The sequence below is a fragment of the Thamnophis sirtalis genome, unplaced genomic scaffold (assembly GCF_051295495.1).
Source record: "Thamnophis sirtalis isolate CommonGarterSnake01/CBP01778 unplaced genomic scaffold, rThaSir2_p1.2 scaffold_10, whole genome shotgun sequence".
NCBI classification, from domain to species: domain Eukaryota; kingdom Metazoa; phylum Chordata; class Lepidosauria; order Squamata; family Natricidae; genus Thamnophis; species Thamnophis sirtalis.
Genome location: NW_028261390.1, coordinates 28,281,092 through 28,569,449, shown reverse-complemented (window position 1 = coordinate 28,569,449; position 288,358 = coordinate 28,281,092). Strand labels below are relative to the sequence as shown.

The following is a 288,358-nucleotide window of genomic DNA, read 5'->3' as shown; positions in this document are numbered from 1 at the left end:
AAACTATAACACTTGTCTATTAGGAACAGACACCGAAGACATGGAAGGAATAATTGCCACTGAGCAGATTAAAATCCTGTTCTGTAGCCTTGTTCTCTTCTTTACTTTTCCACTTTCCAAGTTTCTCAAATATGCCTCCCTTTCACTACCCAGATACACATATCATACTAAGCTATAGAGTGGCTTCTTTGATTTCAGTTTAGCATGTTGTATAAATCCAGGCATTGTTGTTTGTAAACTGTATCTGAAGTTTAGCCAGCCAGTTGTGATTTAGCCAGTATCCCAGTTTTAAGCATAAACCCAGCCAAAGAGGTTTTAATTTGGTTGCATGGGGGTGGGGAGACCCTAAAATTAAGATTGTTTTTTTAAAAACCCTTAAAAACAAGTATTATTTGGTTCACCAGTTACCTTTTTTCTCTCCAAGCTATCCTCTGAATTAAAGCTTCACCCTAATTAAACCACCTAATTCATGGGAATTATACTTCCTTATTAGTTTAGTCCAGTCTTTCCCAAGCTGATGCCCTCCAGTTGTTTTGGATTACAATGTTCAGAATTTCCAGCCAGCAAATTGAGACTTTCTCACTATTGGTGTGAATACAGATAGTCCTCAACTTACAACTGGTTGTTTAATAGAAAAAAGCCCATTTGGGAGGGTGGACTCAGACTTAGGACATTGGGATTCACTTAACAACTGCCATAAAATTAGTTTAAAAAGTTGAGTATGCTCTTGTGGTGCCTCAATTTATGACTAAAATGAGTTATGACTGGACGTCTGATCCCAATTGTGGGCATAAGTTGACTGTCATTTTGTTATCAGTTACACCCCCACATCATTTTGTGATATCAGAATTCTAAAAGTGGCCATATATCACACCCCTACAAACAAGGTTATCCATCCCTGCTTCACGGAACAGAAGAATCTTCACTACTGCATTATTAGCAATTCCTTAACACAGAATATTTCACCAAAAATACATTTACCGATAGTTCAGATTAAATGTGGAAAAGGCTGGACTAGACTGCTAAACAAATAATACAATTCTCAAGATCAATGATTTTGGAAAAAATGTAATATTGAAGGATTATTTTGTATTATTTTAAGGAAAATATTAAAGAACCAAAGGCCATTTTGTCTAGAAATTATAAAGGTTGTAGTCTAGCACATTAGTGAAATCATCTAATATTACAATACAATATAGGAACATTTAGTTCATTGTACAAAATTTGAGTGAATGGGGATGGCCCATTATTTGTAATCTAGTAATGTAATCTTATAAATATTACTCAGAAGTAAACCTTTTTATGTTTTCCATTATTTTATGTTTGTAATCTTGATATCTCTTTAGTTTGTTGCTAAAGTTACTTTAAAAAAACAAAGATAAACTATAAAAGTTCTCACAAAATATGAAGTTTGAGTAACATCTTGAAATCCATTCTACTGGCCCTTGACTTTGACATGATATTATCATATAGTTAAACAAAGATTCTAAATGTCCCAAAAGTGCTTTTTCAAGAGTAAGGTGACCAGACGTCCTGATTTTGGCGGGACAGTAACGATTTCTAACAATTTGTACTGTGTCCCATGGCGTTTTTAAAAAGTCCCGATTTTCTGGCTTCATGTTGAAAGCCCAGTGGATTTGCTTAAGAAATCTTAACCGGGGCAAGACAAAAGACACTCTGTCTAAGTTAACCCCTCTCTATGTCTCAGTACTTTTATTGAAGATATTAAAACATTAAAGCAAGAAAACGGAACCCCCTGCCCCTTTTACTTCCTTTTATAAGAAAAGATGATCTAGTACCATAGAGCTCCAGGAAATACTTTGGCTAGAGAAGTAGCGACTGTTCCTTTCTGGATTTCCCGGAGGGGAGGGGCACGGAGGTTGGAGGTCGGCTCGTGTGGGAAAAATGGTGGCAAGGTTTCTTTGAAAAATATTTCCCTGGGACTAATTTCACCATTTTAATTTGCTCAGTTCTTTGTATTAACATCTACATCATTCTGGATTGACTTGCCTGCTGGTAAGTGAGGCGGGTTTTTTTATTTTTTTAATGTATTTTAAAATAATATTTTATTTATTGTGCATAGGATTTTTAAAAATAGTTTTATTCTGTGTGGATTCTTTCTTTAAATTGTCTTAGACTATTTAAAAATTCTATCCAAAATAAATTGAAATAAACCATTAAAAAAATTCTATGCACAATACTTTGAAATGTATTGTGCATAGAATTTTTAAAAATAGTTTTATTTCAATTTATTCTGTGTGGAATAGTTTGAAATATTTTACTTCAATTTATTCTGTGTGGATTCTTTTTTTAAATTGTCTTAGACTATTTAAAAAAAGATTCTATCCAAAATACAAAATACCACCTGCAGTTATTCATTTAAGAACTGTGGCAAGAAAGGTGGTATAATGGGTTTAGTGACCAAAGTTACAATGGTATTGAAAAAAGTGATTGATGACCATTTTTCACACTTAGCGACCATTTTCACACTTAGCGACCGTTGCAGCATCCTCATGGTCACGTGATCAAAATTTTGATGTTCGGCAACAGTTACAATTTATATTTGTAAATTGTAGTTATGTTGAAATAAAAAAATATTACAATACTATTTTTGCGTTCTTTGAAAATTTTTGTTGCTCTGTATAAAATTTTTACTCAAGCCCCCCCCCCCCCCGCCGGTCAAAGGTGTCCCTCTTTACCAATCTGAAAATCTGGTCACCTTATTCAAGAGGCAACTGAATGCAAATGAACAGCTGTCTGCAAATAGTATAAATCCTTCCATTCACCACCATTCAGTCACAACTGAAGAAACTTCTTGGATGGGAAGCGAAACTTCTTCAAAGAAAAACAGAAAGTCCAGTTGCCTCTTGAAAAAGTACCTTTGGGACAACCATGACCTGGATGACTGAGAATCTTCATAAAAACATGCATTACTGAAACCCTACTTATCCATAATAGGTGGCACAGTGGTTAGAGTGCAGCACTGCAGGCTACTTCAGCTGACTGCAGTTCTGCAGTTCGGCTGTTCAAATCTCACCGGCTCAAGGTTGACTCAGCCTTCCATCCTTCCGAGGTGGGTAAAATGTTGGGGGCAATATGCTGACTCTGTAAACCGCTTAGAGAGGGCTGAAAGCCCTATGAAGCGGTATATAAGTTTAACTGCTATTGCTATAATAGAATATCTCAACAAATTCTCCATCATGTACACATGGAGAAGTACACAAAAGTGTCTGCTGGATGAGACTGTGATAATGGCACATATTTGCATTTGTTTAATAGAGCTTCCAGTATTTGGGGGAGTATCTCAAATCCACCAAATGCCTCAAGGTACTCCAATGTATCCTTTTATCTTTGATTTTGCATGCAGATGTGGAAAAACACATGGAGTTAGAGAACTCCCTAGGAACTTCACAGCTGCAGAGGCTTAAATGACTACAGTCAGCATAAACTTTATGTTCAGACACTTCCTCCCTTTGGTTAAAAAAATACAATAAAGGATACACTCCAACAGGAAGCTTCATTTAAACATTTGCATGCTACTACTTTTGCATGGGTTATTTTCATAGCAGTATGGCTTGTGCAGGATAATTTTCTAATAGATAATCCAAACATAAATGATGTATTAACAATACTGATTTGTAATAACAATAAAGATTAAGAGTTAATTATAAACATACTACAACAATATTAATAAGAAGAGGATGATATTTCCAGCACAGGAAGATTTCAATTGTTGATTTTATTATTTGTCTCTCCTATGGCCTGCTCCTTTTGTTTTAGAGAAATCTCATATTCTGCCCATCCTTCTTGATTCCATTTTATTTTTCTATTTCTTTTACACCTATATCTGTTGGACACCACATTAGGCAAGGGTGATTTACAGCAGGAACAGTAAAGAAAAAATGGACTTTTCATGCAGAAACAGGTAGTATTCCAGTCAAAAACAAAAATGCTTAAACACAACTGCTTCATCCTAGTATTTCCAATTTCAGAAACAAGTAGAATGTTTCTCTTCTTAAAACATACTAAATAGATGGGTTTGCTTGTTGTTCTAAGGCTTAATATGGTGTGTTATAGTATGTGAGCCCAGACAATGTGGTTTATAAATCATGGTAAAGGGATGTGTGTGACCCAATTGATGGCAGCTTATTCTACCAAGCATAACTTATCAAGTAGCATCTACTTATAGAACTCCCGATCTTGAATTAAGTGCTGCTAGTTTTAATCCTCATCTACAGACTTCTTAGAAGCAGCTACACATTTTAGAGGACGCTCATAACATACAGATACTAAACACATTGTGTTTTGATTCTCTGAATCACTCCTCTGCATGCTTTTGTGTAAATGTTATGAAGCACAAAAATGATAAGGAATTCTGTGGTTTCCTACCACAGAACCACTTCCTGAAACCAGCTACTCTTTTAATTCCTTAGGTGAGTGAATAGAAGATCTTCAAGGGTCATGTCTGGAAGGAATAACAAGAGATATCCTTTCACTCTACTTCATGCACTCCCCATCCCAACTGTATACACACACTTATATATTTATATCAGTTTTTACAGACATTGTACTGTGCATGTTAACTGTCATAATTTAGAGGTTTACATTATTTGAAGATTATTTCATTAGATATTTCAAGCATCCTTGAATGAGGGGCCGCAGCATTCCACATATTTTGGGAGACACAGATGACTTTCAACTATTATATTAAATATTGTTAAATAAATATTGTTGAAATTATATATTCAACAGGCATATAATTCACAATAGAATAAAAGTCTTGCATTGATGTTAGAAAAATAAAACACACACTCTTTGACCCCCCCCCCTACCTTTTTAAATCAAGTCATACAACAACCTCAACTACCCCAATCTACCGGCAACCTCAAATAAAGATACAGAGAAACTGTTTAAACTTTTTCCACTCGCATTTGACAATTGGGCTGCAATTGATTGAGCACACCTCTCCAGCAAGTCAGCTGACCCCAGCAAATGATGCTACATCCCTCATAAAAGTTCACACCAAGGGAGAGATTTACACATCTAAGATCACACCCCCCACAAAGACAAAGAATGAACCTTCCTGTCCCAGACTTCAGACATCCCCAGGGCAGGAATATCTCAATTTGCACCTCTAACATATTTCATGTCAAAGTTCATTACTCAAGTTCAAAGTCCATTTTTACTATAAGTACTATCATTCTCAGTGATCTAATTTTGTAGCCTGTCTTCCATCAACTCAGATTGTGCATTTGTGGTTTTGCTGTCAAAATAAATCCTTCCGCCTTAAGAGTTGTCCCATGTCATTTACCCAGCCAACGGAATGGACTAGAATTTTCTTCTAACATTGGTTCAAGGGTTTTTGCTGCATGGAGGAGAGTATTAGTATTGTCCCTGTGGCTGCTACTAAGTTAAACTGTTTTTTTCTTATCAGGAAAAAAGATTTTTTTTTTTAAAAAAAGAGAGAATTGGTTGATTAGAACAGCTGATAAGTGATGGTGAAAAGAAAAGGAATAGTCAATTTTGCTTCAGATAAAGGACTGGGTTAAAAAAAAGCAAACAAAAAACCCCCATTTATCAGTAATCATGGAGAGAAAAGACAATACCTGTAGCAGCTTACCAAAGAACCTGGGTGAAGGAGAACCAATCAGATAGATTATTTTTCCTTTTGTAACTGTTCCAGGGGTGGGTTTCAACTGGTTCGCGGCGGTCCCTGCAAACCGGTTGGTCGGCGAACCCGGAAGTAAGTAACTTCCGGGAATGGCGAAAAGCCTACCCACTCGCCCGCCCGTGCTCCTTACCGGTCTTTGAAGGCTTCTGCGCTTCCACGCAGGCGCATGGCACATACAGCGCCTGCGCGATTCTCCGCGAGTAGCTGGAGCATCACTCAGGCACTAAGACGCATGCGTGAACTGCGCGCATGCACGATGACACCGCCGGCCCCATTCCAACCATAACGGTTGGAACGGGATGAGCAATCCACTACTGAACTGTTCTATTGTTTTTATAGACATTTTTGTAACTGCAACCTTGGGTTCACACACTGTAAAAGTATTTTTGTCATTTGGCTCAAATGCCCATTGAAATTACTCCTCTGAATATCATGCCATAAGTTTCCCATCATTATCACAAGCGTAAAATTAAAAACAGAAACATTTCCTGTTTTTCCAGGAAACTAAAATGGCAGCCTGTCTTGGAAGAAGGAAACTGCTTGCACCAAAACAGACACCTTCAAGAACTTTTGATAAGCATTTGGTTGGGAAGAGCCTCATGGCATCAAGTAGGCAGGAAGAAGGGGTAAGAACGTGAGATGGGGAAGGTACAGCTCTCTCACTTAGGAGCTATTCTTCTCCTACCCCTAAATGAACATGACTGACATTAGGGGTGGGTGAACTAGACACTTTTAAAGGGTTTTAAACATACATAAGCATTACTGAACTAAAATGAAAACAGAAATATTCCCAAAACCTGCCCCTGGGTCCCAGTTACAAAATTTACTTTTCATCTAATAGTTCCAAATATTTTCTGATTTCTATTTTGATTCTGAACAGAAATGGACAAAATATGCCTTTCCTTTAAAGTGGTATTATCATGCACAATTATATTCATTAATTCAGTCAGTCAATCAATTTCTATAGTAGCCCTATATAAAAAGGAAGCTGCAAGCTTTGTTCCCAGAAACTCCAGGCTTAGAGAAGGGATGGGGAATCCAAAAGTCCTCAGTTCCTGAAATTATTACTACTAAAGACTGATTGCACTATTTTCTATTTTAATGAGGAAAGAAATATGTGACAGCTGAGATATAACCTTAATATAGATTTTTGGAAGGGGTGGAACTATAACCTTGTAACATATCCACCTTCATTTTTTATAATTGCTTACTAGGACACTCATGCTTTCAAATCAAGATTTTGGCATGAGAAACAGAAAACCGCATAAAACATTAAGAATTTGCTTCCATTATAATCATGTTAAAGACGCTGCTATTCTCCCTTCAAACATTCACCAAACATACTTATGAGAGAAAAAGTCACTAATATTTCAGGAGTGTGAGTCACCTTTCTCTCATATACAATCTTTACCTTCAGTTTCAGAATAGTTACAAAACAGCAGGATTCATTTCTTTTAACTCATTTGGTTTGTTCCTAGTGCTTTAGCTTCAGTTTCAAGCAGCTGGTTGCTATTAGAATAGGGCAAACTGCAGATTTTGATTTCTCCTAGGATTGCAGAGAACTCAAGACATCAGGAAAAAACATTTCTATCTAGAATCATGAACTTGTTCTATGAAGTTAAAAAGCTGTAGATTGATTTTCTGTTCAACAACTCCATACCATATGTTAGATTGGCGAGAAGCAGCAGATGAGAGGCGTGAGTGAGTTTCAGCACTTTTTATTGCAAGAGTAAGTGACTGCGCTCTTCTGGCTGGGCTGCTGGAGCTCGCCTTTTAAGGAGATCTAGCAGACCATGTGGCCAACGACAATAGTTTAAACTTCCTGGGGTTTGGGCAACCAATCCCCAGTGAGCATGTGAAAACATGTAAATTATGGAGCTCCGGCAGCTCAGCCGGCCAATGACAGTTGTTTAAACTGAGCATGTAAAAACATGTAAATTTAACAACATAAGTCAGTACATAACACCGCTCCCCTCCTAGAATGAACAATGTCCAATCCCTGGCCTACATAGGTGACGTAGTCTTTCAGGTAGGCGGGGCGTACCAGTCTCCTATTTGACCTGCAGATCACTTGTCCCTGGGAGCTCAGCTGGTGTGGTTGAGCCTGCTGTTCCTCCGGCTGCCTGGGAAGGAACCTTCTGGAGCTTCTCGGACCGCAAGTCGAGCTCCGGCCTGGTTCCTTCAGCTCCTGAGATGCCATTTCTTCATGGGACGGCTTCGGACGCAGCTACGTGTTCATGGCTTGAGTTGAACGGTTGTCCCTTGATCTCTTGACTTGGTGGGGCCGGTTCCTGCCCATCTGCTTCCCAGTTGGCAGTTGAGCATGCTCCGAGGGGCAGAGACCTGGAGTTCTCCGGGAGTTGTTCTGAGCTGGCGAGAGCGATCCAATCACCCTGGTTCCTCAGTTCAGCATCCCCCAGGCAGTGTCGGAGCTGGTCGATGTGCCTCCTCCAGATTCATCTGTCCTCTAGCTCCACTCAGTATGACTTCAGCCTGGTGACGGCCATGATTCAGCCCGCCAGCCAAGTTGGGTACCAGGCATAGTTGTGGGCAAATACCTGGTCATTTATGTTGAATTCCTGAGTTGGTCAAGTGGAATCCTGGGAGTTCTCTGGAAGGTAGATCGGGTGGTACCTATTGTAACTTAAGAATGAAGACAGAGGCTCTGGTTCGGTAACGCTGTAACCAATTTAATATAACAGTAACTTGTAACAAAGTATTTAAGGAAGACCGGCTGTGAGCACGGTAGAAACAATTGTAACAAAGATTAGACAGGTAGTCTGTGGAGAAGAATCAGCGAAGCAGTTCCAGGTAGACTGGTATGTTCGGCTGCTCAGTGGAAGAACAGGTGACGGTTGGAAAAGCCTGCCTTTTATATACCAGCAGACTCGCGCTTGACAGCTCGGCAACTGACAGGCGCGTCTGATTGGCTAAGACGCGCCTGGCTGCTACCGAGCTGTCATTCGTAACGGCGAGGACTTTCTTTCAGTATACAACACTTCTTCCCCCCCAGCTGTGCGCATGTGTGATGTTTGCGCACGCGTATTCTTCTAAATATGCAGGAGAACAGCGGAACCCTGCCTGCATGCCGATCGAACAAAGCCCAACAGAAAAGTTACCAACAGGACTTCTTTGAGTTTCCCTCCATGTAAGATCTCCAGCCTCCATGATTTGTGAGCATGCGCAGAGCTTGAATATGCAAATTTAAATATGCAAATATGAATATGCAAATGTAAATATGCAAATGTGAATATGAAAATATGAATATGAAAATGTGCCAAATAACTGGGGGGAAGGAGAGTTTGTAAAAGAGTTTGTAAATGTTGAACATAAAACAAAAACAAAAAATGCAAATAAATAAACAGATAACACAAAAATGCAAACAAATAACACGCAAATTGACAATACGGAAAATGCAAATAAAATACACGTATGCAAATAACTGGGGGGGAAGGAGTGTTATAGCCGCAAATAAAATACACGTATGCAAATAACTGGGGGGAAGGAGTGTTATAGCCCAGCAACAGCCTGTGCTGCGTTCTAATTGGTCGGGCGAAGCACAGCCTATGATTGGTGGTTGTAATGACAGTTAAATGACAGTTGGTACCTGAGAGTATAAATACTGTGACAGTTGTAACACATTCTGAATCGCTTGTCACCTACTAATAAACATCTTACCCTCTGATTCCATGGCTCCTGCTTCGTTCCCTCAAACATATACAACAGTACCGGTCGAGTCTGGACCTCAGTCTTCTCCCCATCAACAGCTGTGCTGGGCTTTTGATGGTGGTCGCATGGGGGTGATTTGTTGGGTGAAATGAAATTGATCAACCTTTTCCTGCCAGCTTCCTGGTCCCATTTGAGTGAGGGTTTCTTTTGTGAGCCTCACCATTCATTCAGCCTGTTAATTGCTCGCCGGATTGAATGGGACAATGAGAACATGCCAGATCCCTTGCTCTGCGAGGAATGCCTCCATCGTCTTGGCGGTCAGTTGTGAGCCATTGTAGGAGAGCAGGGTGTCAGGTAGGCCGTGGGTTGCGAAAAGTTTCCGGAGAGTGATGGTGGCTTCTGCTGTGGTTGATTGATAATGACCTCCAGCCATTTGGAGTAAGCATCCACCACGATTAGGAACGTCTGCCCTTCCACTGATCCTGCGAAGTCGATGTGGATACGTGACCACGGTCCTTTGGCTGCTTCCCACTCTTGCATGAGTGCCCGGGGTGGGGCTGGCTGTGTCTCCTGGCAGGGTCTGCAAGTGGCTACCCACTCCGTGATATCCTTATCTATGTTGGGCCACCAGAGGTAGCTCCGGGCTAGTGCCTTCATTTGTACTATCCCTGGGTGATTGTCGTGGAGGGCTTCAATGGCTCACCTCTGCAGCCTCTGGGATATGATGACTCTCTCTCCCCACAACAAGCAAACCTTGATAGTTGATAGTTCTGCTTGCTTACTCTGGTAGCTCTGGAACTCCTCACTCAGCTTCTCCTGTGGCCAAACTCTCAACACCCAGTTCAGAACCTTCCGCAACCCCTTGTCCTTTTGTGTGTGCTTGGCAATGTCCCTGGCGGTGACCAGACTGGCTGGGTCGATGTTGATTAGCAGTACTGTTGCTGTGGAGGAGGGGTCTTCCGCCAGCTCTGGTAATGGGCAACGGCTGAGTGCATCGGCATGGGTCATGTCCTTCCCTGGGCAGTGGATCAGCTCGTAATCATATGCCATGAGGAAAATGGCCCATCTGATAATACTTGGGGACATGTACGGCGGGGTTTGTTGGTTCCCGGCGAGGAGCTTCCGCAGTGGCTTATGGTCTGTGATGAGTTCGAAATGTCTACCATACACATATTCATGGAATCTCTTTATCCCTGCGATTGCAGCCAAGGCTTCCTTGTTGATCTGGCTGTAGTTGCGTTCAGCCGGGGACAAGGTCTTGGAGTAATAGGCTATGGGAGCCTCCGATCCATCCAGTAGGTGATGGCTGAGGACCGTTCTGACTCCCAAGGAGGAGGTGTCACAGGTGATCTAAACCGGAAAAGTATGGTTGAACTGGATGAGCACTGTTGGAGGATAGAAGCTCTTTTACCACTGTGAAGGCCCGGTCCCCAGGTCCATGGCGCTATCTTTCCCAGGAGCTTGTGCAATGGTTCAGCAATGGTGGCCTTCTGTTGTAAAAAAAACACTATAAAAGTTCAATAATCCTAAGAAGGGTTGGAACTCTGTCTTGTTCCTTGGGGTGGGGTCATTTCTAATGGCCTTTACTTTGCTGTCGGTGGAGTGGATCCCAGACCCGTTTATGATGTATCCCAGGAACTCTACCTACCTCACACTGATTTTACATTTCTTGGGGTTCACTTTAAGTCCCTTCTCCTTGAACCTCCCCAAAGTCTCGCACACACGTTCCATCAGCTGCTCTATGGAGTCCCCTGAGATCATCAAAGTATGGCATCACCCCCGGGATTCCTTGTAGTAGCCTTTCCATTAAACACTGAAACAGTCCTGGGGCTACGCTGATTCCAAACTATAGTCTGGTGCATTTGAAAGCCCCCCTTTGGGTCACAATCGTCTGTGCTTCTGTGGTGGCTTCATCCACAGGAAATTGTTGGTATGCCTGGGCCAGGGCCAGTTTGGCGAATATTTTCCCACTTCCTAAGGAATGCAATAGATGTTGCATAACTGACACGGGTACACGCTTTGCTGTAAGGCTTATTCAGCATATAACTATAATCCACGCAGAGGTGGACGGAACCATTTGGCTTCACAGGGGTGACTATTGGGGTTTCCCATACTGTGTGGTTGGTCGGCATGAGAATTCCTTGGGTAATTAGTTTGCCCAATTGCTCATCCACCTTGGGCCGTAGAGCAAAGGTGACCCTTCAGTGTTTGAGCCTGATGGGGGTTACATGGGGGTCAAGGTTAAATGAAATGGGTTTCCCCTTATATTTACCTAGGCCCCCGTCGAAAACATCCATGAACTCTGCCAGTAGCTGATCCAGGTCCTGGGTTGAGATTCGATGCAGGCCGGTGATGCCTAGCCCCAGGGGTTTCAACCATTCCACTCCCAGTAGGGACAGTTGGTGGCTGGCGACGACCGTGATGGGTAGACAGCCCTGGAATTTGTGGAACACCACCTCAACCTCCATTCTTCCTAGGACTTGGATAGTCATTGAGCCGGACATTTGGTGGTTTGAGGAGCTTCCTGCTGGCTATCGGGTTCAATTTCTTAATGGTCTGCCAGGATATGATCGTAAAATATGATCCTGTGTCCATCTCCATCTTGCATGGTACCCCTTCAATGGTCACTGTGGCATGGAAATTTCCCATTCGTAGGCGTCTGAGTGGCCCACCATGGTGTGATGAATCTCCCTCTGGGCTTGGTACTGTTCCTCTCTCTGCCCATTCCACTGTTGGCCGGGTCGTGGGTTGTTTTGAGTCCCCTGCGGAGCCATAGGTCTTGGATGGGACGGGGTGGGCTGGGATGCTCTGCATGCCTTGGCAATGTGGCCTTTCCACTGGCATCTATGGCAGATGACTTCCCGGAAATGGCACGCCGCTCTTGAATGGAATCCCATGCAGCCTGGGCAACGTGGCTGCCTGCCCCCAATGTCCCTTGCACTTTGTCTCCTCTCTGGGTACACGCGGTGGATGGTGTTGGCATCATCCCTTTCATCATCATACACCAGAACTTCAGATGCCCAGTCGGGTTCCCTGAATGTTTGATGTACCCCACTGGTTTTCCTTACATGCTTTGCGGAGTTATCCGATGACTCAGCTGTCTGTGCTTCCTCAATTACATCCTTGAATGAGACTCCCCTTCTGATTAGCAGTTTCTTTTGCAAGACATGGTCTCTCATTCCTAGGATGATCTGGTCCTTCATCATTTTTTCTGGGTTGATGAATTCGCACCAAGTAACGATTTCTCGGAGGCTGGCCACGAAATCGTTCACCGTCTCTTCTTCCCATTGGTGCCGGTGATAAAACTTGTTCCAGCTCACCATGGGAAAGGCGGATGGCATGTAGTGGTCTTCCAGGGCGCATTGTCGGGTTGGCCATGTGACGGTCTCTACATCTGCTGGCTGCTCTCTTGCAAGCGGGTGCCCGAAGAGCCAGGCACAGCCTCAGAGGCAAACAGCTGTGTTGCGCTGCCGTAGCAACGCAATACACCAGCCAGCCATGAGATGACCACGCTCACGAGCAGCCACCTGGCAACCCCCCTTTCTAGGGCAGAGCACCACTTATCGACCCAGTAATATCCCAAAGGTGCTAAGCCGCATGGTGTTCTGCCCTCCCCCAAGCTCCTGCGGGTTGGCGCATTCGGGATACCCTTAGGTCAGTGCTTGGCGCTCTGCTCGGCTGAAAAGGGAGGTTGCGCAAGCGCCTGTTCCATCCCCAACTGGTATGCCTCCTATCATCACCATGCCCTGGCCCAACTCTCCCTGCAGGGCCAGGATGCAGCCACCGCCGCTGCACTCCAAGCATATTCTCTGGCTTCCAAACTCTGGAGATCCGCAGCTGAGTCTTTCGGCAGTGGCCGTTCTGGGAATACGCTCTATGGTTGTGGGCTGGCTACCAGCAGGGTGTACTACCAGAGCGTACAGCCATAGAGCGTATTCCAAGAATGGCAACTTCTGGAAGATTCGGCATTCTACCTCCATGCTTTGGAAGCCACAGAAAAAGCCATGCGGCCACGGGTGGCAGCGGTGGCAGTGGAGATGCCCTGGTTCTGCAGGGAGAGTTAGGCAAGGGCATCGTAAGCCTGGGAGTCACGCAAGCGAGGAGCATAAAAACCGCTCGTGCAACCCCCCTCTCCAGCCATGCAGAGCCCCATTCACTGACCATGGGGCATTCTGAAGGCGGCAAGCCGCGGGAGCTGGAGGGCAGCGAATAGGTGCTCATGCGGCTTGATGATACCCCTAGATGGGTGAATGTGCCCAGCTGGAAAGGGGGATTGCCAGGAGGCTGCTCGTAAGTGTGGTCACCTCATGGCTGCTGTGTTGCGCTGCTGCAACAGCGCAACACAGCCATTCGCCCCTGAGGCTGTGCCCGGTTCTCCGGGAGCCCGCTTGCAAGAGAGCAACTGCCCAGCAACATCTCTCTCCAGCTGGGCACAGCCTTGCTAACCGACCTAGCGGTATCCCAAAGGCAGCAAGTAACATGAGCCTTTGCCTCCCATCCCACCCCGTTCCTGCGGCTTGGAACCTTCAGGATACTGCTAGGTTGGTGACTGGCGCGTTGCCTGGCTGGATGGGGGGGGGGTGTCCAGGGAGCTTATTTTCAGGGGAGGGCTTACATTTTTGCCCACTCAAAAAATGTGTTGTGGCCTTATTATCAGGACATGTCGTATTTTCGGGAAAACACGGTAGGTATGGGTTACCAAAAAAATATAAGTAGGTCATTAGCATGTAACACAAATAAAAATATAGAAATGTTTCTTTAGATAGTAATAGATGAGAATCATTAAACCAAATTTATAAGTTTATTTAACTGGAAAATATTTTTTTAAAATAAATTCTTTGTTTACAAAAAAATATGGAGTTGTTTGATCCTAAGAATATTAAAAATTCCATTAGGGAGGATTCAGTTTTCCAAATTTGGAGCTATGTCATCATGTTCATCCACTGTCAATGTTAAATAATTGAAACCAGAAATTGGTGTTAATTTTCTGATTTTGGAACATACATATATAACATTTTTGGTTGGATGGATAATATTAAGATTCAATTGTACCAAAACTAATATCTCTGGAAACAATTACATCAGTTAGAAAATTATGGAATGGAATGTCTTTAAAAAATGACTCTTTTTTTCTATGTTAAATTATTTTATGGGAAAACCCAATTTTAAAAACTGGGGGAAAGGTGATTGGAAAAATTGGATGGAACTGAGAATAGTGACTTTGGATCAATTGACAGATAATGAAGATGAGTTTTTAAATATTCTGAGTTAAAACACAAATATTATCTACCAGCTGTAACTTGATGCCAGAACTTACAGATGCAACATTTGTTAATAACATTGTTTGGACTAGCAGCACTTTCAGCTTCTCAGACACCAGAATCACAGAACAAGTTGTTAAATAATTTGAAATTAAAAACGTACTAATAGTTTCTCTAGATAGTTGTTATCAATATGATATGGAGATGCTGGGAAATGAATGGAATAAAGACAGATGGCACTTTCTCTCTGTGTGTGTTTTTCCATTTCTTTAACAATGTATGTATTTTTATTTTGGGATTTTATTTTTTTATGTTTCTCTGCAATGATTTTAAAAAGAATAATTAAATAAATAAATAAATTAGTTGTTTAAAGTGAAGGAGCTATAATAGATTTGTTCAAGATTTTGAAGGATAGATATAGAAAGTATAATTGTCTAGTTCCATTATAAATTTAATTTTAAACTCTTGTATACGTGTTAGTAGACATTTGGTTCATAGTGTCTTTACACAGGCTTTCTCCAACCTTACACTTTCCTTGGCTAGGAATTCTTGAATTGTAATTCAGAAACTCAGAAGATACTACATTGGAGAAGGCTCCTTTACCTGAAAACAAAAATGTAAGGTAAACAAATGCTAGATTATTTCCCCAAAATTCACCTCTGTTCTTTTGGAATTGCAAAAATCACAACAACTTCTTCATATATAAGATTTTCCATGGCAGCTATTGCATATCCACTTATGAATGGCTGCATTCATCTGTATTGAGTTTGCTGATACAGGCCTAATACAATAACAATACACAGGAAAAACTGAAAGGAAGAATAGCAATTGGCTTTAGGAGTTTAACAAAGAGAAAATGTCAGTGGTTTTTCTTTTGATAACAGCCTTTTGCTATCATCAAGTCATAAGAGCTATTTTAATAAAAGATAAATTTCTGTTATAAATGGTAGCATGGCTGCTAGGAAACCAATTGACCTATCTTTGATTTGATTGTAACACTCAAATCAGTACTTCTTCTGCTAACAGAAAATATAAGAACTTGGGAGCTCATGACTAAGAAAAGCACAACATGAAGGTCAGAAATTAGAAAGTAAAAATTCAAATAATAGCCTGCCTGCTTTGTCTTGTATATGTTGCATTTCTCTCTCTATGAATTTCAAAATGAGAGAACCCAGATTATTGTAATAAATACTTAGCACCCAAATTCCCTGCTCTAAAGGATATAAACTCTGCAATGATGCTCTGACCTCCCACTATTTGCAAGATGCAGCATTTAGTACTATGCTAATGAACCAGTTAAGAACTTTTGTGTACTTGAAAAACAACCAGCTGTAAAGCTAAATAAAATCAAAAGTAACCCATTCTGATATTTATTTACTAATGAAATTGAACAGCAAATATGACAAACATTTAACATAATCATTTAGAAATAATATTTAATTATTTTGGCTGTCTGAAGCAAAGGATAAGGGTGCTTGGAGAACTGGTTTCAAATGACAGCTCTATGGAGAGAAGTAGTCAAGTTTTAAGAAAACCAGATTGTTTCTGCATAGCAGCCTTCTTCAACTTAGGATCCCTCAATCAGCTAGGTGTCAGTTTCCATAATGTCCCAATAAGTGGGGTTTATAGGAGTTTGTCCAATATTCTGGAGATTCATTTTTAGGCAGTCAAAAGTATATATTCTCAAAATGGATTGTCACAAATTCCTACACTTATTTTTTTCAGATTGATATTGGGCCTGACATAAGATTTCCTCAGCTCCTTCCCAGTGGTATTGTATTTATATAAAAAATATACCCATGATGTTAAAGCTAAAATCAAGAGCTAGTTCAAGATCACTTGGAGACCCTCATTGCACAAATTCCTATTCCTTCTCAAGACTTCTCTTTTCATTTCTAAGTTAGTTGATGTTTATAAGTGGAAAACAAACCTTTGGCTCTTATATGTCATACATGAATGTATTCATATTCATTGATTCATATGATTTTCACAAGCAAATAAAGCCTCTAACACACTGGCCTAAATACTGCATGTGGGATAGGCTTATTAGTTTCAAGGCTGAAATAATGCCTAAAGTCAATGCAGCAGGAGTTCAGCAAGTGAATCATGTTCACCCTCATTTCCTGCACTACTCATGCTTACCTTTCAGTATTTCCCATCTAGCTACCAACCAGACTTGCTCTGCTACTCAACTGCAGACTTCTTAACTACAGTATATAAATACAAGCAACAAATTTTAGTTGTATTCCTCCTGTACATTATTCTGACTAATAGGTATTATGATTGAATTTAATGAGGATTTAGAGTCTATTCATGTTCTGTATACTTCTGTGATGTGAGTGTCTTTCTCCAGGTAACTTACTATGAGTAACCTATTTATTCAACAGATGTTAGAAATGCTACAAATAACATTCACTCATAAAGTCAGTATATGCTGTGCCTACATATGCTCAAACTTTCAAGTCTCTGCTTTTTTATTTCCTAACTGTTTTGATGATTAGCTTTTGGCAATTATGGATCAGATAGAATAGAACAGAACAGAACTGAACAGAATAGTTGGAAGGGACCTTGGAGAGCTTCTAGTCCAATTCCTTGCTTAGGCAAGAAACCTGATATCATTTCAGACAAATGGTTATCCAATCTCTTCTTAAAAACTTCCAGTGTTGGAGAATTCACAACCTCTGGAGGCAAGTTGTTCCACTGATTAATTGTTCTGTCAGGAAATTTCTCCTTAGTTCTAGTTGTTTCTCTCCTTGCTTAGTTTTCATCCATTGTTTCTTGTCCTGCCCTCAGGTGCTTCCATGTGTTGCTGCATACAACAACCTTCAATACTAGGGTACTATCATTTTCATTTTGGGAGGTTACTAAGGAAGTATTAATGCTATTTCTATATGCAAGGGAAGTCAAACCAGGAGATTTTCTGTAGACATCACTCAACTTCAATAAAAGTGATTGAAATTGATTAGAAGATTCTAAAATTGACTTCTATAAGATTTTTTTTAATGAAATTGACAAGAATTTTGGGAAGAACCAAGGAATTGGAGGACATTTGATTTATCTTTAAAAGAAGCTATTAAATGAACAGGTGTTCAAATATGCATAGTCACAAATGGAACATTGAATTAAAATAAAATATATACAACAATGGCATCTCTGCTTTTTTTAAAACTTCCATAGACCAACAAGCTACATGGTGGAAAGGAATTAGCCTCATATTTACATTATGCACACAGTGGATATTTCACCATCCTGTTAGCTATGCCTAGTAAGCAGCAACTGTACTGTGAGAAGATGCTGCAATTCTGTTGCCTTATATATGAAATGGACTCCTGTTCTCTTACAACTGTCTGTCGCAGGTAAAACCACATGCTCTTTGGATCTTAACTACAGCACCATGCAGCTTTCCATGTATGTGTCTCTGTCTGTGAGAGGGAAAGAGAAAAGAAGGAAAACCATGGCCATACTTTGAGTTGTCCAGGTAGTAGTCATTCTCCAGTATTCCTTATATTATGCCCTTGCGGGTTGGATGCCAGTATTTTCAGTATAGCATTGGTCAATATCCTATCAATGAATGCCTTGAAGTAAGGATACATGATCAGGCCCAAAACACAGCTCTAAACATATTGCACAAAAATCCTTGCCTCCCTGAATGCAGTGTTGTGATTCTTTCACAGCTGTAGTGAGTCTTCAGCTGTTTTTAAAAACAAGCAGGATCAGCCTAAGATTAATTTCCAGACTGGAGACAAAATGAGGCTGGCCTTGTGTCACTGAGAGAAGACACTGGGGCTTGATAAGATGATCTGGTGCTGAAATAAATTGAAGAAAGGAAAAGGAGGTCTTAATAAGATGTTTCATCATTGAACTGACAAAGAATTTTGCCAGTAGTGAGAAGAGGTTTGCTGTTTGAAACTGAATCCACATTCCCTACTTACTTTGTTCACACTATATCTAGATTTTTAACAAGTTGTGTAAACATGAGCATGTCAGGATGCATGAAATCAGGAGTGCAGTTTTCTCAAGGAGAACAACGGGAAGTAGATTTCTCTCAAGACCATCTGTCTTCAAGTACCTGCCAAAACCTCACTGCCCCAGGACAGATAGCTAGACAACCCACATTTTAACTTCTCCTTAAAGTTTGGCTGCATAAAAGTTTGATACAAAGCCAAGGAGCCCTCTAAAGGGTAGGCACCTAGTCCGAGTAAAATGAGTCAACGTGGGTGGGCAAGCTGTTTATATTGGCAGAGGACTGGTTCCCTTATGCATGTTGCTGGATATATTTATATCTTGGGGTGGGGAAGAAACCACTACTATAAGTGAAAAGTCAAAAGATTTGTATAGAATATGCAGTGCTATACAACAGACGCTAGAGACAAAGGAATATAAAGTAGTCTCTTAGTTTTCCCTGAACCTCCCCCCCAAAACTTAACATTTTTCTGTATGGTATATAGTAGTGATGGCAAACCTTTTGCTGCTGTACCCTGGAAAAGCCTAACTTCTGGGCTCTGGCACGCATGTGCACCCAACAATCAGCTGGCCAGTGTGCATATGCACACTGGTTTTCGGCACTGCCATGCACACAAAGAACAGCTGATCATTGCACACATATGCACCAGAAACCCGGAAAACAGACACGGCTGCGCATGCCGGGCGACATGGCTTTGCATGCCACTTTGGGCACACAGGCCACAAATTCATCATCATGGGTATATAGACTGAAATTTTGCACACAAAGTTACCTTACAGCAGAGAATTTTTGACCTTGGATTTAATATTCTTGCAGAATGCTCCTCTTGCACAGGGTTATGCATTTAGCACACACTCTAACTTGTGCTCTTTCCCATCAATTCATATTTCCTACCTTATTTATGCAAAAAGAAAAGAAAATCCTCTATTTGCTAACAAAGAAAAACCACCAAACATGTGATTTTGTTGAAATTCATTAATGAGGAGGCCAGCAGGAAGTCAAAAACGGTCCCGCTCAACTGCTTTTTCTGCCATTTTGTTTCTCTATTTGGGTAAAGAAATGTCTCTGAAATGAAGAGCCAATGGAGTATGATTGTCTAATATTAAGCTAAAACCAAACAAATAACTTTAGGGTAAGTGCAATTTAAAAACTCAATAACTATCAGAACCTTTAACTGGGATTTGATAGGATGATGTAATTATCTATACTTTGGGTTGCCCCATTTTATGACATTTATCCCAAAGATCTGATCACAATATTCTATTTTTACTTTGTTTTCTGTACTTCCTTTTGTATACCATCTGCTTCAGTTGTCCTTAATATCAGATTGTACAGAAAAGTGTCCAGTGAAGTTGGACAGGATACTACTAGCATATTCTGTAGCAGTAATTTCTGCCTCAGTAGAAATATGTTGAAATAATTTCTGTTTGCTACTAGATATGTCTACAGCTATCCTAGTTTGTTAATGAGATATAATTAGAAGGGATTGTGTTATGTGGGAAAGCACATTATTGAGATGTACAAACTGGACTAGTCCTTTAAAGTTGTCACCAAAGAGTGAAAGCAATGACTACTAAGAGAAATACTTTAAATTTTGTGTTTGCCATATGTTGAAATGCATTTTAATATATGACCTTGCAGTTTTTAATTAAATGTAAGTAGGCAGAGCTCATAAGAAATGAGAGAGTGTAATTAATGAGTCAAACTAGGTTTATAATACGGATGTTTTCCAGGTGAATAGAAGACCATGATAATCCAGTTATGTAAATAACTTTATATACAAAATTTACAAAGACATAATTTATTTGTATAGGCTCTCTGCAAAATTCTGGGTAATGTCATTTGGATTTTTACTCTATTTCAATTTAAATCCTATAACAGTCTTGCCACTCTGAATCAGATGAAATGAATCAAGTTCATCCAAGCCTATATCTTTTAATAACTTTTGTTAGTAAGAAAAAGTGCTGCCAGACTCCTGATTTCAAAATTAAGGTATGAGCTACAAGAAAAACAGGTTTGGTTTGGTTTATACAGCATATCAAATTTAGGTCTACCAGATATGGGCTACAAAAATCTGGACAACTACTAGATGAAAGCAAAGAATTAGAATGTTCTATTATTGAATTATAATAGGGAGGATCATATGAAGACCTCATTAAGTCATGAAAACGAATGCATCACTTTGGGCAAATCATTGAAATGTTTGGGCATTACACTGTAAAAGATTGAATCAGAGTAATAACTACAAAGGATAGATAATACATTTTAATCTGAATCTCATAAAGACAAAATGAGTATGCAAGTCAAGCAAAAAAAATAGGCATCTAGATTTCTATACAAGGATTATTTTATTCAGAGAAGTAAATGTTAAGTTGTTCAAATGACTACAAGTTTATTCCATGCTATATCTCTGCAAGAATCTATCTTGCAGACAGTCTAGGCCAGTGAGTCACTTCCAGTTTTCTTGGAGGGACGTTTTGAGCGCTCCGAAGGCTTCAGGGACCTTCAGGAGGCTTCCCTGATGCCTCTGGAGCAGTCAAAATGACCCTCCGAGCAAACCAGAAGTCCGTTCCCAAACTTCCGGTTTGCCCATAGGGCCGGTTTTTGCGCTCCGGAGGCTTCACGGAAGCTCATGAAGCCTCCAGAGGGCCTCCGGAGGGGTGTGGGGGAGGCTCTTTTCGGCCTCCCGAGGCTCCTATAAAGCCTCTGGAGCCTGGGGAGGGTGAAAAATGGCTTTAAAAAAGGATGAACTCAGCTGGCCAGCACGCGCATGCACATCCCTGGTCTAGGCAAATTGGCATTAGATAACAGTCAACTGAATTCAAGGAACGCTGGTCTTAGATCTCTTGTGAGACCAAAGGGACTCCAAATTGGTGACATGCTTGACCCCTCCCTGTTTTTATTTGTTCTTTGTTCTCTCTGTCTAATTCTTTAGAATCATATCATGTTCATGGATTATATGAGATGCTGATCCTGTCTGCTTTTGGTTATTTGGTACTTGCATCCAAGGGACCATCTACTGCAGCATTGCAGGCTGGTGCTTTGGTGCTGTGTTTCCAGTTTTCTTAGGTGTGTGTCACTCTTCTACAGATGAACTGATTAACTCTTAACATACTTCCTTGTTTCTCAACTCTATTCTGCTCACAGCATAATACCTTATTATCCTTTCACCATAGTTTTTAAATTGAGTGAACAGAATATTTTTTCCTCACCTCAGAAATACCATACAATGAGAATGGGTGAAGCCCTCATTAAGAGCTGATTTTTGCACTCCCTATTGATAAGCTGAGGGAGTGTAGCCAGCCTTTGTGCTCCCAAATATGCTAAATATAAAATATATTTTCTAGAATCTGGATTCAGTGAGCCAGAGCTTAAATGTGTTGTCATTATTTCATAAGAATTCCCTTGCACCAGCGGTTCTCAACCTGTGGGTCGCGACCCTTTTCGGGGTTGAACGACACTTTCACAGGGGTCGCCCAAGACCATTGGAAAACACATATTTTTGAAAAAAAATACAGAAAACATAAAATAATTTTATGGTTGAGGGTCACCACAACATGAGGAGCTGTATTAAAGGGTTGCAGTTTAGGAAAGTTGAGACCCACTGCCTTGCACTTTATATAACCATGCTCAGGGCTGGTCAGGTATGATGCAAAGTCTTGAGAATTCTGGTATAGCATCATGCTTGCTTACTGCTGTTCCAATGTCTCTGGTTTAATTCCCTCAACCAATAGAAACTATGCAAAATATGAAAATCTCTTCAACGATTGTTTTAGTTTAAGACCTAAAGTAGTGCATCTGACTTTTGTTCTGACTTACCAAATCATAAAATTTGAGGTACTGGATAAATCTACAATTAACACTGCACACTTTGAAAATGGTGGTCAGAGAAAGCTTTTGGTATGTTATTACTATCTCCAGTGTCAACAATGAAATTATAAGTATGATTGTGATGGTTCTTATTTACTTATACACATCTATGTTGCTCCCCATTTTAAACAAAAACACAGTTTTACAATATGAGCCACAAGGACTATTTAAATATGGAAATAATGATCAAAGTAAAAGCTCAAACAACAATATGAATCATCACTACAGAAACAGTGGTGGGAATAATGCCAATATTGCTAACTCAGAGAATCATGCCAGGATAGGTTGTGCTTCATTACAAAAGACAATATATCTCCTTTTTAACACAGAGGTAAACCCAGTTATTTTTGTCCATCATATTTGCATTTTTCTTATCACCTTTAGCCCTTTTCCATAGAAAAATAGCATGGTGAGATAGGAAGTTGAACTTTTTAATACTTATATAAGAAGCATTACTATATTACTTTCTGAAAACAATTAGTGATGTGGAAGGGAGATTATTTGTGAACTCAAACTGAAGCAATGAATTTGCTTTTTCTGAGCTTGATCTTCCTCAACATTAAGTGAAAGCAAAATTGCTTCTCTTGATCTCTACGATGCTTCAGTTCTGCTCAGAGACCAGTGTCCCATTCTTCCAATATTTTAAGGCTCCAAATAATACTATATTTCCACATGTACAAAGAAATGTAAAGTATAATCTGAAGAATAGGGGACAGGGAGTTGCTTAAGAGAATCAAAGGCGCCAATGATAAAGTAAGCCGATATATATTAGATATCTACAAAAGTAAAGCACAACATATACTCTCAAGTTAAGAGAATATATATTTATTTATATGGACAGCTGAATACTTAGAAATAATTACTCAAAATAGAAATATAAAAACTTCTCCCTATAGTGTGAGATTACAAACAGAAGATCTGTGCTTAATTTGTAGTTCAGGTCCTGTTGATGAGCATCTTTATTTTCTCTCCATTCTTTTGGGGTAGGCTAAACCAGATTAGGACATACTGGTAGTAGCCATTCACACAGAACAGGGCATGATAGTTTGCTCTAAGGAAACACAGGACAGACAGGTAAGTTCTGGTCCTTAAAGAGTCCTATTCTTGAGCTGCAGGAACGTCTCACTCACTTCTGGATGAAACTAGAACCCTGCCCACTCCTAAGGAATACAGGTTGACATGGGCAGTAACTCTTCAGATAAAGCTCAGCTAATAGAGGTGACTTCTGAATATTAGTCCATTTAGAAAGCAACTAGCACTGAAAAAACAGAACAGAATAACAGAGCTGGAAGGGATCTTGGAGGTCTTCTAGTCCAACTTCCTGTTCAGGCAGGAAACCCTACCATTTCAGACAAATGGTTGTCCAATCACTTCTTTAAAACTTTCACTGTTGGAGCACCCACAACTTCTGGAGGCAAGTGGTTCCACTGATTAATTGTTCTACCTGTCAGGAAATTTCTCCTTAGTTCTAGGTTGCTTCTCTCCTTGAGAAAAAGTAATGCAGATTTTCTGGAAGCTGGCACAGCTTTTCCAACAGAGAACTTTCCTCTATGAACAGGGAAAGCTTCATAGCTTCAAAGCTTTTCTTAATCATCCTAATATTGATTATAAATAACAATGCCAAAACACACACACAAAATGGCACCAACAGTCTTTATTCAGTACAACTGAGTTCCACTTATAAAGTTTACCATTACACTAATCTTCCAAACAGAGGTATGTGGTGGCTCGGTGGCTAAGACGCTGAGCTTGTTGATCAGAAAGGTCAGCAGTTCAGCGGTTTGAATCTCTAGCAATGATTAACGGAGTGAGCTCCAATTACTTGTCCCAGGTTCTGCCAACCTAGCAGTTTGAAAGGATATAAAAATGCAAATAGAAAAATAGGAACCACCTTTGGTGTGAAGGTAACAGCATTCCGTGTGCCTTCGGTGTTTAGTCACATGACCACAGAGATGTCTTTTGACAGCTGGCTCTTCGGCTTTGAAATGGAGACGAGCACCGCCCCCTAGAGTCGGGAATGACTAGCACATATGTGCAAGTTTTTAATCTTTTACCTTTTAATCTTCCAAATATTTTTTAATCTTTTGATGTTAAACAGTAAAACCTTTATATCATTCCAATTTTATCTCTCTACTTCCATATTCAATATGCATATTAATATAACACCTAGTTTAAGAAATCACAATTGGTGGATTCATTTAAAATGCTAAGGTAAATCCAAATAAATCACACTGTAGCTTAGTGTACTATGAAATAGACAGGTAGGTAACCAAATTCATCTACTGTACTGTATCAAATGGGAACATGGTTTAGTTGACTTGGCTTAAGATATTGTGAGCTAGTTAATTGTGGTTAACTCAATAAAACATGATTTTAAAAGTTTTGTAATTTGTTTCCTAGTTACTAAACTTTACCAAAGTGTGGAAATCTAATCTCCATTTGGCAAGATTGGCCAATACTGAGCAAGAAGATATGTCTCCTCCATAAAACAAAAAATAATTTATCTTCATGCCTACAAATCCTTCCAAACTTATAAACATAAGTTGAAATACTACAAGACCATTATATACAATTTCAAGGGCATACTGAGTTATTGAATGACTCTAGTAATATAATATTTATAAATATACTGATGTATATTTGGACAAAACCTTTTATTATTTTGTATCCTTTTCCTAAATTTTTTGTACTGGATTTGATTGTCTTCAGTTTTCTCTTCCTTTTCTATCAGAAATATATGTTGATTACACAATTTCCTGGCAATGGACTTTCCTTAAGGCTGCATGACTATTTTTTTCTAATTATTTTCTGAAGCTCATTGCCTTTATTCCTTACCTAATGGAAAGTATATAACAGAAAGTAAGAAATAATTCATAACATGCTAAATTGTATCACAGGAGTGCCAGATTTGCATCTTTCCTAGGTTAGGAAAAGTAAATTCTCACCCAGAACTCTTGAATTCATATTCATACTCTGGAATTCATATCCCAGAGTAGATGCAATATTGCATGGGAAGGACAGTAAAATATTTTTAGACAAGGAAAAAATGTGATTATTAATTTTGCAGATTGTCAATGCCAGTCCAGTTGCCTCTTGAAAAAGCACCTTTGGGATTTTATCTGTTACATTTCAGTAGTCCTTTTAAAAAATCTGTCTTAATATTTTACAGTACATATAATGTTGATAATTATTTCAAAAATAGGATTAAAAAACAATGCAAACCTGTAGACCTGCCTTTCTTCAATATTTAGGACTGCAACTGCCTAAATTCCCAGGTTTTGCTCATACTGGCTGGTGATTTGGGAGCTGATGTTCAAGCACATTCTGAGGAATCAGCTTTGAGACAGACCCAAAACCTTCCTGGCACATGGAGACACTTTCTTCCTTCTTCATCTCACTACTACTACCACACTTAGGCTTGTCAGCCAAACTATTTGGGGACAAGAATTTAGTATATTTTTCAAAAGAGCTCGAGTTTTGGATTCTAAAATCACCGCTATTTGCCTGATAGTTTGGTAACTTGAATAGACTTCAGTAGGACTTGACATATGGCTTAATCTGTCATTCAAAGCACCTACCTATATTTGCACAGCTTTGCTCCTTACCCATCCATATTAAGGAGACTAGTTGGTAGTAGTTTTCATGTTGCCAGGTGGTGCTTGGTAAGAGGGGAAAAAGCCAGGGAATCCATCACTTTCTATAACATATATTGGATTAAAATTGTGAAGGTAGTACCAGGTTCAATTATTAAGGCACAATAGTATCCACCATCAATTCGCAAATGTTGACATTCAAAACCTTGTGGATTGTGTTTTAATGTAACCATCTAACTGTCTGTAGGACAAAAATATACATTACGAAAAACAAATTCTAGAGATGGATGAAATATTGGCTAGGAGAGGAATGTTAAAAAAAGGATTGTAGAAAAGATGAATTATTTGCATGTCCTTGAAGGTTGAGCAAATAGTGGGAAGAAAGATAGATTTCATAATTTGTTGCTAATAACAAACTACGAAAGTCTTTTTTCTATCATTCTTCTTCACTTAATACCAGCTTTCCTATTAAGGAGAAAGAAGGAGGCTTAAGAGCAGAGTTCAGAAGCCTTCTCAATGCTGCTGCATTACCTGTCCCCAGAGGTGGATTGCTCCTGGTTCGGTCCGGTTTGGCCGAACCAGTAGTGGCAGTGGCGGGAGGCTCTGCCCACCCGCCTGGACGCTTCTGTGCATGCATGCATGCGTGCATGAGCGAACCAGTAGTAAACCTGTTAGCAACCCACCACTGCCTGTCTTTTAAGATTGGAGAAATTCTGGAATATTGTTCTAATCCCATGCTAAATTCAGTCCATTTTTAAACTGGCTTTCTTTTGCCTGCTTCTACCACGATACCAAATTCCAATCTGTTCTGTTTTCAGAGAATTATCCTGCTGCCAGATGACTGGACAAAATCCTAAATCCTTACATAATTTATTTCAAGTATGCTATTGAGGTGGAATTAATTAAGAAATGTTGGAAGATTTAGAAAGTTATGGAAACGTCCGTGCAATATCTGTACTGTGCAAACTGGTAGAAAGAGTGATGAAAAAAATTACCACTGTAAAAAATAACACTTAGAAGAACAATCATAACAGTTTCTCCAAAGGCAAAAACTCCTAGAAACATATGGTGGGTGTCTCATAGGATGAGTAAAATGTTGTGCTTAAATGAAACTTTGACCTAATCCAGTACAACTCATCTGATTTCTTAGAAGCAAATTGACTCATGTAGCTTTTAAAGTATTTTAAGAGTGTAAACAAATACATGGGCCAGGGATCATTGATTGTTTACTTACATTTTCAAAAGGTGTTCCATATGTAAACAAAATCCTGAGCAAATCTACCTATCAAGAAGAAAAAAGGAAGCACTATCATGAATTCTGATTACAAAATGTAAATGAAAAATAATAGATCCGCATAAAAAAAATTGATGAGATGTTTAGTTTGTGAATGAAGGGTTTGTCCAGATTTGAACCTCAAAGCTGCAAAGCAGCTATAGTTGCTGAAGGGGGTCAGATAAGTTGCTTGAACCTTTGTGGAGACTTTTGAAACCAAGAACCAGAAGATGGCTTGGCCAGAATGTTAGACAATCATACAGAAGAAAAAGCATCTTGGGAGTATTTATCTGAAAGATGGTTTTGGCTAATAGGAAGCTGTGATGCCTCCTGTTCTCCTTGTGATCCTCCTAGAAGCATATGATATCCCATGAGTAAAATGCTGTGATTAAATTTTGGCCTAATCCAGGACAAATCATTTGACGTCTTAGAAGCAAATTCTGAACCTATTTCAGCAGAATGGTAGGTAAATACCTATACTTGTGTGCACACCTATGCGTGGAATTACCTGTCTTTGGCTGTGTGTGTGTGTGTGTGTGTGTGTGTGTGTGTGTGTGTGCGCGCGCGCGCGTGTGTGTGTGTGTGTCAAACGGAACAAATTGCATTTCTGGGAAAATGGGAAATCTGGCGATAGCACTATATGGATGCCGGTCCATATAGACAGACTCCTGAACTTCACATAAACACCAATTTTACCAGCTCGGAATCAACTGCTTTTTCTGATTTAGGGCCCTATCGGGATACCTACAACTCCCAGGCTTGCCACCGAAGCCGCGCCCGAGTTCCAGAGATCTGGAAGCGAAATCCTCTGCCTGTGTCTTTGATAGCCCTTGGCAAATGGCTCCGTCGAAGTTGCACTCCCGCTGCAGGCCGCCGCTCTGTTCCATGGCTGCGAGTCCTCCTCCGGGCGGGCCGGAGAGCGGAGCAAGAAAGAGGGAGGGAAAAGTCGAGAAGCGGTTTCTCCAGCCGAACCAGCCATGCCTTCTTTGTCGACGCGGGGGCGGGCATTTGGAGAAGATCCCTAACTTGGCCTAACTTGGCCGAGAGGCAGAGCGTGTGCATGTGTGTGTGTATATATATGTATGCATGTTGTGTATTGGCAGTGGGGTAAGTGGAGGTTGGGTGGCTCCGACTCTCTGACGCCAGTGAGACCAGATCAATCCAGGCGCAGTGGCGGAGCTAGCGCTGGGCTGCTCGGCGGCGGCGGCGGCGGCTCTGGAAGCGAGAGCGAAAAAGCAGCAGCCGCGGCAGCAGCAACGGGTGGGACTTTGCCCGCCTGTCCAAGCAGCTGCGACGCGCTGTCCGGGCGCTTTGCATGATCTTTTCCCTTATTCCCTCGCCTCGCCCCTCGCGGACAGCTGGTAAGAGCTGGGATTTTTTTGGCGACTTTCTCTGCCGCTCCGAGCTTGCCTTCCTTGGGGAGTCATCCTCTCCCCACCGGCTTTTGTGTCCTTTCTCCTCCCTTATTTTTTTATTATTATTATTATTTGGGGTGGGGGGAAAAAGCCTCCATCCCTCCTCTTTTGTCTTTTCTGCCGTTTCCTTGCTGGCCTTTATTATTATTATTTTTAAACCATGCGACTGCCGGAATGGAAGAGGGGCAGCAGGCAGGGTGAGGCTGAGCGACGACAATCTTGAATCGCGCGCGTGCGGAGCGATTAGGGCAAAGGAGAGCTTTCGCTGCTCTCATGATGGCGGCTGTGCTGTTTAGAGGAGCCGAAAAGAGCCAGGCGGTTGCAGCGGCGGCGATTTTAACGCTGTAAAAAGTTTCTTCTCCTGTGGTGGAGGTAGGGAGACCTTTTTGTAGCTCCAGAGGTAAAAAAGACCCGCCACCCCCCTCCCCCTTCTCTGCTTTCCACTTCCTTTCGGCTGCCACTTCTCAAGTGGGGGAGAGAAGAGGGAAAGCAATGGAAAAGCCAGAGTCTGGTTGGTTCCCAGTCAGGAGATCCTCTCGGTATTCCGAGCCAAGTGAAGAAATTGGCCTCCAATTGGGCTTCAGTAGTTAAGATGAACCAACCCAACACAATGGAGTTACCCTCTCCTTTGCAATTCAGCATTTTTCCTTTTCTTGTCTGATGCTCTGTGTGTGTGTGAGAGAGAGAGGGGGGGGGGGGAGACGCTTCCCAAGCCCGATTTCTTTCCTTTCTGAGTGGCAGGTTTCTCTGCCCAAACTTCCCTTTTTGACGTTATTAGCGATGACCCACTCGGGAGTTTTTTGTTTGCTCATAGTAGAAATCTTGCTTTTTCCTCCCACCCATCCTCCGGGTTTATTGGCGAGGTTTATGGGAATTCGTAGCGGAAAGCTATGATAAACTGAGGATAGCCGTTTCTTTCTGTCCTTTGTTAATAGTGGATGAGGCTGCGTGTGTGGGCTGGCTTAGAATTTCTTAATACAGGGTATGAATATGAAAAGCTGCTTTAATTTGAGGAGTGGCTTTATGCTTAAGGATAAGACAACAGATCTTTACTGTGGCTAAATATATACAGATAAGTATAAGGAAAAGTAGATATAAACTCATGGAAGAGTTCCATGGTGAAAATGGCCAAAGTCCAGCTGGGTCTAGGACAAATCACTCCAGCATAACAAAAAGAGTTGGTGCTTGAATTGCAACCATAAAAAAGCCCAATCCCCTTTAAAAACAACTGGCAGAGGCTTTGTTCTGTCTAACCTGCTGCCCCTTCAATTGTGTGTCTTTATTTAAGAATTTAAAATGAACTGCAACTGCAGAGGTTCACTTCCAAGCAGGATCCCAAAGGGGCTTTTTCAAAAGGCAACTAGAGTGGAAAGTCCAGGTGTTTTTTGAAAAAAAAAAACACCTTTAGGACAATGGGGATATGGATGACTTGAGAATCTCTATAGACTTCCAAGAACTAGTTGTTTAGTTCCAGCAACAATAAGACAGCATTCCTCTAGGCACTTGCCACTTTAAATCTATGCAATTCTTATTTTTATAGGTGTGCTTTGCATCCAGAAAGGGTTGAGGATGACCTGCTGAGGGTTGAAGAGGCCATTTAGCATAACTATTGTGGCTTCTATTTGAAAAGCTTTTGGAAATGCCTAGGTCCTCTGGATAATAGGAATACTTGGTTCTTCTTTTCTCAAAGCATAGCTAAGTTTTCAGGGCATGATTGCAAAAGCTAAAACAGCCGAAAAACTTCCTAGCCATGGTCCTTGATAAGATCACTTTGGTTCAAGGCTAGATTGTGTTACAAGGGTACTGATTTGTCCTTGTTTTAATTCTGACCCTTTCAACCCCCTCCACATAATCAAATACAGTTCTCTTCTGCAGTGTCCTTCTCTTTACTTGTGGGGGGGGGGGAGGTTTGTGCATATTCTTGATCAGATGACTCCACTGTTTACAGAGGCTAAGACAATACCGATTTGAGATAAGCATACTGATGTTGAGAACCTCCAAGGTTACAATTCCATTGAAGGAAAATAGAATATATATTTACGGATGAAAACATTTGTATTTTTCTGCTTTTCTCTACATCACCCCTCATTCTTTGTTAATGCATATTTGCCATTCACAAAAGATGCTTTTTCTGGATGCTGCCTTCAGACTCTCCAGTGAAATACATATTTGTTTATGTATTTCCATAGCTATAAATTATCTCACCCATCATTTATTTGTACTTGTCTTTTCAGTAAAATTAATTGTGGGAGAACCCTGCAATGTCTCTAATAATGCTATATACATTCCCTATTGCAGTTATAAGGGAGAGGTGGAAAAGGATGGCCGAGATTTTAATTTTTTTAGCATTGATGAAACTGAGAAGGTACTTCCCTCTTTCTCCTTCCCATGTGTGTGTATGTATGGTTTGCTGGAAAGAGATATCCTAGGAAGAAACTGGTTCTCGATGTGCATAAGCTGTAGAAAATAATTCTGGTGGAGATATTCACATGTAATGAAGACATGTAGGAAAATTGAATTATTGATGGCCGTACAGCAACATAGGCAGTAAATTACCCTACTATCCACTTTAAATGATTTTGGTATTAGCTTTATAAAAATCCCAATGTTTTATACATATACAGCATATGATGGCAGAAAAAGAAGTGGCAGGTAAAATTCTAATTCTCAAAAGAAAGGCATGAACTTGTAAATTGACAGTAATTATTTTCAAATAAATTTCTCATTGCATTCTTGCTTAATGTGTGTAAACAGAAGGCAAGATCGGTCTAGGGAGTAGGTAAACTTGAATTAAGTCATGCTGGTAATGCAGTGTAGCCTGTCTTGTCAAGTATAAGTGGTTTCTCTTGGTGTGTAATCTTGCAGGGCTAATGGAGGCATCATCCAACTTTATAAATAATGTACGCTGTGTATAATGTGGACTCTCTAGAGACTGCAGAGAGCATCATTACTAGCCTTTCCAACCTGCTGTAGATCTCAAATTGACTTACAGCAGTAAAATGCAAAGTGATACATCAGGATGACGTGAGGCAGTCAACTTGTGAGTGTGTTCAGTTATCATAATTAAATATATTAAGAGATCAAATATTAAAATTGTTACCTTATTTATTTGTAGGCAATATAGGGGTGAAGATTTTTAAAAATACAAGGAGAATATTGTTTGCTTCTGCAATACTTTTCTCTTTTGTTCCCCAAAACAGAGCAGGTAGTAAGTAAGTTATTAAATAATAAACAAGAGAAAACCATTGAGTATGACTAAATGCATTTCTGAAAAGTTGCTGTATCTTAATTTTCCAGTGGATTACCACATGTTCAATAGCTTTGTAACACTAAAAATAGAACATTGGGGAACTTAGCTTTAAGTCCTTGGTCAGCTACAGAATTTAAGTTTAGCTTTTGTCAAGTTTCTATCCACTGTGTTTGACTCTAAACTGTATATTTGAAGAGTTGCTCTAAGGGGATTAAAGTGCAACAAATCTGCTAATGAAAGCAGCTTTGTCCTTAGGTAGATATTTTGTACTTAATTCAGATTGGGACTGCAACAAACTTCCTGGCAATTATGAAATTGTAGTATCAAATAACACACATGCAAAACTAAACTCTGTGTTACTCTTTTGTGTTTGCAGTTCAGTTCGTGTCACTGGTAGATTATTGTAGACAACAGATTCATCAAGGTTTCTGCTAACCAAGAAAGATTTGCATCAACAATAATTATGTGGGCCGCTACAAATTTATTAATGAGGTTGGAAAAGAGAAAATTGAATTACCAGAAGTCCCTGGAATGTACTTTCACTTGAATTAGGAGAGTTTGTTTTTCAGTCTGGGTCAGGAAATGATCGTACTGAATGAAGGACGGAAATCTTTCTCTAACAGATTTCTTTCTGGTAAGCATGTGACTAATCACACATCCAGATTGGTATGAGATCAAAAGGAATGAAAAGCTGTTCTATCAGCTGCTTTAGCACATGTACAACAGCTAAAGTTTTAGGGCAAGGCAGATGCGAGTTTAAGTCCACCCTCAATCATGGAAGTTCACTAGTGACTTTAGGTCAGTCTTCCTCTCTGTCTAAACCAACATTAATAAAGTCACTGTTTCTTTAGACTCCTAGGAAGAAAGGCAAAATATGACTATGTGAATACAAAATAAAAGACATTTTTACTTATTTGGCTATGGAATCCCAAGCTGTGCTATATACAATCTGCATCTTTTGTGTGCACACAGATGGGTGGTGTATAACCAAACATTCTTGAATTCAGTGCTTTATAAGATGCCAAAAGTGTATTTCCAAGTATACATCTGGGAGCTAACATAGAGAAGCCCTGCTTCCTAGTCTATGACTCATTTTGGGGGGAGCATTAACCTCAGGCCTTTCTAGATCTCTGCCAAACAGAATTACAAGAAGGCCTCTAATATCTCTGGAGTTGCTCCAGTTGGGGCTCTATATGATCTGCAGGTAGCCTTCGATTTATAACTCTAATAGAGCTCAAGCTTTACACCATATGTCTGTGATGGTGAACCTATGGCACACATGCCAGAGGTGCCACTCAGAGCCCTATCTCCTGGCATGCGTGCTGTCACCCCAGGTCAGATCTCCGTGGCGTTTCTTTCATGAGCTTCTGTCTCCCTGCAAACGACGTAACAGAAGTTCACAAAAGAAAAAGATCTGACTTCTTGCTATACTGCTGATGTTGGAATACCCAGCCTTCCACCAGCCAACTGGCCTTTGGGTCTCTGCTGTACATGCATGTATGTCTGCATGTTTGCACCCATGCACACCTTTCAGTTTGGGGATGTGGGCATGCAGTTTGGGCACTCGTAGTCTAAAAGGTTCGCCATCGTTGCCGTATGTCATCACAGTCATACGTTGAGGCACCCATTTGACCAACCCAATTTTATGACATTTTTTGAGTCTGTCATTAAACAAACACCACAGTCACAATGTGAACCCATTATACATAATGGACTTTTTTTTTTACCAGAAACTGGAAACAAAATATTGGTTTGCAGCAAAAAAAAAAAAAAAAAAAAGGTAAATTGCATTCATGTGATTACAGGATGTTACAAATAGCCATAAATTCAATCTGGTTGTCAAACAACCAAAATGTGACATGTGACAGCAGCATTGACATTGTCTATGAACAGAAATTTTAGGCTATCGCTACCTGTCCAGCTGGAAGTTACACTTAAAACTTTTTGTAGATTGATTTGATGGCAATCATAATAACTTGTTTTTCTTTCAGTTGGTTTGCTGAAATCCCCTTTTCCTATCCCACAACATTTATAATGTTTTAGAATCTGCAGTTTTAATTGTATTTGACTCTTTATCAACCATAGCTGTAATCTAATCAAATCCTAATTGATTTAGACATATATATATATATATCTCACAAATACACTTCTTTAACTTTCTTTGCATAGGAGTTTCTTATTCCCTGATCCTACACTTGTCCTTTATTAAACCTGTTTTAATTTCTTGTTTAACTATTTTTAAAATATTGTGCACAGAATGTTGGGCTAAGGCCTGATCACCATCAAATGGAATGGTATTAAAACCTTTTTGTTGGGAGCTTCACTTCTGTTAATGCAGACTAAAGGTTCACATGTATTTTTTGTAGCTAAATCAGACTGCTGAGTCATGGTTGATTTGTAATGAGCTACTATTCAAAACAAAATGTTTTAACAACTACTATTACTGTGCATTTGATTTTTATTTCTTAACCAAGAACATCCTTTTTTTGGTTAAATTTCATTCAGTTACTTATAAACCTTTATAAAATTATTATTTTTTCTTATTTAATAGAACAAAATTTCACAGTAATATTGTATCTTTTGCAAATCAGATAAGCATTTCTATATCCTTACTGAAGCAGAACTAAGATTGAAGAGTCAGCATCTATGTTCGCCCTTGGGAGAAATAGAAAGTGGGACTTAGCTTTTACCGTGAGCTGTCCTTTGAATTCTTTTTCAGAATTTTGCCTTATCATACCTTATTGGATACCTCAGTTTGATTTGATGATCACTTTTTATTTCATTGCAGTAATAATCTAATGACAAAAAAGTAAATACAAAAGAACATATCTTTAAAAATACCCCCCCCAAAAAAAAACTAATAGGAGAAAACAAATTCATATATGAACATAAATTTTAAAAAACCAGAATAGATACATAATGGCAACTCCATTTTTAAGCAACAAATTAAAACTTTGCTCATACAGAATCATATTGACAAGTTTTCCCCCATTTCATCAATAAAAAGCCAGTTTAAGAACTGATAGCAAACATGTATCTTCATTCTAGGATTTTAAGTGGTTTTTTTCCCAACAAAGCAAAACCATAACTGACTATACAACAAGGTCTCTAAATCTGATGTTTAAAATAAATTCTAATTTTAGGTACACAATTTAACATTACACCAATCTATTTAAATCATATGAACAGCGATTTGAGTATCAGACTAAATGAAAGTCACGCAAACCCAATTTGTCTTCAAATAATTAATGGGTAGCATAAAAAGGAGGATACCCAACACCCAATATTCTCCATTGACTAATACCAAACTTTTTGACATCTTCACTTATTGCAATTTCTTTTTCCTTAGCCTGCTGAAATATTTATATTTAATACTTTTACTTAATAGGATTCAAAATAGAATAGATTTGTTTTAACTTCTATTTCTGTCCTGTCAGTTCAAAACCTAGTATCTTATTTCTGGAAAAATGCATTTTGATCCCTTTCCCTTGCTAAATTAACATTAAAAATGCTTTATGGGAGGATGTTGGGAGCTTTATGATGGATCAAATCATAGATAATAATTTAGTTTTAAAGGTTTTTCTTTTAGGATAAATATCATTTGTCAGTTGCTACACATTGGCAGTACTTACTGTTACAGCAAAGATTGAAATCTTGATTTGGATCAGTAGCATTTTCAGTTGTTATATGAGATAATTTATTTCTGTGAGATCAAAAACCCAGTACTCATTCTGTATAAATATTTATTATAAATAACCTAATATGACGACTTTAAATACTGGATAGAATAAAGCATTGGAGATCCCCATTTTCCATAAGCAGTGGGATAATGTTTTATCTTTAATATAAAAATCTTTTTAGATCCTGGATTACAGTATATACAGCAACAATTATTTGGAAGTATTAGATTCCATTGTTTTTATAAAAAAAGTATGAATAAATCACTGTTAATAAGTTTTCAAAAACAGGATATTGATTTATTAAGGTTTTGCAAGTATATTCTAAAAATTTTAAGTTGTCTTAAAAAACATTTATATTTAGAAATCTTTCAAAACTTTTGAATAAAATGTGTAACTTGAGAGTTTCAAAAGGCACTAATACAGCCAGGCAAACAGAGGAGAAAAAAAAAGATTTAATTCAGTATACTGCCAAATGTATCAGCCCACCCTTTATTAGCAGAATACAAGGTACTTTCTTGAATAATTTATTGAATTCAAGATATGTTACATCTAAAATGTCTGAAATCCAGTAAGGAATTTATTCAGTCATAAATAAGATACAATTAGTCTGGCAAGGCCTGTTCTTCCTAAATTTATGTTGGCTTTTGGTAATTACAAGATGATTTTTAAGGTATTTGGATCTGCGGTAGACTTTTTCAAGGATTTTCTCTGACCGGCTGGTATGGTATATAGTCCTCAACTTATGACCCAGATTTGAAATCCCCTCCCAGTCATATGACTGCATTTAGGGAGCTCAGCAACTGAGTCACATTTATAGCATAGCTGCTTGAAGTGTTCCATGGTCACTTGACCACATTTAATGATAGTTCTGCTGAAAACCAGCATTTACTTACGGTTTTTGACAAAACTGCCTCTGGTGAGCCATTGTTTCGCTTAACGACTGCAACATTCACTTAACAACCACAGCAAAAAAGTTTATAAAAGCAGGTTAGTCACACAATTAGCATGCTATATGATTTGTCATGATTTACGACCATGATGGCAGGCTATATTATGGTGGTAACTCAAGGATCTGTAGTTCTCTATCATTTGTCAAAGATGTTATATAAGAATTCAGCCAGACATGATTTCAGAATATTGCTAAGTTCATCTGAATTCTGAGCAAGTGAGGATACGTTTGGATTATAGTGAAACTTTTCATTCCTTTCTATTGCTTTTCTTTATGTTGAACTAATAATTTGAAATGTCTTATGCCACCAGAATGATTTTGAAGGTGGAAACAAGACTCTTATGGAAAGATGTTCAGACTTAACACTAGGCATGGCAATAAACTGTAGCATTCCATTCAAACGTGTTCAGCAATTTGATTACAGAAGAAATATTATAGACATTTATTGCAGACAAGAAGTAATATATTTATTTATTAGAACACACTTCTAAATCTCTCACCTCACATAAGTAACTCTGGGCAATTTACACATACAGTCTCCAGTTGAAAACAGAAATCAAACTTTTGTATGTGTCCACTCCAGGGTTTAAATTCTTGGTTCTTTCTCCTTCAAGTCAATCAATTTTGGTCCCTTCTTTTTCATCCTCAAGAATCAAAGAAATCTCAGTTTATGGTTCTGTCTGGTCAGAAAACTGGAAATTTGTAATGTATCAACATTAATTCTATCCTTTAGAGAAGACACCCAAGGCAGTAGGTGCCCTCTCCTTCAATCAAGGCTTTAAAGCCTGTGCCTGTGTCCCACCTCCTTGCAGCCACTATTGCTGCCTCTGCCACATGCGCCAAGGGATTGATTCCTTCTTTTTTCCTAGTCAGTATTTATGAAGAAAAGGCTGGGCTTTTGCTAGAGGAAACAAGAAAATATACAAAACCCAAAAGAGGATGAAGGGCTGGAGCAAAGTTTTTGTGTTTGGCAAATAAGCTGCTTTTTTCTCTATAATGCCCACCTCATACACTTATCCACTGGTCGCTCTAACATGGATAAACAAGCAGTGAGATTGGGCAAAGTTCTGGGGTGCCTCTTCTTGATTGTCTGATCTGTTTGATCTGATCTGTTATCTTTGTGATTGGTTGGACTACTCCATGTTGCCCGCCTGCAGGTAGCATATTCTTCCCACCCCACAAATTTCATCAACTTTGTGGGAGGAAGCCTGAGCTGAGAGTGAACAGAGGAGCCTGTGGGCTTTTGTTTACCCACAGACTCTTTCTCCAGGAATATTTGAGGTGAAGTACATGCGCTGCTACTCCCAGAAGCCCACTTTCCTCCTCTTCTTCCAATTCTATCATTATCCCAAACAACACTTCATATATGTGTGTGTGTGTGTGTGTGTGTGTGTGTGTATATACGTATATACACACACACACACACACACACACACACACACACACACACACACACACACACACACACACACACACACACATATATATATATATATATATATATATATATATATATATATATATATATATACCCATTTTGCCCTGGAAACTGCCAATGAACAATTCTCCATGCTCTCACTGCACGCATTCCAGGGCTATACCCTACTTAGCATCTAAGTCCTGCGCTACCAGCAGGAGGAAAAAGTTAGCTGTGGGCAGTGGATGACACTGGTGCAGGGGGCATCAGGAGTATGTGACAAAGTGCAGTGCACCGCAAAGGGCAGACATGGGAGAGAAGATAGGCAGGGCTGGAGGGGTGAAGCAAAGGCCAGTGTAGCAGAGCAGAAAAGCATAAGGTGCTTCCCTAATGTCTGCATCTAGCATTACTGGAACTACCATTGTTAAACAGTGTGATCATGGATTTTTCACATAATAACTATAATGCTTAGCAACAAGTTCTGGTCTCAATGGTCGTTGTAAGTTGAGGACTACTTGTAATATACTTTTACACTATATTAAGAAACCATCCCATTTACATTGAGAAACTTAATTAACCAATGTAAAGGTAAGTATAAATACTTCTATTTCAAAATTCACAAAATGTTGAATCTATGAAGCCATTGTTGAAACCTCTGTAGTATCTGTACTATCAAATTACTTTCCTTTTATAAGGAATTATTTTTGAAGCATGGTATAATTCCTAAGTAAAACTTGGGAGAATCTTAACTGTGTAATGTAATATCCAATTTTATGCATTTAGTTATACTTATCTATTTTTGAAGCTATATAAATTCAGGAGACAATCCTATTTTGTAAAATATACGCTTTAAAATATGGTTCTTCTGGCTGATAGAACTATTTATCTGGTGTTGGATATGTTCAAAATATGGTTAATAATATGGTTAATTTTCATTGTAGTTAAATTCTATCTATCTATCTATCTATCTATCTATCTATCTATCTATCTATCTATCTATCTATCTATCTATCTATCATCTATCTCCCCGGATGATAAGCCCAATCGGGCTTTTGAGTGCATGTGCTGAAATAAGCCCTCCCCCAAAACATCAGCCTTCCCTGAAAATATTGCAACACAGCAGCAGCCATGAGGTGACCTCGCTGCCTCCTGCACCTCAAAAATAGTAAGACCTACCCGACAATAAGGCCAAGCGCTTATTATTGGAGAAACACGGTACATAAATATATATGTATGTATGTATGTATGTATGTATGCATGCATGCATGTATGCATGCATGCGGATGGGTGGGTGGGTAGGTAGAGAGAGAGAGACAGACAGAGAGAGAGAGAAGGGGGGAGGGATCTGATCAGAGATGCAACAGTTTTATATGCATGAAAACAAATAGGGAGAAACAGGCATTTACTGTCAGAAGTGTTTAGCTTACAATTTAACACTTGCTCATACTGGCATTTCATGAGGAAACCGTGAGCATGTCTAGTTCTGTCAGTATTCCAAACAGTTTAAAGATATGTAATGAAAATTTGATTAGAGATGAATGCACAAGTTATAGCTTGTTTCATTTTTCACTGAAAAAAAATTTAGGCTTTCAAAGTGGAAGAGCTATGGGATTTTTTTCAGTATATTTTAGTATCCTTGGATTTATGCTCAAGTGAAGGAGTTAATATAGTTTGGAGTAGGAAGCTTGAAGATGATATACTGTAATGATAATTCTGCAAATTTGGGAAACAGAAAAGGTTCTGATTTGGAGATGGCTTAATCAGATTATTGCCTACAGTCTTTCATTATAAAAAAGTGCAACTTGGTAAAATTAATGGTTAATGGTACATTAAAATTAGATACAATCAGAGTCTAAGTGTACAGTTTATCTTCAGATAATATTAAGTGCTTGTATTTATATATGCTAGAATCTGAATTAATGGGATGTTGTTTTTTGCCTTGAAAGCAGCTGTGGTGAACTGTAAACTAGAGTTTATAAATTGCAAGATTCTGTTAATGGAACTTTACCACAGAATAGATGCAGTTTATTTGGTCGTATTTCCTATCTGGTCTGCCTGATAATCTTGGGAGGAGAAATGTACTTTCAGATTCCATCTCCTTTACAGTCTGAGAAATTGGGGGGGGGGGGTGTTTTCTTAAGATTCTTGCTCTGTCCACTATCCAGCCGAGAGCTATTCTATCTTTTATCTGATCTTACCCTAGGAAGCATCTCTTCTCCTGTCTCCCAAGGTCATTCCCAAATGCCATTACATAGGTTCACTAATGACAAATGCCTGCCCTCTTTTCTTTCCCCATCACTTTTCACCTGTTTGCAAGGCTTCGCCTTCCTTACTCTTTAAATCATACAAGGAAATGTCTTTGGAATGGATAAAGAAATAAAATTCCCTGCCCTTCCTAAAGAAGATATTTAACAATTGGACAGAGTAGCATGAGACCATGTGTTGGTCTGTAAAAGGATATTGCTTGTAAAGATGTTTCCTTTGAATGCTGGATGAATATGGATGTATTTCCGTTTCAGAAGATTCTGATGAAATTATGCAATTACAGCTGACCAGGCAGATCTAAATATAGATGGAAATGTCTGTTCTTTAGCCTGTGTGTTTCTTAATACACCTACACAGATTATGAGAAAACTGCTATTTAAAAAAGCAGATGTTTGTAATTGTTGCTGTCCAAAATGGAAATGGATTTTTGAAAAAGCAAAAACGCAACCTATTTTGGCACTCCTTTCTAAAAATATTTGCTATTGTACCATATTCTAATTTTGTAAAACTGTAAATTTTATTGTAAATTGTAAATATTCTGAAAATATTTGCTATTGTATCATATTTATATACTGAAGGAATGAATTATTAAGAATATAAATTATGACTGAACTTGTTATGCTAAGGCAGTAATTCTGAATTTGGTACCTTAAAATCTATAGGAATTTCAACTCCATGCTAAACAGGAATTCTAGAAAGGGTAGCCTGGGCCCATTATATGAGGGTCAGCTGGTTAGGGAAATTTGCCTTGGTGACATCTACTCAAATGCTTGTGTGAGAAACTGGACTTCATAATAGCACCTGCCAAAACCATTACTTCTTGGTGTATTTGTACCATTGTTTCTGCGATTCTAGACCAGGTATTACTCTTTTTTTAAATTCTAGTAATTGTAACATAAAAATTCTTTTCGGCCAATTCTTAGCACTTAAGATATCAATGCATTTTACTGTAGCATGCTTGATTGCCTCTGCTAAAGCTCTAGGTCTAGGATAACATTTGGCAGCTCTTTTCAGATATCCCATTATCCTTTCCTGGCATGGCCAATGGATAAGGATTTCTTAATACAGTTTTGTAGCAAACTAGAGCAACCCAATTAGTTTTTGATATATGCCGCTAGTCTTCTTAGTCCCGGGGCCCAATTTAATTGAAGGAATTCCTTCATGAATGCTATGCTCACAAACTGGGGGTTGCCTCCTCCTTCCTAACAAGTTAGACTGGGTTTTCTTCATATATATATGAAGTGTGTATGTGTGTGTGTGTGTGTGTGTGTGTGTATAGGGGTGTGTGTGTGTGTGTATGTATGTATGTATGTATGTATGTATGTATGTATGTATGTATGTATATATACTTTAAAATTGACATTCCTTCTTCCTTCCTGCAAGTCAGCTTTTCAAGCTTAACTGCAGTAAACAACAAATGCTGAAACAAACTCTTCAAAATGTTTTCCTTTCCACACGTCAATTATAGACATGTTTTGATCTCAATAGGATTCATTTGGATGATTGCCCCTTTTGACACTACCGTAACATGATTTAGATTATCCCAAGAACCTTTCCAAGTATCAAGGTCAGAATACCAGAGTCGGTACTTTCCTGCTTTCTTTCTGTTCTTTAAAGACTGGAACATCAGTCATCTGACACTTGGTTCACTGGGTTTTCTTAATAGGTGTTCAGCCAAACCATTTGTTAGTCCCTTCAGTACTCTAGGATGCATCTGGCTCCAGCGATTTAGACTTCTTGAGAATAAATATTTATATCCCATCTTTAATGTTTTTAGAAATAACTCAATGTGATTATTATATCCAACACACCTTCCTCCTCCTCCTCCTGTTTTCTCCATAACAGCTACCCTGTGAGGTGGGTTGGGTTGAAAAAGAGTGACTGACCCAATGTTACCCAGATGGCTTTCATCTCACAGTGTCTGGCCTTCTAGTATGGTGCTTTAAATTTATTGGGCAAGCTTTCTGAGCAATGAGATTGTGTTAGAACTCATGAAAATTAAATAAAAATTGATCAATTGTTTATATATTTCCTATCCTTACACTACCTTACTAAAAGTCTTCTGTCTGCTTGTTTGTAATTTTTGATTGGTCAAAATTGGTAGATATAGGAAGAGGGAAGGAAGGAAGGAATGGAGGGAAGGTAGGGAGGAAGGAAGCAAGGAGGGAGAAAAAGAAGGGAAGAGAGAGGGAGAGAAGAAAGAAAGAAATGAAGGGATATTTCCGAAACTCAATGGAGAAGCCAGCAGGAAGTCAGAAGTCTCTCCAATTCCCACTGATATTTTTGGCTGCTTATAGTCATTCTGTTTTTATGTTTAAGTAAGAAAATATTTCTGAAACAAATGGGTCACAGGTTGTCTAGTATCCCAGTATATACAAAGACTGTATTTCTGAAAAAAGCAGTATAAATCCTTAAACCATTTTTTTTCCTTTTGGTGTGAGATAGACAAACTGACTGACTGGCTGACTGACTGATTGACTTGTCTGACTATAATAATTCTTGGCTAGCTGGATGTTTAAAACTTTTTGGCTGGTTCATAACAAGTAACAATATAATAAAATTAATTTTTCATAATTATGAGTATATATGACTAAACTAAAAAGTTAATAGTTCAGACTGTTACAGTTTATTATTGTTGACTATAAACTATGAATAAATTCAAGTGTGGAATATCAGCCATCAATGTTTGAATTGCTAACAAAAGGTTCAGACTAATTAACTGCTGATCAACTTCAAAGATTGATAGAAATCACATTATATACTTTTAACTCTTTCAACTATCTAAATTAATGAAGACTGTTTTGAAAGAGGTAGGTATAGTATATGAGGAGTAGAAAAATTGGCTTTATTTCACAATACAAAATAACTAATATTATATGATGAATCTTCACTACGCTTTGTTCAGTAATAATAAAAAATGTCCTGTCAGAGTCAGAATTTTGTCAATGTAGTAGAAAAGATATGCTGTCCATATTGGCAAAGTTATATTGTTTTAACAGAACTTCTTTTGTCATCTCCCCCTCCCAATTTTATGTTATGTAGGTACCTGCCTAAGACCTGGAACGCCAAAGACATCTATCAGACTGGAATGTTGGGTTCATTTTGCAAGAATTCGGAATTGGGAAAGATCATTTGAATTTACTCTGGACAGTTGTTGGAAGGAGATATAGGATTTCTTAACATAGAAATTGTGCTCCAATATTTCCTTCTAACTAATCACGATGAATGTAACAAGTTTGTTCTCCTTCACAAGCCCAGCTGTTAAAAGACTGCTGGGGTGGAAGCAAGGGGATGAAGAGGAAAAATGGGCAGAGAAAGCTGTTGATGCCTTAGTTAAAAAACTGAAGAAGAAAAAAGGAGCAATGGAAGAGTTGGAAAAAGCATTAAGTTGTCCTGGTCAGCCAAGCAACTGTGTTACAATTCCTCGTTCCTTAGATGGCAGACTTCAGGTTTCTCATCGCAAAGGGCTTCCCCATGTAATTTATTGTCGTGTGTGGCGCTGGCCCGATCTTCAGAGTCATCATGAACTTAAACCACTGGAATGCTGTGAGTTTCCCTTTGGTTCAAAACAGAAGGAAGTCTGCATCAATCCCTATCATTACAAACGAGTGGAAAGCCCAGGTAGGAAATTTCATTATATGTTCATTTCCCCTTCTTTCCCCATATACAATTGCTTTTAACAAGTCCATAGCACCAAGTGGGATTAATGGGAGAGGAGGGAGATTTTACTTTTCCTATTCTACCACTACTAAACTGTAATAAAGTAACAATCTATTATATTTATATTTCTTAAAGAACTCAGGCAGACTTTTAATGTGATTGGAATTGATAGCAATAATACAAAACACTGACACTTCCGGAGCTTGGTTTTTTTCTTGCAGATATTTCATTACCCAAACTAGGTAACATCCATCAGTGCTAGTAGGGAGTGGGGTTTACTCTCCTTTTATATTCTAGTGCCGTGATGGCGAACCTATGGCACATGTGCCACAGGTGGCATGCGAAGCCATTACTGAGGGCATGCAAGGCGTTGCCCTGTCAGCTCCAGAAAAGGGGGCCAACGAGCAACCCAGAAGTCCGTTCCCAAACTTCTGGTTTGCTTGTTGGGCCATTTTTTGCCCTCCCCAGGCTCCTAGAAAGCCTTGCGTGCATACGCAGGGAAGCATTGTGTGTGTGTGTGTGTCACGTGCGCATGCGCAGGGGGCATGGCGTAGGGGGGCATTAAATTATGGGGGTGGGCACACACGTGCATGCTATATCGCACGCAAGCTTTTGGCACCCAAGGCGAAAAAGGTTCGCCACCACTGTTCTAGTGGCTTGCCCTGTCAGGGTTACTGGGAGTGGTCTTGGTAGTACTTGATTGGGAAGTTTATTGCTTTTTTTTTGTAGTTCCTTTAGCAATTCATTTAAATCCTTCTCTCTCTCAGTACTTTGACTTCTTTTTAAAGCTTCCCTAAGGTAATTATGGCAGTTGTCTTGTGAAAGAGGAAATGGAAATATTAAAACACCAATGTGTGATTTTCATCAGTGCCTTTTGCTGAGTTTGAAGTGAACTTGCTTCGGTGAGATAGTGCCTTGAGCAGTGACTTCCAAATTAGATTTGGGTGCATCCATTCTTTAAACATCTGCTGCACTTCATTTGAGAAAAGTCTTCTCTGAATTTACAGAAAAGACTATATAAGACATACTTTGTGAGTTCTTGTTTGTCATATGTTTTTGTTTTATGAGAAATTACATCCACTAAATTAATGAGCAAAACTTAGTTACACAATGTCTGAAGATTTGTGGCAAGTTGACAAACAATACATAGAAACTGCTTTCTTTATCATCAGATTTAAAGAACTGTATTATAGGTCACAACAGTAAAGAAATGGCTTGAATTGTTGAAGCATTGTTGTTACTGTATTTCTGATAGCAAGAGGAGAGACTGTTAATCTTTGAAAGCAGTCAGCAGTCTGGTAAGTCAACTGGAAATTGAAACAGCTAGAATCCGGTGAAACTTTAATGGGCAATTCAAAGCTTGGAGAGGCCACCCTTTGTCAGACTACTTCCTGATAGACTGCTGCATATGTGTGGTTATATGAGGAAGAAGAAATGATGGAGGAAGCTTGCCATCAGTTGGCAAACACTCCTGCACAATTGTCGGAAAGGAAGGCCTTGCACAGGCATTTCTGTAACAGCCAACTGTCATTGACTGTATGAGACTATTTTTGTGCTATGTATACAAAAGTATGGAAGCTTAAAGATGATGCCAAATCTATCCGGCACATTAAATGGGCTTTTGTATCTGAAGTAAGCATAACTTGTTTAAATAGCTTCACTAAAAGGAATAGGGAAAACATAAGTTTAAATGATGTAATGAAAACATCATAGTTCATTCCACATCACCGTGTTTCCCTGAAAATAAGACAGGGTCTTATTTTTTTTACACACAAAATATGGCTTGGGCCTTATTATGAGGGGAGGGTTTATTGTTTTGGGGTGGCCAGGTGGCTGCTCTTGTGAGCGGGCTCCCAAAGAGCCGGGCACAGCCTCGTGGGCGAATGACTGTGTTGCACTTTTGCAGCAGCGCAACACAACACTCATGAGCAGCTACTTGGCAAACCCCCTTTCCAGCTGGGCACAGCATCATTCACTGACCTAGGGGTATCACCAAGCCGCGTGAGCGCCTGTTTGCCGCCACCCGGCTCCCGCGATTTGGCGCCTTCAAAATGCCAGTGAATGGCGCTCTGCACGGCTGGAGAGGGTGGTTATGTGAGTGGCTGTTCCACTCTCGCTCACCTGCCTCCCAACCTCAAGATGCCCTGGCCCAGCTCTCCCTGCAGAGCCAGGGCACCGCCATCCCAGCATGGCTTTTTCAGCGGCTTCCAAACCGAGTCTTCTGGCAGTGGCCACTCTGGGCGTATGCTCTATGGTTGTACATTCTGCTGACAGCCAGCCCACAACCATAGAGCATACGCCCAGAGCGGCCACTGCCGGAAGACCCAGTTTGGAAGCTGCTGAAAAAGCCATGCTGGGATGGCGGCGGTGGCAGTGGAGATGCCCTGGCTCTGCAGAGAGAGCTGGGCCAGGGCATCGTGAGGCTGGGAGGCATGCAAGCTGGAGCGGAACAGCTGCTCATGCAACCCCCTTCTCCAGCCGTGCAGAGCGCCATTCACTGGCATTTTGAAGGCGCCAAGCCGCGAGGGCCGGGCGGCAGCGAACAGGCCTTCACGTGGCTTGGCAATACCTCTAGGTCAGTGAATGGCATTCTGCACGGATGGAAAGGGAGTTTGCCAGGTGGCTGCTGTGCCCGGCTCTTTGGAAGCCCGCTTGCAAGAGAGCAGCCACCCAGCAACCCCCCTATTCAGCTGGGCACAGCATCATTCACCAACCTAACGGTATCCCAAAGGCACCAAGCAACTCGATCACCTTTGCATCCCCCGGTTCCCGCGGCTTGGCACCTTCGGGATACTGCTAGGTTGGTGAGCGGCGCTCTGCCTGGTCAGAGGTGGGTGGTTGTCCAGGGGCTTATTTGCGGGGGAGGGCTTATATTTTTGCCCACCAGAAAAATGTGGCATGGCCTTATTATCACGACATGTCGTATTTTCGGGGAAACATGGTATTAAAGTTGATTCTAATTTCAATGTTTTTGTTTTGTAAAGTCTCTAGGAGGCCTTTTTATCCAAAATACTTTATATGGTTTATAAAGCAGAATACATTTTTCAGTTATTCCCGCACTTAAATTCTTCCCATGTCATATATCGTACACTATATTTTAAGTAGATGGGTAAGTTACGTGTATAATTCCCAAATAATACTCTGTTTTTAACATTTTTAGGCCATTGGTACAATGGATAAATTTAGGTACGCCCCCAGCTGCATTTCTTTTCTTTTTAAAAAATATTTAAAAAGAAAGAGAAAAGTCAAGAGAAATTAATATTTAGAATAAAGAAAAGCAAGTAGTAAATGAAAAGACAAAGACAAAAGTACAGAAAAAGGAAAGAAAATATAAAAAACGAGTTGTGATTTTCTTTTATAAGAATTATTTATTTATTTATTTATTTATTTATTTATTTATTTATTTATTTATTAGACATATATCGCTTCATAGGGCTTTCAGCCCTCTCTAAGCGGTTTACAAATTTTTTTAGCAAATTGAGTCAGCAACTTGCCCCCACAGTCCGGGTCCTCATTTCACCCACCTCGGAAGGATGGAAGGCTGAGTCGACCTTGAGCCGGTGAGATTTGAACCACTGAACTGCAGATCATAGTCAGCTAAAGTGGCCTGCAGTACTGCACCCTAACCACTGTGCCACCTCTGCTCTTTTATAATTATATAATTATAACTGTAAATTAACCTCTTACTCTATGTTCATTTTTAATCTATTTTATTTATCTATTAAAAGCATACATTATAAAAAATATATTTCATGCATAGAGTCTATACAGGATTTTCTATTAGCAACAGACTTAGTTTAATGCCTTTTCTATGTGAAAGATGCTAATTTGGTTATCCTAGCAAATTTTGTCTTCTTCATCAACAATTTCTGCATTGTGGGTAATGCCAAGTCTTTCTATCTTTATGGCATCTAAAAGAATTAATGCAGCTTGTTTTTCATTTGTGCTACTCCAAATATTTTTGAAAGTCCCTCACAGTTCAGATACAGCCTTTAACTATCTTTTAGGCAAAAAAAAAATTAATCTTCATGAATAAATTATTGCAAGATTATTTTCAGTTTATCAGCTACATTCATTGTGAATAACTTATAATAATTCAATAATAATAATGCTCTGTATTTTCTTGTAAAGTTAATCTTATCCCTTTTAGCCATTAGTGTTATATTACCTCTTTCCAAATTTCCAGCATCTTTCTTCTCTGTAAAATACAATTTATTGAATTTTGCAGCGGAATGGGACAACTTGCCTCACCCCGGCCAACTTGCCATGACCCTGGACCTTCTATTGTGGTTCCCAAAACCAGCTTGGCTTAAGAAAGGTGAAAGTTCCTGCCAGCCTATACTTCTTTTCCAAAGGCTTCCTCATCTCACTTTCCAGCACCCCCGTGCAAAAAGCAGGCTAAGCATGAATTATTGTTCCACACATACACAGGTACACACACCATTCTGAATGTGCGGAGTATTTTCCATACCCGAGCTGGCAAGAGAAGAAGGTCCAGGCTTGCAAGAGTTGTCCCCACAGCGAGTTGTCCAGGGCAAGATGGCCAGGGTGAGGTGGTAGTGGCAAGTAGTCCTACACCCTTTTGCAGAAGTTGTTAAAAGTTCATCCTCAAAACATTTATAAAAAGAACTTGATACTCTGTCTGGTCCTGGTAGGTTTTCTGGTTTGATTTTCAGAAAATTCTTTTATTGTTATAGGTCCATTCATAATCTGTTTGCCTGTAATCCTTGGTAGATTTTGTATTTTTAAATACTTATTTTGTCCAAAGAAATATTATGTCCTTTACACAAGTTGAAATATTACTGATAAAATATTTTTATAGCCGCATTATCCATTAATGAATGTCTTTCTCTTCAAGTTTTAATATAATTTTCTTTTCCTTTTCTCAATTTATACGCTAGCCATTTCCCTGGCTTGTTTGCAAATTCATTTTTTTTGCTTTGTTTGGTTTTTTTATTTTTGTTTTTCTTACTGTTAATGTTGGAAGCTGTTGCTGTAAAAATTTAATTTAAGAATAAATATTTATCCTCGCATCCAAAATAGCCTATGTTTTCCCATGGCTCTTCTTTTTAAGTTTAGTATTATGTTGCACGAAATAATCTCTAATAATATCTTTACTTGCATCCTAAAACCATTTTTAAATCAGTGTCTTTATTTAGGTTGCTTTTAAAAAGTACTTTTTTTAATATTCCTCCACTATTGCTTCTTTATGTAATATTGTTTCACTTAATCTCCATCTAAAAGAAGTACAGTTTCTTTCATAAACCAGACTTGCCGGGTTTTGATCAGAAAAAGTCTTTGGTAAAATCTCAACTTTAAAAGTCATAGTATGCATTTCTAAGACATAGATGATTTGAAACAGATCCTTTTGGTACTACAGTTATATTGCACATGGAAGTAGAGCAATTTACTCAATTTGTTGAAGTAATGTGTGATAGTTTATGCAATGTTTCATATTAATTGAATCCAGACATCATTTCTGAATTACTTAGCAGTTTGATGATATTGAAAAGCCCAACAGTTTAAGCTCTTCATAAATTGTTTGAATCTTTGCATGTTGTACAAGCAAATATTGAAGGAACCAAGTGTCCAGGGATATATAGAAGAACAGGAAATCTACTTGGAAATATGTATGTGCCATATTAACTTGCTTTCCACATCTGAAGACGACTTTTCAGATTTAAGAGAATAGTGCATTTTTAAAAAGAGGTCTGAGAACATATTTTTTTAATCAAAACCCATCTGAGCAAAGAGCTAGTGGTGTAGTGATTCTAAAATCCCTGTGCCTGTTGACTTGGAACTTTGCGAACCTTGACTAATATGTACTTTATGTAATAGTTATAACTCAGTTTTCATTCAGTAGTTCAGTGATGTGTGTGTGTGTGTGACGTGCGGTGAGGTTTATGGCTGGTGAGGCAAGCGGGCAAAAGCCGCCCTGGCGCCGGGACGTCCAAGGGAGCAGACCCGGGAAGATTGCCTGCCAAGCTTCATACACTTGTACCAAAGATAACGCGCTCTGTGACAACACTCGGGCGATCCCTCGCACCCTGCCGCCCGACATTACCTCCCAGTAAGGGGGCTGTAAGCACTTGGGAGGATGGGGGGGACACGCTTATCGCTGGATCGCGCAGAGGGTCTGGGGTGGGGGGTGGGCGCAAAGAGAGCTGACGGGATGGAGGAGGAGGAAGAGCGGGGAAGGGGTGTCGGAGGGGGACTAGAAGTTGGATCCCTCTGTGCGTTTCTCTAAACGCGACGCTGTCTGTTTCTCGGCAGTGGCCATCCTCCCCCGCTGGAAATTGTAACTTCAGTTGATGGGGGAGGACGGATGGGACAGGTAATCAAGTGACAAAACGATTCCCCGACCGGCTCCGGTGCTGTTAACTTCTGCTTTGCTTCTCTCCCCCCCTCCCATTTTGCCTCTAGTGCCGGGGCGGCAGGGCAGCTTTTGCCTGCTTTCAAGAAAGCTTTCTTGAAAGTGGACAAAAGCCACCCTGCCGCCCCGGCGCTATGTCAGACATAGCGGCAAGGCGGCTTTTGCCTCTAGCACCGGGGTGGCAGGGCGGCTTTTGCCCGCTTTCAAGAAAGCGGGCAAAAGCCGCCCTGCTGCCCCAGCACTGTGTCCGACATATAGGCGTCCCGCTATGTCCAAAAGCCCTGCCGCTAGGTCCTACATAAAAAAATGCCAGCCCGCATGCCAGCAGAGGTGGGTAAAACATACACACAAATTACTTACAATAAACCAATTACTTACAAATTACATTAATTTTCAATTCCTCCCCCTCCCTACCTTTTCCAACTGTTTCACAGAGGATTTCAACTCTGCTCTTGTCTGCTATGATAAAAATGTAAAAGGAAAAAGGCAAGAGCTGCTGAGGTGAAGCTGGGTTAGCTGCTGCCAGAGTCCCCAATCTCTGCTTAACTGTTTAAAAATACTCTATAGGAGGAGGCAAGAAAACCAAGTGCCTCATCTACATAAGGAATTTTTCGGCTTTTAACCCTTCCTTAACTCTGCTCAAGTGATCATAAATGAGGCACTTGGTTCTCCCGCCTCCTCCTGCAGAGGGCACTTTTTTAGAGGCTTTTTTAAACAGTTAAGCACTAAGCAGAGTCATCCACTGTGACTCTGCAGCAACTACCTCAGCCTTTTTCCTTTTACATTTTTTTTCTTTTCATGATAATAACAGTGGTGAGGCCCTGCCTCCCCTGACTGCACGTCACTGATTTTATATATATAATCACTTTTTATTGTTTCCCACAGTAACAGACTTATGAGGTAGGTTGTAACTTGAACACAGCAATTATGTTTTTCTTGTGTATACAGGGCGGGGCATAACCTTTTCCTAGGGGGTCACAGCAACACTTGTAATAACAACACAAATAATTCATACACCATTCGAAAGCCCATCAAAAACTGAGTTTATTGACACGATTTAATAGTCAGTATGACCACCATTAGCCCTTCGAACAGCATTCAAACGAGGTGGATAAGAACACAACAAATCTTCAAACAGTTCCGTTCGATTTTCAGGGCGGGGCATAACCTTTTCCTAGGGGGTCACAGCAAGATCGACAGCAGTTTACAACTTCCGCGACACCTCATTTTAAAGCCCATAAAAAACTGAATTGAATGAGCTATTAAATGTTAAATTTGTTTCGGTTGAAACTTTGAGAATGAATTTGGAAACTGTGTTGAAAAATCTGGAAAATCGAACGGAACTGTTTGAAGATTTGTTGTGTTCTTATCCACCTCGTTTGAATGCTGTTCGAAGGGCTAATGGTGGTCATACTGACTATTAAATCGTGTCAATAAACTCAGTTTTTGATGGGCTTTCGAATGGTGTATGAATTATTTGTGTTGTTATTACAAGTGTTGCTGTGACCCCCTAGGAAAAGGTTATGCCCCGCCCTGTATTAATAACTCTGATAGCATTTTCTAAACAATACAATACAATAGCAGAATTGGAAGGGACCTTGGAGGTCTTCTAGTCCAGTGTTTTTCAACCACTGTGCCGTGGCACACTAGTGTGCCGTGACATAGTGTAAGGTGTGCCGTGGGAAAATTACTTTATATATAGTCAATATAGGCACAGAGTTAAAAAATGTTAACATTTTCTATATGTGGTGTGCCTCGTGATTTTTTTCATGAAAAAAGTGTGCCTTTGCACAAAAAAGGTTGAAAAACACTGTTCTAGTCCAACCTCCTGCCTAGGCAGGAAACCCTATACCGTTTCAGACAGATGGCTATCCAACATCTTCTTAAAGACTTCCAGTGTTGGGACAGTCACAACTTCTGGAGGCAAGCTGTTCCACTTATTAATTGTTCTAACTGTCAGGAAATTTCTCCTGAGTTCTAAGTTGCTTCTCTCCTTGATTAGTTTTCACCCATTGCTTCTTGTTCTACCCTCAGGTGCCTTGGAGAATAGTTTGACTCCCTCTTCTTTGTGGGAACCCCTGAGATATTGGAATACTGCTATCATGTCTCCCCTAGTCCTTCTTTTTATTAAACTAGACATACCCAGTTCCTGCAACCGTTCTTCATATGTTTTAGTCTCCAGTCCCCTAATCATCTTTGTTGCTCTTCTCTGCACTCTTTCTAGAGTCTCCACATCTTTTCTACATCGTAGTGACCAAAACTGAATGCAGTATTCCAAGTGTGGCCTTACCAAGGCATTATAAATGGTATTAACACTTCACGTGATCTTGATTCTATCCCTCTGTTTATGTTGCCTAGAACTGTATTGGCTTTTTTGGCAGCTGCTGCACACTGCTAGCTCATATTTAAATGGTTGTCCACTGGGACTCCAAGATCCCTTTCACAGTTACTACCATTGAGCAAAGTATCACCTACACCAGCGATGGCGAACCTTTTTTTGGCTTGTGTGCCATAAGTGGGGGGAGCGCAGGGGGGTGATGTGCCATAATGCAATGTGTGACCCCCTCAGTGCGCATGTGTGCACTACAGGCGCCCCCCCCCATTTTTGCATGCTTTTTTCACCCTCCCCAGGCTCCAGAGGCTTTATAGGAGCAAAAACAGCCTCTCCCCCCCCCCCCCGGGACGCCCTCCGGAGGCTTCAGGGACCTTCAGGAGGCTTCCCTGAAGCCTCCGGAGCAGTCAAAATGATCCTCTGAGCAAACCAGAAGTCCGTTCCTGATCTTCCGGTTTGCCCATAGGGCCGGTTTTTGCGCTCCGGAGGCTTCACGGAAGCTCATGAAGCCTCCGGGGGAGTCGGGGGGCTCTTTTTGCGCTCCCCAGGCTCCTATAAAGCCTCTGGAGCCTGGGGAGGACAAAAAATGGCTTTTAAAAAGGGTGAACTCAGCTGGCCAGTGCGCGCATGCCTTTGTTCTGGATGTGTCTGAATTCATTATCCAGGATTTTTTAAATTTATTAAATTGATGTTTTTGATTTGTTGTTATAGCTCTGATAGTCTACTGTAATAATTAATTAAAACAATTTTCAAATGCATTTTCTTTTTGTGATATATGCAGTCTGATGGAGTTTAACACAATTTCACAGTTTACAATATTAAGAGCTGCCTTTTCAACTTTGCAGCATAGATAACATTTTTTGTTTGCATGATGTACTACTATTCTAATAATTGTTGCTGAATTCCTGAATTAATCCTTCTAAAATGTTTAAAACCGGTTTCGCAGTTATAACATCAGTATTAATCTACAAAACCAAGGGTGAATCTCATCATACTAAATAATATGTACAGATTTTGGTATGATTTCACATATGATACGAAGTCAGTTAGTTGGGGCTTTTCAACAAACTATGGCATATTTAAAAAGACATCCAATCTTCTACAAACCCAGAGGAAACGTTCTCTCTGCCATACTGAACCTTCCTATTACAAAAGAATATGAAGAGGAAAGATGGACTGAGAAATACTTAGCAATTCTTTGCCTTTGCCATTTGGAATAGACAAATATCTGTAAATCTGTTAATGGTTTTCCAGTGGAAGAGAGGGAGTGGTCACATGTGGGTATTCTCAAAGCCTGATTGGTCCAAATACTGAGAGTAAACTTCTTAAATACTCCTTCCTTCTATTCTTGCCCAGTTTCCTCTCAGTCTCTTGGTCCAAGCACTGTTGAGAATTATATCTAGGTAGGAAATTTATTTCTTTATTCAATGGTCTGGTATTTGGCTTAATTGGGCATTTTAAAAGTTCCTAAATTCGAAAATTGCAGCTGTGGCCCCAAGGGAAAGTCCTCTGCCTCGGGCAGTCGGGGAGGGCCCTGTGGGGCATCTATCCTCCCCTCCGCGGGCCCGGCCTTCTTCCTCCGCTCTTCGAGACATGTGAGTGGGGCGATGGAGGAGGGATCGGAAATTCCCCAGGGCAGACAGAAGGCCTGGTAAGGGGGGAAGAGGGCCTGGAGCAGGGGTTCGGACCAGGGGTTGCCCCAATAAGGCCTTTCGCTGCCCAGCACCCCTCTAGGTCCTCCACGAGGGAGGAGGCTAGGAGGCACAAGGCCATAGAGAAGACCTTCGCCAGGGTGGAAAGGCAGGCCAAGTCTGCGAGGCCTGCCTCTTCCAGCAGGTCCCGGTCGCCAATCAGACCCCCTTCTGTGCATTCTTCCCCTTGGGGGTTCAGTCCTTTTTCTCCCTCAGCCTCCCCGGCCAGGTCCCGCAGCGATTCCAGGCAGAGGGGGTCTCCCTCTCCTTCGGTCTCCCTAGGTTTGGCTAGGAGAAGTGCTGCGGATCCTTTGGAAGGCACATCCAGGGGGCCTTATCCCTCACGCAGGTTGGCGCCTCAGAGGCCTGGCTCTCCTTATGGAGACATGGAGGATTTGGAACGTCTTCCTGAAGGTATCAAAAGACTTATTTCTGCAGCTATCTCACGGGGCATCACCCAGCGGGACAGGCGTTCCCACTCTTTTAGGTGTGGGGGGGGCAGGTCGTCCCCAGTATAGGGCATCCTCTCCATCCATGGTTAGCGAAGCTTCGGTCATGGGGGAGGAGAACCTCCAGGACATGGTTTTCTCAGAGGACGAGGATACGCCCACCCCCCGATGCTCCCTCTTCCTCGGGTCTGTTTCCTCCGGCCATGTTCAAGATTCTCCTGAACAAGGTGAGGAAGACCACCAAGGTGGGGACAGGGGATCCCACGGTACCCCCTCCTAGGGACCCTGACATGGCCATGTTTTCACACACGGCCACAAACAAGGAGGGGATTCCAGCCCCTCCTTTGTTTATGGAGGTCCTGACAAACCAGTGGACCCGTCCCTCCAAATTCTCTAACCCTGAGTGTAATGACCACCGCTTCTACAATGTGGAGCAGGCCTTTGCCCAGGCCATTCAGTTACCCACTATTGACACCCCAGTTGCCACTCTGGTCTCCTCACCGGTGTTGTCTGGTGATACGGCAGATAAATTGAAGCCGGAGGATAAGCGTGCAAATTTCAATGCCACTGCCTGGGCCATAAAGTCCGCGGCCTCGGCCTCGTATTTCAACCACGCCACGGTCATGTGGTTCCGGCAGCTCCAGGTTCGCATTCTGATCCAGGACGAATGGCTCCACCAGGATCTGGTTAAGATTATTGCGGCTTCCCAATTTTCCGCTGATGCAACTCTGGACACAGTTAAATTTGCGTCCAGCACCTTGGCCACCTCAGTTACTTCCCGCCGTCTTTTATGGCTTCGTAACTGGCAAATGGATAACAAGGCCAAGTGGAATCTGGCGCCTGCCCCGCCTTCTCTGTTGCCGCTCTGGCCACATGGAATGAGCTGCCCCCAGAGATCCGGGCCCTCCCCACTCTCATGGCCTTTCACAAAGCCATTAAAACCTGGCTTTTCCGGCAGGCCTTCTGATTGGGTGTTTGTTGCGTTCCTTTTTTAACTTTGTGTGTCCTATTGTTTTTAAGTTCCTTTAATATTTTTTTCATTTCTGTAAGCCGCCTGGAGTCCTTTGGGATTGGGCGGCATAGAAATCAAATAAATTCAATTCAATTCAAGGATCCTAATCTTTTTGGGGAGGCTCTCGACCTCATTCTGGTCGAGAACAAAGACAAGAAGAAGGTTCTCCCGTCCAACACTAAAACACCTGAGGCTCAGCCTCATCCTTATCATAGGCAGTCGTATAGGGCCCCGGATTATGACCATCACCAGCGTTTCTCCTCTTTCAGGTCTGACAGGCAGTTTTCCAGCCTCTGTTTTGCTGCTTGCTTTTGGCTGCCATTGAAACTGGGAGGGGGGGCATGGTATGTGGGTGGGGAAGTGTCAGCACAGGAGTGACTGTAAAAGGGAGGTGTTCTCACCATCTACTGCGCATGCTACAGATAAAGGATTTGCCGCCAAGGGCAACTGTCCGGCATACCAGCCTGATGATGCTTTTTGAAGATGTCTCCCACATGACACCTGTGGGGTGTACTGATTGGACTATGGGCTGAGGTTACCAGGGGGAGGGGGTTGGGTCACATATTGATATCTATGATTACGGGCACTTTTGCCTCAGACCTTGCTTTGCCTAGCTACTATCTACTCATGACCAGTAAAAGTACTCTTAATTCTGCAAAATGGAGTTGAGTGGTTTCTTTCTTGGTTACTGAGCGAAACAGCCCTGGCAGTCGTCCTATCAGGACAGGAACAGATTCCAACATCAGTCCCGGCGGTCCTTTCGAGGTGGCGGCGGTCGCCCCTACCGCAGGGAGAAGTGACTCGAACCCGAGTCGTCCCATAGGCGGCCGCCTGTCCCTCTATGCAGATCAATGGGACGAGATCATGCCTGACGATTGGGACAGGTCCACGGTACATCAGGGTCTCAGGTTAGAATTTCTCTCCACCCCTCTGAATTTCTTCAGGTCGTTCCCTCCGTCCCGGAGCTTGGAGCGCCGCCATCTGATGGATCAGGCCATAAAAAAACCTTCTCGACATTCAGGCGGTGGAAACAGTTTCCCTTGTGGAATGGGGTCTGGGCCATTACTCCAATCTGCTTGTGGTTCCAAAGAGTTCGGGGAGCTGGAGGGCAATTCTGGACCTCAAACGCCTGAACCGTTTCTTAGTGTACAGGCGCTTCAAGATGTCTTCCCTCAAGTCTGTCTTTCAGGGCATCCGAAAGGGGGATTTCTTGGCATCTGTAGACCTGACAGAGGCCTAACTCTATATTCCAATTCTGCCGGCTCATCGCAGGTTTCTGAGATTCTCGCATGGGGACCGCCACTACCAGTACAGGGCTCTCCCCTTCGGGTTGGCTTCGGCCCCTCGTTGAAGGTTTGGCGGCTCATCTGCGTTCCATCCCGGTTAGACTCCAATGTTACCTAGACGATGTCCTAGTCCAGGTTTGTAATTTAGTGGGGGGGTGATTATTTTAGCCTCAGTTTATACTGAATTAAACAGGGTGAGTTGTAACTAGCCCTTGTATTATGAAACTTCATGGGCACATTTTTGTAGTGCATACATTTGTTTATATGTGTGAATGTGTAACCTACCTAGACGCTGCAAGTGAACTCTCAGTGTATTCATATTGATTGTCTAATCACCATTTTAAACAAAATTAAAATGGGGTGGAGGGAGTATTTGCGTAGTCATGTTGAAGTTTAACATAAACACAGCTGATGAAATTAAGTTTTATTTCATTAAAGTAGCTTCAAATTTTAATTAAATTTTGTCCCTCATATATTTCAGTAAGTTGCAGCTAACAAATTGTTGATAACATTGAAAATACAAATAGTCTTGGCTTAATTATGGCAATTGGGAGTGGCACATGACCAGATCAACATTGATGGTGGTTGTAAGCAGTTCCAGTTATTTTGTCTTATTTTTATCTGGCCTCAGTTTTGCCGATAGAAAAAGATCAATATCAATACCTCTCATCTTGTGATTTTTAGGGCTTTTTGAAACTGTTCTCTAGCAGTCTATCTTAGCCTGTTCAGATACTTCTTCCCCTTCCTCTTCTTTCCTTTTTCTTTCTTTCCCTTATTTATTATTTATTGACTACATTTATATCCCCCCCTTACTCTGCAAAAGACTCTTCTATTCCCTTCCTAACGCAACCACTCTTCCCTTTTAAAATAATCTTCTGTCTTTGTTTCAGCTTGGAAGCAGAACGGAAATGCTTGTGGGCTGGTGTAAAATTTGTGCATCTATGAAAGAAATGGGTATTAATTTATAATTGGGGTATTTTACTGATATAAATAATTTTGATCAATACATTGATTTGGTTAATACCATTTTTTCCTTGTCTTGCCTTTTTCTGAAATGTAGCTTCTAGTACTAAATTAAACATGTAATCATACGTATATATTTATTTATACAAATGTGTCACATGTGTATTTGTCAATTCAAAAGTTGGCAAGATGGGCATTGTACAACATTTTGATCTTGTGTTTATAATTTTGAAATGTCACAGAAAATACTTGGAGGCCTGTATTATACATGAAGCAAAATCAGAAGGTTTTTTTTTTAAACTATGATTTGTTGGGCAAAATATAATCTGGTTCACACATAACACTAAATGATAATGTGTGGTTTTTGCATACTAGGTAAAACACCGTAGATGATCATATATTAGATCTGGTTTTTGTCTCAGATTGTTGAAATGTGATTTGAGGATTGGGGACATTAATATCTGTCACACTCTTTCTAGATCCATAGTCTAATGTCCTTCAATTCCATTGGAAGCAGTTTCCTAAATTCCTAGCTTGCATTCCTACCAGTTGAGAATTTTGGAAGTTCATATTTGGAAAATACAGAGCTCCAGAAGATTGCTTAGGTCCAAGATATAATAGTGCTCTATACAGTGCAGTAGAACATTTACTTTAGTCTAGGCAAGAGTTAACACCTCTACAGCTTTACCCTCCAGGGGCTCACAGCCTCTCCAAAGAGCAGATGTGGGCCTCTTGTTTGCTTTGTGGCAACAGGTGTGCTTGGCTGAATACAGCAGAAGTCTCATGCTGTCTCTTCAATTATATCTCTTCCCCTGGGCTGGCAGCAATTTCTGAAATTCAGCATTCTCCCCTGCTATGTGCATTTTTAGCCATTTATTTTTTACAGTGACGATTCTGAACCTGATCAAGCTTTACAATTTAAAAATGTGTATTTTCCTGAATACGGCTACTATAATTGATCTGGTTCAAGCAACATTTCTGGTTTATTTTACAAACCACTATTGATGGGGTTTACATAACACATTAAACCATAAGCAATGGTTTAACAAATGGTTGGGGTTACTCGTAATGTTCAGTGAAATTCAGAAAAATTATATTAAAGTTTAGCATAGCTAAACTTAGAGCATGTATATATAGAAGCATCACTTCTAGCATATGTTTCCCATAATAGCTCATGCACTTAATGCCACTAATTTAGGCCCGATTATTATGCTGGGAAGCATTATGTTTTCCCTTTCATAAAAAACTAAATTATAAAGATCTGGGTAAGACCACGTAAAATCTTGATAAGGTGTGCAATGAGAAGAATTAATAAATGAAAAGAGAGGTTCACACCCTAAAATGGGTATTGTTTAAAATGGCCTGGCCTAAGAGATTGACATGGGTGCCATTATAGCATCTTTGAAGAAACTTTTCCCCTTCTTTCTGCCCTTTGTAGTTTATATGGAGAATCCAGTGTCTTTTGCCCCTGGAAAATCTGATTAGGATACCAAATGTGTCTGCAGCTATTCATTCAGCTTTTGTGGGAACTTGATAAAATTACTTGACTTGAAATGTCTTGCGTGCTTTTGCTTAAATGTTAGAGAAGTGGGAATATCTGACTATTTCACTATGATGCAGTATTACTAGGCCTCAGGAAACACACATCCTGTCATCAGTCTTCCTTAGTGACTTGGAATAAGTTCTTGTCTCTCAGCTCAATCTACCCAGGTTGGTTGTTGTGGATAAAAAATTTGAAGAAGGCAGCACTATATATATTGACTCAAAAAGAGGAAAAATGGGATACAAGTCATGTATAATGGAATAAACCTAAACCTGAACTATTCTAGATTTAATCCAGAAGGTTCAGTTAGCGCCCTTAGTAGCTAAGCTTAAATTGATGGATGCCAGTACCCAATACTTTGCATATATTAAAGACTGGCCCTTGTATATGTTTCTTTAGCTTCGGGAGTTGAAAATGAGGAAAGTGCGGGTAGATTACTTTTGCTATTCTTCTTAGTTGTGAATCCCAGGGCAGCTATACTACTCTGCATGCAAACCTAACCATCTTTCTCCCAGTTGCTGTGAAAATTAAACTTCCAGCTTTGGGATCCTGGCAGTTGCTGCATCGAGCAAAAATTTAAGTTGTGTAGTAACTAAACACAAGGAAATATTTTTGCTTAGTCCTGCTTGTTCCTAAAATAAGACCTCTTGATTAACTGCAAATGAAATTATGATTGTACAGCTATCAAGTGTACTTGTTTTCAACCCTCCCCTTTCTCTTTTCTTTTCAGTTCTTCCTCCTGTGCTTGTTCCTAGACACAGTGAATACAACCCTCAGCACAGTCTCCTGGCACAATTTCGCAACTTGGGACAAAACGAGCCGCATATGCCACACAATGCTACTTTTCCAGACTCTTTCCAGCAACCCAACAGTCACCCATTTCCCCATTCACCAAACAGTAGCTATCCAAATTCGCCTGGAAGCAGCAGTGGTACCTACCCCCATTCACCTGCCAGCTCAGACCCAGGAAGCCCTTTTCAGATGCCAGGTAAAGCTTCCTCTGAGAAGTCTCAGCAGCAGCTTCTTAGCATTGACAATGGTCTTGTGTTAGAAATAAACATCAGGGCAATGTTAGCATAATAATAATGTGGAGATAATCACCTGTGGCTGAAAACCAGTAATATTAAAAGTAAGTCTTACATTGATGTTTTTTGCCATTGATTATTACATTTTAATGTCATCATCAATAAGTTGTGCTTTAAATTTGTTGTGCATTAGGATGTACTTGTCTGCTGATAAATATATTGGAAAAGATGACCTGTATGCAGATCATCAGCACTTCTTTTTCATATACCCTGTTCCCTGAAAATAAGACCTCCCCAGATAATAAGCCCTCCCTGAAAATATGGCAACACAGCAGCAGCCATGAGTTGACTACGCTCACTCCCTCCTGCATCTCAAAAATAATAAGATCTCTCTCAAAATAAGGCCAAGTAGTTATTTCAGGATTCAAAAAAAAAAATAAGACCCTGTCTTATTTTCAGGGAAACACGGTATAGGAATTTGATCTGTTTGCGCCAGAACTTTCTGAAATCTAATTCCCTCAAGGAAAAGTAAACTTAGGTATAATTAATCAAAGAGTAATAATTTCTTTGTTAGCCGTGTTAATAGAGATGAGTAAAAATGGATGGTTTTCTATTGTTGTTGTTGTTATTGTTATTATTATTACATTGTAGTTTGGCTTAGCTTAACCCTATCCATAAAATGGATAAGTACAAAGATGAAATAACAGTATTTTGTATTACCTCAGCTGATACTCCGCCTCCTGCTTACCTACCTCCAGAAGATCAGATGACCCAGGATGGTTCACAACCAATGGATACCAATATGATGGCACCTTCAATTCCTTCAGAAGTAAACAGAGGAGGTGACACTTCATATTTCAGTTATGAAAAATGTCTATATATGGCACTTTCCCCCACCCCACGTTTTATATTTTCATTGCATTAATTGTCTTATCTTCCTGCTAAAGAGACATGATAAAAATAACATATATCCACTGTAAATGTTGCACTGAAAAACAGCAGTGGATATGCTCCGATTCTTATGTTAAAACTTGTGCAAAATGGTACAGCAGACAAAGTTGCCTTTAATTGAGCACTAGCATTCAATATATGTTCACACATTTTGCTTTACTTGGAGAAACTTCAATCATAATATCAAGCTGTTGTGACCACATATGCAACCACCTGGATAACTTGGCTGCTACCAGGCCTAGTAAGCAACTGAAAAGTATTTGAAAGATAAGAGTGAGCAATAATTTCTTCATGTTCTCTGCTTTAAAGCAGGTTTTTAGTAGATAAATGCAAACACTTGGTAATTTTGTTGATCTGTTTATTGTAGGTAGTCCTTGCAGCTGACTAAGGCAAATTTACCAGTGTTTTGCTTTATGATTTGCTGCATATTTTAATTTTTTAAATAAATTTACTATATCTCAACCCTAAAATATTTTCATTTCTTAGGACTGTCCCCCTCTTCTATCCGTGTAAGCTGTGAGATTTGGTCCTTGGGTTTTTAAGGGGTATGATATAAGTTGCCACAAACTAGTAATGGGAGGGAAAGAGACAAGTGTGCATACCCTTTGGCATTTAATTGAATCAACTTTGAACTTAAGAATATGAACACATTACAGTTAGTCCATGGGTTAATAACTAGTTCCATTCCCTAACTGTCTTAACCCAAATTTGTATTTAAGTCGGAATGTACACAGAGGCAAAAGGCCTATTACTAAAAATGGAAAGTGGCATTGTCCCAGCAAATGAAAGCACTGAAGCAGTGCAATGTTTTTAGGAACCAATGAAAATGGCTGAAAACAGGCTATAGCTTAAAAACTTTTGGCTTCAGCAGTTCTAGAAATATTGTGCCGCTTCAGTGCTTTGTGAGCTGGAGGAAGAGAATGCCATCCACCTTTTTCAGTAATGGGCAGCTTGTTCATATCCTTAAGGACAACCCCTTAAGGACTTGGGATTTTTATTGTTTGGCAGGGAGCAAATAAGATGAAGCAGATTGGACTTGAGAATGCAGAAAGAGTAAAGTTGTCAACCTGATTCCTACTAGTAATATTAGCAATTAAAACACTGTAATTAGAGTGGTACAATACCTTCTCTTAATTTTATGAAAGGGAAACAGACTCTTCTTTCCATTCATATTATTTATTCCACACCTGTTTCCGCTAATTCAGCAAGCTCTTTATCTCTCCCCCATACCTCTACCTGATGTGCATGGTTACATCCTTTGTTTAATAGCCTTTCAAAAAGGTCTGCTGCAGTTCATGTTTATGAAGGGCCCGAGCAATAAACACAAACCCCGGTGCTCTCTGGCTACAGACATTTGGAGGCCTGTTCCTTGTGAAGATTTGTTAGTCTTAAGAGATTTTACTTAACAAGCTGCATCCTGTCAATGAAGTTGGGTAATTCCTATTGTTGGCTCATGCTGGGAATGGAGAGACAAAACGCACCTGCTCTGCATGACTTAAGGCAAATGTGAGGAAGTTCGTATGAAATCTGCCTGTGTGTGTGTGTGTGTGTGTGTGTGTGTGTGTGTGTGTAAAAGAGAGAGAGATGATTTCACTCTTCAGGAATGGCCAGCTGGCAGGATTTCTTCCTGAGTTTGAGAACTAGGGCAAAGCTGTGCAGCAGTAATAGTTACTGGCATCTTGCTGTGAAAGTGCACTGAGTTACTAATAATTAAAGATTGCCTAACAGTGACTTGAAAGGATTAAAAATGCTGTGAATTGTTTGCATCAGCACTTGGCCTATCCTTAACATGTTGTGCCACCCCAGCCATCTGTAGTTTTTTCAATAAACCATTTTTAAATGAACCGTGGCTCAGCATAGTGTTTGAACCCAGTTGTTCAATTTCATTTGGGAAAACCATATTGGGAACTATCCTTTTTTAAATATTGAATCACATATTGGTAAATTCTTACCTATACCAAAAAAATGTCTGTGTTCACCTATTGTGCAAGCAGTTGTGATGTGTCAAATAAATATGGGAGAGAAGGTGCAAATCCAGATTGCTCATTAATGTCACTGAGTAATGGTGTTTTTATTCTGAAGCTACTTAATAGGATGGGTATGAGAATAAAATGCAAGGAAGCCCATGTCTCTTGCCTCAAGCTGCTTGGATAAAAATAACACTGTGTAAACAGACATTATCAGTCATATAAATGTGAATTACTCTGGGTAAAGATAACTATCAAAAAGGAAGGCAAGAGTTCCTGGAAGCAATCAGTTTCTTTAGCCAGAAAAGGCAAAAACATATTTCTTAAATTTGTAGTTTAGTGGGTCAGGAAGAGGTTATTGTTGCTATTCATAACAAAGCCAACACTTTCCCTCTTAACACAATGAGATTATAAATTAAAAACTCATCAAAAACAAATTGGCTGCATGAACACAACCTAAAAATTATAGTGCAGAATGAGTGCATTCACTCCTCTTATATGAGTGCTCCCCCCAAAAATGGACCTTGTGTATCTTTCGGTTTCATTACTCTTTATTAAGATGTTTGAGTGCTTGTAGCAGAAAGTTGTGTAGTTGCATTAATATAGTTATGTCAGTTTATTCCCTTGTTGAACAGGGGAGCAGGGATTTTTTTCTGGCTAGAGGCAGTTCTGGTTGCTGAGAGGAAGGAATGGTTATTGTTGACTGGAATACTTCCTTAGCTGAAATCTGTAAAAAAAAGAGAGAAAAGATTAATAAATGCATCTCTTAAATAAACATTCCAAAAATACAACTCCATTATATTTTGTTTAAAATAATTTACAAAGTTTGTATATTGCAGTAACCCATAACATGGGTTGGATTTGGGGGGTCTCAAAAAAAAAAAGAATATATGTAGCTTGGGGATGAACTAAGGAATCCTTAGTGATCCCTGAGCTTGGTTGTTTGCTTCAGATACAGTATTTCATTATATGACCAGGTTACATCAGTGCAAGTGAGTGTGGAGTTTGCCTTGTATATATATTACAGTTTGCCTTAGTTGGATAATGAAACATGTACAAGTAAACAACCAAACTCAAGAGAGTACCAAAGGCCCAACAGGTTTGGGTTCTGTATACACTCAGCTCTTGTGGTTTATAAAACAAAGTTTATACTTACTTATTGTATGAATAGTCATTAAAAGTTATTCAATAAACCCTGGTTAAACCAAACCTCAGGAACTGTAATAATTGAGACATAATTATGTGTTCACTTTGTTACAGTAGACTAAATTTGGTAAATTAATTCTTAGGAAGAGAACTTACTGTCTATTCCATAAGAATTTACCATACATCATAATGTATTTGTTATCTTTAAGAACTATACACCCTTTATTTTTGTAAGCCAACATGCAAAGCTGCTTAGAACTGTTCTTTTTTTAAAAATAAATCCTAATTCAGCTTGCTCAAACCTCCTTTCCATTTCTCAAAGCTTAGAATCCTTTGATTGCATTACTTATATGGTTTAAATATCATATAATGGGACACTGTGGGAGAATTTCTAATTAGAAGCTGCACCATCAGATTCCCCCTCCTCATGATCTTAACCCAAAGTCTACACAATGAATATAAATAAATTAAACTTTAAAGCCCAGTAATTCATTAATTCTAGCATTGCTGATTTCTGTTTTTCTTCTGTTGCAGATGTTCAGGCAGTTGCTTATGAAGAGCCAAAACACTGGTGCTCTATTGTCTATTATGAACTCAATAATCGTGTTGGGGAGGCATTTCATGCCTCTTCCACAAGTTTGTTGGTGGATGGCTTCACTGATCCCTCCAATAACAAGAACAGGTTTTGCCTGGGGCTCTTGTCAAATGTTAACCGGAATTCTACTATTGAGAATACTAGGCGGCATATTGGCAAAGGTATTGTTGGTTCTGATCATGTCAGTACACTTGGGATGCAAGCTACATTTAACAGCTTTAAGGCTTCATTGCAAAACAATGTATTCAACAACATTATTCATATGTTTATCACTCCAAAATGTTAATAACCTGTAGGAATGGGATTATACCTTTCCCCAATATGATGGATGTATCTCCAGAAAAAAACTGATCCTGCTACCCAGAGATAGTGAGAAATATAGTCTAATGCAGATTAAGGAAAGCTGCTACAACATTTTCTAGAAATAATCAATTTGAAAAGTATCTGAGCTATGGCTGAAGTACTGGATTTAATAGTAGGTCCTTATTATTGGAGGCTGAAATATCTATTGAGCCACCTGAATACAGAGGTATTGGTGTATTTTGTGTAATAATAGATGAAGAATATGGGGAAAGTAGTTGGAGATGTCTCTTTCTAATCCACAATTGCAAATTGGAATTTTAAAGTGTTTTTTTAAAAGTCAAACAAGTTTCATTTGAATTGGCAAAATTATATAACTTTTGTAGCATGCTGCATCCTTACTTTTAAGAACTGAAGTGAATAGTAGCAGTTTGGGTTTGGGTTTTCTATAATCTTTTTTTTAATGATGAAGACTTGGGATGAATCCTATAGAAAAATAATTTTCTGAGTAATTTTGATGAATGGCAAAGGCATTTGTTGAAAAGGGAAGTATTAGCACACAGTTGTGCTCAAAATACTTTTTAAAAGCCAGGAGTATGTACAAGTAAAAGATCTTTGTTCCCTATCCCCCATTGCTAGTTAGGAGAGAAAGCATTTTTTCCAGATGTGTGTAAGACAATTGCATCCCAGTTAGGCATCATAAAGAAGTTGTAGTTTTGACTAATTGCAAGCAGATTGGCTATATTACTGAACGTGAATTCATGAATTCTTGTCTTTTGATAGTTTTAGGCTGCCAAAACAAATATCTAGCAGTATTCTTGTAGTTCATAATTGGGGAAATACATAGTATATGCAGATGACTAAAACCTTACTTTTTCTACGCATCTGCTAAGTTGCTTGAGATAAATGCAATTCCTCATTTATATTTTGTGTCAGAAGTAGAAGTTCCTACAATTTCAGAGAAATTCTAACAATCTTCTGTCTCTTTTATAGGAGTTCATCTGTATTATGTTGGTGGAGAAGTCTATGCAGAATGCCTTAGTGACAGTAGTATATTTGTGCAAAGCCGAAATTGCAATTACCATCATGGCTTTCATCCAACTACTGTCTGCAAAATTCCGAGTGGCTGCAGCTTAAAAATTTTCAACAATCAAGAATTTGCTCAACTTTTAGCTCAGTCAGTGAACCATGGCTTTGAAACAGTGTATGAACTCACTAAGATGTGCACTATTCGTATGAGTTTTGTAAAGGTAAGCAAGGTTTTCCATCTGTGTGCGTGGATGAGTGACTTTTTGAGCCAGCGAAACGAAAAGAATTCAAGTTGCTAACAGTTCACTTCCTGATCTCCAAACACTAAAATTCAAAAGGCATTCATTTGCCTAAAATCTTAGAGCTCAGCTGAATTTCTCTCATATGTGTGCATGTATGAAGAAAGAGAGAGTTTCTCAAAACTGGACTGCGATCTGGATCTGCACTAAATGTGTTTGGGAAAGGAAATATTGCTGGTTGTGGCAGCTGAAGTATCCTGACAGCAATCACAGCCCTTCAAGCAGATGTATGAGACTTCTAAAGGATACCGCTGCTCTTAATGCTTTGAAGAAAGATGTTTTGCTTATTCCAGTACCTTGTTGGGATGCTTTACATAGTTATTAAACCATATTTTGAGATAAAATCTTGACCAGAATTTCAGATCAATTAAGTGTTGGATTCTTTGCTGTTCCATGAAAAGTCAGTGGAGTGGAATGGAGAGTAATGCTCCTCTTGAAGATACTACATATTTTAGCAGTTTAATTTTGGAAGATAATATTCTATGGGGAATAATTTAAAAATTAATGCATAATTTCTTGTAATTAGATGGATATTAAATAGGTAGATACTTATTTATTTGTCAGATTTATATCCTGCTTTTCCTTTAGGAGTTCAAGCCAATGTACATAGCATTGCTTCCTCTTTTTTCTCCTGATAGGAATCGCTTGCTGGGAAAGATGGGTTTCATACACCCGTAGTCACTCAGTAAGCCTCTGTGACTGGGGTGAATGAAATCTGGCTTTTCCCAGGGCTGATTGCATACCCTGATTGTACCTAATTGGCTTCCTTGATAGTAAAGTGTATGACTCAATACAAATAATTGAAACTAAAACATGGACTAATTATACAGGTAGTCCTTGTCTTATATAACAGTTTATTTAGTGGCTATTCAGCGTTACAATGGCTCTGGAAAAAGTGACTTGCAACTATTTTTCATACTTACAATCATTGTGGTTGTAAGTCAAGTACTACTTCTACATTGATGCATATTTTTCCCCGGGAAGTAGAAATGGAATATTTACTACAAATCCCACCAGTGATATGTTCTGAATTAATTGGAAAATTGCTTTCTTTCTGTTAAGCCATGCTTTAAGTCCATTACTGATAAACATGCAGAGAGTATAATATGGCAATACACCTTAATTCATTAAAAAAGAAATTTAATTCCTAATTATGTCTATTCCTTACTGCCTTGTATAATAGCAACTATCCTATTGCGACACTATGGCACCATATTTTGGTGATTTTATCATGGATTTACTTTAATATTTTATCTCATATACTGATGTATTATCCACATACCATATATACTGTATAGTGATGGTTTATTTAAACTTATATTTGTGTGATTGCATGATCTCTGTAGTTACCGTATGCTAAATAAATAAAAACTGCCTTTCTATTATCATGATGCTAATATGGTCAGGATACTAGTATGTGTATCAGGACACATCTGCTAACATTAAGACTTTTCTATTTCCTAGGGTTGGGGAGCTGAATATCACCGTCAAGATGTCACAAGCACACCATGTTGGATTGAAATTCATTTGCATGGTCCCCTTCAGTGGCTGGATAAAGTTCTTACACAGATGGGCTCTCCTCATAACCCAATCTCTTCTGTGTCTTAAAAGAGTTCTGAATTTCAGAATCTAGTGAGCCTTGCATGTACTTGAAGGATGTTTGGGTCAGACACATGTACAAAACTGGCAGCAGCCTTTATACTTGATATCTGTGACCAATTATTAGATCAGGAAGAAAGCTCCTACTAAGTTATTTTAATAAATTCAATTTCCACGAATAATAATCTCTTTCCAATCTTTAGGTTACGGATTGTAAAAGCTAGGGATGGCCAACTTAATGTCAATTGAACACTGTTCTCAAGCAGTGTTATTTAGCACACTAACATCACCATATGTGACTCATTCATTGTAATTTGTCCTGAAATGAATACCCAACATTGAAAGTTATACACTCAAAGGAAAGTTTGCATTGGTATTTGAAAGTCTGGGTAATAGTAGCTGTCTTGGGGGGGAAAGGCTTCTGTGTATCTTCTGGAAACTGTGTATTGACCATAATGCTGCAAGAATTTTTAGGTATGCTCTCTCCTAAATGTATGTACAGTGTAATTGGAATTTAGAGATGGACAATAAATTAGATAGACGTGGGAAGTGGGTGGGAAGTGAAGCTGACAAAGGAAAGGTAGAATTATACTGTTAAACATAGCTTGTTAAAACAAGACCAAGTCTTTCTGTGTGCATTTCACTTTTAATAGTGGCTTCATCTTAATATTAACCAATATTTCTGCCATCTCCAGCTTCATAGAGAAAGGGTGGGTCAATGCTTTTGTCATGTACTGCACGGTCTGTAGATTTCAAGACAAAACTGTACAGTCTTTAAAAAATTGGGCAGTTTTATGCAGTTCACATAACAGAAGCAACTTCTTCATTTTGTAAAACTTTTGTGTTTTGCCAACTCAGCAGATATTAGCTTATGTTGGGAGGACTTAATCAACCTATTCAAGTGTTTCAAACTAAAAGGTTATTTTTTTTAAACTATTTTAATTGTTTCTTTCTGCTAATGTTTTTATATTCATTCAAGCTGTAGTACTTTTTCATTATTATTTTTTAATTCCAAAACATAAGGGGGGGAGGGGTTCATCCTTATTGAAGTTCAAATAAACATATTGCTTACTTTGATTAAAATAATCTCTTCTGCAACTTTTGTTTATAATCAAGATGAAAAAGCCTATTAGTTTTCAGATAAAAGAATGTGGATACCTGAAGAGTTGATAATGTTTGTTCAGGAGTTCAAAATATCACCACGCAATTGGTAAATTGACACTTAAAGTTCCCTTTATGATTACTTAACACTTGAATAATTTGTCCACTTTCATATTGTGAACTTAATGTGAAATAGTCATTTACAGTTTTGCACAAGCTGTTGTTATGTTATATTCATCATCGTTATGAGAACACCACATATTACCACTTATGAGCTTAGGTATTATGGTCTGATGGGCACTGCTCTAAAAAAATCAGGAATGCCTGGTTTATACAAAAATATTAAGTATGGTCCTGGCTAAATATTTATCTACATCTAATCATTTGATTTATAAACTTTGGGGGGGGGGGGACAATATGTTCAAACTCACTTTTGCTTTCTTTAGTAAAGGGCTGGTAAAATTATAATGTGCAAATCACTCAAAGTAACTGGGGACAAGGTATTGTAGCTAGATTCAAAACTGTAAAGGGAAGCATTAAAAAGTTCAAATCTCCTTTGAGTCAAACTCAAATTGTGGAATCTTCCAGAATTCTCTTGAAGTCTCTTGTGATTGCTTTAGTAGATTAAAAAAAACCTTTCCAATATGGTATTCCCTCAGAGTCTTCTATCCAAATGCTTATCAGGCCATAGAAGCCAAGTCTGGACAAGATCAGCCATCAGTTGTGATGAAGAAAAGCACATCTACCCAAACATTTTTAAGTTCCATTTTCAAGGATATTGCAATATTTTTAGAGTCATGGACACAATTTTATTTCAAAAGCATTTTTGTAGATGCTGGTCAATATTTCACTTGAAAATTCCAGAACCTGGTGCCCCTAGACTAAAAAGCATATTTTACTCACACTAAATATCATTAAAAGTGTCCATTTTTTATACAAGAATTTTAAAAAACTGTTAGCCAGGAATAGTTTAATTAAAACACTATTTGTGTTTGTTCTCTTGGCTTTGAATAGAGACAAAGCCTTCCTGTCCCATTACAGCTGTTAATTTCCCTAACACATTAACACAATCTTCTTATCAGTTCTTGTGTTTGTGAATTATCATTGCCTATTCTTCATAAGGTAAACTTGAAGTGTCTTTAACTGCTGCTTACAAGTCTTTTCCTATTTTTAATCCCTTTGTTAACATTCTGCCTACCCATTGGCTCCAAACACATTTGTAATTTGTCAGTTTAAGATTAAATGTTCGTGCCTATGAAATGGTTCTTAGACTTCAAGAGATTGTAATACTCAATTTATATTAGCAGTTGATCCATTCTATGAAGAATAACTTCCTTTTGTCCATTTGACTCCTTTTAATCCATTGTCAAATTGAATTATAATCTTACAGAAGCAATCTTTCTATAGAATATTTTTCTGGCCAGATATAACAGGGTCTGTCATTTGTTGTTGGGAAAAGGAGTGGATGGAAGAGAGGAAGAGACCTTTGATTCAGACAGCCTAAATGTTGTACACCTTGACTTACAACAGCATTCAAAGTTACAATGGAACTGAAAAAAGTGACTTATGACCATTTTTTACACTGTTGAGCATTCCTATGGTCACATTATTTACATTCGGATGTTTGACAACTGATTCATATTTATGAAGGCTGCAGTGTCCTGAGGTCATGGGATCCCCCTTTGTGACATGACAAGCAAAGACAATGGAAAAGCCAGATTCAATTAATAATGGTGTTACTAATTTAACAAATGTGGCAAGAAAAGTTGTAAAATAGGGCAAAGCACACTTCACAAATTTCTCACTTAACGTAAATTTGGTGCTCAATTTTGGTCGTAAATTGAAGACTACCCTTATTCCCTTCAACATTAGCTGAAATATGATTGCCATGAGTGACATGCCTAATTACAAGGAATATATTCATCATCATATTATCTATGCCTCCTCCTAGCCATATGTTCCCCTCCTGCTTACGGTTATTTTTCAGATCAGCTGGGCAGACTTCCAGACAAAGCACTGGTTTCTGGTCTCCATCTCTTCTGTTGTCTAAAATACTTATGGACCTCAGATGCATTCTTGGAAAAAGAATGCTAGGAGTAAACATTTGGCTTTGCAGTCTGCCAGGTTCAAATTTTTATAATTAAAACATAATTTTTTCACATAAACGGTCAGGTGGGGTTAGAAAGTTGGCAGGGCAAAAGGAGGTGTTTGTGGGCATACATTGTGATGTTGTGAAACCTTATTCTGTTAAAATTATACCTCCTGGATTCAGGATACCATAGGAAGCAACTCAAAGTAATTCTAAACACTTATACTTTATAGATTCACAGCAAATAAGCCAGGTGCCTCCATAAATTTGAGATGTATCATGCCTACATGCTGTGACTAGGTGATTAAAACCTACTGGTTAGCAACAATATATTGAAATTGTTTTGTGTAGGAAGCACAGTGAACTCAAAATGCTTTGTAAGTACATGGCAAAGCAGCAAATAAGGTATTTTTCCCCATTCTCTTTTTGTAAATTTGGGAATCCAAGAGGTTTTATGCCCAACTTAATTTTGTTTTGGTTTTAGATTTTTACATTTTAAAGACTCAAATGGAACATCCACATGCTGCAAAAGAAAACAATAGCCCCAAGAATAATCTTGATGCTAATAGAAAATACTTGTAGTTCAATTTACTGAGGGTTCCTTGGTCCTCTCTGAGCTTACTTGTTTTCTTGCAGATTTTTCATTACCCAAACTAGCTAACATCATCAGTGCTAATATAATCTTGATGTCTGCAGATATTAGTGGGATCTTACATTTTAAAAGGCATCTACCAAAAAGCTGTACAGCCAAGAGGAGCTCTTAAAAACAACCCCCCTCCCCTCAGAACTAGAGTGGGTGATGAGCTGCTTGGGTATTACATGGCTCTACTTAGAGACTGAATTCTTTTCCAGACATATTGTTGTTTTTGCGTGATTTTAAAGGCTTTTCATGCTTCCTGGAGTTGCAATAGAGTCTGGTGGCCTTATGCATTTAATTAAACAAATAGTAAACAGGTGGTTTGTAACTAATCATGTCCATCATACCAGCTGTACATGTCCACAACATCCAAAATATTCAGTTTGTTTTACTCTCTGCTTTGACATTTTGTTAATCCAATAAATAAATAATAAAATTATACTCCAAAAGGATGGAGACAGTAGAAGTTACACAGTAGTAACAAATGTGTTTTTAGGATTGTTTTAAATTTATAAAGCCTTATCAAAGCATGGTTTGCTATCCAAGCAATGGTTTTGCATAATATGTGCATCTAATCAAAATCTTTAAATAGAATGAGAAAAGTAATTGCTCGCATTCAGATCTGTTTCTAACAAGTGATGAGTGTACTTTACAGTTAAAATTATAAAACCTGCTGGAATAATAAAACAAGCAATGGTTGATTGTTCCTTTTTGAAATGTAAAATCTACAATTCTGAACAATCTTAAATGTTGTTATGTATGCAAAAAGTGCAACATCATGAAAGAGCTCAGTTATAATGACATAAGGAACTTTAATAGTAAAAGCATAATGAAATAAACATAAGAAACCGAGCCAATTCATATGAAAATGACATAGTAATCACTGTTCCTTTGGGATAAAAAAAGCAGCTCTGCTGTTGACAATTTGTATTTAACATTACTGTATTACAATAGTACAATGGATATGTTCTGCCTTTTCATTGTACAAAGATTATTTCTTCTATAGGTGAAAAATGTCAATTGCTTTTAAGCACCATCAAGTGGCCAGAATGAATACTACTTTTAGACCAAAACAGTGCAATTATATGTATGTATAGTCCCAGTTTGCTTTCTTTCCCTTTAATTCTTTCTTTGATTCCTTCCTTTCTCCATAAATAATGCAGGATATTGAACTTTTAGTTATACCCTCTGGTACTTTTTTCTAAAAAAGACTTGTTCTATATACACAGGCATGATGGATTGCACTCTAAGTTGTTTCAATTTGCAGGATGTAATTGAATAACTACAAATGGTGGTTAAGTGGACAATGTTGACTATGATATAGTGAGATGCTTCAGGTATGTTAATGTAAGTATGAACGCAGAAGGAATGATTTAAAACTGCAAACATATGCATACTTTTTTTGGGGGGGGGGAGATCAACACATTCCATGTGATTTAGCATAACATGTTGGCTGTGCCAACATATTAATCCATCAGTCCACTATTGACAAACCTCAGTGGCTATGTTCTCATAACATGCAAACCAGAACTAAGTATGTAATATGATTTTGGTATAGACAGTCTGGCTCCCAAACCTTGCCTTATAGCACATTATCTTTCATAAATGAGCATGAGCAAGTATTAAGATATGAGAACAAAAGAAAAAGGTCCTATAAATGTGGGATGTAGGTTTCTGCCCTGTCTTCAACAAAATGTAGAAGAATTAAGTTGGGATAATTACAATAAGTCATATGAAAGTAAGTCTGCTTCAGCATTGACATTTGCCAATTTGAGAAGCCAACATAACCTTTGATCAAGGTGATGGATTTCTAAATCAGGAAGTTTTTATTCAGCATATGAATAAAGATGCTGGTTTACAGCAATGTATGACTTTGGAGGTTTAAGATTTAGGCTAACAAATAAGGTAAGACTAAAATGTGATATATGATTCATTGAAAATCCAGGCAAATGAGCCATGGTGGTGCAGTGGTTAGAATGCAGTATTGCAGGCTAACTCTACCCACAGCCAGGAGCTCAATCCTGACTGGCTTGAAAGTTGACTCAGTCTTCCATCCTTCCAAAGTTGGTTAAAATGAGGACCTAGATTGTTGGAGGCATTATGCTGATTCTATAAACCACTTAGAGAGGGCTGTAAACCACTGTGAAGTGGTATATAAGTCTTAAGAGTTAGAATATTTGTAGCTCAGAGTTGAAATGAGGGGTTAGGGTTAGGGTTGCTTTCTAGGAAACACCACCAGTGCAAGTAAGAGCAAACCCCACTCCTTGCTAGCACTGATGTTACCTAGTTTGGGTAAAGAAATATCTGTAAGAAAATAACCAAGCTCAGAGAACACCAAAGGACTCTTCAAATAAATAAATTTAGTAAACAATTATTCAATTGGCTATGGCTGGTGTAACCAGGCAAATATATTAATATCTGCCATTGGGGGAGAAACTGCAAAGCAGAAACCCAAAATGCATATTGGAAATTCTCTGAACCAATGAAACTTCTTGGATGACAGGCGAAACGGCTTCTTCCTTAGAAGGCAAAAAAACAACCATTAACTCCAAACCGGTTGCCTTTTGAAAAAGCACATTTGAGATTCCTGCCTCATAATATAGAGTTCAAGTGCTAGGTAGAGATGGAAACCGAAGATTTGGAAGAAATAAAAGGTGAGAGAATATGGTTCCACCACAAAACCGCGGTAGACAATTGCGCGCTCGACAAAAGCGCGTACGTGACATCATCACAGCACGACGAAAACATCGCGCTGTGAGCGGTAAATTTAAAATTAAAGCGAAAACCTTACCCTAACCCCCCCAAACCTAACCCTTAACCTAACCCTAAACCTAATCCTAAACCTAACCCTTAACCTAACCCTAAACCTAACGGTAACCCTTAACCTAACGCTAAACCTAACCCTAACGCTTAACATAACCCTAACCCTAACCCTTAACCTAAACCTAAACCTAACCCTTACCTTTATGTGAATCGGCTTGCTTTAATTTTATTTTAATTTTATTTATTTTTTAATTTTTTTCATCGCGCTGCTGATGACGTCAGGTACGCGCTTTCGTCGAGCGCGGTTTTGTCGACCGCGGTTTTGACAGGTCACGAGAGAATATAAAGGGACGTGGTCCTAAATTGTATGCACTGCATGTGTGCATGTGTCTCTATGTATTATTTAAGGTGACCAGACGTCCCAATTTCAGCGGGACAGTCACGATTTATAACAATTTGTCCCATGTCCCGGGGCGTTTTAAATAAGTCCCGATTTTCTGGCTTCATGTTGAAAGCCCAGTGGATTTGCTTAAGAAATCCTAACCGGGGCAAGACAAAAGACACTCTGTCTAACCTCTCTCTCTCTGTCTCAGTACTTTCATTGAAGATATTAAAACTTTAAAGCAAGAAAACGGACCCCCCCGCCCCATTTACTCACTTTTATAAGAAAAGATGATCCAGTACCATAGAGCTCCAGGAAATACTTGGCTAAAGAGGTAGCAAGTGTTCCTTCCTGGATTTTCCAGAGGGGAGGGGCACGGAGGTTGGAGGTTGGCTCGTGTGGAAAAAATGGTGGCAAAGTTTCTTTGAAAAATATTTCCCTGACTAATTTCACCATTTTAATTTGCTCAGTTCTTTGTATTAACATCATCATTCTGGATTGACTTGGAGTGCTCACTTGTGCCTGCTGGTAAGTGAGCTGGGTTTTTTTCTTTTCTTTTTTTAATGTATTTTAAAATAATATTTTATTTATTGTGCATAGGATTTTTTAAAATAGTTTTATTCTGTGTGGATTCTTTTTTTAAATTGTCTTAGACTATTTAAAAAAAGATTCTATCCAAAATAAATTGAAGTGAAACCATTTTTGAAAATTCTATGCACAATATTTTGAAATGTTTTACTTCAATTTATTCTCTGTGGATTCTTTTTTTAAATTGTCTATTTAAAAAAAAATTCTATCTAAAATACAAAATACCAGCTGCAGTTATTGACTTAAGAACTATGGCAAGAAAGGTGGTATAGTGACCAAAGTTACAATGGCATTGAAAAAAGTGACTGATGACCATTTTTTCACATTTAGCGACCATTTTCACACTTAGTGATCGTTGCAGCATCCTCATGGTCACATGATCAAAATTATGATGTTTGGCAACAGATTCATATTTATGATGGTTTCAGTGTCCTGGGGTCATATAATCACCTTTTTACAAAGTCAAATGTGGAAACCAGATTCACTTATGCTACTAACTTATCAGCTGCAGTTATTCACTTAAGAACTGTGGCAAGAAAGGTGGTATAATGGGCTTAGTGACCAAAGTTACAATGGCATTGAAAATTTAATTTAATTTAATTTATTAGATTTATAGGCCGCCCAATCCCGGAGGACTCCGGGTGGCTTACACAGAACAAGAAAGAAAAACAAAATAAAATAAAAATAAAGATTAAAATTCTAACACGCATACATTCAAATTGGGGCTGGACCCTACATAATAAGGTCAACAGCCCCAGGCCTGCCGGAACAGCCAGGTTTTAACAGCTTTTCTGAAGGCAAAAAGTGACTGATGACCATTTTTCACACTTAGCGACCATTTTCACACTTAGCGACATCCTCATGGTCACGCGATCAAAATTTTGATGTTTGGCAACAGATTTGTATTTATGATGGTTTCAGTGTCATGGGGTCATATAATCACCTTTTGACAAAGTCAAATGGGGAAACCAGATTCACTTATGTTACTAACTTATCAGCTGCAGTTATTCACTTAAGAACTGTGGCAAGAAAGGTGGTATAGTGACCAAAGTTACAATGGCATTGAAAAAAGTGACTGATGACCATTTTTTCACATTTAGCGACCATTTTCACACTTAGCTACCGTTGCAGCATCCTCATGGTCACGTGATCAAAATTTTGATTTTTGGCAACAGTTACAATTTATATTTGTAAATTGTAGTTATGTTGAAATAAAAAAAATATTACAATACTATTTTTGCGTTGTATGAAAAATTTTGTTGCTCCGTATAACATTTTTAATCAAGCCCCCCCCCCCTCAAATGTGTCCCTCTTTACCAATCTGAAAATCTGGTCACCTTAAATACTGCTTCAGCTTATCTAGCCTCCTCCATCACTCCTCGCTCTTATCGATTCTCTAGTCGCAAAAATTGCCCCCCCCCTGCCGCCCCCATTATAGCCGGCTGCAGAGGGGGACGAGGGAAGGATGGAGCAACCCTAGGTCAGTTTCTTCAAAAGCGAGCAAAGGATTCAAGTCACGCCTGCTTGGAATCAAGTAACGCGTCTGGTGATTTTATTTATTTATTTGACTTGTATGCCGCCCTATTCCCGGAAGACTCGGGCACATCCGTACAATTTTGGGAAATAATGCACAAAAAAAAGGGTTTTGCTAGTAAGGCCTTCTCCCAAATGGCTGACTTCTGCTTCTCACTACTCACTGTTTAATATGTTTGGGATTTTAAAAATGACTTTCCAGTCTGGTGTTCTCGGATAGTTTCTCAGATAAATTCTAATTATGGTCATCACTGCTTAATTCTTGGAATAATCGGGTCCAAGCATTATTGCAAGTTTCCCAAAGCGAAAAAAAATCTGCCAGTGAAGTTTTTTTCTTTTACATCACTCACCCACCGACACAATTATTGAGAACCGGAAGTTTCCCTGGTGGTGAATCTCTCTCATTCTATGGAGTGGTTAAAGAGACCCAAACACCCATTCTCAGCCCGGGAAGTGCGAGCTGCAAACAAAAGAACTGTCCTCTAAGACTTCCTCATAGCGCGCTGCAAACGCCAATGAGAGTGAAGAGTTTGCTTGCACTTGCGTAGTTGCTGCGCCGCCCTCCATCTCCCAGGCTGTCACGCAGGCGCAGCCTGGTAGGTTGTTAGCAGGTGGAAGAGTGGGGTGAACTCTGCGTGGATGTGACATTCGGGACGAGGTTGTTTCTATCTGGTGGGTGCACGTGTCCGTAAGGAGAGTGTCTGCCTAAGATTCCGGTGCTTTGTTTGGGTTGTGGGGCAGTGGCGATCTTTGTTCCGTGTCAGTAATGGAGAACAGTCCTTAGTTGTTTTCTTATATTTGAGAAGCAAATAAATGTTGGCATAGGTCGAAAGTCGTCTGGATTTTAATATAGCGTTGCTCGTAAGATTGATTTTGCAATGGGTTCTCATATCTCGTGTTAACTCACAATTGTATCAAGGTAAACCTTTATAGTTTACCTTGATAGGTGAATTCAGTTACTTGTGGGTTCGCACAGTCAGTATGTAGAAATCTTCTGCATATTTCTCTCCAAAGTAGAATTAAGCTATAATGAATGATAGACTGTAACATTTATTTAAACTGAAATATTTTAGGATTAATTCATTCAGCAGTGAAAAAGCAGTGTTTTCCTTATACTCTTTAAAGGAACGCTCAAATCCTATTTCCCCCCCAACTCATTAGAATTGCAGTGTTGACATCCAAGTTAGAAAAAAATGTATAACTGAATGTTCAGTTGTACTTTTTTTAAAAAAATGTGTGTATTTAGGTCTAAGGCTATATAACTAAGTTTCAAGTAATCTAGTTTTATGTTTGAAGTTTAGTTATTAAATTTTACACTCTCAATGTATTCTGTAATATAACATTGTTATGTTATTTACATATTACCTTTTCAACATTCATCATAATATCTGTTCAAATATATATTCCATTATTTTAGTGAATGTCTTCTAAATAAGTCTTTTAGACCACAATATTTTCTGATAGGGAAAGATTTTTGTTTACTGTGCCTTTATATACAGAGTAATTTTGCTTCCTTAGAGAAATTTAATTATTAAAAAACAGTATCTCAACATTATGTTGTTTTTACATTTAGTTTATATTTCTGAGATCTTCTAGATATATGACTGCAACTATGCTGCAGATGTCCTAGATAACATGGTCAAGCAGTATTGCTGGCTGTAAATCCTGCAGTTTGTAGCCTGTGAATCTGGAAAGTATCAGACTGTAGACCATTCATTCTAAAAACATAGTAGTATGCATGTGGAGCATAATCACAGTGAACCATACTGACAAAGTACTGAAAATAATGGTTAGGTGGCTAATTTTTCAATAAAAAGTTTGTATCCCCCCCTCCTGATTTTATGTGAGCCGCCCTGAGTCCCCTCAGGGAAAAGGGCGGCCTATAAATGTTAATAAAATTCTAAATTCTAAATTCTAAAAGGTTCAAATGAACAGGGATAGTAACATACAATATTTTTAACAGAAGATGTTGATGATCTTATATGTAGGAAATAATATAGAGTTGTCTCAAAGGTACTTTTTCAAAAGGCAACTGGACTTTATTTTCCCTTGAAGACGTTTCACTTCTCATCCAAGAAGCTTCTTCAGTTCTTCAGCTTCTTGGATGAGAAGTGAAACGTCTTCAAGGAAAAACTAAGTCCAGTTGCCTTTTGAAAAAACACCTTTGGGACAACCATGACCTGAACGACTGAGACTCCCCATAGACAAATATAGTATTGTATTATTTTCTTCTTTCTTAGCCCTGTTACAAACAAAATTTCAATTAATTTGTCTTAAATATTAACATTTTAGAAATCCACATTGTTTGAAAAACTTGCCAGCTGATTTTAAGGATTTCAAATCCAAGGATTATGGTTTGACAAAAAAGACTAAAAGCAATTAAAAATGGAGATTTAGGCTACAAAGAATCTTCCAGTGTTCATCTTATGACTGAAGCAGAACTAGAGAGGCTGGGACTAAAATCTACTCTTAAATCATGAAAATTCAGATTAATCTCTATTTCACAAAGTTCTTATGATGGTAGAATTAAGGGAGAAAATGTGAAAAAATGTGTTTTTCTTTTGTTATTAGGCTCTTTAAAAACAGGCTTTTCTGGCTTGAAACAAAATGAATAAATCAACACTGCTGCGGTTTCCTCTCTACCAGCTTCTTAAGAACGTTAGGAAGCCTTCTTGGAGAAACTTCTGCTGGAAATCTAGCAGTGGCTTTACTTTTCCATATGGACAGCGAGTTAATTCCCCACAATCCTTTTTTTCATGGGGGATGATGTTTTCAAAAGGGGTGAGATCTGGACTGGGGTGTCCAGCAGCAGCAGAACAGCAAACACCTGAGCTCTCTGCCAAGGAGCAAAGACTTCTGAGCAAGTTGTACACTGGACTGATCCAAGGACACAGGGCCTGTCTGGCGGAAGCCATTACACTCATAGAATCAACCCATAAGAGGAAAAAAGAAGTTGCTCAAGTTCTTCTTCAGAAGGTATTATCCCACCACCGAGAACAAGAACAGTTAAATAAAGGAAAGCCACTAGCCTTTAGAGTGGGTCAGTTCTTCCTTGTTTGTGCAGTTATTGCTATTCTGATTCAAAACATTCTTATTTGCCTATAACAGTTTATTTAACTTTAAAGTTTACAAAGTTGATTATTATATGATGTAAGCTTGATACTATTGAATTGTTGAATGTCTGCATTGTGAAATTTGCCTCTGGTAGCTAGGTAGAATGTCATCTCAAGACATCATACTTTCAAATGCTTCTAAAATTGCTCCCTCTGAACTGTCTTCTTTCTCTGAAAGGAAGTCTGTGTAAGAGCTGCTGAGCTTACTGCTGGTTGGTTTCCTTTAACTCCAGAAAACTTTGTTAACATTTCTATAAAACATGCTTGTATAATATGTTTCTAGATAGAGGGGAGGGGGAATCGTGGCAGGTTTATTTTGCAAATGTGACTGCTTGAATTCAATCTGTGAATTCAATTTTTATTTGTGGGATGGATTAGTTCTTAACTCCTGCTTTGCCATCTCGGGTGCCCTTCCACACCCGACAGAAAATTAACAAACAACAATGCAGCAATGTTACTCTTTATTTTCAAGATATGAAGAAATCTAAATGAGTGGAGTATCCAGTAATGAAAAATCTAAAACCCTGAAAGGAAGAATGAAAGGCCAGTCCCTTCTCCTCTGGTGGCTTCATTGCCTCTCAGCCCTTGACGCATAATAATAAAACAACTCCCTTTTGATGATCCTGTAGTCCCTATTCAGGGTAGAGTCGGCCTGCACGAAGGATGCCAGATGTACATAAATTGACAAACTATAAATACATGTGTAACTTTGAAGAAAGTGTTTTGCTTAGAACAGACCATGGAATATTGGTAGCAAATACGTTGCTTACCTACCTGAAATGTATCAGCCTGCTCATTATTTTTATGAAATCAAATAGATATTGATGTTGCTGCCGTTTAGGATTATCTGGCCCCCCTGGTGCTGGAAAATCAACGTTCATTGAATGTTTTGGGAAAATGCTGACTGAAAGAAGACACAAAGTATCTGTCTTGGCAGTGGATCCTTCCTCTAGTACTACTGGTGGTGAGTGTGTTTGCAAAAGCATTATCTGTCTTTCATTCTTTTTATAATGAATATGGAATTTATTATATAGGCAGTATGTATTTAATGGAGTATTTTTTAACCAAATCAAATAGTTCCATTCTTTTTATTGAAAATATAATTATATTTTAAGTTTATTTTAAAAGCTCAGTGGAAGTGTCTTCACTGAAGAGAGATACAAGATTCTATTATACTGGCTACTATTATTAATAAAGAAACATTATGAAATGAATTGCATTAAGTTCTCTTGTGAAATTACATGATTGTCTGATAAAGTTCGTTCTAACTGTATTAATTAGGATAAGGTGGTGGAAAAATTTAGTAGATATGTTTTCTGTATTAGTGAAAACATCTTAAATACTTCTTGTCCAAGAACTTTCCATCTGCAAGGGATTTCCACAACAAGCTGCAAAAATAGAAAATGTGTATTGTGGCAGCAGAAGACAAGCTCTACCCTTTTGTACTCGTGTTGGAAGTACATTGGTCATGAAGGGAGTACGGAAGAGAGGGAGGTTAAAGCATGGTGTATGTTTTATTATTTTCTCCCTTTACAGATAGCCATATGATAGCTTAGTTGTTTTGGAATTATAAGACTCTTGATTTAGGTAGAAGCCTGTTTTATTTGAATGGCTGGTTTTTCCTTTTGTGTAATGCTTAAGGCTCCCTCTTGGGTGATAAAACACGAATGACTGAGTTGTCAAGAGATCTGAATGCTTACATCAGACCATCTCCAACCAGAGGAACATTGGGCGGAGTAACACGGACTACAAATGAAGCCATTTTGCTGTGTGAAGGAGGAGGTTATGATATTGTTCTTGTTGAAACAGTAGGTGAGTTAAATTCCTTGTCAGTTTTAGCTATCATGCTCTGTAGCTCAAGGTGGGTAACCCATAGGTCAGTGTTTCTCAACCTTGGGGACTTTAAGTCCTGTGGACCTCAACTCCCAGAATTCCCCAGCCAGCTACGCTTCCCCAGCCAGCTACGAATTCTGGGAGTTGAAGTTCACAGGACTTAAAGTCCCCAAGGTTGAGAAACACTGCCATAGGTAGTATGTATTCCTTCAACGATTTCTGTGGCCACCATAGTCCTCCAAATTACACCATAAAAATTCAGCAAACGAAATAGATTTTTTTAAATGCTGCATTCTTTTATGAAAAAAACCACATAAAATGTTCTTGTTGAAGTTCTACCTTTTCCGCACCGCATGTGCCGTATGCGCCACCATAGTTCACACAGCAAATCTATCATGACATTATGTGACACGTTTGTGTGGATGTGTTTCAACTGGCTTGTAACAACCCAGTGCTGATTAGAGCTTATTGGGAGTGACTGGCCCAAGATCACCAACTGGTTTCTGTGCCTGAAGAAGGACTTGAATCTGGGTGGCCCACTTTTTGTCCAGTACGTTAACCATCACAAAATATTGGCTGCCTTAAGGAGAGGGAGGGCGACTAATGTACATGGAATAATTATTAGGTTAGTTTATCTGGCTTTTTAATGTAATAACTACAGGATAAAAATATAGGTGTCAGTCCTGCAGTTATATCCCTTTTAGGATCTTTGGCTTGCCACACTCTTATTTCATTATGCTGTTTCATTAGGGTAGTAGTTGGGAGGGGGGAATAGAACAGAGGAGAATTGGGATAATGTCAGTGTTCCAAGTATCATGCAGAATTAAATCAGAGTCCAAGGCAAAACAATTCTTAAAGTTCCAATATAACAAGTCAGACATTTTAGCACATCTGTGAAATCCCAATTCTGGAAGTTACACCAGCTTCCCACCCAGTTCATGATCTTGTCCCCATACCCACAAATCCATCACATGGTCCAATCTTCTTCCACGCTGGCATCTCCACCCAGCTGGTTCTGGTCATATGCAGAGGTACGGAGACAAAAGATGACCGTGGGCTTCTAGAAAAGAATGACAACAACATATTCCACAATTCTACTCCTTTCTATTCCCCGCTCCCAATTACTATACTAATGAAACAGCATAATGAAGTAAGAGATAGTGTGGCAGGCCAAAGATCCTAAAAGGGATATAACTGCAAGCCTGACAATAGGCCCTTGACCAGTATTCCTGCAGCCCTCAAAGCTGCACAAATAGAAGTGTGGCCAAAAATACGACCCATCTCTGCTGAAGTAGTTGAACAAGAAGATGCTGAAGCTTCTTGTGGAATTCAAATCGGCAACTCTAGAGTAATATGCCATTAGAAAAAGGCACAAAGTACCAGTAGTCTTTCATCAGCCCTCAGGGTATTATTCAATCTTCATGCAGATCTCTTCAGGGAGAGGATCTCTACATTTACAATTTAAATTTTGATCCTGAACAATCTACTTCTGTTCTTCATTCTCAGGAGTGGGTCAGTCAGAGTTTGCAGTTGCCGATATGGTGGATATGTTTGTATTGCTGCTGCCACCAGCAGGAGGTGATGAGTTACAGGTACTGATGTTGCATTCCATGAAAATTTGAGTTAAACAAAACCTTATCCCAGGTTTTGTCAACCTTAATAACTTTTAAGTCATGGGGACTTCAAGTCTCAGAATTTCCCAGCATGCTGGCTGGGGAATTCTGGGAGTTGAAGTCCACATGTCTTAAAGTTACCAAGGTTGAGAAATCCTGCTTTAACCTGTAAGAGCTATTTGCTACTCGCTCATATCAAGCTGGTGTACCAGAAATGATAAGCAAAATATAGCGGTCAGTTCTACCAATCTTTGCTATTGTAGTTTTAAATGAGGGTTTTGTCTTTTTCACTATTGTACATTCCCCAGGGGAATACAACTTTCAGTGGACAATTGTTCATTATTTATAATAATAATTTTGTTTGCTTTTTAATACTCCTTAGATGCCCTGAAAACAGTTCATCTAATAATAAGTGCTTTTATATGTTTAATGCTTGGTTTTACATAATTTAATTTTAATTATTCAATTTAAATGTTGCCTGACTCCAGGCAATTCTAGGTGGCTCACAGTGTAACAATAATAAAATACAATATAGGTAATCAGAAAGAAAGTAAATAAATAAATAAATAAATAAAACCGAATAAAAACAAAAATAAAAAGGTCTACAGTAGCAGTGTGCTATTAAATACAGTATTTAGCATATTAAACAGATAGTTCTGAATAGTTTTCTGTACCTCATTTTTATTAATATATTGCCTGACACCTGATTAAATAGATAATCTAAAATATTTGAAATAAATATACCACATGAGGATTAGCAGCACTAATTCTGATTTTTAGAAATGTATCTGAGTTATTTAAGCACATGACAAAAGTTTTATCTATATTCAGTTCTGATACAGTTTTTCTTTTCAAATCTTTTAAATGCAAATATGCTTTATGTTTTTATATATTAGATAATTTGCATTTTCCCTCCAGAAGGTAATTGTTAAAAATTAGTTTCTTTTTAAACTCTATATAAAAATGAAGAGTTCCTTTTAAAAGTTATTTAGTCTCATTTGGTTATTAAGTCTAATTTTTATTTTTTCAGGGTATCAAGCGAGGAATCATTGAAATGGCAGATCTTGTTGTTATAACCAAAGCAGATGGAGACCTCATTGTGCCAGCACGGAGGATTCAAGCAGAATATGTTAGTGCTTTAAAATTGCTTCATAAGCGCTCAAAGATTTGGAGACCAAAGGTTAGTATATTCAAATAGTTTAGAATAGAATAAATAGAATAAATAAAGAATATGTAAATAATTGCCACAAGTATTTATATTTGTCTTTTGATAATATTTATCAAGTGTGATGATTAGTGCACTATATATCTCCCCCAGGATAATTTGTATTAAAACACAAATACTATTTGTCCTACGTGAAATTAATTATTTTACTATTTTATATTTAAGAGAAGTGCTAAAAAGTGGGACATACATCTGCATATAAAAGCTTTTCTCCTGGGAATATAATTAATCTGTATACTTCCAAAGCTACTGTTTTCTCTTAATACAAAAGATTATCTAACTCGCCTAGTGTTAATATTCTAGTATCATATCCAATTAAGTTGAACCTACTGAATGATGTCTTTTTTCAAAGTATTTTAACAGCAAAATTAACTTTTATATTAAATTCATATGTCATTCCGCAAAATTATAAAACATACACATATAAAACTATAAAATAGGCAAGCTTAAAATCAGAAGCAATAACAGACCATTCAAACAAAGGAACAACGTCAGTTTTACAAAGTCAGATTAAACGATGGGAATATATCATCTGAACTTCAAGGATTTTGTTAGCTAGTAACTTATAGTGCAGTTTTAGACATGCCTACTAAAATGAATCTCATACATATTTGTTTATTAGATTTTTATCCCACCTTTTTTACTTTATAAGTAACTTGAGGCAGCAAACATTCATAATTTCCCTTCCTTTTCCTACTTAGTTGGATAAACTCAAAAGAAGGCAAATATAAAAAATTGTAGTTAAGAGACAGTAATTATATAGCCCAAGTGGGGCTTACCTTGAAAAATCAACATCTTGAATTAAACCTGATTATAAATTGATAAACTCTGTAGACGTACCAGTACATGTATCCATTATTCTATTAACATTATATAGTTTAAATGTGTTTTTAGAGGTGGCAATGTCTTTTGAAGCTGAACCATTTCAAATTCAGTGTGTCCTGTTTCCATTTGAAAATGGCTTCCTTAAACACTTCCGAACAGCCCATTTTAATTTAAAATAACTGGTTTGAATTCCAAACTCAGAACAAAGTTTTCAATTCTACAATTCAATTCTAAACGTTTTGCACAGGGCTGATATTTTGTGGTGGTCTATTATTGTTAGTATTTCATTCTGTGGCCTGGGTGAAATTTTTAATAGATAATTGCCCCTTGAAAGATAGCGTTAATTTGGATCAGGGAAATTTTCTCTGCCTGTTCTCCAAAGGTGATTGGCATTGCTTGGTAAGTAGAGTTATCTTCTTGATCTAATAGGTAATGCGCATCTCTGCCAAAACCGGAGAAGGCATTTCGGATGTATGGGATAAGATGACAGAATTCCAAGAGCTCATGCTTAGAAGTGGTGAGTTGCTTGCCAAACGCAGGAGGCAGCAAAAAGTGTGGATGTGGAATGTAATCCAAGAAAGCATGCTGGACCATTTCCGGCAACACTCAGAAGTGAAGGATCAAATTCCTCTCCTGGAAGACAAGGTTGTTGATGGGATCCTAACTCCTGGGCTTGCTGCAGACCTCCTGCTCAGGGCTTTTAAAGAGAAACCCTGATTCTTTTCTGTACATGGCCTGATGATATGAAATAAATGATATAAATGTATATAGCATTTTTAAAAAAATGTCTGAGCTGTGAACTTCTTTATTATTAAATTTCTACCTGTACATTTCCAGCAATGCCTGCCTTGATTTGCAAACAATGATTAACAATAATAACTCACGATATTAGAACGGCTATTGTTGCCCGATATAAAATGCCAGCTTATAAAAACAAGCTTTCAAATTGCCCTGGGAAGTGGCATAAAGGCAAAGGCCATTAATCAGAGAGAGAATTTGATAGCATTGCAGCTGCCACAGGTTAAATCCTGGATCCAGCTGATTTTTGTTGGGCCTCCTTCCTGACCATCATCCCATAGAGCTTAGCTCAGGAGGGGTGTCAAACTGGTGGCCCATGGCCGGATGCGTAATGCCCAGGCCTCAAAGGGAAAAAACATGACAACAATGTGACACTGGGAGTTTGACACACATGCCTCAGCTGATGAGCAGAGCTCCTTATTTGTCATGTAGGATAGGTAGACAAGTCCTGAATTGTGTGGGGTTTTCTGTGGAGAAGAGCTTGTAGCCCATGGTGTCACTGGCTTAAATAAGGAATATCTCTCAAAAGCCTGACCTCTGTATCCTGTATTTACTACAGCTTCCAACTTCCTTTCAGAGGCTTCCCATATAAGGCACATTATGTGGGAAGTAACCGTAGTATGGCTCACAGTTGGGTCAGCACTATTCAAGAAGCAATGAAAGTAATAAATTTGCTTCAACTGGTAGAAGGCATCCCTCACCATCGCAATCACCTGTTGTTTTCTGTCCCTGAATTAGCTTACCTAAACTGATAACAATTTATTGTTTTAGAAATATTTATCTTTTAGTATTTTAATGTTTTCATGCTGTAAGCTACCCAGAGTTGTTTCGATACAAGATAGGCAGCAAATAAATAAATAAAATAAAATGAATCTATACAAGGCCAGCATATTTAGGGACATGTATAGGAAGGGGCAGTGATTCAAATAATTTAACAACCGGTTGGTTCTCTGCCCTAATGATTTCTTCCAACAACCAGTTCACCAAACTGCTCAGAAAGTTAACAACCGGTTCTCCCATGTGGTGTGAACTGGCTGAATCCCACCACTGGGAATGGGGTAATTACAGTGTGCTAGTGCGAAAATGAGGAATTGCAGTTTCAGTTTCTATTTAATCTGCAGAGAACTCTAGCAATATATTAAGATGCATTGCATGCGGAATTGAACTGACTTGTATATGAGTCCTTAACTAATTTTATTTCTACAGCATCACTAAATTACTGGAAGTTAAAGATGGTTGAAATCTTTCCCTATGCAACATTAAAAAAAATTGCAATTGCCACATTATTGTACAACTGAATTAGACCAAGAATATCTTAGTCATGACATATAAGTTGTAAGTTGTACATCTAAGTTGATGAAGCATAATTATCTATGCATCACCGTGGTATGGATCTATGGAGTTGCGCATATGCTTTATACATATGTTTGTCATGTTAAACTCTGTATGCAGAATGACTTCTGACTGTGAAAGCATGCATTTTATTTGACATTGAGGTCTCCATCGTCTGCAAGAATTCAAAGAAGAGATCACACAGACCATGATAGGTTTAAGAACAGAAATTATAAATGTGATCAGATTATATAAGATATATATGTGCTGGTCCTCATTCTTATAATCCTATTGCAGGCTATGTGTAATATATTTGAAATACTAGTGGATAAGTTTCAAAACAGTAATTGAAGCTAATTTAAAACCAAACCTAATGATTCAAATATATGGAAAATCATCCACAGAGTTATCAGGGACACTTTAAATCTCACAACACTGTTGTTGCTACTTCTGAATTGTATTTAGTAGATTCTACAATCTGATTTTTCGGTACAAATTTAGCAGCTTGAGAGAACCACCACACTTTGGCAGCAGTATTGTTACTCTTATTGCTCTTATTAGGAAGTTTCTCCCTGTATATCTAATCTACACTGCTCCTTTGTAATGAATTCCTTCCTGTAATACAAGTTGAGTGCCCTTTAATATGCATAGCCCTTCTGCATATTGCTTCCTTTCTCTGTATTGCTGCCATCTACTCTACTGTTCTTTCTAAATGGTTATGTAGTAAATAGATATTTCTCCTGCTTTGCATGTTTTTATGCATTTAATATGCTTTGCTAAAATAATACTTAGCTAAATAAAATTAAATAGAATACATTTTCAGATTTAAAAAGTGATACAAATATTGCTTGGGAATGTTTCATTTTTAATTTTAAAATAATGTTAGGGCAATTTTATTGCTGATCATTCTCTTTTACATAGAAGTAATAGAATCAAGTAATTAGAATAAGGGGACACATTAGCTCAGTGGCTAAGACATTGAGCTTGTCGATCAGAAAGGTTCAAATCCCTACCGTCATGTAATGGAGTGAGCTCCCATTACTTGTCCCAGCTTCTGCCAACCTAGCAGTTCGAAAGCATGTAAAAATGTAAGTAGAAAAATAGGGACCACCTTGATGGAACGTTAACAATGTTCCGTGTGCCTTCAGCCACATGACCACGGAATTGTCATCAGACAGTGCTGGCTCTTCGGCTTAGAAACAGAGATGAGCACCCCTGCCTAGAGTTGGGAACGACTAGCATGTATGTAAGAGGGGAATCTTTACCTTTACCTTAATAGAATCAAGGACATTTTAAAAGTTATAATCAGATGGCCTTCTTTTGATGCCTTCAAGTCATTGTTGACTCCTGTTGACTGCCTGATGAAGTCTCTGCAGTTTCTTTGCAAGATTTCAGAAGTGGTTTGCCACTGCCTTTTTGCTAGGCTGAGAGAAAGTGACTGACATAAATTTACGCAGCTGGCTTTGTGCCTAAGGTAGGATTAGAACTCACAGTCTACCGGTTTTTAGCCTGATGTCTTAACCATTACACCTAAATTGGGTCTCAGTCAAATAATATATCCTGCTAAAAAGCAGCCCTAAATATGGGGAGGGGGAAAAATGAAAGTAGAAAGGATAGTACAGGTAGTCTTCAATTTAGCCCAATTGAGTCCAAAATTTCTGTTGCTAAGCGAAACATTTGTTAAGTGAATTTTGCCTCATTTGACTACCTTTCTTGCCACAAGTTTGAAAAATGGTCATAAGTTATTGTAAAGTTACAATATCCAATGGTTGACTTACTGAGATAACATTATGACGTCACACTGTTTGAAGCTGACATTCAAGAAATACTGCTTTTATGTAAAACATTCAACTCAAAAATATTTCTTGTGCAAAACTCTTGATAGATGAGTGGCCTCATGAAATTGTCCTCAGAACATTCAAATGAATACAGTTTGGATCATTCTTCCCAATGGGGTATCCTTCAAATATTTTGGACTTCAACTATTAATAGTTCTAGAAGATGTTCAAGAAACCTGCCTTACTTTCAGCTGCCTTGATGGTTGGGCATTCTTTACATCTTACAATCTTTGTGTTTTAGGAATTCATGATCTGAAGCACAGCTTTATATATTCTTGATCCAAAATTTAAAACCAAAGCAAATTTCCTGAATAGAATGGGGGAAACACATATCAGACAAAGAGAATAATGTAAAAATGGTAAAATATATCACTGGAAAGCAGGCATGTCCAGGGGACAGAAAGTGGTGTGGGAGAATTTTTGGAACTTGGTTCTCCCTATATACAATGATTAGGAATTAACGTTCCTCCCAAGGCTCTTCAATTTATACATTCCCAAAGTTCTCTAAAAAAAAGAGGAACAAGCAAGTTATGGCTAATCCCTCTGTTTCGAAAAGATGAATTTCAGGTGTTAAAAGTCAAAAGTGTGTCTATCCTGTAAATAAGACTGCTTAGTTTTATGTCAGTTTTCATCAGCCAAAGGATCTGTGAATAATTTCATTTTGTAACCTATCATTATAATTTAATCAAAGCCAAAGTAGATAGGATTACATAAATAATAGAACTATTTATATGGAAATAAAGTCCCAAATAATAATAGAATCTCAGCAAAGGTGATGCAAAATTCTTCTTGGCAGTATCCTGAAGTTGAACATCTGAATTCAATTATTTTACAAATTCTAAGTTATCTTAGCCACAAAAAGAAAAGAAAAAATGCAAATTACAGGAAAAAAATACTTATATTAAGTCAGTGGAATTTCTAAAATAATTACACCCAGAATTTCTAAAATAATAGCACTCTTTTGAGTTTCTTAGAATTTTTCATCTATTCTGTTTTTAAATTAAAATACTGTAAGCATAATTCTGCATATGAGGCACATCTGTTATTAGAGGAAATCAGATAGCATATATAAATCTCAACTACAGAATCAACTTTACACAGGTAAATAGTAGTTTCAGGTTTTTGTGATTTATTCACAGAACTATCGTTAACTTGTAGTTTAACATGATGATGAATTAGCCTTTTCTTTTTCAGGATTTGCTAAGGTTATAAAACTTGTAGTCCAAAACATCTATCAGATGAGAAAAGTCAAATTGGAGCATTTTTCTGTTTTCCATATTACTTGTTGCCCAACAAGTCTACAGTACAGTGACACTAATGACTAATGTAGATACAGAAATCTATTGCTCTTTAATCTTGCCCTGCCATTGTCAGTAGTTACAAGACTATCTTGATATGTCAGCAATGAAATGTCTCCTTTTGGTCCAGGCTGTCTTTGGTTTGCCCTTCTGTAAAGTTACCTTTATCCCAAAGGATTGCAAACTACAATTTCTTCTCTCATTATTCTTCCATATCATCTGTGGCTAAACTGAAATGTGAAGCAGAAAATATCTCTTGGCAGCAATCTAGATGAAGATAAACATCTCTCTCCCTCTCTCTCTCTCTCTCTCTCTCTCTCTCTCTCTCTCTCTCTCTCTCTCTCTCTCTCTCTACCTACCTACCTACCTAACCTACCTACCTACCTACCTACCTACATATACATATACATATACATATACATATACATATACATATACATATACATATACATATACATATACATATACATATACATATACATACATACATACATACATACATACATACATACATACATACATACATATATATATATATATATTACGTGTGTGTGTGTCTTCATGGTTGCAATTTTTGAGATTTTATTAAAAATTAAGGTAGGTTTCTGGAAGCCTAAGAGTTTGGCTGATGCTAGTTAGAATTTTAAACATTACTATTGAGTGTCATTCTACACATTACACTTATTTCCTATCATTTTATCTTGTGTCTTTAATTGCTACAGACACAAGACTCCAGACAACTGTAACAAATGAGCCTGTGAGGTTGAAAGACAGGATGCTGTTGGAGGACCTAAGTCCAGCCACCCATCACGTCATCAGGTTCAAGAGAGAAACTGAGGTTCAGATCCCGCATAGTGGGCTGAGCCTGCTCGATGAGGAGGGGTCCAGTGACCCAATCCAGAGCCCCCTCCATCCTTGGAAGAGGAGGAGGAGAACAGCAATGAGGACGGGGGCTGTATGAACTGGTGGCCTCTGATCACATTGAGATGGATATAGGACCAGGGGAATTTAAACAGTAAGCCTCCCCCCCATGTTTCTCAAGGTCAGGAGCAGAGAGAAGTCCTTGGAGAACATGCAGTAGAGGCCAGTGAACATTCATCACAGCAGCCAGAACCAGAGAATGAGCCACCAACCTCAGAAACCCCTGGACCTGATAAATTCCCAGAGGAAGACTCATACATCCCAGCCGAGCTGAGACTGACATGTGATACTGAGGGCCATAGCACAAAGGAGGTGGTACCACTAGGAAAACCTCAGAAGTCCAAATGCAGCTCACTGAGACAACTAGGAAGGAGGACCCATTCCCAGATCAAAGAATTTTGGTGAGGGAGACAGCAAAGACCAGCAGAGAATAAGACAAAGTAAGCAGAAGAGGAGGCAAGAGGAGAGTAAGAGGTGGGAGAATACAGTACAGAGCCAGGAAGGAGAGAAAAGAGAAGGGAGGAAGGGCTTATCTGCTGATGTAGGTGAATGGGCAAGTCAGTGATCAGAGGGAACATGTCAGATGGCAGAAATGAGATGGTCCAGATGAATGGGCAAGCCAGGGAACAGAGGGGGTGCCAGGCGCACAGATAGATAGCAGAGATAAGCAGATCCAGATGAGTGGGCAAGCCAGTGACAAGAGTGGGCACCATTGTCACTGGCAGATGGTGGAAATAATTTTATCTAGGGGAGCAGGCCAACCAGTGACAAGAAGAGGCAGCAGACGCAAAAGAGGACAGTGGTGACAAGCTGTTGTGGCAAGGTGAGTGAATGAGCCAGTGATCAGAGAGGGCTCCAGACACATGGAAGATGGCAGGGACAAGCAGATCCAGATGAGTGGGTGAACCAGTGACCAAAGGGGGGGAGAGGTGCATAGACGGCAGAGATGAGCTGATCTAGGTGAGTGGGTGACCCAGGGACCAGAGACAGTGTCAGACGCACAGCAGATGTTGAACACAAGCTAATCTAGGTAAGTGAATGAACCAGTGACCAGAGAGGGCACCATATACACCAGAACATGGCAGGGAAAAGCTGATGTGGTGAGTACTCGAACCAGTGACCAGATGTACCCACAGATAGCATAGATGAGCTGATCCAGGTGAGTGGATGATCCAGTGACAACAGGAGGTACCAGATGCACTGGCAGGGGGCATCAGCAGTCAGCAAAGACAAGTTTATCTAGGTGAGTGGTTGAACCAGTGAACAGAGGGTGCTCCAGATGCATTGGTGGATGGGGAAGACAATGGAGAAAAGCTGACCAAGGTGAGGGGGCAAGATTGTCACCAGAGAGGGTGCCAGGCACACCATAGACAACAGAGATATACTGATCCAGGTCAGTGGGTGAACTAGTGACTAGAGAGGGCACCTCATGGCAGGTGGCAAAGGTGAGCTGATCCAGGTGAGCTGTTGATCCATGACCCAAGGGTATACCAGACGCACCAGAAGTCAGCAAAGACAAGGTTATCTAGGTGAGTGGATGAACTAGTGAATAGATGGGGCACCAGATACACAGCAGATGAGAGACAAGGTAATCCAGGTGAGTAGATGAGCCAGTGACCACAAGGTGTATCAACTACACTGGCAGGGGGAGATGAGCTGTTCTAGGTGAGTGGGTGAGACATGGCAGCAGATGCATGGCATACAGCAGAGATGAACTGATCAGGTGACTGGGTGAGCCACTTATCAGAGGAAGCACCAGATGCATCAGCAGATACAGGTAAGTGGATGAGCCAGTGACCAGAGAGGGCACCAGATGCACAGTAGACAGCTGAGATGAGATGATCTAGGTCTAGGAGAATGCTTGATCCAGTGACCAGAGGGGGCACCAAATGCACAGCAGATGGTAGAGACAAACTAATCCAGGTGAGTGTGGGAGCCAGTGAGCCAGAGATAGCTAATTAAGGTAATCTAAGTGAATGGATGTGTCAGTGACCAGAGGGTGCACAAGATGCACCAGAAGTCAGCAAAGATAAGGTTACCTAGGTGAGTGGTTGAATCAGTGAACAGAGGGTTCTCCAGGTGCATCGGTGGATGGGGAAGACAACCTGATTTGGGGGAGTGTGATCCAGTGAATAGAGAGGGTGCCAGACGAATGACAGATAATGGAGAAAAGCTGACTAAGGTGAGTGATCAGAGCAGGTGCAAGATGCAGATCCAGATGAGTGAGCAAGAAAGTGACCAGAGATGTTGCCAGACACACGGCAGACAGTGGAGGCAACCTGATCTAGGTGAGTTGGTAAACTAGTGACCAGAGGTGGTACCAGATCCATCGGCAGACAGCAAAGACGAGGCGATCTAAGTGAGTTTTTGAGCCGATGATGAGAGGGTGCTCCAGACTCACCAGAAGAAAGTGGAGATGAACTGATCTATGTAAGTGCTCAAGCCACCGGCTGATCTGGGTGAATGGGTGAGTTAGTAATTACAGAGTGCCAGATGCATGGCAGACTATGGACATCAGCTGATCCTGGTGAGTGAGTGAGCCAGTGAGTAGAGTGGTGGGCTGATCCAGGAAAATGGTTGATCCGGTGACCAGAAGGTGCACCAGATGCACAAGAAGTCAGCAAAGACAAGCTAATCCAGGTGAGTGGATGAATCAGTGACCAGAAGGTGTGCCAGACACACTAGAAGATGACAGAGCTTATCTAGAAGAATGCTTGAGCCAGTGACCAAAGGGGTCCTGTGCACCGGCAGACAGTGAAGACAAGCTGATATGGGTGAGTGGGCGAGCTAATGACTAGAGAGGGCATTGGACCCATGGCAGGCAGCACAGGTGAGATGATCCAGGTGAGTGGTTGATTCAGTGACCAGAAGATGCTCCAGATGCATTGGTGGATGGGGAAGACAACCTGATTTGGGGGAGTGGTGATCCAGTGAATAGAGGTGGCCAGACGAATGACAGATAATGGAGAAAAGCTGACCAAGGTGAGTGGGCAAGCCTGTCAACAGAGTGGGTGCCAGACACTGCACAGACATCAGAGATGCGCTGATCCAGGTGAGTGGGCGAGCTAGTGACTAGAGAGGGTGCTAGACACATAGCAGGCGGTAGAAGTGAGCTGATCCAGGTGAGTGGTTGAACCAGGGAATAGAGGGGGCACAAGATGCACAGCAGATCATGGGGACAAGCTAATCGAGGTGAGCGGATCAGCCAGTGACAACAATGGGTACCAGCTGCACTGGCAGGGGGAGATAAGCATATTTGGTGAGTGGGTGAGCCAGTGACCAGACATGGCAGTAGATGCATGGCATAGAGCAGAGATCAGCTATTCAGGTGGGTGGGTGAGCAAGTGATCAGAGAAAGCACCAGACGCATCAGCAGATGGCAGAGATGAATTGATACAGGTGAGTGGATGAGCCAGTGACCAGAGGGGACACCAGATGCACAGAAGATGGTAGATACAAACTAATCCAGGTGAGTGGGTGAGCCAGTGACAGACATGGCAGTAGATGCATGGCATAGAGCAGAGATCAGCTGATCAGGTGAGTGGGTGAGCCAGTGATCAGAGGAAGCACCAGACGCATCAGCAGATGGCAGAGATGAATTGATACAGGTGAGTGGATGAGCCAGTGACCAGAGGGGACACCAGATGCACAGCACATGGTAGAGACAAACTAATCCAGGTGAGTGGGTGAGCCAGTGAGTCAGATATAGCTAATCAAGGGAATCTAGGTGAATGGGTGTGTCAGTGACCAGAGCAGTCTCCAGACACAGATCAGATGGTTGAGAGAAGCTGACCAAGGTGAATGGACAAGCCGGTGACCCGAGAGGACACCAGAAGCATAGCAAATGGCAGAAAGGAGGTGATCCAGGTAAGTGGGTGAATCAGGGACCAGAAGGTATGCCAGACACACTAGAAGATGGCAGAGACAAGCTGATCTAGGAGAATGCTCGAGCCAGTGACCAGAAGGGACGCCAGATCCATTGGCAGATAACTAATACCAGGTAATCAAGGTGAATGAGTGTTTCAGTGACCAGAGCAGTCTCCAGACACAGATCAAATGGTGAAGAGAAGCTGATCAAGGTCACTGGGTGAGCCAGTCACCAGAGAGGATGCTAGAAGCACAGCAGACAGCAGAGATGAGCTGATCCAGGTGAGTGGCTAAACCAATGACCAGAAGGTGTGCTGGACACAAGAGAGGATGGTAATCTGAACTAGGTGTGTTTTTGACCCAGTGACCAGAGGGTGCCCCAGACCCAAAGAAAACTGCAGAGACAGGTTGATTTAGGAGAATGCTCGAGCCAGTGACCAGAGGAGATGCCAGATGCACTGGCAGAGAGCAAAGATAAGGTTATCTAGGTAAGTGGGTGAGTAAGCGATCAGAGCAGGTGCAAGATGCAGATCCAGATGAGTGAGCAAGAAAGTGACCAGAGATGTTGCCAGACACACGGCAGACAGTGGAGGCAACCTGATCTAGGTGAGTTGGTAAACTAGTGACCAGAGGTGGTACCAGATCCATCGGCAGACAGCAAAGATGAGGCGATCTAAGTGAGTTTTTGAGCCGATGATGAGAGGGTGCTCCAGACTCACCAGAGGAAAGTGGAGATGAACTGATCTATGTAAGTGCTCAAGCCACCGGCTGATCTGGGTGAATGGGTGAGTTAGTAATTACAGAGTGCCAGATGCATGGCAGACTATGGAGATCAGCTGATCCTGGTGAGTGGGTGAGCCATTGACTAGAGTGGTGAGCCGATCCAGGTAAATGGTTGATCCGGTGACCAGAGGGTGCACCAGATGAACAAGAAGTCAGCAAAGACAAGGTTATCTAGGTGAGTGGTTGAACCAATTAATAGAGAGGGCACCAGATACACAGCAGATGGTGGAGACAAACTAATCCAGGCAAGTGGATGTGCCAGTGACCACAAGGGGTATCAACTGCACTGGCAGGGGGAGATGGGCTGATCTATGTAGGTGGATTAACCAGTGACTAGAGGTGGTGCCAGATGAATGGGCAGGCAGCAAAGACAAGGTGATCTAGGTGAGTTTTTGAGCCGATGACAAGAGGGCACTCCGAACACACCAGAAGAAAGTGGAGATGAAGTGAGCTAGGTAACTGACCAGAGGGACCACATGCACCGGCAGACAGTGAAGACAAGCTGTTATGGGTGAGTGGGCAAGCTAGTGACTAGAGAGGGCACCAGACACATGGCAGGTGGCAGAGGTGAGCTGATCAAGGTGAGTGATTGATCCAGTGACCAGAAGTTGCACAAGATGCACCAGAAGTCAGCAAAGCAAGGTTATCTAGGTGAGTGGTTGAATCAGTGAACAGAGGGTTCTCCAGATGCTTCGGTAGATGGGGAAGACAACCTGATTTGGGGGAGTGGTAATCCAGTGAATAGAGAGGGTGCCAGACGAATGACAGATAATGGAGAAAAGCTGACCAAGGTGAGTGGGCAAGCCTGTCAACAGAGTGGGTGCCAGACACTCCACAGACATCAGAGATGTGCTGATCCAGGTGAGTGGGCAAGCTAGTGACTAGAGAGGGTGCCAGACACATGGCAGGTGGTAGAAGTGAGCTGATCCAGGTGAGTGGTTGAACCAGGGAATAGAGGGGGCACAAGATGCACAGCAGATCGTGGGGACAAGCTAATCGAGGTGAGCGGATCAGCCAGTGACGACAACGGGTACCAGCTGCACTGGCAGGGGGAGATAAGCATATTTGGTGAGTGGGTGAGCCAGTGACCAGACATGGCAGTAGACGCATGGCATAGAGCAGAGATCAGCTGATCAGATGACTGGGTGAGTAGGTGATCAGTGGAAGCACCAGACGCATCAGCAGATGGCAGAAATGAATTGATACAGGTGAGTGGATAAGCCAATGACTAGAGGGGACACCAGATGCACAGCAGATGGTAGAGACAAACTAATCCAGGTGAGTGGGTGAGCCAGTTAGCCAGATATAGCTAATCAAGGGAATCTAGGTGAATGGGTGTGTCAGTGACCAGAGCAGTCTCCAGACCAGATCAGATGGTTGAGAGAAGCTGACCAAGGTGAATGGACAAGCCGGTGACCCGAGAGGACACCGGAAGCATAGCAAATGGTAGAGACAAGCTGATCCAGGTAAGTGGGTGAATCAGTGACCAGAAGGTGTGCCAGACACACTAGAAGATGGCACAGCTGATCTAGAAGAATGCTTGAGCCAGTGGCCATAGGGGTCACTACGTGCACCGGCAGACAGTGTAGACAAGCTGATATGGGTAAGTGGGCGAGCTAGTGACTAGAGGGGGCACTGGAAACATGGCAGGCAGCACAGGTGAGATGAGTGAGTGGTTGATTCAGTGACCAGAAGGTTCTCCAGATGCACCGATGGATGGGGAAGACAACCTCATTTGGGGGAGTGGTGATCCATTGAATAGAGAGGGTGCCAGATGAATGACAGATAATGGAGAAAAGCTGACGAAGGTGAGTGGGCAAGCCTGTAACTGGAGTGGGTGCCAGACACTCCACCAACAGCAGAGATGCGTTGATGCAGGTGAGTTGACAAGCCAGTGTCTTCAGAGGGTGTGAGAGACACAGCAGAAGGTGAAGCCAACCTGCTCCAGGTGAGTGGATGAGGCAGTGACCACAAGGGGCACCAGACAAACCAGGAGACAGCGAGAAGAGCTGATAAGGTGAGTGCATGAGCCAGTGATCAGAGGGGGCACCAGACACACAGGTTGTAGGTGTTGGCAAGCTAGTGATCAGAGGTGGTGGCAAATACACTGGCAGATGGCGAAGATAAGGTTATCTAGGTGAATGAGTGAATCAGCAATCAGGGCAGATGCAAGATGCAGATCCAGATGAGTGACCAGAAGTGGTGCCAGATGCACCAGTAGATAGAGTATTCCAGGTGAGTTTTTGAGCCGATGATAAGAGGGTGCTCCGGACTGACCTGAAGAAAGTGGAGATGAACTGATCTAGGTAAGTACTCAAGCCACTGACTAGAGGGGTCACCACATGCACCAGCGGACAGTGAGGACAAACTGATGTGGGTGAGTGGGCAAGCTAGTGATTAGAGTGGGCACCGGACACATGGCAGGTGGCGGAGGTGAGCTGGTCCAGGTGAGTGGATTTGCCAGTAATTGGAAAGGGCACCAGATGCCACAACAGACAACAGAGTCAAACTGATCCAGTTGAGTGGATGAGCCAAGGACCAGAAGGGGCACCAGACGCACCAGGAGACAGTGGAGAAGAGCTGATAAGGTGAGTGGCTGAGCCAGTTATTAGAACCAGTACCAGACACACAAGCAGATAGCAAATGATATAGGTGAGTGGGTAAGCTAGTGATCAGAGGGAGTGTCAAAAGTACCCGCAGATGGAGGAGAGAAACTGATCTGGGTGAGTGAGTGACTAGACAGGGCACCAGATACAGCAGGCAGTGGAAATGAGCTGATCAAGTGAGGAGGGGACAGTGACCAGAGCAGGAGTGTCAAACTTGATTTCATTGAGGACCTCATCAGGGTTGTGTTTGACCTTGTCCCCCCTATGGGTGTGACCGGGGGCCCACTCATCCTCATTTGTTTAGGGGTGGCTGTGGTGACTTTAGTGATCTAGTCCCCGGGCCTTAAGTTTGACATCTCTGGACCACTCTGCTCCAGATGCACCAGAAGACAGTGGAGATCAGCTGATGTAGGTAAGCACTTAAGCCAGTGATCAGAGATGGAGCCAGACACACTGGGAAATGGCGAAGACAAGATGACCTAGGTGAGTGGGAAATTATTTTGCGACTAAATACACATTCCTAACCACATGTGATAAAATGAAGATACAGCCTAACTTTCACCAGTTGCATCACTGTATAAAGGGAGAAGCTTTTGGAAGAAAGCAGAAACTTCATCCCACATACTCAGGTCTGTTCACATGAGGTTAATTTATCATACACTTTACAGGGCATTCTCGTGCCATATTGAAAGTGGAGGTTTGTCACATAGTTAGCCAGTGATACATTATTCATGTATCTTATTAATAAAGTCAGAGTATCAATGCTGAAAAAAGTCACAAAAACCTTTTCCTGGTGGTTGGTGAGCAGAGTAGTCTGAAACGGGGCCACTTTTTTCAAGGTAAGTTCTCTTTCTTCTTCCCCAGAAAAGGAAATTAAATAATTTCAGAGAACGCTTTCATTGGGCAAAGTATTCCAGTTTTACTGGCTTAATGCTGATATAAAATTGCATGAGTTCTTCACTAGCTAAAATGACAGTAATTTAATATGCCACAGTATTGGTTTCTAGCCAAAGTCTGACTGAAGTGATCTTTATAAAGAAAGGCATGGGTCTTTCCTCATCTTATGTATTTAACTTCTTAACTGTTTTTAATCAAAAACCAGATTGAAGTCATACAATACCAAATTAGAGTTAGAGTTATGAATAGCTGCCATGCAATCATAAATGAGGCAATATTGCCAATTTTTTTTGGAGAAGGTTGCTGTTTCTCATTATTTCCATCTTGTCTGCTGTAGCATTGTGGGCATAGTGTCAACTGTGGAAGAGAGAAACTTCAAGAAAAATGATGTCCCAAATTTCTATAGAAACCTTTAATATCCTTTAATAGCTCTGTTCTTTTTCAGAATGTTTGTTGGAGGACAGTATCATTTATTATTGAATTGCTGATTCCACAACTATCCAGACTGGATATTATCTAGTATCAAGTCTTTGCTGTTTAGCTGGGTTATGTCTCTCGTTCCCTACCCAACTTTTCTGGTTAGAGCAGTGGTTCCCAAACTTGGCAACTTTAAGACTTGTGGACTTCAGCAGAGCTGGCTGGAGAATTATGGGAGTTGAAGTCCACAAGTCTTAAAGTTGCCAAGTTTGGGAACCACTGGGTTAGAGTAAAGTATTCTTTTAATTCTGTTGGGGCTTCAGGATATATTCTTTTTTTAAAATTCAATAACTATGTTCACATCTGTTCACAAGTCTAGGAGAAGATATATGCACAAAGAAAAGGATATACAGTCTTCCGCCTTCATTCTTTAAGCTTCCTCTGTTTACCAAAAGGTATTATTAGCTTATAAGATAGCCACAATATATACTAAGTAATTCATATGTAAAATTAGCTCAGTACTCTTCCTTCTAGTGATATGAATTATACCCTATGCCATATAAGAGACTAAACAAATGGACTTCATAAGTTAAAATTGGTTAAATAAGACATCTCATTTTGTGTTTTCTCCAGAGTATTTTTGGTAAAGCAGCTTCACAATCTCCCTGGACATTATGGAAATAGAAAAGGTACTGCAGAAATGAAAAATGATGAAATATAATAACCACTGTTTAAAGATATAAAAACTGGATAACTATATATATTATTGATTGCAGCTTCAAAACAGGATTGAGTTAATGAGTTTTGATTTGTTAGCAACATCCAGACAACCTAATAAAGTAAGTTTCATTCCAAAGTAGAGGACTGCAGTTGCTCCATTCACCCCATGAAGCTTGATGAATGAGTTAATAAATGGAGGAAGAGGAGGTCATGGTGGAGGAGGAGGAAGAAGAAGAGGAGGGGGGGAAGCAACTCCAACATGGCCAGGCATGTCAACGCTGCCAATTTTACCTGTAAAAATGATTTATTTGTACTGTTTCTTATGGGCAAGACTGTCCCTGTCTACCCCTTGCCAAGTCTTAGCACCCCAACTAATCGCCATCAGCTATCTTGTTCTAAGTGGAAGATGATGTTAAAGTGCACTTTTTAATTAAAATATGAAAACATAAAGTTAATTAGCCATTATTTGACAAAAGAAGAAAGTCTTAGGAACATATAAGAGAATATAAGAGAAACATTCATTAATTCAGTCTGAAAGACCAAGACTCTTACTTGTTAGATTTAAACATTTTTAAAGATAATATGCTGTAACTGCCCAATCTTATTTAGAAAGAAAACATTCACAGGGGAAATCATCCCCCAAATATTCTTCCGTTCCTTACATGAAACCCATTTTTTTCATACGGTACAGAATTCTGTGGCTTACCATTCCTGAAATTTGCACAGTTACGTAGCTCTTATTTAGTAACTCATGCAACATATCAGAGAGAGGTAACAGCATCACAGTTTACTAATTGTAACCAATAGTGGTTCCTAAGGAAGTGCACCTTAACAGATAATGTTCATTCCTCATCTAGCAATACCAATGATAGAACCTGCAATGTATTATATGCAGTAGAGCAGATAGCAGTAGCAGGTAGACTTATATACCGCTTCACAGTGCTCTATAGCCCTCTCTAAGGGATTTACAGAGTCAGCCTATTGCCCACAATAATCTGGGTCCTCATTTTACCAACCTCAGAAGGATGGAAGGCTGAGTGAACCTTGACTCAGATAATTCACACCTGAGTTGCATCCCCATCTACGAGGTCCGCCAGCTTGATCAGAATAGGGACACCTCCACATATGCTCAGGGATAGTCATTTACATCAGTGGTCCCCAACCTTTCTGGCTTCATGGATTGGAAGCAGCGGCAGCAGTGGGGAAGAGGATGGTTTCACACAGCCAACCCAGCTCCTGCACAGACGAAGCTTTGCGTACTCTTCTTCTGCTGATGTAGAACTAGTTCCCAATAGACTGGGGACTGGTACCAGTTCACAGACCGGGGATTTGGGACCCCTATTTTACATGATTTCCTGATCTGACTTGAAATAAAAATAATACGAGACAAGCATTGATTCTGTAGCATAGGTATAATTAGAAAAAAGCAGGTGTATTCAGATTTTGGTTGAAAATGTGCATTGTCGTCTCCCCCCACCCTCAAAGTTTTTTTTACATTTTTTTAAAATTAAAAAATAGTAAGGGATTTTGGAAAGTCTTAAATGTTCATAAGTTTCTACCACTGTTAAAATAGTGCCTATCCTTGTTATAAATTCTTCCTATAGCTTTCCTGGAGAGCATTTATAGAATTTTATACATACTATATTTCTCTTAAGAGCTAAAATACATTGGGTGCAAGAAACGTCATACAAAATCTTAGCACATCACAGCCTTCTAAATTTGCAAGTAATTTCCAATTTACTGCAAGCCAAATCTACTTTTTCTTTGTTTTGTCCTCCCCAAATGCATATCTACATTGATTGGGTGAACATACAATGTGAGTAAAGAAGGAGGGAGTGCAACAGATAGTATGTCTAACGAAGAATGAAAGCACAGGGAAACATATGCTCTACTGAAAATAGAGGTTCAGATAAAAGGAGGGAAGGCAGAATGTCTAAAACATTTTGATGCTTACAATACGCCAGGATTGGTTTGCAGCCAATGTTTTGCAATTGGGAGTTAAGTAACCCATAGCAGATGTTGGGGAAATCCTTGTGTGGTTGAGCTCAGAATTTCCTTCTATGCTATTGAGACATACTACATATCTTCTTAATGGAAAAAAGGCCTACAACACCACCAAATAGAAGAATCAGGTGCCAAAGAATTAAGACAATGATAATGGAAATAATTTTCACTGGATTATATTTGCATATTATCACCTTAGTGATTTTTTTCATTTACAATTGATAATAAATTGAATGCCTCGTGATATTTTTCTAAAGATTTGGATTTGAGAGTACCGCAATTCATAAAATGAAGGGAGAAAGGGGTCTTCATGTTCTCTTTTATGCCCCCAGGAATTCACCTGAATTTGGAGAGGATTCAAGTGTCATGAAAAAGTTCCCAGTTCGTCCAGAGAAAGTAAGTAGAAAACAAGTCAAGCATTAGATATTGGAACATGTGTTTTAGTCAAGAACGATTTATTTTTATATGTACATATGTGTAGGAAATTACAAGTTGTCAGTAGGTAGAAAAAATAATTTGGAGTGGAAAAGTGACCTTAAAAAATGATGAGATGTTTTTTGGTATAAGTTTCTTTCTCCCCAGGATGGTTAATGAATATTATTTTATTTTAGCAAAGCTGGGCATGAGAAGGAGTTCCATGGGAGACAGTTACAAAAAATATGATCGCTACAGATATTCTTAAATTAATTTTTGTAAACCTTGCTATAGGTAGTAGCTTCTTTGAGCTATAAGAACTGGAAAGAATGTGTTTGGATATAGTAGATCTATAGATCTTAGATTTGTAGACGAGCATTTCAACCTCCTACTAAATTAAGAATGTAATGACAGAGTGCATAGTATACAAGACAAATTCAGTCATTCTTCTCCTTTTCACATGTCTGATTACAAATAACCAATCTTGTGACAGAAGACATCTGTGTCTAAGGTAGATGGGCTAGTGAAATGTGCATAGATAGAAGAAAGGATAAAAACAAAGAACAAATGATTAAAGGTAAAGGTAAAGATTCCCCTCGCACATATGTGCTAGTTGTTCCCGACTCTAGGGGGTGGTGCTCATCTCCGTTTCAAAGCCGAAGAGCCAGCACTGAAGACGTCTCAGTAGTCATGTGGCTGGCATGACTAAATGACCAAGGTGCACGGAATGCTGTTACCTTCCCACCAAAGGTGGTTCCTATTTTTCTACTTGCATTTTTACATTCTTTCGAACTGCTAAGTTGACAGACAAATAACAGGAGCTCACTCTGTTACTTGATGCTAGGAATTCAAACCACCGAACTGCTTACCTTTCTGATCAACAAGCTCAGTGTCTTAGCCACTGAGCTACTGCGTGCATAGATAGAAGAAAGGGTAAAAACAAAGAACAAATGATTGGTTTTGTAATATCTCAGTCTTAATTAGAAATCTAGATAGTGATATTGTTGCAGAAAATCAGGAGATTCGGACTGTGAGATCAAGAAAAAAAGCTTTATTTTGGCCAAAAGGCCAGACTGTGTAAACCCACATCTGACGTCTGAGCGAGGTTCTTAGGGAGAAGCGTGTTCTTATAACTTCCTCAAAACAGCTAACACGGAAATGTGCTAAATCATTCCTATTGGCTAGGCTCCTCATTCCTTTTTCTCTGTTCAAAAGTTTTATTTCTTTTAAAACAAACATTTCATCATTCCTCAATCAGTAAGACATCGGAGTACAATTTTTTGTGTGTCAAAATAGTTCTAGTTTACCACCAAATTCTTGTCTAGCCTAATGTATACCCCTCCCAGGTTTGTTTGCGTTACAAAAGGTATTGTGTTTTGCATATAATAAATTAGTGGCTACCTGGTCAGAGATCAACATGTTAAATTGAGATTTTAATATGGTGATAGCTTTCTTAACCTTTGTATCGCCTGGATTCATTGTTAACTCCAACTCTTTTCTCTTAATTTCCTCTTCCAATTCTGTTCGTTTTAGCCCTTGTTTATATCTATGTGTTTTATTTATATTCATCAGCACACCTCTCATATACGCTTTGCTTGCATCCCATACGAATTCCATAGATGTACCCTTATTCATATTCAAAATGATGTACCCTTATTCATATTCAAAATATTCAGATAACAATTTTTTGCAATCATTAATATACTTTTCATATCTAAATAAGTTTTCATTCAATCTCCAAGACCTTCTTGCCTACACTACCCTTCCCAATTCCATCCAAACTGGGTTATGATCCGAAAGGACCCTAGCCGCAATCTTTGTCTTCTTGACCCTAGAAAGCAAATCATTAGTGATTAGTATAAAATCAATCCTTGAAAGGGATTGATGTCTATCAGAGAAGAAAGTGAAACCATATTCCTCTGCATTTCTTTCTCGCCAAATATCTCTCAATTCAAAGTCGTCCATCATGTCAAAAAAAGGTTTGGGTAGCTTTGCTCGCATCTTAGTATTTGGGCGAGAAGTCTTCTTATCTCTCTTAGTGTCTATCACACCATCCAATCACCCAATAGTATACAGGACCTATAGTCCCACTGTACTAATTTGGCATGAAGATTTCTATAGAATCCATCTTGCTGTTGATAAGGAGCATAAATTCCCAAAAGTAATGTCTTTTTCCCTTCTAGGATTAGATCTAACGCAATATATCTTCCGAAGGGATCTACTTCAATTAATTCAGCTTTCATGTCTTTTCTTAAGGATACAACTATACCATTCTTCTTTTCCATAGCAGAAGCTACAAAATGTTGACCAAGTTTTGAGTTAATCATATATTTTTGATCAGTTGATTTAATATGAGTTTCTTGCAAACAAATTATGTCATTCTTAAAACTGTTTGAGATAGTGAAGTATTTTCTTTCTCTTCTGTGGGGAATTCAATCCATTGACATTCCATGTTAAGATCTTAGTTGTCATCTTTGGTTGGCTGAAGCATTTTTAGAGCTTCCTGCATGGCCTGTTTAACCTTAGGCCTAGCTCCTCCCACTGCTTCCAGACTTGTTATTGTAGCTCCTTGATCGATGGCCGGTGATTGTTGAGGTTGTTGCCTTTTAGCTTGTTTCTCCATTCGTCTAGTAATCATACGGCTAGGTCTTTGTTCCATAACACCTTGCACTTCTAGAAGAGAGAGATGCTCCATCTTATCTGATAGTTGTGTATAGTTTGCTGTCTGTCCTGTCCTTCTTGTGGTCTTTCTCCAGGTCCAGATGATGCAGGATATCCAGCCTTCAAAATGTTATGGTAAAAATCTCGGGCTTTCCATACAGAGTTGAGGCGATATCTTTGCCTATCAAATGTAAGTATAATGCCAAATGGTGCGTCCCATCAAGGTTCCAGACAGAGCTTGGGGTTATTCCTGACACTTTCGCCCACAGTCCGGTGGAGACTCTGGTTGCTGCGTGGCACTCGGCAGCATCGGAGGCCCTCGACCGGATCGCGCCACTGCGGCCCCTCCGAGGCGGCGGATCCCGGAGACCTCCTTGGTTCACCGAGGAACTCCGGGAGATGAAGCGCCGGAGGAGGTGCCTAGAGCACCGTTGGAGGTCCGATAAGTCCGAATCGAACCGAGCAATGGTAACCACCTGCACCAAGGAATACACCAGGGCACTTAGGGCTGCAAAAAGATCCCATATAGCCACCTTGGTTGCGTCCGCTGAGTCCCGCCCAGCCGCCCTGTTTAGGATAACCCGCTCCCTATTGAACAAAAGGGAAGCGGGGGAACCCTTGCAGGGCAGAGCTGAAGATTATGCCCAATTCTTAGCAGACAAAATTGCTCGGTTTCGGTCGGACTTGGACTCCACCCCCGCAGCTCCAGCCGAGGCACAGGAGGATCAATTTGAACAACTCTGGGTTGAGTTTCAGGACGTTACCCCCGGGGATGTGGACAAGGCCATGAGGGCTGTAAGTACCTCCACCTGCGTACTGGATCCGTGTCCCTCATGGCTGGTTACTAACTGCAGTGAGGTGACACGAAGCTGGATTCAGGCGGTTGTCACCGCCTCGCTTCGGGAGGGGAACTTCCCCGCCGCACTGAAAGCGGCGGTGGTGAGACCCCTCCTGAAGAAGCCATCCTTGGATCCAGCTATCCTCAATAATTATCGTCCAGTTTCCAACCTCCCCTTTCTGGGGAAGGTTGTGGAGAAGGTGGTGGCCTTCCAGCTCCAGCGGTCCTTGGAAGAAGCAAACTACCTAGACCCCTTCCAGTCAGGCTTCAGACCCGGTTACAGCACAGAAACCGCTTTGGTCGCATTGATCAATGATCTCTGGAGGGCCAGAGATGGAGGACACTCCTCCATCCTGGTTCTCCTTGACCTCTCAGCGGCTTTCGATACCATCGACCATGGTATCCTTCTGCGACGACTGCGGGAGGTGGGAGTGGGAGGCACCGTATTGCGGTGGTTCTCCTCCTACCTCTCGGACAGGTCGCAGTTGGTGTTAGTGGGGGGGCAGAGATCGTCCCCTAGGCCCCTAACTTATGGGGTGCCTCAGGGCTCGGTCTTATCCCCCCTACTATTCAACATCTACATGAAACCGCTGGGTGAGATCATTCGCAGGCACGGGATTAGATACCATCAATATGCGGACGATACTCAATTGTATCTGTCCGCCCCGTGCCAACTCAATGAAGCGGCAGACGTGATGAACCGCGGCCTTGAAGCTGTTATGGACTGGATGAGGGTTAACAAGCTCGTGCTCAACCCAGAAAAGACCGAGTGGCTGTTGTGTTTCCCTCCCAGAGATTCGACCAATATTCCATCACTCAGGCTGGGGGGTCAAATTCTATACCCCTCAGAGAGGGTTCGCAACTTGGGAGTCCTCCTGGACTCACAGCTATCGTTTGACCATCATTTAATGGCTGTGACCAGGGGGGCATTCGCCCAGGTTCGCCTGGTGCGCCAGTTGCGACCCTACCTGAATCGGGAGGCTCTCACAACAGTCACCCGGGCCCTTGTGACCTCTAGGCTGGAATACTGCAATGTGCTCTACATGGGGCTGCCCTTGAAGAGCATCCGGCGACTTCAGCTAGTACAGAATGCGGCCGCGCGAGTGATTGTGGGTGCACCTCGGTTCACCCGCATAACACCTATCCTCCGCGAGCTGCGCTGGCTACCTGTCGATCTCCGGATGCGCTTCAAGGTGCTATTAGTCACCCATAAAGCCCTACATGGCAGTGGATCTGGATACTTGAGAGACCGCCTTCTGCCAATTACATCCCTGCGACCAATAAGATCACATAGATTAGGCCTCCTCCGTATTCCATCGGCCAGCCAGTGCCGGCTGGCAACTACAAGGAGGAGGGCCTTCTCAGTAGTAGCCCCGACCCTTTGGAACGAGCTCCCCATAGAGATTCGCACCCTCTCCACCGTCCAGGCCTTCCGCACAGCCCTTAAGAACTGGCTCGCCCGTCAGGCCTGGGGACAAGGATAGTTCCCCTCCCGAATGATGAATGTATGTTGTTTACTATTTTATTATATGTCTTATCTTAATGTTTGTATTCCCCCTCCCCGATTTTATGTGAGCCGCCCTGAGTCCCCTCAGGGAAAAGGGCGGCCTACAAATATTAATAAAATCCTAAAAAAAATCCTAAAATCCATCTATACTGTATCTGACGGTTTCTGAGTTCTTCGACTAAAAAAGCGTAGTCTCTCCTGGCTCTTAACATTTGAGGTGGTATCTCTTTCAAAACAATCAGGTCTTGACCGCCAATTTGGAGCTTAGTGTTATAAGACTCTTGTAGTACCATGTTTCTGAGCTCTCTTGTAGTGAAGTATATAACAATGTCTCGAGGAAGCTGTTTCTGCTTTGCCACCCAGGAGTTAACGCGATAAACTTTGTCGATCTGCCAGTCGAGCTTAGTCCCTGGTCTTCCCACCAGGCGGTCAAAGGCTTCTGATAGGATCTGTTTCAGGTTCTCCTGTTTCTCCTCACACAGCCCCCTTACTCTTAATGCCAGTTCCATTTGTCTATACTGTATCATAATAATTTCTTTTTCAGCATTTTCAACTTTTTGTTCCACCACCTCTGTTTTCAATGTCAAGTTGGTATTAGCCTCATTAAGATCCTCTAGACTATCTTCAATTCCGGAAACATGTTCTGTCAATACAGTTACAAGTCCCAGCATTTCATCTTTAATTTTAACAACCCTGGCATCGATTTTATCATACAACTCCTGTTTAAGTTCTTTTATTTTCCCTTTTATTTCTTTTATTTCTTCTTTTCCCTCCTGTTTTATCTCCTGTTTTATCTCCTCTTTAAGATCTCTAAGTTTATCTTCCATTTTAATTGTCTGAGCGTTGAGAGCCACACTTAATTCACTCAAGAAGAATTCTTTCGTTAACAAATCTCCAGCAGGGGGAGTAGGGAGCGGAGGCTGCAACCTTGTGCCAGGCACTGGGGATGTGCCCCTGGGAATAGAGGGCGATGGTTTCAGATTAAGATTTGGTTTTGAGGCCATTCCAAATTTTATCTTCCAGCAGTTAATAAAACTCTGCTGGCTGACTGTGCAGCTATAAGAAAAGATGCTGAATTTCTCCCTTTGTTTTGAAACTTGAGGCTTGACAAAGCTTTACCAAGGATTTCAGAAAATAAGCATTGTAACAAGACAGTTCAGCAGATTCATCACCATTTAAATTCCAGATAAGCAAGATTAATGAGAGAAAGGAAGTCTTGTAAAAAGGAAACTAATTAAAAAGTTTCTGCTCGCCGATTGTGAAGCAGGGTGATAAGACACTCCTTTGAAGTTTTAGAATTCTGTAGCGTTTAACAAGGAGATTAAGAAAATAATCATTGTTACAGGAGAATCTAGCCGGCTCGGCGCCATTTTAAAAGCCTCTAAGTAAATAGATTTTCAGAGGAAGATCTTGTAAAAAAAAAGAGAAGCTAGGATCTTGGTAAACAATTAATGTCCTCGTAAACGGATTCAGCTCGTGTTAAAATCAAATAAATCAAAGCTGTGAACTGAGTGGGAGAGATCTTACTTTGTACTGCACAAGGCAGTTTGAAGTTCCCAGCACGGACGCCGTTCTGCTTTGGGCTGCCCCCCCCTCTCTGCAGACACAGAAGCTGCAAAAATCGAAGGGCATTTGCCAGCAAAACTATATCTTCTTCCCTTCTTGCCTGAAGGATAAGAAACCTGTTAAGACGTCAGATAGATGATCATCTAAACAGATACGTGACCAGGAATTCGGGGGCAGCTATTTTAAGCTGCCACCATCAGCAAGCTCCTCCCAGGAAGTCTAGGCTCCTCATTCCTATTCCTAACCGAGCCGAGGTGGCGCAGTGGGTAGAGTGCAGTACTGCAGGCCACTTCAGCTGACTGTTATCTACAGTTCAGCGGTTCAAATCTCACCGGCTCAGGGTTGACTCAGCCTTCCATCCTTCCGAGGTGGGTAAAATGAGGACCCAGGTTGTTGAGGGCGATATGCTGACTCTGTAAACCGCTTAGAGAGGGCTGAAAGCCCTATGAAGCGGCATATAAGTCTAACTGCTATTGCTATTGCTATTGGCTAGGCTATTTATTATTAGGCAGAGAAGCATGCAGGAAACACTAGTTTCATTCTGACATATGTGGTTAAGCCCTATGTCTGACTCGCAAGTGAGACCTCCAAATGACTCGACCTATTTACATCAGGTGTTAGCTTTTGTGGTTTGACATTCAAGTTTCCTGAGTTCAAGTTTCCTGTCTCAAAGATGCTTTTTGTACCTTACAAAGCGCAAAGATAAAAATAACTAAAGACTAAATGACTAACTTGACCACGACCCATTTCACTCTTATGTCCAAATCTCACTTTACGTCCTACTTTAATATAGATGTATTTGAGTGGTATATGGGAAGCTATCAATGGTAGCTTTAATAACAATACGTACTGCTCTTCCTGCTTCCTTTAGCCAATTTTCTAGGTGAGTCTTGTTCACTTCAGCCCATCCACTTCTGTAACCTGTGAATGGGAGGCGGGGTGGGAAGCCACTGACACCCAAATTAAAATGGCCCTGAATTATGTATTCCCTTCAGAGGAAGTGAAGCCAGAGATCCTCCCGTGCTCCTATACTCTATAACAGTGTTTCTCAACCTTGGCAACTTTTTTTTTTATTTAAAAAAAAAAAAAAGCATTTGCTGGCTGGGGAATTCTGGGACTTGAAGTCCAGACATCTTCAAGTTGCCAAGGTTGAGAAACACTGCTCTATAAGCTGTCCCTTCCATTTTATAGATAAAATTTGGTGGTGGAAATATTTTTCATTTCTAATAATTATATATTCATTCCTTGCTTACATGCCACTTTAAAGAAATAACTACTTTTCTCCTTACTGCAATACTATGGTTGAGTTCACACATTGTAATCAACACTATTGTGTGGTTAGCTATAGATTGTTGAATAAACTATCATTGTCTGGATTCACCCAGCATATTAAACTATGTTTACCGCAATCGTAGTATGTAATATTAGGTTATGTAAATCAGGCCTATTTTCTTCTGCATAGAAACAGAAATAAAACAATGATTAGAGCACAAAATATTTCAGTAAAAATCAAGGGGTTGTTATCTTTACTGTTCTATGGGATTTCAATTTTAAATATTTGAAAGCCAAACTGTTGGCTCATTAGGCCTGAGCTGCAGTAATGGGGACAGCCAGTAGATGGCAGTAAAGAATTCAGAAAATTGTCTTTTTGCTATCATTTAATGATCATTTAGATTTCTGCAACTCAAATCTGGTACCCCTACATTTTGGAATAGTTTCTTGATAGACTAATCATCAATCTTGGGTAAGGGTCCTTTAGAAAGGTAAGTCAATGTATTATTACCCCCCTTTAGAAATGTTTAGAATGTGTTTTCTGTGGGGCTGAGATCTGATCTTTTGCACTGCATAACACAACAGGATAATGAAAAAGGCACAGTATGTAATTCCTGGCATAACAGGATGGGGACCATGTTCCTAGTGAGCTGCATTTCAAATTAAATTCTGACAAGAGAGAGGGTGTTTCAGCCAGGATAATAATTACTGTTTTCTCTCTGTGAGGAGGAAGCTGAACATGGAAACAATGGGCAGTGTTTGCATTCAGTGTTCTGCTTTTTCAGCTTCAGTAATGCAGTTGCAATTCTTTTGAGAAAGTGAGGAATGCAGGGCTTCTATTTAACGCATCCTGTTAACAGGGGAATAAAGAATAACCCTGAACATGTACAGAGTGAATGTTCTACATCAGTGGTCCTCCAACTATGCCCTGCAGACCAGATATGGCCCGCCAAAGCCATAAGAGCCGAGGTGGCGCAGTGGTTAGGGTGCAGTACTGCAGGCCACTTTAGCTGACTGTGATCTGCAGTTCAGCGGTTCAAATCTCACCGGCTCAAGGTCGACTCAGCCTTCCATCCTTCCAAGGGGGCAAGTTGTTGACTCAATTTGCTTAAAAAAATTGTAAACCGCTTAGAGAGGGCTGAAAGCCCTATGAAGCGGTATATAAGTCTAATAAATAAATAAATAAATAAAATAATCTGGCCCATCCGGAGCCATGAGGCTGCCGCGCCCACATCGCCCCACCTACCTGCTGTCCCCCACTCGTCTTCTGGAGGCTGAGGAGGCCAAAAACAGGTCCGTTTTTGGCTTCCCTGGCCTAAAGAGAGGGGGGGAGGGAGGGGGGAGGGGGAGAGAGAGAGAGAGAGAGAGATACACACACACACACAACACAGACGTCTCTCGCACATACCCCAAAGCAGCCACATCCCTTCACTAACCTGCTTTCCACCACCCCCCGTAGCATAACAAATTAAAGTTTAATTTGTTTGTATTGTTTAATGGACTGCTAAATTGCTCCCGCTCACCAAGTCACATGACCACCTAGCCATGCCCCCTGAGTGACATGACAACCTAGTCACGCCCACCCAGCGGGTCTGGCCACCCAACAGTCTGAGGGACTGTGAATTGGCCCTCTGTTTAAAAAGTTTGAGGACCCCTGTTCTATATCGCTGTAAACTATCAGTGATTTCTTATGCAGATATTTTAATAAATGTAGATTATCCAGATGCTGCACTAGTGTCTGATTCTTTATTTTACAGTCTAGGACCAAAAACAAAAATCTCATAAATACTGTGTGCACTGGCAGAAATAGATATTTTACTTTTTTAAAAAACGTGAGTTTTAGAGGCTCACTACCATCTGTTTCTTTCTTTTTTGGAAAAAAAACCCCTCCTAGATTAAACACAATGCAGTTGCCGTTGTATCTCTATTAGCACCACTTGAGGTATTTCAGAAGAGGATAAACTATGCCAGTTTAAAGGGTGAGCACTCCAGTGTACCGTGTCTGAGGTTTCTTTCTTCTATTTTCCAGGATAAAGTCTTCATTTTAAAGAATTATTTTTCATTCATGACAGGAAGACATGGGAACAAAACTTTGCTTCATCATCGTGCAGCCAGGATATGCTGAGCGGATGGCATGTCACAGGAAAAACTCAGTTTCTGGTAAATGCAGACCCCTGCAGTCAAAGATTTTTAACATGATCTTTTTTAAAAACTCTATAGCAGGGTTTTTCAAAATTGGCAAGTTTAGATGTGTGGACTTAAAATGTGTGAATCGCTGGTTGGGGAGATCTGGAAGTTGAAGTCCACACATCTTATAGCAATAGCAATAGCAGTTAGACTTATATACTGCTTCATAGGGCTTTCAGCCCTCTCTAAGCGGTTTACAGAGTCAGCATATTGCCCCCAACAACAATCCGGGTCCTCATTTTACCCACCTCGGAAGGATGGAAGGCTGAGTCAACCCTGAGCCGGTGAGATTTGAACAGCCGAACTGCCGAACTAGCAGTCAGCTGAAGTAGCCTGCAGTACTGCACTCTACCCACTGCGCCACCTCGGCTCACAATCTTAAAGTTGCCACCTTTCAAAAAATACTGTTCTTATTACTTGACTGGTTTGTAGTGATCATAGACATCACTTAATTTACAAGTGATTGAAACTACTTTTACCTGAAGTTTTATGAAGCATAGCTACAATGGGTCTGGAGGAAGGAGCTGGAGATGCTCCTGCATTCTCATTCTGTGTAGGGCTGATAGAGAATATGAAGACTGACATGATTCCTGTCCTTATTTCAATTGCACAAAAGGTTATCCAAGTATGAACCCCCCCCCGCCCCAATAATCTGAGCAAATTTCAAAATTGATTTGAATCAGTAGAATAAAAAGTCCAGGCATCCCATACATATTGTCTTCCACGGGATAGTTACAATTCAAGTTGAAAACTGAACAGTACCTTCTTTCTCTTCTCTTGCAGCTGTTGGAAATGGAGAAGTGAATAAATCTCAGTCTATCAGACTATCGCAATGCCAAGACCAGAGTGAATGCTTGTTTACTTTCTTAGACTTACCTACTGACTTTTGGAGAAAGAGGATTCGAAGAGGGGTGGAGTAGAGATGGTATAAATTGTTTATTGTGAAACGTGCTTTCGATGATATCCCCAAATGGAATTTGTTTACTTGAGGAAAAATGACAGATATCATAAAAATCCTACACTGCAGAAACATCTTGACCAGGGTAAAACAATAGACACAATTTACATAGACTTCTGCAAAGCCTTTGATTCAGTGGTGCATGACAAACTACTGTTAAAACTAAGCTCTTACGGCATTTCCTGCACAAGCGGACAGCCTGTCAAACAGGCAACAAGTAGTCAAAATAAGGAGCATCCTATCAAACCTGGCACCAGTCAACAGTGGTCTCCCCCAACTCGGTGTTTTAGGACTCACACTCTTTCTGCTTTACATAAATGACCTCGGCGATCATGTTATAAGCAACTGCATCCTCTTTGCTGATGAAGTAAAATTATTTAACACCACCGACAATGCCACTGCCCTACAAAGAGACCTCGACTAGTGTCAGAATGGTTGCGCATTTGGCAACTCCACATCTCAACTAACAAATGCTAGATGATTCTCATTCTGTCAAGGACCTAGGAGTACTCATTTCAAACGATCTAAGCCCCAGAGCTCATTGTAACAGCATTGCCAAAAAGGCACTAATTTTCCAAAGCTTCTTCTCCGGTAACATTGTACTGCTGACTAAAACCTTTGCCAGGCCAATTCTCGAATACAGCTCGCCTGCCTGGAATCCACACTGTATATCGGACATTAATATGATCAAGTGGGTCCAGAGGTATTTTATGAGAAGAGTACTCCACTCCTCTGCTCACAATAGAATCCCTTATTGCTTGGGCAATCTGGAACTGCACTGCCTGGGGTCAAACCTAAGCATAGTACACAAAATTGTCTGCTATAACGTCCTACCTGTCAATGACTACTTCAGCTTCAACCACAATAATACACAGGCAAACAATCAAAATAAACTCAAGGTAAACTGCTCCAAACTCAATTGCAGAAAATACAACTTCAACAACAGAGTGGTCAATGCCTGCAATACTCTACCTGACTCCATTGGTACATCTTCTAAACCAGGGGTGGGTTTCTCGCCCCGTTCCAACCGGTTCGGTTGGAACGAGGCCGGCGGCGTCCTCGCGCATGCGTGTGGCATCCTCACGCACGCGTGCAGCATCCTTGCACACGTGTGCAGCGTCCTCGTGCACGCGTGCGTACTAGCATCTGTGTGATGCTCCAGCTGCTCCTGGAGGATCGCGCAGGCGCTGTATGCGTCCTGCGCATGCGTGGAAGCGCAGAATTCATCAAAACCGGGTAAGGAGCGGGCGTGGGCGCGCGTGGGCGTGTGGGCACGGGTGGGCCCTTCGCCGTTCCCGGAAGTTACTTACTTCCGGGTTCGGCGACCAACCGGTTCGCAGGGACTGCCGCGAACCGGTTGAAACCCACCCCTGTTCTAAACCCTCACAGCTTCAACCTTAAACTGTTTACCATGGACCTCACCCCATTCCTAAGTGGTGTGTAAAGGGGGCATGCATAACCGCACCAGCGTGCCTACCGTCCCTGTCCTACTGTCCCCATTTATTTGTATTCATTTCCTTTGTTTATGTCCATATTCATACTTATATCTGCTATCTTGTACATGTTTGACAAACTAATGAATAAAAATTTAAAAAATGGACCAAGTAGCACTTCTTTCATACACCCACATACATGCACACATCACACGTCCAAATTTAATTTGCAGACCCCATTCATGTGGGAAGGAAAAGAAGGTTTTATTTTTAAACCATGTGATTACAACTCTCCATTATTGTGTAGTAACGTCTGCTTGCTCCATACATGGTGGCAGGGACATTCAGCTTTTCCCATTTTGGAGGGGAAGAATCCTCTGCCAGCTTCTACAGAAAGAATTGGAAAAACAGAAATAGCACATCAAATTTCCTGTTGTAGATTTTTCAACATAAGCCTTCATGCTTGTTGGCAATTTGGGACTTGTAGTTGCCATGAATCCAGACACTACAGAAATAAATAAGGCCTTTAGGTCCCTTGGTTACTTATTGAATAAAAGGAGTCAGTACAATTGTATTAAAAGGAGAGTCAGAGGTCATTGCCTGAATCCTCCAAATGAGTCCAGAAACTCTACTATTCAGAGGTATACATGATGGCCAAACTCTCCTTCATCAGACAAGGAGAATAGAAATACATGACATTCATGGTGCACACTCCACCAGGGATGAAGATGCATAGGTAGGGGTAAGAAGGTCCAGTATATCTCCACAATCCCTCTTGTACCCCATATGGCCTGATTACAGAAATAAAACATTTCAAAATATCTTTTTAAGTAATAAGAAATAAAGGATAGCTACTTGCCATCACTGTCTCATTGCCCAATTAAGCAAATAAATTAATAGTATAAATTTATTTGATTTCTATTACAAATATAACATCTATCAATCTAGTGCAGATTAATCAAAATAAAGGTTAAATATTTTTGTTTCGTGTCTTTGTTTAAATAATGAAGAGTAAAGATCTGTCCTCACATTTGTTACTTGGCCTCAACTATGATTTTCTCTATGAATATTTCAGTTAAAGAAATTCCTTTTTTCAGTTAAATGCCTTTTCTGGCACTAAAAAAAGTGAATCATGTTCAGTGTGGTGCTTGAGACTGATGTAAAATGCAAAATATGTACATATCGTATGTGGGATGCAGAGGGAAGAATTGATTGAAGAAGCAAAGAATAGAATAAGGGGTGTGAGGAAGGAAATCAGTAGAGGAGAAACTGGCTTTTATAGAGTATTAAGTAGGGCTTTAAATATAGGTAGTCCTCGATTTACAACAGTTCCATTTAGTGACTGTTCAAAGTTACAATGGCACACAAAAAGTGACCTGACCATTTGTATTTGTATGCTTGCAAATTGGCTCATATTTATGACAGTTGCAGTGTCCATGGATCATGTGATTATCTTCTGTGACCGTCTGACAAGCAAAGTCAATGGGGAGACCAAATTCACTTAACAACTGTGTTATTAATTTAACAACTGCAGTGATTCATTTAACAAATTTGGCAAGAAAAGTCATAAAACGGGGAAAAACTTGCTTAACAAATTTCTTAGTAACATAAATTCTGGGCTCAATTGTGGTTGTAAGTTGAGGACTATCTGTACTTGGAAAAGAATTTGGAAGAAGCACTTCAGACCTTGCTTGAGCCTATTTATTCTACGGTTAAATCACTAATTTGTCACAGGCTTTTATGTCGAGTCTGATTTTTTTTAAATAATCACTGCTAGCCATGTTAACTTTAATTTGCATGTTCCTTAAAATAACAGCAGCTATTTTTCCTAGATTCCTTCCACCAGACTGATTGTAACAAACAGCAGAGAAATACTGTGTCCAAAAACTGACTTTCATAGCAAGCAGAGCAAAAGTAATTAAATTGTGGTCTTCTAGGTGTTGCTGAACTGCAATTCTTCAATTCCTTTACACTTTGCACGCTGGTTCAGCTGTTGGGAGTGCAGTTCAGGCTACCTTTGCGGGACCATAGGATCTCAATCTCCAATGTACAGTAACATGCAGTGCAGTGGTGGGTTTCTGCCAGTTCGCACAGGATCGGGAGAACCAGATGGTGAAATGGACCCAGAAGTAACTTCCGGAACGCCTGCCCCGGCTGCTGGAGAGGTCCAGCGGCACAATCCACCAGACAGCAGAGGCAAGCTCAGGAGTTTTCTCCTGGATTCCCCTCTGTCTTGCCTCCACTGATCTCCCAAAGTTCTTTCCCCAGCGTGTGATAGCTTTCATCTGGATTCCCCTCTGTCCTGCCTTCTCTGATCTCCCTAATTTCGGCCCTTAATCCTCCAGTTGTCTATTTTTGGGAAGTTTTCCCCTCTTCCCCCCACCTTTCATAGGAGTTCCAAAATGTTTTGCCACATGGCTTGGGGGTGGTGGTCATGTGACTGAGTGTGCATAAGTGATGTCAAGTTGGCCATACCTGCCTGGTCACATGACTGCCAAGCCATGCCCACAAAATAGGCCACACCCACAGAATAGGTTCTAAAAAATTTTGAAACCCACCACTGATGCAGTGGTACATTGTTAGAGCCTTTTCAAGACCTCCCATGATAAATTCCTTTGGAGGATGAATCATTGGGTTAAAAGTCAACTTAAGAAGTGCACATTTTATTTTTTCTAAAATCTGGATTTAAAAACTGGTAGGCTGTTCTACTTTGAAAGCTAATAAAAGATTTTTTAAAGAAAATTCTCTAAATATAAAAAGATGTAAATGTGCTAAGAGAGGTAATAGAATTATCTGCCATCTTACTATGCAGAATTCAGGAAAGCCTAGGGTTCTTAAATCGACCGTTGACTTACCTGAACGGTCCTTCTATGTGTGCTGCGAGGGGAATCCAAGCATGGGTTAACTTTGTCCATTAGCCTAGAGACTGAGTTATGTAAATTGGTGACCACGCCTCCTCTGACTGGATGGGTCAGTTTTGTACGAAGTCAGCTGTTTAATGATGTATAACAATAACAATAACAAGTGAAGGCCGTAGCCCAACAATATACAAACATGTCAGAACACAAGTCACAAACTAGGTAAAGTCAGTCATAGTCAAAGTCACAAGTCAGTGAAAAGTCAGTCAAGACAAAGTCACAACAACCCTGGCCAGCCGAAGCTGCGGGTGGGTTTGGATTCCCCTCGCAGCACACACAGAAGGACCTTTCAGGTAAGTCAACGGTCGTTCTCCTGTGTGCTGCTTGGGGAATCCAAGCATGGGACATGCCAAAGCAATTAAGATCCAGGGCGGGAGCTAGACTGGCCAGGGTCCCCCGCGGGGGGAAGCACCTGTTGCAACACACGCCGCCCAAAGGAAACCTCAGCCGAGGCATACACGTCAACTTTGTAATGTCTGATGAATGGTGATGGCGTAGACCAGGTAGCCACCCTACAGATTTCTTCCACTGAGGCTTGCATGGCCCAGGCTGCCTTGGTGGCCACACTCCTGGTAGAGTGAGGAGTGATGCGCCTGGGTACCTGCCGAGATTGGCTGTCGTAAGCAAGAGCAATGCACACCTTCAACCATCGACCTATCGTATGGGGAGAAACCTTCTGTCCCATGGATGATGGCTGAAAGGACACAAAAAGTGCTTCCGACCGCCTGAAAGACGCTGTGCGTTTCACGTAGCGACGAAGAACCCTGTGTACATCCAGGTGATGCCACTGGAGCTCCTGTGGATGAGAAGGGTTGGGGCAAAAGTCCGGAAGGACGAGTTCCTGAGCCCTGTGGAACAACGAGTTGATTTTCGGTAGAAAGGCTGGGTCCAAACGGAGAACGACTCTGTTGGGATGGAATATACAGAGGTCCACCCGAACTGACAGTGTCGCCAATTCGGAAACCCGCCTGGCTGATGTAATAGCCACCAAGAACACGGTTTTAAGAGTTAGTAGTCGAAGACTGATAGAAGTAATAGGTTCAAATGGAGAGCTCATAAGCGCCCTGAGTACTAATGTCAAATCCCATGTAGGGTAGCGGTGCACGGTCGGAGGCCAGATGTTGGCCGCCCCCTTCAGGAAAGCCTTGACTTGCGAATGCTGGGACAAGGAGCGACCCTGACCTCCCCCAATCACCGTGGCAAGGGCTGTGACCTGCCTGCGAAGCGTGTTGGGTGCCAAACCTTTGTTGAGTCCTGATTGCAGAAAGTCTAATACTCGGGACATCGAATCCTGGAGAGGGTCTGCCCCATTCCGTTGGCACCACCTGCAGAAGGCCTGCCAAGTAGCCTCGTAAATTCGAGTGGTGGAGGGGCGACGGGCTGCTTGAATCGTGTCGATGACCTTGCTGAAATAATGAAGGTCAGTCAGAATAGTCCGCTCACATGCCACACGGCTAATTGTAGCAACTGGGGGTTCAGATGTATGAGGGCCCCCTGGTTGAGCCGGATCTGATCGTCCAGAATCCTCCATGGGCATGAGATCAACAGGTGCACCAGGTCGGCGCACCAGGTTCGTCAGGACCACATCAGAGCCACCAAGAGAACCTCCACTCGTTCTGACAGGATCTTCTGTATGACCACCGGAATCACTGGTAGAGGCGGGAAGGCGTAGAGAAGGCCGGCCGGCCACGGGCTGCGCAAGGCATCCACTCCCTCTGCCCCGGGAGTCACGTATCTGGAGTAAAACTGGGGCAGTTGCGCATTGTGGGGCTGCACGAAGAAGTCCACCGCTGGATGGCCGAACCGGCGGGAGAGCTGCTGGAAGAGGTCGGGGTGGAGCTGCCACTCCGCATGATCCACTGTGGCTCTGCTCAGCCAATCTGCCTGGATGTTGGAGTCGCCTGAAATGTGTTCCGCCCGAAGGGACAAGTCTGGATTTCGCCCAATGATGCAATTTCTCTGCCTCCAGCATGAGGACCCTGGAATGTGTGCCCCCTTGGCGGTTGACATGCGCCTTGGAGGCCACATTGTCGGTTAAGATCAGAACGTGTTTGCGAGTCACAATGTCCTGGAATTCTCGCAGAGCTAGTCGGATGGCCCGTAACTCTAGCCAATTGATGCTGTTGGATAACTCCCAGTCTGACCAACGACCCTGCGCCACCCAATCCAGGGCATGGCCGCCCCATCCGAATAGGCTGGCATCCGTCGTAACCTGGACGCGTTCCGGCTCCTTGAATGGGCACCCCTTGAGGATCTTGGAGGACGCCCACCACCAAAGTGATCTGAGGGGTTTTGGCAGAAGACAGACCTTGAGTTGTGAATGACTGGTGTGGGACCTCTGATAGGGAAGCAGGAACCATTGGAGTGGTCGTGCGTGAAACCTGGCCCAGGGTACGATGTTGATGCAAGATATCATCTTCCCTAACAGTTGAGACAGAAGGGCCAAGGGCACCAGCCGCAGCGTGAATACCTGAGCTGCCAGCCACTGGATGCTCTGCCGCCTTTCCAGGGACAGGAAGACTTCGCAGGTGGCAGAATTGATGACGGTCCCTAAGTGAAGCAACGATGTAGTGGGCTGCAGATGACTCTTGGGGAGGTTCAAGATGAAGCCGTGCCTCCGCAGGGTGTCCATTGTCACTTGCAAATCCCACAGGGCCTGTTCTCGAGACGGTGACAGGACCAAGATGTCGTCTAAGTAACAATTCACTCTCACCGGAACAGAGCGAAGCGAGGCTGCCACCACTGCTAGGAGCTTGGTAAAGGTGCGGGGGGCCGACGAGAGACCGAAAGGCAAGGCCCAGTATTGGAAATGATGGCCCACAAAGTGGAAGCGAAGAAACCTCCAATGCGCCAGATGGACGGGCACATGGAGATATGCCTCTTTGATGTCGACTGATGTCATCATGTCGCCCTGGCGGATGGATGCCAGGATGTTCTTCAAAGACTACGTCTTGAATTTCTGATACTTGATGTACCAATTGAGTCTTTTCAGGTCTAGAATGGCCCGCCATCCCCCTGAGTTTTTGGGCACCAGAAACATGATGGAGTAAAACCCTAGATCTTCCTGCCCCTTGGGAACCTGTTCTATGGCATTGATGGAGATGAGATGATGTATTTCGGCCTCCATGAGACCCCGCTTCACTGAGCACCTGGGGACGGGGCACCTGATGAACCGTCTTGGGGGGATGGAGAGAAACTCTAGGGTGAGGCCCAGCCACACCACCTGAAGGGCCCAGGCTTCAGACGTGGTCTCCGCCCACTGATGGGCAAAGGCCAGAAGACGCCCGCCCACCTGCTCCTCCCCTTGTGAGTCACCAGTACCTCCGAAAGGACCGGTTCCCAGATCCACAAAAGGACCTCCAGTTGTGGGATTGCGCCTGATGCTGTTGGCGCCCCCTATTTCTGCCCCCGGCATGGTCCTGGCCATGGTCCTGTGGCTGGTGAAAGCCCCTGTTATAGTGGGGAACAAAGGGAGCTGCGGAGTATCCCGAGTAACCTCCCCGAAAGGACTGCCGCCTGTTATATGGCTGCTTCCTCCTGGTATTGCGCCCCCCCTGGAGGAGGCGAGAACCTTGCGTTTGTCCCTGGTCTCTATGAGTATGGGGTCAAGCACGGAACCAAATAAGACACCACCCTTGAAAGGAGTGGACGCCAGGCGCCATTTAGACTTAACATCAGCCTGCCAATGGCGGAGCCACAGCAGGCGATGTGACGCCACATTGGACACCACAGCTCAAGAAGCGAACTTGGTGGCATTGAGAGTGGCATCCGCCGAGAACTCTAGCGCAACCATAATCTTGGTGACATCTTGATGAAGACACACCTCATCAGGGGTCAGTCTCTCCTGTAATTGTTTGAGCCAAAGCACAGAGGTTCTATTAAAGAACGATGCCGCAGTAGCAGCACGCAAGGCCCAGGCCGCAGCCTGATGGGTCTTACGAATGACCGTCTCAGCCTTGCGATCCTCGGCCTTCAGGCCCTCAGAAATTTCTGACGGAATCAGTGCAGGGGAAGCTAGGGCAGCTACTGGCTGATCCACAGTCGGAAACTGCAGAATGTTCTCTAAGTCAGGAGTGGAAGTGTATAATTTCCTGTCTTCATTGCTGGGCGGAGCAACCGCAGTCGGTTGGTCCCATTGTTTCTGAATGAGGTCCATAAATAACTTTGGGGAAGGGATCACTTCCTGTAGTGAAACTGGTTCAGCAAAGAGGCGCTCAGTAGTATCCAGGCCTACTGCAGAGCTATCTTTGGGAGCCATCTCTCCCATATGAGTAGTAGCCTTAGCTTTATATAATAAGGACTTAAAAAGAGTAGGTTTAAACAGGCCAGAGGAATTAGACTGATCAAAAATCAGACCCTCATCATCAGAGAAATCCCTATCTATCAACTCCCCTTCCTCCACCAAGGCTGAATCCTCACTATAATGTGAGGGGAGAGGGAAAGAAGGAGGCCCCGCTGGTAAATCTGGAAGATCTACTTGAGGAACCTGAAGACAAGGCCCACCTAGGGTGCTGGCCACTATTGGGGCTTGAGTCCTACGGAGTAATTCCTCATCCACCCCCCTTGAAATAGCTGCAGAGATCATCTGGTGGAGATCTGGAGAAAGGCCCTGATCATGGCCCACAGTAGGCCTCAGACCTGCAGCAGTGGGGGTAAAGGTTGCAGAAGGCCCTGCATGTGGCAGAGAATAGGCCGAGAGTGCGTGTGCCTCAGGAATGACTGGGGGAAGTTGGATCCCCAATCCCCCTACCCCCACCTCCGGAATAACAGGCAAAGGGCGATCAGGAGACCAGGCCTGACTCCCTGCTGGCTGAGGAACTGAGGCTGGGGAAACTCGTTGAGGCAATAGCGTTGGGGGGGGGAGTTCTACCCTCCCCAGAGGACTTAGTTGCTGCCTTAGACTTGTCTTTCTTCTTATGGGCCTTATCCGGAGCCCCGGATGCCTCCCTGGGCCTCTGACTGGTGGTCCTAGAGGCGGCTCTGCCAGGCCTCGAGCTAACCCCCGCTTGGGTAGAATGCTGGCTATCTGCCAAAGGCTCTACTGTACCTCCTGAGGTGGATTGGTCAGCCATTGTAAGAATAGAAGTGAAAAGACTCAAAGGGCACACAAAGCACAGGCTTTACTATACAATTGAGCACAGGCCGCGTGGTCAGCAGGAGCTGCAATAGAACGATCCTCGCACTCGAACAACCAGGGCCGAAGTAAGGAAAATGGGCGGACGAGGAATCAGCAGACTTCCAGGCACCGAGAGCAGCAACGCTCGTAGCTAGGTCGCCTAATGTGCATGTGCTGAAAACGGCCCCAAAATGGCGACCGCAACCTCAGGCGCCAAATTCAAATTGCCGATTCAGCCGGAAGGCCGTTCAGAGGCTCCCACAACGTGGAGTGCTTCGGCGGCGGCAGCGGTCTCCCAGCGCGAGCGGCAATGAAGAGGCAAGGCGGATCGCACCACGAACAGCGGGAAAAACCCCTCTGAGAAACCTTCGGCTAAACCACGCCGCGAACGGCAGGCGTCTTCCGGGCTCTGACGCGGCGGAGAAGCGCAAGGCACGGTTATCGGGCTGGCGGCAATAAACCCTGCGCGGCTGCAAGACACCAAGCTCAAATGCCTCAGGCACTTGCCACAAAGCCCCCATTCCAACGGCTCCCAGAGCCAGGCGCTAAGCCTCCGATGCAACCATGCAACGGCAGTAAAAGCCCTTTTCGGAGGAACAAGACACAAAGGACTGGGCAGGCAGCGAGCTGCCGCCTCTCCCCTAGAAGGCAATAATAAGTCAAAAGGCAGAACAAACCCTTGAAGAATCCAAGAGAAATCCTAAATTTGTCTCATTAGTCTGGACAAAATTGGAATACATCTCTTCTGGCTGGACTGAGTTAAAAAACTGACCCATCCAGTCAGAGGAGGCGTGGTCACCAATTTACATAACTCAGTTTCTAGGCTAATGGACAAAGTTAACCCATGCTTGGATTCCCCAAGCAGCACACAGGAGAAAAAAAAGAGGACTTGTGAGAGATGCATCTCATAAAAGCAAGCAAAAATCCACTTACCCATAAGTGAGATTGAAGTGTATGCAACTCCTGATTTCATGAGAGACAAGATAAAATATTCAGAAGGGAGCTTCATATATTGCATGGGTTCTTGCAAGTATCAATCTCTTACTTTATAATCCCTGTGTTGCTCAAATGCAAATCAGGTTTCAAACTGTATTCACAAAGTTAGATGGATTGCATGAATAAGGAAAAAATCTGCATGATAATGATGTCAGACATAAGTTAGAAATAAAGGAATAAAAAGGGACAAATATTTAAGATTTATTGGCCCCAATGCATTGTTTTAAGATCCAAAAGGAAATTAATGCAAGGGTACTTGTTCAATTGTCTACTTCTATTATAGTGTCCTATCACTCCCTGTGCAATTCAGAGCTCTATCAGCATGCAAAAATTCTCTCACTACTTTGCTTTCCCTCAAAAGTGTTTAGCATCAACCCTATGCTTTAGTTCTGCATGGAGATGAGGCCAGTTATTGCCATCAAGAAAGATTATACAAGCAATACAAACAGTTAAAAACCATTAAAACCCACTTTTCTTTTTCTCTTCTTGTCTAAAGAAAAGAGGTGGAGAGAAAAGAGGGAAACAGGTCACTTTTTCCCACTCCTCCTTTAGCCATGGTTGGCATGAGAAGCAGGGAGCAGAGGGCAGAAGGCAGGAGAGAAATGAGAAGGAACAGCTCCTTTGGTGCCAAATGCCTAATCCCACAGAATAAACATTTCAGTCTCCATGGACACCCCATGTCTTCTCTTGCCCGCCACTGGTGCCAAAGAAGGCACTTCCCATTCCACTCCTATTTTGTTTTCTAGCTAAGGCATAATTGCTTTGGGAAGTGTGGCCAGCCCTTTCAATAAGCTAGCAAGACTTTTCTGTTGGCTCCTGCATTGGATAGCAGCATTTTCGTGCTACCATGCTGAATAACCCCAGGGACGCATATTTAGACAAAGTAGAAATTGATTCCATTGACAGGATCAATACACTTTTAGAAACCGTAAAACTCAACAGTCCATAGGGCAGGCACAGGTAGCTTTAGTGCAGGGGTCCTCAAACTTTTTAAACAAAGGGCCGATTCAGTCCCTCAGACTGTTGGGGGGCTGACCGGCTGGGTGGGCATGGCTAGGTGGCCATGTGATTGAGTGGGCGTGGCCAATTTAGCAGTCCATTTTGCCTTTGTCCTTGCTGTACTTGCCTCTCCCCTACTTACCCACTGGCCCTGGATCATATGGCTGCGAAAAATATCCCGAAAGGCTGTTTTTAAAGACTTTTAAAGCACTACTTTACAAGCTGGCGGTAGAGCTGCTTTTCAAGCCAGCAGCAGCCCCTCTCCTACTCACCCACCAGCCCTGGATCACGTGATTGCATAGGCGAGATCACCCCACAGTCAGCTGGACCTCCCCTGCACCCTTCGGCGCAGCAGCAGTGTGATCAGAAGTACAGCTCAACCGGTGAAATAACTAACTAGAAGTGCAGCTGCAGTGGATGCTCACTGGAAGATTAGGCTGATGGGGAGGGGACAGGCTGAATCCCACCACTCCGTGGGCTGGATACTTTGCATTGGTGGGCTGTAATTTGAGGATCTATGCTTTAGTGACATCCTCCCCCACCGCATATATGTATGAAATAAGAATGGTGTAATAACATTCTAAAGTCAAATATCCATCAACAAGCTAGACAGAATTTACCACCAACCTTTGTCAGGTCTCCAGAATCTCAAGTTTATAAGCTAGCAATGCCTCCATAGTTCATGGAAATCATGTAGGCAAATTAGATTTTAAAATTACCTCAGCTTTTGGACTGCTGGAGTTAATATCCAATAAAGTATAATTTTCAGATCACATCAGACTCATTCTTAGTGTTATCTATTACTGCAGGGTTAATGACAGATCTCTTGCCCTTACACTGTTTAGATATACGTAAAGCTTTCAAGATTTCATCAGGTTTTTGTTTTTAAATCTAAACTAACAGAAAAAATACGAATCATTAAAACCATCTTTTCCTATGTACCAAATCTTGATAGCTACAATTAGGGTTAATAGAGTTGATTAAAAAAAAATCTAGCAAGTCATCACACAAGAATGCGCATTTATTCTTACTGCTTTTATTCTACCAATGGAATCTTTTAGCAAAAATATCTCAGAAAAATATAATCCTGTAGGATTCAGATCAGGAGAGAGGAACTTCTTAGTTTCAGATTATGTTGAACTACAACTCCCAGCAGCTTCAGAAAAGATAAAAGCTGTCTTCTCCTTTTCGGGGAATTATCGGGGAATTATTTGGGGGAAAGCTACCTCCTGAATGGGTTTTTGGTGCTTGATTTTTCCAACTGTGTGTTCCCTTTGTAATAAGGATAAAGTCAATGTTCAATTTATTGTTGCAGGAACTAAACTCTTGCAGAAGAATTTCTCCACATTCACTACACCCCCTATTTCATGGAAACCCAAGAAAAAAAGGAGATTCTACAGTATCTGTATTATACAGCCATAGGCTTACAGAAATAAGCCCTCCAGTCATCTTTAAGGAACATTCTTGCAGGATTGCATCCTAAATAAAATGACATATACAAAAAATATGTAAAATGTGAAGTCAGGTGATCCTAAATTCAGAGTTTCTTTCAGACATATTTTGAATTTGGGATATTTTCTAGGAACATTCTCAGCCAATGACAGACATTATGGGTGTAGTCAATCACACCATTTACCTTCACCATACAGCAAACTGGTTAGTTTGTTTCCCTACCATCCTGTACTCTTGGGCAGGTGAGTTTTTTTTTCTAGTAAAATACTATATTACTATTTTTATTTTCTAAGAATGCATCAGGGCTAGGATTTTTTTTTTGAAATAAAGGTTGTTTGGAGTTTGGCAGTTTCTTTTGCGGCATTCTAGCTTCCCATACATTATATTATACCTTTTAATTTTAAAAAATATTAAAGAAACTCTGTATTATATATTCAGGTGGAGAACAGAGCTTAGTGGACAGGTGCCAAAAGAAGTATCAGCAGGCAACATTGATCATTTAGTTACAAGATAATCTATAGCTCCATTCTGACCACCCTCAGATCTCCTCTGATGCCCAGTGACATTCAAACAACAGGCCTTTATAGATTAAATAGTGCATAAAATCAAAAAATGACAGAAAAAAGACAGCAACAGCCTTCATTAATCTACTTTGATCTGAACTAAGGAGTTGGAAGCATAAGCACAACTTTATTATGGAATGTAGAATCAGTCGCTATACATGTAAATAATAAAAACAATGCTGAAAGAAAAACAAAGCTGGTGGCAGAGTATAGACAACTTTGCTTTAATTTGAGTATATATACTTCCAAACTGGATACACTAGAAATTGGCAATGCAACGTAAGATGCAGAGAAATATACTAATTACTGTCAAAATGACCCTGTACAGCCTTATAATGCAAAAAAGCTTTATACATTACAAATTTCCATTAATGTACACAAACCTTGACAGTGTGATATTTGAATATGATACAGCAAGTTAAAAGAAAAAGGGAAAGCAAGAAAGGTGCTGAAAATCTAACCAATTGAAAACAAGAAGCCAGCCTATTTTAAGGAGTGCATAGTGGGGAAAAACAGGTACAAAGTGAACTGTTGATACAAACATTAAGTTTTTTTTAACAAGCAAAAGGTATATTAGTGAGCATTCCTAGTTTTAGCGTCAAACAGCAAACCAATTCTTGGGTATGCAAGGGCTTTGATAAATACTGTATATTTTTTCTTAAAAAAATAAAAACACCTCAAATTCTTTTTTCCCCTCTTAAACAGAAACAATGCATAATTAACTTTCCAGAAATAATCAGTGGTCAAAGTGCTAAATAAAGCTGCCCAATTACATTAAGCATTACCATGACAAACAAATACAAAAGGAAACTGGTTAAACCCAAGGCATTAAATTGCTCATAGCATCGTAATACTTTCATTCCTTGAAATCCCCTATGTATATTGCACTATTTGGTTTACAGAAAAAATGTTTATAACATTCCTATGCATGCGTAGCTTACTTGCTGACACAATATTATATTTTATCTTTTTCATAGGGTCATTCGTTGTTTGGAAGTTATCTTAAAACACCTTGAATATATGTAGTTAACTGCAGTAGCCACTTGTAGGAAGAAATCTCCATATATATTTTTTGTCACAAATTTTTAGCATTCTAAATTATTATGCTCCCTAATGAGCATGGCATTAACTTTATTTCTTCCAAAATCATCAGTCAAAGAGATTTATGAAGCTTATAATTTAATGGCAACTGCAGCTGAATAATTGCTTCAAGATTACTCCCAAAACAAGTTCCTGAAACCTCCAGAGCTTAGGTTGCTCCAGTCTGGTACCGTCCACATGAACTGATGCATAACTTTAATCACGGCCAAAGTACACAGTCTGGGATGGAAGAAAGCTGTAACCCAACATGCATGGAAGGTACTGGGTTGGGGGAGGTCGGATTAGATAATTGAGCTCAAACTCTTGTTCACTATTTGGCAATGCTGTTGCAGCCACATTCTGGGGAAGAGAAATTGGCCAGATCATTTGTTTATTGCAAAATCCCACCTGCACTATTAGAACACCATTACAGTTGTACAGATGGATCTGCCACTGCTCTACTCCCATATGACAGAGTACTAGGTAGCTTTCACATTCCAGATCACATCCCATTCTTTACTAGTCTTCTTCTGCCCGGCTTCAGGAGTCATGAGGTTGTTAGGGTGCGCAGGAGCCCTATTCCCCAAGATGTGCATCGCTGGAAACAAGTAAAGGAGGGGGTTATTAATGACCGTTTCCCCATGACACTTATCTGGCCAAGAGGGTTAACCTATGGGTTAACTGAGATAGCAACCGGACACGAGGGACTTAGAACTAGCCATAAATAATTTCGCAAAAAATAAATTAAATCCGTCTGGTTAGCCATGTTGCCACTGGCCATGGGCTTAACATTGATCTTGCCTAGGGTAGGATGAAATTCTGGAGAGGCCCATGAAGGGTTTTTTCCCCTAGACATTCCATCTATATGGCTGATTTTGTTTCCAATCTCGTGACTGCAAGGCGGGGAGAGGGGGGGGAAGCACAAGTAGGAAATGGATAAAAATACCCTTCTCTGAATTTAATTTTTCACTCTGATGTAAGGTGAAAAAAAGGAAACAGGGGCCCAATTTAAAATATTAGCTCCCATCCCATGGACCAATCCATCCTTGATTGTTGCTTGCACACGATGGATGGTGACTATAATTTGGCACATGGATGAGGTTAATCATATCGTGGGAACAGGATCAGAAACTCAGCCTTCCTCTATATTTTGTGTCTTCCGGGTGCATTGGGTTTCCACAACGAAGCAGCCTCTGCCAGCACAATGAATGGCTGGGGAAGGCTCCAAGAAGTGATGCTGACTATTGCATAGTATTGCAATGCCACAGTTAGTTCATCACATTACATCAACTTTATCTTAATCATCCTTTTGATGAATAGTTCCCAAAATTTCTGAAAGTATTTTTTATCAGAATTTAGTGCAATAAACAGGGTCCCAAAACTTTTCTTAGGAGATTTAAAACAATAACTTATTTTACCGTAAATCAGCCAGATAAGGCCCTACATTGATTAAACCTCTTCATGAACTTTCATTATTTTGACTATGCTTATTATGTTAATTCAGTGTTATCAATGGCTAGTATTTAGGCTTTCTCCTTCTTTGTTCTCTATAGTAAGAACTTTGAACACTCCCCTCCCTCATATTTCTTTAGTGGGGAAAACATTTATGATAGTGATTTATAATAAATGTTCAGTGCATGGGCATTTTTTTTAAATCTTAGGAAATGTTAATATTTTAGATCAACCACTAGGAATGCAACATTTGCTTCTACTGCAATAAAGTGCAATATTTATGTCATTTTAATGACTAAAAATAAGAGCCTTAAGAAAATATAAAGTTACTTTCCTAGAAGAGTATACTTGAGTAAGCCTTAGCAAATATTATAAAGGAATACAAATAACGTGAAAGGGATAGAACACAAAGTTGCCAGTATAGCTGAATAGTTGGACATATAAAAGAGAATTCTATAATTAAACAGCACCTTTTTCTCCTTCCATTTGAAAGAACTTGCACTTACTTTTCAAATGTACATGATATTTTTCAGTTAAAAAAAGAAACATTATCTTTGATATGTTTCTTTTACTTTTTTTTGCTAGTGAGAAACATACTAGTGCAAGACTCAACCACTGTGCAAAACCTGCCTTTATTTAGTCTGAGCCCTAATGCTCAGAATTTAAAAAATCCTTCCTTTTTAAAATGCCTTCTTTTGGATTTAATTATTTCTAAATGTGCATCCTTGCCCTCACAATCTGCATTCAGACCAACTGAGAATGTGTAGATGTGATTTTGTGGCCTGAGGGCTGTTTGCTCTATTTTTCTGTAGTCGCCTTGGTCAAATTTGAATAGTGCACATATTTTCGAATCAAGATATTTTTCTTTGTTGACTAGAAGAAGCGAGTTGGCAAAATGATCAGGTTTCTGCCTCCAGTTATCTGACCAAGGAAAGCAGCAATTTAAATGTAATGTGTTATGTCCAGTCTAAAACAAATGCCTTATCATATGTACCTTGTTCTTGGGTATTTGTATCCAAAAGTATTTTTTAAAAAGGACCAAGTCACATGAATGTAACCAAACAATCAAATTAGGGGCATGTATGCAACACACTTGTTGTTTATAAATCTAGCTGCCTTCTCATACATCACTGTTATGTATTCAGGACTGCTTTAAACATTATCTTTTTTCCTTCATAGAGATAATCACATTGACTGTATTATTTCAAGGGTAATAGGAGTGTTTTCTTTGCTGGGAAGGGTCAGAACATGAATAAATCCACGGAGCAGCAGGTATGAAAACTTGGCTATCCAAATGTGTACACAGAGAAAAGCCCTTCATATTACATGTGTACATGCACTGGCCATACAGAATATCTCCATGTAAGAAAAAAGTTACTATCTGAAATAGCATCATCTTGCAAGGCTAAAGTAATTTCCCCTCTCCTGCTTTTGCCCTGATCATCAAACTCTAAGATGTGAGACTAACCTAGCCTGCGATTAACATAGCAAATTCCCAGCAGGACTGACTGCCATGCTAGTTTCTTCTTGATTGCTGTTCTTACATTCCATAACTGAGCAGTAAAAGAGAAGCAGGCAAGATGAGCAAGCCTGGACGACTGCAATGTTTCACAGGGGTGGGGCTACAGCTCAGTGGTAGAGCACATGCTTTGTATGTATAAAGATCCCAGATTCAGCCACCAGCATGTTTGGTTAAGAAATCTCAGGAAGCAGCTGCTAGAAATGACTTCTATCCTGGAGAACTGGTGTCAATCATAAACAGACAAAACTGGGGTCGATGCAGCATAAGGCAGCTTCTTAAGTTCATATTAAATAAGCCAGTACAAAACGATGTGCAAAAGCAATGCCATGGCACACAGACTCTTTTTTTTTAGAAATGCTCAGATTCATAACCCAAAGTCAAATGCATCAAAGGGTCATCTTAGCTAGTGCTGACTGCCATTAAGGACACTCTTGTTCAGCTTAAAAGAGACAAAAATGTTTCTCAGGTAGATGAGAGTACGGAAACATGCCTCTGAAGAAATATGCAGGAGGTCGTCTGTCCTAAGGTTTAACGAAGCAGCCTTCATGGCCATGTATTAAGGAGACGAGTGGCGCCATTTTCTTGGCTGTAACTTACCACTAACGATAAATTGTACAATTGGTTGGGCAGCCAAACTCTTGGATCTATGGTTTGAAATAAAACCTGCTTGGAGTCTGGGGGGCGTGTCAGGGGTGCGGTGTGGAGGATTTTTGGTACAGAGGAGGCTGTCCTAGAGAGCTTCTGGTCTTTCTGTTAGTCCGAGATAGGCAAGGAAGGAGTGCTTCGGCGAAGTGTCATCCAAGCATAGGGTCTGTGGTTGAGGTGAATGGAATGTTATTTCAAAGTGGTTTTTGGGGAAAAACATGGTCAAGGGAATGAGGTGGGCAAACTCAGAGTTCCGATATTTATCAAAGCACAGGGAAGTGCCGTTTATGCTCAAGGCCCTCAACGCCAGATTTGGCTCTGTCCCGCCACTTTGAGCGGCTGACATGGCCACTGTCTGTAGAGCATGGGAGGCTGACATGACTGAGAGAGGGGACAAGAGGCTGCGGGAACTGTTGGCCATGAGCAGGGGGCTGGCTTCTGTGGAATTCACACCCTGACCCCTTTTTTCCTCTTCAGAGCAGTCTCCATTTTGATGTTTCTTCACATGGCGACTGAAGACAAATGGGTGGGTGGTCTTGAAGAGGCACTCTTCGCAGCTGAAGGTTTGCCGGGGCGCATGCTTGAGTTTCTTGTGCAGGTTGAGATTGTCTTTGCGTTTGCAGCTGTAGCTGCACTGGTCACAGTGAAAAGGGCGTTCTCCTGTATGCACACGCACATGCTCTATCAGCTTGTTGGCAGTCTTTGAAAGATAGCCACACTGATCACACTTGTAGTGGTTGCCAAGGCGATGCTCTCGAACGTGCATTTCCAGCTCGAGCTGATTGGCTTTCACTGCTTGGCAGATCCGGCACTTGTACTCCATTTTGTAGTGGGTTTTCAAATGGCATTCCATTGCTGCTGGACGGTTTGTAGAATAAATGCAGAAGGGACACCTGTGAAAATGTAAAATATAGATTGATACATGGATCTAGATCATCTGGGAGCAACTTACACCACATATAGAGTTCCTAGAATCTTTGTGAGCCCCTCAGAGTGGCCAGGGCCGATTTCTATAGCATATTTTTAGTTTTTTTAGGGATGACAAATTTGGTGACTAAAGTTTTGCAGAAATTTAAGTTACTCACTTCACTATATTCTTCTTCTCTCTATACAATCAAGCTGATTCTTTTTGTCCCCTTTGGGAGCGACAGATGAGGGGGGAAAGAAGCTTGCTGTTAAGGCCTTTAAAGGGTCAGGTTCCAAATGACCAAACCAGGACAAAATGATGACCATATATTTCACTGCCCTCCCCAAATCCCTCAAAGGCTACAATTCAGTTCAGTTGTTCATATCATCATGATATCACTGATCAAATCCCTTGAAAGCTTGAAGGGGCGGGGCATAAAGTGCAAGGCCTACTAACCCTGTAATTTTTTAAAATCCATTTTTAAACTATTGTCTTTTTTGTTTTTGTTTTCAGCATCTGACTACTTAGAAAATGGGAAGATTTACCCAGCAACACATTTTAAATTACAATATTGATATAACCAGAATATAAAGTAGGGACGAAGCTTTTAATTCAGCTTTAGTCTAATCACTGATGTTTTATTAATAAATAAACATTTACTGAGTTTGGTGTAACCATATTGCTACTTAAGATTTTCTCTACTGCAACATTTACCTTTCACATCTACCTCTCCATCTGCTTTTAAAATTGTTACCTAGATGCCAGCTCTCTCCTTCTATCTTAAAAAAAAAAACAAGCCTTACAGATTATTTGTCTCAATAGGGTGATATAATAATTTCTATGGTAACCTTGCCCCTCAATGCCTCTTGGAGAAAAGAGTTCTTTTCCAGATGAGCCACTGCAAAGGCTAGAAGACCAGAAAGTGCTGTATTTCAGTGACTTTGGTGCAAAAGAAGCAAATGCCATTGCAAAATTTAAAACTAGATAGCAAGTGAACTGTGGGTTGAGCCTGTAAGGGAGACTTCAAGAGAATGCCAGCTGCTTTTTTTGCAATGCCAAGTAATATTTAAAATTAAACAGTAGGTGCTGAAGCAGCAAAAGCCTTCCATGACTTGCTGGTTGGCAGCAGCTGGAGAAACAAAGGGCAATCCTGATGGCCACAACAGGGACTCAATCTGCCACTCCTTCCAACCTGCTGGTTGAGCCATAGGTGTCATGTGGCATGTGCTCCTTATGGGCTCCAATTCCAGATTTTGTTTTAATCTCTTTTCTCTGCGACAGTGCTGCCTGGAGTGATTATTTTCTCCTCTCGTATGACATGGACTTTCTGGGGCTGCTTAATAGATCTGTTCAGCAGTTCAACCATACAAGGCAAATATGAGCATTGGAAGTATAAGGTGCTTATGAGCAGCATCTGTCTGCCTTCCTAAACATCACTCCAACAAACCACAAGAAAAGAGAGGGGCTATACTACACTTTGTCATGCTCTATAGGGTCTCCTTGCCTTCCATCTCAAAGGGATGCTCACTCCTACTTCATGTGATTTCACATGAAATCACAATACAATCTAAGAATACACAGAACCGATTCATGTAGATCGATGAACCCTTTTCATCTGCTGTATTTCTCCAATTTAAAGACAAGAGGGATGAGAGCCATAAAATATTCCAGGATCAAACCTTTTTTTTTTTTTTTGCAAAATGTTCTCCCACTTCAAGCATATTTGGAAGTTTTAAAGTTGTACCTTATTTTCAGGAGAATAATCTAAAAATTGAGAATCTGATAGGATGTTGCAATTGCTTATTTATCTTACTGCCTATCACTTTTCCCAATATTCTAGTAACATGTTTTCTCTATAGATTAAAGTACTTTAATTACTTTAAAAGTAATTTTCAAACTTCATAAAGTAGTGTAGATTTAACTTTATTCACATCAGATAACACAGCCCAAGTACTTTTGCAAACTACTGATAGTGAGATAAATAGGCTAATTGGAATAGTGAATTGCTTGGTATCTGCATATAGTCACTCTGATTCAGCAGCAGATAAATCCATTTCACAGGGTGCATTAACTATTTTTTGAACTTGATACTGACTTTGATCATATACCACCCCACTCTCCAAAAATGCCTGGGCTCCCACTATTCTTAATATACCCCTGCAATTTCCTGGCAGTTTTTGGAGGGTAGTTAAATATTCATCCCATCCTGTCACATGGTTCTTTTCCTCTTGTGCACATCTGTGTGCAGAAGAAAATGCTTGCTTATGCTGTTTTTAGTCTTTTGCAATTCCATTTCAGAGAAACCCAACTTTTGCTATGTCCCTGCCTTTGCAAAAAGGTGAGATTTATACAGGCTGTGCTAAATTCTCGGTTAGCAACTATTGCAAATCCAGTGAAGAAAAGTGTGACAGAACCCTTTGGCTTCTGTGAGGGGACAGTCCTCTCATCCAAGGGGTGCTAATCATGCCCAATGCTTTGGGAAAATTTAAAAGCAGTACGCTATATTTCACAATATTTCACAATGAAAGGAGTGCCTCATGGCACTATTTCATTTGATTCTAAATCTTGAAAGGAGCAATTCTAAACTTTTACAGGAAGAAGTTAAAAGTCACTGAAACTCTTGGAGGAAACACTTAAACCAGGTGTGTACAACCGTGGCAACTTTAAGACCCATGGACGTCAATTCCCAGAGTTCCCTAGCCAGCCACACTGACTGGAGAATTTTGGGAATTGAAGTCCACTAGTCTTAAAGTTGCCAAGATTAGACACCTCTGACTTTCTCTGCACTGACCTTGTATAATGACCTTCTGCTTTTGATAAATGCTTTTTTCAAGAGGTTGTTTGCTTCATGAGATATATACCGTATTTTCACGACCAAAAGCCGCACCGGATTATAAGCCGCAGTATCAGTTAACATTAATTTTTCAAACTTTTTCCATATATAAAGCGCACCGGGTTATAAGCCGCACGTTTCCCGACGCTTCTGGACATCTGTTGCAGTCGCGAGGAGCGGAGAAGAGCGCGAAGGTTCTTGGTGCTCCAGGAAGCCGCGAAAGCAGCTGGGAGAGGCGCACGGCTTGGTTTATCCTCCCTGGATGTCGCAGCAGCAGCCCCAAGCGCACCGATCTCTGTGTTTTTCGCATCGGGGCATGCTGCAAGAGAGAGTGAGTGAAGACCTTTCCGGATTGCTGGTGGTGAAGGTGCGGGCCCGTCGCCCTGTGCTCAGCAAAAATGTCCGGGGGAGTCTTTGCGCTGGCTGGAAAAGGTCTTCACTCTTCACTCATTCCCTCTTGCAGCACACCCCGATGCGAAAAACACTGAGATCGGTGAGTTTGGGGCTGCTACTGCGACATCCAGGGAGGATAAACCAAACCGCGCGCCTCTCCCGCTTCCCGGAGCGCCAAGAACCTTCGCGCTCTTCTCCACACTCTCCTCGGCTCCTCACAACTGCAATAGACGTCCAGAAGCGGCAGGGGCTATCGAGCTGGAAATCCAATCCCCATTAGCCCCAAAAGCCGCTTCTGGACATCTATTGCAATCCCGAGGAGAACGCGGAGAAGAACGCGAAGGTTAGGGTTACTGGGCAACGTGGGGGTGGGGGAGGCTGGAGCAGTTTCGTTCTGAATGGAGGGAGAGGAAAAAAGTTGGGATTCTCCCTGCTGCAGCCTTTAAATGGCAGAGAGAAGCCGAACTCTTTCCCCTCCATTCACAGAGAAGCTGCGGCTCCCTTTATGCCCCTCTGGCTGGCCCCCTCCCTCCCGGGGGGGGGGGGGCAAAGTACCTGAAAGGGGCATGCAGGCTGCTATAGCTCCACTGAGAAGACATTTCTGAGAAGAGAAAGGGCTCCGGTCAGGCTGCACCCAAGCTGATGGAGTGCTCGCAACCGCCCGCCTATCGCCAGGGAGACAGCCAGTGCAGGTGAGCCGCGCGATTGCTCCGATCGCAAGGGCACTTCACCAGCTCGGGTGCAGCCAGACCAGAGAACTTTCGGTGGTGCATCGATTCCAGCAGCTGCATTTTTCCTTGAAATTTGCTGTCCCGGCAACCCGAAGTGGACATTCTCCCAGCGGCGTCTCAGACACTCCCACCCTTAACCAGGACGAAGTGAGGATGGCTGGGCGCAGTTTGGTGCCTCCCGGCTAAGGAGGGAGGGAGAGACCCAAGGGACGTGTGCGTGCCTGCTCGCGGTCATTCGCTTGCGAGTTTCAAGTTTGAGCGTAAAATCGGGAGGGAGAGATTTTCGATCTTTTTCCATATATAAAGCGCACCGGGTTATAAGCCGCACTGCCGGTTTTTGATCAAATTTTAGGATTTTCAGTGCGGCTTATAGTCGTGAAAATACGGTACTCTCTTACCAATTACACCTATCTGTTTTTACTACATTCACATTTTTCTTTGAAATTATTGTATTTTATTGAATTGTTGTTGGTTGTACTGACGTATTTTTATATCAATAAATATAAAAGGTGGTAAAGAAATCCCACCGAAAAGGCTCTGCCCTGATAGCAAACTGTACTACTATCATTGGTTGTCTATTTCTGTACCAGTGGGGGCAGGGAGTACTACAGTAGGATAATTGTACAAAAGAACTGTTAAGCATGTCCTTAATTTGCTGCTGATATCAACGGAATTTCAACATGTTTACTATTATCCATAACGAGGGACACAGCCTTGAAAATATCATCTTCCTTTTCAGTAGTATTAATATTTTCGAATTACTGGTATTCAAGAAAGCATCACTAACAATTTGTTATTACCATTATTATTGATCATTTATATTTTTATTGCATATTAAATTGTGGTTTGTCATCTAAAGTCTGTACAAATCGGGGCAGTCTTTAAATACTTACATAAACATATAAATAATACAAATTTAGTGAGGCCCCAACTATCAGTTGAATAGAGTAAGACTTACAAATATCAGACTTACTTCTCAGAAATGCTTGTGTTAGATTAATTGTTAGTGACTTTTAATAGTGAAATGAAGTTAACAGTTTAGAGGTAATAGAAATTACTGAAAATACTTTACCATCAGTTATCATGTGGAAGTTCTAAAATCTTACAGATGTAAACATTTGGGCCATGAATGCTTCTGGTTCTATTATGAAAGCTTTGGTAAGCAGAAAAGTCTTTGTAATTCTTTGTAAGTCAAAAAAGTAGGCAAGAAAGATACAACTGCTTTAATGAATCAGAGAATCCTGCATTTATACTTTAACACATTCCAGAGTATCTGTTCCCAATTGTATTTGATAAACATATCATTGAATATTAATATTTTATTCTAGTGATCTGATACTACTGATGTGCCTACTCCATTTTGACATAGATTATCATGTTGCTGTAATATTTGTGTCTTTATTAGTCTGAAAAAAATACCTGAAAACTTCTAATAAAAATCTGAAGCTATCATTGGTGGCTTCAGATGTTAAAAATTATCAAATAAGTCAGGATTGGTCAACTTAGCACTCTCCAGATACATTGGGACTACATTCTAGAATTTCCAGCTACCCAGTACTTATGTAACATATCTCTGTAACATACCACAAAGACCTATCAACAGTACATAATATTTACTTGCATCAACAATAATCCATTCAATGTTTGTCTATATTTCTTTGAACTACGGTTGTTAGTTTTGCAGCTGTTAATGCCATTATCATAAGACAATGTTTAAAAATTTTCATATATCTGAAAATATTAGTCCCAGTCTGACCCTATGGAACTATTTTAGCTACAGAGACACCAAACATTTATGCCACTGTTGGTTAAAAATAAAAACAGTAATATTCAACACTGCTATTCCTGTTTAGTGCAGCATCAGTGCACCCAAGAGACTAGATGAGTTTGTTTTCTAATAATCACTAGGTAAGATGTGATATTTGAAATGGCACTGAACTACAACTCCCACTATCACTATTAACCATGTTTCCTTGGGATGCTGAGAGATGTAGTTCACCAATATCAGAAGTGCCACACATTGCTGTATGTTGCCTAGCCCTGATTCACAGCAACTTAAATTTGTTCTTCATAATAAGCTGTCTGGCTTTATCGCTCCCAACATTTCCATGTTCTCCCACGTAAGTATCTCCGTTTCTACTTCCACAGTGATCAAGGTACTTAACACAATAAAAGTTTGTGTACTTGCTTTCCTTACTTGAGCCCACCAGTGGGGACAGTATGGCATTTCTTGTGCTCCAGTAATTGCTCAGGAGTCTTCATGAACTTGTGGCACACATCACATTCAAACATCCGTGTAATCAGGTGGATTTGCAAATGGCGTTCAAACATGGTTTTTGTTTTGCAGACAAAGTTACAGAAAACACATTCAAAACCTGCAGAAGGAAATTACAGACACTATTACCTAAGTCACGCACGACAGCCTTGAGAAAGTGGAGGGAGTCACTTTGCATTCCTTCGCCAACTTTTTACCTTTCTCTGATTTTTCTTCCGCATTTAATAGAGTCTGACTACCAGGCACTACGGAAATAACTAGCAGGTTATTGGATCCCTTGGGTTTGGGACTTATATCTGCATCTTCTTTACTATTGGCAGAATCACTAAGTGCTGACAAGGAAGAAGAAGAAGGACTGGTTGAATCACTGGGTGTTTTCCTTTCTTCACCTACAAAAAAAAATCAAAGGGATCAATGCTAAACATTAACCTCCTTATTGAAACCAGCATGCAAGCAATTCGGCTCAGAGATCCATACATAGAAGTATTTTTCTTTGTTTATCCTACCTACTACTGTGCAAATCTAAGTTGATCGGGTTAAATGCAACTTCCTCTTTAATGAATTAAGCTAAACAAATTTAAGTTTTCTTGGGCACAAATGTATTTCCTTGTAACTCAGATTAAGCACTTCAAGCTATCACTTCTGTCTCTCTTAGTAAATTGAATGGCTCAATTTATCTTCACAATCCTTCCCACACCCTCTGCAAAAGGTCAGTTGATTTAAATACCAAACCAAACAGATTATGGATGAGTGGTGGACATTGGTGGATGCTTGTTTATTTTTGTCCTCCTACTGAGCAGCTGGAAAGTTGAAGAGTAGGTGCTCTGCAAAAGACATTTGCATTTTAAGGTGATAAAAAAATTAATCAGGTGACCAAGTCCTAATTAACAGTATGTTATATTATATGGCTAGTGTTGGGGGTTAGGTTAAATTTGCCAGCAGTTTTGCATCAACAAGCTTTGACAAAACTTTGTTTTACAGTTAATATAAGGGAATGAAGCTGAAGCTGATTTGGGAGAGAAGGTTGCCTAGCTACCCTGAGAATGCAGCCAGAGTCCCCAGGCTGACCTTATCATCTATCTAAAACTAAGCTTTGAACTATTTATTGCATGGAGAACACTGATATAATTTTTGTGCTTTATTTTAGGAATACGTCATTTCTTGTACCATAGGTACCTATTAGATTTTAATGATTTCTTATAATTTCACTTGTTGTCAATGTTGTTTTGGAACTGTCAATATAAAAGCCAGTCTTGCTAAGGTAGTTAAATTTGCAACAGGTAAAATCAGAAGCAGTGATATAAAACAGTTAAGAATGCCCTTAAGATATTTGCCAAGTGTGCTTTGGAGTTGCCTGGAGTTACTTCAGCACAGTCATTATGTGGGCTGATTGAACTCAGGGCTAACGGAAATTATTGGCAGGAAGTTTTGATCTTTTTAAATATGATTTTCTTTTTGAAATGAAGTAGAACTTTTTGGGGGGTATGTGTGTGTTAGTGTCCAATGTATATTTCATTCTAGATTTAAAACTCAACTGGATATCTCTTTTGCCTGGCTGATCTTACTTTCTAGGCAAAACAAGAGTGAACTAATAATCTTGTGATGTATCTTCTGAGGCAAAGATGATCACCAGCTAGCTTGAACTTGTTTCTGAAGAGCCAGAGAGCAAAAACGATGATGGGGTTGGAAGGACTTTTATCTCAGTGTTTCTATCACCTTTACAGTTATTCATATGTGAAATGAGGCTTCTAGCTTTTTTTTTTTAGTCAAAATGCTGCCTTTTCTTCTTCCTTCTGGAATTACCAAGTATACAGTAATCCCTTCCATGTACCTTTCTATAGAAGGTTGTGCCCAGATTGTTTAAGATGAATCTCTGTATGGCACTTTGATAGACAATTTTAAATTTGGGAACAGTAATTGGATGGATTAGTATTTGTTAATTGACTGAACAGTTTGATGCATCCCACTTATAGTAGTAGCATTTTTACATCAATGAGTTTTAAAATAGAGTTAGCTATATATGATGTTTATGTATCACTTGCACCAATGTACAGTTATTTTAAAGAAGCCTTTGTGTGACATGCCAGAGACTGCCCTCCCAAAAGCAATGGAGGTCAGAACACAGAGGTTGGCAGGGTCGTGGCACAACTAAATCTAATTAATATACAGCTGATTGTAATTACAGCTGAACTACTTAAATATATTTAAGTTGATTAAATGTGCTTAATACTTTTCCAATTCTGTCATATTAAGCATTATCATTTTATGATAACCTTTTGAAGGATTTTTGAGAGGGAAACATTGGCAATATAGGGACCTACATTCACCTATTTCCTTTATCTGCTTGCTTCTCAATCCAGAAAAAAGTACTATTTTGTTCCCTTCTATTCTGCTTTATGCATATGTGGAATTCCAAGTAGGGTTAAAATACTTCATTTTTCTTTTATCAATGACAATCTTATATGACTAACTTTTCCAGGCACAGCCCACAGGAATTGGAGTGTTAATACAATGTTGGGATTCTAATTATTTTAATGTTTCAAATAATTACAATTGGACAAATTATATTACATTATTCCTTAGGCAAAATGAAAATCAATGGGAAATTAAGCTGTGGAACCTATTAGCATCATAACCAAAGTGGTTTGTGCCTGGCAAAAATCCTTTTTCACCAACACTGAAAATGCCTAAAGACCTTTATTAAATTATAGGGTTTGCAATACATCTAGTAGATGGGTTTTCTATTTCCAATCTGAATTGGAACTCCAAAGTATTTGGAAATAAAAGTAAAGGGAAGGATACTGTCCTTAAAAAGGAGTTCCATTTGAATAAGAAAGAGTCTTTACTCGTCAAAAAGAAATAGGAAAGGGGACATTGGGAGGTAATGGTTTTCCTTAACAATTTAGCATCCAATGCACTTTTTTGCAAATAAAGAGAAGAAGAAAAGCAAGTGTTGCTCTAGCAAACAGCCTTATTTTGGTTTGTATTTTAATAAACAAATGTGTAGTTCACAGTTCAAAATTTAGAGACAAAAGCAAATGGAATTAGAAACCAATATTTGCATTTTTCCAAATCTAATTATGCAGTTCTTAGCTCTAAAACCTCCTACAAAATGTGTATTAGGACAGAAGCACAAGTATGTAGAACAAAATCGCTTGCCAAAATACATATACTACATATTAGGAAAACTGTAAACTTGTGTACATTAGGAGAAATATACACAAATATGCAAATTGATTTTTTGCAGCATTTAAACAAATAAAACATAAATGTAGATTGAAGCAGGAAAGGATCAAACAAAGCTACAGGCAGAATAATGAGAAAATGATAGGAAACTAATACAACAGATCATCCAGAAGGTGACATGACATGAAGGTATGTCATAAGCAGTTCATTATGTTATTTTTAACATTTTTATTTATGATGGGGTACAATCAAGGTGCTTATGAAATCATACCCACACAAGTGTGCAAGATTATTAATTGTGCCTGAAAAGAATTTATCTGCATCTACATTCCATGTTACAAAACATTTGCAAATGCAGTCAGAAATGTGAAGAGTTGCTCAGTGAATTCTTGCATTCTCATACCTAATGACAGCAATTAGCACTCAAAAACTCTTCACACAGTGCTGAACAGAATCCAAATAATGTACAATGTCATTTTTGCGTAAGACAACATGGGTCAGAATATAAAATCCATTTGGCCATAATCACCCATTTTAGATTGCGGCTATCAGAATTTTGCAATGACTGGACCAAACTGGGATGGCATCAATAAACCTTGAAGTAAAGTAGTAGGACAGAAGCAGCAGCAGCAGATGACAAACCTGGACACAGAGAGAGGTTATCACCTGCATGCTTGGTGGCAACATGAGCCTTCATCTCCGTCTCTTCCATGGTAACAAAATCACAGGCTGTGCAGCAAATAGAAAACATCCATTGTTCTTTATCCACATGAAGCGACATATGACTGACAAACTGGACATTCAGCTCTGTTTCAAATCCACACACATGACAACTGGAGGCAGGAGAAAGTTAGAAATATTAAAAGAGTATGCTTTTATGGATCTTCTGTGATACAGATGAGTATTCCTTTTTTAAAAAAAAAAAATTCATCCTGACCAGTTCCTGGTTTTACAACCTGTTCAGCTAAAATTGCATTGGGATATTCTTTTGTCTGTTGAACTGCTTCTGAACTGACAACCTTGCCAAGCTGATTAAGGGCAGGCACAAGGCAACAATCCCGAACATGCTATAGTGATGCTAAATAATCATAAAGTTAATTAACAACTACAGGTTCCAGATGCTGCACATCACCTAGCTATTTCCTTTGGGCAATAAGATGTGCTGCAGCCTTGCCAAGATGTTCAGTCAGCTACTATGTGGACAAAGGGGGAGCTCATTCTGCTCTTTACAGCAATTCCCAAGCTTTGGAAATATCCAATGTCAGCTTGAGATCTAACACAGAAAAAGTCTGGAATTCTTAATACAAGGAAGCCAAAATAGGCGCAGGAACTTTTTCTGCCTGATTAGGCAAAAGCTTAATACACAAATAGAAATAGTGGTGAGGGACATTTTGCAATCAAGTTCTTCTCTTATAGCACCAATTTGGCATTTAAAACCTCACATTTCCACAATTTAGTATTCTAGCTGCAAAGGATCACAATCCTCAGCAGCCCCATTTTCACAGTGGATAGAGAGAACAAGAATTGTGGTCCAACATTTGGGTGAAAGTTGAAGATGTCTGGTCTAAATAGTCTTGGACCAAGGAATTTTAGAGTCATCTCATGAAAATTGTCTCTGTTCTTGGGATAAGGAAAAATAAATTTATTTCCTGCCTTTTCTCTAGAAACATGATATAATATTTTAAAGGCAAAGTCATCCAATAAATTTCTATGATTGAGGGTGGATAGATCTCGATCTGTGCGTTAAGCAGTGCACCAGACTCTTTTTGTTTAGATGACCAAATTATAAAATCTTTCCAGAACTCTCTCTATATACTTTAACTTTAGGCTAGGAGCACTTGTAATCTCTTTTAATTCTGTTTACTACTGGATTTTAATTGTTTCATTATTTTTTTAAGTCTTAATTGTATGTTTTAATTTAACTGGTCTGTGGTGCCTTGATTGAGTCTTGCTTCAAAAGATAACATGCATATACTTATGCTAACATTGTTTCTACACCTGACACAATTTACACTTGTTTTCTGCAATTTGTCTGAACATTAACAGACTAGATACTCAATTGCCAATTCATTCAACTAATCCAAAAATGGCTACTTGGAATTGCCATAGTGATTAAATTTTTTGGCTACAGCAGCTTGCTATTTAGATCCATTAATTTAATCATGCTATTACAATGCTGGGCAGTTTGTGATTTGGGGCTTTCCAGTAAGGTACTACCCATGATATAAATTCCAGGTTACCCAGTTTGCATCCCAGGCAGACTTTCAGGCAAGACCTTGGTGCAGCAGACAAATGAGACAGTGCACTTATTCAGGACCAAGAGTTGTAGCATATTTTAGATAACTGGAAAAGTATAGCTCATATCCTAGTTTAATCCAGATATCAAAGGCTTTTCAGAAGATCAAAAGTCAGGATTTTACCCAGTAGACACAATTATGATGTTCAAAAAGTCACTAATATCAAAAGTGGCTTCAGTTCCAGCTGCTAGACCAATTCTTAAGTTAACAAATTTCAATTGGTTATTGCAGAATGTTCTAAGAAACATGAAGTTTGTCCTAGCATACATATATGGACATAAAACGTAGCTTCAGATGTACAGTGGGGCAAAAAAGTATTTAGTCAGCCACCAATTGTGCAAGTTCTCCCACTTAAAAAGATGAGAGAGGCCTGTAATTGACATCATAGGTAGACCTCAACTATGAGAGACAAAATGAGAAAACAAATCCAGACAATCACATTGTCTGATTTGGAAAGAATTTTTTTGCAAATTATGGTGGAAAATAAGTATTTGGTCACCTACAAACAAGCAAGATTTCTGGCTCTCACAGACCTGTAACTTCTTCTTTAAGAGTCTCCTCTGTCCTCCACTCATTACCTGTATTAATAGCACCTATTTGAACTTGTTGGTAGTATAAAGACACCTGTCTACAATCTCAAACAGTCTCACTCCAAACTCCACTATGGTGAAGACCAAAGAGCTGTCGAAGGACAACAGAAACAAAATTGTAGACCTGCACCAGGCTGGGAAGACTGAATCTGCAATAGGCAAGCAGCTTGGTGTGAATAAATCAACTGTGGGAGCAATAATTAGAAAATGGAAGACATACAAGACCACTGATAATCTCCTTCGATCTGGGGCTCCACACAAGATCTCACCCCAGGGGGTCAAAATGATCACAAGAACGGTGAGCAAAAATCCCAGAACCACACAGGGGGACCTAGTGAATGACCTGCAGAGAGCTCGGACTAACATAACAAAGGCTATCATCAGTAACACACTACGCCGCCAGGGACTCAGATCCTGCAGTGCCAGGCGTGTTCCCCTGCTTAAGCCAGTACATGTCCAGGCCCGTCTGAAATTTGCTAGAGAGCATTTGGATGATCCAGAAGAGGATTGGAAGAATGTCATATGGTCAGATGAAACCAAAGTAGAACTGTTTGGTAGAAACACAACTCGTTGTGTTTGGAGGAGAGAGAATGCTGAGTTGCATCCAAAGAACACCATACCTACTGTGAAGCACAGAGGTTGCAACATCATGCTTTAGGGCTGTTTCTCTGCAAAGGGACCAGGACTACTGATCCGTGTACAGGAAAGAATGAATGGGGCCATGTATCATGAGATTTTGAGTGCAAACCTCTTTCCATCAGCAAGGGCATTGAAGATGAAACTTGGCTGGGCCTTTCAGCATGACAATGATCCTAAACACACTGCCCGGGCAACGAAGGAGTGGCTTCGTAAGAAGCATTTCAAGGTCCTGGAGTGGCCTAGCCAGTCTCCAGATCTCAACCCCATAGAAAACCTTTGGAGGGAGTTGAAAGTCCGTGTTGCCCAGCGACAGCCCCAAAACATCACTGCTCTGAAGGAAATCTGCATGGAGGAATGGGCCAACATACCAGCAACAGTGTGTGCCAACCTTGTGAAGACTTACAGATGCTTGACCTCTGTCATTGCCAACAAAGGACATATAACAAAGTATTGAGATGCACTTTTGATATTGACCAAATACTTATTTTCCACCATAATTTGCAAAAAAAGTCTTTCCAAATCAGACAATGTGATTGTCTGGATTTTTTTCTCATTTTGTCTCTCATAGTTGAGGTCTACCTATGATGTCAATTACAGGCCTCTCTCATCTTTTTAAGTGGGAGAACTTGCACAATTGGTGGCTGACTAAATACTTTTTTGCCCCACTGTAGGTTGGAAAGCATGATTTGGCAGAGCAATATCTGCAATAAAAGTGTAAAGAAGGGAATGATATCGTTTCAATTTACTTCCATTTGTACAAAATGTGATGTTCTCCTGTAAAATTGTAATACTTTGATTGGAACCTTTTGCAAGCCATAACAAACTCATCATTATCCTTAAATGTAAATAGTATGGTGGTTGCTCTTTTTATAAGCTGAGAAGCCTAAATGGAAACTCAGCCCTGAGCTTGGTCTTCACCAGGATCCTCACCTGTAGTAATAAGGATGCTTCTTTCCATCGTTGCCTTCAGATGTAACAGCGCTGACAATGTCCTCAGTGTCTGTACTCACCAACTTCACAGAATGCACAGTCAGGTGCTGGTTCAGATTAGCACGGCACTTAGCAGCATATGGGCACAAATGGCATTTATATTTTCTCTCTTCTGGAAAGAAATATTAAAAAAAAAACTTTAAGTAGAAGTTTCTTGTACGCATCTCTTATCACAAGTATCAGCCTGGGGCTTTCATCATTATGGAGAACCAGGTAAGCCAAAAGGAGGGATACCTGCTTAAATTTTCTTTAAAAAAGTTTATATTATATAAAGTCTAAATTTCTAAGGGGAAAAAAACCATTGGGAACTTCCACAAAAAGGTTTTTGCACATGTGGAATGTTGTATCTGCCCCTTGGCAGCTGAAGTGGCTCAGCTGCAGGATATTTGAGTAAGAAGTTGATACTTTAAAAATAATAATAATTTTGTTTTGCTGCTGTCTTGTGGCTATCTAGATTTTTTGAAGCCCAGATATTGTGAGAATTGTGAAGCTTTCAATTAATAGAAGAGACAAGTTTAAACTGAAATTCCCCGGGCTTCCAAAGGATTTGCTACTTTGATTTTATTAAAAAAATAAAAATAAACAGTAAACTAAAACATCATTTCTTTCTGCTATTTAAAAGAGTGCAGACATGCTAGAACACCAAAGCAATTTTAAGTGCAAAGCAATGATTTAGAACAGTTTCCCCCAATGTGGAGAATTTCCTGGACCCCCAACTACAATTCCTAGCCAGAGTGACCCAATCACATTGAACCAAACTGGGAAAGTCTACTGTAGAAGAAATTGTTTGGAATATTTCAAAGAAGCATAGCTGTACAAAACAAAATGATCATAAACTTTATTCTTATATTTCCATTTGATATTTTAACACTTTCTGCAAGAAAAAAATATAATAGTTTAATTGGATCCCATTAGTACATTTCTTCAATTGTTTTTCACCTGCAAATATAATGTTCATTAGTTATTTGGAATATTTTTTAATAATCACATTTCTGCATGATTACAGAAGGGTACATGAGTTTTGAATGTACAGCTACAATAGAATAAAGCAATGGGGCCAGATTTTCTAATAGAAACAGAAGATTACAGATTCCATTCATCTGTGGAAGGAAATAAGCAAAGACGTTTCAGTGCAGAACTGAAGACATAAAGATATTTTGATTTTATTATTATTTACTTATTTATTAAACTTATGATTATGATTAGTGAAAATCTCTTGATGGTTTACAAGAGGGGTCCTCAACCTCTGGACTGTGGCTTACTATCGGGCTGTGGTGTATTCGGAATTGGGCTGCATGAGTGGCTGGCTAGAGCATGTGTAAGTGCAGCTCAACTTGCATGAGCGGTGGGCCAGCAAGCACTCGTGTGCGTGCTTGGTGGCCCACCACTGGTGCAAGGGCTGTGTCTGGTTGTGCAGCCCAGTTTCACTCCCCAAGGCTGTCAAGCTGCAACGGTTATTAAACTTAAATTCTGAGTTAAAACCAAATATATTAACAAAGAAATCAAATCATAATCAAGATAAAATGGCAATTTTTAAAATTTATTTATTCCCTTAGCACAGTAGGGGCCATGTTCCAAAGATTTAACATGGCTACAGAAAAGGGAACATTTTTCTATTCTTAAGCAATCGAATTCTTAAAAATGAGGAACGACAGCCCTACCTCTTATCTCCCATTACTAGACAACTGATTGCTTCTATAAATGTGGTTTTCTTTAGACCCATTTTCTCTTTAGATTTGCAACTGCATGTGGACAGGCAATTTTTATTACATAAATGGATTTAAAGCAGAATATTCCAGTAACTGATCCTTATTTCATGGTTCTTCCAGACAATCACAGAAAGAGGAGAAGGATATATTTTAATGATGGCTTTAAGTAATTGCCTATGATTACTGCAGTGATTCCAGTTCTATACTCTTGTTTCCCTGAAAAAAGAACAAATTCTATCCTATCTTGTTTTAGAAACAAAATATTACCTGTGTGCAGGGAGAGATGTCGGGACAACGTCTGTTGTCGGCCAAACACTTTTCCACATACATCACAAGGAAAGAGCTGGTCATTAAATTTCCAAGACGACAACCCATTTCCAGTTTCTAGTCCTATATTGTCCGTTTCTGTTCCCCCCAAAAAGAAAAAAAAATGTCATTCTATTATTAGTAAGCCAAAGGCATTCTCAATTTTGTCTACTGTGTCTTGCTGGATATCCCATTGGCCACAAAAGGAAACTGTCCCACTCTCAGTGAATATGAATCAGACTTTGCAAAACTATCAATCCTATTAAGAGTTTGTAAATAAGATTTCACTATTAAACAAATCATATTAATCTGAATCCCTAGGCCAGGGCTGTTAAGCTCCCGGCCCATGGGCTGGATGCATCACGTGCTGGCCACACCAATGCCCGGTTTAGCAAAGGGGGGGGGAAAGTCCTGATATGTCACGTGATGCTGCCATGATGACGAGGGTTTGACACCCCTGCTCTAGACAGAACAGGAACTTCCCCAAGCTATAATTTTAAAAGAAAGGTAAAAATACAATTAAATGTCACAAGTGTTTGGATAGCAGGCAGATTCGAGCTTTCTGCTCTATCTTTTGTTTACACAAACAATAATCTCTCTCACTGACCATTTCCAAGTAGCTGGTACATAAGCTTGGAATTTGCTTTTATTTATTAATTTAATTAATGAATGAATTTAATACTAAAGCTTATTTCTAGAGAATATCAAATTCAAGTTTCAACAAAACTGGTTTTGTTGCATTTTAATATTTTCAGTTATTTTCTTCCTTTTGACTATTTTATAGTTCCCCAAGAGAGTTGGTAAGAAGGAATAGAAAGGAGGACAAATTTAAATTTATGTGAATCCCTATCCACTCTGAACTACAGAGAGGAAATTAGCTCAAACACCCTAAGTAATCCTTATTATTTGCCTAAGTAGTGCTGGTCTAAGTAGTATGCCAATTTCATACAGACCAATCCAGAACTAAATTCAAATCTGAGCATTCCTTCACTCCACTTCCAATAAAAAGTGCATATGATCCATCCATATGAGTATGTGTGTAACCGTTGGTTAAAATTGCCTAAATAATTAAAATCACTTTTAAAAGTAATTCCTCTATCTGAATATTATCAGCCTCAAACACACACCATTCTCACTTGCAGAAACACACAAGTACACTTAAAAACGTAAATGCATTTCAAAGGGGCAAAAAATAAGGAAAAAACAAAGGATAGAGATTGGCTAAGGGGGAAGGATTAGATATACAGAATTAGAGGGAGAATGGATGGAAAAAAGGAATGGAAAGGGAAGCCCAGTTTAGGCCTTATAAACAGGTTTAAAATTCAGAAGGCAAGCATTCCTTCTCATATGATGACTTTCAGCAACAAGGTCTGCAGTTATCTCTTCTTGCTACCTTTTGTTTTGTCTGCTATACTCTGCTAATGTAAGAGTGAGGAGTGGCAAAGTGGCAAAGCACTAGAATATAAACTGAGAGCAAACCCACGCCTTAGTAGCACTGGCGATGTTACCTACTTTAAGTAACGAAAACAACCAAACTCAGAGAGCACTAAGGATTTTAGTGCTGAAATACAAATGTGCTCCTTTATTAATATTATAACTGTCTTGTATTTCCTGCCCCACTCTAATTTCAAGATGATTATTTGAGGGGTGGAAGTGGGATTAGGATTTCTTTTCTTGAGCAGCACTGAATTCCTCTGGGACAGACTGTTTTGGGATAACAGGTGCATGAATGCATAAGCAGTTTGGGCAGGTAATATAAGTTGTGTCTGAAGGATAAATTATATGTTCTCAAGTCTTATATAATTTAGAGAAAATATATATGTATATATGAAACTGTATAAAAGTGTCTTGAGCAGAATTTTTGTTGCTGTTCCCTGTTTCAACAACAACCAAATCATTCCCTGAAGCGCTTGCCTTCACAACATCAAGGCCTACACAGTTCCAAATATAGAAAAATAATGCCTTTCCACAATAGTAATTTGCATGTTTTACCCCAATGTTGATAGGAAAAGCACTAGAAGAATTTTGCATATCCAAATAGTATCAGGCTCAGTTTCTCACAATCCCTTTTTGTTTTCTCTATTTAATTTCTTACTGCTATCAAGACATATTTGACATCCAAAAAAAAAGCTCTCATTTCAGTTTTTGAGAAAAAAAGGTTTATTATTTCTGCAGTTCAGCCTACATGTATATTCTTGCTCTAGAGATCTTAATGGTTCTCAATGGCTCCCTCTTAATAATCAATATAGTTCCCAATAACTCACATAATGCTTGCCAATGGCAAGCTTCTTTCTATTTTGGCTTCTTTCTGAGGCAAGCACTGAGTCCTGAACTGAAATGATTCTTTTATGCCAGTTTGTCCAATGCCCTGGTCAATGCAGTATTCAAAATTAAATGTATAGTATGTACAATTTAAATATTTAATGTAAGGCAGCTATTTTTCTTAGTGAAAAAGAGGTTTAATTAGATATCAGCCTGCCTAAATTATGACAAGTGGAATTATTTCTTCACCAGTCAAGGTGTTTCATGAAAATGTTTTAGTAGACAATGTAAGGCTATTTCAGCTATAAAGCTGGCTGGACTTGAACATAAACTGTTATTACATTTAAATACTATTTTTTGTTTGATTCACAATTATCAATGTTCTATGTTAAAAGGTGTGAATATTATACAAGTTTGATAGTTTTGTTAGCCTAGTAAAAAGATTAATTCATCAAATATTAATTCATCAAAGCATTATTTTTCAAGGACTTGTTTATCATCCTTTTCTCCTGTCCTTATACAATTTTTGAGTTTATAATCAGCTAATAATTAAGTTGTTTCAAATGGTCAAGTGTAAAAGTTAATACTGCATATAAATTCATACTATTGATGTAGGTTCATCTTACTAATATGTACTCATAGCTAATGCTATCTTCCTTGGTAAGAAACAAATCTTCCTGTTAAACTAGGAAGTAAATATAATGATCAAAATAGTATATGAACTTACTGAATTCCAGCTTTTTGCATTCTTTTTACTTTAATTCTTTTCTTTTTAATGGAGAAAATAAGATAATTCAAAATTGGAAGCTTTTTTGTCCCCATATATTTTGTGACTAGTGGAGAAATAATATTAAAAGGACTGGAAGTTGAGTCATGGCAACTGGACTTATTTTCTTGTTGGTTTGAAACATTAAGAAACTTTTCAGATTGAGGAAGTTGGTTTGGGGAATCTGAGTAGCAGACAGGTCGTTGGAATGTACCAACTCCCAAAATACTTAGGGGTCATTAAGTGTAGCCTTGCTGGTGAACCTGTGAAGTGGTTTTAATTTTACTGGGGACTGATGAGAGAGCAGCATAAGAAATGCCTAATCAGATTCCTCCTAACCAACTTGCACAGTTTGAAGAAACTACTTGGATAAGCAGCAAAACATTTCAACAATTTGCCATGACTCAGCTTCCAGACAACTCTGCCTGGATAGCTGACAATCTTCACTGACAACATTGAAAGGTGGTAGCTGAATAGCATTTTGGATAGAAAAAAAAAGTTTTTATGAAATGTGTATTTGTGAAAAACACATTGAAAAAAGTAAGTTGGAATTCTTTGCAAACAAATAAGAAGAGAGAGTTCTAAAAAGAATTAACCTTAGTAGAGGTATTGTATGTCCTAGGCCAGAAGTGGGGAATGATGGCCCCTTTATGACTTGTGAACTTCAACTCCCAGAATTCCCAAGCTGCATGGCTCAGGAACTCTGGGAGTTGAAGTCCACAAGAGAAGAACCATGGTTCCCCACCCATCCTAGGCCTATATCACCAGTCACATTTAAAGCCAAATACACCCAATCAAACATACTGTATGTGTTGCCATTCTGCTTGGTAATTTCTAACTGTGCTACTATTTTACTAAGACTAACAAAATGATCAAGTATCTAGTGCACTACAATAACATATATTACTGTACAGGAAGTGGATAGACATATTATAAATACTTCAGCTAAGTATGATCAGATATATATGTCCATATATCTTCCCTATATTATAATAATGAGACCACAAACAACAATTGTTATCCATATGAAACCAAGTTCCCTCTCATCATTCTGTTTCACTTGCATGCATGCGTGTCTGACCTATTGGGAAGCGCTCTTTTTTGTATAAAGCCACAGCAATCTGGATAGATTACCAGTCAAAGAAAATACTGTATAAGCGAATTACTGTGATTAATTCAAGCAAGACCTGAAAGCTAGCTTAACTGAGCAACAAACAGCTACTCAGTCATTATCACAGGCTACTTATTATAAGCCCCATCTCTCAGAAAAGCCATGGTTCATACAGCACTTGAAACAACAAAAGCTTGCCACTTGACGGGTATCCTCTGGGTGCTACTATTATCTGCTATTTGTCTTACAATAATACAAATTATTTTTAATGTGTGATTAATCATGCATTTTCCAAATTAGCCCTTCTGCAAAGTTTAAAAGGCAGATGGAAAGAAATAGCTGAAGTATGTATAAAGCATTTAATGTCTCTGAAATCAATTGTGAACCATTCTTTCAATTATTAGTTTTGAGTTCAAGAGGATGGTCATTTGACTTGACAGCAACGACATATGTTTTAGCAGAGCTTTTTGAGTACTTAATCAAATAGGCTTTGGACAGAAAAATATGGTAATGATTATAGGAAAATATCAAGTATAAGACAGTTCCAACAAAAGCCTTATGCTGGTACATATAGATTATGGAATATTCATGGTATAATGCATTGGTGTAATATGTGGAAATCTGCCCATTGAAATATCTAATTAAAATTTGCCTCCTTTCTCAATGGTTGCTTTCCACTGAGTATTGATGGCAGGGAAGAGATTGTGACCATTTGAGATTACTGTGAAATTTGCAGGCCTTCTTGAACTTATAGATACTACTAAAGAGTAGATGCCAGTCATTCCCAATTAGGTACCTTGTAGGCTACAAGAACCATAAAAATCTTTTCTTGTTTGGGAGGGAATAATGGGAATTGTATTTAAAAAATCTGGAAGTTACCAGCCCAGAATAGAATAAACAAATCCATCCTATTAGTTTCAAGGATCACAGGATTTCTTTTATTAATAACTGCTTTTAGTGGATTTAATACATGCTGTTTTCAGACAGAAATGAGACTAAAATTAGTCATGTTGCGGTTCTTCTAGTCAGATTTAAGTTAGTTATGATTAACCTGTCCTATTTATAAAAATACAATGAAAGCATTCCTAATTTAACTTGGATCTGAACTCCTGTCTTTGAATCAGGCTAGGAGATAACTGGGGTCAGTTGCTTCAAAAGAACATGTCATAAAATAGTTCAATACTGCCGTTTAATATAGTTCGTGCTTGCCAAATTGACAAGTGCAAGACAGCACTGTTTTACAAGCCTTCCCAATCTGGTACAAGGAAGGAAAGTCAATTTTGTACTATAGCTAGAAAATCATATATATTTCATATCACTATGAAACAGAAATCTGCTTCTGGATTTACTGGGGAAGTAAAGAGAGAGGAAAGAAATAACTTACCCAAGATATTGGTAATTTAGTTTAGAGATATAGGAACATGAAAGTAAGATAGATTTTTGAAATGAGATTCCAAGTTGTACTGGGCAAAAAAATTCAACTGTTAGGCAAAGATTCAATTCCGATGACAGATCTAAGCTTAAAACAAGGTATTACCATCAATAACCATATTATACCTGTAAAAGCCCAGTGATGATAGATATTATCTCCATGCCTGTTCAGTTTGAAGAAATCAACTATTTATTTGTTAAGATGAGGTCAAATGAGCTAATGCTTTACCATAGCATCAGAAATGTGGCTAACTCTTTGGAATAAAATGTTGTTTTAGCTACCAATTCTGAAGAAATTCAGATATCATTATATACAGTATATAAAAGAAACCACTTCTTAGTTATAGCAAAACTTTAAAAAGCAAAGGAAATGTTTACATCTGACTTGCTATTTTCAAATTATGTTGATGCAGATTTCAGTACCTTAAAATTCAGAATGCATTCGCAAGCCTTCCATCATTCTTGGCCTCTACAAAGCTATATCTTGCAGTACTGTACTAATGTCAAAGCTTCTCTCCCTTCAGTGTTGTATTAGCAAATTGTATTAGTAATGTTGTATTAGCAAGTTGTGGTTGTTGTTATTGTCACATCACATATATGACACGGCTTACAAAAAATAATTATATTAAATAGAAAATAAAACACATGACAATTGGGCATCACTCAAATAATTATCAACCCAGCCTCAGGACATAGACTTTGTTACCCACACAATCCCCAGACTTGGCCAAAAAGCCAAATTTTCAAGGCCTTATAGAAGACTGACAGGTCCAATTTAATTTTAGGGGGATGATGGCATGCACCAGGGCAGAAATGGCTCTTTCTAACCTTAGCAGGTGACACTGATCAGCCAACAATACTCAGAACATGTCCCTTCTGTCAGATTGGTAGGCTAGGTAAAGGTAATAGGGGAAGGACTGTCCCACAAGAAATCCCTGAATGGCCTTTTAAAGTGACAATTAGCACCTTGAATTGCACAGGGAAGCCCACTAGAAGTCAAAGTTAACCTCTCTCTGATTGCAATGGGTCTTTATGATTTGCCTCTTCTATCTTCATTTGAGGGGAAATTCTCCAGTGAGGAATAACTGTTCAGCTAAACAGGGATATGACCACTCATGGTATCTGGAACTTGCAACTTAGGCTGTTTCCTATATCCCATTCAAGTCTATCTGTATTATTTGATTCAAACTACAACATATTTTAATTAAACACAGCAATATGCTTCTAGATATTTCCCACATATTCAGAGTAATTTTTGAGTAAGACCTTTTGATCATGATTTGAGTGATCAAATACTATCCTGAAGTATTAAATATTTCCATAGAGTGAACGTTATGTGTGAGATGTGTATGTGTGTAGTATATATCATTCTAGTCTTTTCATGTAGTATCAAATTGGTTACATAAAATTATTTCTAGATATATAACACATTTTAAAGTTACTGAAAGACTTTATTGCAATCATTAATCACTACAAATTATTAAAGCTATCTTCAAGAAAAGCTTCTCTTCTTCCAACTGTCTGAGTGCCTCTAATGTGTCTTGGCAATTTTAGGCAAGATGCCAGCCTTTTCATTCTATACATTGGAAGAAATCCAGCTGGGTTCAGTGAAGCCTTCAACTTGTGTACTTCCCTCCTCAGAGTGAAAGAGGAAACAGAAAACTTTTGCTTCTGTTTTCAACTGATTGAATTACTTCTGAATATTATAAGTGGCTGATGTCAAGTAATAAAATAACCCAATACAGAAACCATAGTACAGCTCTACTGTTAAAGTTCCAATAATTAAAAACCATCCATAAACGGTCTATATTCAAACATGATGCAAAACTGAAGTAGGTTAAAAATGCAAGCAAACATTTTAAGTCTTTTCGTGGCTTTACAAGAGGAGGGGAGTAGAAAGAATTTTTAAAGGCTATTCCAGTATTTTTCTAATTTTGGGTCAGTTTATGGGAAACTGGCACAAAGTTAGTAAACTCCCCCCCCCCCCCCACACACACAAGCAAACAAACCTCAGAGGTATAATTTCCCTCAAACATTTGATTTTTCTCCTGCTTTTTTAAATCTTAATTTTTCTAACCAGTTAAAAAAAGCATTTTACATAAAAAGCATCTGATGAAGTGAGCTGTAGTCACAAAAGCTTATGCCTTTGAATGTAATCTATTAGTTGGAAAAGTGCCACCAGATTTCTGATTGTTTACTACTATAGACCATAATGGCTCTCTTCCTACATAATTAATCTTACAAGCCTTGTTTTTTTTTGGTTTTGAGCATGGATATATATATATGTGTGTGTGTGTGTGTGTGTGTGTGTGTGTGTGTGTGTGTGTGTGTACATACCATCATATATATATGATGGATGACACATCATCGCAAACTTATACATGGAACATTCAGATAAATCTGAACACAAATCCAAACTCTGGCTTAGATATGTTGATGACACATTCGTGATTTGGCCACATGAGGAAGAAAAACTGGACAACTTCCTCACACATCTTAACAGCCTACACCCTAAAATACAATTCACTATGGAAATAGAAGCAAACAACCAACTTCCCTCTCTGGACGTCCTAATCTACAAAAAAACCAATGGCTCCCTAGGACACACCATCTACTGGAAAAAAACACGCCAACTGCTACTTAAACGCACAATCCCATCACCACCCTGCACAGATCAACTCTGTAGCCAAGACCCTCATCTCTAGAACCAAATACCTAGCCGACAAAGACCATCTGAAAACTGAATTACACACTCTCACAAACGTATTAATCGCCAACAGATTCCAAAGAAAAACAATTACCAACCAAATCCTAAGGGAGACTCCCCCCAAAAACCGAGACACAGAACAGGACAACGGCATCGCCCTCCTCCCTTACATCAAAGGCACCACAGATAAAATCAGCAAAATTCCCCCAAAACACAATATCAAGATAGCCTTCAACACTGACCGAAAAATAGCCAACATATTAAGAAACCCCAAAGACAAAATCCAGCTAGAAAACCATGGAGTGTATGAAATACCATGCAAAATCTGCCCTGCAACATACATGGGACAAACGAACAGGAGAATAAATGCACGCATCTATTCACAACACAAGAATGCAGTAAGAAAAAAAGAAAAACTTCCTCCCGTTCCAGCACCTTAAAAACTACAGGACATGAAATTAATTTTGAAGGAACTAGGTTAATCTCCAAAACTGAACACCTCAACAAGAGAATAATTATGGAAGCTATCGAAATAGAGAAATACCCCCACAACATGAATAAACGTGATGATACTTCGCGGCTACCCGACATCTGGAAACCAGCCCTGGTAAGCAAACGAGCCCCACCCACTACCCAGGCTGTTACAACACAAAACAACAATGGACCCACAGCCAGCACCAATTAGCACCAATCTACCAATCATGATACAGCGAATCAATCAACTTACTGAAACAAAGAGAATGTTGGTCTTACCTGAACATGTCTTTTCAGGGGAAGAGAGGGAGTGGTCATGTATGGGTGTTCTCAAAGCCTGATTGGTCTAAGACTTAGAGTAAAACTTCTTAAATGCTCCTTCCTGCCTTTCTAGCCCAGTTTCCTCAAAGGCGAACAACGGAACTGCAACAGATACAACCAAATAAAAAAAAAAACACCCGGGAAAACACCCGACCCTCCCCTTGGCCCCACCCAAAGAAGGGCAGGTCATGACCACTCCCTCTCTTCCCCTGAAAAGAGACGTTTTCAGGTAAGACCAACATTCTTTTTCCAGTGGGAGAGAGGGAGTGGTCATGTATGGGTGTTCTCAAAGCCTGATTGGTCTAAGACTGAGAGTAAAACTTCTTAAATGCTCCTTCCTGCCTTTCTAGCCCAGTTTCCTCAAAGGCGAACAACGGAACTGCAACAGATACAACCAAATAAAAAAAAAACACCCGGGAAAACACCCGACCCTCCCCTTGGCCCCACCCAAAGAAGGGCAGGTCATGACCACTCCCTCTCTTCCCCTGAAAAGAGACGTTTTCAGGTAAGACCAACATTCTTTTTCCAGTGGGAGAGAGGGAGTGGTCACGTGTGGGACATACCCAAGTTCAGTCCCAGGGAGGGAAACAAACCAATAACTATGGTCCAAGGGGAGCATCAACTGGCACCCTCTGCAAGACCCTCCGACCAAAGGAAGCGTCCGCCGAGGCGGATGCATTCAGATGATAATGTCGGATGAAAGACGTCGGAGAAGCCCAAGTGGCTGCCCGTCAAATGTCTTCAAAGGGGGCCCTTGTGGCCCATGCTGCCGTGGTCGCGGCACTCCTAGTCGAATGGGCTGTAATGCCTGATGGGACAGGATGTCCCGATGCCCCATAGGCCTCCACAATGGCCTGACGCAGCCAATGGTCAATGGTAGCCGAAGATACCCTGGCCCCCAATGTCCAAGGTTGGAAAGACACAAACAAGGCCTCTGACCTGCGGACCCCCGCCGTCCAACGGAGATAAATCCGCAAAGCGCGACGAATGTCAAGACGGTGCCAGAGTCTCTCCCTATCACTAGAAGTCCTGGGACAAAAATCAGGCAGGATGATTTCCTGTGCTCTATGGAAGGGAGTGTTCACTTTTGGAAGAAAAGTAGAGTCAAGCCGAAGGACCACCCTATCCTGGTGAAAATGACAAAGATCCTCCTTAGATGAAAGGGCCCAGCTCCAAAATACGCCTGGCCAAAGTAATGGTCACCAGAAAGGATACCTTAAGGGACAAGAACCGCAGATGAACAGACCAGAGAGGTTCGAATGGAGGCCCCGTCAACTCCCTGAGAAGTAGGGGCAAATCCCATGAGGAACATGTATATGGGAGGAGGCCTGAGATTAGCCGCCCCTTTAAGAAACCACTTGATCAAGGGAACGTGGGAGAGGGAAGAGAACCCCACACCCCCAAGACTGAAGACAGAGCCACCACCTGACGGCACAGAGTGTTGTGTGACAGATCACCATCTAGGCCCTTCTGCAGAAAGTCCAAGACATTGGGAATAGTGGCCCTGGCAGGATCAATGCCAAGAGGGGAATACCACTGAACGAAAGCACACCAGGTGGAGTTGTAAATCTGGGTCGTCGACGGACGCCTAGAAGCCTTGATGGTGTGAATGACCCCGGAAGACAAGTTCGCCCTCCTTAGGAGCCGCTGTTCAAGAGCCAGGCGGTCAGATGGAGCCACTGGGGATCCGGGTGAACCAGGACTCCCTGGTGCAAGACGACCTCCTCCTGCAGAATCCTCCACGGAGGAGCCACTGAGAGCTGGACCAGGTGCATGAACCAGGGTCTCCTGGGCCAATAAGGGGCCACAACGGAGACTAGTGCCTTCTCCACTACCACCTTCCTGAGGGTCCTGGAATGAGCAGACCTGGAGGCCACCCGCTCCTGAGGGCGTCCGTGCCCTCTGCCACCCGGGACAGAAACTGGGTGGAGAACCGAGGCAACTGCGCATTCGCCGGAGTGGCAAAGAGGTCCACTAGCGGGGTGCCAAACCGCTGACATATCCCCTGAAACAAGGATGGGTGAAGTTGCCACTCACCGTTGTTTGGAGTTGCCCGACTCAGCCAGTCCGCCTGGTGGTTGGACAGGCCAGAGATGTGCTCTGACACCAAGGACGACAGGTGCCTCTCCGCCCAGGTGCCGAGTCGCAGGGCCTCTAACCAGAGAGCCTGAGAGTGGGTTCCCCCCTGACGATTTATGTGGGCCTTGGCGGCCACATTGTCCATCAGAAGAAGCACGTGATGGCCCTCCAATGAGGTCCGGAAGTGTAACAGGGCCAGGCGAGCAGCCTTCCGTTCCAACCAATTTATATTGTGTCGGAGATCTGAAGCTGTCCACCTGTCCTGTGCCAAGCGAGAACCCACCAGGGCTCCCCAACCGAACAGGCTCATGTCCGTGGTCACAGTCACTCTGTCCAGTTCCCAGCAGCAGCAGCCCCATTGAATGGCCGGGGATAGCCACCACCTGAGGAAAACCTTGACCCCCACTGAGAGGCAGAGGGGTCGAAGGGAGTTGATCATCCTTCCCCTTTGGAAAGGGATGAGTTCCCACTGAAGGGGTTGGAGATGGAGCCTGGCCCACGGAACTATCCCTATACAAAAGACCATCTTGCCCAACAACTGCGACAACGTGAGGACCGAAACTGACCGACTTCTGTGTACCCTTTCTGTCAACAGACGTAGGCTCGTTTGACGGTCTGGGGACAGATGAACCACCCCCAACACCGAGTCTATGACCGTCTCCAGCTGAAGAATGCTCATGGACGGAGACAGGTGGCTCTTTGGAAAGTTCACTGACAACCCCAGGGCCTGAAGACTCCGAATAGTAAGCTGAAGGTCCGCTATCACTCGGGGAAGGGACCCCGCATGAACCAAGACATCATCCAGGTAGCATTGGAGCCTTATCGGGATGGAATGGAGATGAGCCGCCAGAACCTCCGTAAACGTGCGTGGGGCAGAAGCCAACCCAAAGGGAAGAGCCCGGTAGTGGTAATGGAGCTCCCCGTGGGAAAATCTCAAAAACCTGTGATGAGCCGGGAGAATTGGAATATGAGGTAGGCCTCTGTCAGGTCTATCGATGCTAAGAAATCCCCCTTTCGGATGCCCTGAAGGATAGACTTGAGGGAGGACATCTTGAAGCGTCTGTAAACCAAGAAGCGATTCAGGCGCTTGAGGTCCAGAATTGTCCTCCAGCCCCCCGAACTCTTCGGGACCACAAACAGGTTGGAGTAGTGGCCCGGCCCCCTTTCTCCCCAGGGAACTACCTCCACCATCTGAATGTCGAGAAGGTGTTTTATGGGCTAATCCAGGATGGAGGAAACAACCGGAAGAGGTTCGGGTGTGGGGGTGGAGAGAAACTCTAACCTGAGACCTTGACAAATTGTGGACCTGACCCAGGCGTCTGACATGATCTCATCCCATTGATCCACATAGAGGAGCAGATGGCCACCTATGGGACGACTCGGGTTCGAGTAACTTCCCTCTGTGGTAAGGGCGACCACCGCTACCTCGAAAGGGCCGCCGTGACTGGTGCTGGAACCTGCCCCTGTCCTGGTAGGATGACCTGGAACACTGCCTGTCGGACCTGAAACAGGAGAAATGTTGGTGATGGTCATAGTCAGGAGCCCTATAAGATTGTCTACGATAAGGATGAGACCGCGCCTCAGGCTTTTTGGCGTTGGATTGGAGGACCTTTTTCTTGTTCTTATTCTCAACGAGAATAGGGTCGAGAGCCTCCCCAAATAGATTGGGGCCCTTAAAAGTGGCAGCCGCCAGATTCCACTTGGCCTTGTTATCCATCCGCCAATTCCTAAGCCACAAGAGATGGCGGGAGGTAACTGAGGTGGCTAATGCGCTGGACACAAACTTGACCGTGTCCAGAGTCGCATCCACCGAGAATTGGGAGGCAGCAATGACTTTAGTCAGATCCTGGTGGAGCTGCTCATCTTGGATCAGAATGCGATCCTGGAGCTGGTGCAGCCACATGATGGTAGTACGGTTGAAATAAGAGGCCGCCGCCACAAACTTTATGGCCCATGCAGTGGCATTGAAATTTTTCTGTAGGGTAAGCTCAGTGCGCTTATCCTCAGGTTTTAACTTATCCGCTGCATCCCCGGACACCACCGGGGACGAAGAAACCAAAGTAGCAATGGGAATGTCAATAATGGGTAACTGGATGGCCTGGGCAAAGGCCTGTTCCACATTGTAGAAGCGGCGGTCATTGCTTCCCGGATTAGAAAAATTGGAAGGCCCACTGGTTGGTCAGAACCTCCATGAACAAGGGGGGAGCAGGAATCTCTTCCTTGTTCATAGCTGTGTTGGAAAACATGGCCATGTCTGGGTCTTGAGGCGGAGGTAACGTGGGATCCCCCATCCCAATCTTTGTGGTCTTCCTCGCCTTGTCAGGAGAGTCTTGAACATGGCTGGGGAAAACAGGCTTGAGGAAGAAGGAGGATCGGGAGGGGCCACATCCTTGTCCTCTGAAAAACCCATATCATGAGGATTCTCTTCCCCATGACCGAGGCCTCGCTAACCATGGATGGGGAGAAAGCCCTATACTGGTGTCAGCCTGGCCCCCCTTGCAACCTAGAAGAATGGGAGCTCCTGTCCCGCTGGGCAATCCCTCGCGAAATGACTGCAGAAATAAGCTGCTTAATACCTTCAGGAAGGTGTCCAGATCCTCCATGTCCCCATAAGAAGTGCTAGGCCCCTGAGGTGCCAACCTGCGCGAAGAACGAGGCCTCCAAGATGTCCCCTCCAAAGGGTCCGCATAACTGTCCCTTGCCAAACGTGGGGAAGCTGCAGGGGAAGGGGAAGGAGACCTCTTTCGCCTGGAGTAGCTGCGGGATCTGGCCGGGGAGCCGGAGGAAGAAGAAGGGCTGAAACCTCAAGGCGAAGAATGCCCAGAAGGGGGCCTGATTGGTGACCTGGACCTGCTAGTAGAGGTCTAGCAGACTTGGCCTGCCTCTCAGCCCTGGTGAAAGTCTTTTTGAGCGCCTTGTGCCTCCTTGCCTCCTTCCTTGTGGAGGCCCTAGAGGGCTGCTGGGCTGCTAGGGGCCTTGCCAGGGGCTCCCCAGGACTGGGTCCCAACTCCGGACCTACTACTCCTCCCAATGGGCCTTCTGTCTGTCCTGGGGGATTCCTGATCCCTCCTCCATACTCCCCACTTATGTGTCCTGGAAGGTGCGGAGGAAGAGCAGGCCTCTGTAGCCCCACCGGAGCCTGGGCCTCCAAACGCAAGCAGTTGGGGTAGGCCGATCACCTCCGGCCTGGGCCTCCCAATGGTCGCACGACCAAGAAAGGCCTAGTGTAAAAATGGCTGCCGGAGCTCACCAACGGCTGGCATGGCAAAAACAGGAGCCGAAATTAACAATAACAGGCACACCTGACTAAACAAGCTGTGTCCTCCGCAATACAGGAGGGCCCTGCGGCACAAAGGCTCGCACCCCCCGAAACTCAGGCTGCGATGGCTCTTTAAGCGCAGCGTGCAGCAGCCCTCTGAATGCAAATGCCGGCTCCGCAACCTCGTGGGCACCTCGTGGTGCTAGAGGAGCTTCCTGCTGGCCCTGCTGAAGAACCACGCCCCCCACAACAGCTGCGCTGGAGCACAACACCCCTGGTCAGACAGGTCTGAGGCTCCGGGCCCATGGATGGGAGGGCCAGAGCGCCCCACAGGGCCCTCCCCCACCGCCGGAGGCAGAAAACACTGACCCCTGGGCCGCAGCTACAAGGAAATTTAAAGTAAATTTAAATAAATTTAAATTGTCCAATTGAACTGAATACAGTAGCCATTGAATCAAAATTAGGGGAGCGGAATTCACACTATCTCTCTACTCACAACTCAAGCAGTGCTTGGACCAAGAGACTGAGAGGAAACTGGGCTAGAAAGGCAGGAAGGAGCATTTACGAAGTTTTACTGTTAGTCTTGGACCAATCAGGCTTTGAGAATACCCACACGTGACCACTCCCTCTCTTCCACTGGAAAACCAGCACTCCACACACCCCCACCAAGATTTATAGAAAGACGACAGCTCCAGCCACAAAAACACCAGCCTGAGGATGGCAAGTGAGACCTCGCCGAAACTTTGCCAAGACAATCTCAATCTTACATGAGAAAAGACCCGAATACAACAAGACAGCGCGCGCACACGCACACACACTGCCACCAACTGTGAAAATGCTTCAGATTCAAAAGCAAAAAAAGGCTTCAAAAGACTCAGGAACATACATGACATGTGTTTGCAATTCCTTAAACAAAATGTATTTTAAAGGTCACCATCTTAAGTATTGCATTTGAGTGTTTGTGTCAGTGCAAATGGAAACACACTATCATCTTTTCTGCTGCTAGAGAAGTAGCTGCTTCTAATCACAAGCTGTGTACAGAGGCAGTGTTTAATGCTAACCTAAGATTCTTTTCTCCTTTAACTAAATATACAGTACCTCACCACAAACTATCAATATGCTTGCGTTGCAGTATCCAGCCTAGAAAGTAAGAGTCATCCTTTTGATTTCCAAATCCATGGATCATTTCTGGTAGTTGTTAAGAATTCAGTCATATGTCCAAGTCTTTCCAGCTAATATAAAATTGTAGTGAAGTTTCTGCTGACCTTTATATTTCAAAGTGAATCTGTACTTCTTTCTCCTTATTTGATTTTTCTTAATATCTTTTGAGTCTTCATTATGTTTAATTCTTTTGTCTGCTTTCACTGAAATTTATTTAGTGTTCCTGGGGGATCCCACTTCATCACCATTATATTTATAAAAAATATAATGCATTTTTTTCAGGTGCATAGGAATGCAAGATATCCATTCTTTTCTCTGAACAGCCACTATGGACTGTTTGCCTATTCAGTTTGTATTATTTACCAGTACTTAGTCTGACAGAATCTGATTGGGCTCTCAGTAGTTTTTTTTCATTATCCTAGTACTTGATTTTTCACAAAGCAAGTCCTGGATCTATTACCAAGAAATGCATGTTTTAATTCCATGTCATTCCAATGTCAAGTTATTTTTCTATTAGTTTGAAAATGTTTATTTTATTTTATTTACATCTTTTAATCTGTTCCAATCAAATCAACCCTGAACAGGATATGATCCCCCAATTCAATAACTAAGTGTTTTTCTGGTGGGACAGGTCTATCAGGGCAACCTATGGGATGGAGCATATTGCTTCCACTTTCGCCTTAGGTTAAAAACATACAAGATATAATGACTGTATCTAGCCAGGACTCTAAAGTTCTGCTTGTTACAGATTATGGAAATTTCAGCTCTAGTAGAAAACAGGTTGAGAAAGTCTGGCCCAAAGGTCTGGCATTCAAAGATAAAATAGACCACGTCAAAGTTACATTAACATTTAAAAATTAAAGTTATTGTTAAATCAGCATTTTAACAGTGCTTCTTCCCCCAGTGATCCCTCCAACAAGATTCCTCAAGTTTACAAGATATCATTTAACTCACAGGCCAAATCATTCCAACCTTGCTTGTAAACTTGCTTCTTTGCAATTCAGTATTCTTATTTTTGCCAGAATATTCCAGCAAATCTATGTCAGAGCTAAACTAAGCTAGAAATGGTGGCAGAATTACTTTTAACACGAGCAGCCTCTTACAATACAATAGCAGAGTTGGAAGGGACCTTGGAGGTCTTCTAGTCCAACCCGCTGCCTCGGCAGGAAACCCTATACCGTTTCAGACAAATGGCTATCCAACATCTTCTTAAAGACTTCCAGTGTTGGGACATTCACAACTTCTGGAGGCAAGCTGTTCCACTGATTAATTGTTCTAACTGTTAGGAAATTTCTCCTCAGATCTAAGCTGCTTCTCTCCTTGATTAGTTTCCACCCATTGCTTCTTGTTCTACCCTCAGGTGCCTTGGAAAATAGTTTGACTCCCTCTTCTTTGTGGCAACCCCTGAGATATTGGAACACTGCTCTTTCTTGCTATCATACGTTTGCATTTTATTATTACTGGCACTGTCATATTCCTGTGTGATGTCCTCAAGATGCTGCCTCATGGATTGAAAGAATACCTCCCACTTGGTTTGTAAGTGCTTCATTTTTACTTTCTTTTCAATCTAAGTGCCAGCACTATACTGTCATTTTTCTTACTGACGGTCACGAGTGAAATGTTTTCTAAGGTGCTGGAGGCTTTTAATATTAGCCTCAGTTCTAATGTAAATTTATTTTATGAAAATTAAGTTCTATTAAATTGCTTGGTGAAAATGTCAACTCGGCATGTTGGCATAAGCTACAGCACTGAGTCCTCTCACTTGACTTTTCTGGATAGCAAGGACTGCTAAAAAAACCTGGGCTTTTCTCTGCTCTAATTATGAAATAAGATGTTTGGTCCTATTATCAACAGTGACAACTTTTAAAGAGCAAAAAAATATTAATGGACATTTTTTTACAACAAAATGTTAGAAATACTAGAGATCAGTACTAGAGAACAAGAAATGAGCCAAATAAATATAGAATTAAAACTGTGGACCCTGTTGTACTAGTTAATGACTACACTTATAAAAATCTGAAATATTATTTTTGTCAATATCTTCATTTTTTAAAATCAACCTAACATAAATATAAAAGTTACTAGATAGCCATATCTAGTATGGCTATGCCGTGCTGTGTTTAGACTGAAAGCACATACGTGTCCAGGTCATGCAGCACCTGCTAATAACTCTTTAAAGCAACTGTATCTTTTCCTGGAATTGTACAGCTCCATTCATAGCTATGGAACAAGCTGTGGTAATATGTATTTAATTTAACAAGATGTTAAAAGATGTTTCATGTTTGCCCACATATGTTCTAAAATACACTATATTGCCAAAAGTATTCGCTCACCCATCCACATAATCAGAATCAGTTGTGAGTGAATTCTTTTGGCAATATAGTGTATGTTTAAATTCAAGGCTATCTAAAATTATAAAGCAACTAGATGGGTCAGGTTTAAGGTGACCAGATTTTCAGATTGGTAAAGAGGGACACCATTGACCAGAGGGGTGGGGGGGGTGGCTTGATTAAAATTTTTTATATTTTGTCAAAAGGTCACACAAGGCGGATTACATGACCCCAGGACACTGAAAGCATCATAAATATGAATCTGTTGCCAAACATCAAAATTTTGATCAGATGACCATGAGGATGCTGCAATAGTTGCTAAGTATGAAAAATGGTCGCTAAGTGTGAAAAATGCTCATCAGTCACTTTTTTTCAATGCCATTGTAGCTTTGGTCACTAAATTATCTGTTTGAAAGCTAAAGCTAGCTTGCATTATAATGCCTTATGCTAGCTTACATTTTCAAGAGAGAGAAGCTAAACTCCTTATTAGAATTGAAATAGAAATGAGTAGAGTAGAGTAGAGTAGAGTAGAGTAGAGCAGAGTACAATAGTTTATTAGCCAAGTGTGATTGGACACACAAGGAATTTGTCTTCGGTGTATATAAAAAAAATAAAATAGAATACATTCATCAAGAATCATAAGCTACAACACTTAGTGATAGTCTCTCTCTCTCTCTCTCACACACACACACAAACACACACACTCCTCCTCTGGATTCAATGGGACTTTTAGAAAATCCCCCCTCCAGGCACACAGTCCCTCTTTCTCTCTCTCTCTCCCCCCTCCTCTGGATTCAATGGGTTTAGAAAGTCCCCCCTCCGTGCACACACTCCCTCTTTCTCTTTCTCTCTCTCTCCCCTCCTCTGGATTCAATGGGGTTTAGAAAATCTCCCCTCCGTGCACACACTCCCTCTTTCTCTCTCTCTCTCTCTCTCTCTCTCTCTCCCCTCCTCTGGATTCAAAGGGACGTTTCCCCCCTCCGTGCACACACTCCCTCTTTCTCTCTCTCTCTCCCCTCCTCTGGATTCAATGGGGTTTAGAAAATCCCCCCTCCGTGCACACACTCCCTCTTTCTCTCTCCCCCTCCTCTGGATTCAATGGAACATTTCCCCCCTCTGTGCACACACTCCCTCTCTCTCTCTCTCTCTCTCTCTCTCTCTCTCTCCCCTCCTCTGGATTCAATGGGGTTTAGAAAATCCTCCCTCCTCACACACTCCTTCAGCATCTTTCTCCCCTCTTTCTGGATTCGCTCCGAAGTTTTTAAAATTACCTCTTCTGTAGAGACCAGGTTATCAGCCACGTGAGACATACGCTGTGTTTCTATGGCACAGTAATTCCCTCCTCAAACAACACGCAATGCCAATTTAGAAGCCCCGAGCAGCCGAGGCGAAGCAGCAATCCGGGGCGGGGGTGGGGCTGAGCTTGGACAGCCTCGGAGGCAGCTGTTAGCTAGCTCCGAGAGAGAGAGGAAGAGAGAGGGGGGAGGGAGGGGCTGCTCAAAGCAACAGAAAAAGAAAAAATCTGTGAGGGAAGTCCGTGGTCTTCACATGGAATAAGTCTTCTCCTCCCTCAGCCATTGGCAACAGCTCCCAGGGACGCACGGGCGGGAATGCGCTCGTCTTGAAGAATATACGCTCCCAGTTGCTAGGACAGCCTCGGCAGCTGGAGGCTTTTTCGTAACTTTAAAAAAAATCGGGACTTTTTAAAAAAAAAACCGGGACGCGGGAAAAATTGTGAAAAAGCGTGACTATCCTGCCAAAAGCGGGACATCTGGTCACCTTAGTCAGGTTCATCTAAGCACATCCTAAATATGTATGAAAGATCATGTCTCACCCCTCCCAACTGATACATCTTATGCTTATTTTGTATAATTAACAATCTGGGCTGTCCCCCCTGAGATATATTATAGCAGCTAATTCTTCTATTTTCTTTGCTTCTACAAAAATATTAATATTCCACAGCTACTACTAAGTTTTGCTTATAATCACACAGGGACTTTCCTCTGATGAGAATGAATCATTTGAATCTTCTTCAGTCTGGACTCTTCTCCACAGAAATCCTGTTTTCCTTCCTATTTTCTTCTTTCCTGATAGAATGGGAATTCTTGATTGGTCCTCTAATCCTACCCCTTCTCCTCTTTTACATTTTCCCACAAGTATAGGATCCGCTTTTTTTCAGATCAACTGAGTGTTCATCCATTGCTTGTGACAGGAATTGACCAACCATCTTGTCATCCAAGCCTGACTCATAAGAGGAGAGTCACTGGCCCAAAATCACCCAGTAATGTCTAAAGCAGGCCTGGAACCAGAGATAGTATTCAGAAGGTTCTGACAGTTATAGAGAAGCGGTAGCAGAAATTTGGGGTAGTTCAGAGAACTGGTAAATACCACCTCTGACTGGCCCCACCCCCCATCTATTTGCCTTCCGAGTCCCAGCTGTTCGGGAGGAAAAGGGGATTTTGCAATAGTTTTCCCCTGCCACGCCTACCAAGCCATGCCACACCCACAGAACCAGTAGTAACATAGTAACATTTTTTGAATCCCACTATTGCCTGGAACCCACAGTCTCATGGTTTCTAGCCTGGTGTTTTAATCACTAGACCATACTGGTTCTCTTGGCCATTAATCCTACGATCTTTATAAATAAGGGAAAATGCATATTGTAGGAATCCTAATTTTGCTTATTGGCAAAATATTAGGAGAGCGAATTGGGTTGTTTTAGCCAATACTGACTCCCCTCCCAATTTCCTGAAATTTTCATGTTTGCAGGATTACAAAAGAATAAAACAAAACAAAACAAACATTGCAAATAGTAATCAGGTAGAAAGCCTTAACTCTGCAATTCTGTTAACACCGAATTATGACTGATGACTATAAATTGATCTAATATAATAATGCTTTGTTAGTGTATTTGAAAGGCCCACCTTAACTGTATATTAATCTTCCATATTTGTAAGAAACATGAATTAAAATCAATATTAATCACTGCACTGCTACTATCTAGATAAATATTTAAAGGGGGGAAATGAAGACAACACTTTTGCCCCACCTAGCATCAGGAGGTAAAAAGGTCTGGAAAATGCCAGGCCCATGTTGCAGCTGTGCAATGTTTCTTTATTTCACTGGCATGAAAACAGGACTTGACTTGGAAAGTGAAAAAAATTGGCAAATGGCTGCAAACTGATCATCTTCCTTCCATGTCTCTCAAAATAGCCTCATTTGGAGGCACTGAGTCCGGAACCTATTGCTGAATATGGTAATTAGACCAATGTTTGTCAATCTTGGCAACTTTAAGATGCATAGATTTCAATTCCCAGAAATCCCCATGGCTGCTGGGGAATTCTGGATATTGAAGTCCACACATATTAAAATTGCTAAGGTTGAGAAACATTGGCCTAGAAAAATAAAATGCAGTTTCTGCATCACCATGCAAAGATACTTTGCTTTAGGTCCCTCAAACTGAGTACTAACAGTAGTCGTGCCAGAACTTCAGATGCTGTTTTCTTTACTTAAATGTTTCATATATTGGTCAGTATCATGATGCCATTGGGCATCTTAAATTGTGTCACAAAAATTACTACACAGCTTACCATTTTTCTATTTCTGCCCTTCCAGACGGTGCATATGTGAACTTTTCTAATGCCAGATTTTAGCTGCATCTTACTGAGATATTTCTCATTTCTGACACAAAGTTGGAAGCTGAAGTGTGCAAAATGTTTTGAATTTATAATGTTCTGTTTTGAATTCAAAACAGCCATTTCAAGTTTAAACAGTTGTTTTATGTTAGAAACTGCTCTGAATGACTGAGCTCTATTTAAGGCATAAAACACAGAATGGCAAGGACAACCAGTTCCAAATAAAATGACTATTTCAAATTTGAAACTTTTCAGATTCAAAATGTTTTCCATTCTTCTAGCGTGAAGCCCTTGGATATGTCATTTGTATTCTTTATTTCATAGATAAGAATCTAATTTACTTATTTATTAGTTTTGTTTATTTATTAAATTTGTATGCCCCTGGATCATTCTGATTCCTGGCCCCTTAAAACAAAATAAAATAGATTAAAAACATCTAGTATAAGAAAAAAAAATAAGTATAAAAAATCTCCATGACAAGAAAAGGAGAAAAATATTATTTTAATTAAAACCTTCAGAATATCAGTGCCTAGAATATCTAAAAATTCCAAAGCAAAGCCAATAGTAAGAAATAGGAATAAAAAGTGAAATAAAGAAAATGATGATAGTTATATTGGAACAGTTCTGTATTTGCTGGCTTCCCAAAAACATTACTTGTGGGAACCAATCTGAGTTCTAGAGGGAATATTTCAAAGTATAGGCACCATGAATGAACAGTAATGCTTTCTAGTCTCCATCCCTTACCTCACATAATTTCTACTTTTTAGCTTATTTTCTTGTTGGACACAGAAGGGCCAGGGGCAAAACAAGGAAAATGTGAAGATAGGAAATACTATGCTCACTAATATAGCTCTGTTTTCCCTGAATTTTCTAATACATAATACAGGTAGCTGACTTACAATAACAAAATTTGTGTTGCTAAGTAAGACTTTTGTTAAGTGAGTTTTGACCCATTTTGCAACCTTTCCTGCCATAGTTGTTAAGTGAATCATTGCAATTGTTAAGTTAGTAATGACACAGCTGTGAAGTGATTCTGGTTTCTCCATTGACTTTGCTTCTCAGAAGGTTGAAAAGGGGATCAAATGACACTACCACTGTTATAAATATGAGACAGTTACCTACTATGTGAATTTTATCAAGTGACCATGGAGATGCTGCAACTGTTGTGTGAAAAATGGTCATAACTCACTTTTTTTCCAGTGACATTGTAACTTTGAACAGTCACCAAATAAACTGTTGTAAGTCAAGGACTAGCTGTATTTAAATTTTTAGACAGGTTTTTCTCTTAGCTATGGCCAAACAGCAAGAAAACAATGGCTAGTGTTTGAGTATATTCTTTCTCTCAGTCATGTATGCCTTTTGGATAAATATGAAAGGTGACTAAACCAGATTATGACTAGATTTATGTTTTACCCATGCTTCAAAATGGAGTTAATAGCAATTGCAAACAATATTAAATCTTAATAGAATCTTAAATAGCATGGCATCCATAATACTTTATTTCTGCAAAGTGGTGTTCTCACACTGTTCCACATTGCAACAATAAAAGTATAAATTAAATCTTTCAGGAGCTGCAAGAGATTCTAAAGATCTGTGTTAGCTTGGTTAACCTTGGATGCAGGAAACACTAGCAGGACTACTAAATATTTTATGGATTAAATTATCCTGGCCAATATGCCCAACCAAAGCCCAGTTTAATACAAACATATTCTATGGAATCTTTAATCTAATCTAATCTAAATGGTAACTATGGCTTCGTGCAATGTACACTTGAACCAGACAATTTTTATTCGGTCATGACAATATTGCAACTGAATCAATCAATCAATCAATCAATCAATCAACCTATCTATCCTATCCCAGAAAAACAATCCAGAAAAATAAAATAATTGTTATGGAGCAACATTCTTCCCAGCATTCTAATTAGGAAATCTCTAATTAACATTCTTTTTTACATTTTATCCTAGAATTGATATATTAGTGATAATGCCATTCTCTCCATGCAATTAATCATTCTTTTTTCTCAACTCCCCAACACATTTTAACTAATAACAATACTTGCTAAACCAAGTAAAAACCAACAGACTATTTTTACTTGACATATTACATCATGTTTAGCATTTTTTACCATAATATCTGAAACATGGTGTTACTATAGTATCATTAATGTTCCATACCTAGAACTGATGTCCTTCCCTGAACAGCACTCTCATTAGACAGATCTTTTGAGTTCGAAGTGAATGGTGATTGTCTAAAAGTATCTTCAGAAAAAAATGGGCTGAGGAAAAATGATTTTTAAAACAGAAATATATGTTAATTACTAAATAAATCCTATTAATGCACAATTGTATCACATGGTGCATTTGATTAGAATTTTATGGTTTAGAGGTATCCAAAATTGAAAACATGTTTTGGATAAACTTTTGCAACAATTATTATAAAATAATATTATGAAATTCAATCCTAAATGCTGTCTAAAATATTTTGAAAATAATTCAAAACAAGCCAACCCACCGTTAAAAGAATTTAATTTTACTGCCAACATCTCAAGGTATTCTCAATATAACTCTGGAGTATTGTTCAGAAAAGTAGTATTAGTGGGCTGCACACTCAGTTATGTTTGTGTAGTAGAGGAATTTCAGGACATATGACAGTTTATATGAGGTTTATAGAGCACTACACTGCAAAGACATACTATATATACCAGAAGCAGGTTCCAGCTAAGTAATTCAGTTGGTCTGGATAAAGTAAAAATTAGTATGAAGACTGACACTACTGTCTTAATATTGTTTTATGTGAAGCACGTTTATTTCTAATATAACCTTTAATAAGCAGCTAATATTTTTTTGAAAAAGTATTTGTAATTAAGGAATCATTTGAAGCTCAGTTATTTCCCTCCTCTTTGGCTGAGCCAACACATTCTGTCTGTGCTTAAGGAACCTGTTTGGTAGTGATAGTACTATTAGCACTCCCAGTTTCTTATAGCTTGTTTAAATTTTATAACATATAATAATGCTATTATTAATGCTAGTACTACCTGAATGGCTTGTTTAAATAATAAGCACCTGTCTTAATTTACTAGCTAATTTCCATATAGACAATAAAAGCAATTGTTTAAGGTCAATACAACAAGTCAAAGTGAGCTCTTGCCTGATTACTGAATGATAAATTCAAAGGAAGGAATACAATTTGGAAAAAGATTACAATGTCATTTGAATGTAAATAGGTGAGCATTATCTCAAAAGGACTTGCACATGATTTTCCATGTATTTGATTCCTCCCCCCCTCATGATTGCAATCCATCTAAATGCCTTTTTTGAAGATCCAAGAGGCATGATTGTAATTTTACGAATGGCAAACACTGTAATTTTTTGAAATGGGATCTTAACTAACTTAATAGGTCAGTCCAGAAAAATAATCTTGCAGTATCATTTATTTAGCAGCTAAAGGCAATTTGGACCCATTTCTTTTCTGCATTCCAAAAATTCTTCTTGGCTGCACCATCATTACTGTCCCTCTGTACAGAGGTTGAAGGTGCTTACTTTTAGATTATAATGACTAATTTCAATATGAGTCTTTTCAGAGTCACCTGAGAGCAACTTCTTAACTTGTTGGATTAAATAAGGTAAAAAATTTGATATCATACTCAGGGTTTTTTTTTTTTTGCCAAGCTGAACAAGTAGGATTTTAGGAAGAAATCTGAGAAATCATGCCAAGTTAAAACAAAAATTCTCAACAACCACATATCTATTTTTTCTTAATTAATTGCAAGCATGAGAGAAAGTATTTTTCTCTCCAATAGTGATCTAAAAAGAGAGTTTCCCTGCCTCTGCAACTCAGTACAATAGGATGCTTATAAAGAAAAGTTCCCACTGATACAAATAAAAACTTTGTTAAGACTATTAGGGTTGGGCAGGGTGTTTTATTTTCTTTCAGATCCAAGCTGGAGAAGACAAGTATTAAACTGCCTTTCTTACAATCACATAGACATAAGCAGTTCTGAGAGTAATCCACATTACATCAATGGTTAAGTAAGAAAAAGTAAAGCAATGTGTTGGACAGCAGTTTGCCTTAAGATGATGAGGTTTCACATCCATGGTGACTGACAGCAGTGAGCATAGAAAATAATCATTTGGGTGCATGGTATAAATAAAATCTTATAATTTATATGTGCATCAAGAATTTACTTCATTAGCTGGCTTCATGATTGACTTGCATTTTTAATTACATCTCAAACAGAGTTATACAATATTAGTCAATAACATTAATAGAAACAGAATATTCCATAATCCAGCCACAGTTAATTCACATAGTTTCAATAGGAAATCAAAGGGATTTCACTGTACTCAATTCTTGCTAGATTGTGGATCATGCATAGAGATGTGACGGCTTGGTTAAAAAAGGAGGGAATTTTAGCAAACCTGACATTTTGTTTTATTTTTTTCAGTAAAAAAAAGAAAAGAAAAAATATGAATAATATTTTTGTAATATTAACAAAATAGATAACATTTAAAAATGCGAATAAAAAGATAAAATTATATAAAGTCTCAGAATTAATGTGATTATCTCAAATTCAGAAAATGAGATTAGTTAAACATTAATTAACAGCTTTGATCCTCCCTCTGTTTCCCATTAATAGTATTTTTTGAAAAAAAGCACAATAGTGCCTATTTTTCTTTGATTTTTTGTTGATAGTTTCTTCTATTTCATATTATTTTTTGCATAAAAAAGATTAAATCAATACATTTGTAATTATATCTGGAAAAGTTACAGTTTCATTTTTCATTTATGCATATTTTTATGAGGAAATCAAATCTATCTACCTAATCTATCTAATTTGATATATATGAAAAATTATTTTAAAAACCCTTTATTTTATGCCTATAAAATATGAAATAATATATTTGCTGGACACCTTGGTCAAATATCTATAAAACTGATGTTACACTGAACTTTATCAGGCCTACTTTTCTCTACCATCGGTAGTACTTACCTAGTTGAAATAGTGATGGTATTATCTTTAGAGTGATTGTGCTCTTTGCTCACTTTTTCTGTGGAAAAATAAATTATTATTTTAAGCAAAATAAGATACTCATGAAAGTATTACTCTTTTAATAAGAAAAAATAATATTTATATAGATTTATAACCTATTAAAATATTTCCTCCAGCTTCTCATTGAAATAATAAATCTATTTACCATGAGTCATATTGAGGAGTTCTACATTTCCTTTTTTAGAATAATTGGGGCCTAAATGACAGTTTCTGTGTGCTCTCTTTAGCATGCAAGAAGAATAAGATAAAGCAAACAAATGGGAAAAAGATATGCTGAGAATATAGACATATATTGTATAGTGCTATGGAAACCATGAACTCTAAAGGTAATCTAGAAGTTGGATAAACCTTCCAAACTGCAATTCACGCAATGCAGAAAAAGTAGAAAAAAAGCAGATGATATTGATACTTTTTTTCTATTTCTAGATAATTAATTTGCTTAGGAAATTGTTAGGGGTAAGTTGTGTCCTATATTTTCTTTTACAAAAAATGTATTGGAAAAATATAGAATATGAAACAGTAGCTTCTGCTATACTGCTAACAAAATTAGCAACACCTGGCTAGTCTTGGCTAATTTTTTAAATAGGAATCAATAGTGAAAGAAGGCTATTTTTCTAATTGATTTGTAGCCATAATAACAACCATGTTTATTTATTATGGTCTTTAATAGGACTTCAAGCGCTATTCTATACATACCATGCTTTCCCCAAAAATAAGACAGATTGTAACTATTTTAAATACCTATAAGACTGCAGGTCTTAGTATATCAGTAGATACTTAAGAAAAAGCAACACACAGCAAATTCAGACAAGACAAATCTGAAAAAGTATATCGTGGATCTTTAGATATAATACTTACCTGACAATTGAAAAAGTAATTCTGAAGCCATTTTCACAGATATATCTTGGCTAAAGAGGTTTCTCTCCGGAACTACACGGCTTTCAGGGATCTTTTGTACCTGTTCAGTTATTTCTTGCCTAAGTAAAGTGCTGTAACTGACATTTTGGCTAGGTGAAACAGAGGCATGGGATTCATGAATCTCAACTTCCATTGGCTCTTCTTTAATCTTTGTTGTCTGGGACTCCTTGTAACTTTCCGCTGCAGATGTATAGTTTAAAAAGAAAATGAAAAAAGCAGAAAATCAATCAATCAATGTCCAAGTTTAAAAAGGACACAAATTAGCAAGAATTTAAAAATTAAATATTTTAGCAAATTTTATGAATAGAGAAATAAGCAAACTGAAATGATAAAACTTCATTAATTATACCAAAATTTGATTTTTAAAATAAATAGAGATTATATTTCAAAAAGGTCTGAACCATAAATATTTACCCTAGAAAGTCATGAATTTTTGGGAAAATATCATAGAATGTTTTTCAAAGCAGAACCTGAAAGAAAAAACTACTATGTATATTTACTTAAAGCCCCCCTCCCAAAAACCAGATAATTAGAAAAATAGATTCCAGTGGAAAATTATTTGACAATTTTGTTGCTTTGCATTGCAGTATCTAAGTTTAATTTGCTTCAACAATTGAAAATCTTTTACTTTCTCTTTTTTCTTCCTTTCCTTTTGTAATAAAATGTCTTATTAGTGAGAATCATCTTGTTGTCACATGGTAATTAAATGAAAATGTAATTCCCCCCCCCCACATTTCCTCTCTTGAATTTCATATATTTGTTTGATTAATAGAAATAAATTTTCTAAACAAATGATTTTGTAATTATAAAGTTATACTTATTTTGGCTCCCATTAGATTTTTCTGCACTCATTTCTACTGTACTTCCATCAGAATTTTAAAGATTTTGATTTAACAAAAGGCTTTTCATTCTATAACAGTAACCACCCTCATAAAAAACAGCTTTCCCACTTCTTGAACTGTTGTCTCTTTCAGAAAAATGCTTTAGTTATGACTACAGATTAAATGACCACTTTCTTTTGAAGTATTAGCTCTTTTTCCATTCAAAGAGATCTCAAAGGCTGCACTTCAAAGAAACTTTACCACACTACTTATGATTTCCTTTCCCTATCAGACAGACAAATAAATTTTCTTTAAGAAGGAAGTACTGGATTATTTTGTTCAAGACGCTTCAGTAAACAGTCAATTAAAAACAATAATGAAAGAGCTTAGGCAATGACAGTTAGAATACTGTATATGAAGAGAGAGAAATAAAGCACTCACAGAACTTCTACAGATTTTCAAACAAGAAGCTTATTTGAGGCCATTTATTATTGAAAACTAACTCATTGTTTTTCATGGTTTTGTACTGATAAGTCCCTCAAGGAAAGAGTGGTAATCTCATAGGAGTAATAAGTGATGCAAAAGTATTATTATTTATATTTGTAATGACTATTTTGCAGCAGTATCTTGACTGAAAATATCTTAATTGCTTTAGGCACTACAGAAACAGGATGTCATTGAAAGAAAAATGGTATAGGTTCATCACTCACAATCAACTGTGCTAACTGTGGTTTCAAGTTGGCTTGAAACTCAACATTAAGAAAACTAAGATCATGGCATCCGGCCTTCTCAATTCCTGGCAAATAAATGGAGAAGAAATGTAGGTAGTGACAGATTTTATTTCCCTGGGCCCCAAGTTCACTGCAGATGGGGACTGCAGCCAAGAAATTAAAAGCCGCTTGCTCCTGGGGAGGAAAGCTATGGCAAATCTAGACAGCATACTAAAAAGCAGAGACATCACCCTGTTAACAAAAGTGTGTATAGTCATGACTATGGTTTTTCCAGTTGCAATGTATGGCTATGAATGTTGGACCATAACAAAGACTGAGAGCCAAAGAATTGAGGCCTTTGAACTATAGTACTGGAGAAGACTCCTGTGAGTCCCTTGGACTGCAAGGCAATCAAACCGGTCAGTCTTAGAGGAGATCAACCCTGATGACTGTTCTTTAGAAGGCCAGATCTGGAAGATGAACCTCAAATACTTTGGCCACCTAATGAGAATGAAGGACTCACTGGAGAAGAGCCTAATGCTGGGAACGATTGAGGGCAAAAGAAGAAGGGGACAACAGAGAATGAGGCAGATGGATGGAATCACCGAAGTATTAGGCACGAGCTTAAATGGACTCCAGAGGTTAGCAATAGCAGTTAGCAGTTACACTTATATACCGCTTCATAGGGCTTTCAGCTCTCTCTAAGCGGTTTACGGAGTCAGCCTATTGCCCCCAACAATCCAGGTCCTCATTTTACCCACCTTGGAAGGATGGAAGGCTGAGTCAACCTTGAGCCGGTGAGATTTGAACAGCTGAACTGCTGAACTGCAGTCAGCTGAAGTGCTGCACTCTAACCACTGCGCCACCTCGGCTCGGTTGGTAGAGGACCAAAGGAAAAAGTGCCTGGAGGAATGTTGTCCATAGAGTCGTGATGAGTCGGACACGACTTCACAACTAACAACAACAAGAAGTCTTTTTAGAGCTTTGGATCTTCTTCTGATAATGACATTCTTTGTATATAATCCTATAAATGGCATCAATTTTAGCTGCCGGGACTGGTTCTGAAGAGAAATAACTTTATAGATGGCTTGGTGTTTTATAGGTAAGTGTTGTGGCTCGGTAGGAGTCTTTGGAGCTGCTATCAGTGAGTGGTTTCAGGATGCTCACAGGAGAAGATAACAAGCAGCTGTGGCTCGTTAAGGATCTCCTCCTGTGGATAAAAGACTGATGGTGTCACGCCCTAGTTGCAGAAGTCAACGTTCGTTCCTTTGTTCATTCCGTTCCTGTTCTAGTCTAGGTTCCCAGTTCGTGTTCATGATTCAGAGAAACCACTTGGATAAGTTATTTGCTTTATGTAAACCTGGTTTGCTGTGAGTTTGTTTTTGCATTTGCTGTGTAACTTTTTGCCAGAGCCTTTTATCTATGTTTATTTTGGGCTCGCAGCCAGCTTGAGCCAGGACTGATAAAGACATTCCTTTGGAAGCTTTGTGTGGCTGTAGTTTGTGAATGAGCAAAGAGGGGGGGGGGGTCAGAACAGTTTGACTTCTGCCACTACAAACCTCCATTCATAAAAATATGGAGCAGCTTTACACTGAAAATGCCAGACTGACCCAGCAAATTGCAGTATTGGCTGACCAAATTTCTCAGCTGCAGAGAGCTGCAACCCCCCCCCCCCCAGCCAAGGAGGAAGTGCCTAGTAGCCATGCCGGATAAATTTGATGGGAATCAGGCCATGTTTGCCGAGTTTCTGGGACAATGCCAGCTGTTCCTGAGTTTGAGAGCGGAGGACTTTCCCACTGACCGGACGAAGGTGGGATTTATTATTAGTTTGCTCTCAGGCACAGCTGCCCGTTGGGCTACCCCCTTGTTAACCCAGCCTAGCCCTTTGTTGGATGACTTCCAGGGTTTTTGTCAATACTTTAAACGTATGTTTGAGGATCCTATTAAGGGGAAAACATCAACCAGACTTCTGAAGTCACTGCAGCAGGGGAGTGGTTCATTGCAAGACTATGTAAGTGAATTCAGGCTGCGTAGCCAGGATTCAGCATGGAATGAACCAGCTTTGATGGACACTTTCCAAGATGGATTGTCTGATGCTTTGCAAGATGAACTGCCGAGGGTGGACAGGCCACCGACGTTCGACGCATTGGTCCACTTGTGCCTCTGGATAGACGCTCGGCTGCAGAGGCGAAGGCCTCGCCGTGCATTCCAGGAGACCACCAGCGTGCCAGTTTATCAAGAGACTGCAGTGGACTGGGAGGAGCCCATGGAGTTGGGTGTTGTCAGACCTCATATAGAGATGGACAGATGACGTGCTGAGGGATTGTGTTTCTACTGTGGGGATCTTGGACACCTGGTGGGGAGTTGCCCCAAGAAGAATAGAAGGGTTGCGCGGACTGCAGCCGTCCTTCAGCAACGAACTATCGTTTCAGACAATTGGCACGTTTGTGCAGCTGTGATACCCTGTTCTCACAATGTAGCATGCGGAATCCCAGGGCGGATGCCCTGCCTAGGAAATCGGGAGAACTCTGATCCTGCGGACTCGCTTCTACTTCGGACTGTTCTACCTGTTGCATCCTGCGCTGCAGTTTATCATCCCGTGAGCATACAGTCTCTGATACGGGATGCGCAGCGGGGTGACGAATGGGTGGCGTGACGGAAGGCGGAAATAGGGCCAGCTTCCCCGTGGACTTTGGAAGGGGATCTTTTGACGTATTGGGGCCGGCTCTATGTTCCCGCAGGGCAAATCCGTAGACGGGTGCTCTCTCAGGTTCATGGCGCTTCTGCAGCGAGACATTGGGGTTTTTTCAGGACATTGCACCTGGCATCCCGTCAGTTTTGGTGGCCCCGTTTAAGAAATGACGTGCGGAAGTGCATGGAGTCGTGTGTCCAGTGCCAATGGGCCAGGTCTGCGAGGAGGGCTTCGCCAAGATTCCAGCCCTTGCCGACCCTGGTCCCCACAGCACAGGACTTCGTTTCTAGGATCCCGGCGGGGTACCAGTGTCTGGGACTGTGTTCCATGGAGGCCGTCACCAACCCTTCTGGGCCGCATTCCGAGCGTCGGAACTGGGAGAAGGGCCCTGCGGTGGGGGATAGTGTGGTGGCCCAGCAGGAGTCGGTGGAGCTGCCGCCAGACTCCGATGGCGAGGGATCTTGTGAGTTGGCCTTGGAGAGGGTGGAGAACCCTGGACAGGGTGTTAGGGCTCGGCCAGAGCTGTTAGAGCTGCCGCCAGACTCCAACAGTACGGGGACTGGTGGGTCGGCCTTGGAGAGGGTGGAGAACCCTGGACAGGGTGTTAGGGCTCGGCCGGCGCTGTTAGAGCTGCCGCCAGACTCCGACAGTACGGGGGCTGGTGGGTCGGCCTTGGAGAGGGTGGAGGACCCTGGACGGGGTGTCAACGCCGCGCAGGGCGGGAGGAGACGTGGTGGCCACCGGATACCTGGGGAGCATTGGATCAAGGGGAATGTTCCTGCAGGTACTTGGGAATTACGAAGGAAGAAACACAGGAGATGAGTGCGGGCCATCTTATGGACAATCCATTCCGACTACATCTGAACCGTCAGACCCGGGGGAAGGGCCCTGTGGTGGGGGATAGTGTTGTGGCTCGGTAGGAGCCTTTGGAGCTGCTATCAGTGAATGGTTTCAGGATGCTCACAGGAGAAGATAACAAGCAGCTGTGGCTCGTTAAGGATCTCCTCCTGTGGATAAAAGACAGATGGTGCCATGCCTTAGTTGCAGAAGTCAACGTCGTTCGTTCGTTCTTAGTTCCGTTCCTGTTCTAGTTCGTGTTCATGATTCAAGAAGCACTTGGATAAGTGATTTGCTTTATGTAAACCTGGTTTGCTGTGAGTTTGTTTTTGCATTTGCTGTGTAACTTTTTGCCAGAGCCTTTTATCTATGTTTATTTTGGGCTCGCAGCCAGCTCGAGCCAGGACTGATAAAGTCATTCCTTTGCAAGCTTTGAGTGGCTGTAGTTTATTAACGAGCAAAGAGGGGGGTCAGAACAGGTAAGTAAGCAAGTAAAATCTTTGTTACAGTCAAAGACCAGCAATACACATTAGTTTTTACACTATATTAAAAAAATACTAACATTTAAATATAATTTAAAAGTATTGACATTAAAAGTGGATAACAACATAATGGTCCAAAGATTGTTAAAGGTATGTCCAGATAATTGGTACAAGATGGTACTATACTTCTGTAGCCAATTTTTTTTCTTATGGACATTGCAGCAGCACAGAACTTTGCCACTGCATACATGGTAACCGGGTAGTGTCCTGGAGGAGAAAGCCTAGATAAAAATGGTCTGCCCTCTCTGGCAATCTCTCTAATAAGGGGAGAATATGCGCAGACCTACAAGCTCTGTATAGCTCGCAGTGTAATAGAACACGTGAATTATCTTCCACTTCTCCTTTACCACATATACAAACATGTTCTGCTATAGGTGTTCTCTTATACCTGCCCTGGAGGAGTGCTGAAGGAAGAATGTTAAATCTGGCTCTGAAGAAAGCTATTCTTTGTTTTGGGGAGATCAGGTCATTTAGATATCTTGCCGATTCCCACACACCCTGTTTAATTCTGTCCCTACTGTGGAGAGGCAACCTATTTAGTTCTTCTTGGAACTCCATGTCCCTCATTCTATTAATTACTACTTGCTTTGCTTGCTCAAAGCCTAGGGACATTAAGAATAACGGTGAAAGCCCATAAGAGCCCAGCTTGTGATCAATTGCCTGTTTCCAGGGGGATGGGAAATTGTCAGTCAACACTAGTGGGGACAGTCCCTCTGGAAAGAAATGCATTTCAAGCCAATAAATGATCATAATCTTCCAGGCTCTTACCTGAATTTGAGGCATGCCTGTCTCAATTCTTAACTGGGCATTTGGAGTTCCATTGGGTGCGGCTAAGATGGCTCGCAGGAATTTAGTTTGTATGGTTTCTAGCTAGTCTCTCTTTGCAAGGATTCCTGTTTGTGCCCCGTAAAGAATTTGTGCAAATGTTTTGGCCTCAAAACATTTTAAGGCAGCAGGTACTAACTGACCTCCACCTGTATAAAAGAAATGTTTGATTGCATTTGAGGACCTAATGGCTACTTGCAATGTGTGATCCAGGTGTGCCTTCCATGTCCCTAGCGAGTGGAAAACCACACCAAGGTATCTAAATGTTCTAACCTGTTCCAAACTATATCCTTCTATTTGCCAGGAGTATTGGCTTGATCTTTTAGCAAAAATTAAATTTTTTGATTTATTGAAGTTAAGGACCAGCTTTGTTTTGTCTGCAATAGCCGAGTGTTGCCCTAATTGCTCTCTTCAGTCCTATGGGGGTTTGTGAAATGATAGCGGCATCATCAGCATATAAGAGAATTGGCACTTTGTGTTGTGCTAGGTTAGGAGGATGGAAATCAGAGTTCTGTAAGAGATCAATCAGGGGATTAATATAGAAATTGAAGAGGGAGGACAGGATGCATCCCTGCCGTACCACATTTTGTACCCTTACTGAGCCGGTTAAACTCCCTTGGGGATTGCACCTCACTTTCAGGGTGGAATTGGCATACAATTTTTGTATGAGGAAGAGGAGGCGTTTATCGATAGTGGTGCATTTTTATTTCTCCCAGGGGGTGATCCTGGATATTGAACCAAAGGCCTGTTTAAAATCCAGGAAGGCCACAAAAAGAGAGGATTTTTTTTATGTGTGTATTTTTGTACTAAATGGTGGAGTACCAAGATATGATCCACCGTGGAGGTGTTTTATAGGCTTTATTGCTCTAAAGAAAAAAATCTAATGTGGATCCGTCAAGTACAAAATGAAATTTAACAATAGTCTGATAAGGATTGTTCAAAGATATTTTGTCATAAGATTCTATCCTGACTATCACTGGAACTTCATTAAAAGATAAAGGTTCCCGTCGCACATACTGTATGTGCTAGTCGTTTCCGACTCTAGGGGGCGGTGCTCATCTCCGTTATAAAGCCGAAGAGCCAACACTATCCGGAAACATCTCTGTGGTCATGTGGTCGTGCATGACTAAATGCCTAAGGCGCATGAAACACTGTTACCTTCCCACCAAAAGTGATTCCTATTTTTCTACTTGCATTTTTACATGCTTTTGAACTGCTAGGTTGGCAGAAGCTGGGACAAGTAAAGGGAGCTCACTCCATTACATGGCGCTAGAGATTCGAACCGCCAATCTTTCTGATCGACAAGCTCAGCGTCTTAGCCCTTCGGAACTTAATTATATACAGAACTAAGTATAAGCAATACAGCACAAGTAGTAAACATGAGGAAAAATAAACCTTATAAAATATGGATGGAAAACAATTAGGTCTGATTTTTTTCCCCATTGTTGGCAAATTATAAAATATAAATAATGGCTGTGAGGAGATGAAAGAATGCTACCACAACAGCACTCGTGTTCTAGTACTTCTAGATTAACACTCCTAGAATAGGTACAAATATACTTTACAGCTTTTTGTTGTTAGCAGGTTTGGAGGGATTGTTTACAGGTTGTCCTGAAAAGGCTAATAATGATTTCAGACATTAATTCTTTCAAAGTACTACCAAATTTCCACAAAATGTGGAAACTATGGATCTATATATTTCAGTGATATTATGATGTTTTTGGCCCTGTAGCCCCTGAAGACTACATACCGTATTTTTCGGAGTATAAGACGTACCTTTTTTCTTCTAAAAAAAGGCTGAAAATCTGGGTGCATCTTATACACCGAATACAGCATTTTTTACCTCCTGAAGCCCCACCACTTCACCAAAATGGCCGTGCATAGCCTTCTGGAGGTTTCTAGAGAGCGGCTGGGGGCTGGGGAGGGCAGAAATGAGCAAAAAATGGGCTGTTTTTTGTCCCCCCAGCTCCCAGCAGCACACTATAAATCTCCGTAAGGCTATGCATGCAATTTGTTTTGACAAAAACCAGCCCATTTTCGCAAAAAATGGGCCATTTTTTTGCTCGTTTTTGGCCTCCCCCAGGAGCACTCTGCAAGCCCCCCCAAAGGCTATTCATACCTTTTAAAAAAAACTGGGCCCGTTTTTGCAAAAAATGGACCATTTTGGGGGACGTTTGCAGAGTACAAAAACTTTTTTTTTCCTTTCAGAAAGCTGTTTAGTTAGAGTGGTTGATGAGAATTACATTGATCAAGTGCTGTTCTAGCATAAACAAAGTCTTAGGTGTTACAGGTTGTCAGCGATTTCCTTCTCCAGCACATGGATAAATACACCTGGAAACATCTACCTACCTACCTGCTCTCTCTCCCCCCTACCTATCTACTATCTCTCTCTCTCTCTCTCTCTCCCTCTACCTACCAAACTACCTACTCTCTCTCTCCCTACCTATCTACTGTATTTCTCTCTCTCTCTCTCTCTATCCCTCTACCTACCTACCTATCTACACACACTCTCTCTCTCCCTACCTACCATCTCTCCCTCTCTCTCCCTCCCTCTCTCTCTCTCTCTCTCTCTCTCTCCCCCTTTATCTATCTACCTACTTACTCTCTCTCTCTCTCCCTACCTACCTACTGTATTTCTTTCCCTCTCTATCCCTCTATCTACCTACCTACTTTTTTTTAAAAATTGCCTTTTCAAAACCTGGGTGCGTCTAATACTCTGGTGTGTCTTGCTGTCATGTTTCTCCCCTTTACAGATTTGGAGTGGGCGTGGCCTGCACGTGAAGCATCTGGCCTGCAGGCCCCCAGTTTGACACCCAATTTAGAGATCATATTTTTTAAGCTGAGTATTCATCATATATTATTAACCCAAAGATAGTTATTGAAATACTGAATATTAACTAAATATATACATTTAGAGTTAAACTGTAATGATTAATTACAATATTTTACAGTGGGAATGTACTGAAAATTCAGTATCATTTGTTCATCACTTATATCTACAAATTATGTCAGTTTATCATGACATGTTATTTGTTAACTATACCAAATATTTGAACTATCAATGAAATTAATTATTAAATCAACATCACAGACATGGAAATTATCTCTGCTATGAGCAATCTAATGCTGATTCACACATGCACTTGACATTTACAGATCATAATCTAGAGACATGCATTTATAAATTGGGTCCAATGCTAAGGTCAAAAGAGATGGTTAATATTGTTCAAATGGATTATTGATAAATATTTACAAATGATAGCAAGGTTTTAAACGTGGAGGATATTGAAATTAATATTAGATTATGAGAAAATGACTTGAATGCTTGCTCAAAAATTTCCGGCCTCCAATTAAAATTGTAGCTATTTCTTTGATATTTTGTTTATATTCTAAGTCATTTGTTCTTTATACTTAATATAATAGTTTTGCACTATTTTATGTGCACAGAAGATACTGAAACCTATGATATCTCAGACACAAATTGCTGGCACGATACTTGTCATGACTGCCCCCACTCCCAGCTGGGAATTGTTGAAGTTGAACAACAATAGCAATACTTGGCATTTACTTTTAGAAAGTGTAAATGTTAGCAGCATAGTTTAGATAAGGGGAACTTGCTGCCATAACATTTTGGAAAGGATGGGAAGGGAATCATTATTTCAGCTTCGAGAATCCGGTGTACTTTATTATGTCAAAGGGAGCTGACAAATGAAATAGCACCTTCATTTGTTTCATTTTTGCAGCGGGCCATGAAGTTGTCCATCCATGTTGCGATACCTTACAGTGCTGTGACCTGTTTTCAAGGCTGACTGGAAGAGGTGAAATGCTAACAGATCAGTTCACATTCCTTCTCTTGCTTTAGAACAGGTGATAGGCTGTGAGACAGCAAATTAATCTCAGTGGTTTCAAGCTGGAGAAATGGACCCTTTTTTATCACCAGTGACTCAAGAGAGCAACCTCTTCACTTCCCCAGAGTAGAACAGATCGGCATAAAAGAAAATGATAGCAGGGAGTATGCAAGTGATTGATTACAACAAAAACTATAGCAGAGATGAAATTTAGACCTGCTAAAAAAAATACTAGTTTTGCTTTATACCAAATAGGACTAACCAAATTAATTAGGTGGCATATATACAAGGTCCTTTAAAGGCCAAGGGTTAGAGGCTGCATTTGAGCACATCACACTTTCTCCTATGTTGAGGTAATATTTTTCCTCTATTTCTTTTCTTCACATAAATTCATTTAGTATTCTGAAATAATGTTCAAATATAATAATATTGAAGAACTAAATTCTCCCTTGATGATAAGGATTAAGAATAAAGTCCATTGAAACTGAAAAACAATTACATCTAATTTACATAGTATCTATGTCATTTATTGTTATTTGGCAAGTCTATTGCCTGGTTAAGCAGTCCAAATTCACATTTTGTTCACTATACCTTAAATCTGATAAAAGGAGACAAAACCATTGGGGTTTTAGAATAATTATTGCCATGATATAATTTATTATTTTTTCTGGATTTTATTTGGGCATTCATGTTAAAAGTACTGTGCTAATGTTGTTTTTATATCACTTTTTCACATGGTGAGATTCTTCTTCTCAGCAGCATTGAGAGTGAAAGGTAAGCCTCTCAAATGTTCATTAAGAATGAACTTGGGTCCTTGGAGGTACAAACTGAGTATCTCTATCTATGAAAATCTCAGATAACAGAAAGAACAAATGTATGTTTCAGATGTCTGACCTCTAGAGTTCCGGCACTGGACTCCAAATTTAGGTGTAAGAGTCAAGATGACTTTTGCTGCTCAGCTTTTCTTTCAAAACATTCTTTCTATTTCTGTTTCTGCTGCATGCACAGTTTAATCCATGGCTCAGCTAATACTTCTGGCAGGCACACATAGACATGATCAGAGTAGAAGAAAACCTGCAACTGTGTGTTTCTTTTATTGTGGCCAACTCAGACACTTATACCTTGAACCCTTTTTATCTAGTTCAACTTGGCATCTCACAAATGAGAGTGAAATGCTAGTGTTTTCCCGAAAATAAGACAGGTTCTTATTTTCTTTTGACCCCCCCCGAAATAAACACTTGGTCTTATTTTCGGGGAGGTCTTATTATTTTTGAGGTGCAGGAGGCGGTGAGCCTATTGACCAATTGGTCTTATTATCCAGGGAGGTCTTATTTAAAGGGAAACAGGGTAGAATTTTATAAGGGTGGAGTAGATTGTGGGTCTCGCATATAGAAATGCAATGAGTGAAGCATGCTGTCATGCTATCACCTGAACATGTTCAAATCAGATCTAATTCCCTTTTTTTATTTTATCAATTTGTGTAAGATCTGATGGTGATTAATTGGAAATTAGTGACTCCAGGTAAGAAGGAATTATATATGTGTATTTCAGACTTCATGTTCACCAACCAAACTGTGAAGTATTGCTTCACTTAGAAAGGATGAAAAAGGTATCTGAAAAATAGATATAAAGGCCCTGGAATCTATTCTTGTCAGAAAGCAATCAATTGTTTTATTTAAGGCTTTATTCTCATCTGTATTAAAGATTCTAATCCAGCCAAATCATGTCTTTGCCACACCAAAACATGCTGTGTAGAGGACGATATCAGATCAGGGAAGTGAAGTCTCACAACTAGTATAAGTATTGTATAACTTACTTACAGCCAGAAAAGAAATAGTTTTCATTTGTTAGCCTTTCACTCTCACTGACAACTATATGTACATATGTGTACATATACATATGACATACAAAGGCACAAAGGAATAAGTAGCAGGAGCCTCCAAAATTCTACAGTGATTTTTCACAAACTGAAAAACAATTCCTTTTCATGATTCAGGTAGGTTAATGATTCTGTATTGATGCTGATTCCCTTATATCAGGGTTGTCAAACTCACATCATCATGGAGTCATTACGTGACATATCGTGACTCCCCCCCCCCCTTTGCTAAACCAGGCACGACCGTGGCTAGGACATGATGCATCTGGGCCATGGGGCATGAGTTTTACTGTCTTACACCATAAATTTTGATGTTGATTCCATTATGACATAATCAAATAATGCAAAACACTTGTTAACTTAGCAAGTTGTATTTAGCAGGAGAAAGGAAAATAGAAAACAAGTAATATAATATATTTTGTGGATATAGTTGTGACATGGCCTGGAAAACTGAAAAGCCTCAGTTACCACTTATTTCCCTCAGCTGAGGCACTTAGAATGCAGATAGCTGCTATCTCAATGTGAAGGAGATGAGAGGTTTTGTTCCAGACTGTTTGTGAGTGAATCAAACTATTTCTAATTAACATTCCTGCACCCTTTCTATAGCATCTAACATTCTATCTATTCTATGTTTACATTTCAATTTCCCCATTTGAATATACTTATTAATTTGGTAATTTTCAATATTCTTCAACTCTGATTAGTATAAAACAGTTTTCTCCAAACAGGTATATTACAGATATTTCAGAATTAAAACTCCAAAAGTGCTTGTAATCCCATCAAATCACGAGTGTACTAGCTCAGGAAGTCTTAAGATACAACAATGCATGCAGAGAACATATTAAGTAGATACATATCAGGTTGTCTGTCTTCTGATTCTAATTTTGGGGGCAAAGGTAGCTCTAGTACACTATGCTATCATCAAAGCCATACAGTAGTTGCAGCCAAAGTTTTGGTGGTTGTGTGCCACAGTATTTTTGGAATGTGTATGATATTCAAAGGATGGGGGGACATAGAGAGTGGGATATGTAGTGAAGTATCAAGACTTGTAATATTTTAGAACATCATAAAGTGATACATTTGTAAGAACCTATGTCTTATTAAATGTGAGCTGAATAGCATGACAATTAAGTGGACATAAACTGGCTTAAAAATCATATTCAAGGAATGTTTGTGCTTTTTTATCCAACTGAAATGAGGTGACCAGAGGAATGCCATAATATTAGGCTTTGAGGCCTGTTCTTTTCAATACTTTTATTAATAGCATGACATGATTGAGGAGGGGAAAGCAATGTTTGTCAAATTTTTAGATGGCCCAAACTGGATTGCTACTACCTTAGAAGGAAGAAATAACATTCAAAATAATCTTCATAAATTATAGAAATAAACCAAAAATAGAATTAAAAACAAATTATGCATTTACACAAATTATGTATATAAGAAAAATGCAAAATTATGCATTTAGGAAACAGAAGGCAAGCGAAAGTAAAAGGGGACCACTTTTTAGCTTCTCAGCAATACTTGTGAGAAAAACTTAAAATAGTCAATTACAAATGTGACTCAGCAGTGTGACATAACTGAAAAAGTAAAAAAAGTTTGGCATCACAACTAATTGCAGTGGAGATATGGCTTTCATTCACTAAAGGTGCCCAAGCAGATATGCAATGAATTACTTAGTATGTCTGTACAGATTACTGAAGATTTAATTTGAATTCCTGCATTTAGCAATGTTCAACTACCAATATGGACCCAATTCCAACTCTATTGAGTAAACAATTCTATGCCTATACTAAATCTTAGCAAAAATTCTCAGGATGATTTCATAAAACATTTAATCTAAAAAATGATCTTTCAGAATATTTACAGCACTCTTAACTTCAAAATTACCAGAATATAGTGATTGAATTTTAAAGTATTGGAAATTATTTTAGTGTTAGTAATATCTCTGTGTAAATGTTCCATTTACATCATGACCTTGGGCTTCATTCAAGTAGTGTCTCTATCTATAGCTTGGGTTTGAGTATAAATAATTACTCTGTTTCTGATGCCCTTGTGTACCAAAATAAAACCTTATGATTTCCTTCTCTCCTTTCTCTCCCCTCCCCCCAGGTTTGATTCTCATTTTGGAACCATTTCTGCTTTGTTCCAAACTTCCTGAACTGATTTCCTCTACAGTCAGACAAAAGGGTACACATTCATGCTGTTGTTTTGAAAGGGAGGTTAAAAAAGTTCAGGATCATCCTGTATTTTAGAACAAAAATAGATTGTAATATGAAATTACTTTGGTCTATGTAGAGCCAGTGATGGGCAAGGGCCACAGATTATAATTTCGGATGTATCCAACCGCAAACAATTTTCTGTCTGAGATAAAGATGGTGTCATGGATGCACTCGAAGTCGGCTCAGATGACAAGGAAAAGTCTGCTTCGGAAACTTGGAAGGAAAGTGTGGCAGAGTGACTAGAAGAAGCAGGGGACTCTGAACCAAGTGGGGATGGGCAAGAAGAATAGAAAAGACCAAGAACATTAGAAGGCCAGAGCAGTGATTGGATAAGTGGCTGGCTGACAATGGGAAGGAAGAAATGCAGCTGTAGCCAAGAGGCTTGGAAGGCTAGCCAGAAACAGAAGGAAGAGAAGGGGCACAGCTGCAACCGATGAGCGGGAACTGTCTCCTCTGTCAGATTCTGGGGCACACAGGAACGAAAGAAGAGGTTGGAATGGAGGTTGGCGAGCTACTTGCAAGGAGGCAGCCTCATCCCTCCTAATGAGTTGCACCAGCCAGCAGCTATTTATCCCAGCAGTGCAGAATGAGACTGAGAACAATTCTTCCATTTTGGATTATACATTTGTTCAGCTTGGAACAAACTTGGTACCTTGCCTTGGAACTTTGCCCCTGATTCTGTTTCTGGACATTGGACTTTGCCTTGTGGACCTTGGAATTGGATTTTGGCTTAAGGTCTTTGTGTTTTGGACCATGGACTTGTCTTTGCTAGATTTGCTGGACAGATAGATGTAACAGGGGTGACAGTCCCTCAAATCAGCCACTCTCATGTCTTGTAAGGTTTAAAGGTAAAAACCAGCATCTTGAATTAGACTCATAAACCAACTGGTGACCAAGACAGCTCACGGAGCAGAGATTTAACCTGTGTTCTTCTAGAAACATATATAACTATCCATACTGCTGAATTCTGCACCTGCTGAAGCTTCCAGATATTCTGCAATGGCAGCCCCATGTACAGAGCATTACATTACTGGAAAGAATGACAGAATCAGAGGGAGGGACGGAGGAAAGAGGGGATGAATTATGATGCTCCTGGCCAGCTTCTCAAAAAGAAACTCAATAGGGAAGTTGGCAAGAAGTTGAAAATCACTTCCACTGCTCTTTTGCCCATCCATGATCATTCTGTTTAGAAACAGAATAGAATAGAATCCAATTATTTATTGGCCACACAAGAAATTTGTGTGGAATAAAAAGACAAGATACATTCGTCAAGAATCATAAGGTACAACACTTAATGATCGTCATAGGGTACAAATAAGCAATCAGGAAACAATCAGTGTCAATATAAATCGTAAGGATACGTGCAACAAAGTTACAGTTATGCAGTCATAAGTGGGAGGAGATGGGTGATAGAACGATGAGAAAACTAATAGTAATGCAGCTTTTGTGAATAGTTTGACAGTGGTGACAGTGGTGAGGGAATAGTTTGTTTAGCAGAGTGATGGCGTTTGCGAAAAATCTGTTCTTGTGTCTAGTTATCTTAATGTGCAATGCATTAAGCATTGTTTTGAGGGTAGGAGCTGAAACAATTTATGTCCAGGATGCGAGGGTAAGGAAATAGCTCTGAAAAATTACCTAATAGGTTGTCTAATCTGTCATAAAATCTTGCAAAAACAGTGGGCAACAGGAAGGGTGGAGTAGAAATTATTTATGTGATCAAGACCGGATAACCATCAGATACTTAGAAGAGCAGGTACTGGATAAGAGTGAAAGTATCCCCATTTCACAGTCAGATGGTATCCGTGGTCAGTGATCAGATTACAAACTGATACGGTATATGTGTAACCTTTTTATTAATACATTTGTTAATCATTGTTTGGATTTATTTTATGTTTTATTTATACAGTATTATATTTAATTATAGACTTTATTTTATATTAATCCTTGTTTGAAACATTTGAAGCATTTCTGGTGAGAAAGCAGATTAGGATAGAGGTTTTTTTAAACTATTACATTTCCATAGCATTGCGAAACTGCAAGAAACATGAATCTGAGCAAAAAAAAAAAAGACTTACTATATTTGCAGTGACTATTCTGACCTCCTCCTATAATAACCTATATGGGATTTCCACAAAGTAGTTTATTCACATCAGTAATTTGAAAATGGAAATTGGAACCCATGCAAATTACATTTCTTCCCTCACTTTCTAGTGATAAAGTTGTGGTTTATAGTAGGATTTCTAGAATAATAGTTAATATTTAATTCCATGACAACTGCCATTGTCTAGTGGTATGAGTTTCACGGAGTTGTAGAACTGGAAAGTAGCTTCCCAATTTGTATCATCATTTTAGTAAAGGAGAGTGATGGCAAACTTTTTTTGCTCGGTTGCCAAAAGGGCGGGTTTGTGTATGGGTATGCGTGCCCACATCCATAATGCGCACACAACCCCCCCAACGCATGCATGCAGGCCTCACTGAAGCCTCCGGACTTTCAGTAGGCCTGTTGGGCCGTTTTTTGCCCTCCCCAGGCTTTGGGAAGCCACCTGAAGCATGGGGAGGGCAAAAAATAGCTCAAAGGGCCTACCGGAAGTTCATTTCTGAACTTTGGGTAGGCCTGTTTTTCGCCATCCACAGGTTCTAGAGGCTTTTCTGAAGCCTGGGCAGGGCGAAACATGGATTCCCCCCGCACTCCAGAAAGCCGAAAATCAGCTGGCCAATGCACACATGCACGTTGGAGCTGACATAGGGCAACACCTCGTATGCTTTTAGATATGGCTCCGCGTGCCACCTGTGGCACACATGCCATAGGTTCACCATCTCGGGTATAGGACTTTAATGCAAGAATTGGCAGGGGATGGGTGGGAACAAAAAGGAGCCTGCAAACTGTCTAAATATTAGGTGAACAAAATTACTAATATTATTTCCATTTAAATTGAGGGGTGCAATTCATCATCATATATTATTTTAGATGTTCTTTACAAACAGAAAGATCAAATTTTGAATAGGTTAGAAACTTCCTAGAAACAACTCAAGAAAGTATACCTTTCTAATCCTGAATGGACTAAGATAATCAGCAACAAGTGGGTTTCAGTCTTAAACTCTAGCATTTTTAAAAAAATTTGGAGAACATTTAAGGAGTTTGTAATGACTGCAAACGCCTGACATTCTAATGGTTCAACCCTAATCACAGTAATCCACTAAGAGAGCACAATGAAATATAACAGAGCTTGAATTAATCAGTAATAGGAGAGTTAAGTGGTCAGTTAAAGTTACAGACAAAGTCCATTCTGTTCTACATTTGTGTAGACTAAAAAAAAAACATAACAAATTTCTATATAGGTATGCTTTTTTTTTTGTCTGACATCTTAAATCTTTCTTTCCAAATAGAAGGATGCTTTAAATCAAGCAGCAAATTGAGCCAGATCAGGTCCCTGGCTCAATGCAGCGTGCAAAACTTCCCATTTTAACATTCAGTGTGCACAAAAGGCCAAAAATAATTACTTATCCAAAATTAGTGTTAATAAAAAATAAAAGGGCTACAAAGCCCTATTGAAAAAGAATCATCATTCCAGAAGCTATTGAGGCATAATTCAGTGGAATGGGACAACTTGCCGCAGCCAACTTGCAGTAGGACAATTCAACAAATACAAAAGTTAAATTAATTTCAACAGAACCTATGGCCAATAATAATAAAATAAAGAAAGTCAATCCAGAAATACAAAAGTTACAATAATTTCAACAAAAAGGAGGTCACCAATAATAAAAGTATCTTTAAGGAAACGAATAATATAGCGTTGAATTGTTCTGTGGCGAGTTATCCTGTGGCAAGTTGTCCCACAGTTGCTATGGTGAATTGGCCATAGTGAGTTGTCCTAGACCCTAATTCAGAGTCTGCTATAAATTTTAATAATACAGGTAGTCCTCAACTTACAACAGTGCACTTAGTGACTCTTCAAAGTTACAAGTTAGGCACTGAAAAAAGTGACATATGACCTTTTTTTACACTTATGACCATCGCAGCATCCCCATGGTCATGTGATTTACATTTGGATGCTTGGCAAGTGGTTCATATTATGACGGTTGCAGTGTCCCAGGGTCATGGGATCACCTTTTGTGACCTTCTGACAAACAAAGTCAATCGGGAAGCCAGATTCACTTAACCACCATGCTACTAATTTAAAATCTGCAGATTCACTTAATAAATGTGGCAAGAAAATGGGGCAAAACTCACTTGACAAATTTCTTACTCAGCAACATAAATTTTGGGTTCAATTGTGGTTTTAAGTTGAGTGTTACCTGTACATAGAAAAGCAGCACTCTAGAATCAAAGCAAGGCCTGAAAGACTATATGTAGACTTCCAATTGGATATCATCTAACTGAGGAAACATACCCAATCAGAAAATAGCACATTCATTATTTTTTTAATGTACTTTATGCTGACTATGACAAATGTAACAAGTTAGGGTTTTGCATCAGCAAGCTGACTACACAAACACACATACAATCAATGTGTACAGAGAATACATAAATAAAATAGTTTTCTTGCACCCAAATCCATTTGTTTCAGTAGGACACATGTCAATGCAGCCTGTTGAATCCATTGCTTTCCATTTTTCTTTGCACTCTGTAGTATAATTAAATATCTTTATTGTTGGTATTTGGACGGTTAAATATTTATATCTTTTAAAAATAATTTAGCTACCACAGGAATTATAAATGCTCACTATATCTACTATTATTTTAAATAATGCATCTGTCTTATATTATCTGAGGAAATAAAGCTTTTTTTAAATTGTACATTGAAAAGATTAGGCTGAGACTTGGCAAGTGGCCCAAGGTCATCCAGGGAGTTTCATGGCTCAGCAGACATTCAAACCTGGTCGAAATCCAACATGGGAGGATGGAGATTAGGTATCATTAAGTTGACTTTCTCTAGGGCTCATGTTATTTTGGGTTTCTATGACTGTCATGGAAAGATCTGTTACATTAAATTCCTGAAACAAACTTTCTGCTCTAACTCTTTGCCAGGAATAAATCACACATATACAACCCCGTACCTTGGCATAATCTTTGGTAGCTATAGGTTACTAACAAGGTAATTAAATCTATGTAAATAACAGGAAAAAGAGAATATACCATATGGCTAATTGTCAACAGATGTCAGTTGCAATATGATATGATACTAAGTGAAACCAGCATTTTATTGTTACGTGCACAATATATTATTAGATTTATATTTTTAATAGACTCCCCCCCCCCCATGGAAGTTATCAGAATTTATTTATGGGCTGGCTGAGCTAACTGAGAAAGGCTAAATAGGTTATTCATTGTATGAGTGTCACATGCATTTGAAAAGGAAGATACACTGTACAATATTTATGAAAAGGAAAAGGTTGTGCTGCCTGCCAAACAACTGCTATCCTTGATCTTAAATGTATTACAGCAAAATATATCTTTTTCACCTTAACCTTTTGTTTCAGTTTTGCCAAAGCTTTTTCTCAGCTATATCTTTTATAGTAAAATCATTATACAGGCAGGGACGTGCAGTCAGGGGAGGCAGAGCCTCACCACTGTCATCATGAAAAGAAAAAAAATGTAAAAGGAAAAAGGCAAGAGCTGAGGTCAGGCTGAGCTAGTTGCTGCCAGAGTCACCGTGGATGACTCTGCTTAGTGCTTAACTGTTTAAAAAAGCCTCCAAAAAGCGCCCTCTATAGGAGGACGCAGGAGAATGACATGCCTCATCTAGTCTGACTTTAGGCGTTTTATGATCACTCCAGCAGAGTTAAGCAAGGGTTAAAAGCCTAAAAATTCCTGACGTAGGTGAGGCACATCGTTCTCTTGCCTCCTCCTGTAGAGGCTGCATTTTAGAGGCTTTTTTAAACAGTTAAGCAGAGTCATCCATGGTGACTCTGGCAGCAACTATCTCAGCCTGACCTCAGCTCTTGCCTTTTTCCTTTTACATTTTTTTTTCTTTTCATGATGACAGGCAAGAGCAGAGTTGAAATACTCTCTGAAACAGCTGAAAAAGGTACGTGTGGGTTGGAGGGAGGGGGAGGAATTCAAACTTCATCCTCAAGTGTAGATCCCTCCCCAAGTGTAGTTTGATTGCAGGCAGAGCCACGTTGCCTTTTCAAACACACACACACACACACACACACACACAGCTGGATAAAACTATATAAGTCCAGTTTCACTGATTACAAGTTTGAAAAGGCAACGTGGCTCCGCCTGCAATCAAAGACTCGGATCGGCTCCAATCCAACATCTGTGTTTGTGTTTGTTTGAGAGAGAGTGAGTGAGAGAGGGAAGGGGGTAGGAGAGATAGTCCAATCCAACTTCTCTGTGTGCATGTGTCTGTTTGAGAGACGGGGGAGCTCGGGAGAGAGGGAGGAAGGAGGAGGAGGGAGAAGAAAAAGAATGAAAAACTCTTTTGCAAAGGAGAAAAACAAATGCTGTTGCTTTAAATCGGAATTGAGCATGCCTGGCTGTGGAATTCTGGGAGTTGAAGTCCACAAGTCTAAATAAATTTGAAACCCACCACTGTGTCAGTGCCTCACCAGCCATAAACCTCACCGCACGTCATGTATACAGGTAGTCCTTGAATTAAGAATGTAATAGAACCTGGCCATTCTATTCATAAACCAAGAATTTGTGGGAGTGAATCTCATACCTTGAACAAGATCACTCCCTGCCCACACATTCAGTAATCAAATGTATGGCTTGTTAAGTGCACGAGGTATCTTGGGGTGGGAAAGGCAATGGGGGGGGGGGCTAGTGATGGAACAGGCCATCTGCTTAAGACCACCCAAGGCATCCCCCGATGCACAAATACACAAATATCCTACCATTTTGAGTGACTTACCTTATGAAGATCTGTCTCATCTCCAGCCTGTTTCCTTGCCTGCTTCCTCCTTTCTCGTCAGCAAAGGGCTTGACAAGGCCTCAGGCAACTAAAAGGAGGCCTGGAGGCCTGTGTGTGGCCTTCTAGGCCTCCTTTCTCATTGGAGACCCGCTTGACGAGGCCTCCAGCAACAAAGAAAGGAGGCCTTAGAGGCCTATACACAGCTTTCTGGGCCTCCGTTTTGTCGGCAAAGTGCTTGAGGATTGCATCCCTTTAAGGTTTGGCAGCCCTTTTCAAAAAGCCTTTGCCGATAAGAACAGAGCTTCAGAGGGAAGCATCCACTCCTCCCAACCTCCACTGTTGCCGACAAAGGCTTTTTGCAAAGGGCTGCCAAAGCCTACAGGAACGCAATTTCCCTGCATGCTTCGGCAAGAAAATGGCAAACAGAAGGAAGGCCTGAAGCCTTCCCTCTGTTTGCAAAGGTCCAGGCCTCAATTCACAGAGAATAGAGGCCTAAAGTGTGAGATCACACAAGATCAGTAGCACAAGATCTTGCACTATTGACTTTGCATGATCTCGAAATATGTTAGGCCTCTGTTATCTGCAAATGCACTGAAAGGCTGAAGCAATGAAGCAGTCAAAAGAAACTGTGACAGAGAGGAGATCTTTAGAAGGTGAGTTTCCACAGGTGAAGTGCCTCTAAAGACCTGCCCGGGGTGGTGGAATAGGCTGGGCGAATGTTGCAGCGCCTCTGCAGTTGTTCATAAGAGCGAACAACTGCCATGGTGCTATAATATTCACAATTTCAGGACTTGTTCGTAAACACTAAGGCGTGCTTATCATGTAACTTCGAAAGTTCACTAAGGGAATGTTCATAACCCAGGGATTACCTATAATATTTAATTATTTTAATTTATTACAATTTTTTCTTCTAGTAAATTATAGTAAGCTGAACTGATTCCAGAATCAACACCATTAAATCCAATAAAAATCCAGAAAATTGTAGACAATTTCTATATATATGAATTGTAACTATTGAAAAAAAGTAACAAAGCAGAAATGAGGAAAAGATTAGTCGTTTATTACTTCTATATGAATTCAAGTATGTCCTTCACTTTTAAAACACTTTGCCTGATGAAGAAATCTAGAGACCTTAAAAGTTTTCCCATTATTTTGTGCATTTTCACTGATCCCAATTATGGCATTGTGGGATTTTGCATTTCTTCTGTCCTGAATTTCTCAGTATTTATCATTATTACTAAGAACATCAGAAAGCCCAAGATTGTTTCCTCCTTAAGGAGCTCAAAGGTCACTTCACCTGCAAAAGGATTGTTCACTTCACACAGAATTTCTATTTGATTAGTTTAGTAGTACATCCTCTTCTGAACAATCTTTATCAAGTGAAGCAAAAAAGCTTTTTCACCTTCTTTAAGTAGACACCAGGGAACAATGTATTTTGTAATCTTCAAAGATTACAAACAATAAATGACCAGTTGAACATTCCCTTGCAGTTAGAACAGCAGTTGGTCAAAACTCTATTTTATTTTCCTTTTAACCTGTTTGAAATCTAGTTGCTTTCTTATGGCTTATTACTTTTTTGTGCTCCCAGGAAGCACAATTTTTTTAGAAAATCAAATGGACTTGTCTAAACACTAGGCAAGATTCATTTAACAGGACATGAACAAAAAGATAAGATTTAAGCCTTTGTGTAAAAATAAATGGACATACAAAAGAATTTGTGCTTCTCTGAAAAAATCCTGGAACTGTTACAACTGGTAGCCATTGCTTGAGTTAGGGCACAGACAATGCAATATTTAACTGTATTAACTTTTTTCAAGAAATGGCAGCTTAATTCTATATTTATCTAGTCAGAAGCAAATCTCTGTTGCAGTGGATTTATTCCCAAATAAATGAACATAAGATTGAACACAGGATTTAAGGCACTATGCTATTTTGGAAAATTAAGATAGTTACCCATATATCTGATTCATATGAATAAGAGAACAAAGTTCTTAATTTAAAGTTGGGATGGCAACCTTCTCTATTTTGATCACTACCAGAAGTGGAGCACAGGTTGCTTTATTTACATATTGAGATCAAGCTGCAGATTCACTACTATTAAATACTTACTCAAAACAGAATTGTTTGTTTATGGAATCTATATGGTCTGTTTCCAAAAATGACATCAGTCAATTGTATCTAAGCTTAAACAGCATTAAATCGTCATCTTTGAATGAATTCAACTAACTCCAATCAACAGGTCATGTTTAAACATTGTATATAAACATTGCTTAAGTCAACATAACAGGCATTTTATTAATCAATTTCAAATACCTTTCAGATATAGAAGTTGACAATATTAATTTTAAATTTCTTACTTAGGATGAGAAAACTGAACACAAAGAAACTTAATGTAAGAGATATGAAACGAACCGCACTTAACTCAGAGGGCAATCCAGCCAAAGTAGCTGCAATATTAATGACCCTGTAGATTTTTCTATCCCTCCTTTCACTGTGCCAGATACTCTTGGAATATTAGTTTCTTTTGCATGAAAAAGTTTTGTCAGGTTCATTAATTAATCTCTAGATTATTAGTTGATGCTTCTTTCCATTCCATGTTCCTAATTACATTAGGGGAAATTCAAGTACAACTAGGACTATTTTCAATAAATATATGCTGCAACAGTTGCAAGTGTGAAACATAGTCATAAGTCACTTTTTTCAGTAATGTTGCAACTTCGAAGTGTCACTAAATGAACTATTGTGAGTAAAGAACTACCTGTACTAAGTTCATTGTATTTGGACCAGGGCTGGGTTTCAACCGGTTCGCACCGGTCCCTGCGATCCGGTTGGTCGCTGAACCCGGAAGTAAGTAACTTCCGGGAACGGCGAAGCCCCCCCCCCGCGCCCGCGCGCACACCCGCGCCCGCTCCTTACCCGTTTTTTTTAATTTCGCGCTTTCCACGCATGCGCAGAACGCCTGCGCGATCCTCCAGGAGCAGCTGGAGCATCGCGCAGATGCTAATACGCATGCGCGTGCCGCGTGCGTGCACGCGCGCGCGAGGACGCCGCCGGCCTCGTTCCAACCGATCCGGTTGGAACGGGGCGAGAAACCCACCCCTGATTTGGACAGAAGTCAACTAACTTTACAAACTAAGAATTGTGGTTCTTTGTAGTTTCACAGTTGTGTAACTGTCTGCAAAATACTATTTAAAAAAAACTATGAAAAAATTGCCTAAGAAATGTTTGATCTTCCTACCTTGCATTTCCATTATTTTAATATCCTTTTATATATTTATTGAACTTTAACCGTAACTTTGACTGTATTTGTATACAGCTGCTGTATTAGATTCCCCCCTATAGTAAGAATTATAATCTTTCAAGAAATAATCACAAATTTGGGAAATTTATTAATGAATGCTGTGTTTGTCCTCTTTTTCTGACCATGAACTCCAAGCATAATAGTATAATCACATAAATAATTCAATAAGTAAATATTTAAAAAATCACACAATCAAAAATGTTTGAAAATGTGACATTAACCTAACCTTCCTTGTGAGACTATTAGAATCTGGGATGCGACTGACCAATAAACCTAGAAATAGCAAATCCAACTATTGAAGTTCATGATAGTAGTTCAATTGGAAAAAGATGAAAAGAAATAAGAAAGGAAACACTTCCTGGAAAACAGAAAACATCTGGATTTACAGCTGCTGAGATTTTAAAAGCATTTAAATAATCAAATGAAATCCAGAAGCTTGGCTCAGACAAATTATCTTAAAAAAAAAAAAACTAAACAAAAAAAACTCCCAACAATTAGTTGTGCAAGTTTAATACTATATACTCTTTTAAATCAGAACATTTCTCCTTCCAAGTTATTCATAAAGAAAGTACTAGAAATCATTAGTACAGCATGTTCTACAGCAGGGGTTTCAAACTAGGCGTGACCAGCTTGATGTCACTCGTGCAGGAGGTGCCTGTGGTAGCCTGAGAGCTCTGCCAGTGAAAAAGGACTCCTGAGTTCCATTTTCAGCTGCAACGGCCTCCTGTAACCCTTTGCCAGTGAAAATGGAACTCGGGAGGGCTGCGCACGGCCATTACAAGCTCTGTTTTTGCTAGCAGAGGCACCATGGGCCGGTCCTTTGCTGTTGTCAGGGCGGCCCCATGGCTAGATGTTAGCACCCTGTGGGTCACATCTAGCCTGTGGGCCTTGAGTCTAACTTTTGGTACTTCCTTTGTAGGTGGCGTAGGTGGATGGAGAGATGGAACAGATGGATCTTCATATCAGTCTTGACTATTGGCTACTAACATGGTCAAGTCTGTGCGGTTTTTTTCTGAACATTTTCAGAAATGGTCTACTATTGTTCTTCTTCATAGGATTGAGAGGGAGTGACAGGCTCAGAGACACCTACTTGGCTGTGTTTGACTCTACTTGCACTAGAGCAGGGGTGTCAAACTGGCGGCCTGTGGGCTAGATGTGTCACGCACAGGCCACACCCACCCCAGCTCTGCAAATGGGAAAAATATCATGAAACATCAAATGATGGCAACACTACGCTGTGAGTTTGACACCTATACATTAGAGGAACACTTAATGATTTGGCTCACAGACACCCTGAAAAGAAGCTACATCCTGAAAACTAACATCATTGCTTATATTACCTCTACTTCTTACAACATAAGAGGACAGCAAACAAGCAGATATCTTAGCCAATTGCTTAGCAATTGCTTAAATCCTTGCAGGAGTAGTGGAACAAAGATGTGAAGACCAAGTGTATAAGCAGCAGCAGCATGTGCATTTTTCATGCTTGTTGTCTTGGTTTCCATAGGACACAGAAACATGCTGTGATGCTGCTCCTTCTATTTCTTTTTGTACAGTGGGATCAATCATGGCTAGGAATCCTACAAAATCTTTATGCCTGGCTGGCTCACTTCTTTTAAAAGGTCTGATGGCTGCTTACTCTGATTACCGCTTCTCCCCCCAGCTGATTACCATCTCTCCCACATAGCCAAGATGATGGCTATGTTTTTGGCACAAGGGTCTGTGGATCACAGCTGATTCATGCTCTGGCCAATTCTGTATAAAGGGTATTGGTGGGGAAGGATTACGGTCTGCTTCCTGAGCCAGGTATATATAGTAACCAATTCTCTTCAATCAACGTCTTCAATATTATAATCTAAGAAGCAGCTTTGTCTCCTATTTCCCTTTATAACCAGTGCATTTTAGAAAGAAAAAGAATATGTAGTCATGTGACTACAGAAAGAATGTTGGTTCTTACCTGAATGTTTCTTTTCTGTAGTAGAGGCGGGAGGGGCTACAACAGCGTTTAGTCACAGCCTGATTGGTCCAGAGACTGAGGGATTTTTCTTAAGTATCCTCCTTTCCCTCTAGGCTCCCAGTTTCACGAGGTCAAATGGAGAAGCTGAAGGCATTATGTAAGGAAAACACACCACATGCATAGAGAGACCCCCAACCACCCCGACGCCATCTGATCAAATCCATGGGCGGGAAGTAGCCCCTCCCACACTCAGTTAAGGACCAACATTCTTTTTCCTGTAGTTTCAGCGGGAAGGGCTACAACATACCCAAGCTAAGTCCCAGGGCAGGTTGTGGACTCTGGGGGAGGGGAGGTCACCACCTGTTGGAGCACCCGATGGCCGAAGGCTGCGTCCTTCGAAAAGCGAAATGATCTAGGTGATAATGTCTAATAAAGGGAAATGGTGAGGCCCAGGTGGCCGCCCTACAAATATCTTCCAGTGGAGTCCTGGTAGCCCACGTGGCCAGGGTAGCTGTGCTCCTAGTGGAATGGGCAGTAATTCCCAGCAGTGGAACCTGATGCACGGCCTCATAGGCCTCCATGATGGCCTATCGCACCACTTGCCTATGATAGCTGAAGAAACCCTAGCACCTAGTGTACTAGGTTGTAAGGACAGGAACAGGGCCTCTGATCGCCTGATGGAAGATGCACACCTTAGATAAATGCGCAGGGCGTGGTGGACATCCAGGCGGTGTCACAGGATCTCCCTCTCGTGGGAAGGAGACGGGCAGAAATTCGTAAGAATGACCTCCTGTGACCTATGGAATAGGGAGTTAACCTTTGGAAGAAAGGTCAGGTTGAGCCTCAGGACGACCCTGTCCTAGTGGAATTGGCACAAAACCAGAGTGCAGATGGGCCCACGAGACAATTCCTATGCACGACACCATCTTGCCCAGTAAGCGGGCCAAGGTCAGGATGGAAGCTGACCGACTTGCCCGGACGTGTCATGCCAAGGTTTGTAGGCTTGTCAGGCGGTCTGGGGAAAAGCAAACTAGCCCTGATCTCGAGTGTATCACTGTGCCCAAGTGTAGGATTTTTGTCGATGGAGAATAAAGGTTCTTGGGGAAGTTGATGTAAAACCCCAGGGACTGTAGTGCCTGGATGGTGACTACCAGGTCCAGAATTGCCTGTATCCAGGAATGGGCCAAGACAAGCATGTCGTCGAGGTAGCAATGGAATCTCACCAGCAGGGAGCGCAGGTGAGCAGCCATTGCCGCCAGGACGTTCGTGAACGTGTGGGGGGCAGTGGCCAGGCCAAATGGAAGGGCCCTGTATTGAAAATGACGACCCCCGAGGGGGAAACAGAGGAATCTGCGATGGGCTGGCCGAATCGGAATATGTAGATATGCCTCTGTTAAATCTATTGATGCCATGAGGTCCCCCCGGTCAGATCCCCAGTAATGTGGACTTGAGAGAGGACATCTTGAAGCGCCGGTAGATCAGATATGAATTCAGGCGCTTTAGGTCCAGAATCGCTCTCCATCCCCCGGAGCTCTTCAGGACGACAAAGAGGTTGGAGTACAAGCCTTGCCCGTACTCCTCCGGTGGGACCAGCTCAACCGCCTGAATGTCTAGCAGATGTTGGATCGCCAGAAACATTAGGCAGCGCCATTCTGGGTCCCTGGGAGGGAGGGAAGGTCCTGAAGAGCGCCAAGGGAGGGGAAAGGAACTCCAGGCAGAGACTCTCCTTGACTGTCGACCTACCCAGGCATCTGAGGTTATCTGATCCCACTGATCCGTGAAAGATGCTAGGCTATGGATGCTATGGGTTGACTCAGATTGGAATCATTTCCCCCTGTGGAAGGAATGCCCTCCCCCCCTGCGAAAGGGCCTTTTGGATTGACCTTGATACCTATTCCTATCCTGGTAAAATGGCCGCTGACTCTGTCTGTCATACCTGTAGGGGGCATACCGCTGCTGGCGGTAGTCTTGGTCAGGCGGCCTAAAGGACGAAGGCCTATGGTACGAAGGACGGGAGTCCGGTTTCTTAGAATTAGAAGGTAGGACCTTCTTCTTATCCCTGTTCTCCACAAGGATGGGATCAAGGGAGGCCCCCAAAAGGGTAGGACCAGTGAAGGGGGCTGCTGCCAAGTTCCATTTGGATTTGTTGTCCATTTGCCAATTTCGGAGCCACAGGAGTCTCCCCGCAGTTACAGAGGTAGAGAGAGCCCTGGACGCAAATTTAATGAATCAAGGGTGCCGTCTGCCGAAAACTGGGTAACTGAGATGATCTTAGTGAGGTCTTGGTGAAGATGCTCATCTTGTATTGGGATGCAGTCCTCAATAGCCGCAGCCACATGACCGTCATGCGGTTGAAATAGGATGCTGCCGCTGCCGCCTTAATAGCCCAGGCAGAAGCGTTGAAATTATTACGGAGAGTAAGCTCCGCGGCATCTACCATGGGAAGTTGCAGGGCCTGAGAGAAGGCCTGTTCCATATTGTAATAACGCCTATCATTGCTCCCTGGAAGGCCTCGCCCACTGATTTTTGACCATCTCTAGGAAGAGGGGAGGGGCTGGGACCTCCTCCTTATCCATGTTGGGATTTATAAACATGGACAAGTTGGAGTCCCTGTGCTGGGAGACTGGAGAGGCCCCAGTGCCAATCTGAGTAGTCTTTTTGGCCTTATGTAACATAAGTTTGAAGGCCGGGGGAGGAAAGAGGCCTGGAAATGCTGGGGGTTCCGGAGGAACTGAATCCTCATCCTCTGAAAACCCCAAGTCTGGGTGTGCCATCTCCCCCAGGATGGAACCTTTGCTGACTACTGAAGGGAAAGGAGGTCTAGGAATATCCTGTCCCCTGGAAGAGGACCTGCGCCTGGAGACTGCAAGGGGGGAGTGGGCACCCATTGGGAGGAATGGTCCCTCTGGGATAGGCCTGAGGAAATACCCCTAGATATAGCGGCAGAGATAAGTCTCCTAATACTATCAGGCAGCTGATCGGAAGGGCCCTGGGATGGAGGCCCCCAGGGGGCAAGTTGGGCTTCCGGAAGGTAGCCCCGAGATTCCCCTTCTCCTAGATCCTCTACCCCTTCCCTATAAGCTCTAGGTGAGATGGGGAGTGAAGGAGAGGCCACCCTCCTGTGAGGCCTTGAAGGAGAGATTGAGGGGGAAGAAGGACTGAAGCCCTTAGGGGGCGATCCAGAGTTGTGAGAGCGGGGCCCAATCGGGGATCTAGATCTGCTGGGGGATTCAGGGCTAACCGCGTGAGCCAGCTTTTCCGCCCTAGCCACCTGTTTTTCCAAGGCTTTTTGTCTTCTGAATTTATCTCTAGCGGTTGCTCTGGAAGGGCGCTGGTCGGCTGTAGGCCTGGGAGGCTACTGCCCTGGGCCTAAGACTGCACTGGCCCTCCTTCACTAGATCTCCTTGGGCCTGCACGGGTTCTTGGACTGTGGAGGCCATGCCTCACTCACGTGCTTGCTGGATGGACTGTGAGCGCCTGCCGGCCTCGATAACTGACTGCGCTGCAGGCAGGCACTGGATAGGGGCACTGTCCTACCGGCCTCGAGTGTGGCCGCGATTTCTCTGTGCCCCGATAGCCCGCGGGCCTCGATTAGCAGCCCCAATGCAGGCCACTGCTGGTGTTGCAGCAACTGGCTGCCGCCCATGAGTTCGCACCAAAAATGGCCACCATGCCTCGTGAGGTGATGACTCGGGCAATCACAGCACGCAGATTAATGGCTCTGAGGGATTAGCCTCGCGATGAGCCGAGCCTTTGAGACTCCTGCGCCCAGACTTGCAGTCCTCCTGTTTTTACAGGCCATGCCGTGCGGCAAATTTAAACAGGCATGCCCTCCGGATGATTAACCAGCTCTTTGAAGCTGCGGCAAAGCTTCAGCGGTGGCGCTGAGAAGCGGAATTGAATAGTGGCAGAAAACCTTCATCTTTAAATCGCCAGGAGCCGCTTTTAAGCCGCCGAAACTGCTATTAGAGAAACTGCCACCCCTGCGCTCCCAGGAATCAGGCAGCTCTCTGACTGGCCACAGGGTAGGAGGCAAGCCCCCCCCCCACTTTACCTCTGGGAGACTGGAGACAGTCCCTTCTGGCCGCAGTCAGTCTTTATTAAATTTAGGATATCCAATCAATCAAATTAAATAACCACAAGTTTTAATGGTACCTCGTTGGAGCCCCAGCTAGTGCTTGGACCAAAGACCGAGGGAAACTGGGAGCCTAGAGGGAAAGGAGGATACTTAAGAAAAATCCCTCAGTCTCTGGACCAATCAGGCTGTGACTAAAACCTGTTGTAGCTCCTCCTGCCGAAACTATAGGAAAACTTAATATTATCCCTAGAATTAAATTTCTGTTGAGCAATCATTCGGGACCCTCAACCAGTTCTTCTTAAGTTGTGATCAAGGTGATCAAAATAAACTATATCACTTAGAAGCCATCAAGAATTTTATTACTTTATAACTAAATGCACAAGTATTAGTAAAACTTCCTTGCCAAAAACAAGCCCTTAATATTCATGACTTCAGAATGTGTGCTTTCTTCTTCATACTATATGCTTCTACATTTGTATTCTGAACATTACCCACAAACACATGTGCTTTCTCAATGAAAAACAAATTCTATGCCACTAGGTATGGTGCAGAAAATGTTATCAAAATCTCAATTTCCTATAATTACATGCTGAATATTTTATATAGGGTGCAACCTAATATTTCTGTAAAGCCTAGGAGGCATATAGCACTATCTGCACAAAAGTATTTTATCTACCCAAGTGAGCTGTTTGCAAATATCATAGCATAATTACATAGCATACACAGTGCACTTAAAGAGCAGACAAATAAACAGAAGGCTATAGGCAGCATTAGAGAACTTTATTCAAATGCATGTGGACTCTGAGCTATTATTAAGCAGTATTTATCTAATTTTACTTCTATTATTTCCAGCTTCTGGATTGAACTGAATTAACTAATGACTGGTATACCTACCATACTTACATAACAAACATGCAGGGATGGAGTAGTTCCCATAGAAGATTATAACTTCAATTATAATTTCCAGTATCAAAGTTCAGAGTTTTTTTTATGATCTTTCCACCTATTTGAAAACTAATTTTTAAAAGAAATACACTTGCCTCCAGTGGTGTATTCAACAGAAAATGTAGGTTCATATAGTACTTCATAGACAGTATATTAATAGCTTCTTTGTGTGAAGAAGCTTATGTATTTATGTATCCAAAACAGCACTATATATACACAAGATAATAGTTTAAGAAGACCTGTAGGAAAACCTATATTTTCAGAATTTGGTAATGGTGACCCAAAAACCAAATAGTAAGGATTGCATATGCTCAGTTGGAGGGCTTTTTAGGAGGGGAATCTGTAATTCAACATATTATGCTGAAAGAGATAGAAGAGATAGAAAGAGATGGAATCCCAAAAACTGCTACAGAAGAAACAGGATGTTCTAGAATGTAAGGTTGTGAACATTTTGAAATCTGAATAAAGTCTTCAATAAAGAATAAAGTCTGTCATTCTGATAAAATATAAAGAATATTGGTCTTACCTGAACGTGTCTTTTCAGGGGAAAAGAGGTAGTGGTCACGTATTCTCAAAGCCTGATTGGTCCAAGACTGAGAGTAAACTTCTTAAATACTCCTTCCTTCCATTCTAGCCCAGTTTCCTCGAAGGTGAACAACGGAAATGAAACAGATACAACAAACCCCCACCCCCGGGAAACACCCGGCCCTCCCCTTGGCCCCACCCAAAGAAGAGGGGGTTGTGACCACTCCCTCTCTTCCCCTGAAAAGACACGTTCAGGTAAGACCAACATTCTTTTTTCAGTGGAAGAGAGGGAGTGGTCACGTGTGGGACATACCCAAGCTGAGTCCCAGGGAGGGAAAAAACCAACAACTATGGCCCAAGGGGAGCATCAACTGTCGGACTCTCCTACCAAAAGAAGCGTCCGCCAAGGCGAACACATCAAGACGATAATGACGGATGAAAGGCATCGGCGAAGCCCAAGTGGCTGCCCGACAAATGTCTTCAAAGGGGACCCTCATGCCCCACGCTGCTGTGGTTGCGGCAGTCCTAGTAGAATGGGCTGTAATTCCCGATGGGACAGGACGCACTGATGCCCCATAGGCCTCCATGACTGCCTGACGTAGCCAACAGCCAATGGTAGCCAAAGACACCCTGACCCCCAAAGTCCCAGATTGGAAAGAGACAAATAAGGCCTCTGACCTGCGGACCCCCGCCGTCCGACTGGGCTAGAATGGAAGGAAGGAGTATTTAAGAAGTTTACTCTCAGTCTTGGACTAATCAGGCTTTGAGAATACCCACACGTGACCACTCCCTCTCTTCCACTGGAAAATGATCTTAGTATATAACTAAGCATCCACATTGAAACTCTCTGAAAAAATACCCAGTGAGTCGCCCCCCCCCCACATTTCTTTTTAACTGTACTGATAAAGATATAAAATGAGGCCAAACCACCAAAGTAAAATATAGAACCATGATGGCGAATCTTTTGGAGAGCCAAGGGAGGCCATTTTTGCCTTCCCCAGGCTTCAGGAATGCCTCCGGAGCCTGGGGAGGGCGAAAAACAGGCCCAACAGGCCTACCAGAAATTTGGAAATGGTCCATTTCCGGCTTCTAGAGGACCTCCAGGGGACTGGGGGAGGCTCTTTTCACCCACCCCAGGCTTCAGGAATGCCTCTGGAGCCTGGGGAGGGTGAAAAACAGGCCCACTGGGAATATTGTTTCCGAAAACGGCCTTTCCCAACCCCCTGGAGGAAATACCAAGCTCAGTTTGGAGGCGAGCAGTGCAGCATGTGTGGGGGGGAGCATAGTGGTGGGGTTGTATGTGCATGTGCGGTGCTGGCACACATGTCCGCTATTGCGTGCATGCCCTCACATTTTTGGCACCCAACAACAAAAAGGTTAGCCATCACTGAAATAGAATAACAGAGCATTTAAGTATATAGTACAACCCTCCCCAATCATCCATTTTTCCAGATACAAGATGCAGGTCATGACACAAATTATGTATGATCATGTAATTTTTTTATTTAAAACCTTTTATAAAAAATCAAGACTAAGTCTGTGGCATCCAGGAATTGTTAGGAGTACACTGGTATCTGTAGGAATAACCTTATTTAATTCTGTTGTACTTACAAAGATTTCGTACACAACCTTTCATACAAATTAAGAGATTTTCAGCCAATTAAATAATAGCTCTGAAAATTTAAATTATGTGAGCATTGCTGTATCAGTGCCAAAGTAACTGCTGGGTTAAGAGGATTTAAAAGGAGGGGGGGATTTCTGGATAGCAGGGATAAGGGTGATGTTTCTCTTTTTACATGACTACATAGTTAATGTACCCATGCCTTTCAAAAATAAACCAAACTTATACAACATACCGAACATAAACTACCATAGAATAGAATAGAATAGAATAGAATAGCAGAGTTGGAAGTGACCTTGGAGGTCTTCTAGTCCAACCCCCTGCTCAGGCAGGAAACTCCACACCACCATCACAGGCAGGATTAAATAATACACTGCCTTAAAATGCGATCAGCTAGTTTGTGGCTCCAGATGCTCTTGGACAGTCAAAGTATTAACACTAATATGATGAGACTCCCCCAATCTTTTTCCTTATGACAACAATACAGATAACAGAACAGACTGAATCCAAGAGCTTCTCTCGTCAACCTTCTATGACAAAACATGATGGTTATAATCCCAGTATATCCAGGTGTCATTTGATTGGGAGGGCTGTTTTATAGCATTTTAAAATTGTACCATTAGTTAATGCACAAATGCACTAATTAAGCAATAATTTTCCAATAGTTTAGCATATTTTTCAGAGTATAAGACACACCGGAGTATAAGACGTACCTTAGTTTTTGGGGAGGAAAATAGGGGGGAAAATTCTGCGTACCAGGTATTCATCTGGCTAGTCCTTAGCCTGGTCAGCTTCATCATATTAGTTCGCTCGCTGGTTTTGAGGTTGGGGATGGTGGGGGCGGTGCTTCTAAAGCACACCTGATTGTCGGAGGGAGCAGCAATTAGAAAAGCAGGCAAAGCATGGAAGATTGCTTAGTTTATGCTTGGCTGAAAAACAGCTTCAAAAGCACAGCTGATCTCCGGAGTGAGCTCCAGTGACTAAACCAGGCAAAGCGGGGAAAGGGTAAGAGAAGGCAGCAGCAGTTTGGGCACCGCACGTCAAGCATTTGGAGGCTGAAAATGCAACACGCAGAGCCCAAAAACCCAAGCCGTTGTCAGTGGCAATCTCTGCAGCCAGGAAAGGATGCACAGAGGCTGAAAGGTAGGGGTGGGAGTGGGCTACATTTGGAGTATAAGACGCCACCAAATTTTCAGCCTCTTTTAGGGGGAAAAAAGTGTGTTTTTATACTCAAAAAAATACGGTAATAAAATTTATAACTTTGTGCATTCCAGTAATGAGAACTTGGTACCCATAAAACAAAATAATAATGGAATGGTAGGCAATTTCAAACAAACAAAACAAAAATGCAAGAAGCTAGATTTATGTTCAAATAACTAATTACCTGATAATTTCATGAGAAGTTCAGATGCTGCTTTGACTGACATATCCTGTTGCAGTACGTTTGCTGGCGCTTCTTGTGGTTTGGGATTCTCCTTAGGAATACTTGGGGCAGATACTTCAGGTTCATGACTAAAACCATAACTGGTTTTAGACAATGTGGAGCTTGCACTGTCCTCATCTTTCGGTTCTTCTTTCACTTTAAATGTAGGTGTCAAGGGTTCTTTTTGATTTGCAGCTAGTAGAAAAAGGGGGGAACAGTGAAAGGAAATGCATGAATACAAAACCAGTTCACAAGAGAAAGCTAAACATGGGCAACCACTGGGAAAATAGTATGCCATGAAATCAAGTCAAGCGATCCCGAAATTTGAAATATTTCTCCAATATTTTTCTTTTCTTTTTTCAAAAAAATATCTTCAATAAATTAAAAAGACGTGTTTTTCTTAGTATTCCATTCTTTGTCTAACTCGGGTAAACTAATCACATGGCTTTAACTGTTTAAATGTTTTAAATGCTTCTAACAGCATTTGTTTTTAATTTTAAAAGTAGTTGATTAGTTTATGATTCAATATGTTATGAAACACACTGCAGAAGATTCTCTATTTGTTGGTTCTATTGTCATTTCCTTGACTCTACTGCCTCTACTTATAACCAATTGAAACTTCCATTGCTAAGCACGACAGTTTTTATATAAATTGCAGCCAATTTTACAACTGTTTTTGCTGCCGTTGTTAAACAAATTAGCCCAGCGGATAAATGAATCATGTGGACATTAAGCAAATCTAGATTTCCCTCATTGAATTTGCTTGTCAAAAGTCAACTGGGTAAGGTCATAAACAGTGATCATGTGATCCTCCCCACATGCTAAAACTATCATAAATACATGCTGGCTACCAAATACCTGAACTTGGATTGTGAATGGAAATGCTGCGATGATCATAAGTATGAGGATTTATCATGTCACTTTTTCAGTTCTGTGGAAACTTTGAACAGTTGCTAAACAAATGGTTATAAGTCAAAAACTCCCTGTATAGTCCTTTCTTTCCAAACAATGATCTGAATCTAAGGCAATTCTCTAATATATACAGAGGTTAGAAAAAGCTACTCTAGAACCGGATAATGGTTCATTACCATGAAATTCATCCAATTTAGAATTTATGACCCTGAACAGGGGCTACAGGTTCATAAAAAAGGAATGAGTGAGTGTGTATGTCTGTGTGTATATACATATACGTATTAGTTTTTTGTCCAAGTGTTTTGAACTTTTGTGACTGAAGATCCCTAATACTAACCACTATAAATCCATATAAATAAAATAAAATAGAGCTCCATACAGGTTATTCCTACACAAAGATCGCACACTGCAATAATTTGCCAATTTTTCTTATCATCCATTCTTGACATTCTTACAAAAATAATAAAAAGCCTTTCTATTCTTTTGTCCAGCAGAACAAAAGTAACACTTTGTGCTGATTGATAGCAATAAATATATCTTAGAGGTTGTAGCTGAAATACTTTAAAAGGCATTTACGATCATCTCATTCAACACATCTTTATTTCATAAATTAAAAGAGAGGTGTCCAGCTCACAAGAATCTTCAATATCAGCACTCAAGCTCAATCAAGTTACTTTTATTACCATACCTATAGCACGGAGATAACAGATTGATGATTTTCAGCTTCCAATACTTGAATATAGATTTAATAGACATTTATAGAAGAAAAAATAAGTATTTCAACATCTGGTGTTTTATAAAATTATGAACCTTACAGGATGGCTGTGCCTGAAATTGCCTTCAGAGTCCCAATTACTCACAAAACATATGCATCCTTTGGGACAAGAACTATCAATGACCCATCTGTGGATTCCTCAAGCAATGCCTTCAGGGCAGTCTAAATAGACTGTCCCAATCTGACTTGGCCCTGGGATTTTTTTTCTTTTTCATTTCTTTCATTGCCCTTGCCCTTTTGCTCATTTGCAGAGCAGCCTGCAGTGCACTGATCTGGGCCAAAGCAAGTACTTTTCCGCAAAAAGCTGACAGAGAAATATCCTCAAGAGTTTTCTCCTAACTCATATTTTTGTTTGTTCATTTTATAATAAATGGAAATATTTCCTTTAAAACATTGCTGATAAATCTCTCAAGTCCACTAAATAAAACATTTGTTTTATGGAACGGATCTGCTTAAGTATTGCCATGTTGGTTTAATACATAATTCCATAAGTTATTTTAGATACACATTGTTCTGATCAATGGTTTTAATTTCTTCCTTAACATAACATTGATCCCTTGTGTGACATTGACACATCTACCTAGTTTAGATTTTCATCTAAGATGTATCTCACTCCTTCAGTAACTTTATAACATGTTGCTAGGTAATACTGCACACAAGTTCAAGTTTGAGGACCTTTTTGTTAAAGACACTATAAAATAAATGCTTTGGTCCTTTTTGCATGAAAGATCTCATCTGGGTCCTTAGCATTTCTGTTTGCTAAACACTACAGAACTGCTTATCAATTTCTGAATTAAAAAAACAGGCATCAAAAGAGAAGATATATTCAGTTTTTGGTCTCTCTTTTTCTCTCGCCCTACAAAACTTAGGTTTGCGTCTATTTCAGCTGTAGTGTTTATTTCATTCATATAAGGCACAACCTAATATAATATATATTTATGACATGAACTTAACACAATTTAATCTAAAATATTGGTTTAGTATAACAAAGAAGGTAAAATGTAATTATAGGTATACGTAAGCCGGCCTTTAAAAAGATCAACATCTTAAGAGAAATCATTTCTCTTTCTTTCAAATCAGTATGTTTTAACAGAGGAAACTATCAGCATGTTTCTAGCTGTCTCTAATATATATTTATAATAGTTTTTCTCTAAGTATATTTCACTATGGAATTTACTCTTTGCAGGCATTTTATAAGATTATACCTCAAAAAAGCTAGAAAAGAATATTTCATTAATTCCATCATTTTCATGTTTTTCAGAATTGCATTCATTCAGTTTCTTTTATTCTTGGTTTTTCTTTCCGTACTATATTTATTCCACTCCGGAGTAAAAGGATTAAGAACATATTGAAAGACTCAACCAAATTCCTATGTGATCACCACTACCTTGTGTACTTGGCAGTTACTGGGGAAAGGGCCTTCCCAGAATGCTGAGGAATGCTTTCACTACAAAGGTTAGCAAAGCACCTACTCAGATGTCATTTTTCAAATGTCAGGCAAATAGTTTTGCAAGTTCTTACATCCTGTAAATCAGTTTAAGCAGTTTCATTTTGCTAGTTGTTTCTATTATATATTTTCTGTTTTCATTGTATTTTTGACGTGCTTTAAACCACCCAAGCATTTTAAATGATCATATTATAAATACAGAACAGAATAATCTTAACAAGACAAGGAAGAAAACATTGGTCCCTTCAGTCAAGCAAATGGGAAAAGGCTGTAAACAGTGAAGGAGCTGAAGACTGCAGTTTATTTATTTGGTTTGTCAAACATGTACAAGATAATAAGTATAAGTATAAACATGGACATGAACAAAGGAAGTGAGTACAAATAAATGGGGACAGTAGGACAGGGACGGTAGGCATGCTGGTGTGCTTATGCACACCCCCTTTACGGACCTCTTAGGAATGGGGTGAGGTCCACGATAGACAGTTACTTATGTTTAGCAGTAGCCCATAGAAGTAGAAGAGCTTAGATACTGCGGATCAAACATTTCCTTAAGCCACCCTGAAATGTCCATTTTTTTCCCCACTGCTGGTAAGCATTGCAATTTTTTTTCCCTGATGGTGATAAGAAGAGTCAGGAAAATACTTCTTATAACCATCACTTTATTCTGCAATTAGGAAAGATAGGGGAAGATATCCCATACTGCAGCTCCCTGAGAAACGTTTCTCATCCTCAGAACAGAAAACTGCATTTTAAAGTGAATTAATAGATATAAAATATCAGTGAGGAATTACCAAGGAAAGGATGGTATACATTCTGCTGATCCTCCAGTTCATCTAGCACTCGCATTTTACTGAAATGCAACACACATAGGTGATCAATTAATGTCCACTGAAAAGGGCACTGTCAGTCTCCAAAAGGCTGAAGAGCTACAGATCACACTTGCCAAACATCTTTTCTCTATAGCAGCTTCTGAAAATTCTTCGGCCTTAAATCACAGTAAAGTAGCTGCCAGATTTTTATTTTTTCTTTCTTTAGTAAATGTTGAGTGAGGGAATAGTAAGAAAAACCCTGACCATGGGGGCACAGAGAACATTATAGCTTTTTTTAAAAAAGTAACATAAATGTCAAGTAAAAGTTTTGAATATGTCAAGAAACAATGTATGCACCTAACAGTGTTCTAATAACAGATATGCTGTATGCCATCGGCGATACCCTGACATGTGTCAGTGATCTTTCTGGCTTTTAGCTTCAGGATTCACCTAAGATCATTAGTATAAGTGCTGCTGTGTTGTTACAGCAATCAAGAATAAAACTATTTGTTTTAAAAAGTGCTCAGATTCAAAATCTATCCACTGTTTCGTTTCCAAAGCAGTATTACAGAGCAGCCTGAGTCTAAGTAGCCAGCATGATTAGACATTGTCTGAACCCAGTTGAAATTGTACTACTGTAGGAAATAGGTTTCTTTTAGAATGGCTTCAAACTGGACAAGTCTATGCTCCCATTGTGATATACCCTTTTACATGTAAAAAATTAGGAGTAGATAAAAGTCAATTAACGCTTACTCAACTAGTTTCAGAAGTGAATTAGTTCAACTTTCAATGCAGAGGAGCCAGTGCAACAAAAATGTTGCAGTTTCTTTTGGAACTGCAGGGTAAAGTAGTTTCCTATTAGTAGGAACTTTTGTTTTATGCTGTTCTAAGTTATCCCCCTTTTCAAAAGCCAAGATATCATGGTGCCTTGACTTTAGAGGTATAATTTTGCTACAAATTTCTTTTTAAAAAAATGCTTTTAAATACAACCCACAGTGTAGAGAACCTTTTGGGTTCAAAGTGTCCACCACAGTGCACAACTAACTTAACTACCAAAATAGTTATATGTTAGTTGATACGATCAGTCATAGAGACTGATTTGGCAAACAACAAACTATACTCCTAAGAAACTTTCTCCTAGTGCTGGTGGCATCCAAAGGCAATCCGGAAAATAATTATGTATGCATAATGCAGTGTTTCATTATGCATTTAAATGCATTATTTTGAGAGAAAACAACATTTAAGGTATGTGTGTCCAACATTTTGGCTTGCCTGGGTCACATTGAATGAAGAGTAACCTTTTGGGGCTTCATATAAAATACATAATATAGTTTTATATTATAAAACTATATAATAATGTTAAAAGTTTCTGTGGCCACATTACTAGCTGTCTAAGCTGCATGAGGCCCCAGACACAGGTTGGATTTAAGATGCCTGGAAATATATTTTAATATCTTGAAGAGGCTATTATTTTCATGGTATTAAAAAAAAGCATAAGAAAATGGCCCAAACCCAAAGAGAAAAAAGTTTGGTTTATCTTTACCTGAAAGCTTCATAAGAAAATCTGAAGCCATCTTGACTGATATATCCTGACTGAAAAGTGCTGATGCTGTATTGGTCATAAAGTCAATGGAATCTTTTAGCTTTGTACTGTTGGCAATTCTGTCAACAACATTGAGGGCTAAAGAGGGGCTGGGGGCACTGCTGTCATCTTTGGGTTCTTCTTTGACTAGCAGAGGTGGGATGGTAGTTCCCACCTGCCCAAGTGCATCAGGAGATCTAGAGGCAGCAGTAGTCCCTACATGGTCTGTTCCTCCATCTACCTCCTGACCCATTCTGGAGTTGTCACTCAGTAGTGGTGAGATCTTGACATCCATTTCTGGAATCTCTTCCTTCACTTTGGCTTCTGTCCTCAGAAAATGTTGGTGGCAACGCATGTGGAGTTTCAGACTGAAATGGCGAGAGGAAGTAAATGGACACAGCTGGCACTGAAATGTCTCTCCCCGGTCCTGGTGTTGGTGAACCTAATTCAGTAATAATAACAACAGGGATAATAGCATATCTCTCAAATAAATACAAATCCCTTGTTAAGATCATAGAGATCTGCAAATGAATTATATAGATAGAATCTTATAAGGACTGCAAGAAAGAGACTCAGTAGAAGATATGTATGTTCAGTAAACTGACATTCTGTATTACAATTTTCATAAGATTCAATTGATAAAGTCATTGATAAGAGATTATGGGACTTATCATCTAAGATATATATATAGAGCATCAGGCTAGTTACCACTTACTGATTTATCATCTCCCTTCCTGCCCTGATTTTTCTTTATTTATAATGTACTGTACATCTTATTTGAGGATCTCAATGATTTTAACAGAGAAGGTCAGCATACAGAGCTCAAAGTTGTCCTTCTATATATAAGAATTTAATGATGAATATTTGGCTACATGAACATTTGTCCAAGAGTCACTGAATAAAAATCATCAAATTAAACACTTGATTCCCAAGTTATATCCAAAACCAAGTATTTCCTAGGATGTTTAAAATATACCTGTGCCCGTATACACACATACATATCCATTTTATTTGATGATTGCTCAAAATTAACAAGTATTTTTTTCAAAGATAGTAGTAGTTAGATTATAAAATCATAGAGTTGGAAAAGCAATTTAGATACCAAGTCAACTTCTTTGCTCAATGTAAAAATTCACATTAGAACAGTCTTGAGAAGCACCTATCTACCCTCTGCTTGAACAAATCCAATGAAGTGAAAAACCCAGTATCTCTCAATTCTTCTGGTGGATAAAATGAATTTATAACAATTACATTATAAAAAACATACTGCTTTTCATTTAGAGTTTCTTTAAAATTCCCAATAACAATTTTAGATTTCTTAAATGCCAGAGTTTACCAGCCTTACCTTCATATGTGACTTCAAATTGTCTTTTCGTGCACAACGAAATGGACACAAAGGACACTGATGACTTTTTAAGCCTGTATGGATCACCATGTGCCGTTTCCAGTAGCTCTTCCTTTTTATAACCAAGCCGCAGATTGGACATTGGAAAGGTTTCCCACTTTCTTCTTCTGAGGCTTAGTGAAAAGAAAAGAAAGAAATTTATCATGAATTTATTTCCATTTTACAGTTTTTCAACTTTATGAAAAACTGAGTATTTTTTACCGTTACCTTTGGATACAGAACTTTGAAGCCACAACTTTATACATATTATAATCTTTTAAATCTGATTAAAGGCAATGGACTCCCCCACCTTTTTTTTGACCTGGAAATCAAATGGTCCAAAAAAAAACCCACAACCCAATACTAAACGATACAGGACAGGGCCCAATCATACTTTGGACAACCAGCAGAGGATGCTACTGTTCTTTACCTAGTCTTATAATTCACAGCTAATTTGTCAGCTCTTGATCTGTGTAACATTGCAAAAGTGCCTTTTTTCACTTTAGTATTTGTAACACATCAAGAAACAATAAAACACCATTATTACGTACCCCCAAATCTGACTTAAGATCAGGGTTAAGACAGTGATATATTCCACGCCTAGTATTGAGAGATTCCAAAATCACTCTTGATGACTGGTTTTATGCTGAAAAATCTAAGACTTCAATTTCACTTCAGACAAAGTATTAGTTAGTTTTTGTTCAACTGTTTTGTCACTGCAGTAATGATACAAAAATTAATTTGACCCAACACAATACAGCCCCGAAATCTGCTCTCTTTAAGTGTAGATAAATACAAATAATTTATTTTACAGCAACTTAAACAAGTTAAATTTAGCATCTCTAGCTAAGGAGGAATATATATATTGCTGAATCTTTTTCCATGACAAAGGTGGCAAAATCACGAAGATTTATATCAGAGGAAATTTTCCTTCTCCTCTTTGTTGGTGTATTGAAAATCTAGAACAGAAATCACCCAAATTAAGAATTCATTTTTATATTTTAATGTATTGAAATCTCACCGAACACTAGTTTCTACAACAATGCTTACAGTGTCAAGCTTAACCCAGAACGGTATTTTATGTACTTCCTGGATAACTTAAAAGTAAAGTTCTTTGAAGATATTCCAATAAAAGTAAATTTGAAGTCTCTCTCTTTCTAGTTTATTACAAAGTAAAACTTGAAATTTTAACTTTTTTGTCTCACATACAAAGGCAAAAGAAAACCATGATACACCTTTTTTTTTTTTTAGCTCTGGATAAATTGTGATTTTCACTCATATTGTGCCCAATACATCACAAATGGACTGAATTAAGTAGTGTGTAATACTAATCTAGACTGTAATATAAGCAAAACAAGCCATAACACCTAACTGCTTATATTAACTGTAAACAACAATGTAATCCATTTTTTACTTAGCATGTTATGGAACAGTAATGAGAATGTTGATACATAATATTGATCTCTAATATAATCATCATGAAAATATCAAATCCATATGGAATGTTCAGTACTCTTGCTCTGAGTTGTTATAAAATTTCGGTGTGAATTTGCTGTAAGATTTTGCCAACCCACAGGGGGATTTTATGCCATTGTGTAATATTGTAGCATAGTATCTGGGGCCAGAAGGAGTTGCTGATTTATATCAATTAACCATTTAATTGGGCACATTCGAATTACATGAATTAAAATAAAAAAACAGAAGAAAAAGTTTCCAAACTCTTGTTTCAACATGTTGATTTGCATATTATTATAATTTATTTCCAATTCTATTTCTACAAGTAGAACCTAGCGATTAAGTTTTGCTTTTATATATGAGGCTATTAGATACCGTTGCTACAAAAGTTATCAAGGCAAAGGATAGTTTTGGAACTAGATGAAAAAGCGTAATAGCTTTATGAGATAATCATCAGGTTAAGTCTTGGCACCTAAAGAGATGTGAGGATTCTGCCCACTACATTGACATAATTAACCATCTGACATTACACTGCACATTTCTAGTTCTGTTATGTTTAAGTTTACAATGTTACTGTAGCAACAGAAAATATTTCTGTGACTGCTGAAAAGGATATCTGATTATTTTCAAAACTGCCAAAATCAGTGGCATACTCTCAGAATATTTAAATCCAATGCCTAATGCATTCATTAGCTGTTGGTCTTATTTGAAAAACTGAAATGTTACTAGTTCTATTGTTCTGGAATCAATAGCAATAGCATCAGTGATGGCTAACCTTTTTGGCACCCAGTGCTGAAACTAGAGTGCCGCGCGCCAGAGCACCGGAACCCGGAAGAGAACAGCTGGCTGGTGTGTATGCGTGTGGTGGCCAGCTGCTCTCTTCTGGATTTCCGGTGCGCCTTGTCTTCGAAGACCAGCTGGCCAGTGCGCATGTGTGCGCCGGAACCCGGAAGAAACCAGCTGGCTGGTACGCATGGACGTGATGAAATCCGGAAGAGCAGTTGGCAATGGCACGCGTACTCACAGAGAGAGCTTTGTGTGCCATCTGTGGCACGCATGTCATATGTTCGCCATTACGGACTTAGACATATACTGCTTCACAGTGCTTTACAGCCCTCTCTAAGCAGTTTACATTATCAGCATATTGCTGGGTCCTCATTTTACAGACTTCAGAAGGATGGAAGGCTGAGTCAATCTTGAGCTAGTGAGATTTGGACAGCTGGACTGCTGGCAGTCAGCAGAAGTAGCCTGGAGTACTGCATTCTAACCGTTGGGTCACTATGGCTCAAGTGATGAAAACTGCATGGTCTTGTAATTTCCTGTATGTGCTACCCTATAAAGAATGCCAATACAATGTAGCAATAGCAATAGCACTTAAACCTATATACTCTACTTCCCCATATTGCTTTACAGTACTTTCCAGGTGGTTTAGAACAGCAGTATATTTTCCCCAAAAATCTGGGTCCTCATTTTCCTAAAATTTTATTTAAATTTAAGTACTTTATTTTTTTTTAAATGATGAGAGTAGTAGATTTACCATTGGCTTACCTGAAGGGTCCTTTTCTGTGCACTGTGGAGAGTCCTAGCAGTGGGTTAAATTAGTCTGGTTGCCCTGGGACTGAGGAACCTTTTTCCTTGGCCACACCTCCTGGTGCCTCGTGATGATCTCTGGATCCAGTGAAGGTCATAGGTATGCTGATGAGTAGAGAAAAGTCCGATGGTAACTGATGGTACCGAATCCCTGGGCGAAATAACCCAGGGCGGGTTGGACTCTCCCGCAGTGCACAGAAAAGGACCCTTCAGGTAAGCCAATGGGCATTTTCCTGTGCACTGCTTGGAGAGTCCAAGCAATGGGACATACCAAGTTACATGTCACTAGGATGGGAAGAAAGTCTGTCCGGGGATTTGATCATGCAAACAACCCCTTGGAGAACCCACCTGCCGAACTATGCTTCGGTTGATGCAAACATGTCCAATTTATAGTGTCTGACAAAGATGACCACATAACCTCTCCACAGATGTTGTCTATGGTAGCCTGGGTTGCCCAGGCCGCTGTGGTGGCGGCACTCTTCGTAGAATGAATGGTGACATTCCGAGGAACAGTTCTGGATTGATGCTAATAGGCAGCCACAATGCATGCTCTCAGCCACCTGCCGATAGTAGCAGAGGACACCTTACCCATGGACCCTGTCTGGAACGACAGGAAGAGGGCCTCCAATCTGCGGAAGTCCACTGTCCATTTTAAGTATCTTCGCAGAGCCCGTCTCATGTCCAGCGTGTGCCAGACGCGTTCCCTCGGATGCCTGGGATGCAGGCAAAAGTTCAGTAATATGATCTCTTGCGCCCTATGGAACCAGGTGTAGATCTTTCAGATGAAGGCCGGGTCCAGGCGCAGGACAACTCTATCCAGATGGATGATACAAAGATCCTTGCAGACCGATAGAGCCGACAGCTCAGATATGCACCCCGTAGATGTTATTGCGACAAGGAAAACTGTTTTGAGAGTTAGGTGTCGAAGGGAAGCAGTACTCAGCGGTTCGAAGGAAGCTGAAGTGAAAGCCTGAAGGACCACAGATAGTTGTCAGTCAGATATTGGTAGACCACCAGAGGGTGTAAATTGGAAGTGCCCTTAAGGAATCACCTAATCCTCGAGCTCCTGCTGAGGGGCTGGCCTGAGGTCCCTGACCAAACGGTGGATAAGACAGCTACCTGGCAACGGAGGGTGTTAAGAGCAAGTCCCTTGTCGAGGCCCTCCTGAAGAAGTCCAATACACGGGGAACCGGTGCTGTGACTGAATTAATTGGAGATTGTCACAGCACTTGGCGAAGCTGGACCATGTGGAGTCATAAATTCTGGTCATCGAAGTACGCCTGGATGCCTGGATGGTATGTATCACCTCCTCTGAAAGGCCGTCCCTCCTCAGGAGGTCCCCCTCAAGTGCCAGAAGGCCAACTGGAGCCACTGGGGGTCCAGATGAACTATGGCCCCCTGGCTGAGGGAGATCTGACCCTGAGGGATTCACCACGGGCTGGACACCGACAAGCTGACAAGGTCGGCGTACCAGGACTTCCGAGGCCAGTGAGGTGCGACCAACAGTACCTCCACCCTCTCCACAATGATTTTGCAGATCACTTGTGGTAACAGGGGCAGAGGCAGGAAGGCATTTAGCAGCTCCTGGGGCCACCGGCAGCGGAGAGCATCCGTCTCCTCTGCCCCTGGCGAGTGGAAGTGGGAGAACTGCTGGAGTTGCATGTTCTCGCAGGTGGCAAACAGGTCGACCGTTGGCGTGCCGAATCTGCGAGACAACTGGAGAAACAGGACCGGGTGTAGTTTCCACTCTGCATTGTCTATGGTGGTCCTGCTCAACCAGTCCACCTGGGTGTTGTCCACCCCGAGATGTGATCGGAACAAGAGATTCGATGTGACACTCCTCCCACCTGCCTCTCTGCCTTCGCGATGAGCTTTCTGGACCTTGTGACGCCCTGGTGATTTATGTGGGCCTTGGTGGCCACATTGTCCATCATCAAGAGTATGTGCTGATGCAGAATGTCCTGTTGAAAATGATGCAGGGCAAGCCTGGCTGCCCGCAGCTCTAGGAAGTTGATGCTGCAAGCTGCCTCGACTGGAGACCACTTGCCCTGAGTCATGCAAGGTCCCATGAGCTGGCAAGGCTCGCATCCGTCGTGATGACAATCTTTTCCGGTTCCTTGAAGAGATGACCTTTCTGAAGAGCGGCTGGTCCCATCTGAGGGACCTTCTCACTGCTGGAGGAAGACGGATTTTATGGTGGAGTTGCTTCTGTTGGATCTCTGATGGGACAGGAGTAACCACTGCAACTCCCGGGAATGCAGACATGCCCACGGAACTACAGAGATGCATGAAATAATCTTTCCCAACAATTGCGAGAGAAACAACACTGGGACCTGCCTCGACCCCTGAACCATGCGGGCAAGGGAGCCTAGGCTGTCTATCCTGTCCTGGGAGAGGGAGGCCCTGCAGGTGGAAGTGTCTATCACTGCCCCCAGGTGAAGAAGCTTGGTAGTCGGGGAAAGGTGGCTCTTTTCCAGGTTCAAGGAGAACCTGTGGCTGTGGAGGGACCCCATGGTGATGTGGAGGTCCTGCAAGGCCTGTCTCCTGGATGGCAATTGAATGAGAATGTCGTCCAGGTAACATTGAAGCCTTACGGATCTGCGCCTGAAGTGCGCCGTGACTACTGACAGAATTTTTGTGAAGGTCCTGGGCGCCGATGACAGGCTGAATGGTAGAGCCCTGTACTAAAAGGTGTTGTGGCCGAATTGGGATGTGTAAATAAGCCTCCTTTAAGTCGATGGACGTCAGGCGGTCCCCTTGGTGAATCCCTGTGAGGATGGTTTGTACGGACTGCATCTTGAACCTCCTGTATGCAATGTGACGGTTGAGGCACTTGAGGTCCAAGATTGCCCTCCACCCTCCTTGTCCTCCGTGGTCTGCTCCCATTGGGAGGCAAACAGCTGAAGCCGTCCCCCGATGGGAGGTGACCATTGGTGGTCACTTGGATTTGCGGAAGGGTCTGTGAGAACCCCCCCCAGTTGGTTTTGTGGAAATTAAACTGCTGCCTTCCCCTGTCCCGAAAGGACTGTCTGTCCTGGGAACGATCGGAGGATTGGTTATATGATCTTGGGGCAGAGGAAGAGGAGGGGGAGGAATCATTGGAACAAAAGGATTGCCTCCTGAAATAGGGGGTGGACTTGCGCTCCTGCTTTTTGGTCAGAGTGGAAAGTATCTTATGTTTGTCTTTAGATTCGATTAGGAAGGAGTCTAGGACTTCCCCAAAGAGTTTGGCTCCCTTAAAGGGGGCAGAACTGAGCTTCCACTTGTTCTTCTGGTCAGCCTGTCAGTGGCAGAGCCACATGAGGCATCTGGAGGTAACATTGGAGGCCAACGCCCTTGAGGCAAATTTTGCCACATTAAGAGAGGCGTTGGCAGAGTATTGGGCTGCAGCGATGATCTTTGTAATGTCCTGGCGGAGGTGAGTGTCCCCTGCTGGGAGCTTAGCCTGTAACTCCCGTAGCCAAATAATCGAAGCCTTGTTAAAGAACAAAGCGGAGGAAGATGCCTTAATGGCCCATGCTGCTGCTTGGTGGGACTTGTGGCAGGCCTTCTCCACCTTTTTGTCCTCTGCCTTAAGAACTTCCATCAGGTCTTCTGGGAGAACAGAATTGGAGGTGAGGCCTGCTATTGGAGCGTCCACCGAAGGTAGAGTTAAGATGTCTTCCAGTGCAGGTTCCACAGAATATAACATCTTATCCCCACCACTGGGCACGGCAAGGGAACCCGGCTGGACCCACTGTCACTGAATTACATCCATGAAAAGGCTGGGGACAGGAACCAGCTCCTGTGGTGAGGCCTGAGACTTAAACATACTTTCATTAGAATTAGCCACCGGAGGCTCAGCCGAGCCTTGGGCAGCCTGGGCCTTGATGCCCACCTGGGTAATGGCCTTGGCTTTATGCAGAATAGATTTGAAGAGTGTGGACTTGGAAGAGCCCTGAGAAAGCAGGAGAGTCCGTGGGGATATCCTCATCCTCCAACAGCTCCTGTTCCGGGTCTTCCCAGGCCGAAGCCTCACTGACTACTGAGGATTCCAAGGAAGGGTAACGTACCCTGCGGGCAGTGGTGGGTGCCTCTTTCCTGGCCTGAGTGGAGCTGGATTAGTTGAAGCCTGACCTTTTTTCTGAGGGCCCTCTGCAATACCTTGAAAGATTGCACGGGCAACGACTGCTTGCATGTGGGCGGAAAGCTCAGGCTCTTGGTCATCCCTAGACCCAGCTCTGGGAGAGGGGGGTGCCTGTCCTACGAAAGATGGAGCTGGAGCCCTCCCCCCCAATCCGGCTGCACCACTGCCCCAGGAGCCACCTCAGAAACAAAGGAAGGCGCCGAAGAACCGGGGTCTACCATGGAGATGTCAGGTGATAGATCTTGGGATTCCACTTCCTCCTCAATGACTCGCACGGGATCCCCAATAGAAGGGAGAGGAGGGGGTGGCGCTGTTGGAGTAGGAGCCTGCTGAGTGGATTGAGCTGCCTGGTGCTGGGCCTTCTCAAATTGCTTTTCGAATGCCCATTGCCGGCGTTCAGCATCCCTATCCGCTACAGAGGATGAGGGATGGTATGGATGACTGGTCTGTCTTGCCACCTTGCCCCTTCTAGGCTGCTTGCTCTTGCCAGAGATCTTGGACTGGCCAGAGTCACTGGAGGAACCTGAGATGATGGTCCTGGCTGCTCCAGGTCTGCAGGGCATGATGTCTCCGCCATCCAATTCGATGCGCAGACCTTGTCACTAAATGGGACAAGATGGAGAAAACCATCACTAAGTGAGATACAATGGACGAGCCTTCACTGAGCGGATCAGACCAATGCACGTGATGAGGACTGTTCTGCATTGGAAAGCAAATCCATCACTAAGTGAGACAAATAGGAGAAGTTGTCACTAAGTGAAACAGAAGCATATGTGATGCCTGGAGGCCTTCTGAGTCTTCAGCGAGTGAGGACAATGGAGTGTAGGGAACCTGGGAACCAATATCAGTTGCGCAGCCCCGCAGATCAGTCGAAGAGGATCAGAGATGAAAAGCAACCCCCTCTGTTCTGTTGAATGACTGTGTGGCAGCCAAAACACCAGCGCTGCCTCAATTAATGCCAATGAGAGTGGTAGCGGCCCTTCTGGAGCCCTGACGACAGCCAGCTAGCCACTCAGTGGTGATCTGCTGACGGACAGGCAGCAAAAGGCTCGATAAAAAAAGGGCGCAAAAAAGCCCTTCCAAAATGGCCACCGCACTCATGAGAGGGTGGAGGAGAAATGGCAACTGTGTGGTTGCAATGTGGCCACCAGGTTTTCCGTGGCTCAGCGCAAGTGAAAAATCAGCAAAAAATCACCTCGCATACTCCCGGCAGCCACCAAGAGCACCGCTGCCCTTCAAATGAAGAGGAAAAAATTAAAAGGACCTCCACTGCCATCCACAAGTGGCGCGGGCAGCGGAGCACCCCCCATGTCCATTCCTACCTCAGCTTGCAGCTCGCAGCTTGCAGTCATTTGTAGATCGAAGGAAACATTGGGAAGAGAAGAAATGAAGAACAAAACTCAAATGGCAAGGAAAAAGGCAAAAATTCAGAATAAAAAGGAAAAGAAAAGGAGAGTCCAAGCCTTGGATTAAAATTTAAAGCTGGAGCTCACTAAATTAGTCCCTGACTGGGCCAGACTGAGGAAAAAATCTGGTGTCACGAGGCACCAGGAGGCGTGGCCAAGGAAAAAGATTCCTCAGTCCCAGGGCAACCAGACTAATTTAACCCATTGCTGGGACTCTCCAAGCAGTGCATAGGAAAAAGTAAAATCTGGCTTAGCATCCCAATATATTACCCATCCATAAACATCTGTTGCAAAAAAAATGTTGCTAAAAGGAAGTCATGACACAAATTCCATCCTTAGGTACTTGCAGCCAGACATCTTTTGCATCAGAGTATCATATATACATTTCACTGTTGCACACCTTCATGGACACCTCGATGCACATCCATTCAATTTAAATGTTGAAATATTCCCTTTTTCCCCAGGAGATCAAGACAGCACATATGGTGTTCCCTTCTGTATTTGTTCCACACAAACATATAAGGTAGACGGAGTGAAAACAGAATGATAATTCTAAAGAGAAGAAGTTACCATACCTCATGTTGAAAGGAAACCTTAAGCTGAACTCTTAATTGCAGGGAACATCTATTAAAAGCATGGTTTTATAGTTGGCGGTCACTCTCTATTTTCTGCTCATTAAAGATCATGGATATATGAATCTTTTTTTCTAGAACTATGTTGTTTAAGTATATTTGGAGGCCCAAAGATTCTCTGGGATTTATTACTGAGTAAATTAATTTAAAGAAGCAGGGTTAATACATTTATGTATTTGATTTTAAATGCCCACTTTGGAAAGTGAGTACAGATAATTGTTGACTTTCTACCATATTTGAGTCCACAATTTCTGTTGCTAAGCAAGGCAGTTGCTAAGTGAGTTTTGCCTCATTTTATGATATTTCTTATTAAGTGAATCACTGCAGCTATTAAGTAGCACAGATGTAAGTGAATCTGGTTTTCCATTCACTTTGTCAGTCAGATGATCACAAAAGTGATCACAGGACCCTGGGACACTGTAACCATCATAAATATGTTTATGTCTGAATTTTGATCATGTGATCAGAGGGATGCTGTAATGGTCGTAAGGGTGAAAATGGTCATTGGTCACTTTTTTCAGTGCTGTTGTAACTTTGAACAATCACTAAATGAAAGGTTGTAAGTCAAGGACTACCTGTATCAAGTGATAGTAAGCCAATTAATTAGTAAGAAGAAGCGGGAAATTCCTTCACCTAAAGGAAATATATTCAAAGACTGATTTCATCATAAGAATTGTTATATATCCTAAGCAAGCATATTGTGCTTGTTAATTGAAGGTTTCTATTTAATTACCAGTGAAAATGGCCAAAAGCTATTCACTCAAAAACATTGTGCCATCGATGTTGCTGTTCAACTATGTGCAAAAATCTGCAATATTCAAACTTCTTCACTCATCAGAAAGAACGGGAAAAGTTTGTGTTTTACATATTTGGAATTGAGCCTTTTGTAGTAAGTTATCTATAATTCTGTAAACCTGAATTTATTTAACTGTTATCAAAGTGGCACCTGTAAATAAAAATGATATTTTTTAAAGCAGTGTCTCAACAGGATACACAGGGCAGAAATCTTTCAAAATCAGAATCTGTTCTTTATTTTAATATTTACAGAAGTGATATTCTCATTCATCCGGGTCATAATTATCCCGAAGGTGCTTTTTTCAAAGGGCAACTGGAGTTGTTGTTTTTCTTGAAAACATTTCACTTCTCATCCAAAAAGCTGAGACACTGTAACTACAACAATACAGTTAAGAAACTGCAACATCTAATGGCTATGAACCAGAAATACAAACCAAATAACATGAGAATCAACAAAGCGAAAACAGAAATAATCAGAAGAAAAAAGCATATCTTAAAAAATAGCAATAAAGAGAACTAGCATAAAGCACGTATCAAGTGATTGCAGTGCAGTGATTCACTTAACTGTGGCAAGAAAGGTCATAAATGGGGCAAAATTCATTTAACAACTGTCTTGCTCAAAGATATTTTGGGCTCAATCATGGTAATAAATTGGGGACTACCTGTAGTTAAGCTTGTCTTATTTCAAGCCACTGTAAGGTGTTTCAGCATGTGAAAACAGCTTACAAACTCAGAAAAAGACACAGCTTGCTTTTACAATTCAAAGAGCAATACATTGTACTCACTATATGCATTTTGAAATACCCATTTGAAAAGATTTCCACAGCCTAGTATCTTGCCAATATAAAAAACATATCATATAACCTCATAATTTCTTATTTCATAACCTTTAGACATGCCTGACTTTACAATTTAGATCTGAAAGCTTTTGAGAGCTTTACTCATGGTCTCGTAGTTCAGGTTTGATTACCCTGAAACTTGAGGTGATTTATGAAAGTGAAGAGAAAGCCTATCTACTAATGGGTATATGCTATAATAGACAACTAAAGTAGAGCCATCTATCAGCTATAAACCAAATACTTGGGTAGCTCCTTACCGACTCCATGAACAGAGCCCCACTTATGAAACACAAAAGGTATATTCTACCTGGACCTCCATATGGCAGTTTTCCTAAAAGCTCTATTTTTCCTCTAATTTTGTCATGTCTCACAGGTGACTGCAGTTCAGTGCAGGAGTACTGTACTAGTCTTACATGTAAGAGTGATTACAAAGAGAGGCTTAATGGAGGGACAGAGTATGCTGACTGGATGGCTGGTTGCAATTCATTCACATAGTGCAATCAGAGTCACAATCGTTTGCAATCAAACACACATTCAGTTAATAAACAGTTATTTAAAGAATACTCTCTCTCTCTCTCTCCCTCTTCCCCTCCCCCCTCTCTTCCGGGTGGGGAAAATGGCGAGTTGATGCATCTCGAAAGAATAGTGATGATGCTGAGGCCAAGATCAGTGACCTGGCAGCAAGCCCAGACTACCAGAGTTTTTATGGATAGAAACCAAAAAATTGCCCACATGTGCACCCTAAGGCTCCTCCTCATGAGGATTCCAACAGGAGAATCTGTCAGTGAATTGCAATAAAGGGCCAGGAACCAAGGAAAAAACTTCAAGCTCTCATTCTGAAACATCAAGCTCTCGTTCTGAAGCAGAGTCTGCCTGAAGGACACTGGATTTCACCCAAACCCTATTTCTGAGTACACATTTAGAGTTACAAAGAGAAGCTAGATCACCTGGTGAGTGTTCTAGAGCCGAGGTGGCGCAGTGGTTAAATGCAGCACTGCAGGCTACTGCTAGATCAGCAGTTCAGCGGTTCAAATCTCACCGGCTCAGGGTTGACTCAGCCTTCCATCCTTCCGAGGTGGGTAAAATGAGGACCCAGATTGTTGGGGGCAATATGCTGACTCTCTGTAAACTGCTTAGAGAGGGCTGAAAGCCCTATGAAGCGGTATATAAGTCTACTGCTATTCTTTCAATCAGGGACAATATCACAAGCAAAGGTAACAAAATAAAGATTTAAAACTAATTAAAAACAAAACCTTTTAAAGAAAAGATAGCGAAAAAGTGCATATTAATAAAAAAGATAATTGAAGAAGCAACCTCTGAAGTTCTTTACAGCAATTACAAATAGACTTAATATCACTCCACCACCTTTAGGATTACATTACGTAGTTCAGTTCTTCCCATATTTAACCATTTCAATTGGCAAATTGAGAAATCATCAATAAATCCTTCCGTTCTCCATGGATCCAGCAGGACAGCTCAGGCATGGGGTATTCTCATGCCCTGATTGGTCCAGAGACTGAGTCAATAATTCTGAAGACACGCCTCTGACTGTCCTCTTCCTTGGCCTCAGTTTAACTCAGTCTGGTCCAAGAGAGGATTATTTTTCCCTTGGCTCCACTTCTGAATTATTTCTCAGTCTTTGGATTTTAACTGGACTATTGACAGAAAATTGGATTAATTGGCTATTTTAAATAATGAAATTGGGAGCTTTTTATAGGGGCCGTATAATGCAGCCTCCTGGTCTGCGGGGATCTCCTTACCTCAAGGGAGAATTTCCTTGCCTCCTTTAACTTGGAGCCGAGGAATCCTCCGGACTAGTGGAGGTTGTGAGGCTCTTTCAAACAGATGGTCTGCCTTTTCCTACCGGCAAGATTGAACAGCGGAGTGTCGGAAACCCTGCAGCTTGATGTGCAGCCATTTTGAGAGCACTGGCAGCCCTTCCACCTCACGGCAGCCATTTTAAGCGACCGCCACGTGGAGCACTTTGCAATCAGCTTGGAGGTAAGCCGATTGCTTTGAACTTGCTGAGGAGACCGATTGCGAGGAGATAGAGATGCGGAAGGCTGCCACAGTCCTGAATCACTGTTTGGAGTACCGTAGCTGCGTAGAGGGCCGTGAATGGGAGAGTTAGACAGGGTCATGGCCAACAACAGCCCTGCAAAGGAGGCAGGTCCCTCTAGTGCCCAGAGCCAGTGCAGCCCTCTGAGGAAGGCTAAGGCCAAGAGCAAGAGAGGCAGGGCGCCTGCTGTTCAGCACCAATCCAGAGCAGTGGAGAGGGACGGAACAACGCAGGCAGAAGGCCCAGGAGAAGAGAATAGCCAGGGATGAGAGACAGTTGGCCATTGCAGCACACAGTATCAGTCCAGGTCTCCCAATAGGGGGCAGGCGGCTTCTTCTCCTCCTCCCCACCCCATGTTCCAGGAGGGAAACAGAAATTTATTTATCCCCCCTGTCTGGGAGAGATATGGGGGAGCTGCAGGGGGATCCTTTTGGCTGTTCCACAGTTACTATGGCTGATATGGTCCCACATGTCCCTTTGGCTCCCCAGGGGCCCCTAGTCCCTAGGGATGAATCTCCTCCTGGGGATTTTATGCAGGACATTCCTGAACACATGCAGCATATCATTGTGCAGGCCATATCGTGGTCCTAGAGGACAGTCATCTTCCTCCCTTGGCCCAGCAGCCAGTCGTCAGACATATCCTAAAAGAGGCTTCCAACCTGCAGCCCCCGGTGGTTCATATATTTCCCTCCTGGGATCTCCCTACAGTTCTGCAGGCCCTAGTGGGCGAACCATTTGAACCACTTAGTTCTGCCTCACTTCAGTTCCTCACACTTAAGGTGGCCTTCTTAATGGCGGTCACCTCAGCCTGGCGCATCTCAGAGCTCGGAGCACTATCTTCCTGGTCTGACCTTTGCACCTTTCATGATAACAGAGTGGTCCTATGTTTGGACACAACCTTCCTACCAAAGGTCAATTCCCTTTTCCACAGATTTCAGGAGGTGGTCCTTCCGGACGTCTGTCCGGGGCCATCTAGAGATAGGGAGGCATAAGTTAGATGTCCATAGGGCCCTAAGAATCTACCTAAAAAGGACAGATCCTTTCCGTAGATCGGAGGCTCTCTTTGTCTCTTTTCAGCCTTCCTCCTTGGGGGCTAGGGTGTCCCCGTCTACCACTGGAAGGTGGCTAAGACGAGTGATTGTCAGGGCCTATGAGGCCCACCGCCTTCCAGTTCAGTTTCTAACAGTTTTCTCCAATAAATGCATATCTATGACATTTTCCTTCAAGTTGTATATCTTAGTAACAGATTGCCTGTTACAGAGCATTATGTGTTTCAACAGCAGCATATCACCTCTTTTACAGACAATAATTCTTAAATCATAAGTTCCAATTCTTCCATATATTTTTCCAAAAACATTTTCAATTTTTTATGAGTAAAAAACACAAAATATACAAAAAACGAATAAAACCCTCCTAATACCCTGCTAAAGTGAAAGGGAACGTGGTTTTAAAAGAGCAACAAACGCTCTCTTCAGCTATGCTCGTGACATGACTTCCTGTTGACTTGAGTGCCACTACTTATGCAAATGTGGAAATAATTGCAACAGGTGGAACAGTGAACAATTTGGAAGGGGCCAGGGGCACAATCTTGTTATCTCTGAAAGCTGTTTGGGTCTTTGTGCAAGTAGCATAATGTGGACAGTTTGCATTTAAAAATTGATTTTTAATGAAAGCTATTCCAATTCTTAATGGTTATCTTATGAATCATGAAATATTCCTTTTTGTATGAGTAAAAAGTAGTCTTTCAGAAGTTCTTGAATTTTCATTAACCCTTTTTAGAATTTAGAATAATCCTGAGAGATAATGGGAATCTCATAGTACCTGGAATGCCATATGCTTTGGTTGACCTTCTTTTTCCACTATGTTTGATTATATTTTGTTTTATTTATTACTTTTAGCCTGTATAAAGTCATCTTAACAGGGTAAAAACATTACATGTATTATACATTATGGATGGTACTGTTTCATATTGTCAATATGGATTATCAGATTTCACTGCAGGATGTCAGATTTTATTACTTTCATACATGTTTTTCCAAGATTTATGCAGGATGTCCAGAAGTCTGTGGCAATCCACTTTCTTGCTAATCTTGGAAAAAAAGTTATGGTTATTAAAATGTTTGTATAGCAGACCAGACAGAAACTGGCAATGCTCAAAAATCATTTCTTTGTGTAATCAGCATACTACCTTTAAAAAATAAATTCTGGAGAAATATCTTTAAAATTTTCCCTTTTCACAATAGCACCAAATAGTATATCTAAACTTTTATGAGAACAATGTTAAACAATTAAATGTTAAACAATCTGAATCATAAGGAAGAATAAATTCATACTTTATAGAAGACATTAGAATATGTTCACCTTTTTCCATTATTTATTATTATATTATTATTCCATTTATTCATTACTTCTTACCTTCTACTTAAAAAAGGGAGTATTATTCAGAGTAAAATGAGATAAATGGATTCTATAGAGCATACTCTACAAAATTCTATTTTCCCCTTTAGTACGATGATACCATAATTCATCTTTGCCATGAACATGGTCTGTATTTCTATTTGAGACGCTGGCAGGTATCTCGTTTTTAAAGGTATATCATACACCTCACCCCTCTGAGATAAAGCCAATGATTGGCATGCCCCAGACAACTGATGGGCCCAGAGGCAGTTAAGGGATTTCCTGAAGATGTAATGGATAGTTTAGCCAACACTTAACTGCTGCTTGGAATGGGTGGGTGGCTCTTGGTTAACTGAGGAGCTCCAGGAGATGAAGCACCAAAAGAAATGCTTAATCCTCCCTGGAAGAAAATTGGGAGCTAGTCTGATCAAACATCTGGAATTATCTCATGGCAATAAGGGCACAAAAAGTCAAGTATTTCTCCACACTTAATGCATATGGGAATAGCTATCCAATAACCCTATTTAGGTTAACTCAATCCGTGCTGGAAAAGACAGGTCAGAAAATCATCTGTAGGACTATTTGCGATATATTCTGAATATCTGGCAGATAAAATTGCTTAGAGCAACTCTTAGTCACGTTCACTAACAGCTCCAACTTGTGAAGTGACCTGGGATGAGTTTGAGTTGGTAACTCTTGAGGAAGCCGACAAGAGCCCTGGTGGCACAGAGGTTAGAATGCAGTATTTCAGGCTAACTCTGCCCACAGTTTGGAGTTTGATCTTGACAGCTCAAGGTTGACTCAGCCTTCCATCATTCTGGGGTGAGCAAAATGACAACCCAGATTGTTGGGGACAATATGTCAACGCTGTAAACCGCTCAGAGTGCTGTAAAGCACTATAGAGCAATATATAAGTTTAAGTGCATCAGCACAAGAAGTATTTTATTGTACAGAGACAACGGGAAAGGAAAATAGTTAATATATCAAGATTTGCTAGTACAGGAAAATGGAGAACATAAGCGGAAATTGAGAAAATAATTGACTGCAGAGGGATTTAATTGTCAATGGTTTTCACATGCACAATTAAGAGAAATATTAATATATATTTAAAAATGCCAGATACTGTATATATCATAAAATAGAAATTTGAAAATGAATTATGTATAAATGTTGAGTACATGATTGCTAAAGAAAAAATAGGTTCAAGAGATTTTTTTAGATTTAGATTTTATTGGATATTTATAGGCCGCCCTTTTCCCTGAGGGGACTCAGGGCGGCTTACAACAATAGGGGAAGGGAGTGCAAGACAAGACATAAAAGAAAAAAAAAACGTGAATAAAAAAAAAATTAGCCATAAAACACAACATTCACTCAACATTCGGGCGGGGTGAGAATAAATCCTATCCCCAGGCCTGACGGGATAGCCAGATCTTGAGGGCTGTGCGGAAGGCCTGGACTGTACCCTCAATGTGGTGAGGGTACGGATCTCCACGGGGAGGTTGTTCCATAGCGTCGGAGCTGCAACTGAGAAGGCTCTCCTCCGTGTAGTCGCCAGTCGGCACTGACTGGCGGATGGAATTCGGAGGAGGCCTACCCTGTGCGATCTGATGGGACGCGGGGAGGTAATTGGCAGAAGGCGGTCTCTCAGATAGCCAGATCCACTACCATGGAGCGCTTTATAGGTGGTAACTAGGACCTTGAAGTGCACCCGACGATCAACAGGTAGCCAGCGCAGCTCACGGAGGATCGGTGTTATATGGGCGAACCGTGGTGCGCCCATGATCACTTGCGCGGCCGCGTTCTGGACTAGCTGAAGTCGCCGGATGCTCTTCAAGGGCAGCCCCATGTAGAGCACATTGCAGTATTCCAGCCTAGAGATCACAAGGGCTCGAGTGACTGTTGTGAGAGCCTCCCGGTTCAGGTAGGGCCGCAACTGGCGCACCAGGCGAACCTGGGTAAATGCCCCCCTGGTCACAGCTGACAAGTGATGGTCGAAACTCAGCTGTGGGTCCAGGAGGACTCCCAAGTTGCGGACCCTGTCTGAGGGGTATAAATTTTGCCCCCCCCAGCCTGATTGATGGAACATTAGCCGAATTTTTGGGAGGAAAACACAACAGCCACTCGGTCTTTTCCGGGTTGAGCACCAGTTTGTTAGCTCTCATCCAGTCTTTAACAGCCTCAAGGCCCCGGTTCATCACGTCCACCGCCTCATTGAGTTGGCACGGGGCGGACAGATACAACTGTGTATCGTCCGCATATTGGTGGTACTTAATCCCGTGCCTCCGAATGATCTCGCCCAGCGGTTTCATGTATATGTTGAATAGCAGGGGGGACAGAACCGAGCCCTGCGGCACCCCATACGTTAGGGGCCTCGGGGACGATCTCTCCCTCCCCACCAACACCGACTGCGACCTGTCCGAGAGGTAGGAGGAGAACCACTGTAAAACAGTGCCGCCCACCCCCACCTCCCGCAGTCGTCGCAGAAGGATACCATGGTCGATGGTATCGAAAGCCACTGAGAGGTCAAGGAGAACCAGGATGGACGCATAGCCTCCATCTCTGGCTCTCCAGAGATCAGCGGTCAATGCGACCAAAGCGGTTTCAGTGCTGTAACCGGGCCTGAAGCCAGACTGGAAGGGGTCAAGATAGTTAGCTTCCTCCAAGGTACGCTGAAGCTGTAAGGCCACCACCTTCTCAACAACCTTCCCCACAAAGGGGAGGTTGGAGACTGGACGGTAGTTATTAAGAACTGCTGGATCCAAGGACGGTTTCTTCAGGAGGGGCCTCACCACCGCCACCTTAAGCGCGGTGGGGAGGTATCCCTCCCGAAGAGAGGCGGTAACAACCGCCTGGATCCAGCCTCGTGTCACCTCTCTGCTGTTGGCAATCAGCCAAGAGGGACACGGGTCCAGTGTACAGGTGGAGGAACTCACAGCTCGCATAGCCTTGTCCACATCCCCAGAGGCAACATCCTGAAACTCAACCCAGAGATGGTCTGCCAAGTCATTCCCTTGTGTCTCGGCTGGATCTGCGAAAGTGGAGTCCAGTTCCGATCGAAACCGAGCAACTTTGTCCGCCAAGAACTGACCATACTCCTCAGCCTTACCCTGCAGGGGGTTCCCCGTCTCCCTCCTATTTAGGAGGGAGCGGGTTATCCTAAACAGGGTGGCTGGGCGGGACTCGGCGGACGCTACCAAGGAGGCAATGTGTGATCTTTTGGCAGTTCTCAATGCCCGAATATACTCCTTGGTGCAAGCTGTCAACAGTGCTCGGTTCGATACGGACCTATCGGACCTCCACAGATGCTCTAGGCGTCTCCTCCGGCGCTTTATCTCGCGGAGCTTCTCGGTGAACCAAGGGGGTCTCCGCGAGCCGCTGACCCGGAGGGGCCGTAGTGGCGCAATTCGGTCCAGAGACTCTGATGCTGCCGAGTGCCAGGCCGCAGCAAGAGTCTCCGCCGAACTGTGGGCGAGAGCATCTGGAATGACCCCAAGCTCCGTCTGGAACCTAACAGGGTCCATCAGTCGCCTGGGGCGGAACCACCTTGTCGGTTCCTCCTCCCCACGGTGGGGGTTTGGCCTCCGGAAGTCTAGCCTCAGTAGGTAGTGGTCTGACCACGACAGGGGAATGATCTCATTTCCCCTCAGACCAAGATCATAACTCCACTGCTCCGAGAGGAATACGAGGTCGAGTGTGTGCCCCGCTGAGTGGGTAGGGCCTCGAATTACCTGGGTCAGGCCCATGGCTGTCATGGAAGCCATGAACTCCTGCGCTCCATCAGAGTATTCACCGAGCGAAGGCAGATTGAAGTCCCCCAGAACCATTAGTCTAGGGAACTCAATTGCTAGCTCGGCTACTGACTCGAGGAGCGCGGGGAGGGCTGCTGCAACGCAGTTGGGAGGCAGGTACGTTAGCAGCAAACCCGCTTGACCCTTGAGGTCCAACTTCACTAGTAGGGACTCACACCCGGCAAGCTCCGGAGCAGGGATCCTACGAGGAGCTAAAGACTCCCGGACTACAATAGCCACACCGCCACCCCTTCCCTGGGCTCTCGGCTGATGAAGCACCTGAAACCCGTCTGGGCACATCTCTACAAGGGGGACTCCTCCCTCCGTGCCCAGCCATGTCTCAGTAATACATGCCAGGTCTGCCCCCTCGTCTACAATCAAGTCCCGGACAAGGGGAGCCTTATAAATAACAGACCTGGCATTTAGCGACAGCAGCCTGAGACCAGGGTCCTGATTGCTCATGCCATCTGACCTTGGAGTGGGACTCATAGGGCCGGAAGGAGGGATCTCTGCGATATAGCGAACCCTCCTTCCCCGGTAATGGCCAGCCGTAAAGTCCCCGCCGTATCTGCCTCTCCCTGTTATGACCGCAATGCTCCGACTCTCTCCCGTGGGTATAATTCCCCCAACCACCCCAATGGCCCCCGCTTGCCCCGCCAGGTCCTCCGAATCAGGCATACTCAAACACTCACACAAACAGTCCCCACAATATAGTTAAAACACAAAAAGAATACAGCAATAATAATACTAAAAGTGGGTCTTTCATACTAACACATTCAATCCCACGCACTCAACATACCCGCTTAAAATTGCGCAACACAGAGTTTAAAATTAAAAGAGTGTATGACAACATGGGGAAGAACTTTGGTTTTAACAAGAGAGGAAGTGGTTAAAAAGTTTAGAATTAATATTGTCCTATAATTTAAAAGAGAATTGTTATAGAATGATGAACCAGAGATACAGGTCATCGGAGAAATTTTCCCAGATGTATAAAGGAACTAATTATTTTGGAAATATGAAACATGAAGGGACATTTTATCATGCATGGTGGACATGTGAAAAAGCAAAAAAAAAGTACTGGAAACAAATGCATACAATGATGCAATAAATTTATAAAAATTAGTATCATATGAAACCATATTTTTAAATTAGGATTTATGGGCAGACAATTAGAAAGAACTCGTGGAAAACTGGCTTTACATACATGCTCCTATATGTACAAAGATGGGAGAATACAGAAGTTCCCACAATGGAGAAGTGGACTGTTAGATTAGGAACAAAACAATAAGTATTTTATAAAAGACTAGAAATTTTTTTGTGGACATTTTCGCTGAAAATGGAAAGAAAATGAGCTGATTATTTCTGGATTTAAAATGCATTGAATGCGGGGGGGGTGTACATAATGTAGTTCTAATGGAGGGGGAATGATAGAATGTTTATTTCTAACTGCTGTAAAGATGATCAGAAGCTACTCCTTTTTCTTTTTTATCTCTCTCTGGTTTTCAGCATTTTTTCTTTTATCTTTACCTGTTTACCTTTTATTTATGTAAAAACCTTTCAATGAAATTTATAAAAAAGAAAGCCTTTGTACAACATCATTTTTGTAGCAGTTATGCCCTTTCTGGATTGAAAGGCTGCTTAGGCAGTTGATACACTACATAGCGGTACTTGAAGCTCACTTGGAAAATTCAAATGGTCAAAAATGCAGTGTGGCAGACAATGATGGGCATGGCCTAGTATGTTTGCAAGCTTCATGAGTGGCAAGCATGGTTTTAGGCACAATGCTTTGTAGAAAACCATGTAAGTGTGAGAAAGTAAAGCAGAAATAGCATGCTGTTAGGGCAAAACAATCTGATAAATCGTCTCTTTGTGATGAAAATATTTTAAAACATAATATTCTGTACTGTAAAACATAAAAAGTTATTTGAATTCACCTATTAAATTTCATACAGGATTTTCCTGATACGTTTTTTGTCCATAATACAAAAAATATTTGAAACAATAATTCCCTTTCAGGCATCAAGATGCTGGAGTGTTTGTTGTGAATACAGTATTTTTGCTGTTTTCTGTTTAATTATATTTTCTGTATAATGTAAATGAAACAGAGATGAAGAAGTATAGAGAACTTAGAGCAAAATGAGAACTCCTACCTGAATTTGTGGTTTTAGAAGCTCTTCCTTTAGGGGCTGGGAGTAACAATAGTTCCAAAGACTGTGGTGGAATTAATTTCTCTTGCTTCATGTCTGAAAGCTGCAGGGGATCTTCTACAATCAGTGACTTTTTCTTTTCAGCCAAAAGGCTGCCTGCAGCTCTTGCAGCCACCTCCTTGAGTAGAGCTGCTGAAGAAGTCATTGAGGTGAGAGAAAGGAAAGAATTTGCGGGAGGTGAATGGTCCTGCCCAGGAGTCATGCTTCTTTCACTGACCTTCTTTGATAATGCAGCTAAGGTGGAGCTTGCTGATTGAGAACTAAATGGTGAAGGGAAGGTTTCAAACCTTATTGTTGGATCTTCAGTCCGAGAAAGAGACTTGTCTTGAAGGACTGCATTGGCAGCGGCTTTCAATTTTAGGATTGCTGAATCTGGAGACAAGCTGCAAGAGGGCATTGAGTTAGGCAACCATTTGCCTTGATTCCATATGAAACCTGTGTTTGGGCCATACTGATCGTTTTGTTCCTGTTTTTCAGCTAGCTTTCTTGCAAGGACACTTAGCTGCTGGGCATGATGTGTAGCTGGAGAAAAAGAGATATTTGAGCCAAGATTTACTGGGGACTCAACCCGGCCATTAACTGTGATAGTAGTGTCTAGCTTGAGAGAACCAGCCTCCAGCAGACGTCTCAAATTACTACTCAATGGCTTGTTTGACCCAGGATTATCATCATCACAGATAGAAGAAGATACGCTAGAAGAGAGATGTTCCCTGTTCTGTAATACATCTCTTATGGCCTCATTCTCAACAGCCACCAATTCCAATGTGTTGCTACTAGGAGTTCCGCTCCCCAAAGAAGTGTCTGGAGATGTGGATTGTTCTTGGATCCTGTCCTCAAAGGATAATTTGAAGTTCTCCTGGACTTCTCCATAAGATGCTTCTGATGGGGTTTCTGAAGAGTTCCCAAACCAATGCTCTTCCTCACTAAGTTCCTCTTCGGCTTCTTCCTGTCTAGTACCATCTGTGAAGAACCAAGGTATATATATATATTTCATTTTAAATTCTATCCATGTTATGTAAACAATAAACTAATTGACTCAAATATACCACTAATGACATAGTAACTAAGTAAATATTAAATTTATCAATAAATGTTAGTTTAATTTTAGTAACGCATCACAACATGGTAGTTCTATGGTAATAAAATGTGTAACATGAAGTATAAACAAACAGAATTCTTATCAACTAACTTCAGAATATTCTTGTCCGGGACTTCACAATAAGCAGGAATAAAACTTGATATTCTAGAAACTTAACCCAATATTAAGAAATCTGGTATAAGAGAAGCCTTATATATATGACATAGTTAAAGAAGTTTTTTTTTATTGTAAACAAAAAGCAATATACATATAATTTACATGCTACAGAAAACAGAAATTGTTATAGATCATGCACACACACACACACACACACACTTTGTTCCTGGTTTAAATTCTAAGTTTTTTCCTCCCATTTATTCTACTTAATGGATCTTTTGCTGTTTTCTTGATCTTGACAGCGAAGAGACATTTGCTTCCAAAGTATAATGAGCTCTACATAGCCAGGTTCATCTGGATTTGTTTTGATGAACTATAGTAGCCCAAATAATCCAGCACAGGTATGTCAAAGCCTTTAATTTATAGTAGAGACTGTAATCACAAAGCCACTGAAAAATTACCTGAATGCTCCAGTATTAACAGCAAGATTCTCAGAATCAATGAGCAAACTTTCCAAACACACTATTAAAACTCACCCAAAATTTATGAAAATTGGTCATAAATTACATGAAGACTGATGGTACAAATCCATACAACATTGCTGGCTGTTTATTTCTTTGTTCAATTTATGTAGCCAACGACTTCACATATTCAACTCTCACTGTTCAAGTAATAAGAATAAAAATCAGCTAAACATTTATCTCCTTGAGTTAAAATGTTAACTTCCTTCAGTCAAATAAGGTGAAGAAGATAATTATTCTTAATTATTATAGAGTTTAAAGCCAATAATCAAGGACAAATATATGGGAAACTATCCTTATTAATAAAAATGATATAAACACTGGAAGGAGGAAGGAAGAAGATGGGGAAATGAAGCCTTTCTGTAAACTCTTAATCAATAAATACTTTTAGGTATGCTATCTCTATATTTGATATCAAATTGTGATTTTTCATGGGGCTCTGATTTTCAGGAATGAGAACAAATGGGGGTGGGTGGGTGTTGCACTTTCCTCTTTGCTTTTTTTTTTTTTTTTTGCCAAGCAAGACTATTGTGGAACAGATTGCATGGATATTTGAAGCCTTGCCGGCTGTGGACTTTGTGTTACAAAGAAGCAAAGGTTTCATTATCCTAATGAATATGTGGATTATTCATTTGAACCCAATACATTCTTCTATTGATGGTCTGGAAGGAAAGAGGCTTTGGACGGCATTACATTGTCAGATTCTTCATAATAAAAAATGTAAGCCTTTTGTGGCTCAATGCAAGTTTTCTCAGACAGATGATGAAAGTCAGTTCTCAGCTTCATGGATTCAACTTCTCAAATCTGTGGTATATACATGTGAATGGGGATGATGGAGGAAACACAGTAAGAAGAACAGTGACATCTTCTTTAACCCTCTTGTACTCTTATCACAACTTAAGTCTCCCATCTATAGCCAAACAGATCTAGAAATCCTCAAAGGTCCTGATAAATGAATCCCATATTTCACCTGACAATTCCTCTTTTAAATGGTCTCTTAAGGTTCTTTCATTATAGTTGAATCCTGAGTTAACAGCATAAAGTCAGTGGTATTCTCTCACCTGGCACTTACTCTGTCAGAGATGATAGTTTTCACAACTGGGAGCCTCTTGTTTGATTGCATCATTAAAGTTAGCCCTTATCAGTGTCATAAAATTGATGTAGTTGTCCAAGCTTATGTTGTTCTGCACTAAAATGGGAGGTGCCAATTTTGCAACTATGGCTATTTTTTGACTTTCATTATTAGACTAATTGCATATAACATCTGCGACTGATTCATGGAAAAATCTTGACGTTTATAGAAATCTATAGAAAGGTAGCAAATTTGTCAGAATTCCCACCATATTTATCAGGTAGCAGAAGATGAGCACACAGCATCAGAAAGTTGCTGTTCCAGCAGCTGACTAATCTTGGGCCAAAACTGGTAAAGGGGCCGCTGATTATAGTAGACTCTGCCCTACTTGCTGATCTACCTGGTCTATCTTGATCCAGGCAGCTGAACATACTGGCCCATCTGGTCCACTTGCTGAAAACCTGGTCCTGATAAGGCACAGGTGATTTGATGTATACTTAATGGGTTTCAAAGGGATCTGTAATCATTATTAAAGCTATTGAAGTATTGGATTTCTTCCATTAGTACTATGAGTAGGAACAGGCAGATCTTGCTATCAGATTTCACACTAGACATACACATAAATCTTGATAATGAATACAATCAACTCTGTACAGTATTTAGTTTGGAGTTTGGAGTTTATTCAATTTGTAGGCCGCCCTATTCCCCGAAGGGACTCAGGGCGGCTGAACAAAAGCCAAGGGAGGGGAAATTACAAAAAGTAAGACAAAAACAATCAGACAATACGAACAATTTAAAAGCACAACAGACACAGCAAATTCGAGTAGGGGGGGGGGACTCAACCCCAGGCTTGCTGGGACAGCCAGGTCTTCACGGCCGTCTGGAAGGCCCAAGGGGTGGAGAGGGTCCGAATCTCCAGGGGGAGCTCATTCCAAAGAGCCGGAGCAGCCACAGAGAAGGCCCTCCTCCGAGTAGTCGCCAGCCGACATTGGCTGGCAGATGGAATACGGAGGAGGCCTAATCTGTGGGATCGAATGGGTCTGTGGGAGGTAATTGGCAGAAGGCGGTCTCTCAAGTACCCAGGTCCAATACCATGTAGGGCTTTATAAATAATAACTAGGACCCTGAAGCGTATCCGGAGACCAATAGGTAGCCAGTGCAGCTCGCGGAGGATAGGTGTAACGTAGGTGTACCGAGTTGCACCCACAATCGCTCGCGCTGCTGCATTCTGGACCAGCTGGAGTTTCCGAACGCTCTTCAAGGGCTGCCCCATGTAGAGCGCATTGCAGTAGTCCAGTTTTGAGGTCACGAGGGCATGAGTGACTGTTGTAAGATCCTCCCGGTTCAGGTAGGGACACAATTGGTGCACCAGGCGGACCTGGGCAAACGCCCCCCTGGTCACAGCCGACAACTGATGAACTAAAGTCAGCTGTGGGTCCAGGAGGACTCCCAAATTGCGCACCATGTCTGAGGGGGCGTATAATTTCACCCCCCAGCCTGAGAGATGGAATACTAAGCCAATTTGTGGGAGGAAAAAACACAAGCCACTCGGTCTTGTCAGGATTGAGAGCCAGTCTGTTCACCCCCATCCAGACCCTCACATCCTCCAGGCCCTGGTACATCACGTCAACTGCTTCACTGAGTTGGCACGGGGCGGACAGATACAATTGAGTATCTTCCGCGTATTGGTGGTATCCTATCCCGTGCCGTCGGATGATCTCTCCCAGCGGCTTCATGTAAATGTTGAACAGGAGGGGGGACAGGACCGACCCCTGCGGCACCCCATAATTAAGGGACCTAGGGGTTGACCTCTGTCCTCCAACCAACACCGACTGCGACCTGCCTGAGAGGTAGGAGGAGAACCACCGAAGAATGGTGCCTCCCACCCCCACCTCTTGCAACTGCCGCAGCAGGATACCATGGTCGATGGTATTGAAGGCCGCTGAGAGGTCCAGGAGAACCAGAACGGAGGCACGGCCCCCGTCTCTGGCTCTCCAGAGATCATCGGTCAGTGCGACCAAAGCAGTTTCCGTGCTGTAGCCAGGCCTGAAACCAGATTGGAAGGCATCTAGATAATCGGTTTCCTCCAAGGACCGACGGAGCTGAGAGGCCACCACTTTCTCAACAACCTTCCCAACAAAGGGGAGGTTGGAGACTGGACTGGTTTATTCAAAACGGCTGGATCCAAGGACGGTCTCTTCAGTAGGGGTCTCACCACCGCCTCCTTTAAGGGGGGGGGGGAAGACCTCTCCCGGAGAGATGCGGTCACAATCGCCTGGATCCAGCCCCATGTCACCTCCCTGCTGTTCGCGACCAGCCAGGAGGGACACGGGTCCAGTACACAAGTGGAGGCACTCACTGCTCCGATGGCCTTGTCCACTTCCTCAGGGGTAACAGACTGAAAATCAATCCAACGATGGTGCTCAAGACCCTCCCTCGGTACCTCGGCTGGCTCTGCGCAATTGGAGTCCAGGTTTGCCCGAAGCCGAGCCACTTTATCCGCGAGGAATTGACCGAACTCCTCAGCCTTACCTTGCAAGGTATTTGCTTATAGTAGAAGCTTCCAAATATGACATGGCAGACAAAAAAAGTACATGTATAGATCTGACTTTCACACAATACAGAAATCAATCTGTTTCTCTCTCCATCCTACACATCCACCTTTCCACCCACTCACCTAATTCATTCATCCAACCTTCCTATAACATTCACACACTCTCATAACACCCGGTTCTCTGATTACGTACAACGCTTAATGTCTCAGAACTTTGGGAACTTTTGCATATACTTCCCTCTTGCTTTTATAACTGTATAACTGTTTTTTTTTTACTCAATTTACCTTTTTATTCTTTGTTCATACAGTCAATGTTTCCTTAATGTTAGATGCCAAATTTAAGCTCTTTTTCAATCTCATTAATGCCTTGTGTATAGCTTTCCAGGCACAATTCCTATGTGGATTTTTGGATAGGAAAATATAGGCAACATATCACTCTACTTTGAAACTAACTTCCACACTGCTTAGTCCAGTTGCAGAACAACTAAATCTGCAGCTAATTGAACCCATGGCAATATTCTTTTTTATATTTAGAAAAAAAGTCTTACATTTCCAACTAAAGAGTATCTTTTCACAGATTTGTTTTCTGAAGTATTGAAAAATCCATAAATGCACATATAGAGGCTCTAGAACAACTTGCCATGGCCAACTTACTGTAGGACAATTCACCGCAGCCAACTCTCCACGGGACAACTCGCCGGAGGACAATTCAATGCTGTATTAATCATTTCCTTCAGTTGCTTTTACAATTGGTGACCATGTTTTCATCAAAATAATTGTAACTTTATTTAATTATTACGGGCCACAGTTCTGTTGAAATTAATTTAAGTTTGTATTTGTTGAGTTGTCCTTCGGATAGTTGTCCCGCAACAAGTCGGTTACGGCAAGTTGTCCTGCAGAGAGTTGGCCGTGGAACCTGGTCATAGCAAGTTGCCCCATTCCACATAAAAAAGAGATTAACTTATTCATCTCAACATTTTTCAAATTCTACCTAGAAATTTTAAATAGCCCTTTATGTCACTTATCTTTGAAATATTAATGATAATAATGATAATGATAACATGCTTCTATAACTACTTTTTCGTACTACTAGCAACTCTAACATACCTTTTGAGATGTTTCTGGCAGTGTTTTAAGAGTGACCCAATGCATCAGCGGTGGGTTTCTACCAGTTTGCACCTATTCAGTAGAACCGGTTCGTCAAATCTACCGAACCGGTTAGAAGAGGTTCCACCAGTGGACCCAGAAAGCAGGCCACACCTACAGAAGAGGTTCCAAAAAATTTTGAAACCCACCACTGCAATGCATATAAAAAGGTTATATAATGTATTAATAGAAATGGATTCAGAAACAGAATTAGTCAAAGACTGTATGATAAAGTGGGCACAAAATTTTGATGAACCAATAATGTTGGATACATGGGAAAAGATATGGGTAAGAAATGTAAAATTCACACAAGCCCAAAATTTGAGAGAGAACTTTTTATAAGATTTTTATAGATGGCACTTAGATCCTAAAAAACTGGCTTACATATATCCGAATTTACAACCTAAATGCTGGAGATGTGATTGTGTTGATGCTACATATTACCATATATGGTGGACTTGTAAAAAGGTTAAAGCATTTTGGATAAAAATATGGCGGATTATGCAAAATGTTCTTTAAAAAAGGATAAAGTTTACCCCTCAGTTATTTCTGTTAGATATAACTACTGATTGTACTGTTATAGAGACTCAATAACAGCAGCAAGGTGGCACAATACTGGAAGAAGGAAGATTTGCCTACTATTCAAGAATGGACATTAAAAGTAACAAACTTAGCAGAGATGGCTAAAATATCAGCATAATCTCAAGGACCACTCAAATGAGAAATATAAACTTGAGTGGAGAAGATGGATTGACTATATTCAAAATAAATACGGGACTAAGAAATTCCAGATAGTTTATGACTGAAAAAGCGAGGAATGATATCTGTTTAGAGTTCGCCTAACAAAAGAGGAGTTAAAGCTCAAATGAAAGATGATACTAACTTTCTTTAAGTTTATTTTAGAACATCTTTGTTAAAGATTTATACCCTGTATTTGTTCTGGGAAGTCGGGGGGGGGGGAGGTTGGGTTTGGGTGGGGAGAGTGGGGGAGGGGAGGTAAATATTTGTAAAAGCCTTTTTTTTAAATTTTCAATTTAAAAAAAAGAGTGACCCAAGGTCAGTGATGGTGAACCCAAAGCACGTGTGTGTCCGGCCAGGCGAGGCGCTGCCTGTCAGCTGGCCAGCGCGCATGTGCACGCTGGCCAGCTGAGTTCACCCTTTTTAAAACCATTTTTCACCCTCCTCAGGCTCTATAGGCTTTATAGGAGCCTGGGGAGGGCGAAAAGAGCCTCCCCCGCCCCCCGGAGGCCCTCCAGAGGCTTCATGAGCTTCTGCGAAGCCTCCAGAGCGCAAAAAACTGGCCCTACAGGCAAACCGGAAGTTCGGGAATGGAACTCGGAACTCGGAGGGTAAAACGACCCTCGGAGGGTCATTTTACTGCTCCGGAGGCTTCAGGGAAGCCTCCTGAAGGTCCCTGAAGCCTCTGAAGAGCGTCCAGGGGAGGCTGTTTTCGCCCTCCCCAGGCTCCTATAAAGCCTCTGGAGCCTGGGGAGGGCGAAAAAAGCATGCCAAAAATGGGGGGAGCGCCTGTAGTGCCCGCACACGACCCCCCTGTGCTCCCCCCACTTATGGCTTGCGAGCCAAAAAAAGGTTCACTATCCCTGCCCTAGGTAGCTCCTCCTCACCATAGGCATTCAAAGGGTGGTAGATATGATCAAAGATTTTTTGTGTGCATCTTTAGCTGGCCAACCCTGAAGTAATCTAGAACAGTGGCAATGTCAGTATAAAATGGAATCTATCCTCGTTGCCAGATACCTTTCATTAGCATGACTGCTTTGAAAAATGAATGTTCCAAAGCACAGCAAGAGTTACAAAAAGATGATTAGACTTAATACCAAAAGCAGTAATGAAAAATAACCCAATTACATGGACATTCAGAGGGAACTGTAAACCAAAAATGGATTGTAGTGAATTGGATTGGATTGAACTTCCAATTATCTGGTGAAACAAACATATGAACAGAATTCTTATTTGAGTTTGTATCTGTTATAATATACAAAGCATCAATCAATTACTGGCTTAATGATTAATAGCGGAACACTGCATCTATGTGCTACTGAGTGAACATGAAAAACTGTTACAGGCATGACCATTTGACACCTGCCTAATTGTAATTTAGATTCAGCTCCTGCTTTCCAGACATGCTGAGATGGCTGATAGTAATAATTGTTTTAGTCTAATACAATTTGATGATTAAAGTTTTAGGAAGATACAATTCCGGTGAAAAGCCCAGGTAGAAAAACAGGTTTTTCTTTTGGATGTTATGGTCTTATTAGCAATTTGTCTTATATACATTTTTTATTACAATGTTCTCTTATTTTTGTCCTGATTCTTCAAAACCCTAGCATCTATAGAAAAGTATCTTCTGGAAACATTTTGTTGTTTACTTCACCCATATGTAGGTATGGATGACGTTATTACACAAGATATCAGTGGTGGGATTTAAATTTTTTTACTACTGGTTCTATGGGCGTGGCTTGGTGGGCGTGGCATGGCTTGATGGGCATGCTTGGTGGGTATGGGAGGGGAATGACCATTGGTTTACCTGAATGGTTGTTCTCTAGGCGCTGCGGGAGTGTCCAAGCATGGGTTAACTTCAGCTTGCTGCCCAAGGACTGAGTTTAAATCTTTAGTGTAGACACGCCTCCAGCTCCCCTTGGAGGTCAGTTTGAAAAATGATGATGTGGAGTCCAGAAAGATGTCATAAGAATTCAAGGTTAGGGCCACTATGGGGACATCAACCTGGGGGAGCTTCAGGAGATCCTCCATGCCAGCTTCCATAGAATAAAGCTTCTTGTCTACCCCACTGGGATTAGCCATGGAGCCTGGCTGGGCCCACTGACGTTGTATAATGTCCAGGAATAACTGTGGAGCAGGGACCAACTCCTGGGGGGGGGGTGTTCCTTGAACAGCTCTGCCCCTAGATCCTGAGATCCAGCGGTTGACTTGTTGCCCTGTTTGGCAGAATTCTTATCAGATTGCGCGGGAAGCCCCATCTGAATGGAGGAGGCCCTAGCCTTGGTGAGAATGGCCCAAAACATAGAGGGCTTGAATAACCCCGAGAAAGCAGGAATGTCAGGGGTCAGGTTCTCATCCTCGACAGATCTGGGGCATCCTGACCGCCCTCCTCCGCATCAGATGCTTTGCTGATGGCCGAGGAGGCAGGAGGGGAGACCCTACCCTCCTGCTGGGGGGGCTCAACAACCTTCACTTTGACTTTGGTTCGGCCTGGGAGAGGCAAGGAAAGACCCAATTGCTGGATACCATCAGCAATCCTCTGAGAGATACCCCTTGCACCTCCTTCACGGCTGGGGTCAACTCAGGAGTGGAATCTTGGTTCTGGGCAAATCCCTGGCTATAAGCCCAGGAGGGGAAATTTCCTCTTCCAACAGGGAACAAGACTCCTCCGTGTATTCCTCCTCTAGAGATGAGGCCAAGGACCTGGGAGTTGCCCTAGAGGGGTTAGGGGAGAACCCAAAATCCTTCTGGTGGAAGATCTAAAGTAGGGGAATTTGCAGGAACCTCAGCAGGTGGAAGGAGATCCTTTTCAAGCCCCTGGTTGCTCCGAGCCTTCTGAAATTGTTTTTCTAGGGCTCTCAGCCAGCCTCTCTTCTGCCTTGTACACCTTCCTTGCTTTGGGCTGTTTGCCTTTAGTGGCCAGAAAGCCAAAGTCCCTGTAGCTGCCAATCAAGGTATTCAGGGGAGGGGGAGACCTGCCTGGAGACCCAGAGCAAGGCCACTTGACCAACACCCCTCCCAGCGGCGATCTGCTAAGTGACCAGGCTGCAGCACAGGAAAAGAGAAAAAACGGCTTGAAAAAACATGCTTTTTTTCTCTTCCAAAATGGCCACCACACATTAGGAGCTACACCGTGCTTCCGTCGGTAATCCGGAGTGCTCAGTAGAGTCTCTAGAGCTAAGAGGGACCTTCTGACGCCTTGCAGGGGCACCTGACCTCCCTACCTGGCCCCTAAGCTCACCAGCGGCTGCTGATGAGCCTCCCGGTGCTGCCAGAACTGCATGGAAGCATGGGAGGCTGGAAACGCTCCAGCAGCCTGGTCGGCACGTGAGGAAGGCTATTTAGACAAAACAACTTCTTGTAATGGGAAAAAAACAAAAAACCTAGGTCTATCTAAGGCTATAACTGTGGAAGAAACACTAAACTAATTGGGAGAAATCCAGCTTGCTGAGTTTTTCAAATTGACCTCCAAGGGAACTGGAGGCATAGCTACACTAAAGATTTAAACTCCTTAAAGTCCTTGGGCAGCAAGCTGAAGTTAACCCATGCTTGGAAACTCTAAGCAGCACCTAGGAGGAGGATACTGTAAAATCTCCATTCCGTCCCCACTCCAGGGGAAGGTTACTGCAAAATCCCCATTTCCTCCCAATCAGCTGGGACTCGGGAGGCAGAAAATAGATAGGGGCAGGGCTAGTCAGAGATGGTATTTTCCAGTTCTCCGAACTACTCAAAATTTCCACTACCAGTTCTCCAGAACTGGTCAGAATCTTTGGAATACCACTTCTGATTGATATGCTAATGTCAGATGTTAGGATGCAATGATTATGTTAGTGTAAATGTGGTTGCATATGTGTCATTTTGAAATCACTAATGTTGTGGAGACTACTGGAAATGTTCTTTTATGAAAAAGTAATAAATAGGGTGATATCATAAACCAGTGTAAATCAAATGCGCTTATATTGTTTCTTGGAAATGATTAGGAAGGAGGTTCAAAAGGTGGAAATGGACAGTTTGTCTAATAAAGGTTTAATCTGTCTGATTCTACCTTTACTTTTACTAAATAGCTAACAATCATATTCTCCATAATCAGCTATTTTGCCAATGTTGGCAGTAATCTCAGGGGATGCAAAATGAGAAGAGGAGCTATGCAGCCTCTCCTAGTCTAGATTCATTGGGTAGATAATCGGTCATAATCAACTGAGATTCTTCTAACTCTATGTAGAACTACAACCATTATTTTAAAAGACTCTTGAAAAACATGGAATTGAAAAACAACAGTCTATGTATGTACAATAGAATGCCAATGAGATATTTCTGAATAAATTTGTGTAAGAGTGAACTACAAAGATTCTTCAGTTGTAAAAAGCTATCTTTCTCTGTGTTATGCAATTATTTTTAACTATGCCAAACAATGTCAGGGTTCCAAAAAATACCCCCAACGAAATAAAACTCCAAGGCTTGTGTTTCCTCAAAGTTCCACTTTATTAGAGATGTCATGTTGACACATCTGGGAAAACCCGAATCTGAAAGCTTCCAGGTTTTCCCACCCAGTTGAAAGTTCACACCCACAAGTACATCACATGGTCCAATCCTTCACTGCCACGAAGACAGTCCTCCAATCCACATCTGCCCAGGTGCAGGGACAAAAGCAACCTTGACATTCTGAGAAAGAATGTTATTATGGCTACACATCACCCAACTCCGTAGAATTCCCCTATCCCATTTTCCCACAGTAGAAAGTGTGGCAGGCCTGAAATCCAAAAAACGAAAGATAGCTTGCAGGTCTGACAAACTGATTCTTAAACTTTGTCTCTTTCAAGCTGTTTCTGATTTTGTTCCCTGCTAAAAGTTCTAAGATCTATTTACATCTAAAATTTTTCTCCTGGATTGGAATTACTGGACTGCTTAATTATGATGATGCCACGTAGCAAGTTTCCTAATTACCCAGTGTCACTGAAGTCACTGAATGTTTTTATCCAATAACTTGCAATATCAGAAAATATTTACGCTCACATATTGTAGGATACCCAATTTCAATCAGTCATTTCCCATTATTGTAGTAGATATAGTCAGCAAAATTGGATTTCCTAAATTGTATTTTTCTGCCAACAAATTCTATCAAAGGGCATCAACTGAAAATACTAAAACAACAAAAAAATGATAACATTGAAGTACGGGATTGCCATGTGTCCTGATTTCTGACATTTCTCTATTTTGGAAGCATCCTCTGAAAAATAATTTAGTTTAAGACTAGTTTGTAGATAAACAAAGAAAGGAAAACTGGAACTTTGAAAACTGTCCAAACACCTTTTTGGACAGCAGAAAGGGCGTTGGTACTTACCTGATATGCCTCTTCTAATAATATAGCGTCCATGTATGGGTTAACGTGGTCCGTGCTCTGATTGGACTGAGTCTGATTAATAATTATTATCCTATATAACCTGCCCCTGTGAGTGGCTCCACCCAGCTTTCGGCAAATAAAAGAAGACAGATTCAACGTGTTATCCAAACATCAACTTTACTATCAATTCAATGGTTAAACGTAGGTATCCCTCCATCCTTAAACAACAGGTAATCACCCTGAAAAACACCAGAGGTTGCAGAAAATGGTTTGAAACAGTCACCCAATACGGGTGGGGCCGGATGCTATCTCCACCTTATTAGAAGAGGCGTATCAGGTAAGTACCAATGTTCTTTCTCAATAAGGGTGGAGATAGCATCCATGTATGGGACATACCCAAGCCTGCCTGTTCTCAAGGATGGGATCCTGACTGTTCCGAACGTGACCCATCAGTATGAACTGCCTGCAACACCCTGCGGCCAAATGCTGAGTCAGCCAATGCAAATTTATCAAATTCATGCTGCGGCCGTGCAGATTTCATCTAGAGAAGCTTGTGCGTCACATGCCGTGGTAGTGGCTACGCCTCCTGGAGTCGTCTCCTGACGTGACTCATATGCAGCGGCTATGCATCGCCTTACCCACCTACCGATGGTGGCCACCGAAACCCTTTCACCTAAGAAAGTGGGCTGAAGTGAAACAAAAAGTGCCTCCGTTTGCCTGATATCTGACGTATGTTGGAAGTATATTTTAAGTGCCCTAAGCACGTCTAATTTGTGCCATTGTCTTTCTAATTGATGCATTGGTGTGGGGCAGAAATTAGGCAGTACCACCTCCTGGGCCTGATGGAACCAAGATCCTACCTTTGGCACGAACAAAGGATCTAGCTTAAGAACCACTCAGTCTGTGTGGAATTTACACAGGTCTTCACGAACCAATAGGGCATGTAGTTCTGATATCCTTCCAGTGGAGGTTACCGCTACCAAGAAGGCGATCTTCCAGGTAAGGAACTGCATGGAGACCTTGTGCAGGAGTTCTAAGGGTGGACCGATGAGGGCCTCCAGGACTTTGGTGATGTCCCAAGTTGGGTACTAGTGTACGATCTGTGGCCTTAGATTGGCAGCCCCCTTCAAGAATGTCCTCACTGTGGGGTGATTCGAGAGGGACAGTCCCCCTCAGGTAAGTATGGTACTCAACGCAGCCACCTTTCTTCAAATGGTGTTGGACGATAACCTCTTTTTGAGTCCATCCTGGAGGAACTCCAGGACCTGTGGAATAGAGGACTCTGCTGGAGTGACCTGTCTGACCAAGCACCAGGGGCAGAAGATCTTCCAGGTCGCGTTGTAAATACGGACAGTCGAGGGCTGCCTGGAGGCCTGAATGGTGTCTATGACCCTGGTCAAAAAGTCCCCCCCCCCAAGAGCAAGCTGCTCAATCGCCAGGTGGTCCAGCTGGAGCCACTGGGGCTCCGGGTGCTCCAGTGACCCCTGACTGAGGGCGATCATGTCCAGTGGAATTCTCCAGGGACTCTCGGCCGACAACATCTGAAAGTCGGTGAACCATGGCCATTGTGGCAAGTAGGGGGCAAGAAGAATGATCTCTGCTCTGACACTGATAATCTTGCAGATAACCCTGGGTAGAAGCAGCACCAGAGGGAAGGCATACAGAGACCCCTGGGCCAGGGGCAGCGAAGGGCATCCAATCCTTCTGCACCTGGTGTGTGGAACCTCGTGAAGAACTGGGGAGTTGAGTGTTGGATGGGGTGGCAAAAAGATCCACGATCGGGACCCCAAAGCGCCGTGTGATGTCTTTGAAAAGAGAAGGATGCAGTCGCCATTCAACCTGCTCTATTCTGGTCTTACTGAGCCAATTGGCTCTCACATTCCCCCCCCCCCCCCCGAAATGTGTTTCGCTGCAATGGAAAGAAGGTTGTGTTCCGCCCAGGTGCCCAGGGTATCAGCCTCCAACATGAGATTCCTAGATCTAGTGCTGCCCTGCCTATTTATATGGGCCTTAGCCATTATATTATCCATTAGAATCAGTACGTGTTGACCCATGATGAAGCGTTGGAAGCTCTACAACGCTAACCTTATGGCCCTGAGCTCCAACCAGTTAATACACTTTTCTGCCTCTTCCTGGGTCCACTGGCCCTGCACCACCTGTGACCTCATGTGCACTCCCCAGCCATACAGGCTCGCATCTGTGGTGATGGTGACTCTGTTGACTACCCTAAAATGGCACCCTTTCTCTATGGCCGGAGACCTCTACCAGCAGAGAGACTGATGAACTTCCCTGGGCAAAGAAACCCTAGCCAAAGAGGTGCTGTTTCTCTCCTTCTGGAATGGCAGCAGGAACCACTGTAGGTCCCTTGTGTGAAGCCTGGCCCAGGGTACTATGGTGATGGCCAACACCATCTTTCCCAGCAGTTCAGCTAGAGTAGCGAGTGACACCCTGTTCTCCACCTCAGTCACGAGTAGCTTAAGGCCATGGACCCGTTCCTCGGAAAGGAAAACCTGCCTGCCCACCGAGTCTATCCAGGCTCCCAGGTAGAGAATTCTGGTGGTTGGTGTAAAGTGACTCTTAGTTTCATTAATGGAAAAACCATGGGACTGGAGCACGTGGATTTTTGTGTCGAGGTCATCCCTGGCAGTTTCATGTGAAACCGACTGCACCAATAATGTCATTGAGGTAAAGTTGCACCCTGATGGGTACGGTATGCAAATGGGCTGCCAGGGCGGGCAAAACCTTAGTAAATACATGGGCACAGAAGAAAGGCCAAAAGGCAAAGCTGTGTATTGATAATGACAAGAATTATAACAAAAACAGATGGTGCTCCTGCAGGATGGGTACGTGCAAGTACTGTTGATCTCCGTGTGCGCTTCAAGGTGCTTCTTACCACCTATAAAGCCCTTCATGGTAGTGGATCTGGGTACTTGAGAGACTGCCTCCTGCCAACCACCTCCTCGAGACCGATTAGATCTCATAGATTAGGCCTCCTCCGAGTGCCATCTGCCAGCCAGTGCCGGCTGGCCACTACGCGGAGGAGAGCCTTTTCAGTAGCAGCTCCGACCCTCTGGAACGATCTCCCCGTGGAGATTCGTACCCTCACCACCCTTCAGACCTTCCGCTCAGCCCTCAAGAGCTGGCTATCCCGCCAGGCCTGGGGGTAAACATTTGATTCGCCCCCACCCGAATGCTGAATGAATGTTGTTTATTTTTAATTATGTGTTATGTTATATGTTACTGTTTGTATCCCCTCCCTATAAGTTGTTAGCCGCCCTGAGTCCCCTCAGGGAAAAGGGCGGCCTATAAATAAACTTATTCCTATTCCTATTCCTATTCCTATAGTCTCCTGCTGGAATGCGTTCCTGTAGCTGTTGTAGCCAAAAAAAGACTACATCTTGAAAAAGTGAAGCAGCTGTTGAGGCCTGCATCACCCAGGCAGCCGCCTGGTGGCCCCGCTGAAGGACCTGATCTGCGTTGATCTTCAGGCTTAAGGATATTTTCTTGCAAGCCTGGCATGGCGGTGGTGGTGTGTAGGGCAGCAATGGGGGAGTCAATAGTAGGCCACAGAAGGGTCTTGTCAAGCTGTTCAGCGACATTGTAGAAACATCTGTCATTGGCAGAGGGTGCTGGGCCAGAAGTTGGTGATGATCACTGCCTCTGCACCGTGTCGATGAATAGCCGGGATGGTGTCGGCCTTCAGTTTGTGCTCCTTGAACAGGACGCTGGCCAATGCTGGTTGAACTGGGGTGATGGTACCTTCTGCCTGGACCCTGAGATTGGAGGCTGTCTTGGCCTTACACAACAGAGGTTTAAACAGGGCAGGGGGAAAGAGGCCCATGCAGGTGGGCTTATCCAGAGTTGCCCCTTCCTCCTCCAAGAGTTCGGCATCCCTGATCTCCCCCCCTCAGAGGTGGGGGAAGGGCTGAGATGGGGCTCAACTGGTGACAGGTGTCCAAGGAACCCCTGCTAGCATCGTCTGGTTCCTTTCCTGGAGCCCCACCACGATCCCTTGCCTTATTGCTACGGCTATGATGTCCGGGAAACCGGAAGCCGTGGATGGCAACCCAGGCATGGGATACAAGGTAGGCAAGGAATCCAATTGTCCCTCTGGCTGAAGTTGGAGTGAAAGTGGCCTCCGCAGTCCTGCTTTGCGACCGCAAGGCAGTGTTGCCCCTGAGCCCTGATGTGTTGATGGGCAACATGGGGCTAAATGGCTCCTGGGATACCTCCAGCTGCAGCGGGGGCAATGGGCGAGGATGATTAGGCAAGGCCGGATCCCTATAAGGATGGTGCTGCGCAGGCCCTGGCTTCTCCAGGTGTTTAGTCTTAGAGGCTAATATGGAGGTCTTCTTGGGCTTCGAGCTCTTATGGGATGATGAGCTCTTACTGGTGGCCTTTCCACCCATATGTCCCTGCTGCTGTCGGCCATGCTGCCTGTCGGACAAATGCGGGAGGCAAAATACCAGCCGCGACTCTCTCGCTCGGCTCCCTCCCCACTAAAATGGCGTTCATGTCCTTTTTGCGCTGTCCCAGGCCTTTGCGCCTCTTCTTGTCCCAGGCCTTTGCGCCTCTTCTCGCTGAGCGGTGCTGGGTTGTTGGAGGATCACTCGTTCCCGGCGCCGATCTCGCCTCCTTCTGGCTATGTGCGCTTCTTGCGGGAAGCCTGCTTTTGGCTGAGGGAGCCTAGAGGAGCTGGCCACGCTACAGGTGATCTTCCGTGCTGCTGCCAATGCTGATGCGCGCTTTGGAACGTCTGGGCCTTGTGAATACCTGGCCCTGCGGCTCGCCACGTCAAGCCTCGCAGCCAGAGCCACGAAACAGCTGTCAAAGGTGAAGCGCCTCTCGCCCAATTGTGCAGCCCAATAGCTGAGGGTGAGATAGGCACCCTTCCCCCAAGGACAGGGATAGAGTGCGAGCACCTAAGAGTCAGAGTGCGAGCACCTAAGAGTCAGAGCCCAGCGGCCAATGGGTGCCAGCTCCTGTCACACTGCTGTCCAAATACTCACGGCAATACAAGCCACTTGGTAGAATAATATGGAATATAATCAGTAGTAAGGAATGACAAGGTAAGAGAACAACGGATAACATGACCATCCTAGAGTGGACTGAGTCGAAAGCTGGGTGGAGCCACTCACAGGGGTGGGTTATATAGGATAATAATTAATTATTAATCAGACTGAGTCCAATCAGAGCACGGAGCATACATACATGGATGCTATTTCCACCCTTATTGAGAATAAGCAGGTTACATACCTCATAATTTTCTACATTGTGTTCAATACACATTTTTTTTATCAGAAGCAGTGTAATGTTATAATATAGTATAATTAATTTTGATACATTCTATTACATTTTGATACATTCTATTTGATACACTCTAAAAAATGTGAACATACATACATTGAAAATGCCTGCTCGCCTATATTCTTTATAAATAAGACAAAAGTAGGTAGATTTTCTCCATGACAATCAGTCCCTAACTTAAACTTTCAAATCTTCCAACTTGGTAGTCATTGCCACTATAATTCACCTTGCTGCTGGTCTTTCTGTCAATCTTTCCCAAAATGAAGGCCTTCCCAAAGAACTAGGTCTTTACATAATGTGTCCAAAATGCACTTAAAGTACTTTAAATTTATTTACCTGCAACTGTTTTTCAATATAGTTAATATCAATGCCAGTCAGTTTCCAAGGCACATTAGGAAAAGGTAATGAAGAGAACTGGAAAAGTGGAAGAGTTGTACTTCAGCACACTACAAAGTGATGAACTATTAGCAGATATTTAAAAAGACTTTCAGCAAAATGGTAGCATTCTTTTTTAGTTCGAAGGATGAGATCAGATTGGTTTATTGCTTGGATTGATGTAGCCTCCCTATGGCCAAAGTCCCCAATAGATCATATCACCTCTTAACAAAGGGCACAAAATAATGTAATTACTTTGAAAACTTCTACAAAATCAAATGAAATGAGTGAAAACTTTTTAAAAAAATGAAAAAGTCTTCCTCCAATAAGAAAAAGAACGCCAACAAAATAGATTGCAAAACTTTCAGCTGAAAAGTTTACATAACTTAATGGACATTGCAGCTCAACATTTCAACAGCCTCTAGTAACACCTGCCCATTCTTAATCCTCCAAGTGACCTAAAGAACCAACTCATCTTCAAGCATACACTGGAAAACGCGCTTGTGCCTGTGAGTGGGCGCAAGAGTCTTAATTTTCCTAAGAATTTATAAGCCCTTACAATGCCCTTGCTATTTTTTTAAGACCATTCCGATTAAAACAACAGTGCACTTTAATGCAAGCAACATTTTTTAGTGCTGCAATTTATTTCAACCTGTGAAGGTCACCAAGGCAACCAGCTTTCAGATTGTTCCAGGAGGCAAAAAAGATACAGAGAACATTTTGAAAAAAAATATACTTAAGGACATTTGATCATAAAAGTGCAGGTTTCAGCATAGCTGAAGACTTATTTTACCATAACTATCAAACCCCAACCCACACCTGTTTTTTTAAAATAATGAAACACATCATAGGTTTTCAATGTGGATAGGGGCAAAAAATCAATTGTATTGAAAACCTGAGTGGATTAATTGATTCTTCTAACAGAATGAAGGACACAGTAATCGATATTATGTACATGACAGTTTTCTACCATCATTTAAAGCCACAGAATCTGGCCATCCTGATGTTGAATTTCTGCCATCAATCTTAGCCAATTATGAGGAATGGTGACAATTTTACACCAAATACTGAAGATCTCACTGCTCACTCCTGTAGTAGCTCTCGATAGGCTCACAGGTTATTTCAGCATTTTAACTAGAAATGCAATACATGTAGTCAACCTCAGAAACTGCTTGCAATGAAATCTCCTCAAAGTCAGTCTGTGGTGAACTGATAAGTGGGAACCCCCTTTTTTGTGACAAGAGAATCTATGTTCTGTCCCTAATGTCAGCAAAACAATTCCAAGAGTGTTATATTAAAATAGCACAGGTGAAGAATTTGATCCTTCCTTCTTCCTCCCTCCCTCCCTTAAGCAAAATACCACTTTTTTCTTAGCACAAAGAGGAGCAGTAACTTAGGAAGAATATTTTGCCAAACATGGAAAGATCATAAATTGCTAGTAAATTCACCATAAAAGAAATGAACAATGGGAAAACAATATTTCTAAATTTATATGGCAAGGTGGAAAAATGATAATTAGATACAAATTACAGTAAGATACCAAGAAGAGGTTTAGGTTTACCAGATTTAAAATTGAAAGTGTTGAATGCTAGGAACATATTATGTGTGCTATGCCTAATGTCCTACATTAGTTGCCAATAGATATAATTCAAACTTCTGAAAATAATTTTTAGTATACTATATGGATTGGTATATAGTCACCTTCAAAATCTGCTTCTCCAACCAGAATCAACCATCAATACTTTTGCCATAAAAATTTTGTTATTATTCTCCATTTTCATGAAATCAAATCATGAAATCTGTGGGACCAGACGACAATGCTTTCTGTGATAGTTATGGTCCTATGAAATGGCTGCCCTTTAAAAGCTAGATTTATCTGTGACTGTTCAAAAACTTTGAATGACAGAGCATTTTTGGATATCATTCATGCCATCTGGGTTTATTTTATTGTGGTGACTTTGTCATTTCTTTCCCTTTCTTCATCTTCTTATTTCTATTTTACTTTAAAGTTAATATATTGTTATATTTGTTGTGGAAATTTTAATTTTCCCATGGAAATTTTAAGTTGGGTATGTATTGTTATTCTTTTCACTAACTACTGGGAATGGTCTGTAGAATTGGCTGAATATAAATGCAACAAATAAACAAAAACAACGAAGTAATCTTGCCTCAACAATGGCAGCATCTGCATGACTTTATTTGAGCTCAGTACCTAAGAATAGTTATGTTTGGCTATTAATTGAATGAGAGACGTCCAGAAACTACCAAATTGTAGAGTACACTAACTATTCTAGAAAAGAAAGAGAGGCTATTTTTGTTCTGTTGCCAAAACCTTAATGGATCTGTCTGTGAAGTTTCCAAATAATCAAGATTAACTCCTAAGAGACTTGACTTCATGTGAATCTTTGAGCAGGAAAATAGGTAGGCCATTTATTTATCAATCTTAATCAGGAAAATAATTTGGGTTAGCCTGTGACTGAATATATAAATAACACTTTTATATAATTAATATTTTATAGATATAGAAATGAGGTAAGAAGGCATAACTCTTTTTAGACTTGACTGATTACTTCTTCAATTAGGTTTTTTAATAGAAAGGTAATCTTAATCTATCTGTACATTAACAGTACCCATTACAAGAAGACATTGCCATATTATTTGTTTTATCAAAAGTGTTATTTGAAAAGATCAAGACTGAGTCGAAAGTGGACGTACAAATGATAGGCTATGAGATTGACATGGAAAAAGATGTTGCATTGGGCACACAAAAGAAACAGACTAATAGTATAATAATTAAAAAGCAATATACAGAGTAACCTGTATAATTTTCCTATATTAGTTACAAAAGAGGCTTGTTACAATTTTGAAGACTTTCATAAGAAGGGGCAAAGAAAAAAAATTCAAAAAGTTCTACAATATTATTTGAATGAACAAAAGATTAAAATTGTTAGAAATAAAAGGAAGGAATATAAAGTAGGTTTATTTGATTATTTGATCAAGACAAAATAGAAATGTTATGTTTTAATAATTCTTACTGGACATTTCTGACAGCAGGACTAAAATGACAATGCTTAATGGATCATAGAAAAGAGCTGGGACATGGGAAGAAGAGATCATAGCTAGTAAATGAAGAGGAAGTGAAGTCATTAAAATTATACTTGTCACTTCTTTAAATATTTATGTTTTCACTATATTCTTTCTTTTCTCTATTTTTCCTGTTTTTATTTTCTGGATTTTCTATTTATTCTTTTGTATTTGTATTAGTCTTTGTTTTTGTAATTGTAATCTTTAATAAAGTTACTACTTAAAAAGAGAGGTTACTCTGAGATTATTTTTAAATATTCTGTAGACTGTGAATTTATTCTCTGGGTGATAAGGAACTCTAAGAAAAAATAAAATAAAACAGGCCCCAAAAGGTAAGAAAGACCACCGTCACAAAATATTGGAGATATTGTGAGGAAAGGAAAGTACCAAATGAAAAGAAGGGATTAAGTGGTGGTGGATAAAATGGATTATTTTGGGAACTAATACAAGTGCTGAACAGAAGCACTTTACACTACAAGCATTGCTGACATCCTGCTTGTCACAAAAATACTCATGACATATTGTCCAAATCCAAAGATTTCCAGCAGATCTTTTGTGTTATTGCTTTCATCATCTTCTTTTTTCCATTATTGAATTATTTATTATTAAACATGTATTTAGATAACTGCTTTTATTGAAGTAAATGCCAAAGTGGCATATTAACAGCCCTGAGTTTCCATTGTTACCACACAAACAGTACCCAGGATATAAGTGTAATTTGAAATATCTTCAACCATCCCTTTTGAAACAAATATGTTGATAAAAACCCAAAACATGGGATGTCACAGTCAGGGTATAACTTAAGAATTTAGTATAGTTCCTCAACCTTCACTTAACTTCAAGAGTCACTTCCCTGACCCTCCACAATGGCTCTACTGAGTTTTAATACTGCTGATTCAAACCCAGAAAAAAAGGAAGAAAATACATTGCAACACATTGTGTTATTGACAGAGGAATCAACTAGTGAACTATACAAGCCAAATATTATCCTGACTTTTCTGTCATTTATTTGAATTAAAAAAGAAAGGATATTTTAAATTCGGGGGTGGGTGGTGGGTCTGTAAAACAGGAAATATCTAGAAAAATATATAATTTTTAGGTGCACATCTGGTATGCCTAATATTACAAATCTGTATCATACTCTGGCAATGAAACTGGAATTCTCAAATGCTGGGAAGGGTTTTGGTTGTGGATATATCATCAGTTAATGTCAACAACCAAGATTTTCCAACGGTGCCTTAGATGTAAGAGACTACAATTTCTGAACTCCTCTTCAGGATTCAAAAATGTGTTGGATGACATCTAGAGGCTGCAAGAATATGTAAGTTATTCTCCATGCACAAATGCCAGGTATAAATAAGTGTTCATACTGCATCTGTGTGCATACATCTGGTATACAATTGAGCACATCCACCCAAAAAAAGGCAACCTTTAAAGGTAGAAATATGTTTAAAATCTTGAGGCTACATGTACTCTCAAAATGGCTACCTAATGTCACAAGATGTTTTATTTTCCAGGAAGCAAACTGGGTTCCTAGGATGTTACCTATTATTCCAGTGATACATTTTGTCTGTTTGGCAGACCCTCTTGTTTAAAGCCATCACATTGTGTATGCTTGGCATAAAAACTCATAAGCAAACTGAAAACTGAATTTGGGTTGCTGAGTGCACGCTTATTTGCATGTGTGTTCAACTGCTTAAATTGCTGTGTAAGAATACTGTCTATGATGTCATTTGAATCATAGCAGAAGCCATGCAGAACATCTATGCTGGCTAGACTGTTTTTTTTTTTTTTTTAAACAGAACTTTTTTTTATTTTTCTTTAAAAAAACACAAATCATGCTGGCTAGACTGTTGATTACTAGGATTTCCAACAGACTGATTTCCTAGTTCATTTTCACACACTGGATAGGATTTTATCAGCATTATGTAATTGAGTGGATGACTATAATAACATGTAAAATAACATACTAATATTGAGAAACAATACAACTACAAGCAAGCAAATATACTCAATGGATACTAGATATAGTATATGTCTGCTTTATTGTTCAAAGTTACCCCAGCACTGAAAAATCTGATAATTTTTAGCACTTAAGATCACTGCAGCATCCCCATGGTCATGTGATAAAAATCCAGACACTTGGCAACTGTCATGTATTTATAATGGTTGCAGTGTCCTGGAGTCATGTGATCACCTTTTGTAACCTTCTGACAAGCAAAGTCAATGGGAAAACCACATTCACTTAACAACATAGCAGGTGCAGTGATTTGCTTACCATATTTTTCAAAGTATAAGATGCACCAGAGTATAAGACCCACCAAGGTTTTGAAGAGGCAAATTTAAAGAAAAGGTTTTTGCACTCTGCAAACCTCCCCAAAAAGGGCCCATTTTTTGTAAAAACGAGCCCGTTTTTTTTTTGCCAAAAAAGGGGCATTAGGAAGTTTATAGAGTGCTCCTGGGGGCTGGGGGGGGGCAAAATTGAGCAAAACACCAGCCCATTTTTGCTCATTTCTGCCCTCCCCAGCCTCCAGGAACTCTGAAAGCCTCCTACAAACTATGCACAGCCATTTTGGTGAAAGGGGAGGGGGTTTCAGGAGGCAAAATTTGCTGTATTCAGTGTATAAGACGCACCCAGATTTTCAGCCTCTTTTTTGAAGGAAAAAGGTGCGTCTTATACTCTGAAAAATAGCGGTAACTGTGGCAAGAAAGGTAACAAATTGGGGCAAAACTCAATAATTATCTTGCTTAGCAATGGAATTTTTGGGCTCCATTGTGGACATAAACCGAGGACTACATATAGTACCTGAAAAGATTAAGACTTTCTAACTTGGTATCCTCTAGCTGTGTTGAAGTTACCTATTTCAAGTCAAGCTGCCCAACAACTCTGAAGAGTATCAGAATGGGGAATCTATATTCCCCATTCTGAATCTCTCTCACTCTCAAAAATCTCCAAAACTGTAAAGCCTACAAATTTCAAATTTGCCACATATGTTCCTCTTGGCTTCTAGGTGCTCACCAAGAAAGGATTTTTCAAATGACCATAAGAGCATTAGTATTTCTTATACTATTATTAACACACTTTGATGCTAAGGAGTTCTATTCCCACTTCCTACCAGAAAAAAAAAATTGGTTCCAAATGCAAAACACAAGCAGAGGAGAGGAGTTTCAGTTTTACAGCAGCAAGCAGCTTTACTACAGAACAGTTGAGCTAAGCCACGCCCAGGCTCCTCCCTGTCTCCTTCTTGCTCACACAGCAAATAATGTTTGAGTTTCTAAACACCCCTCAACTCTCTCACACACTGCCAGGATGCTAGCCAGATAAATACCAATGGATGCTGGTAGGCAGATTTTATTTTTCCTTATTTTCCTTCTCAGTTCACACGGATCTGTTCCTTCTACTATAACACCAGTTAAATGGAAAAGAGGCAAAAATGCAGAAAAAGATTTACAAATGCAATTAGGAAAACACAAGTAAGGGAAGTTGCACACAACTTTGCACAAGTATTGTCAAACCCATCCCCAAGTCAGCAGACAGACAGACAGACAGACATACAATTATAATTTCAAGAGCACAGGTACCCAGATATTTGTTGACAACACTGGCAGATTTTCCAACTATTTTTCTCTACACAGTAATACATCCTAAAATTAGTTACTTCCCATCCTTTTGTACTCGAATAGCAGGGCAGGGTAAAACAAAACACAACCTTCCCCCAAAAAAAGAACTGCTGCAATCAGAGAAGTGGCACACAGTACTGTACTATTTTCTTTACTCTGCTGTGGCGCTAGGGCACCAATAGCTGCAGCTGTCAGATACCCGGTGGCTGAGTCTCTTACAGTAAAAAAAAAAAAGGACAAAAATTCAAATTCATCTTTAGTGTATGTGCACCTTTGAGTAAGATAGAGAAAATTCAATGGGATTTCCTTCAAAGGTTAAACAGTCGCACCTCTCCCACTCTGAAAGCCGTGGGTGCTAAATTTATTCTGTAATACTTTTAGGAACGATAAGACTGCTTTCTTTTGTGGCAACAAATAACATGACTATGCCTCTGGAAATTAGAGCTATGTTGCCACAAAAAAGGCTAGGCTTGCCACTTAAAAGTCTGAATCTTTAATTATTCCTACTGCATTTACATCAAGTCAGACAGAAAAAAACAGTTTCGCATTCACATGTCATGTCCGTTGGCAGCCCTCAAGCAGTAACAGGTGACATAAGAAGCAAAATCTCAGAAATAATTTATTGTTGCTTTTAACTGGTTTGAGCCTAATTCTACAAGTTGCAGCATCCAGTTATATTTAGTAAGCATTGTGCATCTGACTAGCCATTTATAATGCTTTTGTGAGCCTCCTCCTGCCCTGTTCATCATTGAACTTTAAATATGGCAGTGTTCCCAAGGGTTCAGTAGCTTTAAGTTTGCAAGCACATCTCCTTTCTATAATATAAAAGCAATTTTGCTTTTAATAATTCCTATGGCCCTGTTACAATTACATTTTTCTTCATTAGGAATTTTTCTCCCAACAAATGTCTTGCATTATAACATCAATGGGGAAACTCAGAGAAGTGTTTGTTTTCCAGCACTGCGTTTCCTTCACCAAAGACAGTTGCATTCTCAGTCCTGAGAGAATTCTTTGGGGTTAACAAGTAGAGTCAAATAAAAGACGATGAGGAAACTACCAGTACTCCTAGGCTAATATGATGAAAGAGAACACACTGGGTGGAGTGGGCATTGCTCACTCCAAGGTAGATCCTTTCAAGGCATTGCCACAGCTTCTGACCCACGAAAAAGTCAAAGGTTATATAATCAATGCAGCAAGGTTAAATACAGACCCTTCCTCATTTTTTTTCTTGAAAGCAGGATAAAATTGAGATTCAACAACATTTCTAGCAATTACTATAAAAATGAGTTTTGTGACCAATTAATTTGTTATGGGTAAAAGCTTGACTGGACTTCTGTCTATGATTTATTTATCATATTTTTATACCAACCAATTACAAGGGCTGTAGAGCACAATAATGAGACATCAGTGCCTCAGCCTCACTATTTGTATGAACTGGAGACATCTGTATTTAAGAATATTATTTCTCCATAGGACAGTGCCAAAAAGAATCCATAAAAACACTGCTGGACTTCTAGAACTGCATCAGATACAGCTGATGAAAATAATTTCAACTATGAATATGAATCTTTAGACTGCTGCAAGACGCTTTGGGATTAGCAGACCAGATTAAAATGGCTTCCCCACTAGTAAATAAATTTGCAAAATTTGTAATTCCATTAATCTAACTCATCCCATCATTATTTATTGCTTTACTAATCCCCAGCAAATGCCAAAAGCAGGAGGTTAATTGAGCCCATAGTGGGTTGGGTCCCTGATTGCTCAGGTCTACAGATTAGTATTTCCTAGGCGACCTAGAAAAATAATACTAGAAAAATAAATTCAGAGTGGCTAAGTAGATAAGCAAGCATTATAGACTACTTCATCTGTTTATGATATAGGGCTTTTTCTTTTGCCAATCAAATGATGTAATTTCACATCAAGTGAAGACAGAGAGACATGGACTTTTTATAGGGAAAAGGTAAAGGTTCCTGGGTCCAGTTGTTTCCAACTCTAGGAGGCGGTGCTCAACTCCATTTCTAAGACGAGGGAACCAGCATTGTCCAAAAACACCTCCATGGTCACGTGGGCAGCATGATTATATGCTGTGGTGCACAGAACATTGTTATCCTCTCACCAAAGGGATACCTATTTATCTACTTGCATTTGCATATTTTCGAACTGCTAGTGGGCAGGAAGTGGAGCAAGTAATAGGTCAACCCATCGCACAGCGCTCAGGTCTTGAACTCAGGCTGTCAGCTTTGCAGCTGACAAAAAAAAGCTCAGCATCTTTAACTGATGAGCTATCACGGACCACTTAGGAAAACATAACCAAATAGCAAATCTCCTTGTAGTATTTATTAATTTATAGCCTGTTTTCCCCCAAGCAGTTCAGTATAATATTCACAATGGTATCTTGAGAGGAAGAATTTAGTTGGTTTCTTTTCTAGGTGGTCTGATCCCGACTATATTTCCCAGACTAAAAGAGGAAAATTGGAACATAATGTAATTTTTGAACTGTGGTGCAATTCTTGGCTTAAAAACTGCATAGAAAAATGTTTATTAGGACAAATTATTATGAGGAATAGCTACATACCTAGCTCCATATGGTAAATAAATTTATATACCGTAGCTAATTTTCTCTGTAGATTTTTAAAATTCACAGATAAATGGGGTGAAAATAAGTTATGATTAACAGACATAAATTATACCAACTCATTTGTTCACCCATAATTATCTTGCAGTTATCTATTTTATAAATATAATTCACTTAATTTTCAAATAGTAAGATTGACCTTGTACCCAGAGGTACTTATGACCAAGTGGAGTTTTGAATTTAAGACTTGTTGTCTTAGCACAATAATTAAACAAACAATACTGTACCTAGTAATCACCTGTGTTTTAAAAATAACTCTTATTTTATGCTGTTCCGAGTTGAAAGAGTAGCTTGTGCCTTGAAATATGAAATTTATCAAATTACACACACACACACACACTCACTCACTCACTCATTCAGTCACTCACTTTGAGGAATCTTTATGTTTGATTATGCACGGTTACAGTATCATTATACCAGCAACCTACCTTCAACAAATCCCACGGATTTCTAAAGGCCACTTTTTCTGTATGTATTATCTACTTCACATAGTAAATTAGAGGCAAGTCTAGATTGTGATAAACATGGCTAACATGTAGGCCACAAAAAACTGCTACAATAAGAAACATAACTTCTGACTATCTGCTTCTAATAGTTAACTAGTGAAAGTTACTGTATAGCTTATTTATTTAAGCTTCTATGCCATTCCACTTCAACAGGAATTAAGTGGACTGTGTTTACTAAAAATTTAAAATCCTTTCAATCTCAAAAGAGGCTACTATCTACTCTACCACACTTTAATTTTATATTTATGTTTACATAAAGTTTATAGTTTAAAGTTTTCACCCATCCTTCACATTCTTAGAACTGCATGAAAGGAAAAGAATGAATTTTGATGTCTCTGTACCACACAAAGTAGGCTTAAAGTTAGTGGAGACAAAATCATAATGGAATCCTTTCTTACACCTCACAAAAACTGGCATTAATTCTGTGGTTTTTTTTATCAAACTCTTGTGGGGCATCAAACATAAGTACTGTATTGGAGGAAAGAGTTCCTTTAAAATGTTTTGCTTAAAAAAGAAAACAAAAAGGATCTTAAACTTTAGAAAAAAAAATGCAAGTAATTAGTGAAAAAGCACATATACAAAGACTTTTTAGGGCATAAATGAAAGAATAAACATAAAATCAACATAAAAATACATTTTTATGCATTTTATGCATTTAATACATTTTAAGAAGAAAATGAAACAAGAGGACTAGGGATCTACTGGATGAAAAGGCATTATAAGAGCCGAGGTGGCGCAGTGGTTAGGGTGCAGTACTGCAGACCACTTCAGCTGACTTCAGCGGTTCTAATCTTACTGGCTCAAGGTTGACTCAGCCTTCCATCCTTTCGAGGTGGGTGAAATGAGGACCCAGACTGTGGGGACGATATGCTGACTCTGTAAACCGCTTAGAGAGGGCTGAAAGCCCTATGAAGCGGTATATAAGTCTAACTGCTATTGCTATTGCTATTGAAGTTATACTATAGAGTACAGACTTAAGAGTCCCCAAGTCCCCACAGTGTTACAATAAATACAGATCCAGAATGTAAGGAACTCAGACACAAAATTCCTGAATCTTTTATAAAAGCACAATTTATCTTTAACAAAGATAACTTACTTAACTTATTCCTTATAATTATAAAAAAGTCTATTAAGTATCTACTTTTAAAAAGTGAGTGGAAGGCTAGAAGAAATTAAAAGTCACAGTATTAGTTCTTTTGTGCTATGAGTTATTCAAAAGCAATTGTAGTCAGGTGACATCTAAGTCAAAATAATACATTAAATTAAATAAATAAATAAATCCATCCTGGACAAAGTAGTAGAAAGTATTGTTAAAGAAAGAAAATCACCCAACTTGAGAAAAACAAGTCTTAGGAGGCTTCTGCCCAACTACATCTTTTTGTCTCACAAATCTTCAGGTTTTTCTAAGAGGGACAGCAAACACATAGACAGAAGTGCTGTAACAGATTTAAGACATTTGAACTGTCGAAAGTATTTGATGAAGTCTGTTACTAAAGTGTCCTAAGCTAACTATGGCATTAAGTTATTCTCATAGACTGGTAATTGTTTAAAGTTCAGAAACAGTGAATAGGTACCAATGGATAATAAATTTAACACTGAAAAGATTCTAGCATAAGCACATTGGTACTACATTTTAGTATAAGGTGTACTGGTTCTAAAAACTCAAATGTTTTAATGTATAATAGGATCTGATTGGTCTGATCAGTATTTGATAAAGGTACTGTTTCCCTGAAAATAAGACCTTCCTGGATAATAAGCCCAATCGGGCTTTTGAGCGCATGCGCTAAAATAAGCCCTCCCCTGAAAACAAGCCCTCCCTGATAATAGCAGTTATGAGGTGACCACACTTGTCGCCGCTCCTGCACCTCAAAAATAATAAGACCTCCCTGAAAATAAGGCTAAGCGCTTATTTTGGGGGTCAAAAGAAAATAAGACCCTGTCTTATTTTCAGGCAAACGCGGTAGCTATATATGATATTCCGATTCATAGGAAATAGCCCTTAAAACTAGATTCTAGGAAGCATGCCTATAGCAGTAATGGTGAACATTTTTGGCACTAAGTGCTGAAAAGGGAGTGCGTGCACGCATGCTTGTCAGGACCACAACCTGGAAGAGGAGCAGCCCAAGAGGCATGCGCATGCTAGAAAATGAACTTCAGTTTCCGGCGAGCACATGCATGCCGACCAACTACTCTTCCGGTTACTGACACGCATGTGCACGAGATAATCAGCTGGCTGGCATGATTGCTCACTTCGGAAAACGGAAGACCAGCTCTTCCAGTTTCCGGCAATGCTGCACGCATGAAGGCCAGTTAATTGTCACATGCGCAAGCACACCAGAAACCCAAAATAGGAACGGGTGATGCCATGCGTGCCAGGCAACATGGTTCCATGTGCCATTTTGGGCACACGTGGCATAGGTTCACCATCATGGCCCTATAGTAAGTTTCTAGTTGCCCAATATAGCCAATAACAATGAAACAGGTTATACAACTATAGCTAATTTTATTATTTACATTGCTTATCAAATCATGCAGTATAAACTGGGCACACTGAACAATCAAGCCATCATTTTTATTTACATTACATGTTATTTACAAAATGAAAACATAACTTTATGAATCTTTTCTGCTGGAAGCCCTTTGACCTTACAAAAAGCCTTTAGTTATGGTCTTATTATCCAGTTCTGGGGTCTGTTCTAATTCAATGACATAAATTAATAATAGTTAATTCCAAATTGACTAATATTTCTGTTTTATATCGTTTCTTAATCTGCCCTCCCATGTCCCATTCTGACATGGGGTTTTTAAAAAATTGAGTGATGATTTTGTCATTCATTTAAGAATACATTCTGTTCCTCGTTTCCCTGGACACAGTTGTGGCTCTTAACAAAGTTGTTTATAGAGTCAGTACTTGAACTTTACCTTCATTTGCATCTCTACCATGTCCCAAATGTCACTCAAAGGAAACGAAGAATCTTACATGGTGAATAACAGCAGGAGGCACATTACACTCTAACATTTATTAAACATAAACTATTACTCAATTTTGGACAAAATTATACTAAAAATGTTTCAAAAATAAAACTGTTTTCTTTACAAATTAATTTACAAATTAATTAATCAATGTTTTCAAAACTTGCAAAACAAAAATTTAATATAAAAATACATTTTTCTTTCAAAATGTGGATTTATTATATTAATTGTTTTAAAGATAAGAATCAGATAGACATATGAGAATCAATCATTTAAAAAGCATATAGATATCATTTGAACATGTGATAATATTAAATAATTAACTGATTCATATTCATGATTACAGAATATACTTTTTGTATTATATTAAGGCACCCTAAAAAAGTGAAATGATAAAATAGGAAATGTGTCAAGGATGAAAGAGTTGCACATTTCAAAAATGATTTGAATGTGATCTTGTAAGAATATAGTGCCATTAGGGTGATCATTAAAACAGCTACATTTTAATTCATATTCATGCAGATGCCAGGAAAAGTACATGCTTTAAGGAATAGCAGATACTTTGTCCATGAGAGAAATGTATCTAAGCAATTTTCAAAACGTATTAGCTGTATCAAAGTTTTACCTTTTATAAATAAATTTTAATATATCTGAGCAGTATATTATAAAATATAAAGAACTGAGGATATTGGTTTTTCTTTGGGAATCCTAAATGAAAGTTCAACAGGCACATGCAATTTTGTAAAGTTCTATTAATCAATGTCTTTACTCTTGGGTGGGTGACTGTCCACAATTCTGCATCATTTTGACATTAGCTTCATTCTTACTTATTTACTTATACCACACCTTTTGTTATTTTACTCAGAGACAATCAAATTCAAAACAAAAATTCCTTCTATTTTCCTCACAACCCTGTGAGATAGTTTGGGCTGAGAGTGAGTGACTGGCCCAAGGTCACCTAACAAGCTTTCAGGACTTGAACTGATGGTCTCTTGGTTTCTAGCCCTTAACCTCTTGACCAAAATGGCTCTCAATATTCAATATTTTCATATTTAAAAAGTGACTCTAATATTTGATCAAACAAAACTCATTAAGTTGATTGAAACTTCCTAGATTTGGAAAACACTGAAGAAGAGACAACACTGTGCAATCTGCATATGCATAGTTTTGAAAAATATAACGAAAATACAGGGCAATGTTGTTTTATGTCACAACTATCTTGACCAGGGGTGTCAAACTCAAGGCCCACGGGCTGGTGGGGGAGGCAGGGAGAGTAGGGGAGATGTGATGGATGCCTCCTGCAGCACCCTGCTGGACAAAACGGGAATGGGGGGACTGAGCACGCCCCCGCACCCCATTTTCCGCCTGAACAGCTTCCTGCAGCACTTTGCCAGCCAAAATGTGGCGCGGAAGGGCTGCCCGCAGCTCACCCACACCTCATTTTCAGCTCCATGGCCTCCTGCAGCACTCTACCGGCCAAAAACCAGCCCCACGTATGCTTCACGGGGTCAGTGTTGGCCAGCATAGTGCTGCACAAGTCCAAAAACTGCATGGGGACCTAGTGGGGCCTCAATGCAGCATGTTTTTGGCCAGCAGAGTGCTGCAGGAGGCTATGAAGGCCAAAAAAGAGTTTCAGGGGGGCCAGGTGCAGCCCCACTTCCCGTTTTGGCTGGCAAAGCACTGCAGGAGGCACCCATCCTGTCTCCCCCTACTCCCCATGCCCCCCTACAATGCTGATCTGGCCCTCAAAGAAATCCAGTTTGACACCCCTGATCTTAACCAATCCCTGCCTTTTCTTGGCAAGATTTTGGAAGTGATTTGCATTGCCTGCTTCCTAGGGTTGAAAGAGTGTGGCCCAAGATCATCTGGCTGGCTTCACATTCATCTAATTTCTAGCTATAAACACCAAACTATAACACCAAACTGGCTCTATTGAGCAATAAACTTTATCTATGTCACAAAACATCACAAGGCCATAACTCTACAGTAAAGGAATTGTAGTAAGGCTCCACTTTGAGGCTTTTGTACCAAAAGAAATAACGTACGTATGTATGTATGTATGTATGTATGTATGTATGTATGTATGTATGTATGTGTGCGTTTTCGTAGATTTTCACAGGTGTAGGTATGTTGGTCTTGTTGTATTCGGGTCTTTTCCTGTGTAAGATTGAGATTGTCTTGGCAACGTTTCGGCGAGGTCTCACTCACCATCTTCACAAGAATGCAGTAAGAAAAAAAGAAAAAAAACTTCCTCCATTTTCCAGCACCTTAAAGCTGCAGGACATGAAATTTTGAAGGAGCCAGGTTAATCTCCAAAACTGAACACTTCAACAAGAGAATAATTATGGAAGCTATCGAAATAGAGAAACACCCCCACAACATGAATAAACGTGATGATACCTCCCGCCTACCAGACATCTGGAAACCAGCCCTAATCAACAAACGAGCCCCACCCACCACCCAGGCCATTACAACACGAAACAACAATGGACACACAGCCAGCACCAATCAGCACCAATCTACCAATCATGATACAACCACAACCAATCATTCCACTTACTGAAACAACACCAGCACTCCACACACCCCCACCAAGATTTATAGAAAGACGCTTTAAGGCCAAAACCCAGCCTGAAGATGGCGAGTGAGACCTCGCCGAAATGTTGCCAAGACAATCGCAATCTTACACGGGAAAAGACCCGAATACAAGACCAGCATACATACATACATACATACATACATACATACATACATACATACACACACACACACACACACACACTCTTCTGAAATTAGTTTACATGTCTAGTTGCAACCAGTCTCTCACTACATCAGCCTAGCCCACTTTTAAGATATGTATCCATATTTCCTATTTGCTACACTTTAATATGGTGCTCACTACTCAAGTACAGTATAATGGGCTTATACATATGAACATAGAGATGAAGATAAACAGAAATATAATTAGTAAAATAAATATGATCTAGCACTTCCAATAGTGTATTAAAACAGGGGAAATAGTATATAGCATAAATTATTTCTACTTATAACTGCTGCATACCAAGCTGCTTGCTTACATACTTCATCTTTCTGTTTTTTTCTGTGAGAACAGTTTAAAACTTGTAAAGTTAATATTTTTAGCTAGCCCAGTATTTTATTATGCATGAAAAAAGCCAACAGAATATAAGCATTTGTATACCCCTAATAAGCAATCTGCTGTAAACTGTGATTCACAAAATTAGTAGATATTAGTAGCAAAGTTGTAACATAATATACCACAATCTTGTAATCCTGTATCAATTTTCTAAGAATTAGCCCCATCATACTCTGTAGGATTTTTTTCTGAATTTGAATTAGTTTCTCTTTTTAAAACCCATAAATTTAATCACTGGAATCCTGCATTCATTACTCAGCCATTAAACTCCACTGATTCTTTACTAATACATACATTGCTAAGATTTAGAAATCAAAGTTTAATCTTAACTAGAATAACTTGAAAGTTATCTTGTGTGACACTGCTAAACTTGCAATGATCAACTGTTTATGTTTTTTGTTCCTATTTGCATCGCCACCACCATTCCAAAATGAAATTAAGTTCCTATGAAATTATTGTTTCTTGTTCCTATTTGCATCGCCACCATCATCTACAGCAGAGGTCCTCAAACTACGGCCCGATGAAGCCATTAATCCAGCCCGTGTGGGACCACAAGGCTGCCCTGCCCACATCGCCCTATCTACCCGCCAGCCCCCACCTGCCTTCTGGAGGCTGAGCTCAAAACAGGAACATGGAGGCTTCAGGTCTGTTTTTCGGCAGCAGTTGTACTGGAGGCCAGAGGCCAAAAATGAGATGTGTGGAGGACTCAGGAGGCCAAAAATGGGTCCGTTTTTTGCCTCTCCAGCAGAGAAAGAGAGAGGGAGGGAGGGAGGAAACACACACACACACACACACACACACACAAACAAACAAAAGTCCCTCAAACACTTCCCCCCCCCAAAGGCAGCCAGATCCCTTCACTAACCTGCTTTCCACCCCTAAGAGCATAACAATGGGGCTCTACATGGGGCTGCCCCTGAAGAGTGTTCGGAGACTACAATTGGTCCAGAACGCAGCCACGTGAGCAATACCTATCCTCCATGAGCTGCACTGGCTTCCTATTGGTCTCCGGACACGCTTCAAGGTGCTGGTCATCACCTTTAAAGCCCTACATGGCCTAGGACCTGGATATCTCCGTGACCGCCTCCTGCAATATACCTCCCAGCACCCAATAAGATCACACAGGGCAGGCCTTCTCCGGGTACCATCAGCTACGTCTGGCGGTTCCTCGGGGGAGAGCCTTCTCTGTTGCTGCCCTGGCCCTTTGGAATGATCTACCCCGAGATCCGGACCCTCCCCATTCTCTTGGCCTTCCGTAAGTCTGTTAAGACCTGGCCGTTCCAGCAGGCCTGGGGCTGTTGATCTTGATTGAACTTCAGCCCCCATTAAAATTGAGTGCGTGTTGTGTTTTGTTTTTAAGTCTCTGTTTTGTATTTTTAAATATTTTTAAATATTTTTAAACTGCTTTTATGTAAGCCGCCCGGAGTCCTTCGGGATTGGGCGGCATACAAATCTATTAAAATTACAAATTAGTTTGTGTGTATTGTTTAATGGACTGCTAAATTGGCCACGCCCACCCAGCCAGTCTGGCCTTCCAACAGCCTGAGGCACCATGAATTGGCCCCATTTAAAAAGTTTGAGGACCCCTGATCTACAGCTAGAATATGTATCTGCAAATTCTCACTTCCCTGTTAGAGGTTAGAGTAAAGTGACCAGATTTTAATATTGGTAAAGAGGGACACCATTGACCGGGGGGGGGGGGGGGGACGACAAAATTTTTTATAGAACGCAAAAATAGTATTGTAATATATTTTTTTAATTTCAACATAAGTATTGTTCTAACTGTAAGGAAATTTCTCCTCAGTTCTAAGTTGCTTCTCTCCTTGATTAGTTTCCACCCATTGCTTCCTATTCTACACTCAGGTGCCTTGGAGAATAGTTTGACTCCCTCTTCTTTGTGGGAACCCCTGAGATATTGGAATACTGCTATCATGTCTCCCCTAGTCCTTTTCATTAAACTAGACATACCCAGTTCCTGCAATCGTTCTTCATATGTTTTAGTCTCCAGTCCCCTAATCATCTTTGTTGCTCTTCTCTCCAGAGTCTCCACATCTTTTCTACATCGTGGCGACCAAAACTGGATGCTGTATTCAAAGTGTGGCCTTACCAGGGCACTATAAAGTGGTATTAACCCTTCATGTGATCTTGATTCTCTCCCTCTGTTGATGCAGCCTAGACCTGTGTTGGCTTTTTTGGCAGCTGCTGCACACAGCTGGCTCCTATTTAAATGGTTGTCCACTAGGACTCCAAGATCCCTCTCACTATTGAGCAAGGTACCACCTATACTGTACCTGTGCATTTGATTTTTCTTGCCTAAATGTAGAACCTTACTCTTTTCACCATTGAATTTCATTTTATTATATAGTGCCCAATGGTCAAGTTTGTCAAGATTCTTCTGTATCTTAAGCCTGTCTTCTGGAGTGTTAGCTATTCCTGCCAGCTTGGTGTCATCTGCAAATTTGATGAGTTCCCCATTTATCCCCTCATCAAAATCATCAGTTGTTGTTTTGACTGGAAATATTCATATGGTAGGGCTGCTCAAAGACTTTGATGGAAATGGCACAGGTGCCTGACCAAATCATCACCATCCTTTTCATGTTCTGCCAATGTGGTCCCTTCCAACTCAGTTATTCTGTTTATTTCCATCAGCTGCACTGTCAACCATGCCCTGGCCAGCGTCCCTGCTGCTGATCGCGGCCGCGGCTCCTCCAGTCCAAAATCCCGTCTCTGTTTACGGCAGGAGCTCAGCAGGACCTCCGCGTGGCCACTCTCCATAGGCATAGACTGCTCCTAGGAAAGGAGGCTCTCTTAGGGACACACATCTTCCCGGGTTTCTGAACTGAAGCCCCTGGTTGCACCTCCTTCGACCCCTGCCTGGCCATGCCCGACCCCTCCCTTCCCTTCCCCGTAACCCTTCTCTTCCCCTTTCCTCTCCGGCTTCCCACCAGCAAGACAAAGCTCGCGGCCACCTCCCCGTCCCCATGCCCACCTTTCCCCCCAGAAATCTCGGCAGAGGGCTCTCCCCTCTCTCTCCAGAGGCGGCCTGATCTGCACCAGCCCCGCAGCCAAGACTTGGACCATGACGCCGATCTCAAACGCCGGACACGCATCTGTCCACGGCACCACATTGGGCGAGGAAGGAAAGTACCGTTCCTGGCATGCAGCGGGAGCAAGGAGCCGCCCCAGGTTCCCAGCATCCTTTGCGGAAGGAGAAAGAACTACGTCTCCCAGCAGCCCCTTGGAGCCCCTCCCCCCACGCCTGAAGAGACTTTGAGAAGCGGGAGCTTGATTCGGGCGTAGTGTGCAGGTGCAGGTGATGCTGGTGTCTTCAATAGCCATCGCTGCTGTTTCTGGGCTGACGGGGCGGTTCCCACCAGATGCCCCCTCACCCGCCCCAAAGGGGGAGGAGCTGCCCAAAATGAGGTTTATCCCCCCCCCCACCAATGCAATAAGCAATCAGACAGAGGGCCAGAAAAGCTCTGTGCAAAATAAAATAGAGTAGTCCTTGACTTACAACTAAAAATCGGGACTTTTTTATAACGCCATGGGACGCGGGACAAATTATTAAAAATCGGGACTGTCCCGCCAAAAGCGGGATGTCTGGTCACCTTAGGTTAGAGCAGTGTTTTTCAACCACTGTGCCGCGGCACACTAGTGTGCCGTGACATAGTGTAAGGTGTGCCGTGGGAAAATTACTTTATATATAGTCAATATAGGCACAGAGTTAAAATTTTTTAACATTTTCTAATGGTGGTGTGCCTCGTGATTTTTTTCATGAAAAAAGTGTGCCTTTGCACAAAAAAGGTTGAAAAACACTGGGTTAGAGGGCTGTTCCAAGATACACTACATGATCATGAATGTATTTTGCAAATCTTTTGGATTCGTTCTTCTTTATACCATAAAATTTCCGAAGTCTCCAAACTTTCAAATTTCATTGGATATATTTAATTCACCTCTTCTATTTGTACTATTTCTTCCTTTTCTGCCCAGCTCCAATTACACCTTCATTTATACCTTCTATCACTTGACAATTACTTTCCTAGATCATCAATGGATAACCTACAACTGTCTGTAGTTTCAAAGAATCCTTTTTGTAACTTTAGCATCTTTTTGACTATGTTGCTGAAATTTGAAAGGACAATTTTCTTCCACTGTGAAGCAAGACGTAATATAGCTCTTAAAATAGAGTGAACAGAATATAAAGAACTCACCTGAAACTTAGAAAAAATTCCAGCCCTTCTCACTGTGCGTCATTGCCTCAAACAATATGACCCCCAGAGCCCCAAGATTACACTGAGCCCTTAAGCAATCTAAAGGCTGCCCTTCCATTCCTACAATTACCTCTTGCACACATACATTACTTCAATTCCTACTTTACAGAAGCAGAATGTAGCAGCCATTTACAACCCCATCATTCCTCACTGACTTTATGGGAATAACTTACTTGAGCAAAACTGGGATCTTGTATACAATAGTACCTCGGTACGCAACTGCTTTGAAATTCATCAAATTTGGTACTCGATGCATTTTCATGAGAAAATTTTGTCCCGGTACTCATCATTTGTTTTGTACTCAACACACAAGCTAGAACTTGTCGGTGTAAATTGCCTCGTGACTAGCTACCCTTTCCAATCAAAACAAAGTGTCATGCATTAGTCACCCAGTAGCTCTTGCTCTGTGCATAACCCCTTGCAGTCTTAGCTTCTGTGGTCATTTTATGTATTTTTGCGCTTTTGCTCTCATCAGTACAAGTAAAGTGAAGTTTTTATTTATTTATTTATTTATTTGGGACACAACAAGTTATAAATGTGAACCAGTTGCCAAGCATCTGAGTTTTAATCACGGTTATGGTGTGCTGCAAAGGTCGTAACTGTGAAAAAAGGGTCATTAAGTCACTTTTTTCAGTGCCGTTGTAACAATCACTAAATGAATGGTTGGAAATCAAGGACTACCTGTACTTCATTGCTATGCATACCCTATCTGATTCCAAGTAGAAAGGAAGATGGTATAATATCAAACTGATTTATCAGCAAGTAAGAATAAAATTAGAACAAGCAACTTTTGATTTCCAATGTTGGGTACCAAAAATGCCAGGGTGTGCACATAATGGCACGTGTGCGGGCACCCATAATGTAAAGTGCCCCCCACATGCGCATGCATGTACAACCCCACACACGGGCTGCACTCCTCGCCTCCAAGTTGAGCTTGGTATTTCCCCGGGGAGGCCAGGGAAAGTCCCTCTGAGGAAATTTCCTCCGAAGGGCGAAAGTTAGGCCCATCAGGTCCATTTTTTGCCCTCCTCAGGCTCTGGAGGCTTTCCCCTGGCCCTCTGTAAAGCTGAAAATCAACTGGCTGGCATGCGTATGCACGCTGGAAATGACAGCTCACATGCCAGCAGATATGGCTCCGTGTGCCACCTGTGGAACACGTGCCATAGGTTCGCCATCACTAGACTCTAGAGCATAGTTTTAATTCTCTATCCATTTTTGCTAACTTTATGAATGAAACTAATTTGAAAACCTTAGTTCATAACCTCAAAATTCTAAGCAATACCACCAATTCACTCTTCCTGGTTAAAAGATGTATCAAATACTCTCTATAAAATCTAAATATTGTGGTGGTGTGTGTGTGTGTGTGTGTTATATTTTTAGGTACATTTTTGGGTGAGACAGTCATAAATTGAAGAAGGTTCAAAGTAAGTTATTAGTGGAAACATCATACATTATCAAATGTTTCCTAATTAAAAATAGTAAATAGAATTAAAATACAGCTGTAAAATAAACATACGCACAAAAGAACATACTATTACTCATTCCCCAATCCATCAAAAGAGTTTGTAGTTGTCCCACAATCTCCTTCAATTCTGACAAAATACAAAGAACATTTAGAAACTTTCAGCTCTCTCGGTCCTCTCTCTTGCTAATAAATAGTAACAAAATTCCCTGCCTCATATTTTTAGTACAGGATATGTGAACTCGTTTAGCCAATTGAAATTTTAAAAAAATTCTGGTTGTTTCAAGGGGAGCCTTTCTGGCTGCAGAAGGCTGCCATTCCTTCTGTTTCTATTTAAAAGCAAATGTGATTTGTAAAGTCAAGAGGTTAGCATTTCAGTATTCTTTGCAACCAAGCACTTTTCACAGTAGAACCTGGCCGCTTGCTACTGCAGCTGCAAAACTGCAAATATTTGCAACTTTTCCCAGGTTTGCAGAGTTGCAGTGAAATTGACAGGATTGAACGTTTCCCTCATTTCTTCAGAGAACCAGAAATAAGGCTTTCTAGATTTTCTTTCAACAACTGCCTTGTTACTGGATTAATTCATTTGATCCCAGGAGATGAAGTTACAAAAGAAAACCTTTGCTCTGACTATCCATCTATATATCTATCTAAACAGCATATTATATAATGTTCTCTACTCCTATGATTTACTCATTGTATATTTTTATGCTATATAAAACCTTTTTTCCTCAAGACATATATTTAGATCAAAATTTTCCTCATGTACTTATCTCAACTTTTTACAAAGTAAATGAACTTATTTTTTAGCACTTGCAAAAGTCCAGCACAATCATATGGTAGCATTTTCTTTCAATTAATATCACAACATTTCTGAAATGCGATATTGCAGGAATAAATACTGTATCTTAAGAATCTATATATATACAGTTCATTTGCTCACAAATAAAGTCAAACTATGCTCGTATGTTTAAACATACTAGCATTGGATTTGCTTGTTAATTTCTCTTGCTTAAAAGTAACCATTGATTAAAATATACACTGATTTTTAAAACACATCTGTTCAGAAATAAGTTTTTTCAACTTCAGTATAGCTAGTTTTTGAGAAGCAAGCTCAATTTATCACTTATAATGAGGTGTAGAATACTACTTAGGTTCTTTTCAAAGAACACATTTATCTAAATTTCCCATTGAAAACAAACATTACAAAGGTTTCACATACACATAAACAAATTCTCCTTTTTTATGGAAGCCTTAATAACAAATTAACATTTTTATTTTCTAAAATATACTGATGATAAAAGTAGAACAAAGGCAAGTTCACATTTCATCAGAAATGAGGCTAAATTCAACTCTTCCCTTCTGAGGCATACATGTCTGAAAGTCATTAATGTATTAAAACTAAGCATGAAAACTAGAGAAATATGATACATTAAAAAAAAACTCTCATTGTTTCCAAACGCCAGTGCACCTTGTAGTTTAAATAATGTTCACTTCTCTACAAACAGCTGGCCTGGGTGAGCAATCAAACTTGCAATTCTGGGGAGGGAGGTAAAATTAAAATTCAGATACACATAAAAGCAAAATTAGAAACTGCCTAGTTTTGTTTGCAAGACAAATCCTTCCCGAATAAGCTAAAATGGAGACAGAATTTCATCTCTGCCCTGGAGAAACAGACAGAAAGGGCAGGAGAGCCAGGGCCAGGTCAAGGTCACTAGCAGGGCAGTTTGCAGCTGCTTGCATTGCTCTTTAACAGCAAGCACAACAGGCCTTCCAAACTCTACGCCCAGACTTTCTGCGCGCGCGGGCGCACACACACACACACACACACAACGTTAGAAAGAAAACAACTTTATATTTCAAATTCTCATTTGCTGCTATGTTGTCTTGTATTTCACAACTAGACACTTTTAAAACACAAACGTGTCTCTCCCTGTTTCTTGCAAAGCATCACTATCATCAAACCCCCCCCCCCCCCAGAGAATAGGGAAACGGCAATAGGAGTCCCTTGCGGGTTCATGAAACTCACTTATACAAGCTTCCTGAATTCGGTTTTCATAGGTGCACGACTCTTGGCTTTATAACTATAAGCATATCCCTTTTTAAAATCGTGAGGCCGACAGCAAGGTGGCCGGGGGAGGGGGGAATGAATGTGGAATCGAGCCCTATGCTGGGAGGGGTCAAACAGGAAGCCCTTCAGCCCCGAGTTTACGCGGCAAGGAAAAGGAAGGCTGTGCGCGCGCGCTCCCCCAAGGGCCATGCCGTGCCCTGCCTTTTCCCTACCTCAGCCCCGGATCATGTGTGCCAGGCTGATCCTGTATTCTGGGCGGCGAGAGGTGGGGGGGGGCGGCAGGAGGGAGAGGAAGAAGTGGTTATCAGCCTAGGACAGGGCGGCGGCGGGGGGGGGGAAGTGGGAGGGAGCGAGGTTGGTAGCCCAGTGAATCGTTCCCTCTATCAACTCTCGTTAATTATACAGGTGAACCAGTAATCGATCGCCTTTTCCCCTACGATGAGGGCATGGTCGCTCACCACCCCCCCGGACACACGAGCACCCCTCCTCATCAGCCACCCGCCACAATCTTCGCTTTGCCTTCCTCTCGCTCCCCCTCCCGGGTGAACTTCAGGTGACCGACCGTGGCTTTGACACATAAGCAGTTCAGCCTGCCGACAACGAACCTCGGGGCGCAGCCAGGGAGGGGCCAAGCGAGGCTGCACTGAACGTCGGTGCGGGGGCAGGGAGGAAAGGCGGGGGGGGGGAATGACCCTTCCAATCCACCCCCGCCTTCATTCCTCTTTTCTTTGGAGACCAACCAAAAGGAGCCCCGAGTGGCTTTAAAGGTCTTTTTCAAATGTGTTCTCTTATTCGCCCGGATATATTTCCCCTTCCTTCTCTGCAAAAGAACGCCCGGCCGCTTCTCCATTCCAGAGGGAAGCATAAGAAAAAAGTTAACTGCTTTGCGAAGAATTGAGGAGGAGGAAGAGGAGGAGGGCTGGGGTGGAAGGGGGCGCGCAAACCAGCGGGGAAGGTTTGGGGGGGGGGAGAGAACTGCGGTGTGGTATGTGCGCTGCCCGCACCGGGTGGGGAGAAGTGGGGGCGATGTGCGCTCTCCAGCCCTTCCTGCCTTCTGCTGGTCTGCTCTGGGGCAGGGACGCGGAAACCTCTGGCTCGCCGAGGCTGCAGCTGACCCTTCATTTTATTGCAGCGAGGAGGCGAAGCAGACTCCAGTTCGCCTGGCACCGCCGCTGCTATGCCGCCGCCTCCGCCACCCCCTCTGCTCTGCAGGGACCTCGCATGCCACGATCTCCCTCTCGCCCTCCCCGCACTTCTCGGCGGAGGCAAAGCGGAAGACCCACAGGACTCTCCTGTGTCCCTCTATCCTATTCCCCCCCCCTCCACTGCCTCGCCCTCCCCGCTGCTCTTCGCCTTCTCCCGCCTCCTTCCCGGCTCCCGAGGCCGACCAGCCCAGCCGCAACCTTTAGCCGGAGACGGACCTCGCAATCGATTCCGCACAAGACACCAGAAAACCCTTCCCTTTGCGACTCCCCACCCCAATAAAAAAACACCCCCTTCAGACTACAGGGGAGAAACCCGTCCGTACACGCACACAAATGCACAATCAAAAGAAAGGGGAGGGGAAAGAGCTGGAAGAGCGAAGAAAGAGAGGAGGGAAAGCCACACATACACATACACACGCACTCCCTCTCTCGCGCTCACACAGACGCACTCAGACACACAGGGAGAGAGAGAGACGGGGAGAGAGAGGAGGAAAAAAATTAAAAGGGCACAAGGCTGTTCATCACCAACATGGCTGCCTTAGCTCAGACCTAAAAGAGGCATAACCCGGGTGCTGTCTTTGTCAGTTTCACCTCTGTAACCCTAAACTAATGCACAAAACAACGGAGGAGGCTGCAGAGGGGGAGGACGGGGACAGGCAGAGGTGGAAAAAGGGGGAAGGTAGGGGGACAGAGAAGAGGGGGAAAAAGGGAGCACTTACGTGAAGAGAGGCGCTTGGGTTGCTCCTGCTTCCTCCTGGGCATTTTCCCCCCTTTTCACATTCTCCTCCTTGGTTTAATGGGAGACCAAAGGAAAAAAAAATCCCAAAGAGGGACAGAGGCAGGCACAAAGCGGGGCAAGGGGAGCTGCCCAGCAGAGGTTGCTTTTCTTCTCGTGGGCAAGGGGGGGGGGGAGGCGGTTAGAAAGCCGCTTTTCCTGGAGCCAAGGGGAAGGGATTCCCCGCTCCCCTTTTCCTTGCCCTTCCTCCCCCACCTTTTCTTTTTCTGCCCCCCGGTCGTGCACCTGGTTTGTCCCCGGTCGCAATATTCCTCAATGGAAATGGATCTAATGGACGAGGGGAAGAGTGTGTGCTCATATGCGGTGCCAATAATGAGGGCTGGTGCGGCGGTGTCTATGGCTGCTCCCTGTGTGTCTCCAAGCCCCTAACTAACACTAATGCAGGGATCAAAGGGCAGCGGCGGCGGCGGTGCTCGCAGCTCACACACAGGCTGGGGAGGGAGGGGGAGAAAAAGAGAGAGAGAGAGAGGAGACGAGACACACACACGCACACAAGGCAGAGCGAAGAAGGAAGGTGCCCCCAGGCTCTTAGGCTGTACTTTACACACCGAACTGCGAGCGCTCTTCCTCGCGAGGTTCAAGGGGGGACAAAGGCGGTCGCCGCCAGGATGCGCCCCCATCCCCCCCCCTTAGAACCGTTGGGAGAAGGAACGGGAGGGGGAATCCCACGTCGATTGCAAAATAAAATGGTCTGAGAAAATACTGTAAAGGTCAAGTCGGTGCGATAATATTTTGGGCGTGGAGAAAGGAAGGTGATCACATAACTAAACTGAATTACGCCAACTATGTATGCAAACACAGTCTCCTTTAATAAATCAAAGCGTCGGGGGAGGCAAGCATAGGAACATCCTTTATAATTTCTGGGTGTAAAGAATGGAAGTGGAGGGGTGGAGCAAGATTAGGTCAGCCCTAATAATTGATTCTGGAGTATACTCACATTGACTTCTGAGTTTATAGTTTATTTCTGCATAAATGCGGGTGTGGAGAAACATGATTGAAACCTTCCTAATGAATAGCACGAAGCCTGGAATGCATTTATTAACCGATACGGGGCTTTCATTGCCGTACAAAACCATATATTTTTCTATCGAGACAAAACATGAAGAGAGGGTGGGTGCGGGTGGAGGAATGGAGAAAGGTTTGAATCCACCCCCAAAAAAGTATTGGAAAAGAGAAAGGTTATTTTTGTGTTTAACTTCCAGTCAATTGAACAGAGATTTATGCTGAAGTACTTGATGATTTCACCTCTAAAACTTGTTAATAACAATGGAAGTGAAATGATTGGAGGCACAAGTGGCTTTTCAGAAACCTCACTAACTTTGAACTTGGTAGCTGACATAAAGTGAATAATGACTCAGATATTTTTACATAAAGTGTTTTAATGGGCTATTCTCTCTTTTTATATTCTTGCTTTTGGCAACCTTACTCACCGTTGCACTAGTTCAGAGTTATTCTTGCCAGTGGTAGTCATTTCTTTTACAAAAAGAACAATATTGTCAATTTATTGTATAAAGTCTGAATGGTACCAGTCAGCAGTCCATATTTAGGCCTATATAAATTACACCATGAGAGTAGGCAGCAAATACTGTTCAATAAAATTACATTTCTTGAGACTTTCAATTTTCATCCTCTCACCTTCTATTTCGTTTTTAATTCTTAACTTCTTTTAATTATCATATTTTATAGTATACATTATGTAGGACTTTAGATATAGATACAGATGCTAGTCAAGCACCACATTAAAATTTAATACATATCCATCCAAGAGAAGTCCAGCTAAGCTTGATTTTTCACTTCATTGATGGCTCATCATATATGTTGGTTTCCTGATGCATATTCCAATGAAGAATGTCATTTGAGTAGAACAGGTATGTCCAAAGTCTGGCCTGGGGGCCAATTGCGGCCCATTTTCAAATTTCGAGCAGCCCGCCGCCTCTTCTCCCCGCCAGAATTATTTGTTTAGGCTTTCATAAAATAGTTCACTTGCATTTAATGTTAATGGTTCAAATGTCAGGCTGAATGGTCGGCCCCACACATTTTCACCTCACCAAATCTGGCCCTCATTGCAAAAGGTTTGGACACCCCTGGAGTAGAACAAGTATGTTTTCAAAGGTGATCCTAGTTCATTAAAATTAAATAGGAATGGAAAAATTATAGGTATGTGTGCATTTCAAAGAACAACAAATATAATAGCTCTTTCTATTACATATAAACTGTTACTTTGCACTTATTATACACACACACACAGACACACATTTGTTTGAAACAGTGCTGTAAAGTCATGCAAACTCCAATATAACTCCAGTACTCCAGTCAGGAATTGTGTAGTTTTTGCTCCATTAAATTCATATCTTTTGAGTTGTTTCCACATTATTCTATTTTAATTATACCAAATAAGTCATTTCTACAAATGAGAAAAGGGCTTGGTTCTCATGCCTGGTATCCTACAGCAACGTTCAATGCGTTTCATGCATTTTGCAGGAATGCTTAAAACAAACTGAAATCTAGTTCAAATAGATAATGCAAAAAACAAAACACTTTTATGAAATAGTCTTAATAGAATAGATTTAGAAATCCTCTTAAAAGTCCTGAAGTATACTTTTTGCCTTTTAAACAGTAGAGACTTATAAATTCAAATAAGTTTACGTTCATATGTTTATGTTCAGCTAAGCCTTTTAAAATGAACTGAAGATGGTTTGAACTGCTGGTTTATCTGTATCATGTTAGATAATTGGAATCGTCTGTCTGTGAGCTTTGGACTGACCTTGTAATAAAAGATGGAAATTAACTTGAATAATCACATGTACAATAGAACATTCTTACAACTACTTTTAAAATAACTAAAATGTTACATTCTGGAGCTAATGGATTGCTTTAAGGAAGCTATAAGTTCTGATGCACTTGAATAATAGCATTTAACTATAGTAATATGTTTCTACTATGGTCATAATCAACAATATATCTATCTATCTATCTATCTATCTATCTATCTATCTATCTATCTAATCTCCATATATGTTGTATTTGTGCTGATAAATAAATAAATAAATACAACACAAATGTAACAAAGGCAACAGTAAAAATATTGGGTTTCTGTCTGGATGGTCTCTTGTGATGAGCCGATAGACAGAGATAGGAAGCAGTAGTGGGGTTGTGCACTAAATTATGTGTGTGTGTGTGTGTGTGTGTGTGTGTGTGTTGTATTTGTGCTGATAAATAAATAAAAATAAACACATATATATATACTGTTTTACATACATACATACATACATACATACACATACATATATATATATATATATAATTTATCAGCACAAATACAACACACACACACACACATATATATACATACACACTGTTTATATATATATATATATATATATATATATATATATATATATATATATATATATATATATATAT

The 288,358-nt window shown here is 40.9% G+C and overlaps 3 protein-coding genes and 2 long non-coding RNA genes across 17 annotated transcripts; 3 read left to right on the top strand and 2 right to left on the bottom strand.

Annotated features, from left to right (window-relative positions):
• Positions 1-24,071: 24,071 nt before the first annotated feature.
• LOC106548615 (uncharacterized) lies at positions 24,072-28,503 on the bottom strand. The gene is made up of 4 exons (XR_001313528.2): positions 28,050-28,503; positions 27,263-27,310; positions 26,014-26,132; positions 24,072-24,456 (listed from the first exon to the last, which is right to left on the bottom strand). It is a non-coding gene; the product is annotated as an uncharacterized LOC106548615 (long non-coding RNA).
• An 8-nt stretch (positions 28,504-28,511) lies between these two features.
• On the top strand, positions 28,512-71,093 carry SMAD1 (SMAD family member 1). 7 transcript variants are annotated; one of them, XM_014066010.2, is made up of 8 exons: positions 28,516-28,662; positions 32,343-32,600; positions 43,320-43,898; positions 60,317-60,574; positions 61,337-61,471; positions 65,210-65,431; positions 66,564-66,820; positions 68,363-71,093. In XM_014066010.2, the coding sequence occupies exons 3-8, from the start codon at positions 43,499-43,501 to the stop codon at positions 68,504-68,506; spliced, it is 1,416 nt and encodes a 471-aa protein (XP_013921485.1). In that variant the 5' UTR covers positions 28,516-28,662; positions 32,343-32,600; positions 43,320-43,498; the 3' UTR covers positions 68,507-71,093. The 7 variants fall into 7 exon arrangements, with proteins under 7 accessions (XP_013921484.1, XP_013921489.1, XP_013921485.1 ...); XM_087724341.1 differs by lacking the exon at positions 32,343-32,600 and adding an exon at positions 39,052-39,227 and having other exon boundaries at positions 28,518-28,662; XM_014066009.2 differs by lacking the exon at positions 32,343-32,600 and having other exon boundaries at positions 28,512-28,662.
• A 7,074-nt stretch (positions 71,094-78,167) lies between these two features.
• MMAA (metabolism of cobalamin associated A) lies at positions 78,168-86,988 on the top strand. 2 transcript variants are annotated; one of them, XM_014066024.2, is made up of 7 exons: positions 78,168-78,262; positions 80,162-80,630; positions 81,545-81,667; positions 82,345-82,515; positions 84,043-84,128; positions 85,180-85,329; positions 86,629-86,988. In XM_014066024.2, the coding sequence occupies exons 2-7, from the start codon at positions 80,198-80,200 to the stop codon at positions 86,914-86,916; spliced, it is 1,251 nt and encodes a 416-aa protein (XP_013921499.2). In that variant the 5' UTR covers positions 78,168-78,262; positions 80,162-80,197; the 3' UTR covers positions 86,917-86,988. The 2 variants fall into 2 exon arrangements, with proteins under 2 accessions (XP_013921499.2, XP_013921498.2); XM_014066023.2 differs by lacking the exon at positions 78,168-78,262 and having other exon boundaries at positions 79,777-80,630.
• A 5,157-nt stretch (positions 86,989-92,145) lies between these two features.
• Positions 92,146-101,909, top strand: LOC106551182 (uncharacterized). The gene is made up of 3 exons (XR_001313717.2): positions 92,146-101,411; positions 101,590-101,645; positions 101,817-101,909. It is a non-coding gene; the product is annotated as an uncharacterized LOC106551182 (long non-coding RNA).
• Positions 101,910-128,768: 26,859 nt separating this feature from the next.
• ZNF827 (zinc finger protein 827) lies at positions 128,769-285,446 on the bottom strand. 6 transcript variants are annotated; one of them, XM_014059330.2, is made up of 14 exons: positions 284,859-285,436; positions 240,852-241,868; positions 219,576-219,748; positions 218,192-218,672; positions 212,667-212,900; positions 177,563-177,802; positions 176,645-176,702; positions 173,829-173,929; positions 150,077-150,214; positions 148,041-148,212; positions 144,227-144,417; positions 140,596-140,787; positions 140,321-140,498; positions 128,769-134,152 (listed from the first exon to the last, which is right to left on the bottom strand). In XM_014059330.2, the coding sequence occupies exons 1-14, from the start codon at positions 284,899-284,901 to the stop codon at positions 133,345-133,347; spliced, it is 4,026 nt and encodes a 1,341-aa protein (XP_013914805.1). In that variant the 5' UTR covers positions 284,902-285,436; the 3' UTR covers positions 128,769-133,344. The 6 variants fall into 6 exon arrangements, with proteins under 6 accessions (XP_013914805.1, XP_013914806.1, XP_013914807.1 ...); XM_014059331.2 differs by having other exon boundaries at positions 144,251-144,417; positions 284,859-285,435; XM_014059333.2 differs by having other exon boundaries at positions 134,044-134,152; positions 140,312-140,498; positions 284,859-285,446.
• Between the last annotated feature and the right edge of the window lie 2,912 nt (positions 285,447-288,358).

What these genes read in the sequence shown, in the direction of transcription:
- SMAD1 (XM_014066009.2), top strand. Translation starts at nt 43,499, where the DNA reads ATGAATGTAACAAGTTTGTTCTCCTTCACAAGCCCAGCTGTTAAAAGA. An exon ending in AAGCCCTTTTCAGATGCCAG is followed by an intron (nt 60,575 to 61,336) that starts GTAAAGCTTCCT and finishes GTATTACCTCAG; the next exon opens with CTGATACTCCGCCTCCTGCT. An exon ending in TAGGCGGCATATTGGCAAAG is followed by an intron (nt 65,432 to 66,563) that starts GTATTGTTGGTT and finishes TCTCTTTTATAG; the next exon opens with GAGTTCATCTGTATTATGTT.
- ZNF827 (XM_014059330.2), bottom strand. Translation starts at nt 284,901, where the DNA reads ATGCCCAGGAGGAAGCAGGAGCAACCCAAGCGCCTCTCTTCAC. An exon ending in GGGAAGGACATCAGTTCTAG is followed by an intron (nt 150,215 to 173,828) that starts GTATGGAACATT and finishes TGGGGGGAACAG; the next exon opens with AAACGGACAATATAGGACTA. An exon ending in TAACCTCTCTCTGTGTCCAG is followed by an intron (nt 140,788 to 144,226) that starts GTTTGTCATCTG and finishes TTTTTTTTGTAG; the next exon opens with GTGAAGAAAGGAAAACACCC.
- MMAA (XM_014066024.2), top strand. Translation starts at nt 80,198, where the DNA reads ATGAATAAATCAACACTGCTGCGGTTTCCTCTCTACCAGCTTCTTAAG. An exon ending in CAGGAGGTGATGAGTTACAG is followed by an intron (nt 84,129 to 85,179) that starts GTACTGATGTTG and finishes TTATTTTTTCAG; the next exon opens with GGTATCAAGCGAGGAATCAT. An exon ending in CAAAGATTTGGAGACCAAAG is followed by an intron (nt 85,330 to 86,628) that starts GTTAGTATATTC and finishes TTGATCTAATAG; the next exon opens with GTAATGCGCATCTCTGCCAA.